Genomic DNA, 265,100 nt, shown 5'->3' with positions numbered 1-265,100 from the left:
GCCAGTGAAAGTCAAGATTGCCTGGCTTACCCTCTTGCAAGAAGCAGCACGGTGTTTCTGCAACTTCATATATTTACTTATAGAAAGGCAGAGCTGTCAACCTGTTTTTTTTCCTCCCTCTTTTCTTTCTGGAACATAGTAAAACAGTTCATAAAATATACAACGTGGGACTTCCTCTGCATTTCCTTCCCTCACTGCTCCCCTTGAGCGAGCTGCCTGCTTCACGATAGGTGTATGCAAGGGGAAACATGCTCCTCATCAGTGCTGGCATTTCTACCAACCTCCTCAGCCGATGACTAGAAGAAAGTGAAGCTGCTTTGCTGTTTCCTCCTAAAAACGCTGTCTGGGATGTCCTATGTCTACTGCTAGAGCAGTTATAGATTCCTACTCGCTTGAAGAACGTGTGCCTGGATGATTTTTGTGCTGGTCTTTGCAGCTTGTAACCTAGCCCACAGGCATTGGTGGGAAATAGCGTGAACTCTCTTTCCTTCATTTGGGGTCAGAGTAGTCACTTGCAGCTGTGCAGCGTGCCTGGAAGATGCTGCCAACCATAGGGTGATTGTATCTAGTGATTCATCAGTTCTTTAAATGTAATGTAGGTGGAGTAACAGTGATGTGGGGGACAAAGCACCGTGAAGACAGCAGATTTCTGGGTCAAAAACATTTCATCAAAAAACAGCCTGCCTCTGTGCTGAAACCAGGTATGATGACTGTAAGCAGCCTGTGTCACTGAAACCTGTGCAATGTAGGTGAACAAAATGGATTCACATAGAAAGGCTGTCTGAATAGAAGAAACTGAATGTGTAGTTGTTTACACTATCATCCAGCTGAAATAAAACAGCTAGTACCTGACTGTCGATATATGACAAGTTGGAAGTGCTTTACTTTTGGATTGGGTGTTCACATGGAAAAAGTATCCTGCTGCAGTATTGGGGAAGCTCATATTATTTTTTCTTTTCTTTAAAATAATCCATGTTTTGCTGATTATACAGTCTTTAAAGGATTAACATTTTAAATATGTAGTTTTTATAGTCTTGACTTTAAATGGTGCAAATCCGTACTTTGATGCTTATTCTAGAATTTGTCAAATCAATGAAGCTATGTCTTTATAAGTTCTCTACAGCAACATTCCTCGGTAAAACATTTCAAAATTATATGTGGAGCACAAACAATTGGAGGACTAATGACATCTATTCTGCATTTTACCATAGTTGAATAATTTATTGTTAACTAGGAATTATTTCTAAATACTTTCTTTCTGTTAGGGTTGACTTAAATACAAGGTCAAGTTTGTGGCTTATTTTTTAACACAATCAAGATAATTAAATTTCCTTATCCTTATGAGAAATTGAGTTATAAAATACGGGGAAAAGTGTATAAAGAAGGCAGTGGAAAGAATCCATAAATCCTTTTAGAAGCAAGAAAAATCTGACTGTTTAAAAAAATAAATGTTTTTACTTTCTTGAGTTCAATTAAAAAAAAAAAAACAACTAAAAATTAACAGATAATTTTGTCTGTAGTGTTATCTTTTGCCATTTTGCCAATTTTAGCTCCATTATTTCCAGTCCCCTCCCCTCATCTAGACAGAAGGAGAATCTGGTCTCATTATTTTTGTCTGTAATACTATTTACTCTTATATGTTTATCTTGATATAAACGCTACCTGAAAAGGTGAGAAGATTTTCACATCTTAGTGTTTCTCTAGTCATTGGCATACACATAAGGAATGCAGAGTTCAAGAGCTGGGATTTAATTACAACTCCAGTCCCATTGAGTTCTGGATTGTAATTGAAGGGTGCTGTTACAATTTCTGTATGTTTCCCACTTTTAAAGTGTTTTCATGGGGAGTTAGGCCTTTGCAGAACAAGAACTGTTAAGTGGAGGTAGTAAGAATGTTTTTACTCCTATTCTTGTACATGTGCACATATTTGAATTTCTCTTGAACCTGGACTGATCTTTTGGGTGGCTAATGAGATGTACTGCACTTTGATCCTTATGACGCTCTCCTATCTCTACTATATTATTACTTTAAGAGTTTACAATCTTGTATATACCTTAAATCTTCTAAGGAAGCCGCTGCTTTTTTCCTAAGACAAACTGACAAACTACCTATCTCAAACTTAATCCCAGCCTCTGCCAACATAAATTCTTGTCCTAGACCTGTGGCCTTTCCAGCACTGTGATATAAATCTTAGATTATGAAATTCCTTGATTTAGCTCTACTGACATCTTAAACTGTATAGCCTATTAACCTCTGCTTGCATGGGACATAACCCACATCCTAAGTGATTCAAAGCCTTCATCTTAATCTCTTGGTAATTCTAAAAATTATTTGCGGTATGTCTGAAATGCAAAACAAAACATTGTAGGTGTTATTTAAACAAGTACAACCATGATTTTACATATTCTTTATTCTTAGTTCAAAATGTACATGCGATGGGTTAGGAAAGACAGGTCTTACTTCAGTAGCAAATTTGTAGACTACAATCTCCAACAAGCTATAAAAATACATATATTATATATATTATATATATATATTATATATAATATATTATATATATAATATATATATATATAATATAAAAATATATACTATATAAAATAATATATAAAAATATATACTGTGGCCCTTCGTCCTGTGAGAAGAAAACCTTAGGCTGTCCTTAGCCAAGGTGGTTGCTTTCTTTCATCATTCTTTGAAGGAATGATGAAAAGCTGATTCAAGGAAAGGTGGCTGCAATTTGTGATAGCAGGAGGAAGATGGGAGGAGAAGGTGAACATACAGGAGCTGTGCCTAGGAATGCAAACAGAGAGCAAAGAACTTGACTGAGCGAGCTCAAGGAGTGTCAGAACTGCAAAGAGACTTAAAGCAGAGATGGTGGTGGGAGCAGGGTGAAGGAAGATAACGGATGTTGGAAAGAGTGTAATGAAGAGAAATGGAGATTTGTGGGGAAACTTGCAAAAGGATAAATGTTGGAAAGCTCATTGAATTCTGGAAGTGGATACCTTAACCGGAGAGTGGGATTTGGTCAAATACATGCATGTGTATTGAGCTTTTCTTTCCCACCTAAAGGTCACTGTCAAAATGGGGAGGGAGATCTGTGCTTTGAGAAGGGGGCTGGTGGGGGGGAGGGGGGAAGTCTTTTTTTTCTTTTTAAATCTGCTTCAGTGGTGGTGCCCAGCAAAGAACCCAACCTTACTATCTTTCTGCTGTTATTTCTTTTGCTGCATTATAAGGTGTTGAGACTCTTGGGCTTCTGAGGAAGGGTGCATCTTCAGTGCTCTAAAATGCTATCCGAGAAAAAAGTTGGTCCAAATACACAAATCTCTGCATACTTGTGTCTCCCTTGTCTGCCCTCAAATGATTCACTGTATTTCTGTTTTTATCTCGTACAACTCCAGAACAAAGTCAGTAGTGTTTGTATTTTACAGTTGCTTGTTTTGTTTCCCTCTCAGCTCTAAATCAGCCAGTCTAGAAAACACCTTCTCCCCTGCACCCTGCCTTCCTCCCTCCAGCCCCTCCCCCCCCCCTTTTTTCTTTCCCTCCCCTTCCTTTGGCAATGGACAGTTGCCAATTTTTCCCTGATCCTTAAACAGCGTTGCAGCTTGCCGATTTTTCTGTCAACAAAGAAACAAGCAGTCTCTTTTATCTTGTTTGCCTTTCATCTATTCTCAGTTCTCTGAGTTACGACCTAGAAAAAAGAACAGGCATCACCTAATTCATGTTTAGGTGAAAATCAGACATTACCTGTGCTAGCAGTCTATCTTTGATACAAGCCCACGTGACAGTAAGAGGGTACAGCTTTCAGTGCTGTTGCTGGGAGGGCTGTCATTAATGAAATCAAATAGTTGTGGCAGGAATGTCTTTGCTGGAAGGATGATGGTTCTTTCATTTGTTTACAAGTGTTTGAAGAATGAACAGAAATAAATCTATCGTCATTAATAACAATTACTTGGTGTACTTTGCATATACAACCATAAATTCCAGAATGTGACCCATGCAGACAGGTGAATATTATGTGGTGGTACAGCTATATAAAAGAAGGCAGTTAATTAAAATGCTTTTAAAGTAGTAATATGCCAATGTTAAAAGGACTCAGTCCTGCAAGGTGCTGCAAATACCTGTAAGTCTCCTTGAAAAGCTGGGGGGTTCTCAATCTTTGCTTGATCAGTCATTGAGCTCCTGTGTTGGAATCCCAGAAGTTCAGAACTTGGAAGTTTCTGCTTCTACTTGGAGTCAAACAATAAGATTCTTCTTTTTGCTCTGTAGTGGGTTTATGTGGCAAGGTTTTGGTAGCAGGGGGCCATAGGGGTGGCTTCTGTGAGAAGAATCTAGAAGCTGCCCCATGTTAGGTAAGGGCCCTGCTGCTGACCAGAGCCAAGCCAATAAGCAATGTTGTTTATGCCTCTGTGAGAGCATATTTAAGAAAGGAAAAAAAAAAAAAAAAAAAAAACATACAAAAAACCCAATGCTGCTACACAGCAGCTGGGAGAGAGAGAGGAGTGACAAAGTGACAAACAGCCTTGCAGGCACCAAGGTCAGCAAAGAAAGGAGAAGGAGAGGTGCTCTAGGCGCCGGAGCAAAAGTCCCCTGCGGCCTGTGGTGAGGACCATGGTGAAGCACACTGTCCCCCTGCAGCCCAAGGAGTACCACGGTGGAGCAGGGTTCCATGCTACAGCCTGGAACACGGTGGAGCAGGTGGACCTGCACTGATGGAGGCTGCAGCCTGTGAAGGACCCCTACCAGAGCAGATTCTGGGCCGGACCTGTAGCTTGTGGAAAGGAGACCATGCAGAAGCAGGTGACCTGGCAGGAGCAGCTGCCCGTGGGGGACCCAGGTTGGAGCAGTTTGCTCCTGAGGAATGGACCCTGTGGTACAGACCTGTATCTGGAGCAGTTCTTGAAGAGCTGCTACCCGTGGGAAGCCCACGCCGGATCGGTTCATCAAGGACGGCATCCTGTGGGAGGGACCCCACGGCACAGGGGACGAGGGTGACCAAGAAGGAGTGGCGGAGACGAAGTGCTATGGACTGACCACAACCCCCATCCGCCCATTCCCTTGCACTGTTCAGGGGGATGAGGTGGAAGAGGGTGGATGGGGGGAAGGCGTTTTGGGTTTCTTTCCTTTGTTTCTCGCTTCTCTAGCTTGTTAGTAATAGGCAATAAATGTTACTATCTTTCTACTCTGAGTCTGTTTTGCCCATCACGTTAATTGTTGAGTGATCTCCCCGTCCTAATCTCAACCCTTGAGCCCTTTTCACTGTATTTTTCTCCCCCTTTCCCTTTGAGGAGGGGGAGTGAGAGATCAGTTGTGATGGAGCTCGACTGCCCACCCAAGTAAAACCACCACATGCCCTCATCCAAATTTTCTCCTACTTCCTCAACAAAAGTGTTTGCCAAAGCTTAATTAGCACTAACAAAACACCTGTCTTTGCTGTGTAATGAAACATCCAGCACAGTTATAACTGTGACACCACCACCCCCCACACCCTCAACCCAAACCAAAACCTTTCTAGCCTCCCATGGAATCGTGCATATCACCCTCCTACTCTGCAGTGCACCTGTACACATAGCAATCATGCAAATCTTACATTGTCTTGTATATGTAATAATCAGTCGCTACAGGTACTTGCTTATTTTAGTGTATACTTTTCATCACTGATTCTGGGACTTCAAAATCATTCAACATGAAGGATTAAAACTTCTTCTACAACCTTTTACTTTAGCACATAATTGTGCACCATTAACCTACTATTAATGGTGACTTAATCACTAGGTCTATGGTTGCAGTGTAAAGAACTAAAATTGGAAATAATGAAACAACATCAAAACAGGAAATCAAGTTGTTTAGAGCAAAGACATCTTGTTAAATAAAACAAGGAAAATGTTTGGGAGACTTTCTTATGAACAAAGATTGGGATTGCTGCATTGTTTTGTCAACTCAAAGATGCATAGAATCATCCGACAGAAGTTATGTTGTCTTTCATCAATTTTAATGCAGCTTTTAGCTGTAAAACTCTGCCAGCATATAGATGAAGGTGTCTGGGCATATTGGTATGCTAAATCATAAGCAGTCTATTCCCATTCCACATCACTTGGTTAAAGTGAAGGTTCCAGAACAACCTGCAGAAAGAAACGTGTGAAGTTTGTTTCTGTCTGGATACCCCAATCAAGTTCTTTTTTGCCTGTTTTCAATCAATTAATAAATATCCTAGTATCTTGCAGTTGGAAAATACAGCTGGAAAAAAAAAACAAACTCTTGGATAATTTTTGATAGTTACTTAACAGATAAAACTAGTCCAAAACTATCAGGAAAAAAATAAACACATAATCCTGTAGGGTTTTTATATTGGTTTTGAACTTCAACCTTTTAGAAACGTCATGAAAAATAATATAGGATGCTTCTTCTTTTAATAGCAAAATAGGTTTCTAACTCCCAGTTGTGGAGTTTGTCTTGTGTTATTAACATTGAAGTTCTTATTTGAGGCAATCCAAATGTGTTACCTTCCTTAGTTGTGAATTATCAAATAAAAATAAAAGAAGACAGTATTCAATTGACCTCTACAGATTTGATGTAAAATCATATGTGGCAAGTCACCTGACACAAATGCAAATCTGGTAATGAAGCTTAAAAATACTTCTCGTTCTTAATGTCACTGCAACTAATATATGTACTACCTGCCTTTTTGTGAAAGTTTAAGAGAAATTTAGTGCAGACTATCGTTCTTTCATTCACTCTACTTTTATTTTTCTTCTTGGGTTTTGCTAATAACTATTCAAACGGACCCTTAAATAGGACCCCTAAATACTTACTCTTAGTTGATTTTAATCTAAAGGCCACTGACTTCAACTGATTTGGGGTCAAGTTGGAAACATGGAAAGTATTTTGTTATATTTTAAGTTGGCATTAAAACAGTCTATATTTTAAGTCACAGTTTCATACTTGACACATGGTAAATTTGACTAATGATAATTTCCTCTGAAACATTTATTTGAATTAACTTTTCTTTAATCTATACTATGAATGTATTTAAATCCTTCTGTTCTTCCTTTCTCTGCCTGATTTAAGGAATAAAAATGTGGTCTTGCCAAAAATAAGATCAGGTTATTTGTATAGAAACAAACATGCACTGAGTTAAGAACATTGTGGCTAGGTTGCTGCGTCATCATACATGTGTTCTGACAGTCATTCTAAGTTCAATTGACTTCAGTGGGAGGAGGTTTGAGCAATAATGGACGTTTAAGCTTTTGGAAATTGAGGAAAAAATGCTGAGAGATTTGAAAACCTAAAAAAGCAATAGTAGACAGTATCATAGATCTGTAAATGGACCATGTATCATAATGTTTTTGCAAGACTAAGTTTGACACAGAAAAGCTGCCTGCTAAATCAAAGCCATCACTTAACAGCTTTCGTTCGTTTTTCTTTTTTTCTTTTTTTTTTAAAGTACTATAGGTGTTACTATCAGTAGTGTGCTAATGGCAAGTGTTTATCTGAACTAATAAATATGAATAACCTGAAGAATTATAATTTTCATTTAGCCTACAGGCACCTAATGACCAAAATATCAGCAGATAAATGCAGCTTGTTTTTTATGACACTTCAAAATGTAAAGACCAAAGCAACCTACATTTTATAAAATAAACAAAAAGCCCCCATTGATTAATGCTGCCTATTGCCTAATTTTAGGCTTGGCTTTTGGTCTTTTCCATATGTGATTTTTTTTCTCCCTTTAGCTCAGGAACCAATGTACAAGCCGCTGTTTACCAGCGATCTCAATACCACTAGCAAGTTCATTCTTCTTTAGTTGTTTTTGCTTTAGTTGGCAGAGAGGATAGGTAAAGTAAAATTAATCCCTTGATTTTTCTATAAGAAAAATCTTATATCTTGTTTTCTTATGTATTGTTTTCTATAAGAAAGATGAATTTTAACACAAAGACCACATGTGTGTAACTACAATGTCATCATCTTCATTTATTTGACCAGTCTTATTCAAATAAATGTCCAGCAGCATACATCTGCAAGGTATGAGAGTTAGGATTTCATCATCAATAGAAAAGTTGATAGACAAAGTAAGATGACACTTGATTCAGATACTGCTGAGTCCAGAAACTTTTGAAATTCCAGAAATATTTTTTATATAAAAAGTAGCTATAAAAAAAGTACCTGTAAAAGTATTTTTTATATAAAAAGTATCTGTAGGGTATGCCTGGATTAGGTATTCTGTGGAAACACATCTTGGATCATAAATCGTTGAGCCTTGATCATATTCCCCAGTGTTTATATTGCTTGTTATTTATGATACGAAAATCAGGTATTGTTGAGTAAAAATGCTGATGTTGCTTGATTGTCTTGATGAAATGTATACATTTATTTGTTGAGTTTGTCTTGTTACTGGTTTGGGGTGCGATATTAAATATCTTTAAATTTGTGCACAAATGGGATGATAATGCCAATGTATATGTCCAGAGACTACGAGGAAAAACAGATGCATCTTTAGGTTAATGAGTGCTACATTCTGCTTTCACTAAGATATGCAAGTCTCTCAAAATGAAAGGGAGATGTTCCAGTTTCACTCTGATGCTTGCTTGGGTAGAATTTAACACTGTTACATCAACAGATCATGCATTTTGTTTTATTACGTCAATACTAACATAATAAAGACCAAAGGTAAAATATTCAGTGTTCATGTATACCTTGATAGCAGTTTTTCTGTGCTTCTACATTTTACACTGGTATCTAAAGCACTACTCTCACTTACATCATAGTGATAAGATCCCACCAGTCTCTTGAGATGTCTTGTTAGTGCACAGGTGTAGGAACCTGAGCAGTTCCAGTGTCATTTTAGCCAAAGGGGATCCTTTGAACTTCAGGCCTGCCATCTTTTGTCCATTAAAAGTGACCATTTGTTGCTATGGATGGAGAAATCTCAATCACTACTGGTAAAGACGCATTGCTTAGATAGTTAAAGTTGTTTTGATGGGACAATATTACAGGTGGTCTAGGTCTGGTGTATTTGGAAGAGAACAAGGCCAATCTGCAGACCCTTGCCTTGTATGCCATTCTAATGCTGAATTGAAACAGACTGAGTCTACTGTTCTGTTAAAGCACCTCACTGCTAAGCTGCTGTTTAACCAACAGTGTGTTAAATGAGCTCACAGATGAGGTCTGCCAAAAAAATGGATGCGTTGAGTGTCTGTCCTTCTTTACCCAGGGCACCGGGCAGTATTTGGTCTCCTTTTCAGTAGACCAGCTTTGTGGTTCTTATTAAAATTGATACAATTTCTCCCCTTGTCTTTGAACTTAATCTTTCAGGGAACTTTAATTATGTACTATGCCTGAAAGAAGAGTAAGGCAATGTATCCCAAACCCCAGAATAGTGCTCTTTCACATTTCAATGTGTTCTTTGGGGCCACATTCCTCCTTTGCTCATACTGGAGGCGTTTATTGTGTTTGGGGAGGAAAAAAATAGGATCTGTTGGTAAAGGCATCATAATTTATGTCAGTGGGTAGCATTTGGGCAAGCATGAGTCTTTATTTTTAAGTTAGCTTTGAAGCAAATGTTGCCTGCTGCAGATTTAAAAATGGTAAAATGATAGCATTCCCTCAATGAATCTGCTGGTCGTGTCTGGTAATGTCAGCAGTGACTTGTATCTGCTTCTCTGCTATTTAGCTTTCTTTGAAAATATAGTTAGGCTGTCTTTTTTAAACCAGACTTCAACACATTTGATAGTTTTTCAGTGAAAAGTTGGCAGTAGGGTGGGCAAGGAGGGTGGTCAGCAAGATGAAGAGTCTGCTTTGAAGAGAATGCAGGCTGGAAAGCTCAGAATATCAGCAGAAGGTAACAAGAGCTTGCTTCTACCTTAGCCATTCTAGCATGTGATCTGAGCGAACTGCAAGCCCCTAAAGAGTTAAAAGTGTTTGTTTCACAGGAAATTGGAAGAAATTTATGTGCGCAAGTGAAACTGAAAGGTCGAATGTGTGACTCATATCTATTGACAGATGGAATGAGCATAACATAAGAAGACAGTGACTAGAAAACAAGCAGGTTGTGTGAAAGTATTTTTAGAGACTAATTTCTACCCAGCTGTGTCTTCTATGAATGGAAGAAGTTTGTCAAAGTTACCTACAAGTTGCCTAATGACTACCTAGTGAAAATTAATTACACCGATATGATTTAAATGGATACTTATTCCATTGGGATGAAAACAGAATTAACATTTTTAAGAGCTCTACCTGAGATTTAAAAGTTGTAGGAAAACAAGATTTAAGAGAACATGTAAGTTCCTATTAGTGATCCTTAACTTTTAAATACCCACTTACTTTACCTCAGTTCCCCTGTTGACTCCCACTTCTGTGCTCTCTTCCCCTCTCAACCTCTCTCTTCTTCAGCTTAAAATATCAGAACCTACCCAACTTGCTTGTTATATAATAATGACTCACACTCTCATTGGCTTAAACTTTCCCAGTCTTTCTTTCGTCTCCTTTTATGTTTAAATTGAGATTTAGCCTCTTCAGTTTTGATTACTACACTGTGGGGTTTTTAGTAAGTTCCACTGACAAACAAGGGATGCTGAAGCTAAGTATATAAAATTTATTTAGGAGTATGAGAATAAAGAGTTAGCAGTGTTTTATATGATACATTCACTTTGCTGGACAAACAAAACCACCTTAAAATCTTCAGCAAAATATGACCCAAAATTTAGATATGTCACATAGTAAAGTACATATGAGTACCTACTTGCCTGTTAGGAGGAGCAAATTGGGTATACAATGCAATATAGCATATGTTAATTGCCTTGTGCATTTTATAGGCCATAGAATTAAGTTTTGAGGCAACAAACTCAAAATTGAAGAATTGTAATTTATTCTATTGTTGCCGTGATATACTTCTGTGGCTACATGATCGCAGTCATATATGATGTACATCTGGAAATTTACATTTTCTATTGATGAGTGAAATCTTTACGATAAAAGTTAATGTGCTGATTTCTGAGTCTCTGCTCCTATCTAGGTGAAAGGATTATGGGGGCAGAACACAAATCTCTATGAACTTGACCACAGACCATGGGGGGGATATGACAGCTACTTTGTGCCCAGTCTGTGGACCTCTCTCCATCACCCCGAGCTGTCTTTTAAGGCATCTCAGCTTCCTAGGCATCCTCACTATGGGTTAGGCTCCAGCTCCCTGGCCTCCTGCTCCATAGCCAGGTGGAACAGTGTAAATGCAATGCATTGCAAGCTGATTTGTTGAGAGCAGGAAATGGAAGAGGGAGAGAGAACCATTCATTTACCCCAAACTGCAGTATTTTAGCAGTATCTGAATTTGGATTTTTTAAATTGTTTTGTTATGTGATCTCTATAGACATAAGCAACTGCTTATGTATTATGTGTATAGAACGTTCTCGCATGAGCTACCAGAACAAGAGTAACCTACTGGAATGAGAAAAACATCTGATGCTCTCTTTGTAAAAAGAGAAGAAATCTGCAGTAAATTAAATCTACAGATTCACTGGCATGCTAAATCCCTGAGTAACAGTACAAGTAGGGTATGGATAAAGCCTTTTGTTAACATGGCATGTTGCTGCGATTAATATATTCATTGCACAGCTCTGTTATGACGTAGGATCTATGAAGGTGAAGAGCATCACTTGTTCATTAGAGTGGGCAGCAAGAAGCAACAAGAGCAACAGTAAAAATGTGCATTGCATGTATATCTTTTTATACATGTATTGCACGTATATCTTTTTGAAGTATCTTTTTGCCCATAATCCTTTCTCATCCAGCATATATGTTGTTAGTCTACTCCTTTTCCTGGAGATCATCCAAATACTAGCAGCATCATTACCTGTTTAGAAACTTGGGGGTGGAGGCTTTTTTCAAATAATCCTATAACATTCCTGCAGGAATTATGTATTAGGGGAAATATTTAATATGAAAGTGAAGTACTGAGTGATAAGTATTAAATGATGGAACTCACAGGGCAAATTTTACAGTTCTGACTAATGGAAATACAATTGCAAATATTTAAATTAAGATGTTAAATAGAATTTGACTTACCTCTTTTGAAGTCCTGCTTGTCATTGCCTTTGTTTTAAAATATTGTTCTCCTAGCAGTTAAAAATAAATAAATAAATAAATACATCTTCAGTTGCATTCTTACAAAATAGTGTTTTCTGAGCTTTCCTTGAAAAATCTGTAGAAGAATACTGTTTCAGATGATAAATACAAACTGAGACCTAAAATCCTGTGTACAACCAGACCTTACTTTAAACAAAGGAAGAAGCTGGCAGGTTACTAAAATGTAAAGATTATAGTAGTGGGTGCCTAAGACTTTTTTTTTTCCTTTTAAAATGAAAGGAATGTTCCAACTGTTGCCAGTAAAAGGTAGAATACACATCCTAATACATCCTACACATCCTAATACCTCAGGAGTAGAGAGTGGTCCAATGTTTGGTGCAAGCCAGTACTATTCCTCTGCTAGAGGAATATATTTATTCCATTGATGGCAGGCAGATTATTAAGGCTGGCATACCTCTTTTCCTTCCACTTTTTGTAATCATTAACAATGAGTACAGAAAAGAGCCCCTGCCTGTGGTATTATTTGCTGTAATCCATCAAAGCTTTCATAGTTCTTTTTTGAAATCATGTCTTCATGAAGTGTTGTGAAATTTAAAATCCTTCATTTGTTTTAATGTCATTGAGCAGTAAGTGACTGCAGAACACTTAAGGTAAGTTTTAGCATTGTGGCAAAAGTCCCAAAGTCAATGGAAAATTTGCAGGTCATTATTAAGTTGTTTGTATACATTACTGAGAATAGACAAGATACTTAAATGAACAAAAAGAAAATAAAATATGACCTTGTGGGTCTCTAAGTTTAGGAGAACCTGTGGTTGGGAGACAATCTGGACTATTTCATCAACTAAATTCACTTGTCTATTTCATGTTTGCTTTAGATTCACTTTCTTCATTTTCTTCACTTCTGCAAATTTTGGAAAACTGTTCTTGATACTACTATCTATACCTCTTATGTCATTAAAATCTATTTCAAAGGACATCCTGCCCTAAACTAAAACCACAGCTAAGAAGGTAATTATAACTGAGCTAAATCACTATACAACAGCACAGGATCAAATCTGTAGCATTTAGGTTCTGGTTCTGCCTTTACTGAAGACAGCAGGCATGCTTCCTGGCTGTTTTGGTGTTGTGTCTTATTTTGAAAACCAAACCTTCTGTAAATAAATGTGTGCAATTCATGCATGTACCTGTGAGCTGAAAAGCAAATACACGGTACTTGGGAAGGAATAAAATCATTGGGTGATAAGCCTTACATAGCAGCAAATCTGATGAAACTCCCAACTTTGGCTGTACCTGTGTTGTGGTATGATCGTTGAAATGGAAAGGAAGAAACAGGTGGAAGAAATTAACCACAATCTGAACAGACTTAAATCTACTACCTGTAGTAGACACAGGTTCATACACATATGCACAGTTGCTGACAAAGTTGGCTATCTTGCGACTTGTAGAATTCTTTCCGCTTTTTACCTTCATCTTCCCCAGTCTGCTACGTTACATTTTTAAGCAAAAATTTTTACTCTTCTAGTTGAAAGTGTGGTAGTAGTCTTGCATGCATGCCAGGAAATATACACAGCATTGCAGGTTTTTGGAAACAACAGAAATACTGTAATTAAATTTTAATAGATGCTCTCACTTTGTACAATGACTTGTCTTTGCTATTCCATTATAGGTATTGAAAACTTCACAATCACAGTTATTACAGAGGTAAAACAAGCTCCCACACACTCCTTTGGGAATTTTTAGACTGCAGCAGTTCTTATGAACGCAAAAAAAAAAAAAGTTTCCTTGAAAAGGGTTTACAGAGAAATTGATGGAATTTATATCCAGTTAATGGGGTAGCTGGGCACACTTGTGTAAATCAGCACAATGATACGTAAAGGTACCCATACTGCTTAGATAAAGGTCATAGGTGCAGAGGTCATATCACTGCAAGTGAAATTGTGTTGATTCACTTTTCCCCTTGCTTATCAAAGAGGATGGTACAATGCGTGGATGGACATCATTATACTGAAGATTTTTCTGTGTCTAATTAGTTTGTTTATGCTTTTCTGAGGGCTTACCAGCTGTTGGTGTAGGAGTAGCACTGCATGTTAATAGTGTTTCTCTTTTAACCTCTGTTGATGCTTTCATTGAATTTAATGTGACTATTTTCTTGGCTGTACATATGATAGTATTTTTGGAGAATGCGTTGGGCAGCAGGGTAGGGAGAGAACAGCATTCAGGTGCCTACATGCCCAATGCTGTTGAATTTTAATTTACATGACATTGAACAGGGCTGTAATCCTCTCACAAGTTTTTTCAGGAACACCTCTTGCTAATGTGCTTGTTAGGTAGCCACTGGTATTTGTAGGTTCACTGAGTTAAAAATAAATAAAGATCCATGTGTCAGAATACCTCCCCAGATGCGTTGGCTCAATAAGTCAGCTTAGACTTTGATCCTGTTTTTATTTGGTAGGCTGGAATTTACACACATTATATCACATGACAAAGCTTCCCGAACCATCCTAGTAGTAGTTACTCAATGCTTCAACACCTTTTAGACTGAAAAAGATGTGTGCAGAAGCTTTAAGGGTTTCCTTCTTATCACAGCTGAGAACATGGCTGAGAAACAAAGAACAAAAGGAGAAAACGACTGAATATCAACATTGCTGTGCTTCACGTCCTGCCAAGAGGGTCAGTTCTAGCTAACAGCAGGCTAATCATTTTACTGTATGACTTGACTATAGAAACATGTAACTACTAGTCTGCTAGCTTGTTGTTGTGCAGTGCTCTGCACTGTTCCACTCTCGATGCAGCTGATAGCTCACGAATTACTCCTCATACTATGATGAAACCTGAAATCCAGGCACACATGCAATATTTACTGAATACAGCTGAAATAATAACCCACAGGTTATTAATCTCTGAGTTTGAGCCCTCCTTTGCTTTTAATATATGACACTGAAAGAAAATTCTATCTAAAATCGGTGTGTATGTCATGTGAATGAAAGCTGACATCGGTGGTTTCTCATAATATCAAAAGTCCCTTAGTTACAGCAGTATGCATGCTGTTTGCCTAATAAGTCTGTATGCCTGCTATTGTTTTTTCCTTACTATTTAAGTGCGCATATTCATTTTAATTGAAAATGCCAAGTGACTAATATGTAACTACATGGAGAAATATAAAAGTTGATCATTCTGCTGAATGAATGATGTATTTTTTCTGCATAAATCTATACTGAAGTGCAACTAAGAAATCCACATAATTTATTGCTGACAATGATGAGTGTTTCAGAGATCCAGCGCTTGACAGAGAATAAACTGTCTGATGGATATTAATGAAAAAAAAAATATATATATATATAAAAGTACATTTATTAATAGGCCATACACACAGTCTGAAACTAGCTGATTTGGAAAAGTACTATATTGTTGATAGTAATAAGGGCAAAGAAACACTGGAGGAAACAACCCTGTGGCTTAATCAATGATCAGCACATGAACGTAAGTCAAAGATTGTTTAAAATCATTCCAAATGAGGAATAACTGACGTCAAGAGCTTGCTTGTCTTCTTACCTGCTTCACACTCTGGTTGCCTGCAGTGACAAAAGTACTAACAGAACATTTAGAAGCAGTCTTTCACAAACTGATGGCTTTTTTTTTTCTCCATTTGCATTTCACTTTACTTACAGTCTGGTCACAGATGCCCTTAGAGGGCAGAACTGTGATACACTGGTCAGTCTGTATTTTGTAAGTACCAACAGATAATAAAGCCAGGAACAAGTAATCGTGCATTGTTAACATGGAACTGCACTTAGCACTGCAAACCACAAATGGCCAGTAGCAGTGCTTTTTACCTTTAGTAGAATGACACGGGTACAGGGCCAAATTCATTGCATCTCCAAGGCCAGAAACGTTTAGCAGCATCCCTTCTGTTGAAGGTGAGTGAAGGGTACGAGGATGACACCAGTCTGTATTGTCTGTACCTACCACTCAGTCTGTTTCTGGGAAGGAAATTTTGAGGTAGAGTTGAAAACGGATTACCAGCATATCAGAGGTGCTGGTGAGTGCTCTAAATCACATTGGGAAAGGAAATTCCTGACAACTGTAGAGCCATTTCTGGATGTGCTGCATGCTCACCTACTTGGACATACTAAGTTGAGCTCTGAGTCAGGAAACACTTCATTCCATGGAATTTTTGTGGCTACTCCTAATCACATGACTAACCCATCCCTGATGTTCAGAAGTGTCAGTTTAATTTAAGAGATCCTAAAAGCAAGTCTGAAGTCCATCTTCTAGAAATGCTATGCACAATAGGGAAAGAATTTGTCTTAAGGGAAAAACAAATGTGACATGTCTGTGACTGTTTCAAAGTATTGTTTATGTAAGACTTATGTAGTTTTCCATTGAATCTGTTAAATGGAAATGGAATGCATTTAGAGAAACTAATGTGGGAAAAGGAAGAGTGGATTGTATCACCCATGAAAAGGGTGGAAGTGCAGTTAGTTTTCTTCCAGCAGCTGGTCTGTTTTCATGACTGATTTTTCCCATTAGCGGTGTGGAAGCACAGCACAGAGCAATGAACCCACTACCGCAACAGGCAAAAAAGCTGAGCTGTAAGGACAAAACTAATATTTTTTCATACTACGTGAACAGGTTGTGACATACTGCTGGTTCTTCAGTGAAACCATGTCATTGAAAGGGGAGACCAAAAAGAGAGTCTTCTGCCTCTGTCATGAGATCGTTGTATATGATCTTGGAAGTTACCTGATCCTTAGTCCTTCAGTTTTCCACTCTTCTGCAGTTTCTTCCATTTTCATCCCATGTATTTCCTTCTTGTTTCAAGTAAAGCGGGATTCCAATGGACAACAATCTTTCCCACTCTACAGACCTAATGCATACCCTAAAAACCACCTATTCTTTGTCAGGAACATTACAGAATCGTCTGAAAAGTATCTTACAGTCATGCCATTTTTTTTTTTCTTCTTCTTTGGTGCGGTCACTTGTTCCTTCAGTTGGATTCAGCAGTTTTTCAAAAATGTTAAGCATAAATAGATATAGCTGCCTGGACTATTTTCTTCTTAAAATGTTGAATGCATGTAATAATAATTTGTTCTAAAGCCAGGTTCTGGATAGTTTGAGTAACCTTTTTCTGTCTCCATGTCACTGATTTGAAATGGGGAATAATAAGCTAGCATTTGGATCTTCAGGGGCATTAAATGAGTAAACACACGAAAAAACTGCACACAATATTTGTACTTTGCTTAATCCTGCGTTCATTATTTCAGTCTTTATTATTGTGTATATCAAGAATTATAGATGAGAGCTGACCAACTACAGCTACAAATCCTAGAAACTAGCCAAACAGAAACTTTCAGCAAATTATCAAACAAATATGCTCTCTTCCAGTCTTTCAATCATACAGGTTCTGGTAGGCCTGCCACACACATCCTTCTTGGGTTGTTGGAATATAACTGAATTTGTCACTTAGTTTCTCAAATGTCTGAAGATCTCCCAAATGAGTTTTCCTTCTGTCCTTCATTCTTTCCATTTTATTAACTTTGTCAGAGAAGTGGGTAACTTCACTTGCTTGTGAGTTGGGTTAATGGCCCAGCAAGGTTTTAGTTTTTTGGTGTTGTTGGTTGGGTTGGTCGATTTGTTTTTTTGGCACATTGACTGGATAGGTAAAATTGCAGTGGCTGGCATTCCCAATTAGACATACCTGATGTATCCAACTATATCCCCATCTGAGATAATTTACAGGATTAAAAAAAAAAAAAAAGAAAGATGGGTTCTTTTATTTTACTGTCTGATAATCAAGAGTTCATAATGCTCAGTAACTCCTTGTAAGTAGAGGCATTCACAGGTGTTCCTCTCCCCTAAGGAGTGAGGCTTTCGTGCCTTTCACTTGCTACAGCTTGTTTTCATGTTTAACAGAAAACGCTCTATAGAGAAGGCGGCTGAAGAGAGTTCTGTGAATATTCTTTCTCCATGGAACAAACCAGAATTCTTTTTTTTTTATTCATCTGTATGAGGGGAATTATGTTAAAGGCTGTTTTTCCACCAGGCAGCCATATACTTATAAAATGGCCCTGCAATTTTATTTCTAGAGAAATGTTGGCATCTAGAGTCTGTCTATGAAGGGAACCTTGGAGAAACCTAGTGAAAACAAGCCCTCACACTTTTCAGAAGTAGTTAGATGGGCTTATAGTCAGCCTGGCAGCTACAGCTATGTCTCTTGCCTTCTCTTGGTGAGGCAGAGCCAAATGGACTAAGAAGACATTGTTTGTGTATCCATTTCAATCAGAAAAAGGGGCCATTGCTTGTTTTCTGTTTTTTTTTTTTTTTTTTTAAATATTTACCTGATGAGAACACTAGGTCCAATTTTTTTGTGACCACATAAACATTTAAAAAACCTTGGTGGGTAAAGGAGTGCATGTGATAGATGGAGAGGTCTATGTGCATCTATTATGCTGTAGGATGGTGATATCAGGACTTGATCCATAACTGTAGTTGAACCAGGTACTATTGGTAGCACAATAACTATAGAAATATCAGTGGACAGCTGCTATACTTACTGTGAGTCTCGGTGTCCATATACAGTCTCTTTTACTCACTAGTCAGATTTTTGCAATTATTTGGAACAATTAGTTTAGGATATGAGACATTCTAGCTGAGTTGTCCATGTGTTGCTAAATCGCCAATAGTGAAAACAGTAAGCCTGACTTTTGCCGATAAATATATTTTTAATGATTATGCTATAGCACTACTCTGTCTTGGGAGATAATGTCTGCCTGAATCACAAGGGCACCCTGAAACCATACAGCTAGAACTCTTCTACAGGTGTTTGGACAAAATATCATTTTTTTTTCCTGCATAGAAAATTCTTTTGGTTCTTGAAAATGGGTTTTATTTGTTAGCATAGCAAATACACTTCCTGCAAAAATGCACTTGAATATATGCTTAATATAAAACCCATTTCAAAATAACCCCTATTTTATATGAAGTCTATCCCTAATGAACTTCAGCTAGATAAAGTAAATCTTACAGAAACAGATTAAATAGTTACACTACTGAGAACAATACACGGTATCAAAGATTTCATTTTCATACTGTAGCTTCATTTTCCATTTTACAAATGGGGGATATGAGGTTAAGAGGAAAAAATGAGGAAGAGAGCAGACTATGTTTTCATTAGCTGACTTTCACCGGATTTTCCTCTCTATAACACAAAATGCAAGAATCTCAAAAAACTCCTTGTCTGCTAATTTCTCTTGTTAATGTTTCTAATTTGAGCCATAAGGGTGTTGCATATGGTGGCACAGCTGAGAATCAAACTCCTATTCCAGAGATTCGGGATGGTTTCTTCCTTTAAGTCTTCGTCTAAATGATTTCTGTTATGTGCTTTTGGGTAAAGCAATAGCCTGTAAGCAAGAATATTCAAAGTGCTTGGAGAAAACAGGGTTTACAATGGAAGTTTCTATGGTGAAAGTGTCCATTTCCTATTTCATCCTTTGCACAATACCCACCCACTGCAGCTACTTCAGCCTGGGTGCCAAATGAATTATTAGAAGTAGAATCTGGCCCCACTGATACCAGACAAAACTCTCCCTGACTTTGGTGGAAGTGACACTGTGACTTGTAAACACACAGATGCTGTGCCAGTTCTGAAAAGAGAGTGGACCTGGGTGTAAAGATCTGTTTGCATTATAAAATATGCCCAAAACAGTTTTTGTCAATGTGGCTAAAGACATCTGTTTTTAACTTTTCAGCTTTCTTCTAACACATCAAAATCAAACACTGAATATTATGATCTATTATTAAAAATGCTTTAATATTGCAAAATAAGAAGGAGAAGTTATGTAGGCATAGTTTATGATTTAGTCAAATAATAGACAGTAAAACGGATTTTAGCAGTCTGTCTCACACTGCATGTTGCTTGGGTTAGGGGAGTTAACAGCAAAGATGGTGTAATCTTACAAGCTGACTAGGGAAAATTACAGAATCCCTTCTTAATAAACAACATTAGAAATGCATTTTTTTTCATATACTTTTTTGTCCTTACTAAAAAGATTTAAGTTAATCAAAACCTTGGAGATTAAATAATTAAACCTGTAGAAAACCACAATTTTTTTATTGCTAATTAGTCATAGAGAGGTGCCATTTTCATAGGATGCAGAATCCCTAAATTTAGCTGTGGAATATTACATTGATCACACACAAAAAAAACATCATTGATTCTCTGGGGAAGGGTTGGACGTCAGTATGTGCGTTTTGGCTCAGACCACCTTTCACCTATTAAAGGGGGTTCCAGGAGATTTTTATCCTTGCTGCACATAGCAACAAAATGTGATTTGCCATCCTTAACCCTTTGAACATTTTCAGCATCTTTGCAGGATGATTCATGGTTACTCAGTTACCTTGCTTCCATGCCCTGTATTGTATCAGAAATCTTTATTCCAAGAGTGCTGCATTTTAATCCTCTGCTGCTCTGTCAGTTTTTTAATGTATGGTATACATGTTTAAATATTTAATATGCGCTGAAGCCATTACAGCATGGCTGTAAAAAAACTGCATTACTACACCTTCCTACTATGACACTTATTCTTTTCTTTGAGTTGTAGTGTTTGTAAATAAAACTCTAAAATTAAACCCTGACAGAATGCAAAATACTGTATTTTGCTTTACCTGTTTGTTTACCATTGACAGTGAATTTAATTTAAACATTGTGCAGAACATTTTTATTGCTGTAGATTATTTTATTGCTGTAGATCTTTGCCACTATTCAGTATGGTGCTTCTCAGATCATTTTCTTCAACAATCACTAATTAAGTGTAACAGGCATGCTTCCAGAAACTCCTGAATTTTAATCTTCATGTTTCTTAATCGGTTGATCAAATATTACACAGAATGTAGGAAAAATATGGGACGCACTTAAAATACAAATATAGAATTTGTGTAATTTTCCATCGAATAAATTATGTCCAAACGTTATGATTGTTCTCACAAACACTTAAGGATGTGCGCTTACATGCAAACGGTGGAAATTATCTGTGTGTACATGCAATTAAATATTTTGTACACATAATTGTCCATAATGATTTTCAAAAGCATGCACAAAACTGCATTTTCAGAATATTTTTGAATATATGTTTTGATTAAAAAGGAGAAGCTAGCTATATTCAGAAACATTAGTGATATATAATCAGATTTTGTAGAGGGAAAATTTAAATAAAGCAACATCCGTACCACTGTCATCTGCCTGTAGCATCACCCTTCTAGGTCCTGAAATGATGGAAGGATTTTCCTCCCCATTCTCTCTCCTTGCTGATGGGATATTCCTGTCAGCTGAAGTGCCTAATATTTTACCTGCTTTAAAATGTATTGCATGATTCTGCAGAGTCAAGGAGTTTCCTGTAGCTCAGGTAAGCTTTCAGCAAGGATCTAAACATCCTGCTGCTTAGCTAAAGTGATGTTTTGATGTTCAATACCACTTAATTTTGCTTCATTCTTCTCCATCTGAAAAAGCATCTACACTAACTCAGTATTATTTATTGAAAGAAAAACTAGAGTAAAAAAATTGTCAGTTGAGAGGAGCATTTATTTTTTCACATATCAAAGTTATAAGCACGGTATTGTATTTCTGAACTGTAAGGTCCAGCCAAAGTTCTGTCTCTGCTTTGTTCTGTACAATATGATTTAGTTGGGTTTAGTTGAGTTTTATTTTCCAAATCCTTGGGTTCATAAAGGCTTGGAAGACCACAGAGACAGATTGCTCAGGCACTGAAGAGAGAGAATGCCTTGTGCTATTTAGCAGCAGCCACTCTGCCTGATTTTGTGAGAGGCAGACAAAAAGAAAGAATGAGCATATGCAAGAAATACTAGTCATGGTGATTAGCATGCAGTTGGCAGGCAGTGGAGCTACATCTACGTTAGCAGGTAGATAAACAAGAGTGGATCTGTAGAGTAAAACAGCTGGTGCCGAGGACCTGGCAGCCCCATTATGCCTGTGTTGTAGAGTTTTTACTTCAGCCTAGCCCCAAGGGCTGCTGCCTGCCACTTCGCAGCTGGAGTGCAGTATTTGAGCTCCTGCAGCGTGTCTTCTTGTGGAGTTTCATCCAGACAGAATCCAGTTCATGAGCAGTAAGACCACTCCGTGATGTGAACCAAAGCACAGTAAATGGAAATGGTCAGAGATACATGTTACAAGGGTTCTTGTAGCCTGTGCTGACAGAAATGTACATTCACTGTTACTTTCTACATATGGGACACGAATATGAACCTGAACACTGCAGAAAAACTTTTAGGAAAAAAATGTTTACAACTGGATTATTATTTGGCTCTTACATGTAGCTATGAAAGTAAATGAGCACAGGAGAATCTCCATGCTGAGAGATCACCCTTTCATTCTGACATTCTCCTCTGCATAGCAGTCATGGAGTTGTTTACCTACTTACTGTGAAATACCTTATGTGGTGGTTTCATATATATTCTGAAACTTTGAAATCAAGCTTTGGTTGAAAGAGAGATTGTGGAATATCCTTGGATCAATTCAACTTTTCAGATGGTGACAAAGGATATTTATTCTTATGAGTGACAATCTAGTTTAACAGATTAATTAAAAATAGTAGCATAAAGTTTGAATGGGACCAGTATTTCCTTTTGCAACTGGAGCACCCAAGAACAATGATGTACTGTGAAGACTGTTCACTGAGAAAAGGCAGAGTTTGACAAATTAAAAGGTGGATCAGGCAAAAATAAAAATACTTCATTTTCACTGCTGCCTCACCTGTAACAATGAAATCGGTACCTTGGGAGACTGACAGATCTCCTCCTCCTGTCCTCTTCCCCCTCCAAAGTTTCCTAATGGATGTCCTTGCTTGAACATTTTCCTTAGGTCTTCGAGTTTTCTTTGCTGTTCTTCTAAGCTTTAAGTAGTAAAGGATGTAAGGACATTTAGAAAGGACAAATGCTGTGGCTAAAGGTTGTAATCACCACAAAGGGGTGTCATACTCCTGCTTTTTTCCTCTGTTTCTGTGACTATTATGTCCCTTTTTACATAATGAACTCCATTAAATTAAGGAAGGGGTAAGCTGATCAGTAATAAAATGTGAGTGAAGATTTAGATGCTATTACCAAAGCTCTTCTCTCAATTATCAGCAGTAGTTTTATGTGAACTAGAAAGCAGCTGCTAGAAGTAATATGCAGTGAAAAGCAGAAGGGCAGACTAAACATTTACTTCATAGAGTTGTTTTTATCTAGAGGTTGGATATGCATCCATTACACGTGGCTGCAAAGGCTGAACTGTCCTTTTTAAAACACTCCATCTGCAGTATGTCAAAAATAGTAATGTCCTGTACATGCTTAAAATTTTGGCACCAAAGTAACACCTTAATTTCTTTTACAGTAAATATATAGATAGATATATTACATAGTGAAATGTAGAGCAGATGTTTCTAAAAATGCAAAGAAATTCCAGTCTGTTCATGTTGATGTAGTAGTTTCAGTCTTTGAAAATAGAACTAGTTAGGCAATGCAGTCATGCTAGAACTGAATATTTGAAGAGTCTAAGTACAAAGTTAAGACCTCGTATCAATGGGTATGGGCATGACATCGACAAATAAAAGGAAAGCATATTTCAAATTACCCTACAGAAACAAGAAAGAATTCCTTTTAAAAAAGTTTTCAGAGTGAGGGACCATTCTTGTATTCAGAGTTCCAGCATAACAGGCTTGACTCATCGACAGATGACACATCAAGCACAGGGAATTTGAAAAAGCACTGCTTAACCTCACTAAAAAAAATCATACTTTTGAGAACAGGAAAGAAGGAAAATTGCTTTCTGATCTTTGACTCCACTATGCTCAAAAAGGGTAATGAATGTTCTGATAAAACATACTTCATTGGACAAATAAATCTGGTTCAAACTGACAGTGTTATGTAAAGGGATGCCCAAGTCTGTTTAAAAATCATTTTGAAATGGAACAAAAACATACAAACCAAAAATCCAACAGGAAGCTAGAAATTAAATTTGCTTGAGAATTTTTTGTTGTTGTTACTTCTCTTGGAAAACTATTAATCTTTTTTTTTTTTTTTTTTTTTTTTAATATTCTACAAACCAAAACGTCTGATACAACTAGGCAACTCCTGTTGTAGCAATTTATTATAAATGGGAAAGGGCGTGCTTTAATCATAAGAAGTGTGGTGTAATTGCTTTTTGTTGTTGTTGTTCTGTGATGTTTTCTAACTATTAATAAGCTTAGATAGATATTTGAAAAGTTTGGGTGGCCTCAGAGGCTGAATGCTCTCTGTGTACTAAACCCAGTAGGAGTTGGTCTGCTTCCAGCTTAGTGGCCATCGGAATGGATAAATGGCCTGAAATTACATTGCTATAGATATTTTGTACTTCCCCCTCCCCACCAAGTTATTCTAGTGTCTGCTTGAAAGTTTTTGTGTGAGTTACGGGTATGGCACTGCGCTCTTGGCTTTGGAATTAGTTCCTTCAGGAAAAGAAATTTATCATTGGGTCACAATAATGTTCTGAGATCTCAACCAAGATAGAGCACTTGGCACAAGTCTTCTACATACACATTGAATTAGTGCTTACTTCACATACTTTGCCTTTTGGAGCCTTGTTTTTTATACACTTCCTCATTTTCATTGTCACTTATTTTTGTACTGTTGGGACAGCCATTATTCACTCCAGGAGGTTATTGGAAGAATTTATTTTTTTTACATAGTTCAGGTAATAAAATTGTGGCCCTAAATAAGTGATATGTATGAGCAAATTAAGAATTTTAAATCAAAATTAATAATAGTTTTTGTTTTGTTTTGTTTTGTTTTTTTAACGAAGATGTTGCAACTGTTTTTGTCCGATGTTTTAGCTAACATTGATTCTTTAGTTTTCTCAGATATGTTTTCTCCATTTCTCTCCTTGTCCTGCAGGAATTTGTATGTTGTTTTTAGCCTGATGAAATTAATTTCTCCTGGTGCAAATAATATACCTCTTTAATCAGAAATAAATTGATGTATAAAACATAGTCATGCATAAAACATTCGTGGTAGAAACATTTTATAAGTAAGGTCTCTAGGAGGAGAGATTTTCTTTAAACCTCATAGGTCAGCCTTTTCTTACATTTGTTTTGCTACACCCAAAAAGAGTCAAATCCAGGCTAAACAGTGTTTCCACTAGAGCTGTTCTTGTTTGTCAGGAAGGGATTCCTGGCTGGTGCACTCAAGTGTGATTTAAAATTCCAGATGACCTTCATTTCTGGTTTTCAGATTGCTAGGCACATCTGATAAAACATGTGTTGTTCCTTGGTTCAAAACAACAAAGTTGGTATTGAAATCTTTGTTTAAATAATCTGTACTGTGCATGTAATATAGTAATGTTGGTAACAAATCTACATCTGGAATTAGATGGTTCCTAAGAGAAGGTCCTTCCTTTCTTGTCATGGCCCTGTTGCATCCTAAGTAAGACTAAATGGCTAATCTTTCTTTTTCACCTCTCTTTTTTAATACCTTTCACCTGTTCTGCATAGGGAGAATGAAGTTGAGTTGCAAACTGATAATAACAATTTATGTAACTCCCCACTTCCTCCTTCCACTTACAGCTCAGTAATGGAGCATTGAGTGATGTCCTCTCCAGCACTCTACTGCTCACATCCCAGACTACTTTTATGTGTTGCAAGATAAAATATTCAAGCAGTTGTGATGTACTGTGAATTCATTGTATAAACTGAATTTTTAACCATGTTAATCTATAGGTAAAATAGAAGACAGTTTAAATGCCTTTTAGCTTTTTAAAATTTAAATTATTTGTAAGAAAATCAATATCTAGTTAAAAAAGAATTAACTACATCTTCTGATATAACAATGCCAAAGCAATTGGCTGTTGTCCTGATAAGGCTGTCTTGAATATTATCATAGCGTTATGAAGGATACTGTTGACAACATTTGCAGATCAGCAGTTCAAGGAAGAAGACTGCATATGTGCTTTTTTCAAGTACAGTTCAGACCATATCTACAGTACTTTTGACTGGACTATACCAGGGCAGTATGTGGAAAATTGTTCAAAAGCAACCAAACAAACAAAAACCCCAAGGCCAGAACTCTATGAAACCACTCAGCAGGTGGACGTTTCCAAGAAGGAGCGTTCCTTCAGACCTGACATACTAAACAGAGCAATATGGTACTTTACATCTTGTTTACAGCTTTAGATTAGTTAGAACATAAGAGATGTATCAGATGGTTATTTTTAAGCATCCGAATCCAGCCACTAAAAGCAATCACTTGTCATTTGAGATGCAGTGGAGACAGCTCCATGGGGCTTACAGATGTGATCTATGGAGACCCATTACCTTCTGGATTAGCAGCTACAGGCCAGTGAAAATATCATAGACCATGTCAAGAGACATTAAATACCTCTTAAATAAGTTAAACCTTTATGTTTACAAAGTTTTAATGCACCTCAAACACCTTTTGAAGTCAAAGGGACAGTAAGCAGCAGAGTTACTTCTTAAAGAACTTTATATAAACACCTAGAATTGAGTCAGTCTGCAGAGCTGGAATTGTGCATGTCAACTTTCCCTGAGGTTACCCACATTTATAAAAGTTAATATAAGTTATTGCAGTTGGATAATGCATCTGTTATTAGCAGTTTATGTGACACAGCTAGCTCTTTCTTGTTTTAAGAATAGTGTGTGAACAGACCCAACTGAAAAAAAAATCCATATTTTGTAAAACATTTCATTTTGATACAGTTTATTCACGCCACCACACACAAAAAAAGGCTAATTGTATCAAATGGTCAAATATATAAATCAGTGAAAAGAAACAAGGTTTTGAAAAGTATATTTACTTGGGCAGGTATAATGTGGAATTTTATATAGAAGTATATATTTTTATAGAAGTATAAAATAAAGCATGTGTATAGGAATTATGCATGGGATTATGTAGGAAGCTATTCACAGAAATGTAAGGCAGGCAAGCCGTTCTAGGAAACAAGTCTACTGTAACTAAAAAAATGCATCCACACCCTATGAGCTTCTTGTGAAGAAAATTATTTACTTATTCCAGGTGGAATGAAAGGCTTTTACTAACCACGTATTGCCCATTTTAAGAACCACATGAGTTTCAACTCCTAATTTTTTAGCAAATGATCTAAATGCAGCATACAAGAGCATCCATTTGGGAGATCTTGACTTAGTGAAGTCTGACAGCATGAAAAAAGGCTTGGAAGTGTTTGCATTTTCTTCACACTTGCTGAGCAAACTGACAAAACATTAAGCATCACAAGTGTTAACACTATTTGTTTACGATGAAATAGTAGGTTTTGCTGCAAGAGTAGAAAATAGCAGTTGTGAAATATCACATGGTACAGCCAAAGGAACTCTTGGGAGATTTACAAAAAAGCTAACAAGACAAGAATCAGCAGACGAAAGATTTGCCAGCCAGCTGCTTACTTCTAAATTTGTGATGTATAGTTAATATCTCTCTTTCCCTTTTGTAAAAGTAGGGACTTCTGCATGTCTGATAAAATGTGTTTTAATGTTGTTGTCCAGAACATTATTGTATACAGGTAAAACAGTTTAATATGAAGTTCAAGACTATTGGCTGCCAGCTGTCTGAGCGATATTTCTAATACTACCTGGATCCACACAGGAGGAAACAAAACAGAAAAGCAAAAACATCTACTTTATGTAGGAGAAATAAGGAAGAACAAACTTTTTTATCTCCTTATCACTTTTTGTGAGGACAGATGATTTGAAACAAATGATTTTTTATATATATGCCAAGCCTACTTTCCCTAATATGTTAACCATCATACATAAAAACTAATCTTCTGATAATCTCTTTAATACATTTATTTCTCAGTAATTCCCAGCTATTTATTGTCTTCCCACTTTTGGAGCACAGAAGAGTATAAATTGGCATAAACCTAGTCAAGAGTAATTAAATGTCTATGGTCAAACAGGGAATTTATCTGAAGGAGGGCTCTCTTGGAATCCCTCCTTTCAGGAACTGAAGCCTCTCAGACCTCATCACTATGTATAAACATAGTACAAAGATAATCTTGTCAGGGAGCCGTGATATTTTCACAGAGAAGTGAAAATTATACATATGTACAGCTGAAAATCATGTCTTGTTTAACTGTGTGTCTGGAGATGGATTCTGATGTGCCTGGTTGTGGGTACTGACATTTGAAAATGTTAGCCTTTGCCTAGAAATTATTCCATGTAAGATCTGTTCAATTAGCAAAATATTCTGTCCAAATATCTGTCATAGTTAACAGAACCAACACTGACGCAGTGTCCTATATTCCATTCATTTCTTATATTTTCTGAAAGTCTTTGTTTTCTTTGTTTCTTTGTTTCATTAGAATTTCATTTTTAAAAATTACTTGTAAGAACCTGCAAACTCAAACCCACATTTTCCTGTACTTTCACTTGAAATATTTCACTTTAGGCCAACTACTGTATTAGTGTTGGAGAAAAAATGTCTGCTTTGTACATGTGTAGTGTAGCAGTAGGGATGCCATGCATTTTCTGGGAGGACAAGAGACAAGAGACATAAATTAAAACATGAGAGGTAGCTTCAATACAAGGAAAACCTTTCTCACTTTAGGGCATTGGAATAGTGGAACAGATGCCCAGCAGTGTTGTGTATTCTTCATCTTGAGATATTTTCCAAGACCTGACTTATTCAAGTCTGGAGCAACATGGTCTGAGCATACAGCTGACCTTGCTCTGCGCAGAAGGTTGGACTAGATGAACTACCAAGGTTCCTTACAAACAGGGTTATTCTTTAAGATTCTGTGGTCAATATTTTTTGTGGTCAAGCTTTTTTTTTTTTTTTTTCCTCTCAAATTATTAATAAGTATGCAGTTTGTGGTGATTTGTTTGAAAATGAGTATGCGCAAGATTTGAGAACTGGAAACGACTGAATATTAAAGAAAACAGAATTTGATGTAGGTCTTAGAACACAGGCTGTAGTGTGTTTTTAGTAGTGAACTGACTATCTGAACCAGTGTTCTAGGAGCATGGTGATCTGTGTCCACGGTACCATTGCCACTTTCCTATATCACACAGGGACATTAAATATTTGGAAAGGAAAACTTTAACTGGTTCCATCTATCACTGATGAAATGAAAGGATCCTGCTTTCTGGAGAAGTCTTACATGGAGAGTACTGAAGTTAGATATGTTAAGCTAAAGCTAGTCTTTATGATTACCTCTGAAGTCTCTAACTTTGAAATTCTTGACATTTGGCCATCTGCAAGACACTTGTCTCTTTTATTGAATAGAATAGCTCAGTTAGAAGGGCCTTACAAAGATCATCAGTTCCAACCTCCTCATCGCTCCAGGGTTAACCAAAAGTTCAAGCGTGTTATCAAGGACACTATCCAAATGCCTCCTGAACACTGACAGGCCTGGGGCATCAACCACCTTGCTAGGAAGTCTGTCAGGGTGCAGAATTTTTTGCAAGTCTGAACCTCCCTGGTGCAGCTTTGTGCCATTCCACACGTCCTGTCACTGGCACCTCCCTCTCTGCTTCCCCTCCTCAGGGAGTTGCAGAGAGCAGTGAGGTCACGTCTCAGCCTCCTCCAGACTGGACAAGCCAAGTGTCCTCAGCCTCTCCCCACGGGACATGCCTCCAAGCTTTTGCCAGCTTTCTTGCCCTCCTCTGGATGTTTTCAAGGACCTTAACATCATTATGTTGTGGAGCCCAGAACCGCACACGATATTGAAGGTGAGGCTGCACCAACGCTAAATCTAGCAGGAGAATCATCTCTTTTAACCATCTGGCTATGCTGTGCTTAATGCACCCCAAAGTGCAGTTTGCCTTCCTGGCAGCCAGGGCACGCTGCTGGCTCCTGCTGAGCCTGCTGGCACCAGCACCCCCAGCACCCTTTCTGCAGGGCTGCTCTCTAGCCTCTCAGCTCCCAGTCTGTGCCTGTCGGGCATTGTTCTGTCCCAGAGGCAGCACCCGGCATTTACCTTTGCTGAATTTCATGCCGTTGCTGGTTGCCCAGTGCTCCAGTCTGTCTAGATCCATCTACAAGGCCTCTCGTCCCTCCAGAGAGTCAACAGTACCTCCTAGTTTAGTACTGTCAGCAAACTTGCTAAGGATGCGTTTCACGCCTGCATTAATAAAACTTTTGAACAGAACCAGCCCTTATCTCATTCTTTTTTTTTTTTTTTATAGACCACACTACATGTGGAATGATAGAAAATGCAGTTAGAAATACAATTACACAGGTATAAATAGTTTACATTTAAGTGACAAGTTTGGATTGAACATTCATGATTGTTTAATGGAGATAAAATATGCCAAATTAATACAACATGGGCCTTAGAGTTGCAAAATGATTTTGTAACTCTCTGTGAAAGAAGTATTGATTTTTTGTCCATCTAGTAGACTGACTTTTGATAAAATATAAAGATGTTTTCAAGAAATCTTAAGATAAACTTCCAGAAGCAAAATACATTAAGATAGTATACCACTGAAAATAAATCTGTTTTTAAGATAACATAATGATTTTGGCTGTCACAACTATGAAGTGTCTCTTTAACTTTGTATGCACAAGAGCTAAGGCCAGTGAGGATAGTTAATCATAGAACTACAGTATATCCCAAATTGGAAGGGACCCACATGGACTGTGGTGTCCAACTCACGAAGTTAAGTCTATACTCTTCTAATACATCCTAATTGTAGTGTTCTGAAAATACAAGTACTGGAGAAGATAAGTTCAAAACAGAAGTTCAGAAGTTGATTTTATGCATAAATTATTTATCTGTTTCTTTTGGGAACTTTTATGGAGTTGTTGCAAAGTTATTTTCTTTTAAAAGAGAAGGAGTTCCCATATTTAATTTCCTCCTGTCTACAGATCAATAATTTGATATTCTTTTTGATACTGGGTAGGGTAGTTTTTATATGCCTCCCACGCTCTTTAAGTCACTTTCATTGTAATAAAAGAAAATTTTAAAGCATAGAACGATGCATTTCAAATATAAGTATATGAAAAATATTATTAAATACTTAGCCACCTGTTCTGGTCATGTATAAAAGGACTAGTAATAAAGGTGGAATTGAGCTCGTTATTTTTTTTTTCATCTTGCAAAGTTGAGTTTTGTATCCCAAAACCAGAGTAAGCCACCTACACTTGTACATATTTTTATTCTGTTGTATGATACAACTTTAAAAATAGAGAAAATTTAACTATGTAGGTATTTTCTATGGAAATGCAGGTTTGGTTCTTATCTTTTGGGGCTCTGTGTCTTCTGGGAAATAGCCTTTATGTTTGGTGATAGATGGGAGAATTGTTTTGTATTAAGAGAAATAAGATTTAGTTAAGCTACTAAAACGCTCCAAATAAGGCCTATTTAAAATGGAGAAAAACCTCCTTCCGTTTTAAGTCCAGAACAATTTCTCCAAATTTGATTTTGAGCAAAATATTTAGTTGTGTGTGTGTGTGCAGGGACTGTGAAATGTTCTGTTCGAATACACTGAACTGTTTCTTTTGTGTTTTGAGCATTTTATCAATTCTAAAAGAAATCTCTCTCTCTCTCTGCTCCTCTCCCCCCTGGAGGGCATTTACCAATCATTTGATTTTTCAGTTGATATTGATACATCTACCTTTCAAGACTCATTACGAGTTAATAATGTTGATGTTTTACACAGTGTTACACTACTTTTACTTTATCGCGGTAATCCCACTGTAAGGGATTAAGCTAGATTTTAGATGGGAGACAGTTTTCCCCTATCCATTGCTCGGTATCCCCCCCCCCCCCAATGGAGTTCTTATCATTAGAGTTACAGATCAACAATCTTATTTTTCCTTGTATTCTGTCAATACTTCATGGTACTGATTGCTCTTTGCATTAAGAATGTTCCAAAAGGCAGCTGTTCTTTTCACTGTCTGAATCATGAGCTTTTCCAAAGCACCACTGGTATTGGGTTAGCCAGGATATATTGTCTCTGATGAGTAGTTTTGGTGAATTGCATAAGGTAAAAGAATTCTATGTGAAGTGCATTGGACCGGCTTTGTCTTTTGCCCTAATAAACTACATCATGGCCAGAAACTTGTACATGTTGATCAGGCACTAAACTGAATGGAACTGAAGAGGAAACACTGGGAAAGTACAGCCAAAACAATTCATTCTTTATGCGTTGAGCATTGTAAAGGTTTATTTCTTAGCCTTCTATTTCTGTCATATCTCCAAAGATTACTTTTAGGCTGTGTCTGGAAACATAATTTATTTTGGTAGGTTTGGATGTACTACACGTGGTTTACATACTTCCTTATCATGTTAATGTTTTCCAGATAAACTTGGATAAAATTGTAGAGAAGAAACTGCTTGAATTCATCCTGTACAGATATCAGTATGGTGTACCTTATGTAATAAGTTTTTGGCGCTGTGATCTCATACTGGACATTTCCATAGATATAGCCTCAATCCTATCCTAGATGGGATGGGACACAGCATCCCACATGAAATAGAATTTGGATTCCATAACTCAGGGAACTGATGCCAGGGGATCTTCACTGTTCTGTTCTTTCCTATGTGAGGTGAAAATAAAGCTAAAAGGGAAGCAGACATGAAGGAAGTTCTATTGTCTGTTCCCACTCTCCCACTCTCAGCTAATAAGTGAGTGGAAGTGGTGAAACTCAAAGATCTATTGCCAGTCTGAAATTGGTGAGCTTAATTCTTTCTTGAATCATGTCTGTCACAGCTTTACATGTGTTTATTTCAATCCAAGCTTTGATACCTTAACTCTGTAGTAATGGAGTATCTTTGTGTCAGACACCGGCTTCTCGCATAAACAAAGGTAACCTGCAGGAGATGGACAAAGGGAGAGAATTGTGAAGCAGCAAGTTGTGCATATAAACAGATGCTAGTTTGAAATTACAGACTTGATTCTCCTTTCATTCACTGATACCATCCAAAGCAAGTCCAAAACCATGCGCAAAATGATTTTAGTTCTGTTTTGAAGTAGTTTGGGGGAGAGTCAGTCCGCTTATATCAGCTGAATTTGAATGGTGTGGAAGTTATAAAATGAACAGTGATTTGTTGGGTTGGTTTTGTTTTTTTTTTCCCCACCCTCATTATTTTATGGACATAACAGTATAGCTTCAAAATACCATCGTAAGTCATATCTCTATTATTCTGTATGCTTCACAGATACTATATAAGGAAAGAGAGAATCATGCTGGTGAACAAGATGACAGAGTTTCTCAATACAATCTCCCTATATATATATATAAACCCATATATATTACTTTTTATTACCCATATATATACTTTTTGTAGATCAGACTCATCATGATCTTTGAGACCATTTTGCTGTAACAATTACATAGGGTCCTGGTTACGGAATTTTTTATATATATATACCCACATATATATATATAAAATTCTGTAACCAGGACATAATGAGTCTGATCTACAAAAAGTGTAGGAGTTAACTCATGATATAGAAAAGGGCAAAATTTAATACTTTGACCATGGGCAATTCAAGCTGTTTGAACATGTTTCGATTCCTGACTTGATTTGTTACTTTTCCTCCTTTCTGGATAGCAGTGCTAGGAAAAATTCCAAAAGTGGACTGTAAAGTGGAATGGTAAACAGGAGGTATTGGACTTAGGAGAGTAACTTTATCAAATGTAGATAAAGTGGGGAAAAAATGTGAATGGAGCAGTGCCAGTCTCATATCAGTGTTTAAACTAGTCTTTTACCTTTTCTGAGCAAATCTGATGCAAAATAGTTTGGAAATTAACATTGCTGTTAAGATTGCTGGAAATGATTTAACAGTCAAATAATTCATGTCCTTTGAAACTCAGTTGCTGTCTCTGCCTGATATGCCATTTGGACATGGCAATATACAGCATCTTGTACAAGACTTCATTGGAACACAAGGACATTTTCTCTCTGAATTTTACCTGCTCTGTCTAGACACACTGATGATGTTTTCCTTTCTCTCAAGTATTTTTGACTGCTAGTATTGTAATGCAAACAATCAGTAATACTTGTATAACTCCATGATCCTAGCACAGGAGTTGTGTTATAGCTGATGGTCATCAAAAATAGAAGAACTTCTGACTGAAGTTCATAGAACTACGTCATCTACTGAGACTTACTAGCTAAGGGATAAAATAGCATATATTTTTATCTGGAAGGAAATTTAAGGCCTCTTAATGCCATATTTATCATTTCCTTGAAGAGCATTGCTGACTTAGAGTGCTTTGTTAAGCCTTTTATATTTTCAGGACAAACAGTTCTTTCAACAGTTTCCTTAAAACCTAGTCAAATACAGCTTACTTGAGTAATTTACTTTCCACAAATATAGGTTTAAGTCAAATGCCAAAGAAGTACTATTTTCACATCTATCTAGACATACAGCTTCCTCACGGGGGGAGAAAAGGGGCAGGTGCAGAGTTCTGCTCTCTGGTGACAGCAGCAGGACCCGAGGGAATGGCATGGAGCTGCAATGGCAGGGTCAGGCTGGGTGTTAGGGAAAGGTTCTTTGCTGAGAGGGTGGTCGGGCACTGGAACAGGCTCCCCAGGGAAGTGATCACGGCACCAAGCCTGCTGGAGTTAGGAAGCGTTTGGACAGCACTCTCAGTGCTCTCAGTCTGGTTTCTGGGTGTTTCTGTGTGGAACCAGGAGTTGGACTCAGCGATCCTCATGGGTCCCTTCCAACTCGGGATATTCTATGATAATGTATTCTAGTAAAGGGGGGAACTGGCACCTCAGCTTGTGTAGGTTAGCAAATCCTCTGTTGGGTCAACCTTCTTTACGAAGCCAGTCGAAGATCTGATCTATCAAATGCAGAAAATTGTGAAGAACAGACTGGAGCAGACAAATAGGGAGTACCACTTCTCAGAGGAGCATAAGGACAAGTTATCACTTGTGAGTAGTTCTTTTTAGCAAATGGCAAGAGAATGGATTATTCACGTAAGTAAAGTTTGAAGGGTTAAGCAGAAAAGTAATTGCTGGTATAATGCATAAGTCAATACAATGTTAAACGTTTTTGTTTCATACTTTTGTATGCAGCATGTATTATTTATTGACAAACTATTGCATCTTCCTTGTTTAATACATTAATAATTTCCTTCTAAGTATATTGGAATACTCATTTGCTTTGTGAAGATGTCTCCATCAATACTTGAAAGGAGTAGCTGGGTACCATGTTATATTCCCCTGTATGTTATTTTCCATTCTGGGGGATTAACATATCATCATTTTCACCTACAGACATTTTATAACAGTGCCATCCATGCTGCCCCATCCTTAAAGTCAAAATCTCATTGTTATAACATGAGTTTTATCATTTAGACATCCCTTACACATATTTACCCTTGTAATGGGCTGAAGTCACATGAGAATACGGGAGAAGGTGCATTATAGCTGCCCCGAGCAGCCTTGGCTGGGGGTGGCACCCAGGCACCCTCTGTCCCTGGCCAGGCCCTGCATTTGTGCCCCAGCGTTTGCCCTTCCACCTGAGCCGTGCTGTGCCTGTACTCGGCTGGCTGCACGTCCCCGTCCCTGCCTCGGCTCCTGGCTGGACCTCAGCCCTGCTCCCCACCACAGTTGGGTCTGGGGGCCTCAGGGCCCTGGCCAGCCCTGGTCGCTGTCCCAGCTCTGGACTTCTTGCCCGGTGGGTGCCCGCTGCTGCCCCAGCCCCCCTGCCCCACAGGACACCCCCCCACACTCCCCCAGGACCCCTGAGGGTTTGCTGGATGCTGATGGGCTTGTTCTTTCTCAACAGGTTCGCACAGAATGGAAGAATTTGTATTTTGGTACCTGAATAGAAACTGGGTCATCTTGGGCTTCTGAGTTTTTTGTTCCTTGTGTTCTGTGTAATTCTGAATCAGGACACGGCTCACAGAAAAGCAAGGAGGGAGAAGCTGGAAACAGAGCTCTTTTGGCTTCAGTTAGTGCTGTTAAATGCCTGGGTGTTTGGAAATGAACATTTGGACTGTGCATTGTCTCATTGTTCTTTCTTGTAGCCAGTCTCTCTCCTCCCCTCTTGGAATAATTAATTTTTTTTTCCATCCAGTCCCCTTACTGGATTTCTTTGTCCTTTTTTTTTTTTTTTTTTTTTTTTTTAATGAGGGCTGGTGCAGTATATCTCAAAATACTTGAAGCAATGCTGAATCCAACTTTAAAGAGCTCAGCTGCTTATGAAAGGCACAGAGCCTCCAAGCAGATGTTGCTGCTCCTCCAGCAATATGCATTAATATCAGGAAATGTATTCTCTTTCTGGCTTCTTCCTTACAGGCGACTGTTAGCGAGTAAGGTGCCTTTGCCCTGTGTGCTAATCTATTAATCTGTGTGCTAATCTGTGTGCTGGTCAGTTTGCTAATCTGAGCTGGTTAGATGGCAAACACGTGTGCAGTATTGCATATGGGAGTAATATAACCCAGCTGGGTATGATGCACTTTTCATCCAAGCAGGGCTTAGCCTGAAACCTTATTTGTCTTGTATTTTAATGCGGTGTCACCAAGATAATTACAGAGCAGATAGTTTCCTGCTTGCCTTGAGGTGAGTGAACATTAACAGTTTTTATTAACCAAGCCCCAGAGGTGAATGCTGACAGAAGGGAAGCTGAATGGACTCAATCAACATGCAAGGAGAAGACAGGTGCGGTGGTGGGAGACCTGCAGCCTGTTGCTGAAGGACTGGATGAAATCAGCATCATTCAGGGGCTGATACTCTGCAAAAGCTTCATAGACTCTGTACAATGTAAGGAGGTTGTGCAGATGGAAGTTGTTTTTATATGTACCTCATAATAATTTTCTTAGTAAAACAAGCAGCCTCTTGTTGTTCCTTCATGAAATAAAAAGGGGCCGGTGCCTGTTTTCCATTTTTGACCTTAACTCATAGTTTATCTGTACTTTCTTTGGAGGGAATTAGCAGGGAAGATTGATGTAAGTCTCCCTTCGTTCTCATTACATGCTACACTCAAAAGATCTTGCCTGAAAGCTTCATTCAGCTAGAGTGCGAAAGCTGAAGCTGGAAAACACAATCTTAAAAGTGGTTTCATCCCAGCCCAACACCTTTAAAATGAAACCAGAGCACACAAGATCTGAAATGACTCCTTGGGCATTGCAGGAAAACGCTGGAGGCCTCTGCACTGCTGAGGAGGCCCCAGGTGATGACAGCAGGTGGAGCCATCAGAGACTATAAACACCACAGAGGAGATAGTGGAGAAAGCCAAGCAACCCAAACACTAAGGGGGCATATGAAAGTTTTGATATGGGTCATCTGAGGTCACCAATTGGCCTGTGGGGTCAGCCAAGGTCACTCAATAAACTCATGGGGTTACTAGGGGTCAAGTGAAGCCTGAAATTTAATCCAGGGGTCATTTGAGGTCACCAATTAGCCTGTGGGGTCATCCAAGGTCACCGCTCCTCAATTTTGGGGGTTCCTGGGGTCATCTGAAGTCACCACTTAGCCTGTGGGGGGGGTCATCCGCGGTCACCGCTCCTCAATTTGTTGGGTTCTGGGGGTCATCTGAGGTCACCAATTAGCCTGCAGGGTCATCCAAGGTCACTGCTGTTAAGATCTTTGGGTTCTAGATTCATCTGAGGTCACCGATTAGCCTTTGGGGGGGGGGGGGGGGGGGGGAGGTGTCATCTGAGGGCACCATGCCTCAATTCTTTGGGTTGCTGCATCCTTAGAGGCAAAATCTCATTGTTATAACGTGTTTTGTCATTTAGACATCCCTTGCACATATTTACCCTCATAATGGGCTGAAGTCAGATGAGACTACTGGAGAAACAGCATATTTACCTGTATGGTTTGTTTCTGTTTTCTGCTTTTCCTGGTTGGTATTAGGACATGCAAGGCATTGTCTGTTTTCAGAACTATACTGGAATAATTTTGGTCTCCTCATCAGTCTTTGTTCAATAGAAGTATATTAACTATGCCTATGAAAGAGCTATCAACACCCAAAGAACAGGTGCAACACAGCTACTTCATTCTAAAATAAGCCGTAGTAAAGTTACCCGCCTTAGCTAACTTAGCATCTGTGTTACAAAAGAAGGCTTCATTGTTCAGGTACAGCACTGTGACAGAGATGCGTCAGCTGCCTGGCAGAAGAGATTATGCAACTGTTGATCAGAAAGGGAAAGACACGGAAGCTACTCTGATGAGAGTACATCCTTGAGTCTGGAGCTGAAGTTTTTATTGTTACAGGCAGGGATCCTGCTGTATGTAGTAGGCACCACACTCAACAGTAAAGAGTTGGGTCTCGCCATCCTGAAATCCCGGTCCTAAGGCAGTCTTGTTAGCACTGTTTTCTTCTCTTCTTTGATGTTGTTAGATGATTGTTAGCAAATTATAAGATTGATTTTTATCATGTCTAAAATATTGACAACAAAAAACAAAACAGGAAAGGAGTAGATTAGCCAGTCAGGGAAAAAGACTGACTAGACTATAGGAACACCTTGGTTCTTTAAGCAAAGAGAAGCAAAAGCTCTATGATAGAAAAGTAGGAGATTCCTGTCTTGGCAAGCAGAAGAACAAAATAAAGACCTTGTTTATTTCATTTGAATATTTGTCTTTCTCTCATACCCAGAAGTCCATCTTTAGAATGTTGATATTCTGTTTGGAAATTGTTCTGGTATACATGTTATATTAGATAGCTTTGGACACATTAATTTTGCAAAAATTAATTCTGTGAAAATGTAAATGCTTTGGAAGATGTATCCTTGACAGGAGCGACAATCCTGGCTAAACGATCAGCTTGACTTCTAGGAAATCAAACATTCAGCAAAAGGTTTAGGAAAGGTTTCTGCATCAGCAATGTTCAGGGGTGGTGGTAGTCTCCTCACTGTCCTGTCTGGCACCCATACAACAGGATTTAGTGGTTGCTTATTGCAGCTTTTGGGGCTGCATCTTCAGTTGATTACCTGATAAAAGTAATTTTATTATGGCTAAAGTTGTACCCATCTTCAAGTGAGGTTTTCTGAGAAATTTTTATAACCTGAGATGAGGCAGGATTCTTGACTTCTACAGCCTGCTGTTAAAAGCACTGGAAGTTGAACCAAAATGCACCAGGGCCTTTCTTACTGTGTGTGTTCATGTGATGTTATCTTTGTCATGTTGGAACAAAAAAGCTGAGTTTCCTCTTTTCTTTTATGATTGTCTTTGCTCACTAGATCACCGTACAATCATAAGCAAATATTCAGTCTCGCATTCTAATATCAAAAATCAGATGTGTTGTGAAGCTTTTTTTGTTTTCTTCTGTAGCCTTTACTGTTGTTAAATCTAGTCTGTAGTCCTAAAACCTGTCTTGAAACAGTCTTATTAGCAATGTTTTCAACTGTTACTTCCTCTCTTGTTAGAGGACTGTTAGTATATTACAAGACTTATTTATCTTGTCCAAAATTTGTTGCCCTTACAGAATCATCAAGGTTGGAAGAGACCTCCAAGATCACCTAGTCCAACCTCTGACCTAACCTCCAAGATCACCTAGTCCAACCTCTGACCTAACACTAACAACTCCTCCACTAAACCATATTGTGAGAAAAATCTCATTAATTTTCTTCAGACAGGATCTTCAGTGAAGCTATTTTATTCACGGTTGCAATGGCAGGCGTCCTGCCGATTAGGAGCGCGTTATAGTAAACATATCATATCCTTTTAGTCCCTATTACTTGACACCTGATCACCTCCTGTTTCCTCATTGGCTGAGTACTACAGATTCACAAGCTACTCGACGCTCCTCTATACCATATATGTACAATTTTTTTTAATCAACCCTTTAATTTCTCCTTTCTCCTTTTTTTTTCCCCTCCCTTCTTATGTTGAACTTGTGATCTTGTTTTTTTTATTTTTTTAATTTTTATCTTTTTACTCTTCTCACACTGCTCATCCTGTCTTTCTCAGTCTTCTGCCTTATTTTGGAACAGTGAGGCCTTCTACTGTCCACTTATCTACTTAGCATCTCTCTTCATTATGACTACACAACTACCTTTGAATACAGGTTAGTTTTCTACTGCAAAAACACACTCTACTTCAAAAACAAGTTCTACTGCAAAAACACAACTTAGTTTCTCACAATTCCCCCCTCTTCTTTTCTTACTTCTATTGTTGTTTTTGCACTTCTTCACATAACCCCACTCTTGAGTTTTTTCCAACATCAAGGTGCAACATTCTTCTTTGGATGTCATGGGGGATGACAGATATACAATGCCATTATTATTATGATATAAACAAATAGTTGTTTGAGCCAATTCCATTCAGGTAACCACAAAGTTAGTTTCTCCCAAGTGTTTCTAAATCGCCAGGAAGAGTCATCTTGAGCCGCTCTTTGTAGGATCTTGTTGTTTTTTTTTTCCCCCAAATATTTTTGGGATCAGTCAAATTCGTCCCATTTGATCTATATATATATACACAGCAACTAGCATTAATTATAGTGCAGTGTTATTTCAGTGTTATTTTCTAGTTCTTCAATTATAGCTGCAATATTTACAATAGCTTTTTCCAATTCACTCACCTCTAACCAAGGTAAAAACCACCTTGCAAACTTGTGTAACACTAGAGGATTTTACTAGAGGATTATCAGGAGTCCGCTTAATTCTGTGTGTGGTCTCGAGGGGGCTTTGGCTTTGTGGGTCTTCAATAATAGTTACATTTGGAATTATTGCCCCCAGGATGGAAGCTCCCTTCCATCCTATGGACAACACCTTCCTGGCTTTATTGCCACATAGCCAGTACCACCCCTTGCCATTTAGGACAGGCCATCCAGTTACAGGATTCTCATGTTGTATCTGGTGTGCATTACATATATTAGCATTCCTGTAGCTATCATATTCAGTACAGTATGGATTATTCCCTTTTTCATGGATAATATTTCCACACCCAGGGTCAGTACTATTGCCCCCTGAGTTTCTATCAATGTTATTTTAAAGGCATCTTCGATAACACAGTATATTGTAGCCAGGATTATGTGTAGGGAGCTCAACTTCAAAAATCTGTTCCTTTCCGGGACTGAGTATAACCTATCATTTTTAGAAATTTAGAGAATCCAGACAGAGTTGCTGCTGGAAACAGCAATCAGGGACAAGGCCTTTTCAGTCTTTCTAGGCGTCTGGGTGCAAATCCAACAATTATTTTGAGACAGAACTCGAGAGATGTTCTGGATTATTTGGAAATGGTAATTTTTCCCTCCATCCTATCACTAATCCATTCAGAATAGGTATTACTAAGATAAACTTAAAATACGTAATTTCTATATGTATATATACACACCCCTATAATAATTAAGAAATAATAATTAAGAAAAAGAATAAAAGTCACAAACTAATAAGGATTCTTCTGGTGGGGATTAAATTACCCTCCCCCCCCCCTTCTCTCACTTCCAGGGAGCGTTCCCTGGAAACACTAATTCTGTGCAATTCAATCCCTTTTACTCATTAATTCATTAAGAATTCTTCTAAGGAGCAGTTAAAGGTTTAAGGTTAAAACTGTTGAAACTATCTATTGTAAAAGTCTTTGTTAATGCAGTCTCTCAGGTTATCAGGGTTAACTGATGCTTTTACTCAGCTATGAGTCCACCCTTTTTCAGTCGTTCTTACTGTTGTCTCAGTAGTCAGGAGCACTTGGAACAGTCCGTCCCACTCCGGTTGCAGCTTCAATTCTCTCCATGTTTGCATGAAAACACAATCTCTTGCTCGGAATGGATGGATCAGGGCTTCCAAGGGTGGGGTTTGAGCTAATGATCCACGGTTCCTGAGAGATGACAAAGAGGATGACAGCCCAAGTATATACTTCTTAAGAAAAGCATCTTTTGTCTCAAATTGAGGTAATTCATTCCCTTTGTCCATGTACAGCAATCCAAATAATATTTCATATGGTGAAACTCCCACATCTTGGTGCAGTTTGAATTCGGAGAAGTGTCAAAGGTAAGCACTTCGTCTGGGGAAGCCGAGTTTCTAGAACTTAGTCAATTGCTTCTTTACTGTCTGATCCGCTCCACCCTTCCAGAAGAGGAAGGATGCTAAGGAGTGTGAAATTTCCACTTAATTCCTAGAGCCCACATTAGCCCTTGCAATATTTCTGACATAAAGTGATTTCCTTGATCAGAGTCCATACTTTCAACAATTCCATACCTGGGAGTTATTTGTTCTAGAATTACTTTAGTTACTATGTTCGCAGTTGCAGATACTGAAGGGAAAGCTTCCACCCACCCTGACAAATGATCGACCAATACTAATAAGTACTTAAATCTACCTACTGTAAGGAGTTTTGTAAAATCTACCTGTACATTTTGGAAGCGTTGAATTCCTGGTTCTTGCCCCCTTTGGGCTGACTGCGGATAATTTTCCGATTTACTTTTTGACATACTACACAACTCCTGCATACTTGTTCACCCAGAGTCTATATATTCCTACGCATACACATTTTCATAGCACAGCGTCACACATTGCTTGAATTCCCCAATGACCCTCTTGATATAAAACAGTTAATATTTGCCTCATTAGCACTTTATTCAGCACTTCTCTCCCCTCAGGGACTATCTATTTTCCTTTGGACTTCGTGACTCCTAATTCCTCAAAAACCTCTTTCTCTTAAAACTTTATTATTTTTTTTTTAGTTTTGGGTAGGGGTAGCTCAACAATTCCCTGAATCCTCTCTGGATTTATTCTTTTTTGTCCCTCAGACACCAGATGCCTTAAATACTTGACTTCTCTTTCTACGTATTGTAATTTATTTTCCAATACTCCCAAGCCCTGTTTTCCCAGAAAGTTGAATAGCTTGTTAGTGGCTTCCTTCACAACTGTTTTCACCTTTCCTGACAATAAAAGATCATCCACATATTGTAACAGTAACACCTCCTCTGGAGGTTGGAATTGCTCCAAGATTTGTTCTAGAACTTGCTCAAAGAAATTGGTGGCCCTGTAAACCCCTTAGGTAAAATTGTCCATCTGTATTGCTGCTTCCGCCCCATTTCAGGGTCTTTCCATTCAAAGGCAAATATATCTTTGCTCTCAGAGTCTGAGAGCACCCCATTAATAACACCGTTATTCCAGCCTAACAATTTACTATTTGAATGCCCAATTTCATTATCAAACCCTCCCCAACTAGTTAGTCCCTGCCTCGGGTACATACAATAATTGCCCAGCAATCATTCTATCCCCAGTCTCACTTTGGTGTCCCCAAAAAGTGGCACTGTTATCCCAGTCCCTTCTACCCCCATCACATTTAGGGTTTCATTAGTTAATTTAAGCCCTGATACTTTGCAGGCCAGTAATGACCTAGCTGTCTCAGTGTATTGGGTTCATGTGGCAAGGTTCTGGTAGCAGCGGGGGGGGGGGGGGGGGGGTGCTGCAGTGGTAGCCCCTGTGAGAAGAATCCAGCAGCTGCCCCACGTTAGATAAGGGCCAGTTTCAGCTGGCTCCAAAGGGGCCCACCGCTGCATAGAGCCAAGCCATGAGCAATGCAGTTTAAATCTCTGTGAGAGCACATCCAAGAAAAGGGAAAAAAAAACTGCTGCACAACAGCAGCTGGGAGAGTGAGGAGTGAGAAACCTCCCTGCAGGCACCAAGGTCAGCGCAGAGGAGGGGGAGTGCAGTGCAGAGGTGCTCCATGTGCCGGAGCCAAAGCCGCCCCACAGCCCACAGAGAGGCCCCTAGTAGGGAAGGCAGACCCCTGCAGCCCATGGTGTACCACAGCAGAGCAGATCTCCACGCTGCAACCCGTGGAGAGAAGCCCATTCAGGAGCAGGTGATCGGCGGGGGGGTGGACCCCAGGGGGTCCCAAAGCCAGACCAACCCACTCCTGACAAACAGACCTCATGGCACAGACCCACACCTGGAGCACCAAAGAACCCGTTGTTTTTTTGCTGCCTGTGGAGAAACCCACACAGGACCAGCCCAGGAAGGTCGGCACCCCATGAGAGGGACCACACACCAGAGCGGGGGGAGAGCGACCACGAAGGAGCGATGGGAACAAAGCACCACGGACTGACCGCAGCCCCCACTCCCAGTCCCCCCGCATCGGTCAGGGCAGGGAAAAGGTGGAAGAGAGTGAATGGGGGAAGGTGCCCCCAGCTTGTTTCTCCGTTTCTCACTGCTCCAGCCCGTCAGCACTAGGTTAATATATTTTATTAATCTTCCTATGCTAAGTCTGTTTTGCCCGCAACAATAATTGTAGAGTAATCCCCATTGAGGTACACTTGAGGAACCCTTGAGGTACACTTTTTCATTTATCAGGGAACTAGCTTTCTGAGAAGCCCCGACTCCCCTATTCTGAATTTATAACAGTAATCTCTCCTCCTTCTTCCACTCCGGATACTCCTATTTGAAGTGGCTGTCCTGGCCACACTTAAAACATCTTCTCAAAGCCTGTCCCTGCTAGGATTTTGGCTGCAACACTGGTAGCTTTCCTTGCCTGCCGTTCCTTCGTCTCTCTTCCTCTCCTTTCCATCCTGGGCCCAACTCCTCCCAAAAGTCCCTCTATTTCTCCCTCTGCCTCGCTACCCAGTACGCTGTGAATACCATTTGTTTCACTCTCTACTTTTGCTTCTCATCTCCCCTCCTGGCATCCACCTTCATACTACCTGCACTGTTCACTCCATCCTCCCACCTTCTGGAGCTTTTTCTGTATATCTGGCCAGGCTTTAATCACAAAATGAACCTTCAAGAGCCCTTGGGCTACCAGGATTCATCCCCAAGTACTTTCTAATTCTGATCCCGAGTCTCTCATATGATTTCTATGTTGTGGGTTGTTATTATCTCAGTTAGATAAGCAGATATATATGCTCTATCACAATTACTCTCGGTCCGGGGGGTATTAGTTCTTTCCAATTCTTACATAGCTGCTTGCCGAATCATTCCCTCCTAAATATTCTTCTCCAGTGAATAACATACTCAAGATTGACATTCCCTATTCCCCCCCCTCCCCCCCCATATTTCAGTATTTTTGGCCAAAATACTGAAATTCCTTTTATTGGCTTCTTAGGCCAGACAATTACACAATATCTAACCATTTTTAAATTATTTTTTTAAAATCTTTTTCCCTAGTTTTTGGGTTGTTTTTCCAAATCATTATCATCCTCCCCAAAGGACCATCTTTAGGCACAATCCTGGGGTCTCCACCCCCCACCCTGCTGACTCTTGGAACCCTTAATCCCCATCTCTCTCTGATGTGCTGCTGTGGACTTTACCATCCACAGGGTACCACATGCCTTCATCTGGTTTTAGGACAGAGGTGGGGTGTACTGCCGAGCACCTACCTCACCATGCTCGGGGTACCCTACACCTAAGGGCCCAAACCCCCGAGACTCCCTTTCACTCGTCTATCTTTCTCTTCGTCCGTCTCCAGCCACGCCCCTCGCGGGGCTACAGAACCACGGATTGGAACTCCACACTCGCTTCTCACTAAAAGTGCATCTCATTCACGCTCCACACAAGAGTCTCCCTGAATCCAACCCGAGGCAATATATAGTGAACTTTGCCTTACCTCGGTCTGTGCACGGACTTCCCAGTCTGGGTTATCAGCAGTAATCCCTGTGCCTATACCATGTCTGGGCTTTTTCTGTGTATATCCGTGCTGGCCTCCCTTCTCCCCAGTGCTTCGCAGAGCCTGTCTTCAGATTAACAGTCGCAGTCCTTTTGCAGCCATAACAAGAAAACCCACCACCCCTGGTGCGACCGCTGAAATCAGCGGGGTGCACCGTCATGTCTGTGGTGGCAAGAACTCTTCAGTAGGTGACAGGATCCCGGACGAGCCCACAAATTCTGAGAAAAATCTCAATAATTTTCTTCAGACAGGATCTTCAGTGAAGCTATTTTATTCACGGTTGCAATGGCGGGCATCCTGCCGATTAGAAGCGCATTATAGTAAACGTATCATATCCTTTTATTGCCTATTACTCAACACCTGATCACCTCCCATTTCCTCACTGGGTGAGTACTACAGGTTCACAAGTTACTCGACGCTCCTCTATACCATATATGTACAACTTCCTTTGATCAACACTTTAATTTCTCCTTTTTTTTTTTCTTCTCCTTTCTTATGTTTAGAGAACTTGTGATCTTTTTTTTTTTTTTTTTTTTTTTTTTTAATAACACTGTTCTCACGCTGCTCATCCTGTCTTTCTCAGTCTTCTACCTTATTTTGGAACAGTGAGGCCTTCGACTGTCCACTTACCTACTTAGCATTCCTCTTCGTTATGACTAAACAACTACCTTTGAATACAGAAGGTTAGTTTGCTACTGCAAAAACATACTCTACTTCAAAAACAAGTTTTACTGCAAAAACACAACTTAGTTTCTCACAGTACCACTAAGCCCTACATCTAAACGTCTTTTGAAGACCTCCAGGGATGGTGACTCAACCACTTCCCTGGACAGCCTATTCCAATGCCTAACAACCCTTTCGGTAAAGAAGTTCTTCCTAATATACAACCTAAACCTCCCCTGGCGCAACTTTGGCCCATTCCCCCTTGTCCTATCACCGGGTATGTGGGAGAACAGACCAACCCCCACCTCGCTACAGCCTCCTTTAAGGTACCTGTAGACTGCGATAAGGTCGCCCCTGAGCCTCCTCTTCTCCAAACTGAACAACCCCAGCTCCCTCAGCCGCTCCTTGTAAGACTTGTTCTCCAGACCCCACACCAGCTTCGTTGCCCTTCTCTGGACTCGCTCGAGCACCTCGATGTCCTTCTTGTAGCGAGGGGCCCAAAACTGAACACAGTACTCGACGTGAGGCCTCACCAGAGCCGAGTACAGGGGGACAATCACTTCCCTAGTCCTGCTGGCCACACTGTTTCTTATGCAAGCCAGGATGCTGTTAGCCTTCTTGGCCACCTGAGCACACTGCTGGCTCATATTCAGCCGACTATCAACCAATACTCCCAGGTCCTTCTCTGCCAGGAAGCTTTCTAACCACTCATCTCCTGGCCTGTAGCGTTGCTTGGGGTTGTTGTGCCCCAGGTGCAGGACCCGGCACTTGGCCTTGTTGAACCTCATACAGTTGGCCTCAGCCCATCGGCCCAGCCTATCCAGATCCTCCTGCAGAGCCTTCCTACCCTCGAGCAGATTGACACATGCACCTAACTTGGTGTCGTCTGCAAACTTACTGAGGGTGCACTCAATGCCCTCATCCAGATCATCGATAAAGATATTAAAGAGAACTGGCCCTAGTACTGAGCCCTGGGGGACTCCACTAGTGACCGGCCTCCAACTGGATTTAACTCCATTCACCACAACTCTTTGGGCCTGGCTAACCAACCAGTTTTTAACCCAACGAAGTGTATGCCAGTCCAAGCCATGAGCAGCCAGTTTCTTGAGGAGAATGCTGTGGGAAACTGTGTGAAAAGCCTTACTGAAATTAAGGCAGACCACATCCACAGCCTTTCATCACAACTCTCTGTTCAGCCAGGCTGGTCTTCTTCTGCGCTGGCTTGTCTTTGGGCACGTGGGGACAGACCACTCCTGAGCCTTTAAGATTTCCTTCTTGAAAAGTACCCAGCTTTCCTGGACTTCTCTGCCCTTCAGAACTGCCTCCCAAGGGACTCTGCCAACCAGTGTCCTGAACAGCTCAAAGTCTGCCCTCTGGAAGTCACGACAGCAATTTTACCAATCCCCCTCCTGACTTTGCCAAGAATAGAGAACTCTACCATTTCGTGGTCACTCTGCCCAAGACAGCTCCCGACCACCACATCTCCCACCAGCCCTTCTCTGTTTGTGAACAGCAGGTCTAGCAGGGCACCCCCCCCAGTAGGCTCACTAACCAGCTGCATCAGGAGGCTGTCTTCCACGCTCTCCAGAAACCTCCTAGCCTGCTTCCTCTGAGCTGTATTGCGTGTCCAGGATACGCCTGGGAAGTCGAAGTCCCCCACGAGAGCAAGTGCTGGCGATTACGCAACTTCCGCCAGCTGCCAGTAGAACTGGCTGCAAAATGGCGGCGATTCCCGATTTGAATGGCCCGCCGCTGCTGCTGGCACCGCCTACGCTTCATTGGCCTCCCTCAAGAGGGCGGCCGGGTCCTCGCGGCTCCTTTGGCTGCCTCGAGTGGCCTCGATGCCGGAAAAAAATCTCTGCCCGCCTCGATCCCCTGCCCTGCTGCACAGCGCGTCTGCCCTGGAGCCGAGCGCCTCGGCCTTAGCCACAGCCTTCTATTTGCGTGCTCCGCTCTGTCAGGAAGAATAACTTTATTCCAGAAAAAATACCCATAGAAATCCTACTTTGCTGGATTTTGTTATTTCTTCCTGTGCAGCCTGTTCGGCTAAGCTCCTTTACTGTGATAGTCAAGAGGAAGATCCTGGTTCTAGTCTACTTCAGGCTTCTCTAGAAATCTTCTTTTGCATATGAAAAGGAACAAAATATTGCCATTTTAAGAAACTTTAAATGTGTGAGTATTTATGATAGGCTATTTTGTACCCAGAAAATCGTATTAAATAAATTGATTCCATAAAAACCATTTCAGCTTAATTAAATTATTTTGATCTGAACAATTAAGAGGGTTTTAACTTCATTCTAACGTGTACTCAGAAACTAAATCCTAAAATTAATGCATTTTATTAATTAAGGAAAATATATTAGTCCATTAATTCATTCATTCATTTATAAGGCAAAGTAGTAAATACTACTATCCTTAGTAAAATACTCAAAAGACAAATATAAAATATTGGTGATATGTGTCACTTCGATTTTTTTTTCCTTTTGTTTCTAATATGTCAATTTCAAGCTCACTAGTACCCTATTTTTGGGTACTTCAATTTGCATTCATTATAGTAGTCTGCTTCTGTGTTGCAGATACATTGTATGCAGGCATGTTATTTTGGGGACGTTTTGTCCATAAATCGAATCTGCTGCCTGTTCCCTGTATGACCCCTTTTTGAGAACTTTTTTTCAGCAACAGTCATTCTACAGTCTGTAGTACTTGTGCTGATATTTAGCAATGAAATGTGAGCAATATCTCCCCTGGATGCATCAAAGCACCTTTCTCCAAAGTATATACTGATAAAAAAAATCTAACTAGGTTCTCTAACTGAATCTAACTAGTTTCTTTGACTGAGATCTAAATGGGGTCAATTTATTTACATCTTAAATAAATTTTAGTTGTAAAACAGTACATTTTATTCGTCTGGCTATCTTTTGGGGGGGTGTCTTATTCTATGTAATTCAAAAATTATAATAATTATCAACTGTATTTCATGAAATCACACTGTGAGAACAATACTGTACTCCTTCAAAAAAATTATGCATATAAACAGCTTTACTACTTCTAGTGGAATTATTCAAGTTTTTAAACAGATGTATATGTGTTTAAGCACTTTGGTAGAATAGATCATGAATCATAATGGAATTGTAGAATCTTTTTGAAGGTTCTCTTTTGTTTGGTTCTCTTTTGTTTCAGTCTTGTTTTCTTCTCTTCTAAGTTAATGCGGGATCAGGCAACAATTTCTGATGAGAAAGTTACGGAAGTAGATGTACATCCTTTATCACGACCACAGTTGCTAAGACCAGATTATAGTGATTATTCAGGATTATACACTAAAGCGGTAATGCGAATAGACATCCACATCATGTCTGACATTTGCGAAGTGGTGGATATCATTAAGAAGTACATCAAGATCACAAAACCCTCCATTTACTATACATGCATTTTAATACCCTGTACTGCGTGGGGAACTAACAATGTCATCTGTAGTTAAGTTTTACTGACACTTCCAGTTGCCAGGCCCTTTTCGTTTGCTTTATTTTAGTTCGGTCCTAAAGCTGATATTTTTAACTTGAGATGAATTGCCTGAAGCTGACATTTTTGGGGAGTCTAAGATGAAACATTTCAGCTATACCTGAGAGCAACACTGGCATACAAGTGACTAACTTTTCTTAAAATAAAATAAAGCTGGCCATTTTATTGGCATCAGCTTCATACTTCGGAACAAAGATTAAAAATAAATGAAAAGCCTCTTAAACCCATTTAGTGTTCTTACACATTTTTTTGAGAACTGTTTTCATGAATGAGTCTGCACTGCACTAAAGTGGTAAATGAGTAAAATTCAGAAGCTGATGGGGAATTTTATCTGCAACTGCAGCCACGGATCCTTACTTCGTTGTGGTTAGTAATAGTTCATTTATGCTATTTGAGGTTAGAAATAAATTCATTTTTTTTCATACAGCTGGTGCCATGACATGCTAGCAAGCTATGAGCAAGTGACTTTACTTCTGCAACAAAGATCTGTAAATCAGAGAATAATAATGTGCATTACTTGTGGAATTTCATAGAAGAATTGTCTTGGTGAGCCAGTAAATATGAATTAGTGTTTTCTGCCTTTATGTCACGTTAAGCTATATAGAGAGATGTGTTTTTGTATGCTTAATGATTTAGCACTGTTCTTTTCCATAAAAGTTCTTTCCCTCTGCTTACTTTCTGTGAGTGCTTTTCATATTTTTAATGCCATTCATGAAATATAATTATCATACATAAAAGTTGTCTTCAGCTGAGACATATATTCCTTTGACATAGAAAGACAGTTCTAGTTGTTCTTTTTTTCTTTTTTCTGTTTTTTTTTTTTTTCCCTTTTTTCTTTTTTTTTCTTGTAAGTGAAGTATAACATTGAGGTCCACCAAAGAGAAAAATACAACTGTTGCCTCATAATTACAGGAAGCACTGTTTAGCTGTTTTTATACCTTGAAAAAAAAAAAAAAAAAACACAACACAAGCTGGTGTAGGCAACTTAGTAGGTGATTAAGATACAGGAAGTAAATTGGCTGTAAAAAAAAAATTTTTTTTTTTTTTGAATAACCATGAAAGAATAAATCATGATATAGTTCTTGATATAAATTAGGTACAGTGAGTTTTTTCCTCAGTAATAGAGGACTGCATTTGGTTTTCTATAACTTAATTTTTCAACGTTCATTTTTTCATTTTTATGACATATCTCCTTATTTTTGCAATGGAAGTAGACAAAACTGTTCAAAATTTGCCATTTTGTTTCTGGTTGATCTTGTTATTCCAGGGAGAAAGAAGCTGCAAGAATTGCAACATTCTGATGGCAAATACAAAATGCACTGTGTCAAAGAAGGTATCGCAGAAACTAAGAGGAGGACAAAAGAGGACAAAGGTCTGTTTGCTTGATCTTGACCTTGAATAGTCTTCTGTATAAGGATGTGGGAGTTTGTGGGGTTTTGTAGTTGTTTTTGTTTTGTTTTATTTTTAAGACTGGAAAGTGAGAACATTTGCGTGCTGACCTGAACAAATGTGTAGAAAAAGCCTTGTGCTGAGAGGTATTATGGATAAGTTTGGTTTGTGAAATGTCAGTGTGGGTGGATGTGAGATGATTGAAAGGAGGTATGTCATGAATTCTTTATAAAGATAAACTTGCCCCAAACTCTGTAACATTTGTGAGAGTTGTTCATAGATGGTATGAATAACTATCTTTGGAATTGGTATATGTGATATGTCCTATTATTGTAGCTCTGCAAACTCAGAGAGAAATCAGTGCTCCTTTTCTCCTTGAAAGCCTTTTCTTTCCTCAGTATTGGCGTGCTGCTGAGCTTCAGAGTTACGTCAGGGTCTGGGTGTACCAAAAAGGAAATATTACTGAAATTGCAAACTGAAATTCCATTTCAAAGGTTATTTCAACATAAATTGAGACATAGTGAAATATCACAAGTAGTAAAATGAAGGAATCTGTATTTTTAAGACTATATAAGAAAACAAAAGATCCTGTACAAGGAAAAAACTTTACATTAAATAAGTGTGACAAATATGTGATCTGTCCTTCCTAGCACATTGAAAGTGCTGCCCAGAGTAAGTGGTAGAGGTGAGTTGCCTTCCACCTTCCTTGTGGTACACACCCTCTGCTCAGTGTATGCATCTCTGAGAGTTTCTGCATAGCCCTAACACCAAACATAGTATGTACATCTATGAACATTCTGGGAGACGAATACAGAGAAATATTGCCTCTGAAATGATGACCTTTTAGTGGCTGTTCATTGTTTATGACCGGGTAGAATAGGGCAGCTGTTTGTTTTCGAAAGTACAACAATCTCCTATTCCTCAGTTACTGCTAGGCTGACAAAACAACAAGCCCTAGAGTACAGTTGTGTAGACTACATAGGTTTGTTAGGAGCTACATTTGAATAAAAAGCAAGAGGATTTTAAATTTCATAGTGGGATAGCCCCTATGATTATGTGGGACGTGAATTCAGACACCTCTGATAATTTCTGGGTATAGTAGAATATCTCTAAAGCCTTGAAAATGCAGGGATTACTTGATACTGCATTTCTAGCCAGGTGTTGGATGAGGATAGAATTATCTCATTTAAGAGTACACCTATATTGCTGTCAAGCCGACTGCCTTGTTATCTGCATTGCTTTGGAGTATCCCTGTCAAAATTTGACAAGCTATATCCATGTTATTTAGTGACTGGTACATGCGATGCCTGTGTGTATTTTGTCAGCTCAAAGCCTCTGAAGCAGTAAGAAAGCTGTGTTGCAGTCCACCAAATTGTTGGGGTTTGTAGCATGAAAACGAGCATGATGGAGAGACATGCTGCAGAGATGAGGGATGGGAGGCTTCTGGGAGGACTCCTGGAGGACTGTGCAGTGCTGCCAAAGTGTTAGGAAACGTGTCCCTATAAAGCAAAGAGAAAGCCAAACCTAGCACAGCCTCATTCAAGCTGCTGTTCAGGAGCTGACCCTGAAATGAGCTGTTCCTCCTAGTTTAGCCTTAGATTACTAGTTCAGACAAGCCAAAAAAGAAAATCAGGGAACAAGCTGAAAATTAAGAAGAATGAATGCTTGTATTTACTCCCTGGCCCTCTTTTATATAGCAGAATAAGTGCATCCCGCAGAAAAACAGATACCTTGGGGAGTGTTTTGTGTTTGGTTGGTTGGTTTTGGTTTTTTTCGGTCCACTAATATGTATTCACATTTATTTCAGCTGACTTCCCTGAGAAACAAGCTATTGAGACTGTGAGGTATTGGCAAGACAGACTGCTTTTTTTTTTTTTTTTTGTCCTAAAATTATCTGAAGAGTCTCACAGTTAAAATTCTGAACACTGAAGTTATATAGAATATATATTCAAATAAGGTTCAGAAAAAATGAGTTTTGCAGCAATACAATATTTTCTAGGCCAGGTTTTAAATGGTATCTGGGAGCAATATCTGTGATAGTGAGTTAATTTTCAGTTATCATGATGTATTGCATATTTCTGTCAGCTTGGCATCACTATGGAAATATGACTTTCAGAAGGAACCAAAAATACTTGCTCTTTTAGTGAGTAACAATTTGGAACATAACTATATATAGGACAAACAGCTTTTAAAAAAATCTCATATACATCCCTTAGGAGATAGTATATGCCAAGAAGGATATCAGAGTTAATTTTCAATTCACTAGCTTTGGGATCAGTTAAGGACCTGAGTTTAAACCCATGTTTTTAATAGTTATCAGAATGTTTTATTTTCAAAGACAAAATACACTAATGTAAGGTATAACATCATATATTAAGATGGTATGCTGAAGCATGACAGAGATCCTCATCAGAGACTTTGGGAGCCATTAGGACAGATAAATGTTTGGTTTTTTTGTTTGTTTGTTAGTTTGTTTTTTTTTGGGGGGGGGCGGGGTCAGGGGCTCAGGGTTCAGCTTTGTAGCGTTGGTTGGCTAAGCCCTTCATGTTTCCATAGAAACCTTTTGTATGAGACTTTAAATAGAGGCTCTGCATGTACCCAGAAAGTAGAATTCTCTGGTGTCTTTGGTTACAAGGTTCTTCTTTTGCCACAAAGTAAAGTCTGATAATACTGAAAAGGGCAGAGATACTCTGGAAGGAAAAATGCTATATGGAAAACAAATATATGTTATTTATATCTTTCTTTGACTTTACAATTTATCTTAAGCTCTATGTAAATAAGCTGTCCAAAGCAAACACTGCTCCCAAAAGTTTGTATGCTGCATCTATTAACACATGAACATTAACTACTATGTCATTTCCTTAGGAAGAAAAAATGTATTTCTTGTAGTTCTGAATTTTCATGTGTAAATGTTTTCTGTAAAAAATCATGATTATTGGTAGAATTATAATCAGAGATCATGAAGCAAATTCTGCCATTACCTGGGAAGGTAAAACTGCAGTGAAGACAGATACTTGTGGCTGCTATATGCCATCTATCGCTTTCCAAAACAATTCTGCATCTGTTCTAAGATGTACTCTGTACTGTAGTTTGGTCAGAAGGAAGTTGCTGGGCTAAGCTATACTGCACAAACAACCCCGCCCCACCCCAAATAAGCTCAGTCTATAAAAAATATGGAGCCAAGATTCTTCCAAGAACTTTTTTACAAGTTATTTAGCAGTCAATACACTGTTTATTTTCCTGTTACTTGCTACAGTACAGTGAAATTAAATTTGTTTGTTTGTTTTCCTGGGGTAAATCCTGTGTCTATTTGAGTGATGGATGAAAAACACTGTTTTGTTAACTGGTCAGGGATGTTAAAGGAGTATTATGCTATTAGGTGTCCTGTAAATTAGTCCTACATTCCTCATTTAGTTGGCTTTTGTTCTTCAGAGGGTGAGTGTTGTTCTTGGAGCTGGGAACTGTATCATACTAGTACAAGGCAAGATTGAAGAAGGAAGAATTCTTTTTCAACATTTGTCAGTGAAATTGGCCAAAACCGCCATGTTGCTAAACAAGTTCATAAGTTATTACTTACAAATCTATAAGCAGTAGTGAACAGCTAAATCTTATGTTAGTTACATGAAGAAGTTGACTGTGATTCCTATTGAGTATACTAAAAGCAGGGAAAAAATCATTAAAATCTGCTTAAGAAAAAGCAACTGTTGAGCAGCTTGGTATGTTTGCCAGCTGAGCACACAGGAGCGAATATAAAACTACTTGTAAAATCTGTCCAGTTAATTTTAAGTGTAATTACAGAGCTCATGATGCTTTACAGATTTGTAAATCTCATGGATGATACAATTAAAGGGCCTACTACTGAAACCATTCGACAGCCCATGGAATTGTAATTTATTGTTTCACAGACTAGATCTGTTTACAATAAAGGCACTAAATAATTGAGAGATTACCATGTTATTAGAGATTACCATGTGTAATAAGATTAAAAAAAAACAAAAAACTTTTTTCTTTCATGATTGGTTTTTAGATTTTTGGTGTTTTTGTTGTTTTAGAAAAATTGTGGGAGTTTTTTTATAGTCGTGTATTGAAACAGCTAATAAAAAACTTCTGAAATACAAACATTTTCAAATACTAATTACTTGGTCAGTCTTGTGCATGATTTTGAATGCTTCTCAGCTCAAAGATTCATATAAGTACAAATCTATCAAACCTTGCATGTTTAGCTCATCCCCATTTAAAGACCAAATTTTGTCATCTTAAAATACAGAGAAACTTTGTAGATGAAAGGACCATGACGATGTGAAAGCAAGGTGCAAGTTAATTTGGGTAAAGGTTCAATAGCATGTTGTGAGACAGGATAGAGGAATATGTAGCCCCGTGTTGAATTATAATGGTTAATTAGTGTGCCACCTTACATTCAAAATGATTTTCAGCCACATAATTTGGATGGATCTGTTTCTATGTGAATGTACTTCCTTGTTTAGATATTTTTGAGTATTATTTTTTTTTTTGCCTTACTATGCCATGTGACACATTTCGCATACATTATTTGGTAAGATTTTCTCTTTTTTGTGTGTGTGTAAATTGGGTACTGCTCAGGTAAAAGCATGTGTGTTTGCTGAGATATCCTGAAATGCAACAATCCCAGAATGATGCATTAACTCTCTCTTGCATGTGTTTTTTTCTTGGGACCTGAGTACCTAGACAGGGGAAGTATGGCCCATGTTTTTTTGAAAAAAGAGTTCATCATGTTTCACAAGAAAGCCCTGGGTGAACAGTTCTGATAGCTTCTTAGCTGGCATAATAGTCTAATAGTCACTTCCCAGAAAACTAAGTTTCCTTTGGTTAACTAATTCCTGTCTGGCATGTTTGAGATGAATCCATTGAAGTAAATTTCATGTTCTGAAAAAAAACAAAAACTAATCAGTGATTTTTTACTCCCTATTTAAGCTCCTCCAGACTTGGTATGATTTGTGGTTTTGTTGTTTGTTTTTGTTTTTGCTTGATAGGTTCTTATTCAACCCTAGCAGAAGTTTGTCTGTGTAAATCTTCAGAATTTGGTTGAAAGTAAAACACAGACAGTGAAAATCTCACTAAATTATTCTTTCATATTGGACCTTCAGGATACATTACTGCAGTGCCTGGAAAATGTAGAAAGCTTTGAAATGATTGTCTTCTCTAAAAAGGTATGTTTCTCTATGAGAGAGAAGTCCAACCGAATTCTAAGAATTTGTCTGTCATTCACAGTGCCTTATTAGTAAATGCTATATTCCCAGTGAACTATAATTGAGTTATGAAGCAGTTCTTTGCAGAATCAGAGTGCAGTATGTGAGATTCAGACAATTACAAGCTTTCTAGACATGTCACATCAAATGTAGCCTGTCAACAAGGGCTCTGCAAATAAGAAATCTTAGGTCTTGAAGGAAAATTCTTTAGTGTTCTCTCCACATAGAGTCACATTCCAGGATGTTTCCTGCATCTTTTATGACACAGATCAACTTTCTGCATTCACTAGAAACAGTAGATTGGATATGACTTGAATCATCATATGTTCTTACTAAAAATGGCGTTTGACAGTTCATCTAAGGATGATACGAACAAAAGCTTTTAACTGAGTTGGCTTTGCTGTGTTAATGTTTTTCCTTTTGCTGTACATTTTTTCTATCAACGTTGTAGTTTTTTTGTCATATTTTATTTATTACTGTTCATTTGCTATGTACTGACTTGGTATTTATTGAGGTGATTCAGAGTAATATTTTATTTATTACTAATTGCCCCTTGGTATGTAATACTGAACAATTCATGGAAAGAATAATCTTGTCACTGTGACCTTAATGTTTCTGTCCACTAGGGTGAGGAGAACTTGCATGAAAGCAGTTTTCCAGTAGATAGTTGCTGTTAACTGTATACTGTTTGAACTTTAACAGTAAGAGGAAGTTTCTTTCAAAGCATTGTTTAAATTCTTATAAGCTTCTATATTAGCAGTACTTTTGAGTAATTATTTTTAAAAATGGATGCAAAGAATGGCCAAGCACTGAAGCTGTGCAATATATTCATCTTTAGAGGGACTTATAATTCCAAGCCATTCCGAAAAGCTGAAAACTCAAATAAAATACCTACAGTGCATTAGAAGGATGATTTTGTAAACATGCAGGTGTTGCACATGCATGGCCAATGGCAAATTTGATGATGGAGATGATATGAAAATAACAGCAGTTTAGGAGAAAAATATCATAAAAATAAAAGTCACAATGGCTACAATTAATGAGATCTCATACAAACTGCATTATTTAAAAATTGTGTAACCAGCTGTGCTATAACAAGCTGTGCTTTTAATGAGATTAATGAGTCTACAGTTCAGCACTGTTCATGACTCAAAATAGTCTTTCCCTACAGCACAACTTCCTAACAGCCCTTCATGTATCATTCATTAAGCACAAACTAGTAATAGTGTGTAAGGCATAAGGGCATACAGGACAAGTGATTTTAAAAACTCTAAACATAGACAACTTTGGAAATCCCAGGCTTATATATCAAAACCTTTAAAAAAAAAAAGTTGCTTAGAACATAATAAATCAGCTCTGTATATTCACCCATCCTATGAAGGTTGCTAATATCTTCAAGAATTTTATAGGGATTTCTATGAAACAGTAATCCTGTCACATAAGATCACACTGTTTTGAAACATGAAAATTTTGGAAAGATTATCATACAACTTTTTTGTTGTTGTGATTTTAGGTAAATTCAGCGTTGACAAAATGAGCAAAACCATCACAAATCTGAGGCAGCATCTGCCCCAAGAAGACACACATTTATGAATCCTGAACTGAAATTAATGTTAATAATGATATCATCAATAAGAAGAAAGCTTCTCCAGGAAGGGTAATTGTATTTGCAGAAAGAGGTAAAGGATTTGTGTTGAATTCAGATTTATTCTTTTCGTGCCACCTTATGCTCTCTCCTGCTTCTGATTAAGTGTTTAATTACTAAAACAATCATATTGACTCCTAGCATATGGATACAGTTTTACACAGAGGGTTTACTTCTCTATTGAGAGCAACATGTGGTAAGTATTTATTCCAAATGTCAGGTACGACCTTTCTTTTCACAATGGCACTCAAGCATGGTGCTCAGAACAGAAACAAACTGAGTTTATTTAGTAACTGATGAGTTATTCCACCCCATCAGTAATAATAAGTTAACATTATTATCAGTGAATGAAATAGAATGGCCTTCCATTTTTCAGTGCTTCAAAATTTCCCAATTCTAATTAATAAACTACTTTGAAATAATCTTTTTATTTCAGATGTATTCCCTTTATTTCAGATAATTGTCAGTGTTAATCATGTAATAACTTAAAAAAAGAGGAAGAAGAATAAATATCCCAACCTAATGATATTTTTAATAACTCCAGAAGAGCTGAATTTTTGATTTGTTGTTTTATCAAATATTATTTTCCCCTACAAAACAGTCCAGTAGTTGCTAATCCAAGTCATATAAAAAATAAATAAATCTTAATTTCTAAGCACACAATTATTTTTTTTAGTAGACTCCATTATAATAGGACAGGCTCTTCAAGTTGAAAAGAGGTCTCAACTATCATCAGAGCTGCTCAAAATCAAACCCTCTAGTGTTAGCACTTCAATAAACAGGCTTGTGATTGAATTTATGTACTTAATATTTAATATAAAATTATTCTAGATCAAAACGTGCCAATGAGCTTTGACTCTGGGCCCATAGTTAAATCTTTCTGAAAGACATAATCAATTTCGTGTATTTGTTTTGTGCAACCTTTGTTTCGCTTGTCAGCCTAAGTATTCGTTTCTTTTCAAAGTTAGCAAGACAACATATAGCAATGTCTTTGAAAATATCACTGTGCTTACAAACTAGATTTCACATCATTTCTGACGCTTGATGTACTGACTCCAAAAGGCAATATTCATGGGAATGGTAAGCAGCGTTTACAACTTTGTAACATTAGTCTCAAAAGTATGCCTGATTCATGTTCACTTGAAAGAGGTTTCAGCTCTAGGGAAAATTACAGAATGTATTGCTGTATAGGACTCTACTAACAATGCCAATATACAAAGACATTTGCGTTTTTTATAGAAGATTACAGAAATATCACGTTTTCTATACAGGAAGATTAAAAATTGTATGTGAGACTTTTATGGAGACCCGCAACAAGCCATGAAGTCTTCAGAAATATTCAGTTATGATAAACTATTTTAATTAAACTTCTTTATATAAACTACACGGTACATTTTATAAGAAGAGAAAAGAAGAGCAGATCTTTAAGGTGGTCTAAAATGCATGCTCCCTTCATCATCTTCTGCAAGCATGAAATTTTATGCTATGATTTTTTTAATGTATTTAATTGGTACTGAAATTATACTTGTGATTGATTTTTTTTTAACTAGCAAAAATTCAAATAGAATAATTGAACATACCAAAATAACACTTGTTTAATTTTGAAGTAAAGATTCTTAAAGTGGGAATGCCATATTCTTTACAGTGACATAAACTCCAGAATGTAATTCTGTTGGTTATTTTGTGTAAGTTGACTTTTTGTTCTGAGTACTCTCATTTTATGTATGTTGTGAGCTTCAGATGAGGTGTGGGAGTCTGGTTCCTTAATAGCATTTCCAGCTCCCCTATCATATAAGGGTGTCTTTTTTTTTTTAACCAAAATAAAAATTAAAAAAAAAAAAGAAAAAAGAAACAAAACAAAACATAACTAATGTTTTCTTCATTTCAGCAAAATTTATCTGTTCAAGGTTGCATTTTTCATCCTGAACCCAAGTCAAGTAAGTATATTCATGAGGTACAGAAAATTAGATTTTGTATTTTGTATGCATATGTTATTAAATATTTTCTCTCTTCCTGGCAAACTAAGATATATCTTAGGGTGAAAATACTTAACTTACCTTAATACTTAAGTATTTGTATCAACAACTGTAGATAGGACTACTCATGCTTTAGAAACCTGGAGAAATAAATATGACAGACCATAATGCTCTGCCTGTAGAAATGGCACTGTCCCATTGAAGTTGGCAGTGCTGTATTCTGACTTGTGCTTCGGTGAATATTTGACTGAATGTCCTCAGCAGGTGATTTTTATGAACTATTCAAGGAGGTCAGCATCATGAAGTTATCTTACGTCTTATGGAACAACTTCGGTAATGTAAGTACAGATACACATTATCAACTATTGTATCACAGAATCACAGAATCATCTAGGTTGGAAGAGACCTCCAAGATTACCTAGTCCAACCTCTGACCTAACACTAACAAGTCCTGCACTAAACCGTATCATGTATTGATGTAATTCCACTGGAGTCAATGGAGTTACCTACCTTAGAAAAGCGAGTAAGTAATAATAACTGTTTTTCCATCTCCTTATTGTGTATATTTCTATCATTATCACTAAACAGAGACTTGTGGTTAAAATGACAGAAAAAAATATGTACTGTACTTTCAAGGGTCAAGTATCTGTTGATGTAACTGAAACAATTAGAGTTTCATTCATTGGAAGACTATAGGATTTCTCCCATATTTTGTCAGTAAATAGATTCTTCTTTGTTTTGGTTCTGGATATCTTTATTCATGCCTAGCATGATTTCTGCTATGTTAGCAGCGATTACCTCTTTTTATCCCATAGGCATTATAATGTCACCTTCAGAAAAGTAACAATTACTTTCTTATCCCAAATTCTAATTGTAAAATGTAATGATTGTAGGCAGATAATGATGACTGAACAGGGAACAATATACAATTCAGAGGAAACAATATTTTGAAATGAGAAATTACTCTCCTGCTGTGAGGAAATAAATCAGTTATTCTATATTTAATATAGGAATTTCTGAGAACTTGATCTTTGTTTTTCTATGGCAAAGAAGAAAAGTACTCTGAAATTTCAGTCTATTTTTATTTTTTAATGTTTCTGAATGAGAAAAATGTGAACATAAACCACTGTCTCTCACACCACTGTCCTGGTACGTTGTGGTTGTGGTATTAGGGCTCTTTTCTTTTTTTCTGAAAATAATATAAAACATGTTGTGTTCCTCTATATTTTATTATGAACAATCTTTCCTGAATGGAACTTTGTCCTAATTCAAGTGCCACTAAAATAAAGGTTAGCTTCTCCGACTGTATTGTTCAGTGGAAAAGCTTTTATAAATTACCTTATTGTTTCACAGGCCTTGGAGAGTGCTGTTGTGGATGGCAATGAGTGTGACTCATCTGGCTGTAGAGCTGGAAATGTAATATTAAAGAAAATAAATAACAAGACTGAAAAGAGCATTAAATGAGGAAATGAGGCACGAATGCGTGAAACAGAGGTTAGTCTACTGCATGTAAGTAGATACCACCTAATTACTTGGGAAGCAGAACTTAGTAAGGGAAGTGCAAGATCATGAGTTAACTATAGCACTCTAGGATATGCCAGGCTTCTCAAATCTAGCAATTTCACTCCCAGCAGCAGATAGCTCTCTGCCATTCTGCAGTATATAGGGGAATAGTTTGAAAATCCCAGTCATCGAAGGAAATATACTGATTGTTGATCCAATGATTTGTGTTGCTTATTTACTTGATATTATAATGGATTTTTTGCATTGCCCATAAGTGGATAATCACATTCAAATTTCCAAAATCATGCTTTTTAAATAAAAAACACACCTTAATTAAATTAACTTTTAATACTCAAGAGCTGGACATTGTAATTTAAACTTTGTTGCATGAAAAACTGAACTGAGTAGAGAAGTCAGAGAGCCCTTCTTACCCAGGAAGAGCATCACTGTTCTCACCCTAAATTTGAGCATTATTTTTGAGAAGCCACCCAGCTACTTTCTTCCTCACTACTTACCATGTACAATTTTTCTAGAACTTTCATTCTTTTATAGAAGGGAAAAGTAATTCTTCCTGATCTATAAAGGCAGCTGAGAGTGAATTCAGTGTGTGAACTTACCTTTTTTGTATCAGTTGACAACTGATTGTACCCTTAACGGGCAGAACCACTTTGCCCTTCCTATACCAATTGCTCAAATGTCATTGTATTATTAGGTCAAAAAACAATACTGCCTCCAAAATGTCATGCAAAAATTGCTTAGATAAATGCTTTTGTGATAAGTGATACTATTATACCTGGAGTAAACAAATAATGAGGGTATTTGTATGTGCTGTTAATGTGTAATGGTGTGCTGATATGCGTAAAAGCATTGTTGCCAAGTCTCTAAGAGAGGTTACATAAAGAAGACTTTCAAAATGAAAATAATAAAGAAGAATTTCAAAATATGTCTTTTAAATTGAGGGCTCACATATCTAAGAAAGCTAAGGAAATAGAATGAAATAATTGCTCAATAATTTTCATGTGAAACTTTGTTAACAATTTGCGTCAACAAAATACACAGAGATTAATAGGGATGTGCTCATTAAGAGTTTGCTCTTTGAGCAAATAGAGCAAATAGATTTATTTGTAGAACCAAATGAGATTTTTGAAGTTCTTATTTTTTGGAACTGTGATACAGCCATTGTCATGCCTGTTGGTAAAACTGAGAGAAGAAATTGCATGATAAGCCCATTGACTGTAGATATTAATGCATTAAATATATATATATTATATTTAGATTCTAATTATTTTTATCAAAACATATAGAGAGAGCTTTTTATTGCACAAGTTAGATTTTGGATTTTGAAAAAAAATGACGTACCTAAGGGTTATAAGAATCCTTATTTTATATCTCAGACTTTGCAATAGTCTTTGGGGCAAGGTTGTAAGCTATTCCATAGATGAATAACAGAAGTTTGTGTGTCTCTAGCCATGCTCTCTTCTTTTCTAAGTTCAGGACCATGTGAGTCATTCCACACTGAATATATACATAAGTCTAATATAATAAGTCTAATTCTTATTCAGGGACTTGCCAAAGCCATCAGTGCTACTGATAATATGGTAGAGTAAGCAGGGGTTAGCACGGCTAGACTATACACAAATCTCTAAACTGGTCTGCTTAGTTTCAGACTTGTGGAAGGCATGACTACCAGAGATGCCACTGAAACACACAATTCCCTGTAACTGGAAGGAGAGGGTTGCGTCCTTTCTTAATCCTGAATTCTTTCCCTGTTTATTTTTTTACAGGATGAGCTGTTTGGCACTTTCAACGCACTTTCCAAAGCCTCTTCATACCAGCTACTGGAATATTACTAAATTTGGGATCTTGACAGATAGAAAGACTAAGATCTGACAATGTTTGTTATTTGTCTTATACAAACCAGTTTATTTCCTGTACATGAAGTAAGTAAAGCAAAATAATGTTTTATCTCAATCCTTTTTTAAAGGAAATGGACCATTTGAAAACTTAAGAACTAAACAAATCAGATTCCTCAAGGTCTGGTCAAGTGCTGTAAGCTGAAAACTAAATTTAGAGAAGCCAAAGGAAAAGACATCTTGTAGTATTGAGAGTGGTTTAGAAAACAATTTTGGTTATAAAGCAAAGTGACATATTTATAGTACAGGTTTGTAAATTCCCAGGGTGCGTGTGGGGTGTGTGGGGGGGCGTTACTGTCTCTTGAGCTTACATCATCTTGGGGGTTGGATAGAGCAAGATTATAGTGGTTGCCCTTCCAGATACACCCAGTGTTCAAAGTGAGGTCCATCTGTATGGGGAATATAAAGAAGTCTTTACTGCTACAATTGTAGAGGAAAATTCAGGTTTCACACTCCCTGCTGTAGTTTAAGATGGCTGGTGACAGTTCTACATGCCTGTGTTATCCTTCAAATCACCTTTTTTTATGTAAGGAGGGATAGTCAGGTGAAAGGATGACTCAAGAACAGTACTCACATTGCTGAGGGTTCATATCATCTGGCATCTTTACTTTTTTCCCTGTGCCATAAGCATCTTCCACCATCTTGAATTTCCAGGTGGGAATCTAGTGAGAAGGAAGAACAGGAGAGGTAATGCAGGGAATATTATAAGCCTGTTTATTACATGCTGTAAATATATATATATTTTTAACTCCTATTGAGGTACTGTCATCAAACCACAGTTGCCCATAGGTGGTCTATTGTGCATCTTCAGCAAGAGACTGACAGACATATGCAGGTTTAAAAGTTCTAATTTGCCCAGTTATAAAAAAAGACAGAAACAACTAAAATATGAAGTAATAAGACAGCAAATTATGCATACAAAAAACACAGATATGGATCTGACATGTCTCTCTATTTGGGAAAATGAAGAATTGATAACAATTTTAAAATTACAATACACCTGGTTTTGAAAGGCACCATGAAAGCTCACTACTTCTTACAAACAGCTTTGATCATGAAGCACCATTCCTTGTTAAGCTGCCATAATACACAGTGAGTAAGATTTGAGACTAAAAGTTTCTGCATTTTCATGTACGTTCCCTGCCAATTTTCATTTTCTTTTTTCCTTCCTGAGCTACAGAACAGAATGAACATGAAGACCTTCTGACCAACCTAGATTTGATCTCTCTTCTTGGAAAATAAACTGTGATTCAGCAGCAGTCTAAGTTACAGGTAGGCACTTTTAAAAAAATAAAATAAAATAAATAATAATAATAATAAAAACATCAGCTACAGTTATCAAATCAAATTTGAATGAATTGTCTTTATTATAACAAAAGAAGGTATCTATTGTTACGGATTTTGCCTGAGGTGTTTTCATTTATAAAAGTATAGCAGTCAAATAGCATGTAAGTGCTAGTCCTGACTCTTGTTGGTAACTCTTCATGCCTGAAGTCTTTTCTTCTTCAGCAAATATTCAGCAGGTACAGTGAATATTCTTTCTTGTGTTTAATAAGAAAAACATCTTATTAGCAGTAAATGACCTTCTGATATAAAGTAGTTATGTACGAATCAGAACCGATCTAAATATTGACATTTGAAAGTTGCAGTTAGTCTCTGCCAACAAAAGATGGCACTGCTCAGTTTTCTTCAAAACTGTAATGTCCATTCATTGAAATTAAATACTTTTAAAACAGTTCTCTTGTCTTTGTCAAGAATCTGCACATTGAGATCAGTATTTATTATTACTGATTAGCTAACAAGTTGGCCTTAGATCTTTAAAAATATAAGTATGTTTCCACAAGTCCCAACTGGAAAGAACTAAGTGCCAATAATTCACAAAATACTCTTGCAATTTAAATGGTATTAACAACCTCTTGGAGTCCAATTTAGACTTAATCATTATTTTATGGAAGCAGTTTTGCAACAAATGGGAAATGAAAGGAAAATAGTTTCCAAGATTCTCTCAGACCAGTCTTTTTGTATGCAATATATATTAGCCATTTAAATATTAATTCAAACGCCTGTTGATCAAGCTATGCCTTTTCCTTGAAATTTTCTACCTATAATATAGCTGTACCCAAAAGCAGAGATTTTACATAAATCTGAACTTTTTCTATTGCCTTGTAACAAAATTAGTTAGCTTTGTACTTTAGGGCTTTGCTAAAATTAGATAATGAGTAATAATCCCATGAATAGCGTAAATTAAAAATTGAGAACAATAAGAAATAAATATAATTTATTTAGTGTAAAATACAATGCAGCCCCTCCATTACAAAATAAATTTGCAATAGGTCTGTGATCCAGATTAAAAGGAAAACAAATGCCAAACCCCAAACAGTAATAATCACAGTAATAATACGTAAAAGTCAGAAATCAATTTAGGTAATAGTAAGGAAAAAAATCATATACCTTAGCAAGATGTACAAATACACAGAATCATGTATTTTTGGGCATCATCTTATTCTAGTATGATCTGAATTATCTAATATATATTTAGCCTGAATGACATTGTCAAGAACTGAAATTTCCCAGGGTATCCAAAATGCTTTTTTAAATGGAACCAAAAAGGTTCAGATGGGTTTGGATAAAGATCATAATTTACTTTTATTCTTTGATTTGGGGGAGTTTATTTCCTGTCTTTTTTTTTTTTTCTTTTTGTCAATCGGTGGGGGATATTTCTGTATGTCAGAAGCTGCATTTCAGATATTACATTTTCAGCTTTTTTCTGGGTTTGTTTTTCTAAAAATAGTCATGTTGTGCTGTGAGAACACCTTTCTTGCTCCTTTTTAATCCTTTCCATACCTCCCTCCAAAACAAAGGTAAAAAATACAACAAAATAAAAACTGCTAGGCAAACAATTCTGTATTTTCTAAGCTTCTTCAACATAAGAGGAAAGGTTTTGTGGATTTCTTTCCTACCATGAAAAACTATTCAGAGCATGGTGAAACCTCAGGAAATCCTCCCCAGTTCTGATGGCTGACATCTTCAATGTGATTATCAGCATTATCAGGATAGCCAGAGTTAAAAATAAAAAAATAAAAAGGAAGAAGAAAGAAAAAAAAAGTCATGGCAAATTCAACCAAAAAGTGTAATTCAAACAAGATCATGGAAGTTTATGACAATGACATTATAACAATTCAAACAATGAAATAATGCAATTTTTCAAAATGGCAATACTGACCTTTTTTATTGGCAGAGGAGTCCCTAGTTCTTATATGTAGCTCACTAGGTCAGTCTCACCAGTAAATAGGACAATGATGCATTGATAAACACTCATGATTATCCTCACATGGTGGAAAAAAACCTGCAGTTTTACAGGTCTCTGCACATTCGCACAGCAAGAAATCACCTCACCTCATTAAAAATACATTACCACTTTGTTTATCTGTTCAGAAAGAGGGTTTTTAATGAGATTCATCTTAAACTACTGTTTTGAGAGAAGCAGCATATTAGATAGTACACATGTATTTCAGTCATATATTCAATGCAGTAAATCTAGCAAAAAAGGCTTGTCCAAATGAATCCCAAACCCACATAATAAACTAAAAATTAAGCTTTAAAATTCGCTATCTTGTAGCTTTTATTCCTTGTGTGTTTTAACCTTGTAAGTTGGGCATTCCACAAAATTTATAAACTCTTCTGAATTTTCCAGTTTTACTCTTCTTTTTTTCCCCTTTATCTTAGGCTCCATGGTGAATTAACACAGCAACTTTGCCCTATAGACTTCCTCTCTTGCTGCCTTAGAGCTATTTACCCTTACCACGTTCTGTCTGAATCACTGCAGGGCTGTCTCTCTCTGTACATTTCCATCACGGCTGCATTCATTAAAGGAAATTAAAAGAAGGTGGATACTGAAGTGATGCTGCAGGAAACCATCTTCCCAAAGAGCTGAACTTTCTGCTCCCTTGTTGCTCAGGGAGAACTCTGCTGACTCCTGTCACAACCCTGACTGGCAGCTTTTTCCCAGAGGTAACCAAACAGGCTCCACTCAGGAAATTCCTGTAATTGCATTATTTTTCAGGTGCTGAAAACATTCATTTTATTGCCAAAGTTCTTGTGAAAGAAAAGACCGAGTAATATAGAATAATAGAGCACAGGAGAGAGGGAATGAATTTTATGCTTAAAGTTAGTGCTAAAGTATAACAAAAAATTAATTTTGTTCAGACAGTGAATGGTAGTTAACTGCATTGCAATGCTCCCCACAATGACTTAAAATTGTATTTGATTCTTTAATGGAGGGACATGATTTTCATAATGTACTACTGTTTCATGATGCTGCATCAGCAAGTAAAACAGTAGGTCATGGTTTGCAGATGTCTTCTCAAACATTGACATTCTTTCACACTTGGTATCACATCAGAGAGTGATATTTCAAGAGAGTTAAAACCACTCAATTTCCTACAGGTGATCTCTTTCCAGATAACTAATTTAGATGTGCTGAAAATGTAAACCTACTGTTAAATTTTCATTCACAAGGAGGACATTTTTAACACAATGTGGGGATAATTAACGTGATTGAGGTAAAGGATGTTCTATTTTTATACTTTCTGCAAAATTACCATATATTAGATTTTGTGAAAATCTTTTAGACCAATTTAATTTCAGAATATCTAATTATTAACCCAGTTACCTCACTATATGTCTAAAAATAACATAATTATGCATTCCTTAAGATCACCAAAATCCATATGCTAAAAGGCTAAGCACAATAAAATGTAATAGGAAACAGATTTCAGAGTATAGTATGTTGTACTGCGTATAGGCTGTTGTATGGCCAAATTCCTAAAAATAAAGGCTATGAGCTCTGATCTTGAAATTCAGTTGTATGTTATTGTATTGTTTTCCAAGTCTACTGTAAATAATTAAGAATCTTAAATAAGAGAGTTAGAAACTCTGTTTTTGGCAGCTTGAAGACCTCTGCTGCTTGATGCAAGATGACTATTAATAAAGAATAACTTACTGAAAACGTGAGTTATGCTGACATAGTATCAAACGTGGGCCGAATAGGGTAAAAAGTAATTATTCTCAAGAAACACTGAGTAGTAGTTTGATATTCCAATAATCCTCTTCTCTATGAGAGTGACGCATCATAAATATTTCATCAATCATCAGAGAAAACTCATTTTAGCTCTTCTCCTCTCTACCACTGCTTCTTAAATTCAGGACCTGTGCCTCTTTGTAATTGGCTTAGCAAGCAGCTCCTCCTCTTCTGCCCACCTTATGTTTTGGCTTGAATATAGTAGTTTTGCACTTAGAGCAAAATTAAGTAAAAGACTTACCAGTCTGTGGAATAATGAGAATTTAGATGCTCAAGTCTAAAACCACCGCTTCTTTATTTGCTGACATCACCTCCTGGAAGTGTGGTTCACAGCAAATCTGAAAGGAAATAAATACACACTGCTGTTTGTTCCTAACTTTGTAAAGGTGTTTTCTATTACAGACTCACTGGAGAAAATACAAAATCAAGGATAAAAACCGAAGACTCCCACAGTCAGGAGAATGTCCTGATCACTAGCTATTATAATATTGTTAAACAAATGGATACACTCCACTCCCAGTCTCTGGCAAATGAAACTTGCACACACTTACCTTCAAATTTAACTACACCTAAACAAGTTGTAGACCATGTGAAAAACTCAAGTCTAATAAGAAAGTGACATAAAAAAAGAGATTTTTAAGTTTAAGAAAAAATTTGGTTTGTTCCAAAATTAAACATTCTGACAATGTGCTGCAAGGAAATTTGATAATTCTAAATTTCTTCTAGAAATAATAAAAAAAAAATAGAAAACTTCTGAGGCAAAACATATTTTTTGTCTCTTCAATTTGCCTAATAAAAGCCAAAGTTTTCCCTTGGTTGCTAAAAATTGCTACCGACAGTGTAAAATTTCAAACATATTAGTATTGTATGTAAACTTTGTTTCACTAGAAATTTCCTGAGCAGTCCAAACCATTCATAAATAAACAAGACAATAATATGTTTTCAAGTATAGATTAATGGAGCTAAGAGCTTTTTGGTAATACAGTTTTACCTGTTTCAGCATTTCTTTCAAACTCTTTTTTGTAATACTCTTGTAAATATATCAGATATGCATACTTTTATTAATAGTATAATGCTATTTATAATTAGCATGAAAAAGTATAGTGTTGTTCTGTTTGTTTTATAAATGGCAACTAATGTAATGTAGAATAGAAGTATAATATTTAGCTTACAGTATGCAAAAAATTTTTAATTTACGGTGTTCACTTGCAACAAGTGCAATTAGGAATCAGTCTCCATTTCCATTAAATGTAGCTTCCATGCAATACATCTGTAACATTTTTGTTGCAAAATAAAGCAGCTTTAAGAGTTCAGGAGTCTCAACAAATTACTTGATTCTGATTTCTGTGAGATCAGAGAGAGCTATGAGTAATTCTTATGTTTCCTTAAGATTTACATCATTGTATAAAAAAAAACAACACAGTATTTCCTAAACTTGTACTTTTAAATGTTTTCTAATCTGTTTTCCTTCCTTTAGTTTTATGTTATAAAGAGATTCCTTATGTTATAAGAGACTCCTCTTATATCCCTAAATTTCAAGTCTTAATGTCAAACATCTGAGCAGAAGACCTCAGAAAGGAAAATGAAATAATCAGTTGCTACTTTTGGGGTTTCAAAAAATTATTCCTGTAACTTTCAGGGTATTTGATGGACTATGTCTTTCAAGCTTTATCAATGTTAAAGGATCCACTGTAAAACAAAAGAGCTATCAGATGCTGTATTAGTTGTTTCCTCTACTTTGACAATACAATTTCCCCCCAACAATCTGGCAGTGACTGATAAACCCTGGCTTCTTCCTACCAAGAAAATAACAGTTTTTATTATTCTAGTATAGTCTTAAAATGAACGACATGCTATATAGATTGTCTTCTATCCAACCTGTCTTTTTGGAGCCTAATTATTGTAAGGAAATGTGTGGTTTCCCTTGTCTAAATAAATTGCATCTATAACACAGTCATTTTTAAATTATGTAAACTCTATATGTTTATCTATATAGGCATTATTTCATTAATTTAATGCCAACAAATTTTAGTTAATAAAATTTTCCATAATTTGTGTGAAAGCATCCACATTTCTACCATCTCAGATCTGGTCTATCTTTTTCGAGAACTAGTCAATCCAGTTGCCTATTTCAAATTTTAGTGCTGCCTACCTTCTGATTGTCTCCTTGGATGTTCTTTTGTGTTGGTAGTTTTGTTCATCTACTGATGTGATGATTTGGTATAGTAGGTGCCAATGTATGATCAGTGGTTCTTTAATCTATCATGGAGATTCAAAGAAAAGAAAAAACAAACAAACAAACAACAAACCAACACAGAATCAGATCCAAAGTCAAATGCATCTAAAATGTGACCCGACTAGGAAACCATAATGTGCTTTCTCACTTCAGATTCTCCAATACAGACAAAAACGTTATAAATGAGAAGTAGGGATTTTGGCCACGCAACTTCTTACAGATCTTAACATGTAAGAAATTGTGTTAAAGATCCTCTCTTATCTCCATGATAATTTTATTTGGGTTCCTTGATTCTCTGGCTTGAATGACTTATAAACATCCTTTTTCTGCCCATACACTTCCCCCATCTTATGGAATACATTATGAAGTTTTTTTTGTTTGTTTGTTTGTTTTAAACATCTCCTTTTCATTTAACTGAGGTCTGTTTCAAATTTTAGCAGTTGGAATTATAAATTACTACAAAAACTTCAGCAGATGTGAATTTCCTCCTCATGGTGAAAAGGCAAACCTGGTCCAGACGTGGAAAAACAAAACTCCAAGTGTGGCAATGACCATTCTTTTCTGACTGGTCTCTCTGAGATTTATAAGGGATGTTTCTGATAAATATATATGTGTATTAATCTCTTTTAAACTCATTTGAAGTACATGTTTTGGAAGAAGTACAGACTAATTTTTTCCCATTCATTTTAAAGTGTTTCTTTGTATAAGGATGGATAATGAATAAAATAAAATAAAAAGCATATAACATGTTTTTTAAGTTCTATGGAATACCTTTGAACAGTTCAGTTATGTAAATCTCATACTTTAATATCTCTTATTCTTTTCTTTCCTTTCCTGCTGAAGTAGATAGAATTAACCAATATATATATTTTTTCTGTTTCCAGGTCATTTTGTATGTTATTTTGTATGTATGTTATTTTGTATGTTATTCTGTAATATTTCAGAAGTTTTAGTTTTCATTAAAAAAGGACATATAGCCAAAAAGTTATATATCTGAGAGCCCTAACTAATTAGTCCTGTTAAATCCTGTGCAAGGATATTCAATACGAATCTATGTAAACTATATGAATCTATGTAAATCTATGACAATTTCATATCTGTCATCTAACAGAAATGTTGGTGAAGTAAATATGCATAAAATTAATTTTCATTACCACTATTTTCTGAGATAAAAAACCTTTGGATAGGTTTCAAAAATCAAAAAAAAATCCTCCAACAGTTCCTGAAGAGTTGTTTGGGACTATCCAACTGAATGGCTGATCAGTGCTAATGTCAAGTCATCAATGGGGAGCATCTTCCATGGAAATAGTTTCTATCCTAAAGAAAGAATACCACAATTAGTACCAACCCAGATACCATGTTTATTAACACTAAACAAGTGTTTCCAATTCTGACATTTATTCAATTGTATGATGAAAAGAATGGCTATATTTATTATGCTTAGTAAATTAAAATATTTTTCATGAAGTTTGAGCACGTCTGTTCCCATATGATAGCTCTTCTGGCCAGCACTGGTAAAATGATACTGAAAATCTGAACCTAAGAGGAAATTTAGTTAGTTTTTTTTTTCTGTGACAACAGAATGAGACAAGATTAAGAAAATATAAAAAATCTATGCATTTAAGAACAAATAATTAAATTCCTTGTTCAATAACATAAAATGTTTCATCTAGTACAACTGAAGTAATCTTTTTTAAGAAAATCACACCTATTATTTGCAGTTGAGTTTTAATCTTATAATCATGTCCTTAGGGAAGTCCTGTGAGTGCTCTGGGAATTAAAAGAATGACAGTAAAATGGTTAAGTCTGATCTGGATCCAAATTCAGTTTGTGTCTTTTCCACAGACTTCCCACATCCAACAAACCTCAGACAAAATCTTCTATCTATCTAGTTCAGAACTCTCCATCTAAAATGACAAAAATGTTATTTTGACAAAGCTGGTTTTGTTCTGTTCTTTGAAGTGTCATACTGATCAGGGCCCCCACTGGAAATGTTTTGTACTGGAATTATGACAGATTTCTTTTCCAGTGATTAGTCTGTAATTGAAGATACATTTTCATTTATCACGGGCTAAATAACATGAAATAAAAGGTTTAGGATTTGTTTGCTTCCCTTTTCATGTCCTCAACTTTAAGATAAATATGCAAGAAATACCAGTTTGCAAATACTAAGTTACTTGGTTTGATCATTCTACTTTCTAGCATTTTTCTAGTTCTCTCCCTTCTACTTTCCCCATTATTCATCTGCACACACATCAAAATGATGAAACAAGTCCACAGTATACAGATTTTCTTTCTGCCTTTAAACATTATGCTTGCTCACATCTGCAATGCTGCAATGATCAGCCAATATAATTAAAAATTTTTGATGGGTGAAATTCTTTTTCATGAACAAATTACAAATATCAGTAAAAGGAATACTGCCTGTTTCAATATACTATTGATTCAGACTCAAATCTATGATTGCATTAAAAGAAATATATTTTTATAATTCATAATTGTTTTCAAATCAAATTTCAAATTTCCAAATTCTGATTTCAGTTTCCTCTTCAATGTGTAAAATGATTAAATAGCCACTGTAATAGACAAGAATGCTATAACATTTTGCCTCATGAAAAAACATAGAAGTGACCATTTTGAAGCTATGCGTCAGTTTCTTATCTCTATAGTATGAGGCTTTAGCTTCTTTGTTGTCTATACTTCTTAAGTGCATGGTGAAAAGTTCAGGGTCTATGGAAGAGTTAGGTGCCAAAGCAGGCACAAAACCCTAAAGACTAGCACATGTTTCATACAAAAACTGGACCCAAACCAGTTTCAACTGTATAAAGAAATCTGCATACAGAGCCTAAATTGTTGAACTTTTGGCCTATGACCATTTAATGAATATGGCTGATAACACCAGTGGAGGAATGTAGGTGGCAGTGGTGAGCAGACCTTTTTCTTTTTAGCAGAGAATTCCAGGAGATAAAAGCACGTAGAACTAGGTGAAAATGAAAACTAGCTTACCCAGAACCTTCCTTATTGTCTTGTTCCATGGAGGGAATTAATGATATCTAATGATCATTGTTTGAATCATAGTGAGATATTTCTAGGCATGCTGCCAGGAAAAGGTGGTATGTATAATTGAATAAAATGTCCCATGAACAGCTGAAATAATTCTCTTTATATGCCTTATTCCATGGAGATACAGAGAAAAAGCAGAGACTTAATACAACAAAACCTCGCAATCAACTACACATTGCTGTTAAAAAGGTAAATCTAGAGCTCACAATATCAATTGCATCTTTGGAATAAAATTTATGAATAGAAGTTCAGAAGAGAGGTTCCTTCATCTCAAATATGCAAATTTTCTTTGTATTATTAAAAACAATATGATTACTCATAAAAAAAGAGGTGGAAAAAAGAGACCGGAAGAATGATGCAGGTGAAGTGGAAAGATCTCTTTTCCTGCTTTCTATCGTTCAAGTTAAATTACTGCCCACAACAGACTTGATTTGAGGACACTCTGACTAGCTTCAAAAAGGTGTTTGAACTAAAGGTAATCAGTAAAGAAGAAAAAGTGTTCTCAATTAATTTTATTTTTAGAATTTTGTTGCAACGCTAAGGAGTGACTGTAGATACCATCTTTGGTACATCTAAACATACTTGAAAACTAAAAATGTAGCTGCAACTACACTCTCACAAGTCCTTTTCTGATGAGCTGGTTTCAAACTATGTATTCCTTCATGGCAACTGTGGATGCCCAGTATCTTGACAGTGAGAATATTATAAAGAACAATAATTAGAATTAGAGTTGTACTGTGGTTCGACCACACAATGCAATTCTTGTATTCTCTTAAGTGAAGTATGCACATGTATTGGTGATTTTAGTATCTTGCTGTGTTCTACTAAATTTGCTAAATCAAAATCCCACAAAACATCAAATATCTACAAACAAGTAAATTTGGTATTGAAAATGGTGTTTTATGCTTTGACTTGATTAATTGTTTTATGCTTTGACTTGATTAATTCCGCAGAGAACTCTCCCGTTCTCCTTTCTGGTTGGGTGCTACCATTCTGATCTCTGCTTAACTGGAATTAGCCTTCAAGTTGTGTGCAGAAGACAGGTAGACCATTTTAAGTGCCACATGAATCACAGTCCTTCATTTGACCACAACATTTTTAGGCATACTATTAAAAAATGTCAGATTTGGAAACCTTTCATTTGACATTTATCTGAACAACCATAATGTAACTGTATATAAATGTCAAAGGAGAATAAAGCAGTATTCTTATCAGCATAAATACCAAATGAATGGTTGTTTCCTCTGATATTTAGGGTTCTGAAAGGGTAGAGGTCAAGTGAGGTGCTTCCCCCCACAAAGTTTAACAGTGGTGATGAACCAGGATATTGCAGAATTCTAAGGAAATAGCTCTCACCCATACCATGGGGTTTGTTGCACTGAGCAGATCAAGTTAGTGATTTGAGCAGGATCCTTCTAAGACAGCTATACCCTTAGATAACACAACACTTAATTCCTACCTCCTTCCTCAAAGGCTGCTTGTCCATGACAGTTGGTTTTGTATTTTTGTTTGTCTTTTTCCTGTGAAGATTTTTTTCCCTTTCTAGCTCTTAAATATATACAAGAAAAGCTTGCTTGCTTCTCTCTTCCTCCTCCAAATTTTACTCAAATACCTGTCACAAGGGATATTGTGATTTTGTGCTTAAGCATGTGCAATCCTGGTTTACAGGGGTTCAGTAATTATTGGAAGAATTTTTTGTGATTTTTTTCCTTTTTTTTTTTTTTTTTCCTTTTCTTTCCATTTGAGGGTAAAAGCTATTTTTCTGGAAGAGGAAGGATAAAGCTCAATCACTGTTTGCAAGTTACATTCGTTTCCACTTAGATCCTAAGAACCTGTAAGTATTTAGGTGCCTTATTCCTACTAACATAATTCTTCACTGTATAGCCAAGGAAAATACGCCAAACATTCCCTATATAACCTTCTTTTATCTGTGTCAATGTTTGCTTCTTTCAGGGTTGTAAAAAATGAGGGTATATCCTGGGTGACCAAGTCTGGCAGTTGTGCTTTGAAAAACTATCTGTAACTACAAATACAGATACAGAGGTAGTTGTAGCTTACAGTTCCTTTTATAAACTTCTTCTATATGAAGTTTTACTGTTAGATCAGGAGGTTGTGGCACTCATTCTTTCCTGAGCCTACTGATACTAAATTATTTTAACAGTATTTAGCCATTAAAAACAGTAAGACACAATTTTCTAGTATTACTAGAGTCAGCACATTACAATGTCACCATTTGACAAGTCCCACATTCAAGCACAAAAGAGATTCCTGAAACCACTATTTTGCTGCCCTCATGATGTAATTCTGTAGCACCAAACCTTCTCCTTCAGAATCTCAGTTTTGTCAGGAGATACTTGTGGACTTCATGCTGCCAAACTGCTCTCTGGTCTGTCTCAGGCCTACGTTCACAAGGGATCCTGACCTACCTATTTCTAGAGCCTGTCTTTTGCACTGGGTGTCTCACAACACATCCACACATCAGTACCATTGTGGGTGACTGACTGAGAGTGGTGTGAATGTACATTCAATTTATCTCGCAGCCCTGTTGTTGAAATACTATCTGCTCTCCTTATTTCTCAGAATTTGGAGAAGGGAGATAAACCAAGGTATTCCACTTTCCTGGTGAGCACTCAACTCACTAAACTACTAGCTTTATTATAGTATGTCTCATTCTCACACTTACTGAAATAGAACTGCAGTACACAGTTAAAACTGAATTATATTTGACAAGGAACGAAAGAGATGTAAATGAAAACATCCAGATTTTGTATGCCCCTCATACAGAGAACTGTAACATTTGCATTTTGTGAAACCCATCTACTTTTTCTCTGGTATCAGTAGAATAGAACTACTGGACCAGTAAATTTTGGTAAGCCACCTCATATGTAAAAACAGTGATTCTGTTATCGCTAATCTAAAATTGTTATGTTAATTACTGTAAACATTTCCAAAATAATCCAAAATTTGTTCTTTGATGTCCAAAAGGTCCAAAAGTCAGCTTGTCCATGAATAACACTATAACTGCAGAAGATCTCTCAGTTTGGGATCCAAAATATTATGAGTCATGAAACCAACCAAATTCTTCCACTAAAGCAGAAAAGAACTCTTAATTTTGTAACCATTTTTAAGCATCCACAACATAAGTACTTCCTATCCATAGCCATAACTACAATGCAAAGTAGAAAACAAAAGGATCACTGTCTAGAAACGCATACAATATTCCCTTATAAGATCTGAAAATACATTGGTGAGATACCTAGCACTATTATACACCATTCACAATTCCAAGTGCAATTCCAAGTTCTTGTACACTGTAAGTGGAGACTGTAAAATTTAAACATAATAAGAAATGCTATTTCACAACATCTGCTTCAAGTACATTATAAAACTGGAATGATGTCATTGTGGGCTAAGAGCAGAAATTAGGAAAAAGACTGCTATATCATCTCATTCCCGGTAAAAAAAAAAAAAAAAAAAAAACCAAACCATCATTATAACTCATTCCTCAGCTATCTGGCTGGTAAATCACAGTGTGAAAAAAATAAAATTAAATTAAAGTCCCAGACCTCAACAATAATGTAGGGGAAAACAAACAAACAAGCAAGCAAGCAAAAACAACAACAAAAACAAACAAACAAAAAACAACCAAGTAAACAAAATAACAAAACCCATCCCACCTTGAAATTCCAGGGGAACATCCTTTGTGTGCCCTCTGTAGCAGTCATTTCACCTATCCATCACATTCTTTTATCTTAGAAGAATGCTTCAAATCCAAAAAGTCCATAGGCAGTTCCTTGGCAATTTCTTAGGAGATTTAAAGTTGAGAACAAACACCTCCAGCCCTTCCTTTCTGTCATATTGTCTTTGTCATTCACTCCTTAGAAGCAGGATTCTTTTTGTATAGCTGGGACCTGATTGCCTGAAAAAGCCTGAGACCCTCTTTGGAGTCTGAAACTTGTTTCTAGGTCTCTTCTCTCGAGCATCCTGAGTTGCAGCAGCAAGCTGCGTCTTTGCTCTAGGTTGCACCTTGTCCAGGGTGTTGGCCTCTGAGGATCCCTAATTCAATAACTACCTGTACCCAGGGTAACCTCCGCATTAAGTAGAGCAAGGGATTCCACTAGGTAGCAAGGAATCTAAAATTGGAGTTTGTAATGCTGCCTAGGGATATTCAAATCTGCTTGCATTTCGTCCTGGTGCTTTACATAAAATAATTGTTTTTCTTAATTTCTCTGAAATTTCACTCCTTCACAGGCAAGAGAGTATAGTTTAGATTCATATAGTCAGGGAATATCTCCTATTAGTCTTTTTAAGTAAGCAGCGAGTAAGAATGACATAGAAGGGCCTACACACGGGCTTGAGTTGCTTCTTCCACATAAGATATATTAGTCAATTCAACTTCTTTCTGTATTTGACTCTGCAAACATAGGAAGATGTGTGAAATGAACAAAGTATGTGTATATAAGCGTGATGGGTAAAGAGTGTTGATGTTGAACCTGAAATGAAACTAAGGAAAGCATATGATGTGTGAAACATATGGCAATACATATGTATGAAGTTTGGATCAGGATATGCATCACAAAATAGTAATAGTTTTTTATTCTGGGAGCAGAGAGTGATAAAGCAAAGGGGAATAAGAACCTCACACTAAAAACAAGAGAAGTTGGAATCTCCTTCCTCTTTGCTATTTGGCATTTCCTCTTGAGAGAAGCGGAGGAAGTATTTAAATATTTTATAACCTTCATTATTGGAACATACATCTCTCTATTACATTTTTGGAAGCATGTGTTCTATTTGAAATCAATATGGATGTATAAATATTTTTAGGAGATAATTATTCTCTATATGTAGGTGGGAAAGAACATCGAATTAGTGAGATCTTGCTTTCGTGGGTAACAGAGCAGCTGGCATTATCCCTCCTTTCCCTCCGCCTCCCTGGCCAAGGGAAAACACCTCTTATCCTCAACTTTAATTCCCAGAATAAAAGAAGAAATGGTTTAATGGTTCTGACTTCCCTCCTTCCATCTGCTGCTCCAGGTAATACTGAAATTTCATCTCCCATGTTTGCAATTCTTTTATCAGGTCACTGTGAAAGGGTAGGAAACATGGAAAAGAATGTCATGGGGCTAGCACAGAACTGTAGAAAACAGAGGTAGGAAAGATCTAGTCTACTTCCCTAACTAAATGTCTGATTTGTTCTCAAAGACATTTATTGGTGGTGACTCGAAAATGGTATCTAACCTTCTGTACCCTTTAGATGTAAGCATCCAAGCTTATGAGGAGGACCATCTCTTTATCTAATATATGAAGCATAGATCACACACCATCATGAAGATTCACTTTAAGTACAACTGCCAATCTGTGGCAATTCAGTGCCCTATGGTCTTCCCCTTCACTATTGAGACAGTGATGGTGGAAATGAAAATGTCCACCAGTGGTGCTGAAAAAAGAATATACATCCCTGGTAAAGGGGGTAGTTCTGGTAAAATAGAAACTTTTAAAGTGTTTGAGTCCAAGAAAGCTATTCAAGATCATTACTTGGAAGAGTCTGCAAAGGCTTGTTTTTCCCTACTGTATACAAAGATGTGGCTACAGAGCAATGAACAGCAGCAGATACTAGGGCTCTAGTTTATCCAACTGAAGCCTTGAAACCTTTAAACCTTTATATTTATTTCATAAATACAGTAATTTAACAAAGTTCAGAGTTAAAATGTCTGAGGCCTACCCTGTTCACCTCTCCTGTGTACTAACTTCCCGACTCCCTACTTTATTTGCTTATATTTAAATAACCAGATTTGATGTAACAGCACAGAACTATCACAACTGAAAATCTAGCTTAACACGTTCTTCAAGAAACCAGTGCAGAAAGGTAACAAGTTCATCACTTACTAAAAGTCTAGCTGATTTCTCTCATTGTTACTTATGGATAAAAGAAAAGGTCCCTTGTTTTAATCTTGACAGGAAAAAGAAATTGTCATGACTCAAAAGGTTTGATAAAGGTTAAGTGAAAATAGAGTATAATCAAGTGGTAAACAGAATATCACCATTCCATTATGTTCAGCAAACTAGTTTTACTAGGAGATTGTGACTACTGGAGTGAAGTATCCATGTTAAAACTAACAATGGTTGGCACTGCGGTGTATTTTTAATTGTTCTTGTTACCACATATTTCAAATTATTTGTATTTTCTTCTGAAGGCTAACATGGCATAATTCAGGCAAGCTGAGAGAGCTGTGAAACCCTCCAGATAGCTGAGTTCATCATTCTAAATCAGCCAAGCAGATTTACCTTGAATTCAACAGACTGCAAGCTATTTTACCGGAGCTTCTCACTCACTTACCATCGAAGCTTTAACATGGAATATGAACATAAATGAAATTTAAAACTGGATTCGACCATTAGAAAAATGTGGAAAATGAATCTGTCGTTTTATTCATCTACTTTGGTTTTAGAAAGATACTGACCAGCTTCATTCAGAAGGATGAATCTCAATTTTGAACAGCTTGTAAGCTTTGGAGGAGCTCTGATGAAGTTTTAGCTTTGGCTCCTTATAAAGACTGGGGCAATACAGTTTTAATCTAGAATAATGTTTGGACTTCTGAATGATGCCATGTTCACTGCTCTTTGAATTACATGCTTGCATAGTAGCCATGGCAATATGCAGACAGTGAATGGCTTTAATAAGCACTCTGAAGAGTCTCTAATGCTCATGTGTTTGCAAACTCTTTCTGAGTCCCCATCTATTCTCAGTTAGAAAGCAATAAAACTGAGGGATTCTGATTAAATAATCTCAGATTTACTGTACTCTTCTTAGCAGTCTACTGGGCAAATATGTAGTCCTCACTTTCTGTCTTTCTAGCTTTTTTTTTTTTATCTGTCTATTCATGCTGTCCCCTCTTTTCATAATGTTTTATCCCGTTTTTTTTTTAAGAAAGACAAAACCTAAAAGAAAATAAGCAAACAAAAACCAACAGCTGCTATATATAGCTAATAAAACTATTGCAATTACACTTTTTAAAATTTTATTTCCATGATACATCACTTTTGCCCAGACTACTATTTGCATTTGTAATCTTTAAGTCATCTGAACATAAGGAACATGTCTTTTCTTTATTGGTACAGCTGCCAGTACAACAGGAATTAGCCACTGATTAAGCCCTAATGTCATATAAATACTGGTATTGTTGTAATCTGTACCAAACAAATACATTTGCTTAAATGTAAGCATGTTGAATAAGCAACAACATTTAATAAATTCCTGCCTTTTACTTCTCTAATATCAGGTATGTTAAAATAAAATGACACTGAAGTAAATCTGGATATAGACATTAAATGAGAACAAAACAAAAATCAGAATTCACAGGGAAAACAGTAAAATAAATGGAGATTAGATATAAACATTAATTTTGCCTGGGTTGTGAAACAGACATGAGGCAATTCTCTAGACTATGAAGCCCACTGATAACCCTGTACTACAATTTATTTCAATTTTATAATACTTATTTACTGCCTTTCTCCAGATGCACATGTTAATTAAGCTGATTTTTATGAATATATTATTTGTAAACCCCCAGTAGTAAAAGGTCACAAACTGCAAAGTCTTAATTTCTTAAGATTTTGATTCCAAATGATTTATCAGATTTGGCTGCAAGAGCCGTCTGACTGCTTATGGGGGAAGTGTCACTTTCTGGTCACTTGAATCCAATTATGAAATATGTACACGCAGAACATTCCAAAATAGCATAGCTGTCACTATGACTGCATGTCACTTTTGTCTCCATATCATTGGTTTTAGAAGCATTACACAAAATGGATTGCATCAACCTTTTGTTTCTTTCTCTATCCTTTTTTAAGGCAGCCTAGGAAATTCCTGATGAAGTTGAGATAGAGCAGTAAGTACAGATTTTCCTGAGTGTCCCACAGACACGTAAGTCATTTGGTTCATATGTGGGTGGTCTTTGACTTATTCAGCTAACTCTGTTATAGACTCTCTAACACATCCAACCCAATTAGATAGATGCACAGTATGGTCTTTACAAAATATCATTCAGCCATGTATCCTGCAACAAGCAATTACAAGTCATCTTCAGGGCACTGATTTATCTCTCATTGCCCTACCAATTTAATGACCTTATGATTTATACTGATCACTGAAGTCTCTCCTTGGCAAGCAAAGTAATTATCCATCAATCTTAAATTCTTTAAGGGAAGAAAATGTTTATTTTCTGTCTGCATAATAAGTTTTATGTCATTTTTAATGTCATGACTCCCACATGCACTGAAGATATATGTAGTGACTCCTAATGTCTCGCAGAATGTCAATTGAAAATGCGATTTGACAACAGGCTTAGCTTCTATTGTCTGAATATTTGGCATTACATAATGAAGATGCTTAAGTCCTTTGCTTGGAAACTCATAAATTATCCTAGCACAAAGCAATGGGCAAATTCTGTTGTCCAGTCATGAAGTCCTACAGAAAAGTCTGAGTAAGAAAAATAGCAGATTTTTTTTTTTTTAGTACAGTTAAATATCAAGTCTATGAACAGAGATTGAGGAGCACCAGGATAGATCATTCTTCAGCACAAAGGGGTGAAGAAAAGACCTCTCACTGCCCCTCTGCCATTGTTTTTCTATAATTGTTTGATTCAGAGTAAGGATTCCAGCACCATGTGTGTTTATTTTGAAAGAAAATGGGTTTTGACTGTAAATAGGAAAAATCTAGACTCAATTGCCTTATTTGCCAGGCTAAAATATTCTACATGGTCTTCTGGAAAGTTTACACTATTTTGGATCTTTTTTATATTGAACTGTAGAACTCTTTACAAATTGGGAGATTCTTAAAGCCTTAAAACTAAGACAAGGCTAACATTCATAGAAACTGAGATTTACAGATCATAGAAGCATGCAATATCTTGGGTCAGATGGGACCTTAAAGATCATCTTGTTCCAACCCCCTGCCATAGGCAGGGATGCCACCCACTAGACCAGATTGCTCAGGGACTCATCTAACCTGGTCTTGAACACCTCCAGGGATAGGGCATCCACAATCTCTCTGGGCTACCCTCTCAAGATGTGGAAGTGAGGTCCCTCAACCTCACTCCTCTGCCCTGCTCCACAAAAGACAGTCACAAACAGGAGAAACAATCACTGCTGCTGCCACCTTACTGCTTATTTCCATTTTTCTCATCACATCCTCTCAATCTTTGCAGATTGATTGAAATGTGTCCTCTATTAACAATGTGTTTTAAGACCCATGGCACAGCAGTTGTGTAAGATGACAAAGTCCCTTGCACACATTTTGAGTTTGATGGGAAGATTCACTGTTCACAAAAGTTAATATGAATGGAAGTGATGGTTCAAGTTGGGTACAGACTTGAAGAGAATGAGGTTCCAATGTGTACAATGTACATCATCAGTGATACAGATAAGATGCTAGTATTAATCCTGCCCATACCTGCAAGTATAGCTCAGAAAAACAACATCGGATTTTTTGTTTGTTTTTTGTTTGTTTTTCCCTCACATTCACAACAGTACAGATTTCAAATATCTAAACAACTCTATCTATCCACAAAGTAATGCATATAGATTTGTATCTACACTACTTAAGGGTTGCCTCTTTGAGGGTAGATCGTCCAAAATTAAGGGTGCCCAGCCTTTGGGCCTGGCTGTCTTCTGATCCCCACATCGTGCTGCTCTGTTGCCCCAATCATTATTGTGCAATTTTAGAATTTCAAAGTGTCTGTAATAATGCAGACTATCAGAGAGGTTTTGATTTTATTGCATGAAACTGAGGTTACAGAAAGAACCGAGAGAGTGGCAAGAGGGTGCACTTGAGAGCGCTAAATATTCTGAGTTAGTTTTTTTAAAAGACTGTGTAGGTAGAGGAAGCTAAATTTGATGCACTGTCATTCATCCTAGCATTTGGGAGCACTCCCAACTCCAGCTTTGGAATGATCCAAAGTAAACCAAGGAGCTGTGTGGTTGATGTGATGCAGTACCTGAACTGGCTTCCTGGCCATCGTTAGCAGTTTATATATACTGCATGTAACGGGACATAAAATACAAATAGCACATATCTCAATTCAGCAGTTTTTACTTCCTATTTACATCTAAGCATACACTGTAAAATAACATCTAGCTCCAAGAAAATATTGCAGGATTAAGAGCAATATCTTTGAATCAGGCCCAGAGAAAGTACAGAAACCTACCACAAGACAACAAACAAGTGGGGACTGAATTCCAAAGTAGGAGCATTGCTGACCAGTTCCAATTTTAAGGAATTAAATGACATCAAACAAGCTATAGAGAAATTTTGAGCAGACTAGGTTGTTGCTCATGTAAAATTTCCAGATTTTAGGCATTTCATTTAGCGTTGAGGAATATGTTTTAAAAGTATGGAAAAAAAATAAATAAAACTGAGGAAGCTGACAGATCTCAAGCCACAGTGTTCATGGGGAACCTAAATTTGAGTTTTTCCCATGGAGTCTGATAGCTGCATTTGAATGTTTATCTCGACACAGTTTAAATTTGAAAACTTTCCTGGCTGTTTACTAAACTTTCGTTTTCAACTAAACAACTAAATCATCTGAGGCAAGATCATCCAGTTACAGCAGTATTATCCGGGACAAGTGTCATGGCAGCAGCAGCTCAGCAAAAATATTCTTTTGTGATAACATGTAAAGAGAAATTTAAAAACAAAATCTATTGTAGGTCTGTGAAAACTGCTAGGTAGACAAAGTAGTTGGGAATTGTCTAACTGCTAGGTAGACAAAGTAGTTGGGGCGCAACAACCCCAAGCAGCGCTACAGGCCAGGAGATGAGTGGTTAGAAAGCTGCCTGGCAGAGAAGGACCTGGGAGTATTGGTTGATAGTCGGCTAATATGAGCCAGCAGTGTGCTCAGGTGGCCAAGAAGGCCAACAGCTTCCTGGCTTGCATAAGAAACAGTGTGGCCAGCAGGACTAGGGAAGTGATTGTCCCCCTGTACTTGGCTCTGGTGAGGCCGCACCTCGAGTACTGTGTTCAGTTTTGGGCCCCTCGCTACAAGAAGGACATAGAGGTGCTCGAGCGAGTCCAGAGAAAGGCAACGAAGCTGGTGAGGGGTCTGGAGAACAAGTTGTACGAGGAGCAGCTGAGGGAGCTGGGGTTGTTCAGTTTGGAGAAGAGGAGGCTCAGGGGCGACCTTATCGCAGTCTACAGGTACCTTAAAGGAGGGTGTAGCGAGGTGGGGGTTGGTCTGTTCTCCCACGTGCCCAGTGGCAGGGCAAGGGGGAATGGGCTAAAGTTGTGCCAGGGGAGGTTTAGGTTGGATATTAGGAAGAACTTCTTTACCGAAAGGGTTGTTAGGCATTGGAATAGGCTGTCCAGGGAAGAGGATGAGTCACCACCCCTGGAGGTCTTCAAAAGATGTTTAGATGTAGAGCTTAGTGATGTGGTTTAGTGGAGGACTTGTTAGTGTTAGGTCAGAGGTTGGACTCGGTGATCTTGGAGGTCTCTTCCAACCTAGATGATTCTGTGATTATGTGAATTAGACATTTTTGTACTCAAGGAAGCACAGTATTAACTTTTCTTGGAAAAATGAAAAAAAAAGTTACACAAAGATAGTATTCTTTTTTTTTTTTTTTTTTTTAGACGTCAATTAGTTTTTGCTCATATTTTTTTTATTTTTTTTCAGGTGGGAGTGTTTGCAAATATCTTTTTAGCGTGTGGTTATTATTGGAGTTTGGGGGGTGAGATTTTATCTGCAATTGTGAGTTTCCACAGCTCACAGATTTGTAAAATGCTGTATACACAGACCTAACCCTGTATGTACTACGCAAATAGTCTAGAAAATGTACAACATTATTTTAATGATTTTTGCATTAAATATTAAAATGCATGCTATACCTGAACACCGTCTTTAATACATGCTGTACCTTTCTTGAAATACATGAATATATTGCAATTTACAGCATCTTGAAATATTTTTTTCTATCTTTTTTTTTTCTGAATTCGTAATACTCCTTCAAAAATTATTTCCCACACTGTAGATAAATTCCACTGAACATTACCGAGATCTTGATTTTAGGTAAATCTGTATGGAAAGACAAGTGCATAACCATATTTGCAAGACTACCCAGCTTGCCTATCTTTTCTACTTAGCCGCTTCCTACCTAGCTGTCTCGTTTTAAGTATTTCTAGGAACCTGTCACTTGATATCTAGCAGAATCTTCTCATAAACAGATTTTTTTGGGACACTGGATTTTACTATAAAACAAGTCTTTGCCCTGTAAGATTTGCTCAGACCTCCTGTATGGCACATAGACTTATGCAGATTCCCTCACCCTTTATCACTGCTGTACATCATACCCCAAATACACAAGACCCAAGAATGAATTGTTTTTGTAGGTACACCAAAGAGAGAAAGGAAAAGCTAATGGTATTTAGAAACATGTTTGAGATTTGCACAGTGATTCACCAGTTATTTTTATTTTGGAAACAGAATAGATCTGAACGTTAAGCATGTCTCATATATCATAGGTACGTGTTCTTTCCAAACACTCATGAGGACAGGAATTAAAAAATACTGATATACTTCATCTTAATCTACTATTTTCCCATCCTTCATTTCTGCATTTTGTAGCATACAAGCAAGTAGCATATAGGAGGCTAGGAAACCATGAAAAAACTGTGATATGCTTTTCCCATGGATCTTTTTGTTGATGTAATTTCATACTAATAACATTCCTACTATTTACTGTTTCAAACTATTTTATCATGAAAAATATAAGAAGGTTTGGTTATGTTGGAAATGTCAGGGCCTCTGGGAAGAAAACATGGAAAACAGATGTTTGTTGTTTAAGGTTACAATGTAATTAAGCCAATGGGACTAATATTACTTATATGTCATTACTTAAGAAGCAGCTGTTCCTCCCACCTTCTGCTTCACTGATTGGATCCTGTATATTTTCCACCCCCATAACACTGTCTCCTTGTCAGTGTAAGTTTCCTCTCTCTAGTAAATTGGAAAGCTATGTTAGCATACATTTAAAGGAACCATCCTTAAACCTTTAATGAACAGAGGTCGCTAAAGGCCCTGTTATTCTTTACCCTTGTAAGCCATATTAGGAGTTTGATTGCAATCCGTATGTTTTGCCTAATCAGAAGCTTAGCCCATCTTACAATTAGAAAGGAAACACAATACTGCATAACAGACTCATATTATTTTAAATAGCACTGGTAGAATACAGGCTAAGTTACAAGTAAACAATTCTAGAAGATTTATGAAGAGTAAATATATAGTAATGACATTTCTTGAAAATGAATGGGGAAAATAGTGTATTGGTAGAGATGCCAGTAGCACCTGGGAAAGGCTAGTGGCCTACGTTCATGTTTCCAGGAAAAGGCAAACTTGAGGAACATAAAGATGAACAAACTGTACCCAATTTGTTATTTGCCAAATACCGTTTCCTAACTTTCATAATGACCAACATCTGATAAATGTAAATCCTGCACCATAAGAGATTTATAAACTTTTTCTCCCTATGATTTCCAGGACTTGTTTACACAAGAAAAACAATGTAGAGTAAGATATAGTAGAATGGTTAAGCAGGCTGCTTAACTAATATATCCCTCTTAGATGATACTATGATCAAAAAAGACTAAGCAACATCCTATTTTATTCAGGGAGTTTGTGTGTTGCTGCTGGCTCATAACAAATGCTGTTCTTAGCCTTCTATTAATCAGTTTGCCTTTGCAGAGTAGTCCAAAGCCCATCCTGGGGTTAAAAATAATAATAAAAAAAACCCACCAAACATAGGTATTCTCCTTAAGCAGCTGACATTTTTTAGTTTTTGTGAAGTTCTTGATCTCAGTGTTAACTTACAGTATAGAGGCTGTTTAACCACTACACAAGCACCAATAGACATTTATTATTTATGGTACAAACAACTATTTTTATTACCTTTGAACTCCATTCATATAATGAAATGAGTGCATCTACTTGAGTTTAAAAATGGGTTGGGTAAAAGTCGTCAATCTTCTTTGTGCCCTTCAGTGTTTTGTATACCATTACTATAACCCTTTTAAACATCATATATCAAAGACGCAACATTTTCTTTCTCTGCATGTAGCATATTTAATGTTTGCACTTATTTTATTGTTAAGATCTGAACATGCTATTTCTGCTTTTCTCGTACCCCCGTGCCCTTGACTCCCATAATGCCTATGCCTGTGCAAATAAACAGCTAACTACCATGTGTCCGAAAAATTGTCCTGTAATGAACTTGTCTATAATTAAAATTATCATCTTCAATTAGCAAGTTAATCAGCTCAGCTATTTGCCTGACTAATTCAACTGTGGATTTTAGAAATCTTAGATTTAAATCAAATTGAATGCACCTACTGATTTTCTACAAAGACAATACTGAAATAAATGAAAACATACTGTTATAATTGTTTGCTGTTTAAATAGTATGAAAACTACTAATCAAAAACTTTGATATTTCATTGTAGTAACTATATAATCACTTTTCAGCAGTGAAATAAAGTACTGTTATTAGAACAATAAGTAACGTTATTAAATATATTCCAAATCAAATGAAAGCTTTTATGGCAACAGAATATTGGAAATGACTAAGGAGAGCTTTAAGCACATTTGTATAATGCTTTCTAAGGACGCTCCAAATAATCTAACTTCTCTCTGACAGTCCAAGCCTGCATATGGGATGTCAGATTATAATCTTCTATAAACAGCAAAAGTCCTGGGACCAAATAATACCTGATGACGTAGCTTGATCAGTTTATACAACAGACAGCGTAACATAGCGGCTGGCTGCACTAGGGGACTGGACCCAGGTATCACAGAATGGTTTGGGTTGGAAGGGACCTTAAAGATTATCTGTTTCCAACCCCTTCCCATGGGCAGGGACACCTCCCACTAGACCTCAAAGCCCTATCCAACCTGGCCTTGAACACTTCCGGGGATGGAGCATCCACAGCTTCTCTGGGCTACCTGTTAGCAGTACCTCACTGCCCTCTGAGTAAAGAATTTCTTCCTTATATCTGATCTATCCCTACTCTCTTTTAGGTTAAAGACATTACTCCTTGTCCTATCACTACACTCCTTGACAAAGAGTCTCACCCCAGCTCTTCTGCAGACCCCCTTTGGTACTGGAAGGCCGCTGTAAGGTCTCCCTGAAGCCTTCTCTTCTCCAGTCTGAACAACCCCAGCTCCCTCAGCCTCTCTTTGTAGGAGAGGTGCTCCAACCCTCTGATCTCACAGATATTCCTTCGCTTGCTGCTATGGAGACAAAGGTGAAACCAGAACTGCTTAATCATTAAAAAGAGAAACAAAGACAATTCAAAAGTATTTCATTAATTCATGTATAAATCCTACTTACAATTCTTACAGGTTTGACTTGAATACTTTGAAGTGTATGCAGACAGATAATATATATAAATCATTAAAAAAAGTTAGAATATGGTCTACAGGGTACGGTGGAAGTTTCCTGACCACAGATGATAGAAGGAGAGGGGTATCCTATGATATAAGAAACAAAAGGATTTGATATTATCTGGTTTAGGCTTTTACATTGTTGTCTATCATCACAGAATCTAAATGTCAGAATAGGAGATATTGCAATGAGAGAATGAAGTGCAAATGGAATAGAGTGTACTCCAGCAGTATTCTACAGGAGAGCAGGGCCAAAATAATGATCGTGACCTTTTTAGAAAGCCTTTAAAGTGGTGTTGAATGTAGAGATCAGAGGAGGAAGCAAAGGGGGCCATTTAACTTCACCTTTTGACTTTCCTCAGTGCTGGGAAAGTTGTGGAGCATCAGTAAATTTAAGGTTGTATTTGAGTTACATGCTCAAAATATTATATATTTTCATACACAGGGAAAACTACTATATCAGAAAATGCTACTCTTTGTGCTGAATATGGCGTAGTGGAGCTTCAAGTGAGGTCAGAACTTGGTACTTAGAATACAAATTTTCAGAAGAAACTGCAGATAGTTCATATGTAAATGCTTTGAATTTGCAAGTACAGTCTGTTCTTTCAACTCATTAGCTCATACTTTATGCTCTGCCAAATTGCCAATTATAATACTCCAAAAAATATAATCTTAAGCAAATTGTAGAGAACAGTGACATTCATAACAATAGATTAATGCCAACTATTTTAGTATCAGCTGAAGGATGTAGGCAGTTGGGGTTGAAGAAAGTAATGAGTCAGAAAACTTGGGGTTATCCATTTTGGTACCAGTTTTTGGGTTTTGTTTAATTTTTGGTTTGCATTGCTTTTAGCTCCATAGGCCAGAATCTTGTCAATGGTGATTTTGCTCTATGTGAAATACACTACGGAGACCCATTCAGGGAAATCCATTTTTTTGTCATTAGCCCGAGGCACTTAAACCATCGTTTGCAAAGATGCTGAGGACCGTTGATTTCCCAAGGTTTCAATTAAAGTGTAAGGTTTTCTGCATTTCTTTTGTACGTATTTCAGATCAACAAGAAGCTGACTTTATACCCTCATATCTCATTGAAGTAAAACTGAACATACATAGCACCTTTTGAAACTGGACTCTAAAAAAAATCACTCAGCCACAGAAATCTGGGCTTATCTCACGCTCTCAGCAAATTGCAAAATACTCATTCATTGTGGCATTCAACATTTAGCCACTGAATCCTAGATTTTGATTTTGTTAGAAGTAAAGGACATGCAATGGCAGCTTTGCAACCTAACATGACCCTACATATTTTTGGTTCATAAGAAATGATCCTTTGTAATACAGAACGCCCTAGTACTTTACTATCACAGTTGGCAAGAATTTGCTCTACGGATACTTTATAAGCATTTATACAAATCTGTTTATATTTATTCATGTACAGATGCTTACAATCTCATGAAAATATAATCAAAACATTAACCTGAAAAATTCCACTGCAGCTAACAAAGCTACATGTATTTACACTTTCTATGGATCTGGCCTAAGGATTTTTGCTAGTAAGACCTGATGCAATGCCCACTGAAGTCAGTGCAATGATCAGAAGAAAATTCCTGGAATGTATAATTACAGAAGTACAAACTATACAGAGGAAGGGAAAGGATATTTGCCATTCCGGCATCAGAAAAATACTGGATGAGAGAGATTCCCAGACATGTAAAAAGTGTTTCTCTTTTACCCACACCACTGAATCACTCTTATGTCAGGCTCCATCTGTAGAATCCTTATTCACATAAATATTATAGGCCTTCATGTTTTCCTAGTGATTTTTAAACTTTTGCATTTCTTTGAAAAGTGGAGGAGAAAAAGGTAGCCTCAGGAGGCTGATTTCATCCATTTTCTACCAAAGTATGTTTTTACTTGTGGGAAGAGGCAGAAATAAGAGTAGAATTGTTTTTAAATGAACAGAAATGTAAACTCATATTGAGTTTACATGAATTTCAGACTTATCTGTATCAGTAAAAGTAAATGTGTAGTATTGAACATTTCCTGTGAAATCAACATAAGGAAAAGTTTACAGTCATTTTCCTCATAAGAACACTGAATATCCAAGAGACTTGTTGAATTTACGGTAATTTAAGTGCCATAAATCAGAGCAAATTTTAAAAATCTTATATTGTAAATTGTCTGTTTCTAAGCCCATAAATCTATTGGAATAATGGATCTGTTTTTCATAAAAATTTCTTGTACCCGAAGCAAAATGTCTGACTGCTCATTTGTGCAGGGAGACACAAAACACAGTAGGCAGTAAGTGATGTAATGTAATCAAGTAGAAAAGAAAGTTATTGAAACAGAGAAAATTATACCTGATGTGAAATATTCGTAGTGCACTTCTTCATGTTCATGCTATCAAAAAGCCTGAACAGTCACTGTATATGTCCTGACTAGCATGTGAAATAAAGTAAGTAAAGGAAATGCAGAAACAAAAACTTTAAAGGTGGTGATTGTGACAGCTAAGGGCAATTTTGGGATTCTTCAGTCAGTTCACGGGAGTGGTAGTAGAGTTGGTTAATATGTAAGCTTCTCAAGTCTATCAGTGTTGTATCAATACGATTCACCAGAGTAGCTTTACCATCACTGTAGTTCATGCAATCCACTAACCTTACTAAGAAGTACAATGGTTTTGCAGAACAAAGGATTCAAAACAGAATACAACTTTTGCTTAACATAAACTTAATATATAGAAACATATAGATGTTTCTGATTTAATAGTTTGTCGATTTTCTGCAACATCACCAAAAAATGTATGTATTTTAAATATACACATATAGTACTGAGCTATCTTTCTTACAAGCTAGTAGGTTGTAATAATTTCTCCAAATATTAGCCAGTTATGACTTGAAGCAATCCTGTGAGATACTGTTACTACATCTCTACACAATGAGAAACTGTGATATAGTCTTAAGTGTAAGCAATTTCTGCAAATTCTCTGGGAGAGCTAAGAATAACAAATTGTCATAAGAATTTATTTTTTTCTTGGTGACTGGCTATTTAAAGAAAAATCCATGTAATAAAAGGGTAAAACAAATGAAGTTCTTTGCTTGGCTTATGGATTTAGGTTTCCACATCATTAACAAAAAAAAATAAAAATCCTGTTTATTTAAAATCTACCCAAAGAGCTGCTGCTAGAACATACCACATCCTCTATATTCATCCTCTCACAGGCCCTACAGTTCATAATTGGGAGAGAATAGCTAAACTATACAATTATTTGAATTTCATTATATACGAAAAGATGAAAGGTGGAAGAATAAGTTATTGGAAAACCAAAGAATTAACAAAAAGGGTCAGATTATGTTAAGTTAAAAGTAAGACATCAAATGGAAAATGTCAAATGCTGAAATCAAAATGAGGGAAGATAATTAAGAAAGCTATCATATGAGTATCTTAACAAGATATGCAACTGAAGAGAAAATTAGAAAGAATTTTAAAGAACTAGAGGAAAATGGATGAGATAAAATAATAGAAAGCAACATAATGAGAAAAACCTGCCATGCTTACAAAAAGTGCATGTGGAGTATAAAGAAATAACTAGTTATTTTAAGATTCATAGAACAGGCAAAGGAATAGCTGAGGATGTGAAGAGAATGTGCAAGTAAATTGGGGGAAAACATTTCTGAAATGTAAAACTGAATTAACTTGTGACTATGAAAAATATATATATTTGTCCTGATTTCAAAGAGTAACAGAAAGCAGTTGCCTGCAAGGATATACAACTGGCAATCCCATACAATGCAAAATGAATCATGAAAAAGGAAGAGCTTCTTTTGAGGAGAAGGGGAGGTTTGTATAGAGAAAGTCACTGATTCTAGTAGGTCCCCTTTCTCACGCTTGGCAGCAAATGGGGAATGGAAAAATGTAGTTACATGACAGCTGCTAGCTATTGAGTTCTATGGCCTAGGCAATCACTGTTAATTAATACTGTATTATGCTGACCATCTCTGAAGAATAATTTAAAAAGCAGCATATCCCCAGGAAGAAGTACAGTGTCTCATAAATTCCCAGCCCCTGCTGGGCCAAGAGCAAGAGACCAAATCCAGAATCCACCCATGGAACGTTCTATGGCTGAAAGTCTGACTCTGCCTCGCGCACAAGTAGGGCTTAGTAGCCCTCCTCTAAGCGATGTGCTGCTGCTTCTTTTTCTTTGTCACTGATTATTTCATCATCTCTTGCTAGTGCGAGTTTCAGCTTATTTCAGTAATTTTCATTAGTGGTGGATGAAGGATGAGCCAGCAACTTCACACTGTCTTACACTTTAGAAAAATCTCAGATTATTCATGGATATTCTACAGTTTTTCATTTTTTATTATTATTATTTTTTTCTGACTGTTAGTTACACTTTCTGTATGGCAGTTGGTCACCTTTTAGACAGAAACAATAGCTCTCTTCAGAAATCTGCAGAATAATTATGTGATGCTAGCTGTGATGACGAGAAGCTAGTATACATGCAAGATAGATGCTAATCTAAATGTCTTCAAGCATCAATTTACAGCCTTAAGAAGGTTCCACATGTGAAAGTCTTGGAGAACTGAAATATTAGATTATTTAATTTAAGAGAGCTATTTCATACATGTGTTATCCATCTAAAATAAATTATTTAGTGACGGGACTACTTTTAAATGCTTTGTTTTACATGTTTTATCTGTTAGGGTTTATTATTATTATTTATTATTCCAGCTAGCAAATTCATGATCTGTAGCAATAGCAAAGAACGAAATGAAAATTTTGACCCAGGCTGTAGATAACAGAACAAGAAAGTTTTCCAGATAATAAGCATTATCAGAAGCTAAAGAAATTAAATAGAAAAAGCAAAGCTGAGCAGGTCTTTCACTTCTGCATGTAACAAATAACACAAATCGCTAAATGAATCCCTAAAAGCGTCTAATGCTGAAAAACAGAAGACCAATGATTACAAAACATTTTTTGGACTTCTGCAACATAGATTTAAATTTTAAAAAAATAAACACAACTTTGTTAAAAATAACCTATTAATCCTAAACTACCTGACAAAATACCTTCCTGCATTTCAAATACCACTCTTCACTTTGACCACAGCATCCTGCCCTTTGTGACCAAATGTACTGTCACTTGAGTTGTGGCAACACGAAGCATTTACAGAACTATGCTGTAGATTCATTCAATTACATTTTTTTCAAGGTAAATAACACACCAGAAAAACCTGGAGGACTTTTTTCTAACTGAGGTCACTCCACTTGCAGGAGTGTTGGCACAACCAAAAGAGTGGCACAAGATCAGGAAAAAAGGTTCCTACAAACAGAAATCTCTAAAATTGTCTGTCTGGTTTAAAAAAATAAAGAATCGTAACTGAGTGCACAAGGTAGGAAGGCTGTATTAAACAGAGATGTTGAAAAAGCACTGTGATACCGCTCATGCTCTAATACAACCTGTAAGCGGGCCTAAAATGCCAGCATAATTCACTCAACTGAAAGCAAAAAAGAATCTCTGGCATGTCACAGAAATACTGGGGGAAAACATGAAAAAATATTCTTTTGTAATGTCACCAGTGAACATGTAGTATGGCTCTTAAAATCCCTTTCTTATGCACAGAAGTGAATAAACAAAAGAAAAAATGCCCTTCAATTCTTGGAATTTATTTGCCTTGAACATCACTCAGAGAACAGAGATAATACATTTTTTTCCTCTCCTTTTTTTCTGTGAGTGAAGGGGCATCTGGAAAGTTACATTTATAGAACAAAATAATGCACTATGTAAAGAAAAAACCTCTAGATATATATGTATGGTAGATAAAGCAACGTGTCAACTGAAGTTACAAAATTAGCTCAGCTCTTCTGAAAGGATGATTTGTTACTTGCTATGTCTGGTTTGATTAGTCCACTCTTTAACAGTCTTCTAAAATAAAAATAAGATGAATAAAATAAAATAAAATAAAATACAATACAGAGTCCCTGATGTGAACATTGGAAGCACACATAAGGGAAAATGTGGATTCTTTGAGCTTTACCAACATACGAAATTCTGAAAAAGTTCTTCACCATCACTAAAACTTTTGACATAACCTTTGGCCATTTAAAGCATCCTGGCTTCTCATTCCTGCCCTTGTCTTATCTCCTCTGTTGTCCTGGCTACGCATCCACACCCTAAACCAAAGTGGGGAACTAATCTCACTTGACTAGTAACCCAGCAGCAAATCATGTTTATGACTTGGATGAGTTTCAAAGCCTGGTTATGTCTTCAGCTGCACAACTAGCTGACCTAGCATGCTGAACAGAAGGAGAAGGAATTAGAGCTGGAGGGGCAGGCTATTCAAACTAGCACTGTTGCTGAAAATAAATAAATAAAAGTACATTCTGATACAGTCTCAGTCTTCTTGAATGTTGGTTTAATGTTAATCTATTTTTGAGTAGACAGCTTAATTCCAGTGTACATCTTTCAATACTTTTTCAGGTTGTGGATGGCAGAGAACCTTGTAATTTTTACAGTGTTACGGTATTTTCATAGGATTATATAGGCCTTAATTAAACTAATAGTTTGGATGCTAATGCTTTAACAGATGAGCTATTTAGATGTCTGCGTGATTTAAACTCAACTGAAGTATTTTTGTTCATGGTGGTGGGTTCCCCCCCCCCCCCCCCGCTTTTTTTCTGTGCAGCTGCTCAGTTAGCTGAGAAAGAAAAACTAAAAGAGTATTCAATGGCCACTCAAAATCCAAGTGCTCCTTTGATGACATATGGAATTGATAGCTACACTGAGCAAAGCTGAGAATGCCTCAGGATTCAGGAAGCAGAAGTTTCTTACAGAGACCAGCTGAGCTGAGGAAGAGAACTATATGATTTTTGAGAGAGAGGAAGAGAGAGAACTGGCCTAGCAGGAATACACAGTGTCTGATTTGACTAAAGGTAATTAAAAACTTAAGTTTTCAGGCAATTAGGATGAAACTATTAGAACTTTTTTCCCCATTGACTCTGGAATTTATGATACTTGCATGAGACCTCATGTATTTTTATCACGTGAAATGCCTAGACCCAGAGTTATTACACTTTTTAATCTTTTCCTTTTAAAGCTCAAAGGCAAGATGCCATATATCTCGCACTTTTTTTCCTCCCCCTAGAATGGTATATGTGTGCAGCGTGGTACGTTCCTGAACCAAAACCAGTTTTACTAACCAGGGTTAGCAAGTAACAATACCTATTAACCATCAAATAATGAAATACATTTTTCATTCATTGAGCTCTTCTTTAAGAAATCTGCCTAAAAGCAAGCTGAAACATTCTCCTGCTAAAGACATATTGTCTTTATGTATGTTTATAAAAAATAATAGTGTGCTTTATGGAATTTTCTAACAGAAATTTCTATAAAACATACAAGGATGGCAACTGCCTACTTTAAAGTTAAAATGAATATCTTAATTTTATACTATAATACTGATCTAATTATCATGTGAAGGGATTAGCTACTATGACACTGGATGCTACAGAAACCTCAGGTTATACAGATAATTAGAGACTCAAGAGAATTCTACTGTATGATCCTCCAGGGCTTGAATAAGAAGAGTTATGCTCGGCTTCAGCTCTAAACTGTCCCTTGCAGAAGCTCATCTTTCTTCATTGACTACAGTGAGAGGTTTGGGAGCTTTAGCCAAAGCTATAATTAGCCTGTGTGCTTTTCCAATAAGTACCAATGCACAGGCTTCCATCAACTTCAGTGGAACCTGAGTCAAATTTCTAGTGCATCCTCTGCTAATACAGTGTAATTTGTGAAAATATCTCACATTAAGAAATCTGTTATTTTGCTTGTGTGGTAGAAAGACATTCATAGCCTCAACCCATAATTCCAATTTTAGATTTAATTTTTAATATTAAATGTGCAACTCTGCTATCCATAAATAATTCTAAAATGTTAATGAAATGATATCATCTCCAAATCAAAGCATGTCCATGTCAGAATTTGGAGGTTTGAAATCTATTTGAATATCTACAATATCTGTCATGGAAGCATATAACAATTACTTTAAACAACTTGGAAAAATATGTAATTAGCCACAATTTAGTACTGAACCTAACAAAAAAATACTCAAGTGACATTCTTTCTGAAACTAACATAGTTTTCTTTTTACACATGAAACATCAGACAAAATTCAATACACAGAAGTAGATTAAAGAATAGTCTAAAATGTTTTGTATAAAGCAACACCAATGAGTGCAAACATCTAGAATCTGAAAAGGAAGTATCAAGAAATCTTGGGAAAATGAGTAAAATGAGAAATCAATATTGAACACAGACTGTTCACAGAGAACATAAAGCCTATATGTAGCAAAACACCTGAGCTGAATTCTGGGATAAAGCTTTTTACTTAGACATACTGTAAGACTCAAGCAGGAGGCAGCAAGTTCACCCCAGCAAGGACAACTTTGAAGTCAGGATTCCACAGACGTTCCTCTTAGCCCAGCAGTACCTATTCTCATGCACCCCTCTCTTCTCCTCTCCTTATTTCCCCTCACACTACTCACATGCAGCTGCTTATGGAGCTGTGTAAACTGCATCAGGGGACCCATCTGGACTAAAAATAATGCTGCAGAAAGTAGCTACACAGGACAGGAATGAGCTATTGGCAATGTGGCAGGAACAACCTGACCTGGCACTCTTACTGAGAGAAACAGATGAAAAACTGTGGCCTAAATTAGCAAAAAATTGTTTAATGTGCTATTCAAATAGAAGTGCTCAGCCCTCAGTGAACAGTTCCGATACAGAGCAAACAGTAAAAGCCATTTAGCTTAGCTACTTTGGAAATGATATCATTTATCAGACTAAAAAGGTGCTTACACTCTACTTACACTTACACTTACACCTCTTGTTTTAGAAGAGGAAATATTAGTTTTGTGCCGCTACTGCATGCTTCCTTTTTTTTTTTTTTTTTTTTTTTTTTTCTGTGAGGAAACTAATGCTGATTTTTACATTCACCTTCCAGGTCTGTAATAAGCTGGTTGGCCGCAAAGCAGATATCTGCAATAGATCAGTACTTTCTCCTAAGCTAAATCTGAACGCTAGTAAGAGCAGAACAGGTTCTTTTTGGTTGCTGAAACACACACCTTTAAGTTCTTCAACCCTGAAGCTGGGAGAAGAAGGAAAAACAAATGAGGTACTTTCTTCATGATTTTTATTTTTCCTTATCAGGTTCTAAAGGTTTTCTTCTACAATTACAAAAGAAAAGAATCACAGAATCACCTAGGTTGGACTCTGTGCTGTCTATCTTTCAAAACAACCCTAAACGTAGCCCTAAACCTAACATTAAATATGACCCTAAAAACACACTAACACTAAGCCTAACACTAATTAGGACCTTAAAAAACACGTACGTCACCAGTTTCTCCAATAAAAAATGGCTCCCAACTGAAGCCTTTGGGTAGTCCTGAACTCTGTTAGGGAGCCTTCACACAACCCCACGCACAACAGGACTGCGCTTTCTCTATTTCCAAGCAACCCTAAATGTAACCATAAACCTAACATTAAGCCTAACCCTAATTAGGACCCTAAAAAACACGTACATCGCCAGTTTCTCCCATCAAAAAGGGCTCCCAAGGGAAGCCTTTGGGCAGACCAGAACTCCCTTTGGGAGCCTTCACGCAACCCCTCACACAACAGGACTGCGCTTTCTCTCTTTCCAAACAACCCTAAACGTTACCCTAAACCTAACCCTAAATATGACCCTAAAAACCACGAACATTGCCAGTTTCTCCTGTCAAAAAGGGCTCCCAACGGAAGCTTTTGGGTAGGCCTGAATACCATTTGGGAGCCTTTACTAAACCCCAAACACAACAGGACTCTGTGCTTTCTCTCTTTCCAAACAACCCTAAACGTAACCCTAACTCTAACACTAAGCCTAACACTAATCAGGACCCTAAAAAACATGTACATCGCAAGTTTGGCCCATCAAAAAGGGATTCCAACGGAAGCCTTTGGGTAGGTCTGAACACCCTTTGGGAACCTTTACTCAGCCCCACACACAACAGGACTCTGTGTTTTCTCTCTGTCCAAACAACCCTAAACGTTACCCTAAACCTAACCCTAAATATGACCCTAAAAAACACAAACGTTGTCAGATTCTCCCACCAAAAAGTGCTCCCAACGGAAGCCTCTGGGCAGATCTGAACTCCCTTTGTTAGCCTTGACACAACCCCACACACTGCAGGACTCTGCATTTTCTCTCTGTCCAAACAACCCTAAACATAACCCTAAACCTAATACTAAATCTAACCCTAATTAGGACCCTTAAAAACACATGCGTTCCCAGTTTCTCCCATCAAAAGGTGCCCCCAATGGAAGCCTTTGGGTATGCCTGAACACCCTTTGGGAGCCAGTTTCTGCCTGGCAATCCCGGAGTCTCCACCCCCACCCTGCTGACTCTTAGAACCCTTAATCCCCATCTCTCTCTGACATGCTGCTGTGGACTTTACCACCCACAGGGTACCACATGCCTTCACCTAGGATTAGGACAGAGGTGGGGTGTACTGCTGAGCACCTCACCTCACCATGCTCGGGGTACCCTACACCTAAGGGCCCAAACCCCCGGCGACTCTCTTTCACTCGTCTATCTTTCGCTTCGTCCGTCTCCAGCCGCGCCCCACGCGGGACTGTGGAACCGCAGATCGGGACTCCACACTCGTTTCACACTAAAAGTGCGTCTCATTCACGCTCCACACAAGAGTCTCCCCGAACCCACCCCGAGGCAATATACAGTAAAGTTTGCCTTACCTCGGTCCGTGCACGGACTTCCCAGTCTGGGTTATCAGCAGTTAATCCCTGTGCCTGTACGGTGTCTCCACATTTCCCATCTAAAACAGAACCTGATTTCTAACATTGTTTCCAGCGTGCTGGTTACAGCCTTAAAAACTGAGACACAGTCACCTGCTTGAAATGACCAAAAACGCACTGCTCAGCTTTTGGTTTCATTAGCACTTATTACGCCATCTTTCCTGATAACCATAAGCAGCATCAAGTATGAAAATTCCTCACACTTTAACCCTGGCCTCAGCTTAAAATGAAGAGTTCTCTCTAAGGAGAACTGAAAGATAGATGCAAGGAGATGCTAAGAAGCTACCAGTGTTCTCTACATTATAATGAACCGTAACACCTATAGTGCAATGTATTTTAGGAATTTATGAAACAAATTATTAGTAATTGCAAGGCTTAGTAATTATTATTACAATTAGTAATTGTTAGTAATTAGTAATTATTAATATAATTACTTATCAGTAATTGCACAGCAGTATCAGGAGCCAATGAAAAAATATCATCAAGGCAAGCAACTGAAGCGTGCCCTTCAGTTAGTGTGTTGATTTTTAACAATCAAATTATGATTTTTTTGTGTGCATGTGTGTGCTTATCTTGTCCTGTGCTTTGATGTTTTGCTACTGCTTGTGTATTGGTTTTAATTTTTATCAGGCCAGCCCCTAAAATTTGTAACATGTTCATCCTTTGTTGTAAATTAGAATCATTAATCCTTACTTGTATGTGCTATGTAAATAAAGATGTTTTGTGCCATTTGACTATTTGAAATTGTAAAACACTGGCCTCAATTCAGACAGCTGTATGTATGTGATCTGGTGTTTTTATCTCAGGGTCTGCACAGACAAATGTTTATACTGGTAAAAATTAATCATGTCCTACTTTTAATACCAGTCTTTCCTACTTTTCAACAGTGAAGTATTATTATATTCATTGAAAGCTAATTCCTCCAAATATTTCATGCTGGAACCATCACATCTGTCCTGCCACCCTACTTCATGCCCCATGACATGGAGTGTGATTTAGAATGAACATAATGAATAGATATTTAGACAGAGATTTTGAATATAAGTAGTTAAACTGCTGTAAACATTTATCATCAAATCTTCCCTTCATTTCCCTCTAATTAGCTCCCACAAAGCATTCTCATTTATTCTACAAGAATTCTCTATACACTGTGATTTTTGTATTGACTCCAGACCAGTAAATTACCCTATATGTTTGCCGCTGTAAAAGACTCCTAACATGCATGGTATAAAATTCGAGCTTAAAGATACTATATAAGATATATATAAGATATATATATAAGATATAAGATACTAAAGACAGTTATTACATTAACAACAAAAGGTATTACTTTCACGTACTGTTAGCAGAGAAATTGAAGTTGATGAAAAGAGGAAAAAAATGTTTGTGTGACAAAATCATTCTTTAATTTTTACCATGAACTATAATCTCCTTTAACTCAGCAATCCCCAAAAGGGTCAGTTCGATTAAAAAAAGAATAAATTAAAAATTACTTAGCACAGATTGCCATGAAAATAGCAAAGAAGACAGTCCCTGCACTATCAAACAGATGTATAACCTGAATAGAAAATAAATACATCAGGAACAAACAATATTGCCACATTAACTTCTGCCCCAAAGAAGCCCAGAGTACATAACTGATGGCAGAACTTAAAAACCAAGCATTCCAGCAAGAAGGCCTACTCACACGTTTCTTCTACCAATGTTTGTCCCATTCTTTGGCTGTTGTTTTCCAGCCTATCACTTCAAGCATCTCCAGAGCACTTGCTTCAGAGACAGTAAGAGCTGCTCTCTGTCCAGACAGGCTAAAAATTGCTCCAGAATTCTCCTCGTATCCTGGGTCAAATTTCCATTTGATGTTTTCTATTTTAAGATTTTCATAAGCTTAAATCACTTCAGACTTTTCACTTTTCTTCTTCTATATATTACTTAATGTCCCTTTTGATTTCATTTTCTACTTCTTCTAAGCTATCCTGCAATTTCTCTGCAGGTAAGAATAATATATATTCATTTTCATCCAGAAATCTCAGCCTCTAAAATTGTTAGCATATTCTCCTTCTTAAAAGGCTAGTGTCCCTCAACTCCCACAAATATAAAATAAATTCTAAAAAACTGTCAGAGAAATGCAAATCTAAATTGCGCACTTAATTTCACTTCATGAATTCTTTCCTTTTTGTTGGATTTATCTTTTATCTCACTCTTCCTTATAAGCTTATTTGCTGTAAAATCCAAGATTTACCAGTCGAAAATAAGGAGTAAGTAGTTTTTGTAAGCCTATGGAACACACTAAGCATCTGAATGAGTGAATGTGATGTCTCACTTCTTATGCAAACATCAGAATTTATATTACAAAAGTCCAGAGCTTCTTATATTCAAGCCATAATAAGAAACAGTATTTAAGAAGCTGAAATTAAGATCAATGCACTTTCAACAGATTTAAGATTGCCAGTGGACAGCAATGTAATTTATCCATGGACAGCAGGCCTGACTTTCTTCTAATGAAAGGCGGTTTAAGATGCTGCTGAGCATTAGTAAACAAAGCATAGGTTTCACATTCTTATATGAGCAAGAGGAAAAAAAAAAAGCAAAAATTAAGAAACACCCAAAGCATAAACCATTGTGAGATAACAGAGCAAACCAACTTGTCAAAAGGTGTATGTTAGAAAGAGGATCACCTGAAGATAAAAATAAATTAATAATAAAAAAGTGCAGCAAATTGTTTTGAAATGTATTGTCCTAAACCATTCAAAAAGTTTATGGCTATTTCCCGCTCTCTGAACAAAGAATAGAACATCATATTCTTGAAAAGAATTTACTTTCACTGGTGTTGACTCCAATGAAGATTGAAGAACCAATCATCATTTTCTCACGAAAAGGAACCCTTCCTTATGCCAATGGAACTGGGCAGGTAACCAGACTGAGTTGGGCTGTACCACGACCTTCTCTCCTATCTGAGGTTACTCTGGCCAGCAGGAACATCCTGTACACAAGGTGTTTGGGGATGCAGCAGCTGGCAGCCCGCCTCCAGCAGGTTACCTAACGGGCTCCAGCAAGGGCTGCCCTTGCCCATGCGGACGGATTTTCATTCTTTCAGAGAAAGTTGGCTTCATTGGGTGAGCAAGATTACTTGGTAGAGAAAACTTAGGCAAGCAAAAAAAGTTAATAGTAACAGTACTGCTTTTGCCTCTATTTTATTTCTTATTGAGTAAATTGACTCTCGTATTGTGAGAATTTACTAAAAATACTACATAGATTTAATCAGTATGTCAGTTTTTTGTTTTGTTTATTTTTTTAAGCTTCTGAAGAAATGGGAATTTACTATCTGGTATTAGGTATCTATAAATCCAAAATGGTCCCTGTATAAATCATATAGTGGGATTACTTGTACGTAGAAATATGTCCAAATATGGTTCCATAAAGGAAAATACAACCATAATGGGTATGGTGCCAAAAATGTGACAGGTGAATAAATGCAGTAGAGTACACCTGATGAATACTTTCAGTTTTGAATATACATGTGTGCGCGCAAGTGATTTTGGATATTCTGCTCAGTAGAGTGCATCTTTCCAAGGAAATAAACCAAACAAATAAACAAACCCAACCCAACCCAGCATATTTAGTATTGTTAAAAGTAGAAAACATGTATCTTGCTCTTGACATAGCTCTGTCTTGAGGAAAGGTGTTTGGGCTATACTATTCAGCACCACACTCAGAATTAAGATTTGACTGTCTTACAGGCTAACTGTACAGTTGGAGTAAGTGTTGACCAGAGCCCTCCAAGCAGAAGAGAAATACCCCACGACTCAGTGCCAGTCAGTCAGCACACCTGACTGATATTGTCACCATCACACATGACTTCACACATTTCAAGTCCACCCTGATTTAATATCCTGCCGCTGGGCCCTAGGGCAAGGTGTGCTGGGAGCAGTACCAGCCAAAGAGCCATTATGCATTGTGCTAGTCACCTCTGCTCGTCAAAGAATCCACCTAATGTGGGCAAGAATGAGAGTTAGGGCATTCAGCAATTCAGGTTACAACTCAGACATGGCATGCCCTTCTCTTAAATTACAAACTTCATTTTTAATGGGGTATTTTTAAAGGGACATGAAGAAAGAAGGGAGGGGGTGAAAGAAATGGGCAAGAGCAAGAAGGAAAAACGCACCTTTGTATTTTGTCTCCCAGCCTTGCAAGAAACTTGGATGAAAAAAAACATTTCAAGTATGTGATTTGTTCTGCATTACTTTGTGTTATCCAAAATACTACTCTAAAGGGAAATTTGGGAAATTTAGGGAAAGAAAGGGAAATTTAATGAAGGAAATCCTGACAGCAGTTCTAATAACATGAAATATGAACCCAAGTCCTTGTCTAAATGAGGCAGGTCTCATGACATGAGCAAGTTTGGGGAGATAAACTTAAAAATTACTCAAAATTACTCACTTTTCCTAATAAACTGAATGTTAGCATACTTGTACACAATGGGTTATTTCAAAGAAATGAAAAAAGATCAGAACACATCCTGGAATATGAGTGCCTTTCTCTGGAATGAAACAGGAAAAGCTTCTCTTGCAAACAGCCCTTTGATTGTGTGTGGGGAAGACGAAGAAATAAGTCATGTTCGTACAGCAACAAAACCAGAAGGAAAGGCAGACAAGTTCCATTTCAGGAACAGGAAAGAAAGGAGGAAACGCCATTTTCATTTCTCAGCAGGTTTTATGCCTTATTTTCAAATCGATTATTTCTATTTATATTATTAATGGTGCTTCATAAAGTACAAAGGAATATGTGAAATCAGACTGTAGTTCTCTAACATTACAGATTGCTTTCATTCACTACTTTCTGTGCAGGCACAGAGGAATTGCTGACACACGTTTGGGTATTTGCCGCTCCACTCAAACAATACAGCAGCAACCAGCAGGATCACAAGCCCTTCTGGAAACCTGACATTTCCTAGCGAGAGAAACAAGTGAAGCTGCAGTGTAATTTTCTTTAGAGACAACATGGTGAATGAAGGCATTACAGTTATATCCTCAGAGTTATAAAAAGCTTATTTTTTTGCCATTGAAATGGCCAGATGGTAATCATATTCCTTCCTAAAGAGAAGTCTCTCTCTGCCCCTTGAAAATCAGTTTTTTGAAGTACATGTTACCCATGTATGCAGAAAACATACATAACATGATTAGACCCAATTGGGGGAGATCCAGAACAGACAAATCCTAGTAGAAGAAAAATTTTGTTTGTTTTCTGTGTAGCAATCTAAGGCTGGCTAGTTTTTCAGAGCAAAAACATTGGCAGGAAAAGTTGGGAGCCTATGTTATTTTCCCCAGGTTTTGCGGACGTTGGGAGAGTGCTTGTGAAGACGGAATATGAGTGCTTACTACTCATCTTCCCCACATATCATCTGATTTTGTTTCAAGGTGACTGGTTTAAAAGTGTGCAGAAGGACGGATGAAATGCCACATTTTTTCTGCTGCATTTAACTATTCACAATGTCTGAAGGATAGCTTCTTGTAGCAAAATATTTAATTGTGTAAACTCTTTGCATTAGTTTGAAAAAGCAAAGCACACCACAGACACATTGAAATCCTAGGCAATGCTAGAGAATTCCTTTAGCAGGAGCAGAATTTCAATTACTAAGCAACCAAGGAAAACAAAGAAAGAAGTTAATTTTAAGGGAAAGTAGGATAAACCTTCCAAGAGAAGTTTTGTTACTCAGGGGACTTTATAAATGGATCAAAATATTATGGATTTTGGAAGGAAATGTTTTAAAAAAGTAAAACAAGTTTCAGAGTCATCTCTGAATATTTCATATTATTCCCTTATTAGAAGCACAGATTGCAGAGGTTGAAAACTCTGTAGATAAACAACACATTTTGCAGTCTTTACTGGAACAAGGGCTGCCATTACATAATAAAAGTGGACCTTGAGACAAAAATTATCATGATAGCAGTCAGCTGTTAATTACCTTGGCGTATATGCAGCTTTCATTGAGTTTTTGTAGTGTGCAATTGCGTTCACACATAGGGCACATGATGGTTTCATTTGCCTCGCAGATCTCTTTGCTTTAGTATAAGATAGGAAAACAAAGGTTACAAACAGGCATTTAGCATTCTCAAGATTTTCTGAGGCTGCACCATTTGTGGCCTCTACTTGTTAACAGCATGCCTACACCACAAAACTGACTCAATAAAATAAATTAGAAGTGAATGTTTGGCACAAAAAGTTTAATCCCAAGTTGGTCACTACCCTAAAACTGTGGGCCCTAGACTTGATGCAATATCTTATTGATATTTATCTGATATTTATGCTTGTAAATATCCCATTCTCTCCAAAAGAAATATTACAAACTGAAGAACAAAATACTGTTTACTACTTGCCAAGCAAATTACTGCATGTTTATCCATATGATGTAGAAGACACCAAACACTAGAAGATGGACGTTGCCGATTTCAGTCAATTATCCCACTTTACGTCAGCTGAAGGTCTGTCCCACAGTATGATTGCATACATACCTAGGTCAGGAGGTCACCGTGTAAAACCCCACTGACAGGCATTTCTGGCATTAGCAGTTTAAGTCTTTGCATTTTTATTACCTATGGAAGAACTTATGTTTATAGCTAATAAAAAAAAAACATAAAAAAATCCTATTTTGGGGGTAAAATATCTTCAAATGACATTCTACTGCTTAAAGATCTTAAGATTTGGGGGTTATGAAATCTCCGACTTCACTGGGATTATTCATATAGAAAACATAGTACTTAAGTGCCTTGACAAAGGCAAAGTAGAAGCACCAGAAGTGCAAAAGGAATTTAAAGGCAAATTTTAACTGCAGTGAGTAAGTAGAGAAACTCAGCAATCACCTTCAGCAATGTTGACATGCCTGAAATGATACTATGTCACACAAGGAAAGTAGTACTATAAAGCAAATGCCAGGAAATTACTCTTGGTTTGTTTTAATAAACATTATGCTTTCATTCTCCTCCTCATAAAATCTGAATTTACAGTTCTAATACTATATGGAAGATTATGTTTATTACCAAATGAATGCACCTATTAAATCCTGTCCAACATAACAGCACATAGAATTAAAGATTAGTGTTGCCCAGGTGTCACATTTGTGATCTTTGCTCATACTTCACATAACATCACAACCAGTAATTCACTAAAACCGTACAACATAATGTGGGCTTAAGAAGTTGTTCTAAGCAACCCTGAAAGCCAGAAAGAGCACAGCCCATCATTTCAGAAGTGCAGAGTAACAGCTTACAGTGTGTCACAAATGAGAATTTTCTTGATTGCATTTTCATGCGAATAAGTAAGCACAGAAAATCATATTTCAACAAAGTGATATAATGGTTTGACAGTAATGCAGACTGTTGTCACATATAAGGCCAAATTCTACTCTATTCTAAATTTAAATTCAACATTATAAATGCTATATTCTATATCTTGAGCTACAGTCTACGTTTGTTTTTGATAACATGAAGTTTCAGCAAATTGTACTGCCAGTGACAGGCTACGTGCTTGAGCACTAGTCTGTAAAGACACGCATTGCACAAGTGTTCATGACAAGTGCTATGTTAATTGTTACTGCAATTCAAATCTTCACCATAACAGAGCAAAACAAACATCTTTGGACTATTCTCACTTACATATCTGAAATCTGACAAGAGCACACGTTGTGAATATGCCTAAAGCTGTGCTGTGTTCATGCCTGGCCTTTCTGTTTGACTGACAACAGTGTGACAAATTAGACCAGTGATAATTAATGATGTGTACAGATGCATCGAAAGCAACCTTCTTTAAAATCATCAGACTTATTTTATATAGAATAATCAACATGTAATAGCTTGATAACTAACTTGAGAATAAAGATGTGTAATAGATACGCCACTTAATTTGTTTCCAAAAAAAAAAAAAAAAAAAAGAACCCAAATGAAAGGACTTCTAAAGGACTATTATTTAAGCCCTTCCATATGACAGACCCATTGTTCACAGTTTAACTCAAGTAGGGCAAACAGATCAAAATATTTTTAAAAGTGTGTGAAACCAGATATACATGTTCACATTCTTCATTTTTTCTTTCTGCATGTCTGAGACTTAAAAATGTAATCCAATTTTTCTGGAAGCTACTGTGGAGTTCTCTTCAACTCCAGACTCTTTGATTTTTGGTTACATTAATTCCACAACTGAATTCTGGAACTAGTGGTTGACACACTAGTGGTTGACACACTAGTGGTTGAGGTTCCCTGGGGAACCTCAGTGCCAAATCCGGGCAACGGGAGTATTACCAAGCTTTATTCCAAACTCATGCAAGAAAAACAACATCTTCCATCCCAAACTGCTTTCAATAAAACTGCCATTCTTATGTACCTCTTTTATGATAAACAAGAAAAATGTGCCTAACTGGGGAGAAACTTCTGCTTCTAAACACGGGACACGGATGCGTATTTTCTTATAACAGTATATAGGCCCTTATACCACAGTGTATCAGGGTTTTTGTTATCTCATCTTATTATTTCACCTTCTTCCTCCCTACATAATACATCAGAATCATTGAGTAATTCCGTTTGATCTAAAAGTTTATTGCTTTCCTAAAATTATATCCGAGGAAAGGAGGGATCCTCTTCAATAAAGGGCAAAGGCAGTGTGTGAGAGGGCTACTTGCCCAGGAGAAGAAGGAAGGGTACCACCAAAGGGGATCAAATATATCCTCAGCTTCTGACTTGCTTGTGGCAGCCAGGGATGAACTACACAGACTGTCTTTATATTGCATGTGGCAGGGACTGACAGCGCCGGGGTCCTGGGCCATGGGCATTCAGCAGCGAGAGCTGCCCTGTGACCACCTCATACCAGCCCCTGGGCATGGTGCAGAGGCAGGCACCCATAACATTTTGTAAGCAAGACAAACTACTTATTGGATGTGACAACGTTCTTCACAACACCCTAATTATTGCTGCACAAAACCTCTGGCTGGCACCGCAATCAATATTTGATTCATGGCAGCGTAACATATATGTGCTTATTCTTCTCTGCTGAAAGAATAAAACGTTCGTTTTCTGCCTGCAGCCACTAGAGGGGGACTCACGATAGCTACCTGCAAGCCAACCATCCCGAAAGGCGCCCGGGCCTTACTGAGAAGAGCGTGCTTCCACAAAAATAATTTGATCAATTGGTAAGTTCAAATTTAGTGGTAAAAGGACACATGAAAACCATTTTTCTCCCCACAGAATTTATCATACTGTAAATCAACACTTCCTAACATCCACTGATTCCTAATTACAGATATTAATAGGATGAAACCTCAGTTTCACATGAAAAAGCATTACCCTGAATAATACTGAAGTTGGGGTAATGCAGCATTTACAACATTGCCATAATGCCCTGGCACTAAGCCTTAATTCCGAATTGTGACTGCAATGCCTGTGCTTAGATTTTGCCAGAGTCATGTATTTGACTCAGTTTCTTCCGGATGGCTGATAAACATAGTTGTTTGCATAAATTTGTAGCTTCAGTGCTCAAAATCAAATAATATATATCAAAACTAACATGAATGTTTACATAGTTTCTTTAAATGACTGCAGACACATTAGAACCAATCAGCTCACATCCCCAGAATATGGTGATAACAACTTTTAGGTTGTTTGGTCTCTTTGCCTGCTTATGGATGGCTCCTGTCTCCTCTACAGGTGTAAAGTTTCTGTCTAACCCTCACTACCTTCTTCCAGGTTAAGCAAACAAATAAGGCAAGGAACAGCATCTGCTGTCACTGTCCATTAAAATTACAGAATTACAGAATGGTTAAGGTTGGAAGGGATCTCTGGAGGTCATCTGGTCCAAAGACCCTGCTCAAGCAGGAACATCTGCAGTAGGTAGGTAATGAGGTGACATGGGTGATACAGAAAATATCTACATACGTTTTATCAGGTCATAACAGTCAACTTGAGTTAGGTAAGCTCTGTTCTTGAATCTACATCTCACAGCATATCTTACTCATTTGGTCATAGCAATGCACTGAGCTGACACTACTGTGTCACGACTAGTCAGAGTGAACACACGGATTCACACCTTCATAAACAGAGATGACCTTCTGCCCAGAATTAACACATCCAGATTACAGATGTTCTGGGACTGCCATAAGCACACAACAAGGGCTTCTGCATGAACACACCCTCTATCAATATTTTGAAATTAACACTACTTCATGTTAGCTATAATAATAACACAGAATCATAGAATCATCTAGGTTGGAAGAGACCTCCAAGATCACCGAGTCCAACCTCTGACCTAACACTAACAAGTCCTCCACTAAACCACATCACTAAGCTCTACATCTAAACGTCTTTTAAAGACCTCCAGGGGTGGTGACTCAACCACTTTCCTGGGCAGCCTATTCCATTGCCTAACAACCCTTTCGGTAAAGAAGTTCTTCCTAATATCCAACCCCTGGCGCAACTTTAGCCCATTCCCCCTCGTCCTGTCACCAGGCACGTGGGAGAACAGACCAACCCCCACCTCGCTACAGCCTTCTTTAAGGTACCTATAGAGAGCGATAAGGTTGCCCCTGAGCCTCCTCTTCTCCAGGCTGAACAACCCCAGCTCCCTTAGCTGCTCCTCATAAGACTTGTTCTCCAGATCCCTCACCAGCTTCGTTGCCCTTCTCTGGACTTGCTCAAGCACCTCGATGTCCTTCTTGTAGCGAGGGGCCCAAAACTGAACACAGTACTCGAGGTGCGGCCTCACCAGAGCCAAGTACAGGGGGACAATCACTTCCCTAGTCCTGCTGGCCACACTGTTTCTTATGCAAGCCAGGAAGCTGTTGGCCTTCTTGGCCACCTGAGCACACTGCTGGCTCATATTCAGCCGACTATCAACCAATACTCCCAGGTCCTTCTCTGCCAGGCAGCTTTCTAACCACTCATCTCCTGGCCTGTAGCGCTGCTTGGGGTTGTTGTGCCCCAGGTGCAGGACCCGGCACTTGGCCTTGTTGAACTTCATACAGTTGGCCTCAGCCCATTGGTCCAGCCTATCCAGATCCTCCTGCAGAGCCTTCCTACCCTCGAGCAGATCGACACATGCACCTAACTTGGTGTCGTCTGCAAACTTACTGAGGGTGCACTCAATGCCCTCATCCAGATCATCGATAAAGATATTAAAGAGAACTGGCCCTAGTACTGAGCCCTGGGGGACTCCACTAGTGACCGGCCTCCAACTGGATTTAACTCCATTCACCACGACTCTATGGGCCTGGCTGCCCAGCCAGTCTTTAACCCAACGAAGCGTACGCCAGTCCAAGCCATGAGCAGCCAGTTTCTTGAGGAGAATGCTGTGGGAAATGGTGTCAAAAGCCTTACTGAAATCAAGATAGATCACATCCACAGCCTCATCCACATCCATTTCCCTCATCCACTAAGCACATCACTTTATCACAGAAGGAGCTCGGGTTCGTCAAGCAGGACCTGCCTTTCATAAACCCATGCTGACTGGGCCTGATCACCTGCTTGCCCTGCAAGTGCCACATGATGAGACTCAAGATAATCTGCTCCATGAGCTTCCCTGGCACTGAAGTCAATCTAACAGGCCTATAGTTTCTTGGGTCTACCCTCTGTCCTTTCTTGTAGATGGGCATCACACTAAACACAGAAAACTGTGGGGCCTCCTGTAAGCAGTGGTTAACAACTGCAACACTTTATACTGCAAAATGGTTGCAGGTACTCCAGCAAAATGCTTATTGTAACCAAAAATGCTGTCACCAAGGTTTATAAAATTATCGCTTGATATTTTAGTTGGTAGGAGAAACATAAGAATATTTTAAGTTATGTGGGAAGAATAGTAACATAGATGAAAATTGGAATAATAGAAGTCAGAGACAATTCGGATAACTAAGCTACAGAAATCTCAGGGAGAAAAGAGAGGCAGTCTGTCAGCGATCCTCACCTACCCCTCTGGACAGCGAGAACACGTATAAATTCAGTTCTCAATCTACCACAAATTTTGTTGTATCTGATATACATCTGTTAAGCATTCATGTGTTTTTAGAAGGGTATTACATCAGAGCAAAGAAAAAGGGGAACAATCTTAGGATGTTTTTAAAAGGCCTAATATTTACCTAATATTTGGGCAGGAGTGTCCTGCTCTTCCCACCTAAAACCATGACAATAAAGGTATGACTAGGTGGTAGAGTTGTACTCCTCTCTTAAAACAGCATTTCACTGACAGTCCTGCAGTCCTGAAAATCATTTTGAAGGAAGGTGATTGCTGAAATGCTAAAAGCTACACTAAACCCATCATGTATCAGGTAAGTACCCTGATGTTCCATTGCTAGGTACCTTACATTGCAATGCTAATGAGAACTCCAACACCAAAGAGGTTTTATTTTTTCCAACTGCCTTTTCTTTGTCTCTAAGTGTTAGCACATGCTTATTTGAGTTTACAGCAAACAATTTTTATAATCGCTCTATGCAATCCTAAGTTATGTGAGTGCATTTACATAAAACTAAACCATCAGTAAAGAAAAAGGACCTTTAAACAGTGTAGTCAGGTTGGATAGGAGCTAAAAACAAAAAATCAAGTAATGGCTATTTGTGAGGCCCCAGTTCCTATTTTGGAAGGCAGACGATGAGACTATGAATCTTATGCTTTGTAGTTTTTAGGATTTTCTCATCCTTTATAATGGAAATTTTGCTTGTGTTCATCTAATAATTTGATCAAACATGTGAATCAATTTGACACATTGCTAATTTATTTGCAAGTTTGATTTCAAGTCTCGATTTCATGACTGCATTGCTCAATGTATTTCGTTTAAAGTTTTGTTAGGCTTTCAGTAGATTGGTCATTATTTTGTTCTATCATTCAAAATGCACCTCAGAACTCAAAATTACATGCAAAATCAGATGTCTTAGATGGCAAAAAAGGGAATATATAAGAAATATGTTTAGTTGCACTCCTAAATTCATGTTTGAGTGTATGGCATTTAATATTTTTTATCTCTGACCATATTGAAGTCTGTCAGAACTAGATTATCTTTTAGCATTTGCTGTATGTAACCCATTGAACCTCAATATGCTTCAGAAAAAAAAGAAAAAAAGAAAAAAAAGAGAGAGAGAGAGAGAGAGAGAGAAAATGGCATCCTCCCTACCACAATTTTTAAAATCAGTACAGATGAAAACCAGTGCTGATTTACTGTTTTGACCAGTTATTGAGGATGATACAGATTCAGTGCTGTAAACACAGATATAATGGATAATCTATTCACACAGTGTCTAGAAAAGCTAGCTTCACATGATAGAAGCCAAGAGACAAAGAAGATGAGTGACCTTTGGGAGAGAGGGGCCTTTCAAGAATTGTGATCAGCTTTAGGAAATGCTACTTCAATCATTTCAGTAGGTTTGGGTGAGAACCATCAAGTACTTGCCAGTGAAGTACAACAGAGGGAGCAATGACATAAGCTTCAGCTGCCCAAGCCCTTCAGTGTGGCCACACTTGACTTGGCAAGACAACCAACACATACTTGCTCACAGTTAGCCCAAAGCAATATTAACGTCAAAGAAGTACAACCTGAAACAGAGGTTTCTGCAGCAGACTGGTATACCAGGAAGGAGACTACGAACATACCGTATATCAACTGCTCTGCAACAACATGCTACATGCTTATTTTTTCAGGAGCACACATTTGGTAACTGCTGCATAACACAACCTAATGATAGCTGACCCCTTGCCACCACTGGTGGTGTGAAGTCAGACAGCTCTCTGCCAGCAAAGAAACTCTCCTACCAGAGAAATTCTCTAAGGTCAGAATCCAGTTGCTTTGCCAGTCCATGTAGCAAAACAGAACACCTGAATACAAGTGAAAACAAATAATGTACAAAAAAACAAAACAAACAAAAAACAAAAACAACAACAACAAAAAAAAAAAACTAGTTAAGCCTGTTAAAACAAGTAGCAGCTCTTTATCACGCACAGGGTTGCCAGTATACAACCTTGCCTTACCAAAAAGGAGAATCAGCAGAATAGCAAGGCACTAAGACTCCTGCTAAAAGTGGATTGCAGGCCCACTGTCCTCTACCAGGCTTAACTCAGAAGCCTATTTTCACTGCTCTGAAACGGTGGGACCTGAAGATATCCTCCTGCACTATGCATTAACAGCCACAAAGCTGCCTTTTGAAACAGTTGTTATTGAATTCAATGAGCTGCTGAGTGATTAGAGTGAAAATAATAACTATTCGGATTTTGGTAAGTGTATTAATTATCAAGGCAAAAAGATAACTGATTATTTTTTTTCCCTTCTCAAGAGGGACCCTGTATACTGGTTTGCAAATGTGTTGAGAAGACAAGATATAGCAGCTGTTTGTATGATCATATAGTTTGTAAGTTATGCAAAGGCAACAGAATGAATGTCTGTAATCACAGAAGAGATGCATCTTTGCACTAGATTTGGAGGGTTTGGGATAGGCCTACAGAGATAATCAAAGGATATTGCAACTGAAGCAGTTAGGAGGAGGAAAATACTATCCCCCTTTGACCAGTCTGTGCCCTGAGCATGCAGGATGAAAACCTCACCTACTGCTCCCAGGAAGCAGCCTTTCCCATCTGCAGGTTCCTCCCTCACAGCACAGCTATACTACTAAAACAGGGACTGAAACCCTGCTTCACTTCACTGGGGTGATGCCTCAAGTTAGTAGCTCTTTATTCTCCCCATGTCTGAGCAACTGAGCTGACATAACCGAACTCTTGTCCCTAGCAAACTTTCAGGAGTGTGTGCAGATATTTTATGTACAAATGTAATAAATGGATTTCCATCAAATATAAACCATCCAACAGAGGAACAGCTTCTATAAAGCTATGCACATATCTGCCGTCATCACAGACCACTCGGGCTTTGCTCTCATGGTTACCATGATATCATCACAATCCCTCTGAGTGCCTATTGCCTTCTCTCTCACCATGAATGTCAATTATTAATGTCTGTTCATCATAACAACACATCATCTAAAAATGCTTTATTTTCTCCCCATATGTCTTAAAAAAAATCACCTCATATAATTTCTAATAGAAAAGTGATTGTAGAAAAAAATAATGTGTTTGCAGATGCTCCCCTCCCCAAGAAAAAAAAGTATTTGCCTCTTCTGGATTAACTTGCCTGCTAATTACCCACAAGTATAGTGGATATTTATCACTGGAAGAGAGATAAGAAAGGCAGGTGGGAAATGTTTATAGAGGCTAGACAACTAACTGTTCCTGGTGCCAAAACAAGCAGGTGCAGATTTTATTGATGCAACAAATACAGAAACAAAAGAAAACAAATACACAGTTGATGAGGTATATTTCTGTACCACAAAAACAGTACATACGAGGAAAATAAAAGATGTTCTTCTGTTTCCTGGTTTAGACACTTGACATTAGGGCTTCTCCACTATCTTTTGAAAACATGAAGGATTATACCTAGGGGGATTTTCAGAAAGTTGTCCCACAGCAAGAAAGTTGTCCCACAGCAGATGTTCTAGTATTCCCAAAGGAAATAATTTTGCATATGTAGATCACCATTTCTTCTGGTGGCTTGACCTCAAATAGCATCTCTAGACATTTCCTAGTGATACAGCAAATGGAAAAGCTACCTTAGCAGCATCTTCCCAGACATCCAATGGGTAGAATGCGTTTCCAGTGGGCATCCCACCTCCATCAGATCCAGAATCACACACCAAACTAGAATACTAATGTAGATCCAACCTGGAGGCTTTTTTTTTTTTCTTTATTGCAAATCAGCTGTCCCCATGCACTCACAGTGGTTCACATAGTAGATCAACGTTAGGGTGTGCAAAACAAAAATAAGCCAGTGTTGCACACCAGCTTCTAGTGGTGTCCTGCCTACAGAAACAGTGTAGAGCTCATCTGTAGCAACCCACCACCACCCTGGAAAGGTATAATGTGAACTCTGGATCCTCAGCACCAACTGCTTTTCTCAACACATTTGTTTTAAGTGATAACTCCTATTGACACCACTGAAACACTCTAGCATAATTTTTATGAGGTATTTTGGATCAAATTAATCTTTTCACTGCTTTCTAATAACTTAGACTAATAATTTACTTTCCTGCTAAACTGTTTGTTTCATATAGGTCAGCGTAAAACATTTGTTTGTTAAACTTATTTTAAAAACAAAATATAGTTGAGAGTAGCATGAGAGTCCCGTGGCAAAATATGCATACTAACAAATGAGAGGTGCAATGAACTCCACTTTTTAAGGTTATTCTACCTGCTTTCTAAAAACATCCACTTGATATCTCTCCAGATTGGGCTTGAAGTTAGTTGTGAAGATAACTACTGAATTGTTGAGCAATGTTCCATGTTCTTTTATCGCTATTTTCTTACACACAGCTCTCAAAAATACATCCAATAGAATATTTTTTTTTTCCTTTTTCTTTTGCAGCATTTGGCTTTGAAACAATATGGTACACTGCAGCTGCTGCCTATTTCCGTGACATCCATGTGATGGGCAGCAGTGGTCATTGGCCCACCCAGTACTGCTTCTTATAAAACCTACTTTCTCCTGACTACATTGTCTATAGTGAGGAAGAGGAATGTGTTCTACAGGAAAACTAATATTTCAGCTCTCAATGAAGTTGAAGTTAATCCTGAATATTTTCAAATACTCATAGTTGTTCTTTATTGTCCACACTGCTTCTTTATTATTATTGTTGTTGTTGCTAGAAAAATCTGCAAATTTATCAAAATTTACTTGCTAAGTTTTTTGAATGCATGTGCTGATCTGATAAGTAGCAGATAGCTAGTTTATTTAGCAATCTTAGTTACAAACAATTTCTAAAAGCTCTTATAACAGGTTACTGCATTTTGTTTTAAGAAATTTGGCCTGAATCCAAGTCTTATCCAGCATACCCTATCATCTTTGGGCATTTTCTCACCAATTCTAATGAATTTCTCTGTTTTCTTCCCCCTCTCCTTTGCAATTGGTTTCCTGTAAACCAAGTAATTTCAAAAAGTATTCCCAGATTTCTTTTTCCTGTTGCTGTCTCAGCAGTTCATTTTAGTGATTAGTATGTGACATCTTTTAGTATAATGATCTGTGTAGTCTCACTCTATTCAAATTATTTACTCTTATTTCATACATTTCTTGAGAAACCATCTAAACATGAAAATGAGAAATCCACTCTTAAGAACATGCTATCAGCATAAAACAATATACTTGGCAGCATTATTTTCTCAGCCACAAAGTAAAACAATTGCTATCTTATAAAGAATACCACGAATATCTATACAAAGCATAATCACTTTGTACCAGCCAGCTCCTTTTTTATAACAGTAGTGCTCAGAAAATACTTAATTATGATGTCTTTAATTCATTATGAAAAACAGAAAACCTGTAGCTTTGTATAATATTCCTTCAGATTCCTGTCTGCATAATTAATAGTATGGAAAGAATTTCTTTGTTGCACCATGCCAGCTACTGACTAATACAAAGACAATTGTTTAAAGAACAGACAACAATTAACATAAGGGTATTTATTCAGTGCAGACTAACTAACAAATTAGAAGATACATGAGCATAAGGGATAGTTATTTGTAATTTCTTAGGAAATATTTTGCTGAATTTAATCTGCAGAAAGTTTGGGGAGATCTGAACTACTATTAAAAACAGATGGCATGACTCATTTGTTAAACTGTCAGGAAGAATCAAGTTGATCTTTCTTTTCTTGTGAAGTAACAAAGTACTCCACCTGCATGATGAGTCAAAGTTTTTGCCTATTCTTCAATTACCCGCCTGAAAAAGCTGTGATATATCAAGCTGTAGATGAAGGCCCTGTAACTCTTTGCAACTTCTCCTTTGATACCCCTCTGAGGAGCACTTTTCAACTTACTTTTTTGTCTATAATATCTTAACAGAGTACCTGCAATAATTTGCCTTCTAGTCAAATTCATGGGCCGTGCATACTGTCTTGCAACAGAAGCACGTGAGGAAATCAGAATACTCCTCCAGGAGACTCCAAATGCGATGGGAACGTCAAGTCCTGGAGATTACCACTATCTAGACAGTAGCAGGTCTGAAATTTATATTTCACCATGCCTCTATACAATGATGCCCTCACACCACACCCAGATGTCAGCAATATCTATCTCCATGCAAGTTCTTCAAAACTCTTGGGCCTCCCTCAGTAACTAGTTCGGCCACACCACAGAAACACACATTAGCTGCAAAGAAAATGCCCATTAGACATTTATGTGATCTAAAATGTCATCTGTTTTTCATGAGATGCCCCAGAGAATATAGCTACTCTCTAGACTGAGAAGACAGGAAGAGAAATGGACCGTTGGGGGAAGCCAGAATACTCTGTGAAGAAGCAGTTTCACCATTGTAGAGCAAAACATGTTCACGTGATGTAATGTATAGCTCCTGTATAGTATGTATAGTTGCTGCAACTACATGCAAGGTAATGCTAGTTACTGAATGCAGTGCAGCTGAAGACTTCTATTCATGTTAGCAGGTGAATAGAAACTGCCAGTTCGTCCCAGTGTGATTGCAAGTCCCAAAACATTACACAAGTAGCCAGAGTGACTGACCTGATTGTCAGGCTGATGCTGATGAACCAAAAAATTATTGCACCCTCTGAAGTTGTCTCTGTTTGCAGGCAGGGTGGATAAAACCAAGATGCTTTGGAGACAGCTAAGGAGCATGTACGTTATTTGAGGATACTGCTACTTAGTTTGAAATCACGTGAACAAGATTTTGGAACACGAAGTGAAGAAGCAAATTGTCTTCTGCTATACATACTATGGGAATGAAATCTTGAGTTTCTCATCTACAGTTTTCAAAACTAACTTCACAAGAAGTATTACTGCATTCAGGGAGATATCTGCATGATATCATACACACTTATACATGTCTGTCAGACCGTTGGTTCTGTAAGCATTGACAATTGTGACCGATATGTGGGTTTGGGCATGTACAGAATTTTTTTGCAATATCATAACTTGTCTTCCTCTCCACTCCATTTTAATTATAACTTATAGCTGTCATTCTAGAAAAATGCAGCACAATATTTGAGTTTTAGATCACATTTGGGTAACACTGGCTGTCAGTAAAAGCTCAGCACTTTAAAGAATGAGGTCATTATTTAGGTGTGCAAATATGTATATAAGAGCATAGTTTTAGACAGATGTTGGACATGTATTTCCTATTAGCATAAAATGAAAACATTCTGAATGGAGACCTCATTTTACATCTTGTATAGAATGAAACATATTGATCAGATGTAGCCAAGTTTATAATAACTAGCCTAGTCTATATCCTGTTGTCATGGCTTTCACTGTATTGCCTCATCTACAGCTTTTCATAATAGCCTGTATCTTTTCTTACGGTAGAGAGAGAAAATATTTCAGAATCATTTTAAAAAGTCTGTTTGCTGATCTCCTGATTGATAATTTACCCTAACCAAATCTCTTAGATGGTTCTATAATTAGTATTAGTAGTAGTTAATAATGGTATAAGGTTCTAAGGATTCTCAGTACTGTCTTTCTGCGTAAAAATTTCTAATCTCTTCACACATTTTCTCACTTTCTGTTCTTTGATCTGGTCTACTTAGACAGTGAAATCTTTCATTCTACGCTTCTATAATCTCTAGGAGCTGGTGCTTTAGATATTTCCATGAAGTGAACTAGACACAATGTTTTAGAAGGCTCATTATTCTGTTTTGACCATGGTATATTTCCAACTGCTGCCGGTACTTCTTTAATGTTCAGATAACATAACATTTATACTATTACATATCAAAGTAGTAGTAGCCAGTAGAGATATAGATATTTAATGAAGCCCTAAATAAAAAGACAGAGTGAATACATAATGGTATGGTTCTATTTACAGGAGTGAGGATTTCTCTGCAACCTTGTGGTGACAAATGACTCATCCTAGCTATACTACAATATCCATGAAATTTTCCTAAAATTACATTGCATAATTAGCAAACAGCATTAGGAAATTCTCTGCAGTTTATAAAATATTTAAAATAATTATATATGATTATGTCATTAGTTCCTAAAACACCACATAAAATGCTAAAGTTACTGCATGAGTCAAATGCCAAGCCTCAATTTTTGGTGTCAACTGATTGCTACTCACTGATTACAAGTTTTTATTTATTTTGATTAACAAAATTGTTGTTAGTTTGATGGTGACACAACAGGTGTTTTTTTGCTTGTTGATTAACTTCTGTGTCAATATAGACATCATCTTATAAGTTAGTAAGACATCAGAATGTCCAGAACTCTCCAGCTCTAGTATCGTCCACAGTACATAGCCAATCTCTCAGAGGAGCATTAGGCTGTATGCAGTTTGACTTTCTAGACTGATTATGAAAGGCTCAGATTCTGAAGTAATCATCACCACTCCAATGAAGTGGTTTGTTTTTGGAGAATGTTCTGTGGAAGATGCTCGCTCTGATAATTAAGTGAATATATTAGCCTGAGCAGAACCCTTGGCTGCTGTGACTACTGCAACCTGTCCCCCAGCTAGCTTCCTTACATTTGAGTATCTATGCATTAGATTTCTGTCTTCACTATATGCATACCTCAATTCTCACTGCTATGCTCCTCCTCATCTGTTGTGCCATTTTATCTTAAAAATTGCCTGTACGTTCACCTTATGCTGCTCACATATTTCTGTTTCCTATCAGGATAAAGGATGAGAGTCCTCTACAGGACCTGTGATAATGCAGTCACCAAGAATAAGACAACAGGCAGGTGCAGGTCCTTTCTTCAGTATATTGGCCGTTATTCATTCAAAGTGGAAAAGCTTCAAAGGAAACTAAAAGACACTCACTAAATCCTACACGCCTCCTTAGGGCATTATCTTGGAAATCAAAAGAACGGAGGAATCAAACACAAAACTTTCTCCAACTGAAGAAGCAAGTCAAGGGTACTTGACTGCTTTCAAGTAAATGGAAATTATTCTATCGCCTGGCTATGCATCTTCCTCACTGAACTATTGGTTTTAGTGGGGTAAGAACAAGAGCATCTATTTATGAGTGAAGCCCCGTGGCTGGGTTGCCTAACCCCCAAGAGGATTCATGAAGAAATGTTTGTTTCCTTGTTATCCAGAGCTAGATGACTAGCCCACTCCCTTTTTCAGTTTCCCACACTTGAGTTTAGGAAGTTGCCTATCAAGTTCATGATCTTCTGAGAATCCCATTCCTCAATATTTATTTTCTCAGTACACTTTATAGAAAATTCAGACACATGGTATAGGATGAGGAGTTCTTTATGTGGAAGAGAGACTAGAAGCCAAAATCATGTATTTGTTCCTCACCTCTGCTGAAGGTGGGATATGGTGTCAATATGCTTTACATTTTATGACCTTTAAAAAGCCAATACTAATTTAGATGGGTTTGTTTAAGGGAAAGAAATGGAAGAAACCCAGCACAGCAAAACCATCTAACCAAAGCTGACCAGTTCTCCATGAATGTCCTGAACCCTAACAAGTCACAGCAAATACAGTGGGGCTTTAAATCAGAATTTTTCATGAGTAATCACACATTATTACCCCCTTTGTTTTTGCTTGCAATGGAAGTAGTCCCTTCCCAAAGGAAGAATAAGCTACCCCACAATTCTCAAAGACATTCAACTGCTACAGTTAATAGGATATCTCAGGAATTTCTTGTTATGTGAGAGCCACAGTAATCTGAAAAATAATCTTGCAACCTGCAACAAATTTAGCAGGTGCAATGATGTCTCTCCTGAAGCCTCTATTGTTAAACACAGTTCTTTGTAGGGTGTAAGACTTCATTCTATCTATATCAACTTCAACACAGAATACAGAAGTCAAAATCAGAGTCAACGCATCATCATTACCTGACTATCCAGCATTATGCCTTTATCACTAGTGGTCCACAAGGCTGACGCACACATGCGCACGCAGAAAATGACCCAGTCTTATAAAAAAAAATAGAGAACCGTCATCTTGCTAGCTTGTTACATGCATCAATTCACTTTACAATTAAATCCTTGGTTATATATTATTTGAACTTGTCTTGTTCCATTCGTAATATTTTTGTACGTTACATAATTCTACCAAAGTTAACACCATTATTTGAAATGAAGAGTAAACTAAAATTTAGAGAAAGTTATAGTTTCAATAAGTTTTCAACTTGTTAGCTTGTTCCTAGTAATAAATGTGGGACTGCAATCGTTTTGCTTAATATATTGATACAAGTACTGACATAAACATTAAGTTCTGTAAGTTCTATAGGTATATATTATATATATAAGCTGAGGCAGGGGAAGTTTAGGCTGGACAGACGAGGTTCTTCACTGAGAGGGTGGTTGCACAGTGGAACAGGCTCCCCAGTGAAGCAGTCACTGCACCAAGCCTGTCTGAATTTAAGAAGCGATTGGACTGTGCACTTTGTCACATGGTCCAAAATTTTGGGTAGACCTGTGTGGTGCCAGGACTTGATGATCCTTATGGGTCCCTTCCAACTCCGGATATTCTATGATTCTATATATGAATTTTGCTTTTCCTGTTGCTTTTTCTTCAAGAATAAAAATGTTTCTCAAACTAAAACCATAAAAAATATTTATGTTTTTCACTGATTAGAGCCTGCTACTGTTGCACTTGCTACAACTTTGAAATCATATTGCAGCATGACAGGAATTTAAAACTTTTAGTATGCAAGGATGAACTGGCATACTTTGCATAAATACAGTTATTTGTTGTGACACATTATAATAGGAGACAACATCTTTTTCATTTTGCATAGAAAAAAGTCCTGTCTGCTTTCTCTAATCCTCTTCATAATGTTGCCATGTTTTACTAGAAGACAGAGTACTGCATCCATATATCTTGGGAGCAACACTCAGCCTAACACCTCTAGTACTTATGACTGCATTAAAGTAAGGTGGGATGCATTTTCTGTAACATGCTATTTATTTTATTCTTGCAATACAGTTACTGCAATTGCTAGCCTAACTGCACTGTTTCATTCAATAAAGAGCTGACATTTTCCCTGGTTAGTGTCAATCTATATTATTGACTTTTTTGTAGTGCTTTAACTAATCTGTGCATTGCAAGCTCTAACTCCATAAAATATTGGTGCAGACATACAAAATATCAGTGCTTAACATATGGCTTTGACCGCAACTCCCATATTCTGTAAGGGTGCTTGCAAAAGCACCTCTAATACTGAAAGCATACGTGCATATTTAAATGCTGGGATATTTCTGGTCTGCACATAAATGTTCACAAAGTCAGCTGTGTTATAAACAAAAAAAGTCATATCAGACTTACTATCAATGCTAACTGGTTCTGTACATAGAGTCAGTCTTAAGTTTGGAGACATGGGCGAAACTAAATCTAGTCTAACTTCAGAACAGAGACTTCCACAACTAAACTTTAGGATAACTATCGGTGGATATAAGTTTTGTTCTCAGAGCTTTGAAAAGCAGGCCATAATAAAACCAGAAGAACACACAGTTTCCCACGGACTCTTTCTGTGCAAAGCATCAGCCGGGCAGATTCATTGATGTTACAGCAGAATGGCTAGACCTGTAGATGAAAAAATTACTTTTATGGGGAGCTCAAGGCAAAACGTTGAAGGCTTCAAAAGAGATTGAAACCTAGAAGTTTTACAGTGTTTCCTGGCCACTATGCCAAGCCTTTCCACCAAATAATAATAATAATAATAATAATAATAATAAATTCTTCCTATATGCTGTGTAACAGCTGAGTAAGACTGTGAACATGATCCTAGGGGCTGGTGAGTAGGCTGTTTTCAGAAAATAGTCATCTGTTTTGGACACAAAATTCTGCAATATACAGATGAGAAGGACTTAAGACTGTTTGATAAGACATGGTGCAGGACCACCTCTTTCACTACCCTTTGGTACAAAGTTACCAAGAAGTAAGGGAGCAGTTAACTACATGATAAAAGTAAACTGAAGGTGAAGACTGCAGAGAAGTTGGTGCAGCATTGTACATTTTGGAGGATTCATCCACACCGGGACAGCTCATCTCTACAACAAAACAGATATGTTTTTCGATTAAAAATATTGAGAGAATAGTTTAAATTTCTTTGGAGCCTAATAGAATTTCTCTCAGTAGTCTGCACTCCCTAGCCCGTGTCAGGTAAAAGGAATATGTGGTGGGAGAAGAACATCCACTTGCTGGAAGCTGGATAAGCGAGAGTGAAAGCAAAAAATACCAATTACAATGCAATTACTCCTCATGCATGACTGTACTGGAGTGCTACCCACTCACCAACTGCCCGTATCTGTGGGTTGTCTCTGGTTTTGCTTCACTATAGCTAAGAAAACATTGCTTTACTTGCAGTTCAGATAGACTGAATTTAAGTAGCACCCTGTTTCCCCCTTGTTATTGTAAAAGATGCATGGCTTTTAAAACATTTTTTTTTCTGGAAGACAGACAAGTACAAATAGGTAGTTTTGAGTGACAAGCACAAGACACATTTATCAGCATAGACCCATTTGGTATTTTATTTTTTTATCCAAATAGATAATAGCTGTAGAGATAAAATATAATAGATTTTATTTTATTATATAAAATGTATATAATATATATTATTAAGATATAATGGATGAATTTAGAGCTGTATAGTTTCAGCATCAAGGTCAATGTGCCATTTTACAAAGCATGTTGAAGTAGACCAAATATATAACTCCAAAGTATTGTGATCAAATATAATTTAATACCAGTATATATCTGGATGTTAGAGATACGTCTAAAAATTTGTATGGTTGTTTAGTTGTTGTTGTTGTTTGTTTTTTATTTTATATATTTATTTTTAACCAATAAACATCCTTCAATCAAAATATGATTGTAAATACTATTTGATCTTCCAAGACTGGCAGGGACAAGAATAGCCATTTATGTGAAGTATTATTAGCCTTTATCAAACTTCCTACCTATTCTTCACCTTCATCATGCTTTCCTTTCTCTTGCCTTCGTAACTGTTGATTTCTTGTTGTGCTTAGTAAAGCTTAGTAATGCTTAGTAAAGCTAATATACTGTGTAAAGGAAAAAAAAAATGAAGAAAAAAGTTTGTATGAGAGAGAGAGAAAGAATTTGTCTAAATATGTCCAGGAAAAGTGAAGAAAAACATTCCATTATAACACTCAATATTTCCAAATCCTACTTTCTCTTTATGCGTAGTCTTATCTTTCTGATTTCGGTCCATGCAGGGTTGTCTTGTTTTACTCATTTTATAGATGTTTTAATTCCCTTTCCCATGTTTGCCCATGCAAGCCGCTTGTGCAGAGGTAATAACGAATAACCAGACACACACCCTCTGACATTTTATTGCATAAGAGGTTAAAATGAGTGGAGAATTAGGAAACCTACAGTGATGCTTCTCCTTCCTATACAGAAGGATTAAATATAGGAGATTACCAGCCCTGAGAATGGGGGAGTACAGTGGCAGATCACCTTCTTCTGGGATGAAAGAAAGGAAGCAAACTACAGCTCTTCATTTTTGGTCATTCATCTGCATGCTCATCCTCTACATTTATTTTCTATTCAAGAAATCTAGCTTTCTTTTATTATTTTTTTTCCTTTTTTTTTTTTTATCCCTTTAGATTACTTCATAAGGAGAAATTATAGTGGGTTTTCAGAAGAACAGTAGATATTTCTTCCACAATAATAACTCAGTATCTGAAAAGTGCTTATAAAGGGAAAGGGCAACATCTACTAGACAACAGTGTAATCTGCTTAGGTGTAAGGATTAGAAAATTCATTGTGCTATGAACCTAATGAGCAGGCAGTCATTTCAGTAGGACTTGGTGACGTCAAATATGGTCTTTTGAAGGTCAGCAGTTGAGATGATCTACATTATTACAAGTTTAGAAAAGCACCAAAAGTTCTTTGATCTGCATAATACGTCCCATAAATTTTTTTGTTGACCTTTGCAAATAATTAATTTTAAAACACTATATGTTTTGGTGATCTGCATCAAGGAAAGAGAGGTCCATGATTCAGCACCAGGCTGCAGCCATTATTCACTGTGTTCTAATTATTTATAATTGAATACCTACTATGAAATGTAAATTTTTTTCACATAGTTAAGGAAGATATATATTCATTTTCTTAAAAGATATATCAAATCTAGGTGCCTCCTTTTTGTATAGAGGCCTGTAATTTTAGAGATGAGAGTTCTGTGAATTTTTATTTATTTTAAATCGAGTTTTATCAAACCACCTAGTCCTAACATTGGGAATTCCATGAAAATGGAAACATTTTGAGATTCTTAGTTTTGAGCATAATGAGAAAACATGGTAAAATGCAAAGTAGGTTTGGAACAGAGACTACATAGTGGACTCAGAAATGAACATGGAGTTTCTGAGGATTTCTAAACACTGAGATGATGTATTTTCACTTCTGCAAGATTCAGGGAGAAGATAGGTCAAGTGGGGAGAAAAATTGAGAAAAATGGCAAAAGTCTAAACACATTAACATGAAAGAGACAAAAGCATAAAATAGAAAGTATTTATAAAGCAAAAAAAGTAAATTAATACAAAAAGAACGAAGAAATACAGAGGACAAACGTATTTATATAAAGAGGAAAATTAGTAGGAAAAGTCACAGAACAGAAAATGCTTACAATTTGTGGACTTGGTTCCCTTTTAATCAATGTACAGAAAGCAGCCTTAACAGCTGACCAGAGTGGGGAGTTGTAGTAAGTAAAGGTTATCTTAAAAAGCAATGCTGAATCACTTCTGGTTCCACTTTAATTATCGGGGGAGTGCAGTGCGTACCATGACAGAATTCCATTTCAAACTAAGCAAGGGGAAGTTACACTGGTATGTCAGTACGTGCAGTCCAGTTCATGCAGCAAAAAGGTTATATTCTTGTACTGCTGCTGATCTTTTCAATTGCTCTTTCCATTGTGTGAGTCATCTGTGACATAGACTTGTATTTTAAGAGTTACACAAAAAATATTCACAAAATGACCATCTCACCTATTGATGAAGACGTTCAGATATGATTAATGCTCTGATCTCCCAGAGTTACTCACATGCTTAAATGAGACTTAACAAATTTGAAATAATTTGTAAGATTATTCGTATGCTTGAAGGTAAGCAAGTGTTTTACTGTAGAGAAGCCTAAACCCCTATCTATGTAGCGCTCTGCATGCACACCTGTCCTGGTTTCAGTTAGGACAGAGTTAATTTTCCTCCTAGTAGCTGGCAGGGTGCTATGTTTTGGATTAGAATGAGAAGAGCGCTGATAACATGCTGATGTTTTAATTGTTGTAGAGCAGTGCTTACACCAAGCCAAGGACTTTTCAGCCTCTCTCTGTCCTGCTAGCGAGCAGGCTAGGGATGCAGCAGAAGCTGGGAGGGGACAGACCCAGGACAGCTGACCCAAACTGGCCAAAGGGGTATTCCATACCATCTGACGTCATGCTGAACAATATATAGGGGTGGCTAGCCGGGGTGGAGGGGTGGCCGGCTGCTCGGGGATAGGCTGGGCATCGGTCAACAGGTGGTGAGCAATTGCATTGTGCATCACTTATTTCGTACACATTATTACTATTAATACTATTATTATTATTTTTATTGTTATTCTTTTCCCTGTCTTAATAAACTGTCTTCATCTCAACTCACAGGCTTCGCTTTCCCGTTTCTCTCCCCCATCCCGGAGAGGGAGGGGGGAGGGTGAGCGAACGGCTGTGTGGTGTTTGACTGCCAGCCGGGCTAAACCACAACAACACCATACAGCATTGGTCACATTGCTATCATTATTTTGTCTACTTGATACAACCCACAAGGTCCTTTGTTGATGATGTGTTAAGTATTGTTCCTTTGTCCTGTAAGTTGTGGGAATCAGTTTTGATTTGTACTTGCACTACTCCATAGTCTCATGGGAATGTGGAAAATAATGGTTGGCCAAAAAGTTAGATTAACTCTGGAGGCCTGGATGTGTTCTGTGTTCCACCACAAACTCGCAGTGAGACATCAAGGGGTTAAGTATTGCAGCCTTTATCATTTAGGTGCCTTGTTACATGATAGGATACTGAAATCATACCTAATTAATAGCAAAATGACTTAACTTCCTATATAATACATGTGAAGAATTATCAATGATAGCAAAATTAATAAAGTCTAAAATGCTGAATGATGGGGCAGCAAAGCCATCCAGTAAATATGCTGATGTGTAGGGTACATGTAAAGGGGATGCAGACTGACATACGTCCCCTTCAGCTGTGGTGTCACCAAAAGTGATTTCTAGCCAGTACAGAGTATCGACATTTGCAAACCTCTCCTGGGGCTCACTCACAGTGACTACCCTTCAGGACACACGATGGAAACCAAGCAACACTGTGATGCATCACTAAATTTTTCTGACAGTATAATAGTTAGGAATCTCGCCCACCATTTGACACACCCAGGTCCAGTTGCCTTCAGTGAGCAGTCACGGCCAGTCAATAAGAGACCTTGCAACTATTCACAGACTTATCTGTGTTATGTTACCTGTGCCTTGGTGAGCAAACAGCAGGTAGTTACTTGCACATGTAATGGTAGAATAGCATCTGAACAATGACCAAAGCCAAGTTCCTGTTAACAGAGCAAAATACTGACAAAAAAAAACAGTGCCTTTAGTATTAGTCTATATTATGGAATAAAAATAATCTTAAATCAACAGACATTGAGTTTTACTAACAAGCAAAAAAAAAAGTTGGAAGAAAGGTATTTCCCAACTAACATTTTGTTTGCTCTACATTTTGTTCATATCTGAAAGTCTTCTAGTTACTTTCTGAAGGGATTGGTTTGTGACAGCAAACTGTTTAACTGATGAGCTAAAACTTCTTCATTTTTCATTATTTGCTATATTTAACAGCATTATAACTATACAAAACTATACATATTGTAGCTGTTGATACATACATACATGTAAGATATATACATGGAAAACTGATTTCTGTTATCTAGAGAAAATCTTATAATTTAAAAATATAAAATCTGATCTCTTGTTTTTCTTATCACACAAGGCTTTAGGGTTTAAAATAATTTAATAAAGATTTCAGATGAAGCTGGAATAGTTGGTGACTCATAGGTCATTCAGTGGGTGGCAGGTGAGAGAAGGGAAAGCCTAAAGCAGTTAAGGTTTTAATGAGACTCAGAGCTAGTTTTCAATTCAGAACATTAATAGTTATTATTTTTTCCTGTTATTTTAACCCATACACAACGTTAAATACATTCTCTCTTCTCAGTTTTTGTTTAGTCTAATTTGTTCTTTCCCTTTTCTCCAGAGATTTGTAAAAAGCAAAAAGATATCAGTGTTTCAAAACATGAAAAGTTATGGCTGAATTTCATTATATTTACTAATGTTATTCTTAACAGGAAAAAGAAAAATAGAACAGTTCTGGTTATCAATTTTGATTCTTAAAACTTCAGAGGTTTTGAGTAAAATTGCTATAGAAAGATGTTAATTTTAGAGACATATCCTATCTTATACAGCATGTATTAATTTGGAATTTAACTTGTGAAGAGGAGCCAGAATTTGACAAGGTTCTACAATTTCCCAAGTAAATTCATTTAAATATGTTAACCATTCCTTATCTCAGAAAAGCTGTCTTTCCCAATTTAGCTGAGATTTCATGACAGAGGTAGGATCCAAACTTCTGGGAACCTGCTTTAAGATCCCAGACAGTTCTACCTGAAACACCCAAGGTGCATCTGCAGTTGAGTTGTGGAAGTTGATTCTTTTCTTGTCATTTTGTTCCAGACCTAACCTCACAAAAGAGTAATTTCTCTTTCTCTCACCCAGTGGACAGGAGGCAGCCATGCCTAGAACAGCTCCTTTAATGAATTCATGAGTCAGTCAGGCGGACTGAATTACAAGACAGTAGAAGGAACACACAGCACTGTCCCTAGTGTCAAACAGAAGCCAAAGACAGAGTTTAGAGAGTTTTTGACCACAAGAACTTCTTTGAATAGCTTCTGCTCCTCTATTTTCATAGGTCCATGTCTTTCCATATAGAAGAAAGCCTGAGACCTTGTTCCAATGTTCCAAGACACATTAAAGCTTTACTTTTTTCCCCCAGGAACCTATATCCTTACTGTTCTCTTAAAAAAAAAAAAAAAAAAATTGTTCTGGTTTGCTCCAGTTTTCTTCACTTTTACACTCTCAACTCCTACAATCTATTCTGCTATTCTTTGTTAACAGCTTTAAGGAGCAAACACAACCTCTCCTGTTCACACACAGGAGCAGTAAAACCTTTTGTGCTAAGCAGGACTGGAGGACAAATAAGGGTTATGGCTCAAAGTTTTCCAAAATTTAGGCTGTTTCACAGAAATTCTTAGTACACACAAACTGAGAGCCTTAGTACACACAGAATCTGAGAGACAAAGCAAAAGCACGTCAGAAGGTTTGTTAACACACACCTCCCGCACCCCTTTTATTTTCAAAGAATGAAGCCAGTGCTGCGATTGAAATCTCTTTGACTCAGCTGTCTGACAGCCTGGAAAGACAGCTCCCTTTCCAGTTGCATAGGACTGTGGCCTACCTGAGATCCTACCTGCATCTAGAAGAGAGATGTTTTCTTATATATCTTCTGAATAAGAGAATATATACTGTTTCTTACCATGGTAAAAAAATATATATATTAAAAAAAAAAAAAATGCCCAGCAACAACAAACAAAACAGTAGCACCATAGAACTGTGGTACATCCTCCAGAACATTTTGTGCAGAACTGGCAGCATAATATCCACAAGTTTGTTGTTCTGTTCCTCCTAATTCATATGGAAACATCACTGATTTTGCAGTAAAATGATAGCTTGACAATGAAGCGTTCTGCAACCTCAGCTTCCATTGAAGAGCCTCCACAGCATGTTGAATATCACTTCCAAACTGAACAGAGCCTGAATATTACTGCCATCCACTAAGATTTACATGATTAAATCTAAATAAATCTCAGAAAAGCTCAAGATTTAGAAGTAATGGGTCATAATTCTCATCATACTAGTAACAGTCATATGAGTATTCAGTTCCAGTGAACTCATCGTAACTGTTGTTATACTGGTGCATAAAAGAAACAAGACTGTTAGATTCCAGCCAAAGACAAAAATATGTGAAAATGTTCATCCTTTCTGTGCTTCCACATTAGCATCTATGGTGTCTCATACACAGACTCTGAAGGCAAACATTAATGAACTTCTTATTCTAATATCTCTAACATGAAAGCTGTGCTTGGTCAATTAGAATGACCCCAAGGCTATACAATCTATTGACATCAGTTTAATAACCCATGTATACAAAAGTTCATAAAGACCTTAAGGCAGTGAAAGTGATTTTATGTTTCTTGATTTTGATTTTTTTTTCTGCACAGTTCACACAAGTCATTTTGAAGAACATGTTTCCTGCATATAGCTTCTTCTCTGCACATACAAAAGGTCTTGTGCAGGAAACACAAAGAGCTGTTCTCCAATGTAGCAAGATAGGACTATGGATTGCTTTAACCTGTTTTTCATGAACAAAACCTACAAATAATTAAATGACTATCAGTATAGATTTTATCTTCTTAACTAGTGATTTGTTATTCTTATTGTCACTGTGCCTAGACCAGGAAATTAAGATACCATTTTCTGAGCTATGGTACACACAGTAAGGAAGACTACTCATTTTCTTTAAAACAAACACTATCTGAATTTTTAGAGACATACAGAATAATGAAAGAGAATAAAAGGGGATGGGAGGAAGAGTGAAAAGTATTCAGAAGGACAGATGGCCATCTCAGTATACTAGGGGACTTGTGTGCAGGACAGTGATGAAGCTCAATGAATCACAAGTGATTTACAATGATTTTTATGTGAAATTAGAATGAGGCCCTTCAAAAATATGCATGTTTAATTTCTAGGAGACACTGGTAGAGAGGTAGTTTTGCATGCAGTCTCAAACAATTCTCTAAAAAATCCTGCTGAAGCAAAAAAAAAAAAAAACTATATTACGGTTGCTAGAAAAAAAAGTCCATATTTCTCTCCCTAAGATTAGCAAGATTTAAAGGTTTAAAGTTAATCAGAAAATAATGCTGTGGATAAATTACCAAAATTATAGCAAATTAAGTGTTAACTTTTAATAAACTGCACTTTTGTAACTTGCAATTCTTTAAATTTGCAACTACAGAATTTCCAGAGAGCCTGCTAAGTTACTATGGAACTTGATATAGCACTTTTATGACCTTACATATAATGACACCCAACCGTTAAAAGAATAACATTATATACAAACTTGGAAGGTAGTTTTAGAGAGTTAATGATACACCCTATAACAGTAAATAAATTTGGCTTGGGTTGATTAAATTTCCAATTTTTGTGCATTGTTTTTGAGTATTCATAATCTATGCACATGATTCTTCCACCATCTCGACACTGCACTTTTAAATCAGTATTATTTTTCTTTTACTAGAAAACACAGCTTTTTTCTTTCTTTTTCACCATTACTCTACGATCATGGAAAACTTCTGCACCTCCAGCACTCTTGAATTGTTCCAACATGCTGTACGCCAGTCTAACAGCAAATACGCTTGGGATTCTGACACAGACAATCACAGACTGCTGTTCCTAATGACTACACTGCTCTGCTTTCCCTCAGGTGCAAGCTGAGTGCTGGGGAAGGGTAAGGAATCTCCTCGGCTCCTGTGAGGGAGCTCTCTGGACCATCCAACCCTCTGGAATGAGAACTCCTCAATTACCACCTGAGCCTTTCTGTCTGTGGGCACAGACCACAACAGCACAGCCACTAACAATGTATTTATATTTTTTCCTTTCTCTTAGATACCTTGATTATTTTTTCCCCTCCTAATTTTTACTATTATTGTGTAAGTTGTGCTGACAGCACTGTCTAAATTTTCTTCATTCCACCCCCCTTAGGTAATGGTCTCCAACCTTAAGTTTTCTTCTAGTTGTGCTCTTTTGCTCCTTAACTCTCATACTAAGTTCTGCAGGTAGCACAGCTTCAACAGGATGATGAAGAATTACCCAACAGGGGCAATTCTGCTGCCTTCTAGCAAAAGCACTCTGCACCAAAGAATAAAAATAAAAATATTTTTTGTATTATCCCAGGGAAACAAGGAAACTAAATTTAGGCTTCTTATACAGTCCTTCAAATCACAATAGTATTAGCCCTCTTGTTTGAACTTCTGAGAATAGCTATTCAAATGTGAACACTGAGCTCAGTTTTCTGGTGCATAACAAATATGTTCAGGATCCTTTGGAGAAAAAAAAAAAAGTGTGATTCTGGAAATCTGAAAACAGTATAGAAGTTTTGAACAGGAAATAGACCTTCATACTGGTTGGCTCAGCTGAAAAAGTGATACCTGCTGGTATGTAGACTTAAGGAATCTCAACTTGTGTTTGGGGTAGAAAGGCAGCCCTATAGCCTCTCTGACCAATTCATTAGATATGTAAATTGTGCTTAGGTTATATTTTGGACATTTGCATTAAATACTATGTCTCTAAAGTTGTGGATTGAGGCATGGATTTAGAAAGACAATTAAAACATAGATCTTATTTTCAGTTTTATGAAGTGAATAAGCTGATTTTGAAAAATAACATTAGACTGAGACCTAGGAAACATACATGAGGAAATGTTCTGAGGACAAAGCCAAGTGACAGCGTGCATACTGAACTGTCAAGAAAGAAGAAACATCAGATTTCTGAAGGATAAATTAAACCAAATGAGTTGGACCTGTCTGATCTTCACTTAAACAATTATCCCTACACTGGATGGTTCTGAATATGCTCTCTCTCTTCTGGTAGGATCCATAGCGCGAGGCTTTTTCTGGAGAAAAGGAGCATGGCTTCTTCCACATAGAGGTAATTTCTAAAGATGTAATTTCTTTGGAAGAATCTATGTTAGTAAATTTGAGTATGTCTGAATGCTATAAGTACGTAAGACGAAAATGCAGAATTCTCCCTTACGCAAAACAAAAACCAAAAGAGAAATGTTCATATGCGCTAATATCAAGTTTTCTGAATAGCTCTGTTGTACTTGATCATTTCCTTACCTTCTCTTAGTCTTTGCTCAATTTCTAACTTTCTTGTTAAAAACAAACAAAACCCCCACATATTTATCTTGATCCATAATAAAAACTAAGCTACTGTACTCCTAAATTTCATTACAAATTGATAGCAAAGGATTCACTAAAGGACATTTTTAAAATGCTTCAGATTCTTACCCTATTGAAATAGATGTTTTCAAGGTTTCAGGTTCCTATTATACAAAGCGTACTTTTAAAATGAGAGAATACAATACAGAGACACTTGTTCTTGTCTGCAGAGAGCCTAAAATAGCAGGTAAAGGAAAATACTGAACTTCCTTACGGTTAAAGGCTTCTCCTCAGGTAATACAGAACTGCTCTCTGTAGAACCTGCCGAAATGGAAGTTGCAACTTCAGTACAGCAAAAAAATGTCTTTCCTTTTCCTGTTCCTCCTGGGAATTGCTTACAGCGAGCTCTAACTTCATGGCATCTTAACTTCTTTATAAAGACAACCTTATTTTCATACATAGGGGAGGTAAAGTGCAAGGCAGTAATTTATCAAAACCAATAGACTTGCACTCCAGTACTCAGACCTTTTCAGCTTTTAAGTGCACACTTAGCATTGAAGACTAAGCTTCCTGCTGCCAGACTATGCGGAACAAAGAGTTCATAGCTCTCCAGTCCTTTTTCCCAAACTCACCATAGGGAATCAAGATTTAATTTATTAAATTAATAATTTAATTGATTTCATTGCTGAGCATCCCCTGCTCATACACTGATCAAGTTGGAATTTTTATTAGAGATAATAGAAACCTTGTTTATGAATATCTTTTTCCAGGCTCAGTCTGTTCTACAAAACCTTTTCAGAACTCTTAGAATGAGACTTGGTTTTGATTTCAACATAGTTTCCTATTCATTCACATTCTCAAACAGGTGTACAATAAAATTACTTCTTTCTCATACCTTCTGATGGAGATGGTGATAAGTTTATCACATAGAACCAGAGCCACATTTTCTAGTTCTGAATCATACCACTAGGTTTTACAGTAACAGTTACAGTATCCTTTTCCCTGTTACTGAAAAACATACAAGATTGAAACATATTGAATGTATCCCATTTCCAAGAATCTGACTAGATTTCAGCCTGCAGTTTCTACCATAGTAAGACTCTCTGTATCAGTTGCCAAAACTTCAGAATTTGCTTGCGCCTTTTCTCTTATGCTGGAAATGAATCCTGATCATGCAGCATCACCTTAAAATATATTTCTGAGGTGTGGGAGGATTTTTAAGATCTGAAAATGAACGAAGGATAGAAAATATCTTGAAGCCAAAATATGATGTATTGAATGACATAGTGACTGCATCATGATTTCTTTTTTCTGGTTAAGCTGCCAGTGTTCACTCTTCTGTAGATTTGGTATGTGTGAAATAGAGCAAAAATATAAAACTTAATAAACTTTTATATAGGATGCAAGTTTCTCTTAAGAATTAATCATTTGCACTTTACCTTGAAATAAATCAGGTATTGATTTGAAGTGCAAGTATGGAAAAGTTTTTTCAGTCCTAGCTTTCAACGGTTTCAAGAAAACTTCTTCTAAATTGTCTACTTCTGGATCCCAGTCCATAAGGTGGAAGTTAGAGTGAATTTCAAGCTTCAGGCTTGTGATAGAATAGCCCCATCCAGCAATCAGGCATGCATCAGGTGCTTGCTAACCACCCCCCCCCCCCCCCCCCCCCCCACGCCCCCAGTGGAAGAGGGAAATGGTAGATCAATAGCAAGGAAAAAAAAAATGGTAGGTTAATTAAGACACTTTAATAAGCGAAGGAAAATAAGGAAAACACCAACAGCAGAAGTGATGAAAAGGAATCACCACCTCCCACCAACAGACTGATGCCCAGTTGGTCCTTGAGAAGTGGCTACTTTGGGAAAAAGTACCTCCCAGTTTTATTGCCAAGCATGTCATTAAGCACGATGGAATATCCCTCTGGTCAGTTTAGGTCAGCTGTCCCAGCTGTGTCCCCTCCCATCCTGTTAGCCAATCCCAGCCTACTCAAAATGGGGGCCAGATGAGAAACAGAGAAGGCCTTGATACCATACAGTTACTGTTCAGCAACATCTAAAACACTGTGCTGTTATCAAAACTGTTTTAGTCAAGAGTCTAAAACAGTAATCTAGAAAATTAACTCCATCCCAGATAAGCCCAAGTACAATACTTACGGCACTGCAAACACGGAGTGACTCTCATCTTCTAGTATTTTCCTGCATTTTTAGTGCAATGCACTAACAACAAACTACAAAAAGTTCTGAACGTATATGATTTGTGTATACAGCTACAGTACTGAATAGCTAGGTTTTATCTATTGACTAAAACATTTCACTGGGAAAATTGCTTGTCCAGTGGTATGAACTACTGCTCATCAAAGGGCTTGCCATTGCAAACAGTTCCACCACCATTCCTGTATGAACAGAAAGTTAGGAATCACTCATGCCATTAATATAAAGCCAGACTTGTGCAGCATGTCTTAGTGAAGGCTGTTCACAATGTCCACTGTGAAGTTTCAACTCTGATGCACTCAGTCTTTCAGTAAGGTTTGTGCTAGAACCAAATTGTGTCTTCACCAGGTATTTGGAAGTATTTCATTTGCAGGTAAAACTTTATTCAAGTCAGTACAAAAGGTTTTATTTGCCTCAGTTGGGCCAGGACTTTCCTGCAAGTTCTGCTAAAATCCTACCTGGCCTACTTCCAACATTTTTCATTTTTACCTTCACTTGCTTGTACTCATTGTTAGTATTCATAGCATGGTAAATGTTGTGTATGTGCTTCACTTCCCCCTCAGAATTAACATGTCCAACCACTGGAGCTCCAGACAGAAGGTACTCACTGTAAAAACTGCATTTACAAAGACCAGAGACTTCATACCTTAGAAACAAACCAGGAAACACACAGATCCAGAATCACTGGCCTATCACAGCAGATCAGTACCGTATCAATATAAACCAACACTGAATCTATGGATTTTAAGACAGTTCCTCTAATTTTCCTTCCACAAATACTTATTGTTCTTATTTAGAGCAAAACTACTAGAGGAAAAAAAAAAAACACAACAACCAACCAACCAAAAAAAAGAACAACAGCAACAACAAAAACCACACAAGCAAACAAAAAGACTATTTGAGCTAATACCCAGACTGGAATATATCAAAGTTTAAAGCTGCTTACAGGCAGAAGAAATATTTGTTGTCTGAAACACTTAAAGATCTAGTGAATTATTGATGTGTATTGTAATGCAATGCCAAGTCAAGTTGGAAAGAGAGTAAGGAGGTAACAGAACACTGCCCACCTAAAACTGAACTTAGGGAGGAATCAAGGATGTTGCCGTGACCAATAATAAACACTGTTCTCTTGGAGGGAAATTTACTCCATATATTGGTGTAATAAAGCATTAAAAAGCATCCTTCTAAATCAAGAACTTTAACAGTCACTGTTAAATCACTGTTACATATGTTCTTTGTACCTCTAAAAATTGTTTTAAACAATGAAAATATTTTTTATATAGATTTTTTCTATTTGTAAATAGAAGCTTATTTTTATACTTCAGATTATTTAATCAGGCTATCTTAGATGTATGTTTTCCTTCAGGGTTTTCTTAAAGATCACACTTACGGTCTATATATCTGTATATGCAGTATGGCATGTTTAGGAGAGAGAGGAAGTCAAGAACATTCTTTCTTATGATTCTTTACGCATCCCCCCCATTTCTCGTCCTTAAAAATAATTACAATACCTTGTCTACTGGGAAAAGCACTAATTGGACACATCTGCCATCACTGTGCCATGTCACAAAGGGAAAAATCCTTACTAATGGTTCCTGAAACGCCAGTCTGAGGTGGGTGGCATTAGATGATTCACAGAAGACAACCATCTCTGTAGGTTAATTATTTTTATTTTGTTCAGACTTCGCTGATTTATTTTGAACTAGTCATGGAGTAATTAATAAATGTCATTCACTTCATTAAAAAACAACATTCTCATCTGTTGTAAATAGCAATCAAAGCACATATAGAGAGCAAAAAGTGCTGACCACAATGCCCTCTGCTTAGTATGACAAAGCACTATGAAATCAAGCTTTAAAATAGAATATGGACTTTTCAAGGAATTATACTGAGCTATACTTCTCAGACAATAAGGAAAAACTTGCATTCATATAGCAAAGTAATAAATGCCCTTGACCTTCGCATGCCAGGTGACTGTATTAAACATCTGGTCAGCCAGCAAAGTGGCCCATCTCCACTTTCAGACTGAGGATTGAAATGGAAATAGTCAGAAGAATTATTAGTCTGGAAATCACACCTAGGCTTAGACATCAGCTACATGAGGAGCCTTATGCATATGCTGAAACAGCATTAACAGGTTGAGGGAAAAGAGCTCAGGCTTCTCTAGAAGGTATTTGCCTAGTAGGTCAGCAGCAACTGCACAGACTTGTCAAGAACCTAATTGTTCCATTTAGATACTTAAAGTATCTAAATCCCTCTTCCAGCCATCTATAAACTCCTTTGCTAGCAAGACAGCTGAAGCTTTGAGAAATTTAAGATCCAACATCCAAAACAGAAGTCATATGTAAGACAGATATGCAAGTCATATATAAGTACACTTACTGAGTGAACTGGACTCCTAGGCTTTATTTGATGACTTGTATGTGGAAGACAATTCCACAACATGAGTCTTCAACCGCTAAACTGGCTTACGAATTTTCAATTCTCCTATCCTCATAATTTCATTTTTATCCCTGCAAACAATTCTGACCCCTCACTTCTGCCAAAATGATTTACACCGCACTATTCGCTATAAGCAAGCTTGGTTATAGCCAGAGTTTAAACATATACATATATACACACACACACACATATATATATATACACACACACAAAAAAAAAAAAAAAAAAAACACCACAGATTTTTAAAGGTTTTTAACTCCAGCTCTATATGACTACCTTGGATGAGGGTGACAATTGCACATTGGATTCTGACTGCTCTGGAGCAATAACTGTACACTTGATTTGCCCCCCTGAACAAATTTGAACATTCCCTAAGACTCATCTAATCCTACTGGAGAAAGATAATTAAGAAAGCATTCTATTTATATTTCTTATGACCAATGTAAATTATTTCTCAAAGCAAGGGACGCTTCAGGGAACAAAAAAAAATATATATATATCTCAGCTACATTAGCATAAGTACAGAGTAAAAATCATTGTTTTTGTTTGCCAAAGACAGCATATTACCTGATACTGGGCAGAACAACAGAATTATCCTCTCATTTTAAGTGTAATAGTAGTTAGAAGCTGTTTTTCTTCAGACTCTGAATAAACTTCACTGAAATGTTTTCCCTCTTCCTTAGGTTACCTCTTGACACTGAAGGAACTCTTATGACTACAAAGTTCATTTTTTGCAAGATTATTTGATATACAAAAAAGTATTCATAAATGATTTTTGAAATGTGTAACAATATCAGTAAGAAAAAGTATTATTAAATATGAATAAAATTGTTCTTACCTCTTTGCTCAAGGTCGTCTGCATACCTCAAATGCTTGCCTTTGGATTCTAAAAATAAGAGAGAGAACCATAAAACAATAAACAAATGAATAAAACAATAACAAAACTTGTCTAACATTTGATGAGTAAAATTTATCATAATCTAAAAAAGAGGAAAAAAATATGGCATTCCTACAGTGGATTTCTATATTGCTGAATTCTAAATGAGCTGGAAAACAAAAATTCAAGGAAGCTGCTTTGGAGAACTCAATTGCCTTAAAGGACTGGCTTTAAAATCCTAAACCGCAGAATGCAAAAGGTTAAAGAATTCAACGCATAAAAAATATACTTTATGTATAATTTTATTAGCCTTAAGGATTCTAAATACTGATTTTTTAGTTCTGTTTAACATCTCAGGACTTACAGGTAGCCAATTTACAAAGAATAAACCTTATTCAAGATCTAGATATTAAATCAGAAAGAAACAAAACCTCGCATCAGTGAGCATGAGCCTCACATGAACATGAGGTTAATAGCAGTTGCATGCTATCATGAGAAAGAGCCTATCTTTCATTATCTAATCACCAATATAAATCTCTATATTTAGCAATATAGCACAAATATGTCACACAACTTTTACCCTAATTTTGTTACCTTGAAGGTGCCTGGGTAAGTCTAACTCTCTATCCTCTTGTAAATTCTGACTCTTGGAGTTGACAAGTTAACTGCTTCTTCAAGTTCTGTGATCACTTCCTTTACTTCTTCTGCCTTTGAAAGTTTTATTTTGTGCTAAATTTCATCCTAATCCTAAATTATTTTGTGCTAAATTAAGCATTCTGAAGCAGAACTTATAAAGTGTAAACTGAACTATTTTATATTAGGTCTTGTAGAAATATGAGTATCAGCATTCCTACTTCCACCAGCTTTCTTTGCTACTTGGTCTCTGGGCTATGTGTTTGTACAACACAATGTATTGGTGCCATATGCCACGATTTCCATTCTACAAGTTCAGTGTCCATTTTGTGGATTCTTTGCCTGACATATTAGTTTCATCTTACATTAACATTAATAAGAAGTTAATTCTAGCTTGTTCCTCTACAGTACTTTCACTTCCCTTGTAGGTGCCATATCATAAAATTCAGAAAATGATTTAATTACAATTTGTACAGCAACTTAAGTTTGATCCTGTCACAATAGGTAACTATGAACTAAGACTGCAGTAATTTCTCACCTTGCTACAAAGAAAAAAAAAGAAGGGGCAAAAAATGAAAAAAGGCTGGAAAGTGGGAGGAAATAGGAAAGGGGGGGAAGAACAAAAAGGAAATGTTACCTCTTCTATTTCAGCTTTCTGATATAAGAAATAAGGGAAATTAACTCAGAAATTATATCCAAGTTCAGAGACATAGCAACAATTTTCGTAATGCTAATCTAGGTCAGGATGAGACCAAAGAAAAACAAAAAATGAAAAAGAATAATCAAAATTAAAATTTTACAAGAAGAGGCCATCAACAGACAGCCTAAAGCATAACATGCTGTTCAGAGTTAAAGAATATCTCACTCAGCAGTAAGAGACCAAGAACCATCATCTGTTATCAAATCTTTTTTCTAAATGCTAGTAGGAACACTCACCAGAGCAAAGAGAGATCCTCTACTATCTAACATCACTCCCAATAGCTTTGAGATCACAGTATGTTGCAAAGGCCATTTCGCTTACAGATCTTCTTTTGTCCATAGACAAAAGGAAGTAGATACCTGCCTAGTTTAATTTATCTCAAAATATCATGTGAAGAAAAACCTCCAAAAAACAGTAGGTTCATTTGGCAAATTTAATTAGACTTATGAAAAATGAAATAATAAACAGACAGATGGCTAATTTCATATGGAGAGTGCATGGGATTAGATAGAAAGAAAAAAGAAATTAGGAAGACTTAACACCCCCCCCCCCCCCCCCGAAAGAATGAAGAACATGTTTCAGAGGTGCATATATTCAGGGGAAATTAAAAATGCTATTTTGCATATCCTGTTCTTACACTGAAAATATACAAATATACTTTGAAGCAAAAGCAAAGGAAAACTTGAATATCAGGCAGAAAGAATAAGGTGGATTTGAATCACATTTAACACCTTATCATCAACTCCTTTTTCTTTTGCCTTTTAGAGAGATCTTTAAAAACAAGGACAAAAAAAAACCATGAGTTTTAGAACTGGCTGCCATGTGGTCTGAAATTGTGTCCCTTGCTACTCTAACTCCCCATATCCACTAATCACAAACTAAATCAAACATGACAACCACCACCATTTCTCAGGTCTTCAGGATATTTCCTGCCCCCAGATGGCATTCAACAGTGTACAAAGGCATGAAAAAAAACATATTTTGATAGGACTTCAGTGTTTTTAGCCCTCATGGAAAAATTAGGATGAGATACCTAGAAAATAGAATATATCCCTAGAGCTGCCTTTATATTTCTTTAACTTTATAGACTTATTGACTCGATACTGAAGACAAGGTTAGTTTATCTTCCAGGTTTAAAATGATGACCTGAAAAGGTGGGGGGAAAATCAAAAGGAATTACAAGAATACTCTTAAGAGTATGACTCACATTATAAAGTGAACAGAGGCTGAGCAATGAACATTGAAATGAGCAAAAGTCAGGTCCTATAAAACTACAAGTGCTTTCAGTTCTTGTTAGCTTCAGCAAGAACTGAGGGGGCTCAAGCTTTGGAGAACTGCATTGCTGCATTAGTTGTCTCTAGGATCTAGAGAATGAAGTAGGACCACAATTAAAGTAGAACAGAGTAACAGAACAATTCCTTCTCCATAACAGCTCCATAATAACTTAGGTATATACTGAAAATGACTACTACGTACCAGCTTCGGGCTATCTTTTGACATGCTGGAAAAAAAAGAAAAAGAAAGAGGCAGAAGAAGAAAATAAAATAGCTGTTGGTTATTTATAGATGTTTGATAACATTTCTGAAGGTCTTCATGTTCTTCAAAGTACAAGGATTTTTCTAGGTGTAATTCACTTGATGTAATTCCCCTGTCAAACCCTACCTATCTGTTATTCACTGAAAGACCAGCTAAGTCAAATCCTCTAGTATTACTGTTGTCTATTTCAAATGGGCCACCATGTCGTGGCATGAGACGTCCTTCATTCAGACCTGATTTCCTTTCAAATTTTTTGAGAAAGTGGGCCTACCATATTTTGTACTCACAAAGAAATACAATTAGCTAAAAAAAAAAAAAAAAATTTACCAAGTCTCAAATTTGATCCATGAAACTAATATCTTAGCTCTAAAAATACAATCTTTTATACCTAATGACAGACATACTAGAACAGTCATTATTAGCAGATTCAGTTACTAACAAGTTCTCTAAATTGTCTATGCTCATTCCCTAGAGATACATGAGAACAACTGCTTTGTCTTTTCTCACAGACCTCTGTTTATGAAAAGCAACGTATCTGGAAGGATAATCAAGTCAAAGATTTCAGTTATCTGATCCACTTTTTCTAAAAATGAAAATAGGGATGCATGTTCCTTTGAAAAATATACCAGTTTTTGATGGTCAGCCACTCTGTTCGTTCATTTGTAAATTAACGCAGCAAAGATTAAACAGCACCTTCTGTTTAGAGTTGTAGGTGTTACTGCTATCAGAAATGATAGTAACTAGCATTCAAGTGATAATTCAGGAGGAAAATGGATAGCTTGGAAGTTGTTTTTATGAGAACAAATCAGAATAGTTCATGTATTCCCAAAAAGATGAAATATCTGTAAGAAATACACTTCCACTACACTGCTTGAAGGCATCAGTAACACAGGTTGGAAGGATAGGTGTCAGCTTTCTGGATAGGAAACATCGTACATGGTAGATGAACAAAGGTGATCCCAGCTGTACATTGCTGGAATAGAGTATCTCGCAGATCACTACTTTCTTAGGGCACAACTGCTTTCACATGAAGGGTATTTAATTTTTATATATATATATATATTTTCACTTAAAAACAAAACAAAAATCACTAAAAAAAAAACAAACTACCTAAGCCTGTCTTTCAATCAGTTGAGTACCAAGAGCCCTCATGCTAAAAGTATCACAGAATCATTTAGGTTGTAAAAGCCCTTCAAGATCAAGTCCAACCATCAACTGCTAAGACAATTAAAGCTTGAATCCCCAGCTCTGCAAGCATGAACATGCACCTGAGTGCATGCTCCTGCACTGCCCTCCTTATAAGCCTGTTAATCCTGTGCTAGCAGGTCACGTGTACTAAGGGAAAAACTTCCTTGCTGACTGAAGATGTTGTCCTCCAAAAGCTCAACAGCAACATACTGTCTGAGCAGAGGACATTGGTCTTCATGTCCACATGTGACACCAGAGTTGATATAACCAATCACAAAATCCTAAGAGCTGCATACTAGCCTGCTAATACTGCGGATAAACACGATACTTCTGTCTTTGAAATTATATTCCATAGCATTCAAAGAAAATGCAAGATGACTGAATTTCAAAGTGATTTGGTATTTTATATGGGCCATATAATTTGGGAAATTAAAATATCTACTGCTGCACTTCCAGTTTTATGAGGACAACTGTAAATAAGAGATCTCTTTATGGATGAGACTTCAGAAAGACACTAATGCCCTTCTAGAAAGAAGCGAGTGGAAGAGAGAGATGCTGAGAGGCTGTGTATCCCAATTATCACATCTGCTATGCCAATACACCTCTTACAAGCATCCACGCCATTCTATTTCAAATGTTCAGTGTTGTTCCATAGAAATCAGCAGGGGCTATGACTTTTCTAGCAGCAGGAACAATGTCCTGAGCAGGAGGAAATGTGGGCTAGAAATGAAGGCCTATGTGACCAAGATCACAAAAAAGCTGATGAGCAACTTTAAACAGGAGTTTCAGGACAAGCTGGATTTATGTCCATTAGTACGGAAAACACACAATGAATCCAAAGAATTATTTCTGTTTGAACAATTATTTTTAAATTATTTTAAACTTTCACACTTTGGCACTTCCACATTTTGATATTATTGAGAGAGGAGCATTGGTATTATTCTACTGTAGACAGTCATTTACTGTTGATCTAACTCTAATGATAGTAAAATCAGCAATGGCACAATTCTTTCATATTGACTTTAAGGAAAGAAAAGTTTGGGCTTAAAGAAAGACATATTAGTAAATAAATCCCCGTATTACAATATATGAAGCTTGCTTATGGTCTCCTGAAATCAAAAGGAGTCAGGAGCCTTTTTTTTTTTTTCCATTCCAATTCATCTGTTTGTAAATGTTTGCAATTAACTATAGAGCTATGATAGGAAGAGTTTGCCAGGGACAGGGGAGGGCAAGATTGAAGAAAAGACAAAAACATGACAAGGAAATAGGGCTGTCTGTAAGTTCTTCATGTTTGTATCCATACATAATTTTAATTTTTTTTTTAATGACTAAGTGCACCTTTTTTCTAATGAAAACAAAACTGCCACTTTTTAAAAACATAAATATTTATATTTCTTAAACATATAGCAGCAATGCAAATATTGGAAATGACCTCTCTAAATGACATCTATAAATATCAAAGCCTTAAGCTAATCTCTATTTTAAATGTAATTCCACTTGTTTCCATAAGAATTGTGATTATTGCAAAATTTTACATTACTACATGCACTGCTGAAATATTCTGTGCATGCATACGCATGTGTGTGCGCATGCTGGGGCCAGGGATAGAGAGAGAATCACATATTTCTCATCCAAAGGAGAATACAGATAGTGAGAAAGATGTAGCACGGTATGTTCTTGTCAGAGATCACACACAAACTGCCTAAAACACAGCTTATGATCCTCCCACAATGGGATATTTTTACTATCCTTAATGAAGCTAGGCAGGTGTTTACACTTATGATGTATGTCCATCTAAAGTTGGAATTAAGCACAGACACAAAATAGCAATGCTTGACGCACTAGACCATGACATACTGTACGTACTGTAATTAAAATAAACTCTACTCTTGATTTTTTTTTTCCCTAATAAGGAAACAAGAAAAACTATGAAGATGTATGCTGGTTTATGGAAAGCTGCTAACTATTCTGAGAAGTGTAAAAAAAAAAAAAAATTTGCAAAACGAAATAAAATTTTCTAAAACACCTTTATAGCTTTGGCTCACTCTTTGCCAGGTGATCTTAGGGGAGGAGGAAGGAAGGGAGCTTTCCATCTGCTGGGGTGTTAGGATTCTAAACACGTCCCTGAGCTAATTTTGACTCTCTAAAATGTGAGATAAGTTAATATACTCTAAACCAATATATCGTGTCAATCAACAGTGCTTTTCTCAATATCAGCCCACTTATTTCCGCCTCCTGCTTGCAGGCTCTGGAGGCTTCTTGCTCTAGAACTATGTTTCCCCTGAAGAAATAAAACATTCAAGTGGTAACAACAAATCATAGACATCTCAAATGAAATAAACCTGAATAGTGTGAATGGAAATAGCAAGACTAACACTGTTTATTCACTTTACGCGGATGTACCATTTTACCTAAATAATTGCAAACACTCAGAAATACCAAGTAACACTTTTTTTTTTTTTTTTTTTTTTAAAGTTCTTCAAAAGTGGAAGGGAAAAACATTGTAAAGAAACGGTAAATACGTTAGAAAACAGTATTAAAATAGACACGTTCTACCGTATCTTTTTCTGCATCCAATTCCCGTCTTTTCAAACCAGGTATAGTAGTCTCTGAAGCACGTTAATGTTTACCAGATACCACAGAACAGATATTTGGAATATTATATCATCATCTTGTCAGAATGTATGGACGAATTTACTAAGTCTAGGTCTGCTTAATCCAAAAATAGTAGTCATCAATGCTTTCCTGAAGAAGCTGAAGATCAGAGTGCACATACAATAATAGCCTCTGTGTTATGCACTGAGAAGCTTAGGGACTTGCAGAACTTGGAAATTCTATCCGGACCATCACGCTTAATAGGTAATTCAGTATACATAGCCTATAAATTTGCCCAATCCCTTTACATTTTTGGTCTCAATCACATCCTTTAATGGGTTCCACAAATATAAACTGTGCAAATGTAATTTCTTCCACTAGCTATGGAATGATTTAAAAACTCATCATTTTATTTGGTGTATCAATTTGTATATCCCTCTTTCTTCTCTTCCTCTTATCTTTTCTCCAAACTGCAGAATGGTAAATTATTCTAATTCACATTATAAACTATATGACAGATGATCCATACATTTGATCAATCAAGGCCTTTCCTTCCTAGTTTTACTAGGAAGGTTTTTTTTTTTTTTCTTTTCTTTTTCCCTAGTTTTTACTAGGATTTTTTTCCTTTTTTGAAACAAAGCAAGCAAAGTTGCATGAAGTATTCAGAATTTAATTTACAAAACTGTATGACTTTACAAGCAGATTTATCCAGCAGCACAGATCGGTTTCCTGATTCACTTTGAATTCCTCTTCTTGTAATGCTGTACATACTACTTGATTTTCAACCAGAAATGAATATTGGGCTAAGTTTTCAGAGAAATATCCATAACTATTCTGAGAATTACACAAGAACTGGCAAGGTGAATAATGCTTAGGGATCTAAACTATATACATAGTTCTCAGATAGTATGCATATGTAAGATATAACCACAGTATCACACCAAAGCACATCTAGTTTATTAGCTGAAATGACAACTTCACATTTAAGTAGGTGAAGAAAAAAATGTTTTCGGAAATATTAGACTCTTGACTTCTCCCCTCTCCCTTTGTTTGAAACAAACAGACAAACAACAAAACAAAACCTAATGTGTAAAGAATTAATATGGTTTTCAAGACCCTTATTTGGACAGCATCCTATTTCAATACGTACTGCCCTGTGGTTTTGCCAGTAGAATGATGAACAGAGGCTCAGCTGCCTTGATGAAATGGTCAAGGGAGGGGACTTCCCCCACTAGAATCTGTGAACTCTTGAAATAGGGGAGATTTGTCTTAATGAAATATACCCAAAGGTCAACAAGTTACAACTAAACATACAAGTTGGCCCTATGTTGTTTTTATTTTTCTCCACTAAAGATATACCTCTAAAATATCAGTTCACCATCTGTTTAATATAGTGGGTTCTCAAGGACAAAGTTTCAGTCAGGTGCCCATTCTAACACTTTTTTCCACAATTTTGAATCATCACCCTCCTCCCCGCCAAAGTCTTAATATATTGCCCCTGGTGCATTCTGAATCAGGCCTAAAGTTACACACCAAAGTAAAAGTATACTTGACTCAGTCCTTTTCCCCCCTTTTATAGCAAGCAGACTTATTTCAAATTTTGAACATGTCACCATCTTCTACTGGCACAAACAGAATACAGGAAATTGGCTTGGATTCACATTACAAATGAAATAACATGAAGTCCGTAAAAAGGACTAGCTAACCCTAATAAGTATCAATCTTAAATGGCACCATGAAAAGGAAATACAAACTAACAGTATTTCCAGTGAACTCTGAAATTTTATTTTATTTTATTTTTAGAATGGAGAAACATTATTTAGAATTTAGCATCCTAGATTTTCATTTAGCTTGTATTTATTTAAAATAGGGAAACATATATCCAGACATAAGTTTATTAATAGATGAGTTTTTTAAATTTTAATAACAGCAGCTGAATTGTAAGACTCAGTAAAACTTATAACAACAACTTCAAGTGCTTTGTATAAGGAAAATACTTTACTAACACCCTGATTCTCCCTCTCACACACAGAGTGAGTTACTTAAAGCAATGGAAAAAAATATTTTTTGAAAAGCTAGCAGGGACAAAAACTATGACCTTTCATAACCAGAAAAATATTTCTAGATGTTTAAAGAATTCCAAGTCACAGTCCTCCTTATACACGTTTAAATTTGAACACTGAAGTTACAAAGGTAACTTTCATTCATAGTGACATACTGCAAGAACTCTAAAAATGATTCCACAAAACCTGAAACTCTTTTGCCTTTTTAAGTTTGAACGTAGTGCTAGAAAGTAGAAGTTCTATGTATAGAACAGAATTAGTGATGTAGTAGTAACTCGGATGAACACGCTAATTATTTTACTTTTTCAGGTATTAGTGGTATAGTCTAAATGCTCTACACCTGTGAGAGGAACATACTACTTATGTGCTACTTTCCACTCTTAAAAACAACAGCTAAAACAACAACAAAAATATCCCTCAACCTGTTATTATCTCCATTCTTTCAAAGCATGAACTTGTTCCTCTACAACACTATAAAACAAGCGCTGAAGAAACGGGCTAGCTCAAGAGGAAATGCAGAACCTTATACTATCTACTGCAAAATTTTTCTCTGGGTAGGTCTACTCGGAATTCCGTACATTCCTGTATCATAAGGGTTATGGTCAGGACAGAATCCAGGCACTTGCAGGACCTACATAACAAAAACATGACTTCATCTCACTCGTGGAGTTTCTACTAGTAAACTACAACCCAGTATTGCCTTCAGACAGAATTTTCAATTATCTAAGAAAAGAAGGAATCTTAAGTAACATATGATGATTTCAAATATAATTTTCAAATATAATTTTCTTTCCTTCATGTCTGTTCAATTTGAAATGTAAAACAAGTAGAAATAACCGTTGAAATACCAAATTCAAGTTAAACATAACAGGAACATTGAGAATACAAATAGTTCATCTTTGTGCTACACATCAAGCAGCACTACAAACTTGGCACCTTTTTATGCTGAAACATACTCCTTACTACTTTCAGTAGTGCTCTTTTCTTTCCAAAATATTCTTGTTTACAGTTGTAATATTTGATGTTTCATTTCAACGCATCTGATCATCATCTCTTGCAAACTTCAATAGCCTGTTGTGAGCTATAAAAATTTATCTAAAACATCCCAGGCTTAGAAACAGTACAATATTCACCATCATTTTTCGTTAGGCCTAAATACGTAGGCACTGAGATAAAGAAGGGCATGAAGAACCTTAAAATGTATTCATCCCTTAACAACTTTTGAAGAAATCCTTCACACAGCCAACAAACTACAGCTAGAAAAGACCAAAAAAGAAATGTCTAATCTAAAAATAAGGTCAAATCCTTTAGTGGTGTTTTTTCTTCCTTCCTTTCTTTTTTTTTTTTCTTTCCTATTTTCATTTCGATGCAAATTCTGCTTAGGAAAAAAAAAAAAAGAACACAAGATTTAAGAGAGAGATCTTACTCTGCTTGTTATTCGTACATCTAGGGGGAGAAAGTAAATCTACCATTGATTTACATTACTTTTCCAAGCAAAATAATTATGAAAAAGCATCCTAATTGCTTCCACCTTCTTAATTTTCAGGACAAAACTTGCATTAAAAACAAAGAGTAACTGAAAACATTTTAAAAGGAGTAACAGAACGAAAAGTTCATGAAAACCATATAGATTGCCAGATCTTTTATTAGTTTTAAAAACATTGTTTTCATGTACTAATATCATCAAATCTGTTCTCTAAATCAATATTTAATGGAGTTAAAAACATGCTGTTCTTTACAGCAACAAGTTTGGAAGTGCCAATCATTTCAGCTTACTCATCACTGTTTAAATACATTTTCTGCACTGAGGAGAGCATCAAAAGGTCAACACAAAAGGTGATTCAGTTGCCTATAGCAATGCCTTCTAGATTTCTTGTTCCTGCAGATCTCATTTTATATCCCCTTACAAACAGCCCTTAATCAATGGAAAAACCACTAAAAAACTGTTGATGACAATCATTTGATAAATCCACCCAGCTTGGTTTGTCCTCCACAACAAACACTTAGCATAATACTCATAAAGCGTAGATACACAGCTAACATCATTTCAGAAGTAGGTTTTCCACTGAAGAAAAATCTATCACCTTTAAAATCCAAACTCTAACCAATACACACTAAAACATACTGACCACAAGCTGTTGCTTTGCAAGGATGCAGAGCCACCATTAGAGCCTTAGTAAACTACTTTGGCTGACAGTTTCAGTTAAACTCCCAGAAAGAGGAAAGGCTGATTCTCCTCTCATCTAAATCAAGTCCAACTGTTTTTCCTTCTCAGTTTCTTAGATTATTTCAACTAATCAGAACACAGGCTTGGGCAGCCATGGGTCTTGGTACAAGACCTGCAGAAAATTAAGTCCCTGTTTGTAATTCTTACAGGTAGGTAACTTCAGAAAGACAAATCACTACCCTTGATGAAACAGCCTCATGTCTTTCATTTAAACAGCAAGCATTACATGTATGTCTCCCCACTTGTTTTTTTTTTAATCCTCCTTTGAGACAGTGCAGGCTTAAAACTCTTTTTAGTAACAGAAACAGCATAAGGAAAATAAAGTATTACTGACAAATGGCACTTCAGATCCCTAATAATAAGAGAAAACAAAGAACTTGCTACAATTACCCTTTCCCCGCCTTCCATTTTTATGACCTAAAATCATTTTTAGGCATCAAATTGAGTAAACTTGACAAAAGCTTTTCAAGCAGCCAAATGGCATATCTGTAATTGCTGCAGTCTATCCTGTAGACAGTTACAAAATGTGATCTCCCTCTTGTAATGTAGATCACTGAGTCCCTAACAAAACACTCCACATTTCTCAGGGGGCAGGGTACAAGAAGTCTTGAACAATAGTCCAAGCTGCAAAAAGTTTTTTTTTTTTTTTTAAAAAAAAAAAAAAAACACAACTGAAATGCACAAACTGTGGATACAGAAAAAGTAAATAAATAAAAGTAACTGATCCATTAACTAATGAAATGTTTTGCGTTACAACAATTGAACTGCATACATGTTTAGAAACCAAAATACTCCCAAGACGGACTTTTTAGATAATAAATACTGCTACAATAGAAAAGATAGAATCTATTTCTACAATAGATTAGACACTTAGCTTTTCACCTGCATGAGCTTGTTCCTATCATCTGAGCACTGATACCTAACTTGGACTGTGAGAGGCCATCGCATGAAGTAATAGCCTGCCAAAACACTCTTGGGTTTCCAATTTTGTTGTTGTGGTGTTTTTTCCACTTATCTATTTGGATCACTCAGTATCTGATATGATCCATATTGATACTAACTGTACCCCTCTTGTTTCCGAAAGTGTCTAATCCACGCTGAGGTAAACTGAAAAGATCAGAATTAATATTAATTTGTTTGATGACAGTATCAAAGCTAAATGTGTTTTTCAGGGTTTTTGGTTTTCTTTTCAGTAGCACGAAGCACTAGACTCTGTAGTGCTTGTTCTACCTATTTATCTAATTTCAATAGACACACCTTTGAGGAGGACTGCAACATCAATGTGGAACACCTTACTTATAACGGCAATTTTGCTCTATGATATACCTGCTGGTTGTTGTATGTTTGTGCGTATTGATCATACTTGCTTCTTCACAGTTTTCTTACCATGTGCTCTGTGGTTTCATGACATTTCTACCTGTCAGTCATCTTATTTGAGCTATTTGCTTATTTCTGTTTGAAAGAGGGAAGAACCATCCTTCAAAAAAGATGCTTCCTTAAAACCTGGATTTGCTCAGCTTTTAGCGAAACAGCACATTGACAGAATTTGTTCTTTTATTTAGCATTGAAGCATAGAGAGGCATGGTTATGTCAACGTGAGGTAAATCTAACACACTCTGTTTCAAAGACAAACAGCCAAAAACAGCTTTTAAAAACATACAAAATCAGAAAACACCTCAGATATTAGAACCCTAAACAAACACAAAATACTCATAGGCTAATATGCGTGAGAAAGTATCAGGAGAATACAAACGCACACAGTACTGATGTTTCCAAACAGCTGATCAGTGAATAGATGAATAGTGAATTGCTATTCAACCAAATGTACTGAATTTTTTTTTCACCGTAAAGACAAAACTCACTAGATGGCACTGTTACACATGCATAGATAGTAGCTGAGGTATTTTTTTTTCCACCTAGCAAACAAGTTAATAGATTCAGGGGAAAGAAAAGCTGCTCCCCCCCAACACCTCCCCGTTTCTCTTTCTGGGATGTTCTCTGACCTGTAAACTCTTGAAGAAGTTTATAGTTAAGGCAGAAATGCTCTCTGGGAACTGACAATATCGTCTGAGGTAAAGTACCTTGACACAAACGTTGCCTGAATGTTTCTTAGAAACGTGCAGATAGAGCAGTAGGTACAGATAGCTAAATGGGAAAAGTGACATAGAACATACCAAACGGGTAAGGTATCTGCTACTGTACATAGTATTACTTTGCAAAATTTTCACATGCTGTACATATCTTAAATGTATTTACAATCAATTGAGAAATGCATTTACAATCAATTCAGCAATGTTAACACCCACAGCTGAGCTTTGTGACACCAACTCAGTGATTTGGGTTAATTACCAGAAATGCCAAGAACTACAAGGAATACGGGAATACAAGCTAAATAGCCATGATAACGAAGTCTTTGGAACAGCCCACGAGTATATTCATCTGTAAGGTTTTGACACTGCAAGACTGTGGGGCCTGATGTACTTTCAGTACACCAAGGTGTCCAAGGCAGTCACAGCCTCCTCTCCCACAAGAGGCTGAAGTGGACAGAGAATGGAGATCCCAGATTTACAACACCTTGGGAGGCTATTTTAGACTGACATATACACATGGATACAAGCACATTTTAAAGGTGCAGGTCCACACTATTATGGGAACAGACAAAAACAACGATAACATTCCTGAATGGATAAAGCCGGATAAAATTTCATAATAGCAAATTGTGTACATTAAGGAGCATCAAACCAGTGTTTGCAGGGGAGTAGTAGAGGGCAGGGGGAAGTGTTCTGGCAGCAAGAGCTAATTTAAAAAAAAAAAAAAAAAGCAAAGCAATTTAAAGTAGATCTATTATCTAGTACCAAGTACAGACCATTGCCAAGAATAACTACTCTAGAAATAATGCTGCATAAGTTATTTCTATATGACTACATTGCTTGGAAGAAGAGCAATAGGCTCTGATTCTACTGTCTTACTTTGTTTAAAGGGGTTGATCTATTGGAATCAGCTCTGTTAAAGCACTACCAAATCAAACAGATGAGACCTTTTTTTTTTTTTTTTTACAAGGGACTTCATAACTCCTGGGGAACAGCTCCATGCTGATGGAGGAGAACCAGGCCTCTCATTTGGGTAAGTTGTGCACTGCATAGTTCCAAATTCTGTTTGCATAGGTAGGACAAAAAGAAAAAATCATCTGAATCTTAATATACACACTTTTAACTTATTCATCAGACTTGTCAAGTCTCATGCTTTAAATGTGAGACTAACACACTTGGTATCAGCCTTACACCATCTCTGTACCTCATGCACCATGAGATCACATGTTTTGGTGTAGAGATCTGCTTGGTCACCTGACTGTTTATGTCACAGAAGCAAAAACTGCATTCTTATTATCTCTTCCAATGTTGCTAGCTGTCAAGAACAGTAGAGTTATCCCCAGATTATGAGGAAGTGGAAAGCATTTTCTCACAACTGATAAAGAAAGAAAGAAGATAAGCAACCTTCTTTGACTGTTACAAATAAAAAGCAGTTTCAAGACTTAGGTAAATTTTCTAAAAGAAAGAGAAAAGCAAACCAAAATTTGAGGATTACCTCCAAACTTCCAAGCTTACTAAGAAATTTGTGAATTGAGTAGCATAAACTGCTTCCTAACTTCAATTTATAGCAGACTTACTGACTTTGCAGATGAAGTTTTACACAAGGAAAAAAAAAACTAGACACTTCGAACTTATTTACAGTGGATATTTTGGCAGAAGTGAACAACCCTACTATAAAAAAAAAAAAAAAGCAGAAGAAATTTCAAGACATACATGAGAAGAAAGAAACATCACTTTAACGTTTCAGGCTGTCCACTGCTACTCTAAAATACTATTCTGTCTAAACAAACATCCTCCATTTGTTTTAAACACCCTATCCCCATGCTCCAATTCTTTCCTGCCTTATTTGAAGAACGGGGTTATCTGAAAGATAACTATCCCTAAAACTTCTGATTCAATCACATTCACCATCTAATCATTCTAGTCTCAAACCGAACACCTTGTTTTCCCCCATAAAAAAGATCAGGAAGTCTCTCCATAGCTAGTGCTTCCTCGTCACGGATGACCACCCCTCAAAAAAAAGAGCAGAGGTGTATAAAACCAAAGAAAACCCACCAAACACACACCATTAAATTGCTTAACGCTGCTGCTTCCCCCTTGCCTCCCATACAACATACATACTGGATCATCTGGTGTTTGTTGGGGAAAAGAAAGGTAAGTGTCATGGGAAAACAACGTAATGCAAGTCCTCATGTAACCCTAACAATAATTCTATTGCACAGGTTGCAACAGTGACAGCTAGTGACACAAATAGTGCTTTATACCAGCTCGGGAACTTTGACAAGTACATGGAATTGCTATTATGTGAATTCCGTCAAGAATAAAAAGAGGACCTAGAGCCTGAACATGAGCTCGGTAGTTAATGTTTTCTTTAATCCACAGGCCAGGCCAGTGAATGTTAAGATTGCTAGAGGACATTAAGGTTAGGAAGCCAGATATAAAAGAGATCATTATTGTGTGACATGAGGATCTAATGAAGCATTGCAAAATATAAATATGTAAACAAATACAGACATACAAACTTGTTTTAGAAGGTCTCAGGTGCTCATAAATAGTTTAACTCCGAAGACAAAATCCAATAATTTAGCTACTCGAAAAAAAAAGTCATAGGAAATTTGTCAAACAATTTTAAATATTTGGTCCAGATTGTCTCTTTATTGGAACACCCCATTTAAAAAAAAAAAAAAAAAAAAAGCATAAGGAAACAAATCTATTAGGAGAGTCGCTAAATCTTGATTTTTTTGTCAAAAAGAGCATAATACCATGTCTATAAAAATATCAAGTTCTGTAGACTAAAATAGTGCTATGTATAATAAAAGGGTATTTTTGATTTACCTTACTTTAGAAATTACAATAATTTTCCAGTATAGATGGTGGTTTTGATCAGTTAGAATACAATGTAATTGGTTCAAATATCTCAGCAGCCACTTTTTTCTGTGACATTTGTAAAATGAAGAGTCAATATTACAGTGCATGTGAACGTGTGGAAGAAAACCTTTTGCTCTCTTCAAAATTAACAACCTCATTTCCCAGTACAGTTCTTTTATGCCAGCATAAGAGAGGAAAATAGGAAAACCAGGCATGCTGTCTCTAAAAGTGACAGACATGAGAGAAGAATGAAGTCTACTGCTTTCAGCTGGGCACAATGATTTATACTACTGTCAGTGAAATCAGAACCAGGTTTCCTGCATTTCTACTGTTGGAGAAAAAAAAAAATCCTCAGAACACATTGTTCTAACTAGGTGCAAGTGAAGGAAGTTAATACCTCAAGAAGAAGATAAATCAAGATCCTCCATAATAAACAGAAGCTTATGTCTGCATCACCACACAATTGTTTTAAACAGCTGTGTAGCTTCCTGGGCAGGTAACTTTGGCCCACATCATAGCAGTGGGACATTTCCACCCCTCTGATTAGTCAATGATGCATTCTTTTTTTTTCTCTTCTGGTTTAATACTGAGAGTATATACCAAAAAGATACGTTGGAATTCCTTGCTAAGAGTGCATGCAACAGTGTGCAGGTTGAAGAACTAGTGAGAATCCCCTTTTCTTCTTTCAAGAAGTGCAATTAAAGGAGACCATGCAATAAAATGAGTGCATAAATTAGCATAACTATTCATTCTGAATCTCTTCAGAATGAATTTCTGGGGAACAGTTGGACCAAATGATCTTGGAGGTGTTCTCCAACCTCAGTAATTCTCTGATTCTTGTAAAAACCTATTTTGTTCATTCATTAAAAAAAAAAAAAAAAAAAAAAAAAAAAAAAAAATGAAGAAACAGAAAGCATCAGGAATTTAAGAAAAAGGGAATAAGAGGAGAGAAAAGGGAGGAGAGAAAAATCAAAGATGGAGAAGACTAAAACTGAAGGTGAACCTGTTCACTAGCTACCATATCCTAGAAGCTTTTCGGAAGAAAAACTGTTATTTTGGTTGTTGAAAGATGACAGAATCTGATCATAAGCGAAATGCAAATGAATGACGAATTCTCTCTACTTTGGGGGTGTGCACTAAGGAAGAGTGCTCAGAAAGGCAATGTAGGCAGCAGGTATAAATTGCCATAGCACTGTTGACATCAACTAGAATGCAAGGATTTTTCCATGTTAATAACCTGCTTAATTGCTACAATTCAGGTGCTTAAGTGCCCCACTGTATTGGAATTGTGCCACCTGCATTAACCTTTCCCACTGCCAGGCCAATGCCAGTGGAAGAAAAGAGCTGTTGTGATCTCGTATCGCATTTTTCCTTTTTTTTGTGATTTTCTAAGTCATGTAAAACTGACAACACATTTGTGATTTTCTAAATCATATTAGACCAATAACACATGAAATTTAACAGTTTTTCAGCAGCTTCACTACAATGGGAACTTCACAAATATATGATCTTATGATGTGTTTATGAACAAAATATTCTGCAGAAATACAACAGCATTAACTTTTTAAAATTGTGATTTCATTATGTACACTAAGACAGTTTTATTTCTTTGTATTTGGTTAACCATATGAAAAACAACAAGCATAAACCTGAGAATATTTGCAATCTATGAAACATCTTAAGGAGGCTAAAAATATTTGTGTCATTTGCAGTCATACCTTACATTTCAATTTCTGCATTCATTTGCCAGATTAAAGCCCTACTGGCTGTAAATAACTTATTTTTAATACACTTAGAGCAGGAAACTACTATTTATGAAAATGTGTTCCATAATTTTTGGCATTTTAACACCCAACATTTCAGCTAGTGTAATCTGGCTTAACAATTCAATGAATCATGACTATTGACACCTGACAAAATTCAGCCATTTAGAATTTTTATGGAAACCATGAAAGCTGACCAAGTACAGGAATTCTATAGTATATAAAAAAAAACACAACATGCAAACTAGTATATTATGTTAACACCTCCCTGCACTTTTCCTCTAAAAGGTTTTGGGTTCTACAATCAAAAAAACACTGGGAAAAAAAAAATCTATTCTAAAGATATCCAGACATGGGCTGTGATTCAAATAAAATATCCAAAATAATTACTTAAAGTTGATTACTAGCATATCCAAATGGCAAACAGAAGCATTTTTTATTCTCCTGTATTTATTGAATTCATAAACTGCAGTTTCCTAGCAGTCTGTTGATAGGAGACATGACTTACATAATCTTACAGTAGATCTGCAACATATTATTAACCATCTAAGAGATATCAGGGCTAGAAACAGTACCACATGTGTGGATTTATGAAGAATATAAATATATTTAGGAACATTAAAAGAATGAAAAGAAAATATATGAATACAAATGTGTCACTGATCCACTTGTACTTAAGCTTCTCTGTGAATAATCGATGTAGCACGACAATACTTCGCTTGCCTTGAAAATATCATCCGTAGAGAAAAGTCTACCAACTTCAGATAAACAGGAAAATAAAAGAAACAAAGGGGACCTAAAGAGTTAAATACACGATCAGAAATGATTATGAATGAAACATGAAAAAATAAACCAACATCTGGAGAAATACATATCTTCAACATGTGAGGACACCTGAAAGAAAGAGCAAACAATGGCTAGATACTGTGATATATTCCAGGCAAAGGGAAACAAGTTGATTTCAGAATTGGTAAAGGAGTCATTCCCCATGAACAAAACCAGAAAACATCACTATAGAGCTCTACTACAACTTCAGGCAAAAAATTCTAGACTGAGCATATAATTTACACATATTTGAAGGTGTCAGGTGAAACTGTTGGAAAATACAGAAGGCGGGAAGTCTCCATAGTACTGAAATAAGCTCATATTTTGGAATAATTTCCAAATAGAAAAGATTGAAGCCAGTAATTATATTTAACCTATTTAGAGATGCCATCATCAACTACCTTTTAGAAAGCTACTTGGGGATGTAGAATATCACTGAGTTTTGAGTTTTAAGAGGGGGGGAAAGACACTACAGAGGAAGTCACGTAAATGGGAAAAATTGAATTAACCTTGCTGTCCACATCCTAGTTTTATGGGTTCATTTTTGTAATTCAGCTACTGTAGCACAGTCATCTGTTTCACTTGAACATATAACATAGGGATAAACAATCTCATGACTGAAGACTATTAATCTCTTATTTTTAGCATCAAAGACTTTATCTCAGCATTGGCAGCAAAGCTTTAAAATACTTGTCCTTCTTCACAAAAGTATTTGCTACCCTAGAGTTATACTTTATTTAGCCCATCATATTGATATTAATTTTCAGTGCTCCAAGTTGGAATGTCAGTGTACATTAACACCTGATCTATAAAGGGAATGCTGAGATCTCACTGGAAGTATTAGTCACTGCACCCTGGGAATGCAGGGTGTTTGTGTTTGTGTTCTTGGCTCAAACATCTGAGCCACACATGCCTCAATTCTTAATGAAGCTTACACACCGTCAAATTCATTATCCAGAAACACTTCAGGATTAGAAGCTCTCTAATTTATTTAGCAAGTACTGATCTCCATGATACATCAATTCTTTTTGAGGGGCACGAGCTTACATCATTTTGGCAAATACATGATTTCTTAGAAAATGCATTCTTTTCCTATAGGTGACTAACTGGTTTCTCCCTTTTCTTAGGGAAACTCTGTACATATTTTTTTGCTTTTAACAGATGATATTTTAGCCCAAGCTTTACACTGTCACTAAGTTGACAGTTAACATTTCTCACTCAGAAATCAGTCTTGTCTGGAATAACTTTTTTAGGTTCGTAATTACAACATATCAAAACAAGGTGATTTCTGAACCTTATTCATAGTTCCCTGGCTACTCCAGAGAGCATTTCTACCAGTCCGACTTCCAGATACGCCCCTAAGTAAGTCCTTCATTGACTCAACTACTCTCTCGTATCACCCCACTAGCCAGCTACTTGGACCTCTCTGTTATAATGATCTGTTCTTATCCTAGATCGCTCTTTTACAACTTCACATCCAAACCAAACTGTTGTTTATGTTACACTCAAAACTTATACTTCTCTCAGGAACTCCCTCCCCAGAACACATTTCTTCACAGATTCTCTAGGTCTAACTACAATGGTGTCCTTTCTTGTGCCTCCCCCCGACCCCTTTTTGTGGCTGTTTTGTTGAACAAGCAGTCAAGCGCCACCTCCCTTTAATTCTAAAAAAGTCTCCATTATTGTTGTGTTTTGCTGGTGTGTTTTTTTTTTGAGATGGAAGAAAAAACAGAGCTGGCTTATTTTATATTGCTGCATTTAGATAACTGTCACAGTTAACCAGTTAACTCATTACTAACCCTTTAAAAGCAAAAAGAGCATTTGTACTTATTTGCAGATGTTTACTTTAATACTCTTCATTACATAAAACATTGCCACAGAATTACACATGATCATAATGAAAACCAGGAAGAGGAAAGAAACAGTGTAATTAAAAGCAAGAGAGAGATATAACATCAGACGCAGTTTCCATGGAAATAAAAAGCTACGAAATCCTTGTTGTTAGTGTTTTCAAACAATTCTCTATATTTAGACACCTGAAACAAGACTACAGCTACTACACAATTAAAGCAATTTTTACTCTCTCAAAATATATATTATGTAATACAGACTTTCTGACCATGGAATTCAAGACAGTTCCTCAAATGCAAAGTACCTACACGTTCAACAAACTCTTTAACATCAGGAGGTTTTGGAAACGTTAGGGAGTAAGGTAGAGTGAATTGTTAGAAAAAAAAAAAGTTGCCATAAACATACTTGCAATACTTTGTTAAATAAGAGAGACACAAAACTCCAGTTATCCACTACCAATTAAAAAAATAAGATGCATAACATACCAGGAAAAATGCCTCAAACAATAAACTGTTATATGAACATTCACTTTAAATCAGCATCCTGTTTGATGATATAATCTACATCTGTTGCTTGTTGAACATGCACTTTGGTGGAATGTAAAAAAGCCCCAGGTACTGCTAGAAGAGGCCTGGTGTTTCATTACCTCATTTGATATGCTGGAGGTTTTATTCCTCTCCATGTTCTCCAGGTGCTAGGAAAAGTTACATAATAGTGCTAAAAAATCACCAATATACCTCCTAAACTACTAAATCACACTGTAAACATGCTAAGTCAACATACACAGAAGAATACTTCAATGTCATTTAGTTAGTGTGGAGCACATTACTTATCATTCCTAGCAATTGGTTCTGGAGTTCACATTAAGATTTCATGATAGTTGCACGTTTAACTATTGAATTCCCTACCCACACAACATCACAAATTTAAAATCCCCATTTTTACCTTGTTCAAGTAACACATAATTCAATATCATATATGGGTATCCTTAAAAGTAGTAAGCTCCTACCACTTGGCACCTATGGTATTATTTCATGTGAAAAGATGGAACAGCACATTCTCACTCTTGAGCCAGATTCCAAAGCTTAGTCTCCAATAAGTGGGAGAAGCAAAATAAGGAAAACTCAACATGTATCTTGTAGCTAATGTAAAACATCTCAGATTTTATTTATGTTTTTCAGGATATGTTGCTCTTTCTGTTGTCCAAATTTCACAGGTATTTTAAATGCAAATAGTTTTCAGGGAAAAAAAAGCTAAAACAAAACATAACTTAAGGGTTATAAAGATTTGTTTACTCAGAATTTACAGTGTTTTGAAGTAAGCAAATTATTTTAAGCTCCAGCATAAAACTTTGAGAGAGCAGTGGGAAAAAAAAAGTCTTTCATCCATTAATTTAGACATGAATATGCCACGTGGGATCATTCATGAAAACAAGATGTGAGACAATGGGTATTTTCCGTATTGACAGACAGCTTAAGAGGATTTCAGCCTGCATTGCAAGCTACAGAGATCTTGTTTTGCAGTAGTAATTAACAGCTTGCAAAGCTACAACCAAAAGTTGTACTTGCAATACAGAATTTTTCCTGAGTATTTGTCAATATCTGATACAGTGTCCAGGCTTTAGATGTTCATAACTTAATCTCCGCATTCCCAAAGCAATCTCAGGACCTTACCCCTCCATTTCCAGACCAACACACATCCCCCACCAAAAAACTCTCTAAAATGGTTTCTGCTATAATTATGAAGAATGTCACATAGCAAACAAACTAAAAAATGTGTTTCTGTTAATGACATAGTAGTGCAAAGAATATAATCGATCACAGAATTTTTTATATATATAGATTATATATATAGATTATATATATATATTTAAATAAAAGTAATGACAGGTGTCTCTATCTCCATTTCAACATATTGCCTATACACGTCTTCTGTGTAGTATGTCAGCTCAAGGAAACTAGGCGATATTGCTGGTAAGTGACACTTGCACACAAACTATGAGCAACTTTATAGTCTTCAGACTATGCATAACTATATATCCACATAACATTTTTTTCATTAAAAAAAAAACAACAAAAATACATTTACATACAACTAGGAGACCTGCATCAACCTAAACGTTCTTGGGATTATGAAGTGTCAGACACACCTATGAATTCTTGAATCAAGTTAAAAATAGACAAGTGACCATTTACTGAGGTCCAGTAAAAAAAAAAGGGGGGGGGACATAGAATAAGGGACAGTTCTGGAAGGTTTTCAAGCAACAATGAAAAGGGAAAGACGCAGACATACAAAACAGAAATATGTTGAAGTCACTTTGCAGAACAAAATTTTGCATATAGTGATTAACAATTACAGAATAATCTTTTATGCATATTGCTTTATCTGGTTTTGTTCATTTTAAACAAACTACCATGTGCTACAAGGGTCCTGATCTTTTCCAAAAATGTTTAATCCTGTAAGTTACAAGCTATTTCCCCTCTAAAAAGTTTTCCTGCTAAAAGTTTTGCGTAAACGAGCAGATTTGACAAAAATGTTAATTTTGAGTACAGATGTGCCTCTTCTTGAAGGTCAGAGAAACTACACAGCACACAACTAACTGGTGAATTATTAGCCTACACTAAAGGACATAAACACAGCACTACAGTCTTTGACATGACAAACTTCTGCAAGATTTCAGTTTCTTTTGACAAGCAACAAAAAGGAATTCTTTAAAATGTCAGAGATCCTAAGGAGTTAAAACAAACATTTAAAACACAAATATAATAAAGCTGGTTATGGGACCTAGCAGGATCAGGTTTTTTTCCGCATTTTATATTTCATGTGGATTTAAAATATTCCTCTGAAAACAAAAAGTGCACATTAGTATGTTATTACTAAACACCTTTTGGGAGCAACTATTAACTAGATTACTTTTTTTTTGAGTAACGTACTCCTTAAATTTCTGTAACTATAAGCAATCACCAAAATAATCACCTGATTCTGCTGAAGTAGTAACTGAGGCAAAAATTCTGTGCAAATATAGTACAGGATGCTGGCAATTACTGTAAGTTTTCAATTGTAGACTACATTACAGAAGCATTCAGCTTGCTTCCAGAAGATCATAACAGGCCTACAAATATAATTCCAGGCCCTTAACTAAAACTGAATTTTTCATAAAATATAGACATACACACAGAAGTAAATCTGGCTTTGTTAAATACAGAAAACTATTATTAGTCTACAAAAGTTGCAAATATTAGTGATAGACATCAAAACAAACAAACAAAAAAAACAACACCCCATATACGAATGAAAATGGTTGACAGGTAGCACTAATCACCTGGAGTGAAATATTGTCTCAGATGCACCTCTATAAATGACATAGAAAAATAAAACAAACAAAAAAGAAACCGAACCAAAAACAGCAGCAGCAGGAAGAAAAAAAAAAAAAAAAGATGTAGTACCCTGCCTAAAGCTGTATTGGGCTGTCTGATAGCTAGGGCCACTATTGGAGATGAAACAGTGCAAACATTTTGTAAGAAAGTAGAAAACTGGAAGTAAAAGTTGCTGAACTGTAGAGATGAAAGACATAGCAAAGAGAAAGTGAAAGGGATGAATTCAATCTGTACTGTATTTTCAGATGAACACTAATACAGAAAGGAAAAGGGAATGCTGAAAGCTCAGGAGTTCTCTAACTTGAAGTTATTTCCAGAAACTTTAGAAGGTTAATATAAACACATTAGTGTTAAAAAAAAAAGATACATCCAGTTTTGGACTATTACTGTTTCCTTACCTGTAGTAACATACTACAGAACACCTACAAAAAAATATGTTATCTTAGGCATAAATACATTACATCACACACTAAATGGGATAACAAAGCATAAAACAAGTTATTAAATGGGGGAAAAAATGATCATTAAAATTTGATGGGTAAAAAAGTGTTGAATAATATGCCCATTAGTCTGTTAGTGTGACACCAATCATGGACAAAACAGGCAAATAATTAAACTGGAGAGTAGCATAATTATTTCCTGGTAGTGAGAGTTTGTGGAAAACAATCTTGACTAAAGTGTGTTAGATACTGTTCTCCAATAATTACATTACTATCTACTAGAATAACAAATTACAACACTTATTTTTAACATAGTGCTTAAGTGGATATATCTCAAATCTTCAAGTAGAATTGCTGTTAAATAGGTATGTATATGCAAAAATCGATTCTCATCTGTGTGTTCTTGAATATTTCTGCTGATGACTTGGGAAAATTAAAAGAAACAATCAGGAGCAACAAGGCTCAAAGATAAAGCAAAGCTTTGGGAAACAGTTAATAAGGAGGACCAATAAAGAGCAATATTGGTATTAGGTTAATCAGATTCAAGAAAAAAAAAAAAACTCTGATACAACTGGAGAATTTAAATCAGGTAATTATCAGGGGATGCAACAATTGAAAAAGTTCTGAGTATTCATTTATTAATAACACCAACCACAATATAAAGCTGTGATTAAAAGAGCTACTAATAAGAGCCAAAGATGCCCAAAATGGAACTCTGAATAAGAGGTGAAAGCTAATATCTGATGACAGCTACAGGAATACAGCCAAAAAGATCATGTCCTGCCATAGTATTCCAATAAAAAAAAGATGCTGAGGAATGAAAAGAGGTTTGGAAAAGAGCCACAAGACTGATTAGAAGACTGGTAAACACACCTTAGAGAATAGTTCCACGATTTAAATCTATCTTAGAAAAGAAAAGGTTAAGAGGTGATTTGATCTAATGTGTTAAATAGCTACGTGGGGATTAGTAATATAATAAAAGGAAGTTCTTCAATCTCTTCTAACAAGCACTAGTAACTGGAACATTGAACTAGACAAATATAAAATTGACATTTTTAATCATTAGTATTGCTATGTAAGAAACTCCAAACACAATGGAGAATTCTCTAATTACTAGAAATATTTCAACAGAATGATTAATTAGTGTATATAACCTCTAGCTTAACCCAGAATTGAATAAAACAGCTGCGAAACAACAGAGAAAAGACTGCCACCTAGCTTTTTTTGCTGTTTATACGATCCTCATATAGGCAATTACTAATAGTTCCTTCAGCTTTTTGTATTTTTACTCATTTCAGTCACCATAAGCACATTCCTATTTATTTGTGCCCTACAGTAGCATTTCAGCATTACTTAGTCTATCCCAGAAATACACACACACACACAACATATATTTTGCAACAACGGCCGTGGAAAACCAAAAAGCTTCTGTTTCCACACGGGAAACTTCAGCTTACATTAAAAAAAAAAAAAAAAAATTGGCTCACTGAAGTATTTTCTACATATCGTTCAAATCACTCATTGCCTCATTTTTGTAAATGAATGTTGCAAAGAAATTCAAAAATAGTACATTATAAAATAATAAAAACACAAAGTAATCACTTCTACAATAAAATGAAAATAATTTAAAAGCATCTAATTTGAATATGTGTGAACTTCAGGGTGCTTGGTTGGCATCTTCAAAAGAAAGAGAAAACTGTCTCCTAAACCACGAAGAGCTGAAATAGATGCTCATTACAAAAAGAAAAAAATTGTTTATTCACAGTCTGATTCATTTTGCCAAGATCATGCATCTTCCATGCATCTTAAATTATACTTAGAAAGCATGCTATTATTTTTCTTCCTTTGCATCTAATTCCAGAACATGTTTGGTACAAGGGAAAAAAGGGGGAAAGAAAGTGGTCTATAAAGAGTAAATTCACTGTGAAAAAGATGCCTTCAGTGTAGCAAATTTACATTTTCTGATAAAAAATAGTAATTTTTTTCAAAGGAGATAATGAATTGTCTACAGAAAGGATCCCATTGAAATAGAAATCATCACATATTCACCCATTTCAAATAAACAGTAAAGAAAAAAGGTGTTGCAGCTGAGAAACTTAGAACACGAAAGAAAGTTTATTAGAGGTTATTAAGCACTAAGCAAAGCTGATCAATAGGTCAAGTAGCTGAATGCAGTACAGATGTAACTGATAAAAGGAACAAAAAGCTGCAAAAGAAAGAAAAGGTAAACAAGGTGATTTAATGGGAGGGGGAAAAAACAATGATTTCCTTATTACACACTAATAAAGCCTTGTAATAAAGACATTTGTTATTTCTCTGGTGTGATACAATTGTGAACCTCTGACATTTTGCAAAAGACACCTCTGTGTTCATAATGAGGATGCATGACATGAAATACTTCAGTATTTCTTTCTTACACATCAGGATTTAGATTGGGGGATTATTTTTTCTAATACCTTTTTTTTTGTTTGTTTGTTTACAGCAGAAAATCCTGGCCTTCTCCACTGGCTGAAGCTGCACACAGAGCTCTCACAGTGTCAAATTTTGCTTACAACCTCATTCTGTTCCTCTATTCAGTAAAAATAAGAGCTGAAGTTCACACAGTATTCTAAGCAAATTTAAAAAAAAAAAAAAAAAAAAAACATACAATTTCCAGAACAGCTGATGCAGTTCTAGATAGAGAAGAGACCACAACAGTAGCAAGTCTTTTCCTTAGGCCAGGATGGACTAAATTAAAGAGTTTTGAATACCCTTAAGTATTCAAATATCAGTGAAGAAATCAGACCTCTGCAAACAAAAGCATTCCTGTATTATTTCTCAAAATAGAGAAAAACATTTATGAGCATGTGTTATTTTACAGATGCATATGCAAACACAACAAAAAGGCTACAACAAAATTTGAGAACTAACATAAAGAAGCTTCACTGAGGTCATGCTGAATAATATGGTGTGCGAATTTGCCTGATAGTATATGAAAAGAATTTTAGATGAAGCGTCACATACTGTCTGCTGCAGAGACAAATGCTGTTTGCTGCTTCTGAAGTAAAATTTTGCCAGACAGCTAACGCTTCCTGTATGTAAGAAAGTTAAACAAGAACAAGGTTTTAAATGCAGACAACTCAAAATGGTATTGTAAGATTCATATGAATATTTGGGGGATGGGATGGAAGGGAATTGAATTACTGTAATTTTTACTTAATTTCCTTATTAATAATTCACTGCTATATCACAATGCAAATATTATGAAGAAATACTAATCAGTTGATCTGAAAATTCAGCCTGGCAGTTATGATGTATTCAGAAAAATATTTAGGCATGGAGTTTGATGGTATGTACAATTTTTTTTTTTGTCTACAGAAAACTAAGCACATGTTTAAGTGTTCTCCTAAGTTACTAAGCATGTTTTATTTGAATGGCCTACTCCTTTTCCAAGTCTAAGAGATGGGAGGAAAAAATACTAACAAGAAGTTCAGGAATAATGTAAACAATACAACTGAAATAAACACATTCTCACTGCACTCCTGTCAGTGGGCTAACATGGACCTTGGACGTAAAATCTAGGAAACATCAAGTAGGAGTAAGGAAATGATTTAATGGCAACATCTGCCATTAGTGAGACTTCTACTGATTCATTTCTCCATGATTCAGAAGGGTTTCTGACAAACTGAGAAGGGTTCAGAAGGAAGTTACAAAAATAACCCAAAGTCTAGCAAATTACAAGCTGCATTAACTTAAAAGTTAAATCAATTCATTCCAGACCCAAAAATGTATTGGGATGATTATATTATCACAAAAAAAAAAAAAAAGTATGTATACAAAAAGATTTGGTAGCACTGTAGTTTTGTTCTGTTCCCCTACCCCCTGGTGTGAATCAAAGATATGAAGTCAACTGTAGATATAATGACATTAAAAATAAGCTTCAAATTTTTAAACAGCAGGCCAGCTAAACACGAGAACTGAGACGTTTCCTATACTTGAAAGTTCTAATGCCAACGTTAAGAGAAATATACATTAAAAAAAATCTAAGGATTTCACGATGCTTCTCTGGGTTAAGCGTTCATAGCTCGTGCAACAAAATGTAACACGGTAAATCTGAATCTACAACTGACGGACAAGAAAGGATCTAACTTCCTCTTCAGGAATGATTTCCCTAGTTACTAGACATGCAACTCTGAGCAAACATTGCATTGCAATATATTGAACTTCCACTTAAAGTTCCAAGATTTCATAGCTAATATCTATCATTATAATGAAGCTAGAGTACTTTCAGTTCCTTTATAGTTTTTGTAATCAATTGCATGAGACCTGACTTGTGGACATGTAAAATCTTTAAACACGCTCACATGTGCTTACTACCTGCTACTTTGCCACTTACATGTCTTTGTATATTACTTTACATTTACAAAAACATTTAATGTGACTAAATTGTGTTTGCCTTTGTAAGAAACTTAGTTAAAAAGTATGCAGTCCCATACATACCTTTCTCCCTCAGCATGTTTCTCATATTTGTCATCCTTCGTGATTTAAGCAAAACACATCCGCTGCCCAGAAGGAGAAACAAAAGCACAGACCGTCCCTTCAGATTTGAAAACAAGTTGTTACCGTGTATGCCTCTCCTCATGTTATAAATAACTTCTTTAAAAAATAAAAAAAAATCTCTACCATGGTCCTGTTAGCCTTAATATGCCCATGCTAGGCATGCGCTCCTCTACTCCAGTCCATTTGAGTAATGGTGTTTTTACTTTTTTTCTTGAAAAAAATAAAAACATTTGCTATGCAGGCTCCATTAAGGAAAAAAATAATTTTTAAAACATTAACAATCTCTTACTTGCCTCTGCTGCCACAGCTTCATCCTGATACATTCATGTGTCATCTGCAATGCACTCCGAAAATAAAGGCACAACCCGTCAAAATATTTACATACTTCCTCATGAAGTATTTCACACAAAGACTTAACAGGCATAAGTAAGCTATGATGAGTATGTTCACTTATCATAAGAAAAGTACTTGGAGAATTTTCTGTCATGTAGAAACAAGAAAACTAAGCAACATGTCGATTCCTGGCATGCAATGTAACCTGCTAGCCTTCCTTACTCTTTTCACTCAGTCCCTCAGGAGAGCTGAGGGAAGGTTCTGCTGAAGTGCTCAGCAATCATAACAGCAAAAATTAGGAGCAATCAGGCACCTTTCAGGATTGTGTTCCATCACAGAACATAAATATTGGGTAGCATTACAAATGAAGGGCATAAAACAAACAAATGAATTCACATATGATAAGAACTGGTGTACAAAGGTTAAAGAAAATAGATTACTAATAAGTGATACATACGACAAAGGCAGAGGAAGACAACCAGCCCAGAAAATTAATCAGCATATAAATTAATCTTCTTACTCAAGAACAAACTGGAATTGGAAGTATTGGTTTCCATATACCAGAATACTAGAACTTTCTGCTGGAAGAACACTAACATGGTATAGCAGAATTCTGAACTCCTGAGGCTGATAGAGATTAGAATTAGATAAAATGTGAAACGTTTTTTTTCCTTTTTTCTTCTTCTAATTTTATTTTGCTAGTTCAACAGGTCTCGCTTAGCTCTTTAGAGATGATAACACCTTTGTCTGAATCTTGACTGGTTTGCCTGTTATTTAAACAGGAGCTCTGAGCACTAAGATTAAACTTAAATGGTTATAAAGTTTACAACTATTTATACACCAAAGAAGCTGTACCCACAATGTTATAAAAGGAGATGTAAGAGAAAAAGAGACATGAATACAAAAACAGTGGCTGGTATTTATGAATTGATGTAATTAATATCCTATATTTATTCCCTTTCTCTCTGCCTGAAAAGTTCTAGATTTAGACATTTACTTACACAAATTAAAATGCTTTCTTCTTGTAGCTCATCCTGCATTCTACCAGCTTACAAATCATATCTTGGAAAGACACCATTTGGACATTCCTTTGGACAAGCACAATTCATTCATTCATACAGCCAAACATCTGAAAAATGTGACATACTCATTTCTCTCACTAATGGGCAACCTAATGTATAACAATTTGCTTTGTTACTATGCAATCTACATATTCCAGATACTTTATTTAACAGGATGAGTAAAGACTAGCAGAGCACTTCAGTTCCCTGCTTGACCAGATGAACTGTCTGGCAAGCAGATCGTTTCCACACTGTGAACTAGAGATCAATGTGAACAGTGCAGCACAGTACCAGCCCAACTGCACACAGCGTGTAGCCATAGTATGTGCATTTTGCCAAAACCTGGCAAGCCTAATAAATGAGGTAAAGCACCAGGACAACTACAACATTAGGACCATGGCTGTTCTCATCTTCCAACTAAGCTCAGGTCTCTGTACCATGCTAACTTTACTACTGTTTCTTCCTCTGTTCCCACCTATTTGGTAGAATGTCATCTCTATTTCTTCTTTTTTATCAGCAAAATAAGGATGAATATTTGTCCTCCTCATGGATGAACTGAGGTAATTAATTTCCTTTAGCCAGCTGTTGTGGCCTCCTGTTACAAAAGGAGCCCTCATCTCTTTATTCTCATGCACGTCCTTCTCTCTAGGTACTTCTACAAATTTTCAATAGATTGGAAAATATACATCTCCAGAGAACAATTTTAAATTACTTTCTTATATCCCTAATAAAGTTTATAACAATCTTTTATTTTTATATTTTAAGAGATTTACAGTAGCGTACTTTTATTTGTATTTTATAGAGATAGAATACTGAAGCAAAACATGCCCTCTAAAGCTACAAATATCCTATAAACTTAATTTATAGACAATCACATGCTGTCAACATTAAAAAATTAAATAGATCATAACAGGGCTGGAATTATTCACGATTACTTTAAAATGGAGTTGAGACATACTGAGTACAAAAAGTTTTAAAGTTAGCTAAAGCATAATATAAAGGTGCTCGGTTTTATTTTTTCCTTATACTTTTCTAGCTAGTAATGGTTCACAGAAAAACTTCCAAAAAGAAAGCACCAATGATAAGGGTAAAATGCAAACAAGTTAGAACATCTCTGAAACTCTGCAAAACATATTGGTCTTCACCTAGAAAGGTGAAGAGACACTTTAGTGTCTTCACCAGTTAAACAGAAAGCTACCTATCTGACTCATCAGATCACACCGGGAACAGCTATTCTCACACACCTTTGTAACTACAAACTTCCTTTTGTTTCTCAGTTAAATGTGCCCTTCACTTGGGGAAGTCCAAACTACTCCTTTGTGTCTCTTAAATCAGGCCAATTTGAGTATCCCATTTATAATCATAAGTTCATAAAAGTGGTTTGATCCAAGGAAATGAGAGTGAGCAGTTACAACAGGCAAGTTTTGTTACTGCACCTAGAGAAGGGATTTTTCACTACTTTTAATTCTTCATCTAAGAAATTCTCTATAGAATATACAAATGAAAATAATTTTATTTCAAGCTGCTTTGTGCAGCATAACTCAAAGAGATACTGCAGCTGCTATCGAACAGGTTACATACTTCCCTAGAAATCTTTATAGCCTAATTATATTGTGCCCTTAAGGTGTCTTTCTTTGCCAACCTGAGAGGTACCCCTACCATGCCTAGAAGCAGTGCTTCCTCGACCGGACAAAATAAAAAGTCTGTATTATTTAAGGTTGTATGCATGACAAAGTGAATTTTCCAAGTAAAATGACATATATGTAACCATATTAACCTGAATAATTATTCAGTTTTGATTTAAGGTTAGACTACTGACACTGAGGATCATTGTACATGTTGCTTTTTGTATGGGAAAGGCAGGCAACTGTTGCATGTTATGAACAATTTCACTGAAGATTAAGGGGGTACTAGAGTGCAAAAAGGACGCAAGCAAGGTCACAAAGGAACATATAGCTGCAAGTCTAAGAATCTGAAGGATAAAGTGCAAAATTTAGGTCACAAGAACTAAGGCCTCAGGCACATGGGCCCAAAGGAACACTGTTTCTCAGTGAGTGAGAACAGCCAGTGCACAGAGCTCTTACCTCCTCATTGATGACTGTGTTCTTTTAATTGACGTGCAGTGGAACACATATACATGGCAATTTTTTTCTATACCTATTTCTCCTAGTGCTGTTCTCTACTAGTACAATACTAGCAAAGATCACACACACACTAGCATTGTCACCAAGACAGTAAGACTAGGTATTAGTTTATGTACAAGGGCTGGGAGATAAAAGGTGAAAGTGTCTTCTCTGACCCCTGGGTTAGCCTATGCACTTCTACATCTCTTATCTAAGAGTCTGTAGTAAATGCTGGTGGGATAATATCAGCAGATTCAGATAACATACAAACTACGTGATTAGCAGCTGTGAGGACTGCTACTGAAAACCATAAAAATGCTATATCCTTAGGGCTTTCCTAGAATGGCTTAACTTCAGAAACATCAGAGAGTTCAGTAAGTCTATTAAGATTTACTAAGATATTTACTTTTCTTTACCTATTAAAAAGAAAGATCTCCCTTTGACCTTTCCTTCTATTTGCCTGACATTCTCTTACAACAAAACACCTCAGTGCCAGTCAAAAATAAATTCCAATTTAACATTTTCCACTATAAGCCTTTATGATGTACTATAGATATTTGACAGCATGTTACCTAAACAATTCTTGCAAAAGTGCCAACATGTAATCTTAGAGTTTAAAAGAAGAAAAAAAAGAAAAAAAAAACTTAAGCAACTACTCTTTACTAGTTACTCCACAGCCATTAAAACCGTTTCCTGAAATTAAGTTACTACACTGGTAAAACTACTTAGTGCTGCACGTTGTTTTCAGATCAACAGATTAGTATTTTTAAGCCCTCCATTGATTCCAGGATAAGAAACTGTACGTAATTGCACAAGGTCCTTCTTCCTTAGCCCTGTACTTCAGATCTGCCTCACCTTGACAATCCTGCTGTAAAATACAAAAATGGATGTACTACGTGTGACCAAAGATCTGCATGGTGACATTGGCCTGTGCAGTTCCTAATGAAGTGTATATATGCACAGAGCATGCAATGATGGTATTGTCTGATATCCTCGCAGCTGCCTATCACTTCTGTGGGACTTCACAGATCACATGTGCTTTCTATGAGTGCAATAAAAATGAGATTTTAAAGAAAGAAGTTCCTTTAAATTAAGGAACTTGCACACTATCTATCTCTCTTGTGCAGTTGGCTTAAATTTTATCAGGATGTCAATCATCGAAGCTGTGACTTCTTCCTGTACCATGAAATTCTACAGAACCCCAATTCTCAAAAATTCTTCAATTCATATATTTTAGATTAAAAATTAATCAAAGCTTTGCACTACTCATTTATTTCACCTAATTAGATTTGATTAGATTTCCTGAATTAGGTTAATTTTTTTTAAATGAAAGAAATGTGATTCTCTACATAAGCTTTTAGCAGTTTTTTTTTGTTTTTGTTTTTTTGTATAGTACAACTCAACATTTTGTACTTCACCATAACTCACAGAAATTTTAACGTAGTTTGGAGATTTCTGGAAAGAATCTAATCCTGTTCATAGCCATATGGAAGAAGTAGAGGATGCTCACTTTAGATTTTGTATTAGTCATTATTCTTACATTTGGCTATTACCACCATTTGTCTGAGTGTGATGACAAAATTGCCAGAAATAGGCAGCTTCACACATGGTATGAGATGTCTCGCTAGGATATATTCCTTCTTCTGAGTCGACAGTTACTATTTGTAGAGTATTATATCTTGTTTTTACCATTCAACACAAATGTTTTAAAACGTGCTTGTAGGAGTCCTTTAGGACATAGTCCCACTCTCACAGAAATTAACAGAAAAACTCCTACTGATTTCAGGCCCGTTACCAGAAGAAACCAACCAAAATACTTCCCCTTGCAATTTCCCTTTTTGTCCTTTGAGAGTTTTTAGCATTTCCTCACCACCACCTCTTCTCTTTTTTTCTTTTGGGTGTAGGTCACAGCCAAAAATCTATCAAAGAGCAGACAGAGACTTCCTGAATCACTCTTAAAAGCTCATGCTCCACATCATTCTTACCTCTCTCCCTCCCACTTCCTCCTCCCTTCCGTCATGAACATACTAAAGAACAACTTTAGTGGCACGAAACATTTCCAAATATTATTCTTCTAAGTTTAGAAAGTAAACCTACTCAACAGTTTAGAGCTACGCTTTGTGTTTCTGTGCATTATCAAGCACTTGACCCAGACTCCAGGGTAATTTACAGCTATAATTTTTCCATATTCACATAGTTCATCCTAGCTAGCTTCTACAAGACAGCTAGCACAATCTAACCATCACATACACAGTGATGTAGGCAGCCCTGAGAAGCAGCTGAAATTATTTAGTAACACTTAAGAAAATTTCTCATTTCTGTCACGAAAACGATGTCTGGAATCTTCTTGTCTTTGGTAGCATCAAATGATAAATGTAGTCATCTTTACATGCAAGAGGGCCTGAACCTGATACTACAGTGTTCTGTCAATGTACATCCATGGAGTCAGAATCAAATCCCTGTCCAGAGTGCTGAAATGCATGTGTGGTTTTTTTTTTTTTTGGAAATATGTTAAATCTTCTTCTAGGTTACCAGTTGAATCTGCAGCTTTTAATAATTAACACAAATTTAAATGCTTATTAAAAAAAAAAAAAAGTTGAAGAAAATTTTAGTTTCATAGATTAAAAATTTGTGGTAATGTCTACCTCAGCTTTCTTCTTTTGCATGTTCTTCCAGCTATTCAAACTTTTTATTTCTTGCTAACACTCAGCTCTGATTATTGTCAACAGTTTCTGTTCATACTCAGCTATAGAACTACTCTCAAATGTATCTTGAGGAACTTGGGATCCATATATCTACTAAGTACCTACCCTTTATATAAAACATAGTTTTAGATCTGCACAGAACTAAGGATAAAATAAGATGTACTTCGGGAGCTGCGTACTTCAGAAGCTGCCCAGGTAAGGACTGTGGAAGATGAGGAGTGAGATATCTTGCTTGAATGTAATCATATTTTAGGTGTATTAACTACCTGCAGGAACTGAATATCCAGATCTCCAATACCAGAATCTAGCATCTTTTGCTCATACTGCTTTCAGCTACAACAAGAAAAGCGTAAGAAACCTTTGTCTCATTGATAGAACTTCAACTAGCTTAGTACTTTGGGGTTTTAATACAAAAATAGAAATTCAAACTCAATTCTCACAATCTATACCAAAATAATTAAAATATTTCTTATACATTCTCTTAGAGTCATGGATGAATTACTTATTGTCAGTATTAGAGTGCCCTGTTACCATGACTAATGTTTTCAGTATATACTGCATGCCTGAGATAGAATTATTGGTACAAGTACCCTGTGATTTATAGCAGAAGATTTATAATACAAATCACCAGTAGAATTTACTGGTATCACACTTGTAACACCTCATTCCCTCCCCTAGTTTTGCATTAACAAGGTAAGGTAAGGGAACCAAATCATCTTTTAATACTCCTCTGTTTCTAACATAACACATTCATTCGAAGACTGCTTAGCTTTTGTTTCTCTTAATATGTTGTTAATGCTCTCTTTTCATGATTCCAGGCAGTGTTTTAATTTGTACTGACACATCAAAGGAATATGAAAAGCAAATTTAAGACTCTGGGATAAGGCTAATTAAGAACCATGGGATCATTTAGGTTGGAAGGGACCTCTAGAGGCCATCTAGTCCAACCTCTCTGCTCAAGTACAGTCAGCTAGAGCAGGTTGTCCAGGACTGTGTCCAGCGGAGTTTTGAATATTTCCAGAAAAAATCTGCAGCACATGCCCTTCATAGCCTGTGTTATATCCATTTGCTCATTTTCTTCACAGTGATGTAGATGGCAATGCTAAAGATGACAAGAGCAAGAATTCAGCCTTTGACTCTAGCATCTACAGAATAATTTTCATGACATTATGGAACCAGAGCCTTGATTTTTTTAAAAGCAGACCATGATTCATTCGGGAAGTTACTTCCTTGAAATCTAAAAAGGTGTTTTGTTTGTTTGTTTGGGGGAGCAGGTCCCCCAACACACACACACCCCTTTTTTTTTTTCCTTCCTTTTTTAAAGAAAATAAAAACAAAGAACCACTTAAGATTACTTCTTCTATACGCAAAACACTTTCAAAACAGTTTGAAAGCAGGCTCCAACCACTCAGGTGATTCTCTAAATCAGTTCCTATCACAAATCTTAGTTTTCTAACAAATCTTAAGGAAAACCTGCTTTAAAAATGGAATTTAGGCCTTAAATTTTAATCCAACAATTGCTAGAAATATTAGTAAAAAAAAAAAAAGATTTTGGCAAAGGATTAAGTCCTTAAATAGCCTCAACTCTGAGATTTTCTGTACACTGTGAGCTGGACATAATACTAAAATAAGTCTCACAACATTCCTATTTCCTGTCAAAAAAAAAAAAAAAAAGAAAAAAAGACCAGAAAAATTCCTTATCTATAGTTAAGCTTTGCTTCTTGAAATATTTAACCTGGAAATTTTTAGAACCATTTTTTAGACTATTTTGGAATAATTTAATTTTAATGAATTTAATAAGAAATCTCTATCCCTCCCAAACTCACAAATTATTTATTGATGGCATTTCTATATACTCAGTTACAATGGAAAATGGAAACAGACTGAAGAAATCAGATATTGCAACATCTAAAATATAGTCTGAAAAGTGTGCAAAAAGAAATTGACAAATGCCTGGTATTAGCTGTATAATACAATAGGTGATAATGACATTCCTGGCAAAAGGTCAGCTCATCTCAAACATCTGCTAGGAATGAAACCATTAAAAACAACACAGTTTCATATTGTTGAGGTTTATGCAGACATTTGCTTCTGTTTTGGTCTCAGTTGGTTTGGACTCTTTGAACTTTATCCTCCAGTTGCTTTGCTTCCTGGTTTTTTTTTTTTTTTTCTTTAAAAAACTTTAGATCATGTCTAACACTCAAGCCCACAGTGACTAGCACTTTTGCAAATGTTGACCAGCTTTCTTTCATTTAAAAGATGTGCTGAATTTGTCTGGTTATTGATTAAAAGCAAACCTGGGCTGTATTTCAAGACTGTAACAATATCCGATGGAGTCCTATGCTGTTTCCCATTTTGTGAACGTTTTGCACAGCTCAACTTACGATTCCTATCTTCCTGACCAGTGTTTTCCATTTCCTTGCTTAAATCTCCCATATCACCAATTTTCAATTCAGTTCAAGGTTCATAACAATTAACCTCCCAGAAGCAATTACCGCAATACAGACTGTAATGTTTAAGAGGAATTACTGAAAGCTTCCTTTAGCCAAAAATTTTAGAAATATTTCATTATGAAATTTCACTAGGTGATTTCTAGACTTCAAAATGCTTTGCTACCTTTTCCTAAGATTATCATGAAGTTCTTCCAAGTTGCTTCATATCCAGCTCTGAGGACATGCTTGTAAGATAGGCTGAAAGTCAGCAGAGAAGACAGACAGCTCATGGATTGAACCTTAAAGTCCCTTGTCTTCACTGATGTAATGGACTTAGTTTCTAATACAGTAAGCTTCACCCCAGATATTTTTTAAAGTCAAGACGAATGAAATCAGATGTTTCCAGTCCCCCCAGAAATATGGACCCTAGATTCTTATCCTCAAAACAGGACAGGGACTGCATTTGTGTAACCTGGTTATCAGTTAAAATACATTAAGAGCACTGGAATTACAAATTATGATGCAAAAACAGCCCCATCACCCTGCATTTTTTTAATAGTCTCATTTCAGATAAAGGGACCAACCTTGGATGTACAATAGCCATTGAAATACATTGGAATATTCCTGGGCTGCAAGAGCTCTGAGCATGAATAGTCTCAGAATAACAGTGGCTGAGAACTCAGGTCTCCTCCTGAATGAGTATAATGATTATAAAAACATAACCACTTTCTTAACTGCACACCTGCCTTCAGAAGCAGGCATTCACTACAGGTCCCTAATGGCTGGAACTGGCTAGCACACAGCTCTGATTTAAGCATCTATATAGTCTAGAGCATCAGATATTCAGAACACTCCCTATCCATCACACACAGATCCTTATTCAGTATGAAATAACAACAAACTGCTTTTTCTTCAGTGAGTCTGTAAAGATCCTAAGTTGTTAGCTGGGGAACCTGGCACTCGCATAATCAATCTGTTAACAGGAGAGGCAGGGTTGGAAAAAACAGGAAGACTGGCATGCCTCAGGATGCCCTGTGACAAGAACAGGCACCAAGTACTTACATATCAGTAACACTACTTTGTTTCTCCATCATGGCTCCTCAAGGAATACACATAGCCTGGAAACGAGCTGGAAGCAAAGACAAATGTCAGGAGCTAATTACCATCCCAGTAAATGGATGCCTCAAAAATTCCCATCCCATGCCTCATCCAGCTCACGCTAGACTTTTAACATATACCAGCACTCACAGAATATGTTGAACATGGTGGACTGAATCTATTTTGAAATTTTATCCACATGATCTTTCTACTATCCAGCGTGGAGCTTTTTAATGGAAAATAATTTATTGAAGTAAGACAACCAATTTCTGTTAATTCTGGTGTGGCTAGATCTACACTGTAAGAGCTAGAAGCACTTCCCAGACCTAACGTTAACTCCATGTCAGAACAGGGCAGGAGCTCTAAGCACCCCTGTGTTCTTCATATAGCCACACTGACTCTACTATCTCTGAAAGTAATAAACCGTCTCTGCCAAACAGTCTAAACCACAGAGAGATGTTACAGCATGTAGGACTACAATCAAACTCATTTACACCTGGATTCTGTTAAAGCCCCTAATACTGTAGCCTTAAAAGCAAGGATAGTTAGAAAATTTTGCTATCTGCCACAGAACAAAAGTCTTCCGTGAATCGTTTTGTCACTTTGCACGTTCTTTTGATACAATCTAGACTTTCTGAGTGAAAAACATGAATATAACATTCATTCTTTTTCGTTATATTATTATATTATTATTCATTAAGCCAAATGAATTTTGTGTATGGGATTTTTAGACCCTCTAAATTAGTCAGGTGTTAGCTAACAGTAACTTAAAAGAAATACAGTAAGTCAAACAAAACAGGAAAGTCTACAGAACCTGAGGACATTACGAAAATAATGTAAGGAAATTGTGGTTCTGAACGAAAGACCCTTTAGTAGTAAGCTGAAATCCTATTTTACAGGCGTAACTTTCAGTAAGGGTCAGGAAAATTCATTCATTAGAATTACGGGAGGTAAGAGTTTCTTATAAATATTACAGGGCCATTACAAATTGTCATCAGTTTAAAATGGGCTTAAATCATGTTCATTAATTATTAAGCCTTACTTTGGCTTACTGATGTTTTTAATGGAATGAAGTTTCCTCAACTGCAGTAACATCACTGCTATCTATTTATAGACAGCTCATCTTTAGGTATAGAAGTGCCTTTTCATGGTGGTATCAAAGCTGGTTTTCCCTCTGCAGCAAGACTTCTAATCTTAAATGAAAGTAATTCATTACTTGGTGAATGAAAGAGACAGAACTGAGGTTACCTATGAATTTAATAGCATCCCAGGTGTTCATTCACAATACTATTGATAAAACAAATTCAGGTTTATAGGTTTTTTTTTTTTAACCTGCTAAAGAGAGAATACATTCTCTTTGTTTAAATTTAATAAGGCCTAAGAGATCTGAACAAATGATGTCCAGAAAAATAACCTGTTGCTCGCTGCCAATCTTTCCTCTCAATTCATCTAGGCTATTGACTTTAAACATTTTCAAGTGTAAAGTCCAGCTTCATGAATTTGTTCATTTTATTTTTCCTTCTCCTTTCTTACCTTAAAAGAACTTTGCTTCCTGCCTATCTTATTCCTTCTAGTTGCTGGCCGTTTGTATCTTTACCAAGAACATTCCATCATATTTCCCACATGCAAAAATGGAAAGACTGATAATTCCCCCCCACCCCTGCCCCCCCCAAAGAGATTTCCTCTCTGAAATAACCTCAAAACCAGCCCAATAAAATGGCTACTAGACAACCTGCAGATAGTTTATACCAACAGATACAAAACACTAAATAGAAGTGCTATCTGTCTGAGCAAATTATGGTTTCTGTATCTCACTATTCCTATGTGTACAGAAGCAAGAACTGCAGCCTTATCAACCCCACCACTATCCATTCACAACAGTCCAAAACATAGCCTAAAAATATTACTCTTCAAAAGGGTAGAAAGCCTTCCAAAGAAAATTCTCATTTCAACACTGCAATTAACATAGGGTTTGTTTAAAAGGATCTCAAAGGCACTGTATCATATTGCCCAAAGTTCTTCTCATCCCCTGAAATGCTACTGCTTTCCAGAAAAATCTACTATTAAGAAAGTTACCATGATGAAAAGAGGTAAAATTTAGAATTCACTCTCCAAGACAATGCATTTATCTAAAAAATCCTAGCAAAATGCATCTGTGGTCTTAGACCGAACAGTTCATTCTCTGGGGAGATTAAATACAGAGGTGTTACGTAAGAAAGTACATGAGAACAATTCTTCTGGATTACGTGCACATCTAGAGGCTGAACTCTTTTTTCCATAGAACACCACAAACAGCAACCTGAAAATGAAAAAATAACAGCTACAGCAACATAAGACAGCAACCACAGCTTCAAAAAAACTGCCGGAGGTGAAGTCTCAGTTCCTTCAGCTTTATGCCATCTTCAGATAAAACAGCTTTCATTCTGACCTCAGCATTTGTGTGCGTCAGCTCTTCCAGTCCTATTTTTGGTTCACTCATCTAACAATATCAGTGTCCTAGAGAGTTCTGCCTGTTAAATCTAAGTGTACTCTCCTCAGTGTTTTAGCTTTTTGTAGTAAAGAATCCTCTTCATCATATACAGATCTAGGGGGTAACCATGGGCGTTGAATTGCAATAGGACAAGTTTTCAGTTAAATGTCTAGCTTTAATATTGTTATTTGCACAAATTTAGAATTAAATTGCCATTTAACATCATAGGACAAAAGATTTATTGTTTCCCTATAGAACAAACTGCCTGAAAAGCCCAACTCAGTATTATGTGCTTTCATGAGCCTCAACCAGCTTGATTTAGGTTTTTCAATGGAAGAGACATCTGAATTTATAATTCAATGTAGGACAATAGCAAAAGAGCTGGAAAGCGTTTAAATCAGTTAAATACTAGTGGAAACTCATGCCCAGACTTGCAGTTAATTATTACCCAAACCTTAATATTACCACCCAACAGAAAGGTCAATGTTTACCCAAAATAAGAAATAGAACTAGGCTGCCCTCTGTCAAGCAGTAGAATCTTTGAAATTCTTAAAATTAATACAGAAATCTTATTAGACACTGGAAACGGATGGGACAGGAGGTCTTGTAATTGTTATATGAAGCCTCCTACCTCCTTAGACCAGCAGTTACACCAAGCAACAGAGCACCCCAAAGGTCCCCTTCACAGCTACACTGTTTGTCAAGTGGAAACTCCAATTCTTCCACTGCCAAATACACACGTGCACTCCCCTCGTTACTCTTCCATTACCAGAAAGTATTGCTGCTAATCAGATAGAAATTTCTGTGGACAACAAAGCCTTCAAGGAAGCAGAACGGGGAGAGCTGTATATTTTCAACTTCCTATTAGCCACCATGTTCTTTATGTAGATCATTCCTACCCATCAGGCTAGACGCCCATCTGCAGATTATTAATGCCTTAAAATATCTTTCAACTGCTTGTGAAATGCTATGGATCTCTAAAGATTGATCTGTCTCTTCTTTCAAATGAGGGAATGGTGTCTATGAGGCTTTGCATAAACCCCAAATGACTCCTTATCATACAGCTCCTGTATGATGGTACTCAGACTGAAGTTCTGCCCCACAGACTTCGAGGAAGTGCTTTCGGGTCTGTTACCAGGCTGATGCAAAGGGATGAGGCGACAGCCTGGAAACATTCTCCCACCAGACATACAGGAAGAGCTCTTTTCAAGGCCAGAAAGGGACATCTCCTGCCCCAGAGTGAACAATCTGATGCTGCAGAAACTAGCCCTTTAAAGCTAAGCATTTCTCACTTTTCCTTTTAATTCAGATTCATTTTGGAAAAAAATACTTTGCACATTTTCTTTCAAACCATTGGAAATATAGGAGACTTAATTGGTCCTTTTAGCCTTGCAATGCAAGCTGTGCTGCTCAATATAAGAATACATACATGCACAAAGCAGTGTGGTTTTAGGTTTTGGTACAATATCATTAAAGTCCTATAAATGCTAGTATTTCATGACATCAACTACCAATAGATTGCACTGAATTAAAGCGAACTTTTCTAAGACCATGGCTATTGCAATCCTTACACTATTTCCAATACATGCAGAAGACAGAACTGACATACACACGCAAACAAAACTTGTCTTACAGTATCTCACTTGACAGAAGCAACTGAAAGATTTGTAATTGTTCAACCCACCAGTCACTGGGTTATCATGAATTCTTGTCATACAAAATCCACTGCAGAATAGTCTGTGAAACCTGAAGGAAGTTAACCTTTTCACATTATTAGGATCGTGAACAAGAGGCACATACTGGACCTGGAAGTAACTAGCCTTACCTGAACGGTGTGAATACAGCATAACTGTGGATGGGCCCCAAATACCTAATATCGAATGCACATTTCTGAAGCTATCAAATAAAGCAGAAATCAACTCTGTGACATAACTTGTCACATTCTGCCACAGTACTGTATTTTTTCTAAGATAATTCTATTCCTATATCACCAGAAGCTAATTCTATTCTTAGTAAACTTTTCTATAGAAAGGTAAACCAGGCCACTTTCCACAAATCAGTGTGGAATTTCACGTGAATGGCAACAGCACATATAAGAGTGCAAAACCTTACGTAGGAATCTATGACTAAATGAATCAAGTTCTCCTTTCCAACTGGAATAAACTCAGGTCAGAAAATATTTTAAGCTCCTGCTCTGTAACATTTGATAGTTATATCAAATCAGTTTCAAGTAAACTGTCTGTAGCCAGACACAAGGTCTCCAGAAACTCTCAACTTTCTAAGTCATTAACTTTTGAAACCTGAAGCTTAAAAATCCCATTGAACTTCAATATGAAGCCCTCAGACTGAAAATTAACATCAAAAATTCCTAAGTTCAGGAAATTCTTTGGAAAGAATACTGTGGTTATCACGTATCTTGTGATAACATCCTGAATGATTATTCATGGTGCCACCCATCCATGAATCTCATCATTAACATATGTATCACAAGATGGAAGAAAATTCCTTAATGCTACACCAATTGCCCACATAGCAAGATACCGATGACAGAATCATTACAACCACTTCAGCAATTTCTGAGCTAACACCGATGACCCAAAGCAACAATGCTGTTTAAATACAATTACACACAGAGCTACCAAGTTGATGCAACAAATGAAATAGAACATTGGTAATGGAGGAGAAACAGCAAATTAAACTGCAGTTTGATGAAGTGAAACTTCCAGTTTCAAACCACAGATGTTTCCACTTGTAATTAGGACATATGTTTATATGACCTGTCCCACATAAACACAACTGGGAAGGCTCCCAGAGGCTCCATGGTAGTTCAGTCCAACAGTCTTAGCAAAGTAGAATATCACTGTATTACTTGAAAAGCAGAATTAAATGTGTTTATTGAGCTGAAGACGTAGTAATCTCCTCCCAACAGGAACACAAATTGCAATTTATCCCTAGGCCTCTTTTAGGAAACATGCAAATTGGTGGAATTAGGCCTTACCATGTATATTCCATTTGGATATTTACACAGTTGAAAATTCACAATGCCGTTTTGACAACCATGAGATTGTCATAACCAATAAGGCATAGATTTCATTCGATAATATTTTAGAACTTCCAGCTTAACACTCATCTGCAATTATTCCACACTTGCAATATACTGAAACATCATTTTTCATTGTAAAATGAAACAAGTATTTTCAATCAACAGCTTCTAGCAACATGTAAGTAGCTCACATAATTACATTTTTTTCTTTTGTCTTCTATCCCCAAAGCCACCAGTTTATTTCAATTAATTTATTTCATTTCTAAAGGGATATATGAAAAATTCTTCTAAAACACTTGGATAGCTGTATGCCTAAAACCACAAAGCCTTGAAAGTTTGATCCTTCATCACACTTTCAGAATTTTCTCACACTGTATAGCAAGGTAGAAACTACAAACATACTGGCACTATTAGAAATATGCATGAAGCAGATAGGAAAGTTGAATTTGACAGCACACACTTATGAATCTCCAGGGGTGAACATCATTTCATCCACCTATAGCCTATTTTGAAACAAGCAAGGCTATCTTAGGATGACATCAATTTGCTAATACCAACAGTATCTCAGACTTAGCTCTTAAGAGGACACCTGGAAAAACTAAGGAGCTTATGACTTTCCCTATGGCTGCAAATATGCTACTGTGCCAGATCCATCTCTTAATCCCTCTTTTAGTTTAGATGGATCACAAACGCCATGCCACATTTGTTGTAGTGCTTGCTTCTCTGATTGATGACATCTATTAAGCTATCTGAAGTTCCTCTATTGCCTCTCTATGCTTATCCAATTGTTTCTGCTCAGTCAGATTGCATATTTAGCTCTTTCATGACATCGACTATTTTGTTTTTAAATACATCTTTTGGCAGAGTACAAAGAATGGACCTCTCATTAAATTCATCATTAAAACTATCATACAAATCTTATCAGAGAAGGAAACACTTAAAACAATGCAAGATTCCAGTGAATAGGACAGTTAAATTTCCTGCTTTCGTGCAATGTTCTGCCTTTAGAAACACAGACCCTAAGAACACAGACTCTCAACTTACAGATATTACTACATAAATTGAATGAAGGACACCACAAGAAGCTGAACTTCAAAGAAAAGCAGTGACTTAAATGATTTACAGAAGATAAACAAACAAAAGAAAACAATCCCTAGACTTAGCTCTTTAACTGCAGGCTTGCTGCTTACTCATTGCTAACAGGCTAGGAGTTCTTAGCTCTTTTCCTTTATAAATTAACTGCTTTAGCCACTTGGTCTTATTTTTTTCAGGAACTCTACTTAACATCACAGTTTGTATCTCCATTTGTTATGCTGACCAACCATAAGAATTGTATGAACTACCATGAAAATGTGACAAGAACTGTTCAATTGCTAAGGCTTGGGACATGGAAGAGCACTCCACTATGATAAAATAACAGAGTGAGCAAGAAAAATCATTGTAAAAGCTTTCCAATACTCAGATAGAATTGATATTATGAGATGCAGAACTTTCTGAAACAGATTTAAAATAGCAAACCTTAAATTGTGAATTAAAATTAGCAATTTTTGAGAAATTACTGCCAAGCAATTCTCTCTTCACAAAGGACTAAAGAAACTCCAACAGCACATGGTTGTTTCTCCCTCGCGACTGTGTGGTAGTTGTGTACTTGTATTCATGTGTTTTATACCTAACAGAATTTGAGCCTTCATGTACATTTACCTTACAATGGTTTTCATTATTTAAGAGCTACTAGAACGAAGATACCTAGCCTTTCATTACACGTGGAAAATATGGAAGATTGTTTGTCTTATTTCATCCAAACTAATACACATTGAAGAAGGCTTTCTATACACCAAAGTATAGGAAAAAAAAAAAAAGTACAAAATTTTTTAAAACTTTACTGATTTGCCAGGAGTTTATAAAGGAGCAATGATTCCAGATCATATCCATCTAGTTGATCCTTGCCCTGTTATATGAATAGTTCCAAGTGCTAGAGGAAGATGGGAACCCTGTGCAGGGTCCGTATGAAATCCCTTTCTCCATTAGCTGCTAAATTTTTGTCGCTGCCATAACTCACACTTTTCTCAAGAGCTCATCAATACCCAATCCCATTTCATATCTTGTTTAATACTGGAATCTAGCACCTACCTATTGGTTAGGTGTCACTTGTGGTGAAAGGACACAAATCCAGTACATTTCACATGTACAAATACAAACATGCAATGGTAAACTTCCTGTTTTTCAGATTTTTTGAGTGATAAGGTATTGGAAACTCCTGGTTAGAAGATAAGCTTTTCACTTACACAGTCTTGCTAGCCTAGCCCAGTACTGACTGCTAACTGGGTGCTTTGGACAAATATTATTTTTGTTCTAATATCTTCACATCTAATTAAAAGTCTAATTTTCAGTCAGATTGTACTTAACTAAACACTAGCCTGGAGCTACGGTTTGAGTGCGAGCCAGTGAAAATGAGACTGAATAGGAAATATAACAATTAAATTTCTTCTGAAATGGGGGGTTACAGAACAAGTATTTTCAGTTTTGTGGTGACCTTTAAGAACATATTGTATTTTCTGTTATAATTACCTCTTGTACCTTAAGGCATAACTGCTCTTATGATCAAGCTGGCAAGCAGCTGCTTGTATGCAATGTTTTCAGTAATAATTGCTATGTTTAGGAGTTTTTGTATATTTATTATTTAATACTACTAAGCTGATTAAAATTGTTTCAACATAAACCTGCATTTCAACATGTGTTTTAAATTCAAAACAATCCAAAATAATTATTTTTTTCATATTCTATTTTCAAAATGGTATCTACTTCTGAAGCACTCACTTGAGAATTCTTGTATTTTTTTTTATTTTATTCATATTCCTTTGGGATATATCAAAAAATTAAAACTTCCAACAACAACAAAAAAAGTATTTATTTCCAGAAAATAAAAAGGTATCAACCAATATCCAACAACTAGTCTTATCCTTCAACATTGTAAGAAAAATGAGACTTTCACTACTTAAATAATCATTTAAAAAAAAAGTTTAAAAAATAAAATACCAAGAGTACCAAAGCTTCAGAAATGATAGGTGTTACAAATATATTTTATACACACACACAATGATCCAGTCTGTTGACCCATATCACAATTTCAATTGATGACTATGGAGCTATACGTAATCTTGTTCTCATATTTTTTGGCACCATTATTATTGAATTCTGTCCTAGACAGTGGCATAACTTCAACAATTCTAGATAATGTGTATAATGCCTTGATTTTTTGCAAAAGATAGGCTGGACTCATCTTTGGTCCTTGATATCATCTACACTGTAGGAAAAACTAGGAAAGCTCTCTGCATACCACATAGCACTGAGGTAACAGCTGCTTTCTGGCTTTTATATACCACAGAAAAACACAGCTCCTTGCCCATCTGCCTTCAACTCGTCTCTCACCAACTATAGCCTAGCTGGTTTTTCTTCTAGATTTTTCTTTTGCAGTTTCGTGCCAGTTTAGGATTAACTGGCACATGATCCTCCAACAATAGAACATATTCACCACTTAGGGACTATTTTTGTTGTACAGAATCATGGAGATAATTTACATACCTTGTTACTCAGACTCTGAGTGCAAGTCAACAGTGTTAGACATAAATCCCAAGGTGAAGGGGATGACAGGATAGTCTGCTTCATTAGTTTGAGTTATTTGAACTTTATTTCAGTTTACAAACAGGTTGCTGCTCAAAGCCAAAGTTTAGAAACACGCTTTAGAATTCTTCCTTACTATAACCAACATGAAAAGTCAGTCTCAGAAAGTTGCTCAAACCTTAGTGGAAGCTCAAGTAATAAAACCTTTCTGTTACAAGGCACAATTTCTTACTCTCTGACAAAGTGTAATTATTGTTATACTAGAGATTCAATTTTAAAATATTTTTAAGAAGCCTCAGGATTTTTTCTTCTAGATAAGCCATTACTAAGATAAATTACAGCTTTCCTAGAAAATCAGCTTTCCAGCAACTCTACATAACTTAGAGAAGAACTATACCATTCCCTCTACTACAACATAATTAAAAAAAAAAAAATATTCACACACACACAAAAACAAGCTTACTTTCTTATCTCCCTTTTGTTGTTTTTCTTTTGCAGTAAACAACCATTACATGCAGACACAGCAACTTCCCAATTTCTGTCTGCCACTGGTGATTTCTACCAGGTGCAAGAAATTAATGATGCTTCATGAAAAACATGTGTGTGCTGTAGATCAGCAATGGGACTTGAAGGCAACTAGAATCTGTTGCAACACAGTAACAAAAAGGATCACATGTAAAATTAAATTAAACTTAATTATTATCAACTCATAAAAAATAATTCATACAAACAAAATTCTTTTATTGCTATCAAGAAAAAATTGTTTTCCAACAGGTATTGTTCAGCATATGTAGAGGTATCATTAAAATACTAATATTTTTTAAGTAAAAATGTTTCTTTTGAATTTTTTGAAATATATGTACAGAGTGCCAAAAATAGGCAGAAATTGCCTGTTCCTAAGAAAGCACCCTCCTAAAAAAAAATGGGGGAGGGATAGAAAAGGGAATTCATAGTTTCTGATTTGCATTTAATATAAGAGTTTCAAGCAAGTCCATTATTAACATTCTTTATCTGATTTTACAAATAAAGGTTCTTTTGTGTTAGCATATTTTGCTAGACTTCAACATTTAAAAGCAGATCAATTTGTGAATTAAGTTCTTGAAAAGGATACTTTTCATGTCTAGAAATAGAACAAAATGAAGAACTGAAGTAACTGAAGTACCCAATTGCAAAGGATCTGTCAACAATTCTTTTCATAAAGCCCAGTTCTCAAGAGGTTACAATTATCACTGCATGACATTTTTCAGGAAAATAATTTTGCCCTAGATGGCTTCTGTTGTACAGTGTTTTTTTTTTTTTCCCCTTCTCTTTAAATGAATAATGACAGTTCCCATATCTGTAAGAGGAAAAGTACACATTACCTTACAATTTATACTTCTCTCAACAACCTGAAAAGAGAAAGGACCTTAGGCTAGATTTGGACTACACTCATTTCTGCTTCTCTGATGCTTGAACTGAAAGTTTCACTATCATAAAATCTAATAATAAAATTTAGGGGTAAACTCTGATATCATTCTTAGCTTTGAAGATTTATCTGTGGCTTGGATCATAATATTAAAAAAAATAAATAAAATAGCTTTAGAGTAGCTCTCCTAAACTAGTTAAATAAAATGTGTTTTTTTGTTTGTTTGTTTGTTTTTCACGCATCCATATACTCTCTCAAAATTTTTATGCCAGTAATGCAAAGCATCAATTGTTTGGGGAAGGAAAGAAATGCTACTTGACCTCTTATTTCATGGCTTAAATAAATCAAAATTGACAAGAGACAAAGATAAGTCATTTGCATGTTTGCATTCTAAATCATCGGGGGAAACATGGCAAGGCTTTCTTGTTGCACGTTATAACAACTATTTTTATAGACTTCTGAAAAGGTTAGAAATAATAACAATCAATTTTAAGTTGCTTGTCATTAGTTGAAATTTAGAATAAACTGACATATTTGTGGTGATATGCAACAGTTTCCACGTTTCTGAAAGTTCCTATTTTCTAATTTTACTTTATCCTTTTATACTTAAGGGTTTTGCCATACATTCTTTAGAAAAAAAAAAAAGTTTTTCTAGCTTAAAAGAGGGGCCCATAGCAAATGTTAGAAATACTCTTGATCATCTGTGCTTATCTGAAAGGATTCAATATATTAATTATCTACATTGTGGAACTGTTGTACTTCTTTACAAACACAGCTTTTTAGACAGTCTGAGGCTGGAGTACGTAACAGGTTTAAAGAGTTACAATTTCTAGCAACTTCCTTAGCTCAGATCTTTTCTGTACGCTGAAGACAACTTAATCCATCCCATACATAATTCTCAAGGTCTTTTTAATATGCAACAGCCATGAAGGCATTTTTTTCTTGTTATTTTCTCCTGAATCATAAGTGCACTTGGCAAGAATTCAAAGCATACATGGCTGCTGATGTTTCATACGCTGGCAGAGGAGGTGAAGGTTGAATCACTCTAACACTTCGGAATCGATTTAGAATAGCTCTTACAGGTTTGGAAAAAGCTACTTGCTCTCCCAGCTACAGAAATGTTACACTACACCCCTACAGACTGAAAGAGATATAGATATACAATTGACGGAGAAAGCTATTGTACTTCATCGTACACTCTATTCCCTGAACCTTGGCAACAAAGGAGGAGTTGAACCTCCTTTGTGGGAGGATGATTATTGAATTGCGCACCTGGCATGCACAAGGCCTTTCTGTCCTTCATTGATTGCTGTGGGCATCAGAAGTGAACGAAGAAGGGGGAAGATAAATTGTTCTAATACTCAGTTTCCCAGCAGATAAGCACTGAGCTGGGGCACTCTTTCCTGGCTTCAGGTAGACCTTCAGATATTTTTTGATTTCTGGAAGAAGTTTATTTATATTCAGAGCCCTTAAAATAAATATTACCTCACTTTCAGCTGTCTTAGAGTAACTACATCCCTCTTTCTATAACAAAGCAGTAAGCTCATTGTCTTGCCCAGGGCCATAAACTTCTCCCCTAGCCCAGGGGCTTTACAAACCTCCTGTTTTAACTATTATCTTGAACGACACCTTCCTCCCCCCTCAGAGCTGCTGCAGCCTGATCTGCAACCCCCTGCTGAGTCCCCACCTGCCCCCTCCTGTCAATGTTCATACCTTCCAGCTTGCCAGGGGCATCTCCTAACACCAAACACCTGGGTCTCAGCCAGCTGGGACAGGAGCTCTGCCTAGCCTGCTCCTTCGGACTTCTAGTCACAGGCCTGAAAGAAACAAGCAGTTGAGTGTGCTTTGGATTACTTATGGTGATATTAATCTCCCTTCTCTAAAGATTAAGGAGCTAAGAAACTAAAAGTTTGGGGGATTCATGTGCAGTTCTGAGTACTACAAAAAGAGCTTCAGCCATAGAGAAAAAGATTCTTAGAAAACTAACAGAATTCCTAAATGTGCTTTCTCAAAAGATGCAAAAAAAAAAAAAAAAAAAAAAAAAACTATTTAGCTCAGTATTTAGCTACTACAGGGAACTGACTGGTAGGCATTGAAATTTTTGTTTTATTATTGGTTAAAAATGGCCTTCATTCAGAAAAGAAGCTGTTTGGAAAATAAAAATATGTATATCACTGAGGGCTTTCCTTCTTATATAAAATAAATAATAGAATCAGTTTAAACAATGATTATTTTTTTCCCCACTGGTGAACCTGTTTTTGCTATGACTTCCTTACCTGCTTCTGTATCATTCATTTTGCCTTTGGAAAATACCGTGGAGAGTATATAATGTGAAAAATGAGCACTTCTCAGGTACTGCGATTTTGTTTTCTTTTACATATTTGGACAGTCAAAACCTGTGGAAGTTGCTGTTTTTTTTTTGTTTGTTTGTATTTGTTTGTTTGTTTTAAACCATATGCATACTAACTTATGTCTAGCAACAACTATCTGATCCAAGCAGCAAAGAACACCTTCTCCTGCACATCTATGTCCATCTCAGCCCCATCCTCATCTGCTATTAGTCTGTAATGTAGAGGGGGAGGAACAAGCCTGTATTCCAGAGCTCCCAAGCTAAACTCGGTGTTTTAAGTGATTCAGCTGCTTTAGCTTTTTGCAGCTTTGGAATTTTTCTACCGTAGAAAACCGAGATATACTAAGGATACACATTCACTTTTCTTAATTAGATATGGACAGTTTCATTTAAATGTTCTCTTTGCTCCTCACAATTTAGAAGTGGTCAACTAAGTTGCAAAGTATTTTATCACCAGTTAACAAACAGTAAACTGTAAAGGACAAATTTTAACACTCCCTTATCTACACAACTGCTTTTGTTTATGTGCCTAACAAGTTATTGCCTAAAGAAAATCCATTCCTCATAATTCAGTCAAAAAAAAAAACGGGGGGGGGGGGGGGACAAAAAAAAACTACCACTGTTCAGATTGTGAGGAGATGCTTGCCCCTTCTGTGGTGAGAATGCCTGAACTATTCATACTATGATCATACTATTAACACCTGCATGAAAAGCTTGCTGTAAGTTTACTTTATAACTAGAAGGACAGCAAGCTTCTGGGGAGGGCGGTATTCAGCTGCTACAGATCAACTCGCTACCCATAGTTCTCCAAAATTTTCTTTATCTAATCTTATCTACTTTGGCTGTGAAAACTGTATCAGATCATGCTTTTAAACAATTACATTTAAGCACATGGCTGCCAAGTTTTACTACCACTTTGGATAGGATGGTGGTAAGAAGATTCTAGAAAAAATGTTATGTAATGACTCACATGGAGTTGTTAATAATATGGAGGTCAAAATTAGGTCAACTGTCTCATCACAAGCCCTTTAAATCTCATTTTTTTTCAGGTAACATATACTCCAGCATTACATTAAAGGCACTCAGCCTTCACTCTGTTATGTTTTCTTGTGGTTGGTTGAACTGGCCCTGGTACATTCCCTTCTAAAAGGCAGGGAAAAGCACAGCTGACAAGAATGTTTGTCAACAAGTACCATAGACACAGAATAATATCAGTTATAAACTTGTATTATGTGCTTTTTCAAGTACCCACAGCAGGCAACACAGCAAAACCAGTTTTGTTGAGATGGCCACAGATCTCAAGAGCAGTAATACCTTTGCCTGTTTTGTTAACCATGTCCCAGTCATCTAGTGACTAATCTTTTTGTTTTGATATTTTGTTACTGTCCAGAAGCTCTACAAAAGCTTACAATAAAATACAAATACTAATAAAAATAAAATTTAAAAAGCCTGTTGCCACTGTGCTTTTTTCTCTAGCTGGATTGTAGATTATGGCTGTATTGTACAACTTGTTCTCACTACTTCCCCCCTCCCCCCCAAAAATAAAAGGGAGAAGAAAATGAGAACAAATACTGCTTAGCCAACAAAAATTACCTAATTATTCTCCCCCTGTGCCACAGAAGTCTTTGTACCCAGCATGTGTCGCACAGTGCAATAAAACCATGGAGTTAACTTCTTGCCACAAAAGAGCTGTGTCTGGGCTGTGTGTGAGTCACGGCACGATTTCCGCCCCCCCAGTTTGACCTAGGCTATGGAGTCCTCCACGCTGACTCAGCAGCCTCGACCAAGGTATTGAAGAACTGGAAAGAAAAGAACCTGTGTCACTCTGTTCTCATCCAACTACCACCTGCAACACAGATTGACACATAAGGAACACTTTATCATTAACGAATCTTCTTGGGATTTGGTACATGAGTGTGAAGTGCTTTCCTGGTAGGCACTGAGAGCTACCATTGTCGGACAGACTACTCAGACCTCCAATTATTTCTGTCTGTACATTGACATTGGGTCATGAGATGGATGTGAAGAGAGAAAATTTTACTGGTGGGAAAGGACCCAGGGAATGCGTTTCCTAGCAGGGCGTTTTGAATCTCTCCAGGCAGCAAACCTAGGTGCTGGAGGTGGCATAACTCTGTCCCTAACAAGGCAGAATCGGCACGTGATATTAGAGACATAAACAATTGTAGGAACCTTACTTTGAACAGGTAAATGATGGACAGTGACCTATTCCTTCAAGTCCTTTTTTTCTTCTGGTAATCAAAAAAACTCTTGCATGTCACTCAATCGTCTGTAGTTTGCTGTTTGTAACTGTTACATTTTGCATTCATAACCATAATAACATAATTTTTTATCTTGAAATCCAATCAGTTTTCTACGTTACAGCATGTAAACATACCTGTTTATACATTCACACAAAATTACAGAAATTAGAAGCTGTTAATAACTTCCAATTAACTTTAATTGATATTATCACCATTTTCCCATCTTACATAAAATTATTCTGCATCAGAAAATACGGAAATAATAATTTAGACAAGATGAGAGGAATATATTGTCTTGAAATGACAATTTAAATCGATGAGATATTAACCTTTAGCAAGTGCATTGAGTGTTTTTCCCCCCATACACAAAATATGAACTTTATTCAAATCCTATGAAAACCTAACATGTAATAAATTTCCATCATTTTAGCTGATTATTCTGTAACAACATATAAAATGAACCAGATTGGTGAATAATCCTAACAACAATGGAGGGGAAAGAGCCTTTTAAGTATTATTATATCATTTGACTAATAATGTTTCCATATGGAAAGTGTCTCCACACTTAGAAAATACTTGAAGACAAATATTGTCAGATAAACAGTACTTGAGAAAGGAATCCTGACATCTTCCATGGTACCCCGCAGAAAAGTCCTGAAAAGCTCATTCCTGAAAACCATTTCAACAGAGCACAAATGTGATACTGACACCAGTTTAGCAGAGACAGTGCGGAGAACAAAAACCTGGGTTACTGAGAGGGCTTTGTGAACTTGTATAGCACTGTAGATTTCACAGAATCATCTTGAAAAGGTGACGAATACTGAGTCTGTCACCATGCAAACTCTATGACATATGGTCAATAGATTGTTGGTAAATATTTAATAAAATGAAACGTTAGCCTCTGACACAAAGCCTCTAGTATTACAAAGAAGCAAAGGTACAGCAACAAAGCACGTGCTCTTTTTTGACAATGGTGCTGTGTTTCAGGTTGCCCCTATCTACAGACTAAAATTAAAAGTCAGTCTGTTACCACAGTGTAACACAACTCAGAAAAAGAGGCCTCTGTAGTCTTGCTTTTTAGTTAAACCTGGCTTCTATGCTTCAACAGCTTGACAGCAGTGTAAGAGTATATTGTTTTTGCTGGAACATCTGTCGTTCAAGAAACGACTATTCCTACTTTAAAATATTTACGGTAAAGCCATTAGAGTTGGGGTGTGTTTGGCTATTTTTTTTTCCCTTCTTCTATCATCTTCTAGTTTGTGGCAGGTGTCAGATGGACATGTAAAGCAGGATTGGTGCTTCTATGTTAACAGAAAATTATAAAACATCTGAATTTCCTAGTCACAACTGCTGGATTTTATAAAGGACTAATTAACTTTTTCTTTTGGAGCTGTGACTTAAAATCAGAATCACAAGTAAAAATAGGTTTGGCAGCTTCAATTCCAGTGGAACTCCATCAGTAGAAAATAACATTTTTGGAAGCTCCATTTGCTGGAATGCAAAATGCCCACATTCAAATATACCATGCCAGAGTTATGTGTGATATTGCCAGTACTGCCAATCCAAATCCCAAAATCCTTGATGCATTTAAAAATCTTTACTTTTAAGAACAATGAACATTGAGTGCTTTTTTTCTCATGTTCTCCTATTTTTTACATATGCAGGGTCACACTCATTTCAACACATTCTAATTTAGCACCAAAAGGCTATAAATATAATTTCTTCAATGAAAACCAAAACAAGAATGTCATTTCCTGATATCCACAGCTGCGGTTTTAAGATACCAAGTTCCTTAACAACAAGTTAAGAAGTGGTAGAAGATAAAAAATACAAGAACCGTTATAAAGACTGACAAAGCCATATTGTACATGGAAAGCATATGCCTGCCAAATTTCTGTGATGGAGTTAATCAGCCATCAGAAATCTTTATCTCAGCCCATTTGCTACAACTACTCCACTTCCCTGCTTCTAGAAGAAGCAGGAACCTACTGCTGTACAGACCTACTACAGAATGGATGCATATGAGAATGGATAAGCTGGATAAATTAGTTTTACTGACTGGCTAACAACAGGTGGAGTTCAGAACATATGCCTCAAAAGCTGTTATCCAATAACACTTTTTTTTTTTTTTAATTTTTGGCCAAATTAAATTAGGCAAAGGACCGCACATTTAATATCAGCATTTTAGATTAAACATTTCTGAAATCTTAAAACTCTCCTTGTCCAAAGAAGAGGCAGTTTTTATTCCCATTAAAACAAACAAACAAAAAACAAACAACAAACAAACAAAACCCAGTCTTTTTAAAAATAAATTCACCCTGCACATCAACAACATTTCTTTAGGACAGTCAAATCCCCAAACTGCAATTATGCCTCTTTACATAATATTATAATCCTTAATCACTTCACCCAGTGTTATCTTGCTGTAAGTTATTTTCTGGTCAGCTTACTTATTTCAGTGCTTCATTATTCATAGCCAAAATTTCAGCCAAACTAAGAACAAACACATATGTAATACTGAAAAAAAACCTGGCATCCATTCAAATTAGTAATAACATTTTGAACATTTGTTATTTAAGTTTGTTTAATTCGTTCCATCTTAAAGTGTGTAACAAGGCAACTTGTCCTATGCATCATCATGAGATCTTCCATTACCCAATCACATATCAAGAAAACATGAAAAAGTCATACTGGAATAGCATCTGTTATAGTGGTGAAAGTTCTGCAGTTATTAAAGCTGATACTGAACACAAATAAAGTCCACTAGATGGCATAAAGCAATAGATATCATGATAAAAATCATAATGAAAACACTTTGTCATGACATTTATTGATTTCTTTTATGATAAAAAAATGCAGTGAGAGAACAAATTTATGTTTACTGGAACATTAATAAATATTAATAATTGGTTGCCTTCTACAACAAAAATAATATAAATGGAAATGATGAGGACACAAGCTTATATATGGAAAAGTCAGGTAATATAATGAAGTCAGGTAATAGTAACGAAGATTATAAATACAGCCTTAACTCTGCCCTTTGAGATCACATATTCTAGCACAATATTATTACATGATAGTACATTACACTTCAGAAATAATACAACATGATAGTCTGTTTTTTTATACACAGCTTTCTTCTCAAAGAAAAAGAGAGAGAGAAAGATAAGAGAAAGAGAAAAGTAACACTTTTCCACTTTTTAATATTCAAAGTGACTATGCCTCATTTTTGTTAACCACTGTTAACAAGACATCATCTTGAAGAAGGAGACCTGGCCTGGAAAATTTCATCTGGAATAGTGAGTACTTTGGTAAATTATGGGTACTTCTGAAAGGTAGATTTAAAAATGCATGCATGTTTTTAATCATAACAGTCATGAGTACTGTAACCTTTACATAGAGGCTATTGCATGTTTCCTGCATGTAAAATAATACTATTTAACTCTTCTCCACAGCTCTGTTTGTGAAGCACAATACAAATACTCAGTGGTTTAATTTTCTGAACAGCTTTGCCAGATTGGTTTGTGTTCCCTACCTGACAAACGTGGAAACTGAAACAATGAACTGTTAAATGACTTTGATTCATGGTCATACAAGAGAAGACAAGAGAATTACAATACAATAATTTCGGAATCATCCATCTACTTGCCTTTATGCTAGGTGTACGGCAGACTTCAGTGTTCTCTCAGAGAAGACAATAAACATGTCTTGAGTATTTCTGAAAGCCTCATTTTAAATTCACAAAGGACATTTATATCTTCCAAGGCCCTACACACAATGCTTCCTTCTAACATTCACTCAAATACATGTATTCAGTTACTAGATTCTAAATAACTTTAAAAATGTCCAGGTTCTTCATTTACTTGCATTATTTGAATTTAAATGCAAAATCAAGTGAAAGATACAGTCCCACTAGAGAATGTCAGGTAGTTGTGAGGGGAGGCAGAAGTTTTACACCTCAGGGAGGCAAAGAGTAACCAAACAGGTGCAGAAAAAGGACTCCATGTATAACTAAAAGTCACTTGCATACATGTGTTTTTTTTTTTCTCAAATTAAGAGAGAAGAAACATTGTCTCCTATATAGGCAAAGAAAAGAATGTGCTTCTGGTTTTAAGACAAAAATTAAGAGCAAAGGCTAGGCTCCGACTATCACTTTGTCATAAGGAAAGCAACATGTGAGCTGAATCACAGAGTGGATAAGGGTGGAAGTGGCCTCTGGAAATCACCTACTGCAAGTCCCTGCTCAGAGCAGGGTAGACCACAGCAGGTGGCTCAGGGCTGTGTCTGCTTGGGTCTGGAATTCCCAGGGATGGAGACAACATTCCCTCTGGGCAACCTGTTACATTGTCTGAGTGCCCTGAGTAAAAAAGGCCTTTTCATGTGTTTAAAAAGAATTTCCTGCATTTCATTCAGTCTGAGCCCATTACCCTTTGTCCTCTCACTGGGCACCAACCAGAAAAGTCGTCCTCTGTCTTTGTTCCACCAATCAAGTATTTGTATGCACTGGGAACATCTCGCCCGAGCCTCATCATTTGCAGGGTGAACAGTCCTAGCTCCTTCAGCCTCTCCTTATGACAGATGCTCCAATCCATTAAATCATCATCATGGCCTACCCTGGATTTGCTCATCCATGTCGTCCTTAGGGAAGCCCAGAACTGGACTCAGCACTCCAGCTGTGTCACACCACTGCTGAATAAAGAAGAATCGTCTTCTCTGACCTGCTGGCAATGTTCTTCCTAACGCAACCAAGAAGGCTGCCAGGCTTCTTTGCTGCAAGGAGATATTGCTGGCTCATGGTCAGACTGCTGTCTGCCTGGACCTTCGGTCTTTCTCTGCAAAGCTGCTCTCCAGCTGGTTGGCCCCTAGGCTGTACAGGTGCGTGGTTGTGTTTCTCTTCAGGCACAGGATTTTTCATTTTCCTTTGTTGAACTTCATGAGGTTGCTCTTTGTCCATTTCCCACAGCCTGATGAGGTCCCTCTGGTCAGCAACACATCCATCTGGTCTATCAAGTGCTCCTCCCAGTTTTGTATCATCTTCAAACTTGCTGAGAGTGCACTCTGTTCCATCGCCCATGTAATTAATGAAGATATTAAATGTTATGGGCCCCATTTTATCCACTTCTGGATGCACAAGAGGAAACGAAGATCAGGAAACTGATTTACAATCCAAAAAGATGTCATTTGCAGACAGTCGGATAAAGCTTTCTGCATTAAGGAATGCTACGAAGCAGGCCATTTGTCCTCAGTGTAGCGTCGATATTTATTGATAGTTATTCTCTTCAGCTTTCCAACCGGACTGTTCCACAAATGGGAACTTATCTCTATGTGGTGGCCAACAGACCCAAGCATTAGATGTTAATTATTGGTAGCAGCCAAATTGCTACAGCATTTCAGACAGAAAGTAGTCTGACAAAAGATCATCTATGTCTTTGTTCCTTCTGCTGTCATTTTTCTAGCTGTGTAGATGCAGCAAGCTTTGCATGTTGTCCTTTGCTGCTGTTTAATTAGCTATTCTAAGTACCCTGCGAAGCCATTCCCTGCGTGCTTTCTCTGCATGCTTTTGCGTGCTTGCTCCTTACTTACCTTATGTTGAAGTGTTCTTTAACATCTTACGTAAGACTTTTCAGCAAAGGGATACTGAAGATGTGACAACAGGATGACTTTCCTTGTGGATAATGAGTCAGATTTGGTACCTTTGCATTAGTCATTCAGGCTTAGTTTTCATAAGTGCCCCGGTCACCAGGATAGCTTATTTTTGTTCAGTACTTTCTTGATGTGCTTTTACACAACTTCAAAATTATTTGAGCTTCTGAGAAGCATCAGTCTCTTTGACGACTGAAATTAAAGCCAATTTGAAATGGAGTATTCTTGGGCCATAAATATTTTTTAGCTAATTATTATTACAAAAATAACATATGGCTGAGCTGTCATTCTGCCTCTAATGCGTTGACCTCAAAGATTGTGCCTAGAAAGCAAATTATTATATAATGATACATGGCATTTCATGACTGCTATCCATAAGCCAGTCCAGTTATGAGCAGCAGTGGGACATCAATTTAGGACGCATAAAAATGTTGAAATGTGTATATATGTGTTCTTTCTAATACAATTTTAAAACAAAAGTTGCTTCACAGTTAGTTGAATGTAAAGGAAAAAGCAGATGTTACTTTACTCGTTTTAATCCTTACTGAGAAACATGTTATCTTATTAAAATCCTATTGGAATACTAGATGATACTCATTCTGTCTGTACTCATATCCCACAACAGCCTGAAGTTGTTTCAAGGGTTTGGTTTGATTTGATTGTATATTTTAATGCTTAAGCAGCAGGCTTATTTGTTCGTGTAAAAAACATGTTTGGCATTCCAACTTTAAAATTAAAATTCACTCTAATACAACTTGAATGCTGAGTTTCCAGCATGAGAAGGCTGAAAATAATATTTAAGCATTCCTATAAAAGACAGGTTATGCGGAGAAGCCAAAAGCTTACTAAGTTCAATCATTTGTACTCTATCCTAACTAATAATGCTTACGCATCACAAGGATGAGAGTGTGAGAGAATGTCAGTCTTTTTCTGTCTCTTTATAAAAATGAGGATCAATGATACAATTAAAAAAGCCCCTTGAAAAGTCAGGTGTCTGTTATGTACGCATGCCTACCATTAAAAATAAAGGTTTTTATTCTCTGCCAGAACAGAATACCTTTAAACATAAGCTTATGGCTTTGATAAATTAGGCTAGAACAGTAAAGTTGGTCATAAAACAGAATTCCAATTCTATCAGAAATTCTGAAATCTTTTTCAAACTTGTTAAAAAGAATCTCTTTCTCTCCCTCTTTTTAATATTAATCAGAAAAGGACTTGTAACAAATGTTCCTAAAGCTTCTGGAAGCAACAAGTCAACTTAAAGAGCCTGCACACTGGGAAGCCTGGAATCTGAGAAAGCTGAAGACAATGTAGTCTTCCCACAGACTTTCCTGAGACCTCATTATCACATAGCAATTTTTCTGAGGCATTCCATACAAAGATCACAGTGAATCAGTTTCAGTACTGAAACTACAGAGTCTACTATAAGACTTTTTTTTTTTTTTTTTTTTTAAGTATTTTTAAGATCTGCCTCTTTAAGGTATTCTAACATGTCAAAATGAAAGTTGCTCTAAGTTCACTTAGATAGTAAAGAAACAGAAGGAAGAGTTAACATTCCAAACATAAAATATTCTTCCCTATCTTAAAACTCAGTATTTTCCACCACTCAGTATATTCCACTACAGAAGTCTGCACGTGCCCTGGCATACCAATCTTCACACAGCGTTATCAGTGCCATCCACAGCTATAGGACTGGCAGTAAACACTAAGGTGTTGCTTCTCTTATGTTATGTTTGGAAACTCAATGACAAAGCTGCACAGCATGAGAGACCTTCTCGTTCTCCCTCTCTGCTGTACATTCTTCCTTCTTGTTCCCTCTGATGATAACTAACTCCAACATATAACATGGCATAGAAAATACCTTAGCATATATATCATAGATATCAGGATGGTTTGTTTCACACTTTGCATATTTACAAGGGCTGAAACTTTGATTTGTTTTCAAGAGGCATGAGACCTACTTGAAATTAACAGGCTCTTTACCAACTCTTGCTTTCCACAGTAGGACATAGCTGTCACATGTCAGAATGACATAATGGAAACTACATTGTAATAACTGGAGGTACTGATCAGTTAAGAAAGCTTGATTTATATCACAATGCATTACTAAGCAGATACCACAATAAACATGGTGATTTTTTGTCAGTAAAACATTTTCCCAATAGAGTTGTTGGACAGTGCAAATGTCAGAACATGAAAACAATCTGTATAAAATTGGTAACAGTTATTTGATCTTCTCAGTTACGCTGGCCAAAGATCAAGCATTACAAAGGAATGCTGGAAAACAGAAGATACACTACAGGTTAGCAAAGCCCATTCAAATCTATCACATAGATGAACTGCTTTCAGTCAGGGACTAAATTGAATACTCAGTCGTTACAGAAGTTGAAGATACTAATGAAGTACCAAGTCATTGCAGTATTAAAACTCAGAGATCTCATCCATGTCTATGATGAAAGCTATACTGTTCTTAATAACCATAGATTACATTCTCAAGGGTATCTTTGTTGAATTCTCCCTTCTGAGAATAGTTTTAAAAGTAACTATGTAGAACTCTTCATTTCAGTCAGCACCCATCAGCTGTGTCTGAAGTATCTCACCATAAGTATTTACTAAGTTCTTGGATTAGACAACTGCTTGCTAAAAGTTTGAAATCGTATCTCATGAAAGTATGTTGTGAAAACAGAGAATAGCAGTATTTGTTTATATTTGCTACTAACCATTTTGTTAATCTTAAGCAAATATTGTTCCTAACATGATCAGAGCCTGCCAAATGAAGCACTACATCCAGCCTCATTAGGTAAAACCCAATTTCTTCTTCAGGCATTTCAATGAACAACTTCATTTGTTGCCAGGTTACTCCAGCTCTAATTTCATTCGCCAAAGGAAGGTCGGAATCGGCATGTATCTGAAGATGCCACAATGAAAATGTGCTGGCACTTTTTACTAAGAATTTACTCCCATTTCATGATGAATTTATAAGTCAACACAGTGAGTAGTGGCCTGAAATCAGTTTGGGACAATAATCTGCCCATAACTAATATCGGGTTTCTCAGGATACTCTGAGAAACAGCCCCACCAAAGTGCATGCTTTAAGATGAGAGGAGAATACAAATGATCTTCGGAGCTTTCAATTTAATTGCTGCCACTGAATTGATAAGATTAATTAAGAAAACTAATTCTGAATTTCCACTTTCCCTGTCAGAGCAGAATTCCAGTCAAGTCATAAAAGATCCAGTCCATGCCAGGGGTATTAGTGGTACTAGAAAAGCATCTTTGAAAACTATTACTTTCCAAGTATGTTGTAACTCTAGAAAAGTATGTAAAACTTTGGACTGAAAGGCAATCTTGGGCAAAATGTTACATTTTATTCTGACTCTATTTTTCTACTGACACTATTTTTGGTACAAAGAGTTCTTTCTATTGCAGAAAATATATTTCAGACCCTTTGTCCTTGCCAGACAGCAGTAGAGCAAACAGCTCCCCACCACCACCTTTTTTTTCTCCTTTTTTTTTTTTTTTAAACTTAAACTAGGAACATACAGCAGGGAGATGAGTAAGCAGGCAACAAAGGTATGTTTTCAACTTCCCAAAGATATAGCAACTAAATCTACTTCATTAAAAGAGAGCTGTTCCTTTATATTCTTCCTCCCTATCCTGGCCACTGGCAAAGTTGCATTATTATCCTATGAGTCATTCCTTCTTCAAAATCTCTCTCTGGGTAGTACTTGTTAATTAAACTTTCTCATCCTCTCTTTCTCTCTTACAGTTGTTGGCAACAGTCTTGTATCCTCTCTTTTGAATAGCCATCTATATGTAATCTCCCATTATTAGAGTGGTAGGAAGGAACTGACTATCTTTTACCATGTGTGCCTGTTGAGCATACAATTACTAATTATATCAAGTATGCCTTGTGAGTGCTACTGGTGATTTAAATAGTACATTTTCTTCATCTCTTTAGGACAATGTCATCTATTGTACAATGTTTCTATCTGATTCTTTGGTGGCATTTTAGCTACTGAACTTGAAAAGTTCTTCAATTGCATAAAGAAAAATGTGGAACATCTGTCCCTTTTCTGTGGATGTGACTCTGCAGTAGCAAAAGCAGCCTGCTGTTCAGAAATGCAGAGTAGGAAATTAAATGTCATTTGAATACGTGTTGTAATAGTAGCCTGGTGGCAGTGCCACAGCCAAAACCAATACTCATCAGTGTTGTATCTAGTAAAATTATATATTCTGATTTCTTATTTCAATTTTATGAAATGACAGGAAAACATTTTTCACAAAAACTAGGAGGTTTCACTCCCAGCCATACAAACATATGTAGATATTTCATGATGTCTCTGTCCTATAAAATATATGGAGAAGTAACTGAGCGTGAACGAATAACCTGGGTACGAGTGAAAGGACAATACAGCTGTTATTTATACCCAGTGAAACAAGTTCACAGGCTGGCTCTGTAGATGTCCAAGAAGGTAGAGCTTATTATCTTTATCTAGTCATTTACTGCATTGCTCTGTACAGAGTAACAGGTCTAGCTCTATGCATATGGCAGGGTAGGAAGGGTTAAAAACAATTGAAAAATAGCTGATTAATTGGAAGAGCAAGGTAAACAGAGAAGTAAAAAGGCCAGAATGAAGCCTAAAGATCATCACCTGAAATCAGACCTCCACTTGGAGGCTGCTGTAGAAATGCATAATTAGAGAGAACGCGAAATCTGAATTGGAAGGTATAAAAATTTAGCGGTAGTGATTTAATCTAGGCCAAGGAAATCCTGGAGCAAAACCAGGGCAAGAATCTACCTCTTGGAAAATTCAGTCCAGACCTCATCCAGAAAACCATCCTTCTCATAAGCAGAGACAAAACACCACAGATTGCTGTGCCCTGGGTAGCTATGAATCTGCCTTAACGCTGATCTGGTAAATCCTTGAAGGTCCCTTTGAGACCTTCGTTTCTATGGATTTAACAGTAAGATAAAGATAAGGAGAATGGGCCATTATATGTGTGATGTTTGATCTTTTTATTTCTGTCATGTATGAACATCAAAAGCATTTGTTGGGACTGCAGTTGTCAAATTGTAAGCCAGCATGTGAAAACAGCTGTCTATCCTCAGCACCAACAAACATGAATAGATCTGTCATCATAATTACAGCTCAGAGCTGGATTGTCTTCAAATACCAACAACAGTCTGCACTGTGAGCGATGTCAAATAAGCCTGACTCAACTGGTTTAGGATCCATTTTTCTAGAAAACGTAACGACATTCTCTTCTACGAAAGGTTGCAAAAGTTTCTGTGTAACAAAGTCTGTTCTGTTAGTCTCTCATGCTAAATGTTTCATGACCTGCTAAAAGAAGTCATTCTAGAAATCATAAAATGATTTACACATTTAATAAAATAATTATGCAGTTTATTTATGTGCACATAATTTCAACTTGATTACACTCCAATAGTATTATTTCCATATTACAGCAGTAACTGTCTTCTGATATTACTCTACTGATCTCTTACGAATGTTTATTTATATGGACACAGTAGCTGAAGGGGGTTATAACAGAACACTGAGACTCTCATCCCAAAAGAGCTCTACTTTCGCAAGAAGTGACTGAGAGGTGTCTGAAAGTATCTTGTGACTTAGCAGTGATCTAGACAAAACTGAATTGGGAATCCTAGGAACAATAAAGTTCTGCAATGTAAGTATCACACTGTCAACACAGCTGGTCAGCAGACCTATCATGAATATTACGCTTCTTAGTGACAAGATGAAACAGAAATAGGCTTACTCCAGGTAAAGTGCTAGAGTCAGTCATTTCTCTTGGGACACAGAAGAAGGAACCAAAAACATGACTATGTGAATCAATTACCAGTTGCTGTTCTGAACCAAGCCTATGTGACAGGCCTGCATACTGACTTCTCTCAGGAAAACAGATTACAGTTTTCAGATGTGCAGATTATAACCCAACATTCTGAAATTACAACTTCTAATATCTGTTTCACTGCTCAATAACAAACAAGCTAGGATACTCTGCTTCCCAGCACACATTACTCCTACATTCCTGAATTATTTCAATGATCATAACAACCTACCATACAGTTAAAGTATAAAAGTATTCCAGTGAAGTGAAACTACTAACAACTGGAATTACAGGTCACTAATTTTATTATCCATATAAATCAGTCTGGCTGTACAGAGACAGTAAAGACTTCTGCTTCTCAATCTTCTAGCCTGGGGGGTTGCACATATTTGACGTAAAGTTTTGTCAAACTTTCATGGCAAGGGGTAGTATTTTCAATGTGGAAAGTACACTTTTCTTGAATTACTATATGGGGACATACTTCTAGAAGAAATAGACATAGTTCTAAAAGAAGCAAACAGGGAAGAGGGAGAAGAATTCAAGAAATGGAAAAGGAGGGACTCTCTATAGTTGGCTGGTAATTTACTAAAAGGATAAACTAAAAGAGGACTCGAGCCCATTGTCACAGGATCTAGATATTAAACCCCTTGCTTGATTTGAGTCTATACATGAGGTTAACTACATAAAAAACGTGCAGGCACAGAATCTTAGAATCATTCAGGTTAGAAGGGACTCCAGCGGCTCTTTTAGTCTATCCTTCTGCTCAAAATCCTTGGAGCATCTCTTAGTTTGATTCTATTTTTAATATATGTATGTGTTCCTGGAAATATGAAGTATTCTACTGAAATTTTTAATTAGAAAATATATAGTCTTTATTTTATGAAGACTTGTCAACTTAAATTAGTCCTAAGCAGCTCTCTGAAAAAAATTGTAAAGGTCTTAAAAGTCAGTAACTATTTTAAAGCTCTCCCATCCTTAGAGGGTCAGCAAGGTCGCAATTTTTAAAAATGAAACTCTGGATTTTGGCTCCGTCATTAAACGTAGGCGCATTGTATAGCACTTACTCATGTAAACTGAATGCTTGGAGAGCTATGACTTGTAAACTTGCCTACTGCAATAAATAACAAAACTCAGGCACAAAATTACAAGAGAGGTTGAGCCCTTTCTGAAAGCCTGTTTACCAAAACTTAGACCAGGTTGTAATTTAAGCAAATTCTAATGGTATTAGAATAATATAAGAAATATTATAAGTATATATATTATAGTATAAGAAATTAAATAGTTTTAGCTATATAAAAAATACTTATATTTGAATACACACATTTTCCAACAGATATTTTAAAACCAAACAACGACAGTTTGAACTTGACATTCATTCAGGAACTTGGCCTGCTCAAGCTTAATTGAGGTTGTAATGATACAACCTAGGATGACAAAATATTTGAGGTTTTACAAAGACTAATTCATACCAGACTTTGTGCAGTAACACACTTCAGTTAGAAAAGTAGTGGTATCAAACTGATAGTTACCAATGGCATAAATGAGGGAAACTGAGTGAAATAAAATCTGGTCACGATTGCTCTCTAAGCTGCAGCTTGCAGCGTATGAGTTCCAGCCTAAATTCCATATTATTGTTTTTTTTTTTTTTTTTTTTTTTTTTTTCCATCCCTCTCTCCCCGGCAAGCCCAGCTATATATACACCCTTGGTCACTGCATATGGGAACCAAAGACAGGTAAGGAAAGCTGTTGCCCATTTCATTTCATTTGTATGATACAGGTAGAGGGTTTCTCCCTCTGCCCCAGGACTCTCAGAATAGGATATGCACAGTTTGGTGTTTATAAATGCAAATATAACCATGCACACACCAAGACGTGCACACACATTATGTTGCGTAATGTAACATAGCAAGTGTGGCACAAGGCATTAGCTTAGATTCAGATGAGCATTAAAGATGCGAGTGTACATTAAGAAAGGATGTGCATCTAAAAAGAGCTCACTGGTGCTCTTCAGGACTGACTTCCACAGATTTTTGTAGTTGCTGTATATGCACCTCGTAGATTGCATCGAAGAATTAACTGGAGCTTCTAAACACTTAGAAGACAATGCAATAATGATATACAAGAAGGAATAGAAGCAAGGAAGGACTGTACACCTGTTGGCCTTCTGAATAATCAAATAATTTATTAATTGTTATTAGCTCTTCTTTAAGCTCTACAGAGATGATGAGTGAGATGACAAGAGTTAATTCATCTTTCTAAAGGCCTTTTTGTTGTTGTTGTTCTCGTTTCTGGGACATGTAGGATTTCAGAAAGATAAAACAATGTAAACTCAGCATAGGTTTACACAGGTCTTTTTGTTTTTAAGGTTTCTTCATAATTTATAGGTTACAACCAGCAAATCAATTTGTACCAGTTCAAGATCTACTGCCAAATGACGATGCAAAACCATCTCAAAAGCACCTGTATGCAACATATGACATGCTCATTTTTCATATTTGAAAAACTCAAGTAATGAATCCACAACAGAACTGAAAAGTCTGATTGGTTCAGTCAGAAGCTTGAAAACTCAGGAAAGGGGAAAATGAGGTTTTCTATGAAATATTAAATTCCTGTGTACCTTTAGAGTACTCTAGAACCACAGTGACTGAGGGAAGGTGATTACTTTGTAGGCCTGTATTCCAGAAAAGAGAACTTGCATTTCAAAGAGGCATTCTTGTATAATATGGTATTGTTCCCCATGACTAAGATTTGCAGAATCCTTTTCAGACTTCTCACAGGCATATGTGAGCAATGTGCAAAGAACAAAGAACAAGATACACCATCAAATCTGCTAGTGATGATCTCAAAGTCAAGAATTATCACATTACTTGTAGGTATGAAGCTGAGCTAACAGAAGACCTTTGAAAAATCAGAGAAACCTATTGTCTGTGACATAATAAGCCACAATCATCACTGTGGACTATGCAACATAGAAAGAATAAATAGATATCCCTAAGAAAGAGCCCCTAAAACTCACTCATCTTTTCTGTGAGCCTGTAGAGGGAAAGAAAGAGAGGATATGTTTCAATTCCACCCTGACAAAATCGAAAATACTTCTGTAACAGTCACTAACATTTCTTAGATATTCTCTTTAATCACACACACGCTAATGTAATTAAAGGTGCAAAACACTGAAAAATTAAAGGCTTGTCTAAAGAAATGATGATTCACAAAGAATTGAATATACAAAACTTGGTTTGAGTCTGAGTCATGTGGAGCTGAGTGTACTACTGATTTTTGCCAAAGGCAATTGTAATAATGTTGAAAAAGATTAAAATTTTAAATATGATTAAACTCATTAAGAACTTGTTTTGAAGCTTAAGTGGATATGGCAGTAGAAGAGAGGCTTGGATGCAACTGTGAATCATGCCAATTTCACTTTGAAAAACTGCTCTCCAAACACTTGAGTTGTATTCTGTGGTTAGGAAAATGAGCCAAACCAGTTTCTCAATGTAGTATGCCTGTAAAAGTGAGAAAGTTCACTGCCCCATAAATACTGTTTGGTATAGCACCTTTGCAAGTCCTCTCCTGCCAACCGTGTAATAACCTGAGACTGTATTTGCAACTGGTAGGGAATGAAAATAAGGAGGACTGGTTGAACAAGTTAAATAAGAAGTTTTTCAGTTTAGAAAGTTGTCGGAAGCTTGTAAACAGGTATTAAAGATGTGGTATGAGCCACATTCTGGAAATGCCATTTTCTCATTACCTTCTATACAGCTTATTTAGATTATACGATTTCTAGACAATTAGATACAGATACAAGGATTCCCCTTTTCAATGAAATAAAAGAATTACAAAATTAGAGAAATTGTGTATTATTTGTACGAAACACCATTATGATTCTCCAACACAGTTTCTACTTCCCCGATAAAATTCATGAGCACTTCAACTAAAAAAAAAAAATAATCTAGTTTTCCTGCTTTTTTGTATTACAAGTGAACTATTCAGAATTATTCTTTCCTTTACTGCTGCTAAAGGAGTAGAAGCAACAAGTTGTCCATAGCTATGATAACCTGCATTTGTCTTTAATAATTACAACCGCATTTGAGGCTTCCATTAACAATGCTGGTCACTGTCATTTACTTCCAAAACGATTTAAAATTTAAATTAAGCTAAGTATTTCCTTACACAACTGAAAAAGGAAACTTTTTTTTTTTTTTAAAAAAATGGTTAGAAATAACCAATTACTTTCCTAAGCCAAACACAGTAAAAGAGAACAAGACAAAGAGAACAAGGGAGGTCATAATGGATGACAGCCCCAAGGTTTAACTTTTCAAACTCAGGCATCCACATCTAAGAATGACACTTGGGAAATTTTACTGTACATGAACAAGTTTCTATGTTCAAACTAGCAACTGCTTTTGCTTCCCAAAATTGGCTTTCGCTCCCAGAAATAAAGGCTTAGAATCCATCATTTGTATTTTTATGTTTGAAATAAAAACATTTGTCCAGAGACTAAGATAAATATTCAATGAAGCTGTAGTCAAAACATATCCACCTGGATAACAGAACAGTCTTGTGGAATTTCTTATCTCATGTAATGAAAATAAAAAGGCAGAAACATAATATAGGAATAATTGTGTGTCTGCCCAGGAAGATTTTGTTTGTTTGTTTTAGTGATTCAACTAGAAGAAATACTCAAGATGACTTTATTAGAAGTCCTCAAAGTCCTCAGAAGTTATCTGCTTTCCATTGATCCTATTTGTGCCACAAATAATACAATCCTTTCCAAACAACTTCCAGGATATATCAAATGAAATCATTTTGCTACATCTTTAGATAAGTGTTAAAAAGGAACATCATTTTTTGTAGAGCTTTGTTTGCTGAGGGAACTGAAATTTCAGGAGATTCAACAGTTTCTTTGGAATGCTCATTATTTTTTCATTACTTAAAAATGAAGGAAAATACACAGATCAGCAAATTTCATCAAATCCTCAAAAAGAGCAGTTTGTTTTTTTGGATAACGTTATTTTGACTAGGAAGAAAATCAGAAGATATGCATTGCTCCTCACATTTAATGTGTCAAAATATCAATATACCTGCAAACTTGTTATTCTGACCTTTCTATTTTTTTTTTAATAATTATTATTACTAGGAAGTACCCCTTATTTTCACTAAGTTTATTAAGGAATGTCTCTTAGTAGATGAAGTCCCCTTTTCAGAAGCCCAGACTGAGTTATATGAACCATTCAAACCCTACTTAAATTCAAAGGGTTGTGGTTGTTTTTTGTTTGTTTGTTTGTGTTTGTTTGTTTGTTTTTAAATGAACCTTAAAGTAGTAGGGCAACTATGCCACAGTTTTATAGAGCCAAAACTTTGGGCTCACACTGAACTGAAATATACACATTTCATACCAAGCTTTTTTTCCAAGGCAAAATCGATTTAAATGTCGAGCCCTGAGATGTCTCAAATTCTAAAGAGTACCTGTAATTTCTTAGTTACTATACCATTCATAAAGGAAAGAGTTCTGACCTAGCAAACTGTGGGGAAAAGAGTGCTTTTAAAAGTGGACAGTTTTGCATAACACTAGGGAAACTTTTTGTGTGAAATTGTGTAGGTTTGGGTCTAATTAATGGCTATGTTCTCATGGTTTTAATTGGAAATCAGATGAACACTCACCAGGACAAAAGAGCAGATCCAGCAATTATATATCCAGTTGATTTCAAATCACAAAATGTAGTGTAGAAGAGAATATTACTAGCATTGTAGTTGACTTTTTCTAGCTCAATTCAACTCTACCTGTACCCAGTAGAAAATGTCCCATGCATTTCAATGTGTTACACTGAAATTTCAGTGAAGGAATGAACTGTAAACGTGTATTACTCAATTGGGGCCTGAAAATAAAAATAGAAAGATGCCCAATTATCTTGGGGATAGTAGTTTGAGGGAAAAAATGTTAAACCATTTTAACTGAAAAACTCTCTATTTAATTTCTAATAAACAACAATTTGGTATATGGAAGAGACCTCAAAAGAGAGCCATTATGCTAATGCCAAACAAGCTGTGCACACCTGCAAAAGAAATTTCCACTTTCATACATAGTTCTATTCAGTATCTTAAAATTGATCTGATGCAACTGCACATCTTTCCCTCAGCCTCAACCAGCTCTGTAGCAAGCTCCAGGTTTCCTAAATACCTTCAGGTAAAAACAAACAAGCAAAGCAAAGAAAAAAAATCATCTTGCCAACAGATATTAAAATGATAATGCTCCTTTTTTTTTTTCCTAAATAGGATAAATCAGTGCTAAGAAAAATGATTATTTTTGCATCACAGAATACTGTAGCAATAACATGCTTATCAAGAATACACTATTTATTTCCCCCTCAAGAAGTTTCCTCTGGTGACAGGAAGCTTTGAAATGGAAGTATTCTCTTCACCTTCCCAAATGCGTTTCTACACCTGCCTTCTCCTCCCAAACTAAAGTTACTACTGTGGAGTTACTCAGTATCCTGCATTTTACCAGAAAGAAGTCTGGAAATAGAAGACATTGCACGGAGTGAAACCATTTCTGTGCAGTTACATATAAGTATAAAATAAATCCTGAACTGCCCGGTTTGAGGAGCTGTATGTGTCAAAATCTGACCTGTATTCAGAAACAACACGTGTGTATGCCAGGCCTCTGAAGAGCCAGGGCCTGCTAGCTCAGGGTGGTTCACTTTTCCTCTTGTAAAATGTATCCAAAATAGAAATAAGGAAAACTAGTAACTAGAGATACCACAGCACTAAGGTACACCTTGCCTACAGAAGTTTTCTATTCATCATTCCTAGGACTGTCTTTGTATTTAGGCAAATCCTGCTTAACGTCACTAGAGAATTTGTCCTGAAAGCCGATATCACACCCAGACTTCTTTCTCCAAGTGAATGTTCTTAACACTGCACTAAATAGTCTCCTTTTTGAATACTTACTCTCTCTCATTTATTCTCAAAGCCAAACAGATCTACAATTATAGGTCATTAGCATGATGCAGAAGAGCTCTATTGTCCAAAACAGATAATAACCAAGTTCTGACTGCCTGCTTTCCAGAAGCTGGACATCCAGGCATCTTTCCACCTGAGTGAGTGCACCAAACAATGGACTTGTTTATAAGAGATGATCATCAGTTTAAAAGGAGGAAAAGCTGTGAAAAGGGTTCAGTTCTCTGAGAGAAAGATGGTCAGTGCTTTACTTTTGGAACAAATTTACAGTCCACGGATTCCTCCCTGAAGGCCTGAGAGAAACGCTGCTGAAGAAGGAGGAGAGTTCAGAGCCTACAATGTCTTCCGTATTTCCTTTACAAGCTGGAGCAGGTTCCACACTGGGATTCTGCCTAATCTCCTTCTTGTACTAGTAGGCAAAATTTAACATTCTGCATACCATTTATACCTAAAGGCTAGGGGCTGCAGTCATTAAATGCTTAAATCTCTATTTCAGTTGCCCATCTGTAAAAAACTCTATTTTCCTTTTACTCTTATCTTCTCTGATACTACCTATGAAATTTCTTTGAGTCAGCCATTGACCATTACTACAAGTTCATTGCAATGCATTTGTAGGTACTGTCCCATTACAGATAAATAAAATAATAAATAGTTGTCAGTAAACAAATGGTGGTCCATATTGATGTCAAAGCCTACCTGATCAGGCAGAAAGCCTGTCATGTTTAATATGAAGGTTATTCATTCTCTTCCTCATTGTAGCAAAGGATTAATTTTCCTTACTTGCTCTCCAGTCCACCACAGAACTTAGGAAGGGTATGCAGCACATGATAACATAATAGAAATAAAAAGGCAGAATATATCAATGGAACCAGAAGCAAAATCAATTCATGATGCTGACTCCTTCATAGTTGCCAACAACTCAAAAAAGTTGCAGTATATGAGTTTGTAAAAGAAAAAAAAAAAGTTGTCTATTCCACAAGCTGTTTTGGCCCCTGCCTCATGGCTGCATGACAGTAATTTAGTAATTCTTGATGTGAAAGTTTGTCAGATGCATATTCCAGGCAATACCTCCTCCCCCTCGTTGAATCATACAGGCTGTGTCCTAATCAAATTATATTTTTGAAGTGTTTCCTCACTGAATCCCACAAGATTGTTTCTCATATTTTCCCCCACACCTGCTTTTTAAACTATCCTGAGGCTTCCAGCAGAGCCTCCTTTCTTCTCTCTCTCTCTTTCTCTCCCCCCAGCCCCCACTTTCCTTTTTTTGGAGGGGGGGAGGCAGGAAGAGAGTCACATATTTATGTTCATCATTTTTCAGTCCTGCACAATCTGCCCTGTCAGCTGATAATATCTAAAAATATCAAAAAGACCAGGGCTTATTTCTGTCCTTTCATGTTTATACCCAGTTTTTCTATATGGCTGAGAAGGAGGAGATGCTATCTATTAATGGCAGGAAAACACTTGTGTTTAGATCTATCGTGCCCTGCCAGTTGGACTGTCACTGACATTCCCTAGTACTCATGAGGAGGCTCCTTGATCTCTTCCAGCAAATACAACTGGATGGCTTCTGGGAGAAGCTGAGGATATGCTCCCCCTCACAGGCCAGGAAGAGAAGGCTTGCTGGAAAGCAGCACAGCAGGGACACAGAATGCTGACTGAGGTCAGACGTGTGGCAAGTAACCTATCTTTTGCCCACGCTGCAGCCATTTGCTTCCTCATCATTGCTCAGTGCTTATATACACAGACAAAGCATCCTGTCCTTGGCTGCCCACTGGGTACCCCTGCCTTTCCCTAGCTTATCACAAGCTAGTTGCATCATACCTGTTTTTTCATTTACAATGGACTCGTTGTCATCTTTTGAACTGTGCATTGTAATAACCATGTGCCACCTGTTTCCTCACAAACTGATTCGCAAGGGGACATTTATTTCACTTGTGCCCAATCATTTGCTGAAGCAGGCCCTATTTCTGAGCTACAGACTGGTGCTTTTCAGAACTTTTTCCAACGCTCCAGCAGCATAAAGCAGCTGATAACAGCTGGTTGTCCAGATTTGCACCCACAGTCCTCCCGTAGATCCCGGCACGAAAGTACAAGGGGAGACAGGCCCAGAGGAGAGGTGGTTAGGGAAGGAAGGCTGAAGTGCAGCTGTGCAGGTAATAGTCTTGTGGGGTTCAGTGTGCAAGCACTAGGGTGTGTAACTCGAGTAGGACACATCCAGCACATTGAACACAGTGGGGGAAGGTATTGCCAAGCCTCTTACTGTGCAGCATAGGGAACGGGTGACATAAGTACAAGTTAAAGCAAAGTTAAGATTGCCTTCATTAACCCTTGGGCTTGAACTATTTGCCACACACCCTGAGATAAAACAAAGGCAGACAGTTTCCATTGACTACTTCCCTAGCACAGGGCTGGTCACAACTAGTCTCTCGGTAAACATGCCTAAAACACCTACCACTACTGAGGGCTGCTCTGCAGCTGCCACTTCAGCTCAGGCTGGCTCCAGCTCCTTCTCTTTCTTCTCACAAATTAGTACTGCTGAGTAGAAACATGCCATACAAATGATAGATTATCAGTTGATAGATCATATCGTGCCAAGGAAACATGAAATCACAGCTCCTGCACCTAGACCCTTAGAAATAATAGGGTGTCAGAGACAAGCTGAAAAAAAATCATTTCTTTCCTAAGCAGAAATACCAGTGAATTATCTGAAAATCCTGATTGTCATGGATCACAGGAAAACAATCCCATTCTATTGGTGGAAATAAACTACCTCTCTGTGGCAAAGACAATGCAAATGAAGGAAGACAGACATGCATCACATTAAAGACTCTGAAGATGGACTAGCAGCTTCATTGAAAACTTTGCTTATTCTTTATCATCTACTTAAAAACAAGATGTATGCAAACTGAAGCAACCTGGAGATTTAATTGCCACATTTATTTTTAAAAGAATCTCCATCTAAGATGACATATGAGACACAACACAACATCAATCATTATCTCAAACCAGAGGAATTAGATTTTAATAGGAATTGGCCAGGAGAAAATGGAAAGGAATTTTGAACAGATTCTGAAGCCTTTTTACAACATATATATAGCAAAAGTCATAAAACAAATCTATAAATGGTTATATTCATTCTCGTTCTGAATATTGACTCTGGGTCAAAATCCGCAGTGGCCTGTATTGGGTGCATTTCTCTTCCTTCGTGTTCTACAGGTCTGGGTTTAGGACTGAGGGATGCAATTTTACAGGGCCTACTAAACCTGCTTTACCATGGGATGAACACCAATAATAATGATGGTTCTGGCTTCATGCTTAAGGGATAGCCTAATGGTGGACAACTAGTTTCCTTTAATTAAGAATTCTTTAGTAAGCAAAGCCCACTGTGTCAGGATCACACCAGCGTCAGGAAGAAGCAGAGTGCACGTTTCAGATTTTTTTTAGCCTTTGCACTTCAAAAAGAGTTAGGCACATTTCTAGAGCTCATTTGAAAGTTACACTCTTGAGAAAAAGCCTTATGGGCTTGCCAAGTACTGAAGATGAACTGCCAGAACTTCTAGAGACTCTATTTTCTGATCTAGCAGTCAGCAGTGAACCCAACTATGCTGCCCTGATTACTGGTAGAGAAACAGAGTAAACAGGTCAATGAAAATTCGTCAAGCCAAATGTTTGTCTGGACATGATGAATAGTACTTGGGAAACCTCAGCTAGACTTGTGGGCTGTCATATAGCCTTGGCAACAAATTCACTCCAGCCAGAGCACTACCTGAATCTATCTGTACAAGAGAGCAACAACATTTTTCTCCTTCTCCGAAGATTTTTAGAGATAAAAATCCAAAACCAGTACTAAAGAGTTCCTATGATAACTCAACAGTTACTAAATGTTGCATATATGATAGCTTTAGATGCATATCAACTGGACTTTTACCCTAGATCAGCAGCCTAAACTGAGATTAAATGTCTGAACATTCTTCCATTTCATTTACCATGTCTTCAGGATCACCATGTGTCTCAGTTTTGTAGGCATTTAGAATTATACACAGAGGCCATCACACAGCCTTTGTCACAAATGTACACAGTTTATCTTCATACCAGTAATAGCTCTGTGCCCTTTGATTTAGTTGAGTTTTGGTGCATATCTCTCCCTCATATCTACTTCATGTCTGAGTCCTACCACGGACATCTGTTTTTCCAGTTAGACACAGAGCGGGATAAGCCCTCCCAAAAATTCCAGGCACAGTCGCAATTACCATTGCGCATATGCGAAAAAACACAGATATGCCCCATACGTTCATCCCGATTGTTGGTTAACACACTGACATTGAAGAAAAGGGAAAGTTGGTGAGACTGGTCAGTCTGTCAGTTACTTTTCACTGGAAGGGTTCCTAAGCAGCTGAAATAGGGACCGGCAAGAAAGCAGTGTCAGGGATATTAGGTGGATGCTAAAGAGCCAGTTAGGCACATCCAGCCTAAACAGAGTCTGTGGGAGGATCCAACAGCAGTTGTAGCATGGACAGAAGCTGAGAAGAGGGGAATAGGTAATAGGGAGGCCAGACAGGGAAGGGAAACTAGCTGTTCAAATTACTGTTCATTGTGTGTAATAGGAAACATCATCTGGCCTATTGAAGCTGCACCACAACTAAGAAACAACCAAATAATTTGGAGAGATTGACAGCATTTGGATGGTCCGGCTTGGGGAAAAATCTGTGCATGTCCTAAAAAGAAAGAATATCTTATGATGAAAGGATTCAGAGGTCTAGTTTCATTAACAGAAGACAGACTCCCTGAAGACTGGAGTACACCCCATAACAGAAAGTAATGAGTAGAGCATCAACTTGACCAAGAAAAAAAGAAAAAAAAACTATGATAAGGCAAAAAAAAAAAAAAACAACAACAAAAAAAAACATTTAATACTTATACAGTTTTTCTTCCTCCACTGCTACTGCCCACCTCCCTACAACCACTAGTCACTATAGATGTCATCATTTTTTCTTGACTGTACCACATTAAGTTACAAGTATATATGAAAAATACTACATACACCGTCTATCTGAATAAATATGTCCAGCCAAAACTAGAATAGAACACAGGATAGGGGAAATATTGAGAAATACTACAGGTTATAAATCAGGTTTAAATACCGTGTGTTCTTGTCTCACAGTTGCCATCCCCAGGCCACTCCACTATGCTACCTCACTGAGTTATTACATCATTCTATCAACCCTTGAGTCAAGTTATCTCATTGAGTTAACATTTGCATATTTATATCTCATCTAAAAATACCTGTAAACATATGTATATAAATACTGTATCCCACCTGCCCATCAGCCCCAGTCACCTCCCACCTCCTGCTCACTAATAGCACAGTCCTGCATCACCTCCCACTCAGCCAAGCAATCCTGTGCTAGCTGCTTTCGACATACTCACAGCTATATATATTTATGAGCATGATAAAATCCTTCTGCAAAGATAACATTTTTTGCAAGAGTTACAATGCATTTTAGAGTCACTGTGATGCTATTTTTTTTTTACACCTTATTATGTGATACATTTACATATATACGTGTGTCTTAATAATTCATCTAGTTATGAAAAAATATACCACAAACTATAAAAGTCAGTTATATTTATGTAGGCAAAAATATTTTTGTTATCCCAATAATTAAATCCTTAATTTTGAATTACCAGTAGATCTTAGGAAGAAATGATGTTTTATTGTATTTCTAAGAGCAATTATATTCTGGTGTGGAAAGACACTCTCCTGATTACTTGCATTTGACATATTCTGTATCAGAGCCTAAATGAAACCATGGTTAGGAATTCCTAGTGTTACTATGCCATCTATCCATTCCTAGTACAGTGCAGGTATTTCCCAAACCTATCATAGAATGATTTTCTCATGATGCAAATATTCATTTTTCTCCTGCTTTTATTGTGAGGCTCTTCAATTGCATAGTACTTGATTTCACTATAAAGAATATTCAGGATTCAAGCTGATTTTTGTTGCTTCATTTCATCCTGTTACACTATTCCAATCATTCTAAAATAAAAATTCCCCTGTTTTGGTATTTACTTTTTCAAGTGCATGTTAACAAAATATCTTTTTGCTCCATTATTTTAAATTGGTCAAGTTATACATAGCAGTTTATATCCATGGTCAGTCAATTCCTTCTCTCTAGTGAGTTGAATCAGGGTCTAATGCATCAAGGTTTAGAAGCTACTCCCCTCCTTCAACTTAAGGAAGCAAGTACTCCCAAACCTTATGAATTTAAAAGATGTTCATAGTTCATGCGGGTAATAGCTACACACATGAAAAGTTCATCAAATTCTCAGTGCAAATTAGACATGAGAGTCTCTCAGAAAAGTTTGCAAATACATGTGGGCTACAACATGGCTGTGTAATGCGGATTTACTTGATACAAAATTGTGCTGTTTATAGGGACTTCAGCACTCCATGATTGATGGAACATTAGTTGCTACTTGCCTGATTGACTGTCAGATGAACATATAAATATATAAAATACATAAAATATATATATTTAACATATATATATTTATATATATGAAGTGCCTATCACCATATTGATAAACACTCTTTGGAACCACTCTGATGGCAGGGGTAAGCACAGGAGTTGGCCTGTTAGTACCTCAGCATTTGTGTTTCCAACCAATTTAAAAAAAAAAAAAAAAAGGCCACAAGACTTCATGCTCACTCAAGTCTGGAACATCTCTTCTGGATCCCTGCACTACCTATGGAGTACCCAGAAAATTTCTGGAGGTTCAAAATTCAAGCTGTGGACTGAAATTTTCCAAGAATATAACATTTATGTATACTTGCAAAGTGGCATAAAATACTTTTTGGTGTTTGGCAGAAGGCAGCAGGGAACTTCTTCCTCCTGGGGTCATTCACTTGCAGCAGTCCTTTTGGCAGTTTATGACATGACATGCAGCATATTCTAGGCAGGAATGACTCCTTAAAAGATCTATTTTGTCTTACAAAGAGAAGTTTACAGAAACTTTTGACACACTATACCTAGTAACTTGAAAACACCTAGATGTTTTCTGAGAAGAAGGCTGGAGCCAGTCTCTTTCCACCCCTGAAGAGTCAGCAGCACTGTTCAACTGAACATTATATACCTAGATTTTCAAAACCACCACTTATTAGCTGTGTTCTCATATTACTCACCAAAAGCTGGTTACCAACCAGAGAGCCTCTAATAAAGTTTTTGTTTGGAATTTTTAGGTGTTAAGCTTCTAGGTATTGGAAATTACCAAGAAGGCAAGCAAAAATGTAATGTGATAGTAACGCGTATAGTAATACTATATCTCCAGTAAAAGAAGAAAAAAAATATCCGTTCAGGTCCTTATTTTAATCCTCTTCCCTCCTCCTTAGAGCTCTACTGATTAGCTTCCATTTGTAGGGCTCCAAGTATAGGTCTACAGGATACCAAACCTGATGAAACCAATGTCGTGGGATGCTTTTTTTCTTTTTGTTTTTCCCCGCGAAGATCTGAGCCCGAATCTTAATACAGATTGTCTTACAAAGTGGCATGAAAACAAAGTACACATTCCAACGTAGGAGGCAAAAAAAAGCCTAGGAAAGCATTTTAATTATGTTTATGCTTTTCAGTGAGCATAATAATAAGTACAGACAAGCAAATAGGCAGCAACAAAACTCATGGGGATTATTTGTAAACTGCTGTAAAGTTAAACTAATTAATTAAGTGCAATTGATATTCAGTTGCATTATCCTCAGTAGGCTAGAAGCAGGATTTAGTTAACATGGACATTTGTTTAAAATGTATTTCTTTACTATATCAAAGGATCAAGACCTCTCTTAAAAATTAAAAGTCGTCGTTTCTCTGCACAAAGGAGGCATTGCAATATAAAATAGTAAATAATGACACTTAGTTCATTTTTAGGCAAGAATGTTCGCTCAGTTTTAGGCAAAGGAAAAATAATTCTTTAAATAAGTGAACCCGCATTTCAATAGCTATAATGGTAAAAGGCAGAAAAGGCAGGTTTCACAAATTATAGCTGACGACAAAACCAAGGAAGAGATTCTGTTAAAGGGGGATACTTAATTTTGCCACAGTGCAAAACAGCCTATTTTCTGTTGTAACATTTTGCACCTTCTCTTGGCACCACAAAGTTCTTGTACATCCCAGAACATTCTACAATCACAGCAGATGACCAGAAACACTGTGTTGTATAGCAGCACTTTCCCCAGAGGTACTACAAAATGTTGTAGAATTCAGTGTACCAGGACTACTTTAAGAACATACATCATCCTTGAGGTTTTTCAACAGCCAAATATTAACATTAACTAATTAATTCTCCCAACACAGGGAGAGAACCATGATCGCCACTTGACTTTGCAAAAAACAAAGGTGCTACACTCATAGTCAAGAATAAGTCACTCGAAGTTAATGGAAGCCCACACGTACCAAGTGACAATAAATTTACAGACTTTCTCATTTCTTTATCAGGCCATATTTATACCTGCTGTTCTGAACGCCACATTATGCCCACTTTTGCTTTTCTTGGTTGCCATCCTTTAAAAGACTCACTGAATGCCAAACTTAAGCTTATACATATCAAGAAATTCTGTCCATAAAGGATAGTGGGAGTTCCATCTGTAAGTCTTCACTAACTACTGTGGTAATCATCGCTAATCACCCATGTTTCCAATGTAGTCAATATAAATAATTCCACAAACAACATTTGCAAAGTTCTGACATGTGGCAAATGTTCAGTAGCTATGTTTAGCACATGCTGGATAATCCAAGTTCTTCATACACATTAAATTAGCAATTTTGACTCATGATAAAAAGAAAAAAATAAGATTTTTAGAATCTCTTTCAACTATAAGAGGAAGAATGTGTGTCATGCAAAAGTGATAATACTTGCAGGAAGAGGTGCCTCTTTAATATAACAAGCAAGATACTTTCTCTAGTGTTCTACGACCAGTGTTATCACTAAAGCTATTCTGTTGTTCAGCACAGAGGAATCCTTTGGTAGCATATAGCTGCTACAGTTGTTCCTACATCATCGTCTCCTCAGCTAATATTCTGAATACTGAAACAGTAGAAAGGAAACTCGTAAGTTGATATCCAACTGTCAGAATAGTCCCTTAGGGAGAGAGCAGACATGCTTAATGTTATTCCTTATGAAGGCTTCCATACTTTTTCCAAACTTCTGCAGCTTTTATTAGCAGAAATTCTGGTATTCGCTCCCTTTGGGGAGGAAATGCTCAGTTGTTTCTCTTAGAGAAAGTATCATAGTTATATTTATCTTCTGTGGAGAAAGTAGAGTGGCTAGAAAATGGAACATCTTCCTACTAAAACCTCAGATTTTGTCGCATAAATTTGAATATTTTATTTGCTAATGTTACTACAGTGCCTTATGCTTCCCAGCTCGGATGTTCTCTCCTTTCACACAACACAGCCACTCTCAAACACTAGAAGACCAGCGTATGATGAGAACTGTCACCTGCCAAGGATCATAGGAAATGTAGTTCAAGGAAAACTTCACTAAGGGCAGCAAGCATCTCCTCAGCGACACTACAGCAGAGGAGTCATAAAAATTTAAAAAGACTACAGCCAAAGTATTTGGTTGAAATACGATGGGTGTTCCTATGTTTTTTTTGTTTGTTTGTTTGTTTTCATCTGCAAAAGAAAACTAAAGAGTGCAAAGGGACTTTTGAAACTGTAAAAATCTAAGAGGTGAAAATAGTTTTATTATTTTAAGATTCAGGTGCATGATAGTCATGTTATCTTTGTGATTACTAACGTGGCATTTGACAAAAGAAGAAACCGAGTAACTAAGAAGAGTACTTCCTAAGGGTCAACCACTGAAGCAGTGACTAAATGGAAAGCTGAATCAAGTTAGAACATCGTCAGAAGCACAGAAGAGGGCTGGAGGGTTGGCGAGAGGAGAGGATTGTGTGAGCCACAGCTCTGATTGACCTTAAACAGTCACAAAACCACATCATAAACTTCACCTCTAGAAAGAGCCCCCTTACCTCTGCTCGGACTGTGGCAACTTGCCTTGCTGTTGTCACTTTTTACTCCCAAATAATACGTTTCTTCTGAAAGAAGCAGCAGCATTATGCCTACAGTGTCTTTATTCCTCCAAAAAGCTTTTGTCTTGATCTTTCTTTTGTCCAGCTTCTACGCAGCTATTTAGATGAACACAAGTGCTCAACAGAGATGCAAAGCATACAAGATTAGCATTCCTCATCATTATATACATACATATTATCACAAGACTCTTTCTAGATGACAACAAAAGGCAGAAGAAATGCTAGGTCATACTACATCAAGGTAACTTTCTGTTCTGGAGTGGGGCAACTTAAATTTTCTATAAAAGACTCGCTTTCCTTTACATATTATTTTGAAACCGGTTCAGTTCCTTGTGTCTGATAAAATACGGATTCATTCCAGGGGTATTCAGCTGTGGAAGAAATTCCACAGATTCCCCTCTCTTGCAGGATCTCAGAGTGTTAGTAAACATAACAGACAACCAATCAGTCAGGCTACAGTAACACACACATCTCCAGAAAGCAGTGAGAAAGCCTTAAATAAAACATAGTACCAGCCTTCAGTAGAGTGCATTGAGACAAATGCCAGGGATGTGAAAGGTGGCGCTGGGATTACCAATGACGTGCTAATGGCTGTTCAAGCAATCTCTGTGCCTCCTTCTCTCTGACTCACTGTCTCCCTTTGGAGGCTCCTCTCACGTCATTAAGGGACTGCGGGTTATTCACAGATCACTGACTAAACGCAAGCTTTAGCTTCCCTCCTGCATTCCCCTGGTCATATGAAAAGGACTGAAAGGACTGAGGTCACTGCCAAGCAGCCTTTGAGCTTTTTATCAATAGACCAAATAAAAAACAAAACAAAACAACAACAAAAAAAAAACCACACACAACAACAAAAACCTGAGTACCTTCTGCTCTCTTGTTTATCTTTTCTCCCCCTGAAAGCAGGACTTGTCTTTCTGTATTCTGCTGTTTTCCCCAAAGGGTTAAAAATTCCCCTGATCACGGCAAAAGTTGTTTTATGTTTTCTAACTCTTTCCAGAGGCTTCTGACTAATAATGCAAAATGAAATGCATACTTATATATAAAACTCCTAAGTTTTATATGAGAATCCAGCTTCAGGAAAGTTACTAGAGAAATCTTTTGTTACTATTAGAAACAAATGAACCACAAGTCAACCTAAACATTTTTCTTGTACTTACACACCTGTTTCCAATTACTTTTTACAGGGTGCTGTGATGCCTTCTCACATGCTTTTGTACTACCACTTCAGTAGAAAGCGCTGCAGGCACTGCCAGCGCAATGCCTTTCACTCAAGCCCCTTCCAAGTCTCTATTATCACTCACTTAAGTGTTATACTGTTGCTGATTTTTTTAAATTGGATTCCAGGAGTTAGTCATCATTTTTCTTATAACTGTTAGGTTAAGGCATTACATCCCTGAATGAGACAGGCACAACATAGTACTGCCCCAGTGCAGATACTGCGGAATTGCTTTAATGGTCGCTTACATTGCCCACGGTGCCTTTTCTCCTTTCCACATGGGAATAGTCTGTACTACAAAAAGTATGTTTATACTAAGTTAACTGCAAGAATATTATGAGAATGGAATTTGTAAGAGAATGGAATGAGTACAATTAGAATCTACACAGCAAAGTGGTATAACATTTGAGTGCACAAAAAGCACCAGTAAGAAACAATTATTTTATAGAGGATGAGAGAAACGAAGGACTCAGATCCCATGTTTCAGAGAACACGAGCTACCAAACCAGTTCAGCACGTACAAGCAACAGGTCACAGGTGCAGGAGTGTGACCCACTCACAGGGCTTTTATGTATCATCTTCCTGACAGCTTCAAGGGTAGTTGTCCCAAACCACCTTCTCCCCATACACGTGCTCCTTCCGCTGCTTTTATCCAGGTACCAGTTTTTCACCAGTAATCCTCACCCGATGTTGCACCATTCCAAAAGTCAAGATGGCACCTTTTTCTGCCTACAGCCCTCTTAAACAGAAGTGAAGAAGCAGATTCATTCCATCACCCTCATATTCCCAGACTGCTCAGCTAATTCATCAGAAAAACCTATTCCATCACACTTGGTATCACAAAACAAGATTATAATTTTTCTCCAGAGATAATTTCTGCTGGTTGCCAGGAACCAGGTTCAGGAGGCTCAAGCCTCTATTGTGCATAAGCACCTCACATCATAACAGTAAAAAGGGTTGGAACGAGGCTGTATCAACCCAAAAATCAGGGAGAGGCTGGAAAGTAGGAAGTGTAAGGGTAGTAACAGACTTGATCTGCTTAAGCTTTTCTGTCTGCTAACACTGAAATGGAGATGGTAACCTAGAGATGAGACATCAGCAGAAAACACACTCGGGACTACAACATGTTAAACCACTAGAGCAAAATTTTCCAGACCGTATTTCTTCGCACCCCAGCACAGCCCATTAAACGTAGTCGTGGCAATGAAGCAGACTGGGGAGGATTCTATTTTTCATCTCCTCCCCAGCACTCTGCGGAAGGAAATACCGTGCCAAGTTCTCAGTTTACATTTTGTGACAGGGTGATGCTCTTAAAAATTAGCTGTACCCTCCACTGAAAGTATAGTTTTCTGCTGTCATGACTAAATCTCCTGAAATAACAAGTCAGTTTATTTTCACACCCCACAGTTCCCCGTGTTAAAGAAACTCCAATTTATTTTTGTCTCTCTTCTGCCTATTTTCAACATTTGTGACACTTTTACTTTATAAGATAAACATTTGAAAAGGAAGACGTTGCTGCACTACAGAAATGCACTTTTATCACATTGGCTTTTAAAAGAAAAGTTCAGTTCTGAAAGGGGGGGGGAAATCACATCATCAGAAAATGACTTTGGATAGTTCTGTATATGAATAATTCATATTCTACTTTATAGTCCCCTTTATTCTCCAAGAAATATCAAATGATTCAGCAAGCCTATGATTTTCTGTTAATCAGATGTCTGACACTATACTCAGACCTGATGATGGGCCAAAAGAGAAACAACTTCTTTGTGTGAGCTAACTGCAAAGACTCCCAACAAATCCCACTCAGTTGCACGTCTTCATGTAATAAGATGTCCAAATGCAACTTAATTATATTAGTGAGAATGGCAAATTCCATCTAATGATTTATAACATGACCAGTAAGACATCAAGAAGACATCATAGCTGCTATTTTTCTATTTCCACCAGAACCACTATGTACAAAATGAACTACAGCTTTTTACAGGTTCTTTTTTTTTTTTTTGGTAGGGGGAGGGCAGATAATGGGACTCACAGGAGACGTTCTTCTTTCATTCAAATCCATTAACATAGCTTACATGCCCTATGGTTTATTTTTCCAATGCATTTCACATATCATCACTATTTGTGGTAAAAGATATAGATACACAAATACTCCTTTTACAGGCACATATTTGGAAATAAAATGCTTAGCTTGTCTTTCTAATTATTCAGAAAAACAACCTAGACAACTTTCTCTTTAGTTTAATGAGGGTCCTATTATGTGATGTTTCACAAAATCATCAGTAATACAGAAACGGAGAAAAATACAGCATATTTGTCTGCGTCAACACAGAAAAACTGTAGCATGGCCAACACTTTGTCACTTCCAAACCCACTAGTCTTAGGACCATTCTTTCTCTCTCATTTTGGTGGTTACAAGAAACTGTATTACCACCTCTGCCGATACCTTGTACTAATTCTTTAGCCCTGTTAGTAACAAGTTGTAAGCAATATTAGACCTTAAACTACTGAAGAAGACTTGCTATTCTGACCAACAGAAGCACAAAATCAGATAAAACTATAATTCTGACCAGGGATTGTTTTTTCCTGTGCCACACAGGAAGGTTTCAAGGAACAAGCAGAATGAAACCAACACCCCCACATCAGAATAAGAATGTTAAAATTCAACTTATCCAAAGCTCACTGTGTTTAAGGAATGACATCCTTCTCCAGCCCAGTTCTCTCTGTACACTTCTCTTGTTTTCCTTCCACCTGATCAAGCAGCAGCCAGGTGAGCCCACTCACTGTTCTGATAACAGCAAAGTTTTACATTAGCTCAGCTGTAGCACAAAACTGTAACCTTGAGTAGGTCTACACAGGAAGGTAGACTCCATAAAAGTGTTTAATCAGCTTAAAACTAGTGGTCTAGCTTTTATATAAATAAAAATATGTCCTTATATAAACAGAGTGCTTTTCTAATATTGCTGTCAAATTTAACATTTTTACATGGTGAAAACTCTGACTTATGTATGACAGATCATACACATTTTGAAACCCTGCTGAAAAAAATATATCTCCCTTTGATCTGAGTTTAACCCACGTGCTGCAATATTTGAAGTTTCCCACATTCTATGTGAGATAAAACAGCAATATAACAACCTCACTATATTTGAAGAATAATAATTAAAACAATGACGTATTACTGCAAGGGAAAAAAAAAAAAAACAACAAACTATCCAGTGAGATTATCAAGCAGGGTTTTGTTGTTGTTGCAGTATTTGCTGGCTATTGAAAATAATTGTTGTGATTACATTTTTTTTTTCAGATTAGGATTAAGATCTAGACTATAAAATACAAGATTAAAAGAAATAAAACATGTTTTCCATTGTTTTCAATAAACATAGGCTCTTCAGATTTTCAGGGCCTCCGTGCAGATTCTATTTGATTTTATCATTATGATCTTTATGCACTATCAATGTGCTTAGAAAACTAAAAAGTACCAAAGTAAGTCACCACATTAAACTTCTAAACTAACCCTTAAAATCTGACTAACCCGTAAAACAGGATTATGGGGAGCAATGTAAGGCAGACACATGGACTGTCTGAACTAGACAGATTATACACCCACATACAAGGGGTGGAAGAGGAAGACATGGAATACAATGTGGCAAGAATAAACTACAATAAACTAGACTCTACTGTGCATACCTCAACTATAGCATTCTTACTTGTTTTGCATCTGAAATACTACTCCAGGAATGAGAAGAGCAGGAAAATCAGGCACTCTAAGAATAAGAGCCAACCCATAATAAATCTTCTACATTAATTTTTGAATCTGCACCTTCTTCCTGTTCAGTGGCTGAGCTCTGCACACAGCAGCTGTTCTAGGACCATCCTAAATTGCAAGCCTTCTATCACAGGCAGAGTAAAGAGAACAAGGAACTAAAATACAGTCAAAACCAATCACTTCCTTGCTTAACTCGCAAAGTTGGTACAACGGTTGTGTTGTGTTAGTTACTGATTGCTGGCTGGAGGGCACCATGGTCTGGGCTAAAGCTGACAGAACAACAAACAAGTATGCTGTAGAACAAACGTTTGCGTTAGTGGCTGGTAAGTGTGCCTCACAGCATTAATTGCCTTTCAGTAGTTTGTTATAGATGAAGAGGATGCAGCATAGCATCAGGATAGCATCATCAGTGATGAGCAAATCAAACATGATAACAAGTGGCAGTTGTGAAGGAGAATAATGAGAACACGAGATATGCATACAATATTTATTTTCTGTAATCTTTTAAAACAATCACTTCTCTCCAATATTAGCTATATTATGTTAATTAATGTTACTAGAGCTCACAGCTATGGTATTTCTTGGCAAATTGTATGAAGCAGATGTCTAAGCCTGAAGACACTGGCTTCTATTTTTCCCCCAAATAGTGAGCTGTTAGCATTCTTTCTGCTACTAACATATTGAAATCTGCTGCCATTTTCTCTCCTGTTGTCTACTGTTAAATCAGAAAATACATTGTTGGTTGGGTGAGAGGGGATAGATATGTTTTAGTCCAAATTGAGAAGAGATTTATTTAAAAAAAAAAAAAAGACATGAATAGATTCTATTTCACAGCATTGCCACCTCCAAAAGAATACACTGTGGGAGAGGATGCTGGAAGTATTTTCAGCAATCAATGAGGAAAAAAGGATAGTGCGTAGTAAGCGTATGTAATAGGGTCAGGAATACGTCAAAGAGATGTTCTGTTCCATGTCTTGTTAGTTTCTTTGTTACTGCTAAAGCTAGTTAGAAATTGAAAGCCTGTATTCCAAAATTTTGATGTTAAAGGTTTCTAATAGGAGTATCCTAAGGAAATCTTCTGATTATTTTTCCAAATAATTATGATTTTCCCCCCCCCCCCTTTTTTTTTTACATTCAGAAACTGTATTTACTAGACATTAATTCCGTTTATTGAGACTTGGTATATACAACAAAAGCAAAACATGACAATTTTAATTTGTATATCAAATCTAATAATGGTAAGTCCTTGGTTCTATTCTGAAAGCTTAGGAACTGTGAAAAACGAGTTTACAGAATGCTTTGAAAGAAAGGGCAGAGGGAGTGTAGATGATTTGAAGATAAAAAGAGCTGGGTAGTATACATTAAATCCTCTGCACTATAATATAAAAATGTTTATTTTTTAATATTATTTTTAAAAAATATTGCATTGACTGATGGCATTTCTCTAAGTAAAATCAACAATTGCCAATGAAATGTCTGTTTTATGAAATGTCTCTCAAACTGAGAGGACTAAATCATAGTGAGAATTAACCTCAGAAACAGTTAATTCCTTGACCACTCCCCTTATCCAGGTGGCAGTAACAGTAGCTGTCCCTTATTGCCACTACCATATTAGATCTGTAAATGCAGGCCATCACTCCTTGATGAAAAGCATGTTCAGCAACTTCGCACAGTGGTCAACTGAGGGGATCAAGCACAACATGGAAAAAACAAGAAATGACAATAAAAGAGCCAAACCTGAACAGACATCACTCAGCTCAGCTTTTTTGTAGGTCAGGTCTGAGGAAATTCAGCACACAAACTGGGTTCTCAGTATATATTCCCAATTCAATTTTTGTCCAGCTTTTCCAGATAGAATAATAAACATGATGTTGGTAAACCCTTACTTCTCCATCAATTACCACAGAAAGAACATGCATAACACTGCCTATTTGTTTTTGAAATTACATTCTCAGATGTGTTTAATGAGGAACTTTTTATGTGTCTCAAAATCCAGTGTCAGACAAGCGATGATACAGATCACCATGTCCCAGAATGCATCAGCATCCTGCTAGAAAAGCCTAACAAACAAACACATCAGCAAAACAAGACTCATCAGTAGTACTGAATAGATGCTTTCAACTACGTTGGCCAAAAAAATCAGAGGAAATACATTTGTTTTTAAAAGTCTGCAAACTTGACATGCTAGTTTTATAACACTAAGCTGTTTGGAATCATCCTGCATTATTTTAGCTTAGATTTGCCTTACTGGTCTTTACAAGGCAGAGAAATATTTGCAAAGAGAAATATTTCCAGTTACAGAATACGTGAGAAAATGATTACTTGGAAACACTAAAGCCAAGTTAGTTGTTTTGTAGAACTTTGGCAGAACTGTCAGTGACACTGCATTCAATTCTGGGAATTTGGAATTAGAAAGATAAAGAAAGATATAATGAACTCAGAGAAGAGCCGCTGGTAGAGAGAGGGAAAAAATAAAAGGAAAAAACAAGTACAGTTTGGTGAAAAATACGGGGAGATATAGAAAAAGTATGTTATCTGATAAGTTGCTTCAGATGTTTGACTGTTCTAGTCAATGAGTAGGGCTATTTACTATTGGGAATTGCACAATTCAGAGTAATCTGGTGAAATTTATAAATCCAGAAGAGGCAACAGATTAGAGAAAAAAAAAATCTATTAGACAAATCCTCCCAGGTCAGCTGACTTCAATCAATTCAAAGATAGGTTTCTAGGCTAGGCACAAGGCTAGAACACAGCAGTTTGGACTCCCGTACCAGGTCTGCTATACATATCACATCAGCATGCCCCAAAGTGTCTCATCTCTCCTTGCTCCAGTTGTGCTTTACTAAAACAGGGATAGTGGTACAGCCACTTTCTCATTCTTTGTTTCATCTATTTAGACTGTAAACCCTTCAGGGGTAAAATTACTTCTTGCTATATGTTCATAGAAAACCTTGCACAGTGGGATCCTAATTTCAGTTGAGCTCTCCAATTGCTGCCATAATACAAATAATAAATGATAATGTATTAGACCACCAACGAACAGCCCTCCAGTTTAATAAATGTAAATCCTCACTTGAGATAGTTAAATCTACTTCGGACTTTAAAAATATATTTCAGGGAATAATCCTGTACCAGTAGGGGCATAGCTGACCTATTTTTATCTCTATCTCCATGAATCACAGAAGTTAAAATGGACGTATTACAGTATCAAATGTCTATTTTGAATGATATAATAGAAGGAGAAATCTTTTGAAGTTCCTTACTTTCAGGCACAGTTCTACATATTAAGCACAATGTAAGGTGCTTATCTTTGAAATATGGAATAAAAGCTGTTGACCTTTTAAACATGAAATCTTGGGGAGCTTTGGTATGGCTTGGTCTAATTATATTACAATGGTTAGAAGGTAATCTCTTACGTATGCTCTCTAGACACATCATCTCTTATCAGAAATCTCAGGGAAAAAATTGCACCTATAGCAAAGCAGTGATGTAGCAATCTTTGTTGAAAGACCAGGATATCATGGCTTCACAACAGACAACAAGAGATGCATGACATTGCTAAGCAACGCTATGAGCTAGTGAGGTTTTCTCTGGCTTCATATGGTGTGGTAGTTAAGGAAGAAAGAGCAAGAAAAAAAAGGACAAAAACAACCAAATGAAGTGAATAGCGTAAGAAAGAAAGCAAAATAACAAATGGGGAAAAAAGCAAGAAAAATAAGTGTAAATTAGTAAAGTAATTGTATAGTATCAAAACTGTTTTTCTAGGAAAGCCACAATGTTATCACTTTCTAATTAAGAAGTCATAAAAATCAATATGTTCACCAATGGATCTCTCCACCTAAACTTTTATCATCCTATTTTCCTCTAAAGTTTATAATCACATACAGATTGGACAATGCTTCTTAAAGTAAACTATGCTTTAAAGGAAATCACCATTTCTTAAAGCTCTTCTCCTGCAGGTAGGCTAGAGAATGTTTGAAAACTAAACAAGTGGGCTCAAAAGTGATTGACAAAAGGTTTAAGCATTTCAAAGAATAGAACAATCTGATAAATGCTGAAAATGTTCCCTTCTGCAGCTTGACAAGTTATTTGCACTCCAGAAAGCAGAGCTTTTCATTTGTCCCCATCTTTTCCCTGTTTAAGGTTAATTCTCAGATGATGATAACAGGTTTGTGTCTATGAATAGACACTCCCAAGTTTTGTTTTCTTCTTTTAATAGAAATGTTTGCTACTGCTAGTTTAATCTCCATGCAGTCAGTGCTGTTAAAAGTCTTCCCACCAAAACAAAAATCCAGCAAATAACTTTTGAAAGTATGGCTTGAATTGTTCCTAAATACAATCAAATGCATGTTCACTTGCAAGAGAATCTGTTCTAGAGCAAAGTTGTTATACCATCATGCTTTCAACTGAATTATAATAGTGCATAAATTCAATTTTCTAGATGAAGTCTTCCAAATCCCTTCCCCGACTCAGATTATTCTTCAGTTCTTTCTAAGATCCCTAGTTCTTGTGCAATTTTTGTTTTCTGCCAAAAAAAATGGCATTTGGCAAAAGATTAATGAACAATTCCAGTCGTTTCTCTCTTATTCAACGTTGAGCAGATGTATTGTCACGTTCTCTACATACAAATCCTTTCGGGAGAGTTGTGTTTCAGGAGTTGGAAAAGAGTGGATGCTCCAGATTTACCTTCAGACTTGATTTTCCATTGACTAATTCCCAAATAAACTAAAGTTAGCACACAAACTACAGAATTGTGATCTCTTAACTCTTTTACAATAACTTGATAATATCATGCGAAAACTGATGAATGGTATTTCCCATTGTGATCTAAAATTGTTAAAAGGACTATCCAAATTAAACTATTTAAGATGTCGTTATAACTATTGCATCTATAATCATTGCACCAGACAAAACAGAACCATGTCTCGCAATTGCTCCTCCAGCTGACAAACATTTTTCAATAAATAAACAACTTAGCCATTTAAAAATAGAAACCACAGACTAGAAAGCAAAGTATCCATTTGACAGAGGAGTTCATGCCTTCCTATGCTATTTTAATTCAAGTAAGTCTAGAGTTTCTAGTTTTGTAGTGTTTTGTAAACATAGGGTAAGAACTACACAAAATAAACTTCCTCAAGGAAGATTATCAAGTACAGACTAAATAAACCCCAATTTCAGTGTCACTATACTTGCTTTTTATCTGATTCATTAATAGGAGCAAAAGTAATCTTGGTAAACAAGCAACAACTATAAGCAGACTCTGGGCTGCAAACCTGTAAAATAATACTACTGATGAAATTGTCACTTCCTGACTATTATTTTTGTGTGGGAAGACTGTTTTTCTCCACAGTTTTCTAAGAATTTTCAGTCTTTATTAAGTGCCTACAATGAGTAGCCTATTTTGCAGTGTCTGTCAGCCCAGAAGTTGTTTAAATACTCTTTCCATCTTAATGAAAACATGCTTCTTATCTTGTTGTTAATGGCCAAGAAGCATGTTCTGTTAGACTAAAGATCTCCACTTACATATCTGGCATCGTTACATAGCATTTAAAATACGATGTAATTAGACAAGATTCCGCATTATAGTGAGAATTGTTGTCAGTCCTGTCCCTCTTTCTGACATGCTTCTAAACCTCTCCTTCCCCTAATACTGTGGGACATCAGGAAGTTATTCCTTAATAAAGTCCAAGAATTACATAAGAACCTTGCAAAATATTTTAGCCACTTTGTTAAAGGTACTCTCATTCAGTTTTGTGAATGAGAAGTGGCTTTCGACCACACGAGGGAGCTCATATTGTTCTGTTATGTTCAACTGCAACTGTGGAGGCTCACAAGATAATTGGCTTTAAATCCATTTGGTTTAGAAATGAGAAAGGTCATCAGATATATTTTAATAACCAAGTACAAATGTGAGTTTAAATTTAAATCAGTCTTAATTAAAGAATTTTTCAACAAAACCACAATTGTTCCAGATTTTGTTCAACAAAACAAAATGCCATGTTTTTCCTTTTTTTTAAAAAGGAAAAAGATTTATGCTTTATATCTGCTACTTTTCTATGAGTAACTCTGTAGTTTCAGTGGGACTGTTAATGGAATGGTAGATCTCTATTATTACATAATAATCTCTATCTAATAGATCTGTATTATTACATAATAGATCTCTATTATTACATAATAATAATATACAAATGCTAATAATAATATACAAATGCTAATGTTCCTAGAAGAAATCTCAGACTCCCCATCAAGCTCTACCTTGTACTAAATGCAATAGTAGTGACAGAGTTCTTTGAAGGCTTAGAATACTCTGGAGCCTCTTACCATCAAAATGGAAAAAAAATACCAGAAGAGCAAGGTGAAGAAGAAAAATGAGCTTGGTCTTAAGACAGAAGGCATCAGTTGCTGTGTCTGCAGCCAAAAAAGACCTACAATTGCAAAACCCAAAACAGAGAAGCTCCAGGAAACTGTGAAACAAAGATGCTGGAAACACATGAGATGTTAATTATATTACCAGAATGTGTCCTCCATGACTGGACTGTTTCCTGAAGACTTTTTACTAATACTTAGGCCTGTTGAGTTCTAAATGTCCTGAACTATGTGGCATAGTCCTGAACTATGTGGCATTCATCAGTTCCAATGTTCTTCAACTCCATCGTTTAAAACTTCTGAGATATTTTTTTTTTCTGGAACTCAGTCTTCCCTTTTTTTTTTTTTCTTGCCATTTTCATCTCATTACTTACAGGCTCCATATCTTGACAAACAATCCCTCTCACTTCTTACTGCTTACCTCTTTCAAATAGTAAGCCTTGTTATTTTATCTGTGTACATCCACACAAAAATAAACACACACACACACTTGAGGGGCCCTGGAGCTGATGATGATTATAGCCAGATATTATAGCCATGAAATGTCAAGAAACTGATTCAAGCACAGAATTAAGTAGGGGAGTTTTTTTGTTGTTTTGTTGTTGTTTGTTTGTGGTTTTTGTTTGGTTTTTGCAGGTTGTTTTTTATCATTATTATTTTGGTGAAAGAAAGTATTTCATGGCTGGCTTGAGATTAAAAACTTTAAAATTTTATCTGAGAACTTAAGCATTGCTTATGTTTCACTGGCAATAGTTCCCCGTGCAATCTAACCAGTTGCATATGTGTTCAGAACAAAAGTGCAAGCATGCATCCTTTATATCGGTATATTTTAGATACTTGCCTGTAACTACTCCTTTCTCATGGTTATTTCAACCACTACTAGAGTTTTCAACAGGATAATTTATAAAGAAGAAAAAATATCATAAGTATTGTTTTCTGTGCAGATGTGTTTCAATGTTATTTAAACATTTTTATACTGGTGTATGCTTTACTTTGAAAAACAGAGAAAAATAACAAGACTGTGGTCTACTGTACACACAGGCGTACCAACAAGTTGTTCCAACAACTTGCTATAACATAACAAACTTTCCTGAAGCATGTATGTAGATCATTAGTGGTTTAAACTAAGTGCTGTTTATTGATTTTAAACACCAATCCTTTCTGCACACAGCTCTTGGCACATTCAACCACAATGCATTTTATCCCCAATAACTTCCCTGAAGAAAAGTGTACCACCTCCAAATTTGTACTATTACCATTACTGAATTGAAAAAATTATTAAAGACATGAAGACATGTAACTCCATGCAGATGACTTTGTGTGCATCGAATTTGTGCAGAACATTTTGCTACACTGCAAATCTATACACGTTACTTGGTTTTATTGTGATACAAATGCCATTAAACCCCTCAGCATATTTCTCAATTTTTTGTGCTAATTTACATTTCAATTCTGTTGATGTCTTCTCAGTAAACTGCAGAAAATCAGATATGCTTTTGTTTTATAAAAATGTAAAATATCATTTGTAACTTAACAAAAGTGAGGCATAGATTTAAAAAAAGAAAAAAAAAGGAAGGAATAAACTAGCAAAGAAGTCTCTACTTTCTCTTCACTCCAAATTAAAACAGTAGTTGAGGAGGAAAAAGAAAAATCTTATTAAGGTTAATGCTATACACATTTATGTAATAAAAGCATAGCTGACCTTTTCAAAGTCCCCAAAACTGCCAGCTACTGTAAGGCTTTCCATAGAGTGCCTGCCAAATTGACAGAAAAACTGGCCACCTTCCTACAGTTCACATCTGTGTTCAGTTTGCACGCAGCAAGAAGAACGTAAGACATCAAGTATATTTGATTTGCGCCAATCTGTAACATTATTTCTGATGAGAAACCTACTTTATCATGGGAAAACAACAAAACAGGCGATCAGCATTCTTGATTGTTAAGGAATATTTTATGAATAGTAGAGCAGTTGAAAATAGAGCTCACTTCTGCATATTAAAGTCAGTTAAATCACTTAACAATGTCTGACACAAATATTTCCAGTACAGCAACACTAGAGAGAAAGTGCCACCTCCAGTTTTTTACTGTCCTGTGGCTTGAAACCCAGTCCAAACATGGAAAACACTTGCAAGGCATGGCTTTATTATTAATTAGCAATTAATGACAGAAGTAAACCGCAGCATGAGCTGGCAAAAGAGAAAGTCTTCTAAAGAAAGGTACAATAGTACAGTAGTCTACTTTGGAGTATGAATTTTGCAGTTGCTGTGTGAGATCTTCATTACAAGGCATGATCTTGAAAAAATCCTGATTTTTTAATGAATGCATTTGTGTTAGCTCACCAGACTTTTTCCTATAACTACACAGCAGCAAAGAATCAGTTCAACCCAGCATCTAAAGCTGCCATAATACTCATGATTTGCTCTGAGACACAGCTGTTTAAAACAACTACCACAACAGCCCTTTATGTCCTCTCAGAGTTCCCAATTAGAATCTAACTACATAGACAGTCTCACGTCTCCCTCATCCTCAGCACATCTGGCTTTAAATGTGAGTTTACTTTCTTGCAAAAGGAAAAATGCTTGTTGAATTTAGGTAACTGCTGACTCAGGATGAAGTTGTGTCATGGGTGTAGTGCAAAGACATGATTCAAATACATGATTCAAAACCCTTCTTATAGCAAAAAGAGCTATGTAAGAACATTTAAAACATTCTTTTACATGTTTTAATGGCCTTAACTATTGGTATCTCTACAAAGACCATGTTTACTCTAAAATGTTTTCCATATCTAAAAGAGTGCTCAAAGCTTGACCAACAGTAATACAAGTTTTCAAGCAGTGTAGAGTTGCTGACTCTTGATTGTTTTGACACAACCTGATGTTTACTAAAATCAAAATTGCCAAAGAATTGTCAATTGCATTTAAGATACAGGGTTAATAAATAAATCAGCATACGAAGCCCTCACCTTCTGTGCCCTAGAGACACTCCATACCACGTGTAACATCAATACTCTAATCCCAGATGTCTTTGGCAAAGCTGAAGAAGTTGCACTCTTCCTTTTGGGTCTCTTCTGTGACCTGGAGAGACAGACATAAAATGAAAAAGTATTTCTGACTGTGGGTTTTCCACTTGGGACACCCTAAACAAAATTTCCCATTATTAGGTAGGAAATCACCACTTTTTGAAAAATGAACTTCTCTTTCCATTTCCCAAACTGAATACATTTACACTCACTAATTCCACATTTGGAGTCTAGCCACCACTACCAATGCTAGTGTTTAAATACAAGTATAACACTTTATTTATTTAGGTTTATCATGGGAATTAAATTTTCTATCTTTAGTGAAGTGGTTGAAATATAAAAGTTCCAACTGCATTAAACAAATAAACATGAAATAAAAACAATGTAAATCTATCTTGATACCAGCCTTGACAATTGAAAACTTGAGAGAAGATTTGTTTCAATGGTAATTTCTTGCCCTTCGTTTAAAAACTTGAATAGAATACACCCTGCTCTTGAAACCCATTTTTAAAAGATTTAACATCAACAAATGGAAAAGCACTAAATTAAAAATCAAGTATTTTCCTGAAATCTGTGTGTTTTGTTACTGCATCAAAAATGAACTAAGGATAACCCTTATCTGTGGAAAGTACAAAAAAAAAAAATCAGTAAATATTCATTGGAAAATAATTCAAAGAGGAACGCGTCTGTATGCAAATAATGGCTTTCATTGAACACTTCTTTTTTTAACCCTTGTTCTAGCTTTAATAGTTTAATTGTTTTCAAATAAACTTTGTCAAAGAACAAAAGGAATGTCTACACTTGCCCTCACTTCAAAGGATAGCTGTATATTCTTGTTCCCATGATTTCAATGCTATTCTAGGCTAGTGTTTAATCTAGAAGAGAGTCTCTCATATGAACATAGTCAGGATATCACTGGAAGATATTCATGTTTTCATATGTGTCTTTAATGGAGAAAGAATTAAAAACACTGTTATGATTTACGGTTTGAGGATTTCATGTTGAACATGAATGTCAGCCCACAAGCTTTCTCATTGCAATTTAAATATTCCAAGGTAGGATTAATTTTCACACTTTGTTTATTTTCCATAAGGTTAGCCTCTACTGCTCTTTGAAAAAGATTTTTTTTCTTCATCTCCATACAAGAAAAATAACAACCAAAGCCTCTGAAAGAGAAGTGGGAATATCAGTCTGTCTGTCTGGGACTCATATCTAGGCAGAGGATAGAATCAAAACACATTAATGACAGCAAACTCAAGGCAGGACACCAAGAAGCCAGACATGAGGAGTCCGCCATACATCTAAAGAAAAGGAACAGAACAACCACAGTTATTTTACTAGTTAAGTAAATGCAGATATTTTCCAACTTACATTTCTCTGACACAGTGGTCCTGCTCCCACAACAAACCTAATTAACTATCAGGGAAATATGAATCAGCTCACATTTTCTGTGACCCTCAAATAGATTGCAACATGAATCTGCCTAATGTCAAGTTTTTTTCCCTGCGGCAGCATACATCTCTACATATCCTTGTTATGTTTCAGTGCTGAAGTAAAAGTGGTGTGAAAACGAACAAAATGAGTTCATTTCTGGCTCTGCCATTCTACTCTCCACTTGAGAGAAGCTTGAGGCTTTTTGCTTTGTCTGGTTGGGAGAGCTTACTTTCTATAAAGTAAAAGCTGCTGCCAATTAATAACCAGGACAAAACTTCACAAAAGCAGATAGGTCAAATAACTTTTTTTTTCATTTCATCTCAATTATTCTCATCTCCTTCAGCTAACTCTCAGATCTTACAGGGTACTTCAGACTCAAATATTTGGTATGGAAGGGCAAAGAAAGAACTGAATGTGACCTACCAGCTTTTTCCAGACTCACTCCTGTCCTCACTCTTGACTCATTGCTCTTCCTATATTACAGTATTTTCACCTAATTTTCCCATAAACTCTTGCACATAGGCACAACTGCAAGCTAGTGAGTTAGGAACTTAGGAAGCCACAGAAAAGGAGGCTAGTGCCAACATTTGTGCTGGTTTTTAAATGCCAGAACACTAGGACAGAGAGAGGCAGATTGCCATGTCGGGCAGAAAGCAAGTAAGTCCCTGGAGAGTATTTGACAGACATTAACCTTGGTAAATTGGACTACTGAAGCACACTTTTAAAGATTCTAGCATCTGTTTCAATGGATATTTGCATTTGTAATATGGATACCATCATAAACATAACATAGTCCATATCTAAAACAGCTAAATAGTGATTAGCTTCATTACAATCAATAAATAAAAATACTAAAAAAAAAAAAACAACACTAAAATTAAAAAATATTATTTTTATTTTATAATTTTAATAACCAAAACTAAAGTTAAAAACAAACAAACAAAAAACTAAAGTTACATTTACTTCTGGTATGTGAGCAAATGATGTACAAAAAAGTAGGCGTCTTAGGCCTGTACAGTACACCCAGCAGCACTGGTTTCTCAGCACAGTCAAAGAGCTCTGGAGAGACTGGTTCTTAGTATGGGACAGGATCTGTTTCTGTGTTCACTCATGCTCTCTACTGACATGACCTGCAAGGTGAAATTAGGGACAGTACGGCTGCCATCTGTGTGCAGCTGCCCTTCTTGGACTAAGAATAAAATGTGAATTTAGCAAAGAATAAAGATGTTTTGAAAAGGTTTTGCTGCATGAATTTGGTTCAGTTGCATTCACTAAGACAGGGCTGCTTCACAAAGTCCATTGGACCAAAAGACCATTTGCAAAAAGTAATCTAAAATTTCTCTTTTAAATATTTACCACGTCATTTAAATTGTCTAATGCTCAGCTTACACAGATGAACAGCACTTCATGGCTTAGGCTAGTAGCGAGCACAGTAAGAACATAAATACTTTCAAGCGAAGTGGAAAGTCCTAGTACACCTGAAAAAATAAAATACATCCCTCTCCTCACACATAGTCAATTGGCCAACTTAGAAACAACTTAATTTCTTTACCTCAAAAGAGGCCAAAAAAAAAAAAAGATTAGAGGTTAAAAATCTCAACACGCTTTCTTTGCAATTCTCTCCCTTTGTACCTCTCACTAAGAAACTTCAGAAAGCATAGGCTGGAGAAGGAGCATTGCCTCAAAGTGCAGTTACTGAGCAAAGATTCTGGAGAGCTTTGGTCATTTCCCAGGTATGCCACAAGGCTTTTGTGTGTCCCTAAGTCAGTCAATTTGTTTCCACTGACTTCAGGTAAAAGCATTTATCCTATTTTGACTCTACTCTTTATATATAAACTTGAACTACTACCACCTTCATTTCTTTGCTTTTTCTCTGTTCTGCTATTTCTAGAACCAAAATTAATCAAGTTGGATATTTCTATTATTGTCCTTTTGGATGTTTTCCAGTAACAAAGTATTATGTATAAACACTCATTGGTGTTGGTGGCTCATAGTGTCACAGTTTAACACAAGGCCCCAGTTGCGATAAAATCCTATTATAGAAAGCACTATACACACCAGTAAAGGTGTCTAAAACACTGTAACAAGTCAGCAAAAAAGGATATAAATAGCCCAAAGGATTAACAGAAATTTCTTGCATTAACCACAAATGTATTCAAAAAACATATGATGCACGTCTCACATAGGGGGTGGCACGAGCACTAACTGACTGTTCATCGCTATCGCTTTCAGAGATGCTGTTGGTAGACTTGGCAGTAAGTCTACTAATTTTTCCTTTGGAAAGCTAATTATCTGACTTTGCTGGACATGTTCTAGAAAGTTTCCAAGGTGTTTGGTTGTTCTAATCAGAGACTTCACTCCTAGACCTGTTCACAAGCAGGTTCGTAAGCTGGAGACCATACTTGAAACAAGGCACTTTCTCACCGTGACGTATCATCTCTTCATGCTTGCATCACATTTGTATTTTTTGCTTTATTCTAACATGCATTTAAAATCAGCTGTCATCTTTTCAGATTTAATATTATTCAGGTGCATAATTACCTATAGTGGATCAGGTCTCTGGAGTCCTCAACGTATTTATCAACAACTTCCACAAGGCTTGGGCTGTTGTTTTAATTATATTTTATAATTTAAAATGTAGTAAATATCTATATTATATATGTACTTAAAGGCATAGAGGACATTTGGGAAGAAACCAAAGTTTTTTAATGAATGTTTAACATTAATTTTATACTTAAAAATATGTCTTAGTAGAGAAACTCATGCTTAGCCAAACACACAGCATTCTAATCAGAAAGTGCTTTGCTTCATTTTCTGTATGTAATTACTAAAAGTGGTCAGAAAGCTCATAGAGAAAAGAAAAACTATCTACCTATAGGATGAATATCTAACATACTATAAAATTTACTTATTTACTCTGAATTACCATAAAAGAAATACACAAATGCATTCAGATGGACTGAAATTTGCAGTGGCGACCAAAATGGATAAATAGGCACTTAGGCACCTATTTTAACAATGATACTCTAACAGAAACATTTACCACACCAAAAAAAAAAAGACAAAAAAAGAAACACATGTAATTTTATTTTATGAAAGCTTAGTGTAATAGCTACTTGAAGAAGATAAATGGAAGGTGGCTGAAGAAAAGTCATGTTAGGCAGTACTGGAATGGATTGAATGTATTCAATTACTGTATCTATTGTTGAAGCAACAATAATTTCTCTAAATTGATTAATGCAAAATCTAAAACCCAGCAATGTCTAAATAGCACCTGAACAGCTTTATTTATCTGTTTGTGTAAACACGTGCGGGCATGTTGCCAGTATTCAAATATAAGCCGTAAAGAATAATCTCAGCTCAAACCTAATGATCACTAATACACACAGACTAAATATTGGAGAAAACTGTTACAAAAGTTATTTTCTATGACTAGCTACAATGCACTATGAAGTTTCTAGGAAGATTCCAACTCTTTCAGTTTATGGAAGTCAGCAGCAATTTTGAAACACTGGGAATTGGATGTACACAGGGGGCTTGAATTATAACTACCTGCTTTACTTTTGCTGTGTGTAAACAGTGCACTGCATGTCAACTAATCCTTTGGTCACTTTGAAGCAATCTATTTCTTTTTGTTGCTCTTGAGATCTGGAAATACTTTTGACATAAATGTTCATGAGAGGTAGGGTAATTATTTTTTCAGTGCAGTGCATTGCATTTCAGCAAGCCTATTTACATTCTCTAAAGGTACCCGCATTTAAATCCTTTGCTTTGTGTGGGCCTCGATCAGAATCACGTATCTAATTACTGTTGATTCACAAACAGTTCTGTCACAAACCCAGCAGAGCAAGCATTGTCTCCCATCTGTTAATCACCATAACATCTTCGTACAATATGCTGAGGTAGGGTTTATGTCTGGGGATGACTCTAGCTCCCTCGTCATTTTAAGATTTAGGTTTTCAGAAACCTGCCAGGGGAGATGTTGCTTGGCCAGTAGTGCGTACCTGTCCTCAAAAATAATGAAATGTATTGCCCACTGGGGCCTTTGCCAAGGGTTTCGTCCTTTTTTCTATTTATTTAAATAGTTCTTATCACTAGATATGCAGGATGCACCCAAATGAGTACAAACAGAAGCCAGATATATTAGATTATTTTCTTGATAAGCCATCGAACTTTTAGGCAGGTCCTTGGCTCTGTATTATTCTCCTGTGTAACGCTAGATGCAGAGCTTGAGTAACTCGTGTAAAATAGAACAATACGCCCCTTTCTCAGCACTTAGCCTATGCCTGTTCACTTCAAAGAAGGAACTGTCTTCTATTCAAAGCCTTCTTCTCCCTGTATTAATAGTGACCTGACTGTCTTCAAGAAAATACGTCAACAACATTCACTATCCATATTGCGTTACACAGCACCAAAGTGAGAACCAAACTTCAATTACTAATAATGCATATATGGCTTTACTGTGCTTTTCTTCTGTAGGTCAGAATTATTAACCTCATTTTACAGATGGAAAATCAAGATGAGGAAAGGGAATGTCATCTCCTTTGCAAGGTCACTCAATGTGTCAAACCTGGTATGAGCTCAGGATTTTTTTGGGTAGCACTCGCTACTCTATTAAAGAAGGCAGCGCTGATTTTGATCATGTGAAGAATATCCTTAACGGAACTCATGAAAACCAAGATTCAGTGCTTTCCTAACACAAAATTCTATCAAGAAACACTTATGTCACACGATAATAGCAACTAATAATGAAAATACCGAAGTGACGAAAATAGATTTTGTCATAGTAAATAAAGTCAAGCTGTATTGTAACAATTGTGCACTTAGTTTTGGAGACATTTCAAAAAATATTCTCCTTCTTACTGATGTCATTGCTTTTCTTGACTCGTGGGATGCCATGGTAGAAAAAAAAGATAACTAACTGAAGCTTCAGCTGTGATGGTGCCTTAAATTATTGATGCATGGTTCTTACTTCTCAAAGCTCCCTGCCAAAATAAACCACAATGTAATGTATCTATAACAACAGATAAAATACAAGAACTGTACTGTGCATATTAGGATTGCTTTCCACCCAAAAGAGTCAAACTCAAAATGCTTAAAATTAAGGATTTCAGAGTCACAATATTTGTTTGTTTCTTGGTATTCCTCTTACAAAGATACAAACAGATGAGAACATTCATGATTTCCCAATTCTACCATCAAATGCTTTGCAGAGACCTTTGACTATAAGCTTACGTGGGAGTAAACTGAAGAGTTACTTAAATAGCAGTGCTGAACTTAACAGCTCACCAATGTGTGAACATTCTTTAATCTTGATCCAATAGTCAAATCATGGCCAAGATAATAGCAGCATGGGTTTATTTTGTATTCATTTAAGGTTTTACACTAGTACTGGAAAAAAGCCACTTACAATACTCTACCATAAACACATTCTTTTTCCCTCAATCTCAACATTCACCTCTCCTACCTCTCTAAATTATCAGACAGAAAAGCAGAACTTTCATTACATGCCAAGGATAGGGCTCCATGAATCTCCGTCTTGTCCACCAGTGTCCTGTGAAAGACACCATGATGCTGTGGTTGTAACCACCAATACTAAAAGAAAATAATGGATTGAGAAGGAAAGCAAGGGAGAAAAAAAAAAAGGAAAAAAAGGAAAGCAAAATTGCCATTTCACAGCAGGATTCCAGGCATATAACCACTCAGCACATGCCATGTGGTAAACGATAAACATACTTATGAAGGGCATACATATGGATAGGGATTCGGAGAACAGCGTCATTAAATGTGTTCTGCCAAACAAGCGATAGTCTTACTAGGGAAGAAAGAAAAAAAAAAAGAAAACAAAAAAAGAAATATTTAATCTTTTTAGAAGTCCTCAGGAATAACTACAATCTGCCAAAATTCAGATTTCATGTGAATCAATTGTCAATCAATTATAATAATAACTGAATATGATAAAGCAGATGACTTCTTCTCAATCATAAATTTGATACATAATTATATTCTTTCTTATGAGAAAATGGTAAAAACATCAGTCTGTAGGTAATTCAAAATGTGTCACATTCTCTCACTATGTTCATGTATAAGTATGCAACCCAACAGTTTTGTTCAATAACGTTGGTGTGTCCAGCTTTATCAAAGAGAAAATACATACCTTTACAGTACACCCAGACAGGCCCCACATTCCATGCCAATGATTAACTCATACCCAAACTGAAAGAAATTCTGTTGGTAAAAAGCATGCCAAACTTTTTTCTATTACATATACACAAGACTATAACAGAAGGAAAAAAAAAAGGCTCCACTTCTTGAGAATGTACTACCCTAGCTCTATTTAACAAATTAGTAATTAAAAGTACTTAGTAAAAGTGCAGTGTTGTGTATCAATATTTCAGACAGGGTAATCAGTATTTCAGAGTATGCACAACATATGATGTAATGATTCAATGTAATCATCGTGATTATACATGAATAGGAAATGGGAAATATACTGCATTTTAACAATATTCACTTGCTTTCCCTCACGTTTTTTCTCCACAATATTGGAATAGTATCAGATTTATACTTGAATTTTTCTTACACAGAATAGATTCATTTATGAGATCACACTTTTTTCCATAGCAACCAACCTTCATGTGAGAGATTCAAGATGTGTGAGCTTAATCACAGGTGAATAGGAGCAGGAAATGTTAGCGGTGTTGAGAAGGAGAGGATAGCATAGATCTGTCTAGTCCTCTAATCTAAAATTGCTGTGAAATTCTGTAAAATATCAGCTTTGGTAAACTCAGAAATAAAAGATACTTTTCTCATATTCATTATTCACATAATAAGCCAAAGCATGATACGTGAAGACAGAAACTGTTTCCCAGCTTCCAGAACATGAGGAAATTTGATATCTCGTGTTTTCCTGTGGTGTCATTTTAGTCAGTGTTAAAAATCAAGCTGCATGTAAAACTACTTTACACAAGTGGAAGCCACAGACACATTTCAACTAAAGTCACCTTTAGCAAGCAGAATATCCCTCTGTGCACAGGGCCCTGGCTGGCAGATGAAGGCCTACATCTAAAAGAAGGCTACGTCTTACAGACCACACCAGAACAAGGAAAACTGGGGAAATGCAACTACTCCTGAAACCCCAGCTTCTCGTTTAGTAACTTTTATTTATGTGGGGCCTGTCTGGGTGTGTAAATGCTACAAGCTGAGCACAAACACAGGGCAGTGCCGACAACATTCTGAGCAACAACAGAACTCTTCTGAAAAGTTCAACAATGCAACAAACTAAAACAAGCCTGAAGAAAAGCTTCTAAATCAGTACCACTGATGAGACAGATGTATAAACTGTGGAAATTAATAGCCAACAACCACAAAGGAGAACTCCGAACTGTTAGATATGTAGAGAAATTCATTTACCATTAGCATGCCTGACATGGTGCACGCTCAGTGCTCCATACAGCAACAAGCCATTCCAAAGAACAAAATAAAAATAAAAATAAAAAAGTATCTTGAATTACTCTAAAAATGTTTCCCCCAGCGTACCATAACGGTTCCTCAAGACCAAAACTTCAACCCAGGCAGCGTCACTGAATGTCCTCGTGCGCCGCCAGCGCTAGGACACCCGCCATGGGGCAGGTGAGAAGGATGCCAAGATGGCGCCCAGCCGGCCATGTTCTGCCTCCTCAGCACCGAGCAGCGTTTGTTTGAGCTGCAGGCCCAGCAGCCTGCTCCACACATGGCCCCTGTGCAAGCAGCTGGCAGGCAGCTTCCAGGCCACCGGCCTCTGCTCGGCGGTGCCTCTTTTGTTTATTTATTGTATTTTAGTGCATTTTTAGTGTATGCACCTCTAGGAGCATGGACCTGCAGAAAAGAAATATTAAACTTTTTTTTTTTTTTTTGGCTTCCAGAACCGGAAGCATGGGATAAGCACCACAAGACAGGGAAACTGTTCCAAGAGATAAGTGTTGAAGTGGATTATTCTGCTTCTGCAATTGTCCTTTTTCTTTGTAATGGGCTGACAATCAAAAAAAGCCCTGGTACAAACAGAGCCAGTGTCAGCTCAGTTACCAACGTTGCCCTGCTGCAATTTGAGGTCCCATATGATAAATAGGCTTATAGGAAGTTGGGAGAAGTTGAGCTCAATTTATAGGATGTTGATTTAATAAAGATTAAGTTTTCAGAAGCCTGCATTGACCTACCCCTAGTCTCAAGCTGGCCAGCATGAGCTGCTAGGGCATGCTGCCACATTCACCAACCTTTCCAAAACAAACAAAACCAAGTCTCATTCTAGTAGCACAAATGAATCAATAAAAACTACTGTGCTTTGTTGCCATTTCTTACAAAAGTGTTATAGATATGTTTTAATAAATATTGACATATTCACCTTCCCTAAAACATAAATGGAAAAAATCCTTATAATCAGTCCCTTTAAGTAAGCAACTAAATTCTAAAGCCAAATCACTGTTTTCCTTCCAGCCATAAGCAGAGCTACTAACACATTTCATTAAATAGACAGAAGGTGAAGAGAGAGTGAAGTGACAGATAAAATAAAATGAATAGTTTTCAAATTTATTTAAAACTTTTGCTCTTCTCTCATGCCTGTAGAAGGTGAAAATAAAGGAGATGTAAAAAGAAAGAAGCTGCTTAGCATCCTCCCCAACACTATAGGAAAATTACATGTTTCTTCCTGAAGAGGTATTTTAGCACAGTAGGATGTTCTTATATTGTGACAAGATAATGTGTGTGTAAAGCACTCCTATAATTTAGCTGTCACACAGGTGCGCCTACTCAAGTGCATGTGTGTCAATGGAGAATTAGCTTTGATCTGTAAAATACATCAGATGGTTTCTATTCCTTACTCTGAATCAACTCAGTTTGATAAGAAATTAATCTGACCATCTTTCTTATAGCTATTGTCAGAATGTTTAATCTCTAGAACTGATGCTGTGACTGCATGCAGCTGTATATAGAGTAAAAACCTAATGTCAACACAGATAAAAATCACTTATTTATTTATTTATTTATTATCTCAGCACTTTGTCTTAAGAGCCATCAGGGTAACAAACCATCCAGCAAATTTTGGGGCAGAGAAAAATTGTAAAATTTAATCCTGAGCAGACACTGAACTGTGGAACTGAGAAATATATTTTCAGTAACTTTTGTAATTTCAGCATTACTGAACCAGATGTGAAAATGGAATGATTTTTATGACTATTCCTGCCAACACTATAAAGACTGACTTAAACTTGCAGTCATGCATCTATCTCCTCTCTCATCTAAACATCTGCAAGTTTAAAGAGGCAGGCAGGTATGTATGATGATATGGATCCTTAAGCACATCAGCAGAATACAGCTTAAACTGCACCTGGTACCAAGCTTTTTCAATATAATGGTTTTTCTTTCAAATACAATTTAATTTCAGCCTGGACTTAAGTTCTTCAATATGTGCTTCTTCAGACAGTCAACATGCAAACAGAAAGCAAAACTGACTAAAATTTCCAGGAATAAGATGACGAAGAAAGGAAAATGATATGCACACACTATAAAACTAGGGTGAAAATTTTCATCTATTTTGAGGAGTTAGTATCCTTTGAAGTTGACATTTGCTTTGGGGGACTGGGATCTGTCTCCTACTTTCCTCATTTACCTCTTGCACATGCTCGCTTAGATACTCAAAATGCTTACTTTAAGAAATTCCAGTGCTCTTTCTACATTGAGCATGTTTCAGTCTCTGAAGTTTAGCTGCTGATGAAATTCATCTGTAATTTTTAATTTGGCACATGGGAAAAAAAGGCTAAACGTGAAATCTGATAAAAATGTCTGCTTAAATAGAGTCTTAATCTCAAGTATTCCTCAATGCCATGTGCACTGTAGCACTCCAAAGTCTTACCTCTAGGCACAGACAAGTCCTTAATTAAGAATCTAGTGGCAGAGATAGCCTTCAGTCATTTAATGCAGCACAAAAAAAAAAAAAAAAAAAAAAAAGAGAGAGAGAGAGAGAGAACCCAGGATGACAAATGAAAAACATGTCCATACTTGCTTTTAAAAATAAATACACCTATATTCTCACTTACCAGATATGCTAATAACAGTGAAGGAAAATTTAGAAAAAAAAAAAAAGATGGGTTATTTCAGATTCTAGTGAAGCCCAGGTGATAGGACAGAGAAAAATGAAGTAGTAATAAAAAAATTTAAGCCTCAACTTATGGAGTGTAGAGAAGAACAAGAACTGGGTAAGTGTGGTGAACAACCAGAGTCAAGTCACTTGGACAGGAGACAGAGAAGCAAGCAACTGAGTCTCTTCTCAGCCTACCCATGTCCATATATGTGTGTGGGTAGCTATTAGTTGTACTTCTAAGCAACAGTTACATGTCTGAACATAAAAATAAATCTAATTCTGACATTTGCAAAATATCTTCTAAAAATGAGTCTCAGACATGAAGAGGATGCAGACAGTTACGTCTGTAGTTTCAGCCAGACAAGGGAGGGAAGAGCAGTGTTTCACGATACAGCCTTCAAGATTTGTTGCAAAGCCACAGGAATCAATAAGCTTTGTCATCAGCTCTTTGCTCAGGGAATCAGCTCTTCTCCACTGTTCTCAAGTCAGCTCACCTCTATTTTCCTAGCGATACCAGGTTCTCCTAACTGCTTATCTGCTTTCCCTCAGGCATCTGTGTATTTCCTCCTTCGCTTAGCTAGGAAAACCCTCCCTGCAGAAAATAAACTACCACCCCCTTGTCTTCTTCAAGTCCCCCCTTCACCATCAGACAGGTGGCAAATGCATAGACTGTTGGTGGTTTGTTGACGACACTTTTCTCCCTCCCGGGAGGAAACAGTTATTTTACTTTTCTTGCCTTCTTTTTTTGCCTAAAACCTCCATCTCCTTTGTTCCTTTGAAAACAAAACAAGCAATTGGGAACAAAAATCCCAAGGTTTACCTTTTTTCTTTCTTTTTAAACTATCCTCCTGTTTCGGTGGTCTATCATCACTGCCTTTTCAGATGATTTTTGAGATTCTGGACTTCAGACACACGCTATCATTATTAAATGTGAGTATAAAATACAGTAGATGGGATTTCAGCTTGATCTGTATTCCTGGCAGCAATTGTTTTAAAGGACTAGTAGTAACAGGTGTACACAGAACTAAATTTGAGTAGGATGAGATTTGTTGTGAGAAAGAAAGTACCAAAGTGGAATACAAACCTGCTAAAGACTACATTTTTGGCTTAACCATGAACAACAAAAATGAGATGGCTAAAAATGCATGCATGGACTTTTGAGTCCATTAAAAATGCAGCACTGAAGTCTGCAGAAGTTTATTATATAGAAACTGTAGGTTTGTTTCTGGCTTGAAAAAATAGAAATTTGCAAAGCCAGAATGTGAGTAGGCAGAAAAAACTTAATAGATTTGTCCTCAGAATACATTCAGAAAGAAACTTGTATACCTTGTCATATAAAGAGTTTAATGGCTTTCAGATACACAGTACTGTCCAATAATCAAACAGAATTAAAGTGCAATTAATTACACAGTTTGAAATGAATGTATTAGTTACTTGATGGTACCCTAGTAGACTTCAAGCTGTATAACCAAATTAGAAATTGGAACCACAGCACAGCACAACTTGCTATATGCACAAATAACAGACAGGGGCCATTAACTGCCTTTATTGGTTTGCATAACAAGAATTCACTGAAGAAAGAGCTACAAGTATGTGAATAATATACTGCAATGAAGGTGAAAATAGGCATTCCTTACTCCCCGATGGAAAGGTAAGTGCAGTAGCTGAAGAACTAATTCCTAGGGCAAGAAAAATTGGGCTAACTACCGAAGTATAGAAAACATCAAATAAGCACTGTTCATTTGATGAATGTTTGAAGTCACCATATGCAAAATGAGCCAGTCAATATTTTGCTTCAGAATGTGGAGTGTCCTGACACATTTTTGTTGTTTTAGGCAAAATAACACATACATTCAGCTATTTTATAGCCAATAGTGAGCAAAGAATTATGTTGACATTTCCAAATGTTTCATAGCATCTGATGGACAGAGAAGTGATGAACAATACCCATCCAGCTACCTCAAAATAAAGCAGACACACATGCAGACTGTACAGAAAAGCTCATCAGGACAGGGGAAAAGAATGGACTTCTGGACATGACTTGAGAGCCTTACAACAAGCCGCCACTTCTGTGCAGCCAGGAAGCAGTGTTCTGGTACTCATCACACTATTTATTTATTACTGTCATAAAATAGGATTCAGAGGATTTAAAATTTGACAGAATTACATACCACAAATCTTTTGCAAGCAGCAATATGGTCTATAAATTTCTCTTACTTACACAACTTTTCTAAAAATAACAAACAACACCATTTCGATGTAACTTGGAGATTGCCGCTCAAGAATGTCCTTCAAAACAAAAGTTTTGAAGACAATTAGTGCATTATAAATACTAATTCACTGTTTTAGAAAAAGGGTAGACCTGTATCAAATGACTGAAAACATTAATAAACTAGATCAAAGTATATTTCTATCCATAAAATTTAAATGGACAACGGTATAGAGACATTTCATAATATTGTCATAGTACTTGTGGAAGAAACATTACAGATTAGCAGGAAAGACCACAGTTTTCCTGTAAATGGATGACAACAAAACTATCCATTTCCAAAAGCTGACACCTGGAAATGCACAAAGAAATCTTCAGTCATCTTCTAGGCAAATTATCAGGGAATCAATTAGGTAGGCTAAAGCTATTCCTTGTTAAGCATAATTAATTGCACAATTCCATGATACTCATAAGCAACATTTGCTAGTAAAATAAGACTGCTATGAAAGAAACTTCTGTTCAGCGTCTAGTGTTGTGCTAGACATATCTGCAGTGCCAGCTATCTTAATTAATAATTATAATCTGACCTTAATTCACATCATTATAGAATTTTTGCATTAACATAAGAGATAGAGATTTCTTTCTGACAACTACCTTAATAAAATTACCGTACTTATTGCTTTTATCCACTAACTACACTATACACAAACATTACATCACATACTTGGCTTGTATCCAAGTCTTTATGCCATATCTTTGTGTAAATGAGCTTTACTTACGTCAGTTATCATTAGATTAATCATTTCTTAGGTTGAAAAAAAATAATCAATCAACAAAGTCAGGTTGATGGAAAACAAAATGGAGAACCAACTACTGTGACTGCTACCCCTAAACCTCTGCTTGGCACTACTGCATGTTGTCCTGTGGAAACCACTGCTTAAACAGTGGTTTCCACAGGACAAAGCACTTTTAAAGCACTCCTGATTGTACAATCAACAAAAACTGTGACAACTTGAAGTCATTAAAAACTCGACGTGAAACTTGCAGAACGTGTGAGGTTGCCAAAGATAGTCCAATCCTGTAAAATGATGCAGGTCTGCAAAGTCTGCCGCACTGTCTGCGGAGCTGCTCTAGGTTTAAGACACTTGCTAACCTTGGTAAGATCTGCCATTGCTGCACATGTTTCTGTGGTGCAAGTGCAGGTTGCTTGCCTCTCCCCCTTGGCATGAAAATACCAAATCAACTCATTAACAGTGTTGCTCTCTGGGTAAGTGCTGTGGTTTGCTTCGTGAGGAAGGGATTTCCTAATTGGCCTTTGTAACTATCTTGGCTTGAAGACTGACCTTTGAAAAGTAATGTAGACTGGTAATGTGTCTATGCCATATCAAGCTACCATAAAGGCAGTGAGAATGCTCCTAAGACGCACTTGGGAAGAAAAAAAGATAACTGCAGCCTCTCTCACTGGACCCATGAGGTTGTTATGGTGGCCTCTGAGAGGACCACATAGCACAGGATTGCTCTATGTCCCCTGTGAAGGTGGAAAAATAATTGAAAGAAAAGTCTTCATTCTTCACATTTTACCTTTAATGGACAGTATGTTCCTACTCAGGAATAAGTTTTCACTTTCTTTCAGCTGGCTCTGTTAATCCTGAAATTTAAGTACCAGAGTACAGGACACTGCTCAAAGTATAACGCTGGGGTAGTGCTATGCTGGGGAACACAAAGGGGTCAGAAAGTTGTTACAATAGTGCATCAAAAAAGATTTACTGATGCTTTTTTTCAATAAGAATACCAGGAAGCAACATAAATTTCTTCTAATTTTAAATATAAGTATCAGGCTTAATGTCCCGTACAGTTTTTCCTTTCTGCATACACAATGTACTACTTCTAGGGCTTTTTACACACCCCCACCTATGAGTCTATGTAATTCAGTGCCTTGGACAAGTGTGCCATTGGATCTAGCAACTGTGAAGTTAAAACATCTTTTTTGCAAGCTTTCTTTTGACCAGGTCTTCTGTTGTGAAAAGAGAAGGGCAACTATGTCTGTACAGAGGATTATAAAGATATCCTTTTATAATTTAGGAGTAAACTTTGTTGGCAAAATTGCATGTTTCTGCATAGCCCCAGTGAATCAGCTGAAAAGTGAATATACCCACTGTAGTTCCAATGGTTTGAATTTACCACAATTATTCTCTCCAAGTTTTAAAATCACACTGAAAAAAATATTCATCTCAGCCATGTGCAAATAGGACAGACCTGAAGTGATAAATACATGTTCTAAAATATCCGGTGAGCATTGTTTTAGCAATTTACAGCTGAAGCACTAGGAAAGAATGACTTTTAAGCAAAGCAGAGATACAAACATCAGTGTCCCCCTTACCGTTTTAGGATTTGGTATCTACTGAAGTCAACAACAACTTGACCTTGGATTTCAGTTGGCATTGATAGGTTCTTTGCAACTTCGTGACTTCGTTCCCAGCTGGTGACTGTTTATTGATTTTTTTAATAAACAATTAAGAAAGAACAAAATGAATCACAGTGACAGTGAGATACAAGAAATAAGTAGCTTCCCAGTTCAAAAATATGATGAAACAATTAAATATAAATTTACAATAAATTCTATTACTGAAGTTTTTTTTGTTATCAGCAACAAGCTTTAATAGCTAGAAATATTTATTTTATTCATTGTCTCAATTTAAGTTGTTTTACCTTGCCTGGACTTCAGAAGATTCATATTTTATCAACGTTTTTATTGTGAATCAGTGAATAGCAAGACTCCCAGCTGGACTTTTGCCTCTTCTCTTCCTTTTGGATTTGATCTGACTCTCATGAGCTCAGTGTTGCGTCATTCAGACAAAAAACATTCAAATAGCCTAGCCTTAAAGTGCTTCACTGAGAAGTCTTTTTTTTTTCTTTCCCCCTCTTTACGCAGAGTATGAGCTGTGTTCTTATTAGCATAGTGTTCAGCCAGCTTCCTGTCTCCCCCCCACACCTCTTCTTTTACTTTTAGGGCCAAGGTCATTTTTACATTATCTGCTACAGACTGATTTTTTAAACACACCAGCCAGATGTTATTTACTTTTTAAAAACATAGCTATGGAAAGTGTTTTAAGTAATAACAAAAGAAATCTGAGGATTTTAGAATAACTTTTAACTAATTCAAACTAGGAGGGGAGTTCACACGGTGCTGCAAAAAAGCAGTTAATATATCATGTTAAAAGTACAGAAGTCTAGAGAGCAGCAATCCTGCAAATTCTGCAAAAGCAGATTAAAGTCTTGTGAGTGAATGAAATATGATGACTGAAATATTAACAGTGTTATTTATAACATTCTAAAATGCCTGTCCTAACAACAACTTCAGAAGCATCCCCCCCTCACTTGGAAGGAAATGTCTACCATAAGTTTGTTGCAAGATCTATCTCAATACAGTGAAAATCTTCTTTTGCTCAACAGTGACAGCTTGATGTCTCTTGGGAGATCACTAATGTACACTATGTATTTACAGCTCACTTTAGCTGTCCTGGGAGATTCTGGGAAGCTAGTCACATACACCATCTCATACTTACTTAACCGACTACTTAAATAAAGAACTGAACTCACATTTTAATCTTCTGCCACAGGCAGCCCATCTCAAAGGTGCCCTGGTGAAACCATCCACATTTTAGTCTATCGAGTATGAATGGTATTTGCTTTCTTGCACCATGCAGACACAACCTCACAAATTCCTTCTTAATCTCACATTTTTTGACCATAAAAGTCCACCCCTAAAGAACCAATGGGCTGTAATCACAGCAGCTCCCACAATGCTCAAGCTAATGCCATGTGTTGAAACCTCAGCATCATGGAAAGCTTTGTTTTTCTCTGCAAGCTAAGAGGATAACTTTTCTCATTTCTTCCTTCCTGTTACTTGTCCTCTCTCCATATTTAATACAACTATATTTCAGGATGTTAATCTTAAGATCTTTTTAATGCTAGAAAATTTTTCAATTGCACTTTCTAAATGGTAGCAATTCTATCCAAAATTTAACACTTGAATTTCCTACTGGACAAAACCGTCCAATCCCAGGAACTGCTGAGAGCATTTAATTCACTTTAAAAGGGGACTTTTATACGAGAGTCTTCCACAACTAGCTAAACTAAACATTAACAGAGCTTGTTTTCTTTCCCTGTGGCCACTGGTCTTTCTGCATTTATACAATTGTATTATCTTTTTTCAGAAAATGGATTGCTCCCAGCTGTCAGCTGGAGTGATCCCTGGCCCATACCAGCTTCTTTGTGTCCAAGAAACTATAGGGGAAAACTCTATCTGACCAGGCCAAACAGAAGATGCAAGGCTATTCTAACAGGAAACAGCACAGGCAATCAAGATTCAGTGCTGGGAAATATTCCCTGTTACTGTTGGACAGGAATTACATCTTGGCACTGCCTATAAAACATAAAACCCTATTCAGTGCAATGCTAGCTATACACTAAGTATTTCAGGGCCAGATAAAAGCTCTTGTTCTTCTCCTTTCTCTTTCAAAAATGCTACATGCAGTGCTCTCTCCTTTCATTAAGATGGCAATAAAGAAATACACAGGAAAAATCTTACCTTCTTTTAAAATTGACTTTTCTCTTGAGTCTAGAACTTTGGAAAGATCTGAAATAACTTCAATTTTGCTGTTGGCAGCCTTGTGTTATTCTCTGAGATAATACAGCAGGGCAGGTTGTTCCAGCTCATTCTTCCGTTCCAAGTTCTCTAAAAGACAGGAGAGTTGGGTTTCGTGATGGAACCACTGGGGACTGAATGGCAACGTTACCAACTCCCTGAGCATAGTAACAGTGTAAGCTCCTTTCACTAAAGAAATAGTTGCATAAAAGATATAAACACATCATGAAAACACATATCCTTGCACCAATGCGTTTTTTTTTAACACATGAAGCAGACGTGCACCTGGTTGTGAGGCCCACATGTCTTATGTTCAACATTTGGAATCTTCATTATCCCAGTGTACAGCCTAAACACAATCTCGTTTATGAAAGCCCTAATAAAAAGTCAGGAGGCTGCTCTTCTGAATCAGGTCTTCTACCTTTTATCCTTTCATTTTTCCTTTCACTGAAATCCAAGTAAAGGGCCGTGATTTCATATGTGCCTGCCCCTGGTGGGTTACCACCTGTTTTGCAGCTGGTGGGTCTCTTTCTTTGCATGAGACAATCTTCAAAGCAGCTCTTCATTCTGACACCATGGGGCAAATTTTAGTCCCACTAAAACCTATTGCCCGATTGTCTTCACATATCATAGCCACAGCCCATGCACTGCTGCAGTGATTCCAAAAGGACAAAACTCCATAGCAGTTTGGAAACATGCTTTATTCATCTGAGATTTAATGCCCTATTTGCTTTTTCCAGAAGACTACATGTTGTGACATTTTGCTCAGTCTAACAGATATTACAAACAACTCTTCTTAAAGCTGTGACCCTTATTTTTGTTTGCTGTTTTTGCATAATGTGAAAAGACATATTAACAGTCTGTCTACTAACAGTGAGAATTACTGCAATGGATTTATTCTTTGTCTAAGTATTCTCTCCACATACATAAATTTCCAACGAATCTCATCTCTTTGTAATGAAAACTCACATAAAATCTTCTCTTACAAAACAATTGCTTATGCCCTCATATTCTTCCTGATTTGTGTTTGATTTCACTTTTATTGTTATTCTTGTCCTCTACCAGCAAATTTATTATATTTAAGAACCTGAAGGAGAAGTGAGTCTATTCAGAACAAAAGAATAAGGGCATTTCAGAGATGATTTTTGTAGAGTAGCTATTGTCACCATGATTCAACTTTTACTTAAAAATTAAATGGTAAATCACTAGGCCAAATTCACAATGACGTATACTAAGACATTATTTTCCACCATATTCATGGAACTTAAGTAATACAGGTTTGCACTTACCCAGCTAAGTATGGAGGTCGTTTATGGTTTCATACGTGATTTCTGAACTTCACAGTTAAGTTTTTCTTCATCAGAGCAAAACCAAAATGTTAGCACTTTTTGGACTTCCCCTCCTATGACATTTTATCCTAGGATGGCAAATACTGTTGATCATTACATTAATGCAGTGTATTGCGATGTGCGTTGTACTGTTTAAAAGTGCTTTGTAACAATTACATATTCTGCCACATTCATCACATTCATTTCATACTTGTTGCAACAACTGAGGTACCGTAATGAATGCCTTTGGAGTTATGTTGCTATGGCATGCTGATACATGATGAGAGAAGTTCACACAACTACTCATTTGTGACTGAGGGTAGCTGGTCATCTTCCTCACCACTGCAATCTACACCATGTAGCAATCACCCTAGCTGCATGCATTTTGACGTGACAGGAAACAACAGTCTGGATGGATGCAATGAAGTGAAAGAGGCATTCACTCTGAGACCAGAGCAAACAGCAAAATCCAACACGAATGTTTTTCCTAAAGATATCTGTGTTCGCTCTACAGCTATAAATGTACCTCTCTCCCTCTTCATCTCTCTGTTTCTTCTGTCACTTCTGTTTCTAAAAAGCATTATTTTGGAATGCATTCTGTATGAAAAGTTGCATTGTGCTCAGAGGAATAGATCACTGACCCACAAAAGCTTCTGTATGGTTACCAATCAGCTTTTTGCGCATACTTAGGGATTCACCAAAGTTATCTAGGCTGAAGAAATCTTATCAAAGTCTTTTGTATTATACCAACTGCAGAAGCATCAAGGGGAATTTTATGCTAATGATTCTCTTTAATCTCCATATAATTCAGGCCAGCTAAAAATAGATCTTTTACAAACAATGAATCATCATGACTTTAAGTGGATGCAGTTCTGCCACAATAAAGTCAAAATCTCTGTTCCATAGCACCTTTCTTTCCTCTCCATCTACCAACCACCCAACAAGCCAACTGACAAAACTGAATAGAATTATTTTTTCTTCATCCCTCCTACTTCAACTGTCAATAGCATGACCAGAGTCCAGTAAATAAATAATTTCAAATACCATAATAATTTGAAGGATAAAACTGTACCAGAAAGGAAACAGGATTTACCAATTTTTTAGAGCTAAGAAAATTGGACATGAGATTGTCAAACCTTGTGACAGTACAAAAAGCCAAGGTAATTTCTTTTCTGGGAAAAAAAAAAAAAGAGAGAGAGAAAAAAAGAAAAAGAAAAAAATGCCTACTCCCAGAGAAGGCTGTAGACCTACTTTCACTGCTGTTCCACCCTCCTGGAATGTGTGAGAAACCAGAGATACAAGCAGTAACTGAACCTATTTGTATGATTAATTAGCATCCATGTAACCTTGCAGATGAGATCTGTCTCACAAGATTTCACTCAGTGGTATTCTATATGCAAAGATTTCTCCCAGTATGTCACTATGAGCAGACAAGTAGCTTTGGAAACCTTCTAAAATAAGGCAGACCTGTGCAGGGAGGAGCTAGTTTTGTATCACTCCTTAGCCCATTTTACTCAAAGCTACCACCACTGAAGAGAAGTAGAAACAGTCATGTTTAAATCCCAAACAGTAATTCATTTGGCAGCTGAAAAACGACTCACCTCTCGGCGACAATATAATTGTTTCCTAACACAGTTCTTCTGGATTCCTTGAATTTTACCACCACCCTTCTGAAATTCCCTTAAGACTAATATATAAGATAAAGGTTTGTATGCATTTTTCTTAGACAGCATGTGGAATAAATGAACAACTAAAGGGCAAAGGCCAACTATTAATATCATAGAGGTTTAAGGCTAAGCGAGATCCAGGTGCTGGCTGATGAAAAGTAACCATGAGACAAGCTGAAAGATTGTTTCCTGGACTTTTGAAAGCCTCCATGCTTGAACTTTTCTGACATTTACTTTTGAATCTCATTATATTTTATTTCATACTTTCCAATGAAAGTTAAGAGTATTATTCCAGGGTTAAATTATGTATCTTATTGACAGTAAAACTTACCTCTCAATTTACCCAGATTTCAACCCATGGACCATCATGGTTCTTGATGTGGTAGGGTCCTATGTGGATGTCAATCTTGGGTAGCATGAGGGCAGCAAATCCCCATAAGAAGCAATGCCCCAGCTGCTACACAATGCTATGCAACCCCTGTGACCCCATGCACAATGAGGGATTATAGATATTTTAAAGACTACTGCATTTTAAAAAGTACTGTTTAAAGTTATTGCAATGTATACTTACCATCCAAGTCAATGGGTACAAAGAGCTAATCAAAGTCCTGAGAAAGCATTAGGTGTAAAACAAAATACCGTTAAGTGGTGTTTGACAGACCATGTGTTAAAAATAAGAGTTTGTCAATGAAACTGAGGGGAAAGTATTGTCTCATATTCAAATATAAATGTATTCTAAGAAGAAATATGAGTACAGGACCAGAAGTAATGTAAAGAAGTAATATAGACACGACCCATCATTTCATGTGTTGAGTAACTTACTTCATAAATAAGCATCTTATTTTTTCTCTGATTTCCACTGTACCTGGGGAAGAAGCAAACTCATGAGAAATTATACTGGTATCTACTATACTGTACAGGTCATAAGGCTTGTAACAAGATTTCCTTCAAATATCTATGTTATTTTTCAACTAACTGCTGACTTCCTATCTCTTCTAGACTGTAATCTAGGCTTTGACCTGTACTATGGATATGCAGAAACAAAAGAAGAAAATTTTGAAAGTACTTTTGCTCAGTGTTAGTAGTTGAGTAAATTAGTTGGGTAACTGTTACATAACAGGTAAAAGAATCCAGCTTCCAGACAAAATATTTGAAAGCTCTTATCTTTCTTTTACCTTTATATTTATTTTAGCTTTCATCCTTATTTTCTTTTTCCTTAAACTACTTCTAGCTTCCTCTTCCAGCTTACAGCAGTCACCTTCTTATTGTCCAGCACAGCCTCCCTCTGTGCTAATCATCGAGTTGCTACATTCATAGAAGAATCAACACTGAAGTTTGACTCCACTTTTTGAGTTACTACTAAAAATTAGTGCAGCAAACACACAATTTCAAGGACACACAGTTACATAACAGTCTCTGAAGTCAACTGCAAGACATGCAGTAATCTGCGGTAAGCCAAAATAGACCACACTACAGGATTTTTACTCGAGTTTATGAAGCCTTGGAATAGCCTGTTGATGAATGCTATTCCCGTGTGAAGTACGTACACATACATATTTAAGGACAAACTGTAATTGCAGTCAAAGAAGGGTGATAGTGAATTCCTTCCATATTTCTGAAGGAGTCCTTAAAAAGTGCAAACACATCTGGTGTTCCCTCTGCTCTGAAGCATTTGAAATATTTTCTGCCGTATTTCACAGAATACTTAAGTGCCATGTAGAGCGTTATTTCTCCCTGCTTACACCTCTCTTTGAGTAATTTCTGAGGACTAAGAAATCCTCAGAAAGGTGAAAATCCTGAGGGCTTACTGTCATTGCCTAAGAATCTAGGATATCAATTTACAGAGCATGACCATGCAAATTATTCTTTAAACATTCTTGACTCAAAATAAGCATGAAATTTTTGAAACTTTTAGGCCTAATTGCCCAAATGAGACAGAAATAGCCTATTTCAGGTGGGTTAATTCACCTTGCATGTGTTGCAAACCAAGCATGTCGGCCTGGTTAACTAGCACAGAGAATTCCTGTAAATTTCCATGTGACTTTACTTATGTTCTATACGCATACATATTGTTATTCCTCAGAGTTTTCTTTCTCAGCAGTAAAACACACAAATTATTTCCTTACATTACTTAAATTTGCTTACAAACTTAAACTTATGCCAGGAAAGTCTTTCCTTGAAGATTTTCCCAAAAGCTTTCCAGATTTGTATACTTCATTATGTTCATATCATGTTGTACATCATTTTGAATACACTTGGAGCATGTTTGTAAAGACTGGTGGTAAAACACCTTAAATTCTGAATTTACTGATTACTTTCAAGGAAAATGAACACTATATTTGCAATAGTCCCTTGGTAAATTATGTTCTGTGCTGTTTTTCAGTAGCATACCTATCCCAGACAAATACAAGTACAAAAAAAGCTAGCTATTTTGCTTTACACTTGCTTCCTGATTTTCTTTCATACCATTGACTGCTCCATGAAAAATAGGATGTATTTTTTTTCACAATAAAAACTGTTTTTTAAGTTCTCTGTTCACAGAATGTCACATTGTGCAATGAGTTACAAGCAATCTTACTGCTATCTCAGGAGAGTTGGGGGAAAATCCTACAGTACAGTAGCCTCCTAACAAGACTATATATAATTGTGAAATCTGTGAATAAACTCCCTTAGGAAATATTAAAAATTGATCCAATTTGGTAAATTATTATTAATGCTTTCAACTAAATTAAATTGAAGAAGAAAGTCATGCTTGCATGTTGCTTGCCTGATGGGCAAATAATAACAACAATATCCTTACTTTGCTGTCATCTTCATTTTTCAGCTGCTGAAACCTTTCAGCTCTAAATAGAAAGACATGCTGAAAGTTCAGAATAAACATAATTAGTCCTCCATGTTGTTTTGTGATTCCTCTCTATGCTGTCTTATTGTTCTTTACCAGCAAGTTTGATGATGACACCAAGCTGTGTGGCGCGGTCACAGAGGGACCTCGACAGGCCTGAGAAGTGGGCCTGTGTGTACCTCATGAGGTTCAACAAGACAAAGAACAAGATCCTACATCTGGGCTGGGGCAAACCCAAACACTAATACAGGCTGGGCAGAGAATGGACTGAGAGCAGCCCAGATGACAAAGACCTGGGGGTGTTGGTTGACAAGAAGCTCAACATGAGCTGGCTATGTGCGCTTGCAGCCCTGAGAGCCAACTGTATGCTGGGTCAACATCCTTAAACGGAAGGAACAGGTTCCTTTTGCTCCCTCTGCAGAGTGACAGCACAGTACCGCTGGAGAAGAGACCAGCTTATGTGTTCCAACAGTCTTGGGCAAGCCATTTGTAACACTTCTTTGAATCAGTGGAAATGTCCACAGGAGTTTCTTTGGCTTTGTATTTTTAGGCACAACGCTGTCACTTAATATTTTGGAAATTATTTATCAATACATTTCTCAGTTTATACATTTCATAGGCTAAAAATGTTACCAAAATGAAAGCAGATCTCCCAATAGAAAATTTTGCCAGACATTGTCATTGATTCTGTTATCTTGTAGAATACCACATTGCCAAAATAAATCGTAACAAATCTGCCACTAAGGCATTTTCAGGGTGAACGCTGCGAATCAGCCAGCCCATGAACCATAAAGAATATGCTGCAATGCACATTTTGTAATGTTCACTAGAACTGGGGACATCATAAATCTCTGCCAATGCAAGCCTTTTTCATCGGCACAATTACAACACAACAAATATCTGAAATTTATCCTGTCATTTTGGCATTTCTTTTACACAAAAATTTAAAACAACAGATTAAAGTGCAGATGACAATCAAAAATTGCATAATTAGTTTTCCTCAATTTTGTGATTCAACTGTTATCTCTGGAATGTGTCTCTTAGTATAGCTATAGTTATATGAAGTTATCAATTTTAAGAGTTTTTTAAATGACTTTTTCCCTCAAAAGCATATTCATAACTTTTTGTTCCTGAGGAAAAACACATTTTCAAACAAAAAGATAACAGTATTTAAAACTGTAGGCCTCAGAAATCCATAGCATAAAAACAACTTACATATCATTAATGAAGTTTTTTAAGCACCTGACTGAAATTAAATAATTCTCTTTTTGAGGTGTTCTTACTACATCAACACAGTGCACAAGTTAATATTGCCATTCCGATTAAAAATCAGATTATTCCTTTTTTTTTTTTTTCCAGAGCATTCTGATCTTAACAAGGTAATATGTGCTCAGCAACACATAACTCAAGAACGTGGTCAAAAAGCCATCTTCTGCCTCCGCTCGCATAAAAAAAAAAAGGAAGTTGAACTTGTCTATTTTGAGTTTATTTTGGTAATATACTGTGGCATGTGTATAAGTGTCAGGGGCCAGAGGCACACTGGTTACCAATATTATTTCATATCAAGATACTGCTGGATGTTTCAGATAGTCCTGTTACAATGAGTTCTATACTTCAACATATCTTTACCTCACTGGTCTGCTAAAACAATGCTTTTTTTGGAAAAAAAAGCAATCTATTTTTCAAGTAACAGATGGATAAACAGATGGGTGGAAAAGTCCACTGAATAGTGTGTTGGCTGCCTGTCATTGCCTGTATGACTGCCAATAAATATCATATGGATTAAACCTGTAAACTAACACGTCTCTATTTAATGAATTCTTTCAGAATGCTATGTGTCTACTTGCCAATGCCACTATATATGAAATGCCACTTTGGATAAGGTAAATTTTTGCAAGGAGACCAAACACCTAAGCACAGCTTGTTCTAAGATTAATAACCAAAAGCAAACAGGAAAGGAAGCCCCATGGTAAAGTGTGTACATTTTTACAGATTAACTATGAGGAGATACATTTTGCACACCTGAAACAAATTCCTGGAAATCACTTAAATGCAAGTATGTTTACACTTAGTATAATGTTTTCCTACTGCTTACATGTCTTCTTGTTAACAACTTTGTGTTTTTGTTTTCAAGGTTTGCATGAAGGAAGAGTGCTTAATTCAGTAACCAGCCATGAGATACCCACTCACATCCAACCAATGGCAGAGTAAGTATTTTATCCTCTTTTGAGATATTCTCCCTATCTGGGCTAGCATAAAAATAATGAAACAAATATTGAGATGAGAGTATGAAATTCCATATTTACTAGCACTTAGGCCTTTCCATTTCACATGCATCTTCCATTACAAATAATTACGACTTGCCTGTCTGCCAAAGCCAGCATGGCTGTGTGGAGTAAAAGGTCTTTACTTTCTTTAGGGTGTTTATTGGCACAGAGATCATTACATTTAAAAAGGTAGTTCCTTCATGTTGCTTCCAACCTACTGTCTAATATTCCCTGAGTAATACCTAGCTTTCACACTCAGAAACTGTGGATAATTTTTTCCTTCTTCTACAAACCATTACAGATTTTACAGAGAGGTAGAACTACAGTCTCAGTTCCACAGGCTGGAAAATAAGATGGAGAGAGATTAAACAATTTCCCCAGACTGCACTGAAAATCTGCTATGAGGAGGTTCAGTTCTCCAGAGCAACAATCCAATGGCTTACTCCTGAATTTTTGAAAATACAAAAGCAAGTATTAAAGCTGAAAAAATGACTTGAATTATGTGAATTAATTATTAAAATAATTAATATGGGCCTGTTCACAGTGCCTGTTCAGCCTGGAGAAGAGGAGGCTGAGGGGGGACCTCATCGTGGTCTACAACTTCCTCGCGAAGGGGAGTGGAGAGGCAGGTGACCTATTCACTGTAAACACCAGTGATAGGACCCGCGGGAATGGTGTTAAGCTGAGGCAGGGGAAGTTTAGGCTGGACATCACAAAGAGGTTCTTCACCGAGAGGGTGGTTGCACACTGGAACAGGCTCCCCAGGGACGTAGTTACTGCACCAAGCCTGTCCGAATTTAAAAAGCGATTGGACTGTGCACTTAGTCACATGGTCTAAACTTTGGGCAGACCTGTGCGGTGCCAAGAGTTGGACTAGATGATCCTTATGGGTCCTTTCCAACTCGGGATATTCTATGATTCTATGAAAATTGTTGTCCTTTTAATATTTTTTCACAGGTATTAGAAATAGATTTGCTGATTTGCAAAAAATTTGTTAAAAACAGTATTCCTAAAAAGAAAATGCATTTGTTGATGTCATAAATCAGAGTAAGTAGGTGTGCCAGGATGCAAAAGAACAGAGGAAAGCAACAACAACATTAAGAAAATATAGTCTGATAGCCCAGTACCAATAGATGATGCAAACATTTCTAAGAATGTACAGAAAATTACAAACACTAAGAACATTTTGCAAAACAATCAGACATACAAATACGGATATGTGCAGAAGAAGGGTGTGTCAGAACATGAAACTGGTTATAGTTTGAACAGGAAACAAACGGTGAGTTGAAAACTCCTAAATGTGTTAGAAAAAACATCTGACCTAAGGAAGACGCAATGAAGTGAAGCATGGAATTCAGAAATAAACTCTGCCATATGAAAGTATGTGTCTGAAGAAGAGAATAGCAAAGAGTTCAGAGGACCCAAGCTGCAATGTTCGTCCAGTTCTCTTCACTGTCGACACCAGACAAAGCCAGGCACTCAGGAGCACAGCAACAGACTAAAGGTATAAACCACTCAGAGGTCAGCACATTCCTGTTATCTACAGAACATCTTGTAACAAAACACAAAATACTGGGGTGATGTAATGAGCAAAAATAAATAACTAAATAAATAAATAAATAAGCAAGAGATTTCAGATTAGGTAGGACCCTACTCTGCTATAGGAGCTGGTCCTAAGCAGAGATGGTGGACAAGATAAATTCAGGGCAACCTGTTGATGCAGGATTACACAAGTGTATGTGGTGCTGAATTCTTAGTGTAAATCAATTAGTTGATGCCTTCTTTGAAAGCATCACAGAAGCCTCTGAATATCCTTTTTATCTTCAGAGTCTTCCTTACAAGGTTCCAGTACAGCCAGCAAGACCACAATGCCGAGCAGCCCTGAATCCATGCTGACAGCACTCTTAGTGTACCCAGAAACAGACAAGCTTAGTTTTTTAAAAGCCAGTTATCATTGCTCCAGCTTCCTTGGGCATACGAGGCATTTGTTTGTGAAGGAATTACCTGGATTCAGTCTTGCCTAGGGCAGGAGAATTCCTGAATGGTTGGTTGAATTTTCTTATGCACGAGAACAGCCTTTTGAGTGACTGCATACCTCTAGTTCTGACTGAAGGGGTGAATTAAAAGTGGGATATTCTCTTTTAGGGTAATATTACATATCTATGCATCTTGCTGTACACGTAGTCTTCCCTCCATGTGCGAATAAGCCTTCCTGTGAAAGAGCTTCTCTGGGCATATTCCTGCATATTACTATGATTGACAGAAGCTGTCAGAAACCAGTGAGATTTTTGCCCTCTTTTCCTTAACTCATGTATAGCACAGAGTAAAAATTTTTAAAGAAAAAATGATGTTCCTAAAACCACTAGAAATATAAATGAAATATAATTGAATTAAAGAAACAGAGGTAATTCATGTTTTTGCTTGT

General features: G+C 36.8%; 3 long non-coding RNA genes across 8 annotated transcripts; 2 read left to right on the top strand and 1 right to left on the bottom strand.

Moving 5' to 3' along the window:
• Positions 1 to 32,229: 32,229 nt before the first annotated feature.
• On the bottom strand, positions 32,230 to 256,024 carry LOC121071054. Of its 6 annotated transcripts, XR_005820345.1 has the most exons (12): positions 255,861 to 256,024; positions 254,515 to 254,661; positions 236,110 to 236,221; positions 139,624 to 139,671; positions 71,893 to 72,055; positions 70,655 to 70,761; positions 68,744 to 68,840; positions 66,383 to 66,447; positions 63,997 to 64,084; positions 61,345 to 61,414; positions 60,088 to 60,146; positions 50,534 to 51,596 (listed from the first exon to the last, which is right to left on the bottom strand). It is a non-coding gene; the product is annotated as an uncharacterized LOC121071054 (long non-coding RNA). The 6 variants fall into 6 exon arrangements; XR_005820350.1 differs by lacking the exons at positions 50,534 to 51,596; positions 60,088 to 60,146 and adding an exon at positions 32,230 to 32,890; XR_005820347.1 differs by lacking the exon at positions 60,088 to 60,146.
• On the top strand, positions 55,322 to 59,775 carry LOC121071056. The gene is made up of 3 exons (XR_005820352.1): positions 55,322 to 56,346; positions 57,899 to 58,064; positions 58,172 to 59,775. It is a non-coding gene; the product is annotated as an uncharacterized LOC121071056 (long non-coding RNA).
• LOC121071055 lies at positions 60,233 to 69,956 on the top strand. The gene is made up of 4 exons (XR_005820351.1): positions 60,233 to 60,529; positions 61,360 to 61,515; positions 63,294 to 63,453; positions 67,249 to 69,956. It is a non-coding gene; the product is annotated as an uncharacterized LOC121071055 (long non-coding RNA).
• Positions 256,025 to 265,100: the final 9,076 nt, after the last annotated feature.

Source organism: Cygnus olor, chromosome 5 (genome assembly GCF_009769625.2).
Source record: "Cygnus olor isolate bCygOlo1 chromosome 5, bCygOlo1.pri.v2, whole genome shotgun sequence".
Taxonomy (NCBI): Eukaryota; Metazoa; Chordata; class Aves; order Anseriformes; family Anatidae; genus Cygnus; species Cygnus olor.
This window is presented reverse-complemented; position numbering and strand designations above follow the sequence as displayed.